The sequence below is a fragment of the Aythya marila genome (genome assembly GCF_965140915.1).
Source record: "Aythya marila genome assembly, chromosome: 3".
Taxonomy (NCBI): domain Eukaryota; kingdom Metazoa; phylum Chordata; class Aves; order Anseriformes; family Anatidae; genus Aythya; species Aythya marila.
In genome coordinates, this window is record NC_139044.1 from 86398139 (window position 1) to 86686496 (window position 288358).

The 288358-nt window shown below is 37.4% G+C and overlaps 2 protein-coding genes across 5 annotated transcripts; both read left to right on the forward strand.

The window, feature by feature from the left end:
- Nucleotides 1-4148: 4148 nt before the first annotated feature.
- Nucleotides 4149-7853, forward strand: COX7A2 (cytochrome c oxidase subunit 7A2). The gene is made up of 4 exons (XM_082758451.1): nt 4149-4263; nt 5274-5363; nt 6713-6797; nt 7632-7853. The coding sequence occupies exons 1-4, from the start codon at nt 4246-4248 to the stop codon at nt 7688-7690; spliced, it is 252 nt and encodes an 83-aa protein (XP_082614577.1). The 5' UTR covers nt 4149-4245; the 3' UTR covers nt 7691-7853.
- An 11505-nt stretch (nt 7854-19358) lies between these two features.
- On the forward strand, nt 19359-117097 carry COL12A1 (collagen type XII alpha 1 chain). Of its 4 annotated transcripts, none has more exons than XM_082758044.1 (66): nt 19359-19573; nt 22069-22176; nt 30390-30506; nt 31226-31369; nt 32730-32786; nt 33530-33793; nt 33901-34065; nt 34526-34699; nt 35518-35808; nt 36033-36635; nt 38189-38461; nt 40743-41015; nt 41956-42228; nt 52658-52927; nt 54865-55131; nt 56366-56558; nt 57278-57399; nt 60079-60228; nt 60312-60431; nt 61035-61199; nt 61392-61538; nt 62122-62261; nt 63222-63351; nt 64447-64592; nt 64862-64991; nt 65797-65936; nt 66499-66628; nt 68121-68260; nt 68373-68505; nt 68614-68640; nt 68951-69093; nt 71967-72096; nt 72987-73126; nt 74395-74524; nt 75037-75179; nt 76226-76355; nt 77396-77538; nt 79187-79316; nt 79514-79633; nt 80243-80389; nt 81232-81348; nt 81792-81938; nt 82397-82471; nt 83048-83187; nt 83802-83925; nt 84125-84268; nt 86523-86687; nt 87595-87633; nt 87727-87865; nt 90345-90487; nt 90903-91012; nt 96237-96386; nt 97546-97623; nt 98252-98338; nt 99475-99528; nt 100049-100144; nt 101158-101211; nt 102929-102982; nt 104254-104307; nt 105064-105135; nt 109734-109769; nt 109879-109945; nt 111076-111264; nt 112319-112387; nt 113462-113632; nt 115995-117097. In XM_082758044.1, exons 2-66 carry the CDS (start codon nt 22104-22106, stop codon nt 116174-116176), a joined length of 9369 nt encoding a protein of 3122 aa, XP_082614170.1. In that variant the 5' UTR covers nt 19359-19573; nt 22069-22103; the 3' UTR covers nt 116177-117097. The 4 variants fall into 4 exon arrangements, 3 of the variants coding, with proteins under 3 accessions (XP_082614170.1, XP_082614168.1, XP_082614169.1); XM_082758042.1 differs by lacking the exon at nt 115995-117097 and adding an exon at nt 113991-115961; XM_082758043.1 differs by lacking the exon at nt 115995-117097 and adding an exon at nt 114759-115961.
- The last annotated feature ends 171261 nt before the right edge of the window (nt 117098-288358 follow it).

The window sequence follows — 288358 nt, forward strand, 5'->3', positions numbered from 1 at the left end:
ACATAACTGTAACAAAGCAGCATGTCCTCTCAGGTAGGTATTATTAAATTGGGTTGGGCTATGTGGGGAGTTGTTGGTTGCACTCAGAAGGAAGAGTTAACAGTTCATAACTTAAATGTGAAGGATCCTTTAAAGCCTTTGCCTCCCAAGGTCACATCAGCACTGAAACACGATTCTCAGCAGCCTGGTTTTTCTTTAATTATGAATGTTAAACCTTGAAGAATGCAAGCCTCGTATTTTTATAGAAATATCCTTGGGATGAAAGGCCATGAAAATCTACTGTCAAGTAATATCCACAGGCATATGTATCTTCTTGAATCTGTCAAATAGCACAACGAACATACTGGCATTTGCTCTGGATTCACAGCAGGCGTTACTGACTGCACCTTTCTCAGATGCTGTAGCTGTGGTGGGGGGAACATCACTATTATGTCTGTAGACACACATGTCCAGAATTCAGGTGAAATATCCAGTGGAAAAATATGGCTAAGCCTAATGTAGAATATACATTCAATTACTTAAAGTTACTGATTGGAATGCAGCTGGAGATGAACAGGTTGTAACCATGGAGTAATCTGGAAGTGCTGAAAATGATTGTCTTCAGGAACTGTTTGTCATAAGAACTGATCTTGCCTGAAAACTTGTGATTTAACCTTGGTCCTTTATCTTTTGTCTTATAGAAATTCTGCATTTATTACCTCACTTTGTTCCCTGCAACTGAACTAGCTGTAATGACTTAAAAGCGAAGAGGGTAACTATGCAAGGGCCTTCAGGAATGTCCAAAATAAAATACAAAAATAAATCAAGCCAGTCCCATGAGGGTTTGTATTGATCTAGTCAATGACTTTAAAAAAAAAAAAAGTCTTTAATGACTACATGTGTTGAAAAGCCTACCAAAAAAACTCCTCCATACTTGAAGGAATAGATGTGGATCTTCATGCTACTCTTATTTCTAGGTCTCTCTATAGCAGTGCAGTCAATTTATGGGCTCTGACATAGAGAGTACAGTTGCATCTCTTCCTCAGATCAGAATTACTTTCATGAAAAATACCATGCGCTGTAGCTTACAGAATCTGTTCTAATTAGTGTATTTCCTTCTATACCTTAAATGTCAACACTTGACAGTTTTGATTTAGACAGATGACCAGTATGATAAGCCTGATGAGAATGAGCATCCTTATATGACCAAGTCTCAATTAAGAAACTGCCTTCCCCTGAGTCTCCAGTTCCAAACATGCTCAACCAGCATTTGAAATAAAATAATGCTATCTGTAGTTTGAGTTAATGCCAAATGCTGCTCTGTCTGAAGATGCTGTTGGAAATGTTCCTATTCTCTGTTGGAAATAAAGTGGGCAGGAATAATATAATGAATCAATAAATAGTGAAGCTCAAAAAGTTTTAAAAATTATTTGAAACAAAGTAGGTAGTGTTTTTCCAAACCCTTATTTCAGTTAAAGATGACCTGAAAGAACTGAACAGAATTATGTACAAGTACAGTTGATTGTGTTTGGATTTTACAAAGTGAAATGGTGAGATGTTTTAAGTAGAGTTAGAGGGACAGGAATTAATGACCTCCTTAAGTCTGTTGTGAAAATATGTGAGACTGGACCATGCTAGCAGTGGAAGAAATAGTTGTTTAGAAGCATGTATCCAGAATTAGTTTCAAAAGAATATATCCAGAATTCAGAGGTCAAAATTAGTGTAAGCTTCATGGTAGATGCTTGTAAAATTTGGAACAAATCCTTGTACTCTGTTATGTCTGATCATTCCCCCAAGGACCTTAGAAGTTTCCCATCTTTCTGTTAACCATGATACAAAGCTTCTGTCTTGGGGAAAGCAAGTACTAACTACACTGCAATTTCTGACTGCAATCATAGATTGGTGTTAGGTCCAAGTTATGCTATTCAGAGTCATATCTGGTCCTGCTTGCTGTCTTTTCAAGCTGCTGCTGTCTCTGCCACTGAAAACAGATTCCATGCAGCAACATCCCAGAAAGCTTCTTGCCTATGCAGGGTTTAAAGCAGTGGACTTGATATAAAAATAGGGGATGATATACTGCCAGTCAGTCCAACAAAAAAAACACCCACACACAAAGCAGAGTGTACACTGTAACACCATCAAGTTCTTTTAATGTAGTTTTAGTGTCTTACACAACTAAATATAACTTAGCAAATAAGTTGTGTTTTCTCCCATACCCAACATGGATTTTGACGGGGCTAATCAATTATTTTGTTTGCAAGAAAAAAAGTGAACCAGTGGGCAGGCAAGATTCCAGAAGTTTTTAAAAAAAGATTGTGTTCACCTATCTCATTCTGCCAGGGGTTTCTGCATCTGCAGGCACATTGAATGCTAACTTGGTTGTTTTTCTTAATGTAACTTCCATTGCCAGTTTAGAGAGAAAATTATTTTGTGCTAGTAACTACTCATCAAATAGATTAATGGCCATGCTCCTTCAAATCTAAACAGAACTTTTAACAATGGGTAATGATTAACAATTCATTGTTCTTCAATAAAATACGTGCAAAAGTTACTCTAGCCCCTTAAGGAAAAGCAGTCTGATCTTTTAGTAAAATATCCCTACCCTCAGGTTGCAGTTTCTCTTCCTTTCACTCAAGCTCTTTTTCTCATAAAACAGCAAACACAGATGACAATGGTTCTTGCTCTAAGCAACACTCTTGTAGCTCTGATTGGTACGTAACCCACATACCAAGTTTAAGTGTGGCCTTTCTGTTGTGAAGTGTATTTTGCTAGGCAATAGCACTACAGCTCATGTTTAAACATACTGGGAAATAGTCCACACAGCAGAAATTAAGCAATAATCACTCTGCAGATTATGATAATCTAACTAGTATTTAAAATCCAGTATTTAAAATTTAAAACCAAGTATATAATAACCAGAATATGAATTATGCACTCCTGAAAGATTTCAAGAGTAATGAATGGAAATCTATCTTACAGTAGTAGTAATGTATTCTAAGTGTTATTCTATAATACACTGCTTGAGTGTTTGGAAACTTTATTAAATAATTCATCCAAGTTATTTTTTTACAACACTTCATTTTTCTCTGACTATGCTATCTAAAAGGTATTTTAAATTTCATACTCAGCTAAGGCTGTATCTATAAATACCCCTACATTTTTGCATTTTTAAATAGTTTCTTTCTGGGGCATCTCATCAGACTGAGAAGTGCTGTGCTTTGAGATATGATCCTTGTTATTTCTATACTAGGTTGAACACTGATTTGCTGTCTTTGACAGACGTTATTCATCATGAGGCTTGGCACCAGTGCGAAAAGCAGTGTAATGCCAAAATTGGAGTGCACTGCAACTGCAGCAAAACCACCGAGTAGTGCTCCTAACAGCACTGTATTTCAGGGTCAAGCTGAAGCGCAAGAAGATGAAGTTACAGGGATTGATCTACAATGCAGAGAACAGGCTTGTCAGAGGGCTTACTTAAAGGGCAAACAGCTGCTTCCTTTAGGTTCAAATAGGCTTGCATTTCATACAAATCTGGCTTTTTACCTCACTGTCTCTGATTGTGTATTGTAAATCATGAAAGTGAACTTGGGTTTTATTTATTTATTTATTTTCGCATGTAGAATACTCAGTATCCTTGCTACTAATAAAGTTTGAGGAAGTGGGTAGTATGTGCTTTAGTATTGTTCTTCCAATGTGTTGCAGCTCGACGAGGGATGTTGTGTTTATCCCAAGGAGCCTATGAGCCACTTGACTGGGACTGAGCACAGCTGCGGCTACCTCAGCACCTTGCCCCCAGTAGCATCATTGAATCATAGACTCCTGGAGAGGTTTTGGTTGGAAAGCACCTTAAAGATTGTTTAATTCTATCCCTGGCCATGTGCAGGGTCACCTCCCACCTGACCAGGTTGCCCAACGCCCTATCCAACCTGGCCTTGAACACCCCCAGGGATGGGGCACGCTCGAGGGTGTCAGTATGGTACTCTCCCAGGCTACCCTTCCGACCCTCTGCAGGTCCAAAAATTTTTAACAAAATCTTCCTCGGCGCCGGCCTGCAGCGATAATTTCACCGAGGGCCAGCTTTGACCTAGAGGAGACCGAGAAAACCCTCGGCTCCATCACTTTCCCCCTCCCACCCACAAGCGCCGGCGGCCGCCATTTTGTGCGCGGCAGGGCGGCGCTGAGGGCCCGGCCGCTTCCCGCCGGGGCCGCCTCCCCTTCCGCTGCCCTTGCCGCTGCTGCCGGGAGGTGACGGGACCAAGAGCCGCGATGTGGCGGAGCCTGCTGGTGAGGGGCCCGGCACGGCACGGGGGAAGGGGCAGGGGGCTCCCCTGGGCGCTGGGGGCGAGTTGCAGGTGGAGGTCCCGCTGCCATTTCGGGTCCCATCCCGCTCGCCCCACCTAGTGAGCGGCCCCCAGCGCTTGGAGGGACCGCGGCTTCCTCGCTGGGTCTAGGCCGCTGCTGTGACTTTACTATTTTTAAAAGGGAGAGGTTGTGTGTGTTTGTGTGGGGTGGGAGGCGAGGGAAGAACCGGCATCATCCCTCTGCCTGCCCCCTGGCAGCGGTGGTCGTTGTAGGGGTGGTGGTGGTGTTACTTCGTGGTGGAAGAGGGAGATCCTCCTCTTTTTGTGGGACACTGTTGAAAGCATAGAGATTACTGAAAGGTTCAGCTGAGTCTTAATTTTGAGACGTGGCAGACCTTGAGCCACCAGAAGGATTTCATTGTGGTGGCCTGTCCTGAGCACCTCTGCAATTCTGCAGCAGGAATTTCACGTCCTGGCTGAGCGTCTGTGAGCTGTGCAGGTAACATTGCCTCCTGCAGCCCTCTGAAGGTCAGTCAGCTCTTCTGCAGGCTGCTAGCTGCTGAGCTGCAGCTGCGAGAGAAGATGCTCGTCTGCACCAACACACCTGTCCTAAATACAGCTCCCAGTGCTGTATTTAAAAGTCAGGGGGCAGTCACAGCAAATGGTGCCTAAAACTGAGGTCTGAGGGGGCTGGGGATGAGATCTTTCTCCCCAAAGGGTGCTAACATAGAAGACTTGTATGGTGCAGACCTGTAAATCTGTTGTTTCTTACTGAAAGTAGTTGTTTTGAGTTTTTCCTTTTTAGCTAGCCAGTCAATCCATCCATTAAGTAGTCTCTTGGAGGATTTACTGAATTTCAAATCAGTGTTTTGTGGTGAAGCTTTTTTTTTTTTTTTTTCTTTTCCCTGAAGCGGCCCCATTCACTTCCATCCCATTGTGGTTATAGCTGAAAAAATCCACTGTTCCTAAAATGCTGTTTATCTTTTATTTTAGAGTCTTCGTCAAATTTCTCAGAGGACCATAAGCACTGCTTCACGCAGGCAGCTTGAAAACAGAGTTCCTGAGAAGCAGAAGCTTTTCCAGGTATTGAGTGAACGGTGTATCACCTTGTAGAATAGCAAGGTTTTGGTAGATTGTAATTGCATATATATTGTTTATAAAGAATAAAGTTTCTATGCGTAGTTGGTACTGTACAGAATATGACAGAATACTCTGAAATGGACAGGAGAAGTAGGTACTATGAACAAATAAAGATCAAGAGTGAGAGAACAGAACTATACTGAAAAATCAAACTTAATCATGCACGTATGTTGTCTTTGAGCCCCATAATGAGGATGTGACATTATTATATTTTCTAGTTATGATATTTTCCAGTTATGAAAACGCAGAAAGTCTTAGAGAACTGGATTTCCTCCTAGAAAAATACTGAATATTTAAAAATCGTTTCTGAATGCATTTCGTCCTGATTGGTAGGCCACCTAGTGAGAACTAGTGGTTCTGCAAATCCAGAAGCAGTGGATACTGAAGAGCATACTCATAACTACGTGCCTTAACCTGGAGCAATAGTTTCATATTGAGGGTAGATGAGACTGAATTTAGGAACATGAAAGGGGGAAATGTGTTAATAGTTTAACATTTTAATAGTTTTTGTGTCTTGTTGCTTTCCTTTCACCTGAAAGAGAAGGCCATTTTTGATGGGACACTACCTGAAGAGCACAGTGTTCAATGACAGCTAGAGAGAAGCAGGATGTTGATGATGGGGAAGGTCAGAGATTCTGTTTCTGCTAGCTGGTGATTTCTACATAACATGTAGAAATCACCTGTCTGGCCAAGAATTGTTTCTTTCTCTAGTTCCTTTCTTGTGCAGCAGCAAGTTCAGCTGGACAGAGCTGTGTATCACCAGCACTAGAGGCAGGCTAGAATTCCAGAGCAGCATAAACATGCCAGCAAGGGTTAAGATCATGTGGATCCAGTGTCCAGGGAGTTTCACTTCAGGTTGAGCAGAACAGTTTCCTGTATGATAGCAGGAACAGTACAGAGAGGCTCCTCCCCTTGCCTCTCCTGTTCCTTATAGTGAGGCCTGACTGTTCTGAAAGCTGATGGGAAGTTCCTAGGGGTGGAAATTGTAACCTGTGGGCCCGAAGGGGCTGGCAGCCGGTGTCTCAAGTGTTTAAGCATATGCTGGTCACTGTTTTAGAAATGAACATGCACACCATTACTACACCTGCATAGCAAGTGGTTCACCTGATAGCAGAGTGAAAACTTGAAAGACGAGGCTGAATCTAAATGGGGTTTTAAAGATTTTCAGTCTTTTGTGGGTAGTGAAGATAATTTTGTGAAATAATCCTTGTTCCAGGTAATTCTAGTTACGTTAACACAATATAGGAAGAACTGTATTTAAATAGTTTCATTTTGTCCCTTGTTTCCATTAGGAGGATAATGGCCTCCCAGTGTATCTTAAAGGTGGTGCAATGGATGGGCTGCTGTATAGAGTCACCATGGGTCTCACGGTTTTTGGTAAGGCTAATACTAAAACATTTATGCTTTAGTACAATTTCCAACCTGCTAATACTAAAATACTTTTTTGGTATTATCTCCAACATGACGGACACTTCCTCTGTAAATTAGTTATTTGTCTTCTTAAGTTTGTTCTTTAGAATATGTAAAATGTATGTAGAGAAGAAAAAACTTTGGACCTACTATGTATTTGTTTTCTCAAATTTGGCTTCTCATCTGAAACCTTCCCCCCACCCTTACTAATAGTACAATGTGCTGAATACTCCTTCAGAATTCATGTAAAAATGTTAGACAAAGCACAAATAACTAAGAAAACTTACTCTGAAAAGGACTAAAATGTAGTTATAACACATACATATACCGGTTTTCTCACTAGTTAGACTCTTTTAAGTGTTAGGTGATACTTGAATTACTGAGGTTTCATGTGCTGTGAAAACAAGCAGAATATATCCAAACTTCATGGTACTGCCTATATTTATATGTAATAAGCAACTTATTTGTTGCTTGTTACATGGCTTTGTAATAGCCTGTAATTAACTATACTGATATCCAAAGGATTTTCTGTTCATTTACCTTAAGAATGAGTAACCATTGCTTTATTATCATCTATGTAGTTTCTGCAAACATGCCTCTCCCTACTTTTTTCTTTATTTCTATGCCTTTTTTTTTTTTTTTTTTGTATGGTCTGTGGAGAGATTTATTTATTTATTTTTTTACTGAAACACAAATTGCTTATTGTAAATCTTTCTATAGGAACAAACTGAGAAGGGAAAGCTGACTTGAAAGAAATTCTTCTTAGCATTTTGAAAATCTTTTTTTTGTTTCTTTCTTCAGGAACAGGGTACGTTCTTTATGAGCTGATGGTAGCTTCAATGCCCAAGAAGCAGAAATGACTCCAGTTCAAGATGTCCCAGTGACTAGCATCTCTTCGTCCAATTCCATGTGACTATGATGGCAGCTTATATTTACTATAAGCACCTGGCTTAATGCTTGAAATCATAATTTAATTGTAACATGTTAACTGCAATCAATAAAGCAGTTCTTATGTTGCTTTGAGGTGGTGTGGTCTGTACTGTGTATTCTCTGTTAGAGTGATTTTACTTCCAGGAAATGTACATTGAGTTGATCAGTATGCAGATAACTGAATTGTGAGTATGTTAGTGCTTTGAAGGTGAGTTAAATGCCCTGAATCCTCATGAGAAAATAATACCTTGTCTTTATTACAGGAATTTTATCTTCTTGCTTCAGTGGAGCAAATTAATCTGGAAATAAATTATTGGAATTAGACTAAATGTACATGGAAGTTAATGTTGAGGATTTGATAATTACTCTGCATCTTTGCTAACAACTTCAGCTGCTGGGAGATTTCCCAGGGATAACCAGGAGTAACTATTGGCTGTTATTGTGTATTTAGGAACAACTGTTATATCTGAAGTAGCTAATGCTGTTAGTGGGAATGCCTGGTATAAAAAAAGCTGCTTCTAGGAAGCATCTTTAAGTTGGTGGGTGACATGAGAATCACTTAAAAGCTGCCCTCATGCCTCTTACTGCAATTACTGAGGAAGAGCATTTCTGAGAACCAGTGTTAGCTGAGCATCCCAGCTAGGTTTTATGTTCCTAAGCACAATGTACCTTTGTAGTCTTGCTGTCAAGTTGCTACCTACCTGCGCTTCATTGTGTGTGCTTGAACTTGTCTTGACTGTCTGAAGGCAAACAATCCAGATAACTGGCAGGGGCAGCGTTCAAAAGTGTTTGAATCTTATCCCACATTCTGAGGTGGAAATGAAATGTTGGGCCGTATCCCAGAAGGGTGTATTTTGGAAACGCCATTCTCACAGCATATATTGCATTGTTCTCTGAGATCACTGTGTGATTCCATGTGTGGAACTTTTTTTTTTAATAGTCCAGGGAGGTGAGAGGCACATGTCAGGGGTGGAATCTCAGAATTCCAGTCAGTGTCTCCATCTGTTGCTGCTGTCTACAATAACAAACACTCATCTGTTTCCCCTCTATGTCCTTGTTAGTCTGATGTTGTCTGTGCAACAAATAAAGCTTCTAAAAAAAAATAAACCATTGTCTCAAAGAAACAGTGGGTCTTCCAAAATGTGACAGTGAGCACAAAAATCTAGCTTCCTGTGACAGTGCTATTTTAAGCCTCTTCTGGATTAAATTGTTTGAGAATTTTTCATTGCTCTCCTGGAGAACCAGAATATGCTTGTAAACTTGAGGCAACCGGGAAGGGAAGAGGCACTATGCTCTGAACTTGAGCAGAATAAAAGATCTTCAAAAGGTGTGTGAGGGGAAAATACCCCTCAATGGTAGTCTCTATGCAGTGTTTGGGGTGTGGGAATCTGTTTTAAAATAGCATAAATTATAAGGATCCTGTTATCAGGTAGGCAGTGAGTCGTGCATTTCTGTGTGCGACCTAGCAGAGCATGCAGCCTTCCTTGCTCTTGCAGCTCAGCAGCTGTGAGCGGTGCTGTTGCAGCAGCTTTGCTGGTGGAGCAGCGCAAAGCAAGCCAGCAGAGAGGTCTTTGTGCAGCAACGTCACCTGGATTTATAGACTGAGCCTGCTGGTGTTAACTGCAACCGAGCCAGAAGCTGCCTGCTGACAAAAAGCTGTTTCGGAAGTCAAAGCAAAGCCAGGCACGAGGGAAATGTTTAGCACTGAAGGCCAACAACGAGGGCAAGGGAATCGCTATTTAAACAACAACGTGCCTGGCTTGGCCACTCTTGTAACAGAGGGGATCGTGGTCCTGGTGCTGGGCTGATGCCCCCGTAGGAGATCCACAGTGGTGGGAGCAGCCCATGGGCCACTGAAGGTGAGCAGGGAAATGCCTGTCCTCTGTTCAGCCTGTGGTTACTGCCCTTCCATCAGTATTTTCTGGAGCTAGGCATTAAGCTGATATGCAATATTGCTACCTTACTGCAGCCCTGGTTTTGATTTATGTGCGGAGTATTTTCTGTTTCCCAAAATGGGAACCACTAGTTCACATAACCTTTATTTTTAGTTTTTCATGTTATTGGGAATGGTAGCTATGATTTTGGCGATGTTACACTTGAGAAGATGGGAAAGCCTCTTGGAGTTGAAGACAGAGAACACTGTCCTGGGCTCCACTGAGCTGGATTATTCCAAATGTCACCCCGAAAATACAGAGAATGCCTTCTGCTGGATAAGTGATGAGTACGCCATCTCTGCCACCCTATTTTTCATTATTTAACTTGTTAAGTTTGCATTGTTTTAAGCTTAACAAAGAAAGCTTACTAGTGTGCCAGCTTTGGCAGAACAGAAAAATAGTTCATGCTACTGTAAGAGAAGTGGATATTTGAATTGTAATCAGACAGATGAAACATCAAAATTAAATCCAAAGAATTGTTTTTCTAGTTTAAGCATCCCTTTCTGGGACTCCAGACGTACAGACCATGTTTTACTTTCTCCATCAGGAAGATGGCTCAGGACTATCTACTCCTAGAACTGTGCCCTGGGCTGCGTTTTCTTGGCTGCTGAAGGTATGTATAAACCCAAGAGGCCTGGCGCACACAAACATTTCCCCAGTAGAAGTCTGATGACTAATAATACACAATATCACAGCACCAGCTTCCTAAAAGACAGCATGAAAAAAATGTTCACAAACTCAGAGGAAAACACCAGAGATCTCCTAAGTGTATGATCTTGTCTATGCTTTTTTTTTCTTTCTCTCTCTTTTTTTTTTCCCCAATCCTAGAGTAAAAATACCACTTTTTCTAATGTTGCTTACATTGGGTATTGCTGCTCTGAACAAGAAGCAGGCATGCTGAATTTATTTTGGCATCTTTTGGAAGCTATACTTCCTTATTCTCCCATTCTTTCCCCATTTCATTACAAATGAAAGAGCTGGAGATTGAGCTTCACAGTTGCCAGCATGAATCAAAGACATGTGAAATCAATCTGATCAACCTGACTTGACCCTAAGTGAGGTGTGTAGGTGATGAGTAAGTCAGAACCAACATAACTTTCATGTGCATACTTGTGATTTTTTTTTTAAAGTTCCTTTTAATAATAACACCTTTTAATCTAACTTGCCTGAGCCCTTTCACTTATTTTTACAGTACTCAGTCAGAACTGCTGGAAAAATAATGGCTAGTCCAGAAACACAGCCTGAGAAGGATCCCTTGGCTATGTTGTGCTGGTTTTCTCAATGTGAGTATTCAGGACTTCAAGCTCAGTGGGCAGTGCAGACAAGCTGTCAGATACATTTTGGTCTTGTCTCAATATTTCTCAACATTTATTCTTGTTGGTCACAGGTTTTCTATTAGGCGAACTGATCACAGGCTTTTTCTCGGTTTTCTCAATAAGGTACATTCCTCCCTGCAACAACTACGTGGTCAAGATCCCCGTGTTGTTGTGGGAAGCTCAATTCACTCGTAGGACTGATGAGGGACTTGAGGGAAGTCTGTCTCCTGTGCAGTCCCCAGCCTGACAGTCCTGGTCTCAGCTCCACTGGGACTGCCACTGCCTGTGACCAAAATACTCTTTCCCATTGCAAATAGCCTGCAGAGTCCTAGAGAAAACTGCTGAAGATGGATGAGTCTGTCCTTTTCTAAAGTGCTTCTGCCTATGAGTTTCCAGCCCACCAATCTGAACTTTCAGAATGGTAAGGATCTTTCTTCTCCTGTTTGTAATTATCTTTCCTATTCCTCTGCAATATTTTACTGTTACAACCAAATTTTTCTGGAGAAACTGTCTGTCCCCTGTCTTGTCAAATCTTTGCTGGTTGCAGGAAGACAAGATGATATCTGGTGGTCATGGAAATAAACAGGAAAGGAATGATCAAGGAAGTTCAAATGATTTATAAGCTTTACATATAGCAGAATTTGGAAGAAGCTACAGCGGAAAAGAAGACAGGAGGCTGGGAGGTTTAGAGATACCTGATTTAAAACTTCCTAAATATAATTGTTAAAAACACCAAATGAGGTGACTGAATTTTTACAGTGTTGCTTCATAAAGCGTATTGCAGAATAGGTGCTCTTGTTCCTCTGCGATCAATACTTGTTTGATAGCTAATGGAGAAGTAAAATAGGAGTAGTGTGTCTTGTGATATATCAGTCTAACAAAAAAGTTTCTCTATCATTAGAGCTATATTAAGAAATAACTCTCTTCTCAAGGCTGCCTGTGAGGTTCATCTACAGATGCAGCTCCCTGTGCACCAGCAACAGCAGAGGAAAGTTTTCCTTGAAAAGAACAGTGAGGTATTCAGTGGAGATGCTTTATATGTGCTTTATAAGTGTGTCAGCTGCCACAAAGACCCAGAAACAGCTTGTGCTGTCTTAATTTATTTGTATTAAATATTTGGTAGAGAACTTTCTCAGGGTTGAAAGAGACATGTGGTTTGTTGTCCAGTTTTAACAAAATCTGAAACAGCAGCAAAAAATTAAATACTTGTAGATGGCTGTCTTTCATTTTCCACAGAAGTTTTCCATTTTTACTAAGAAAACTGGGCTGTGCAGGAACTGAAGTATGCGATCTGCCCTTGATGTTTGTACTACCAAATGAAGATCCCTCTAAGCACGTTCATGCAAATCTCCTGGGTTCATTCTCATCAACGTGACAGTAATGTTATGCATAGATATTCACGGATGCTTTGTGGAAAAAGAGAGGGAGGGAGATTCAGCGCTGCCGGAGCTTGCCCCACCTGCTGAAATAGGTGGCTCCCAATCCCCCTGAGCAGCTCCTGTTCCTGCAGGAGTGCAGGGAGGAGGCTGGGATTTCTGCAGGACCTTTAAGCTACAAACATGCTCTTTAACTAGTTGAATTATCTCTGTTTATTTAGTATCAAAATGATTCCACGTTGTTTCATCTCCACATGAGCACTTACTCTGGATGACTAATGCCTCGGGACCTGAAATTTATAATGGAAAGGCTGACACATACTTGCAATCTTATCTGCCGCAACACTATGCAAAAGGGAATTATATAATTAAAACTTCTTAACGATCTCTATTGCCCAGTGGGAAGCTACAAGCCCCAAAGGAGCCAGGCCAACTTTGTTATCAAGGTTTATTCAGTGACCTCTTAGGAGCAGCTGGGCACATCTTGCTAAATATAGTGGGATGTGCTAATACGTGCTGCTCGGGGGGTGTGGCCCTGGGGCCACCATGTCACGGCACTGGGAGGCTGGTGCACCTTCTCCCTACGGTGGTGATTTTCTGAACCAAGTGCCTAAAGTTAGCCTCCTAAGCTCGTATTCAGGCATTTACATAAATAGCCTGATTTTTTAGAAGAGCAATACCAAGAAATTCTCTTCTATTAAAGCCATACAAATAATAGAAACAATCTTACGACAACAACTCTGAAAGATTTTATTTTTTCTGGAACTAGCGCTCAAACATACGTCCAGATTTCTGGGAAAAGAAGAGAGGAACGGCAACTTTTGGTTACCTCAGCTTAATTAGTTGAGGGGTGTAAATGCATTTTCTGACAGGAAGTCACAACACTTGGGAATGGAGCAGGAGACACGTCATCTGTGTTACTAAGCAGCGGAAGTTGCATATGATGTGTTTTAGAGAGGCTGTCACAACCTCTGTCACAATCCTTGCCTTTCTGTTTGGGTCTAGAGCCAAAAGCAGTTGGGTAGGGACTGCAAACTACTACTAACCATCCAACAAACTGCTGATCAACATCAGGCACACTTGCTGGTCTCATTCAGGTTCCCAATGAGTAGGTATTTAGATGAGCAGACTACAGAGCATGCCACTGACAAAGGACTTGGCTGACAAAAATACCAGGGACAGAAAGTAAAAGTGCTCAATCCAGTTGCCTACACTTGGTCCTGGAGCCATCCAGAGCATCCTGGGCATCAGCAGCTGAGCCAGGCCCTGTGGACGGAGGGCGGCCAGGCTGCGCAGGCACTGCTGGTTTTGTTAACTGGGTCTTCATCAGCTACAGTGAGAGTTTAGGTGCTGGGTTCACATGCGGGCACCTAAATGTGAGCGTCTTAACCCAGAGCTGAATGCCACCCGAAGTGCAGGACAGAGCAATGGGTGCAGTCAATGTACTGAGCAGCAAAGCTGCGATGGCAAGGCCACAACACCCTCTGCCCTTGCAGCCTTTCCAGAGGTTAGAGAAGGAGATTCTGCAGTTTTTATTAGAAAATTAGGTCCAATCAGATACTTCTGGCATAAAGAAAGATACTTCATCCTGTAAATGCTGCTCTTCTTAACTGGGGAAGAGGATCATGATGGAATAAAGCTGAGCGGTGTTTCAGGGTGTAACTGAGTACCTTGTACCTGAAAAGCTGTTTGTTTAAAAATACTATGCAGATTGCAGATGTTTTTTTTTTTTTTTTTTTTGGTAATAACAATAAAAAAAGAGCTAGCAGCAAGCCCATTTCTGCAGACCAAGAATACATCACAACAGAAATCAGGACAGCGCCAGAAATGAGACATGTTCAATAAACTGGAGTGACTAAAAACTGACACGGTAGTGAGGCCAGAGGGAAAGCATCCAAGAGAGTGGAGGAAAGGGCACACAAGAGGAGACATTTTAACAGTGTCCTGCAAAGGCTCTCTGCAAACTCTGGAGGTGTTGATGCATGAGAGAGACACAGGTGAAAAAGGCTGCCAGCACAGTGTGGGTAGGAGCTTTCAAGTAACCTTTAATAGCAGAAACAAAACCCAATTGTTTTCTGTTTACACAACAGAGTGCTTCTGATACTGAAGCACAGGGCAACATCTATTTATAATCCAAATAAATCTTATGTTCTGGTATTTGGAACTGTCAGCATTCAACATATTGGGAAGCAGCAGCCACAAGGCTGCATTAAAAAGTAGCAGTTTAAATCTGCATTGCTTTGCTCCTTGTATTTCCCCCCTTATTTTCTAGACAATTATGAGTTGTGCAGGAGAAACAAATTTCTTGTTTTTTCTGAAGTTAGCTTGAATGGAGTTCATAAATGTCCAGACAGGTGATTCCTAGGCAGATTCCTTTAATACTTGTGCTTGACTCTTGATTTGCTTGCTGGACTTTTTTCCCACAAAAGGTCAAAATTTCCATGCTCATCAACAAGGGTTTCCTGTGATAGTGACAAAACAAGTTATTAGCTATTGCCAGCCATTAAGGAATGGCTTCCCTAAGTGTAGTAGTATGGAGGATTTCTCTTTGCAGCCTTAGTGTACTTTAAATAATAGGGGATGAACTAAATGGACTTTCAGCATCATGTCCAGCCTCATTTCTTACGGTTCCAAGCATTCATATCAGATTCACTAATAAGTATTTAAGCTTTTGACTGTTTGTCCTGCTGAACTTGCAGGAAGTTTGGGGCTGACATTTAAATCCTCTAAACCTTCATGGAAAGATGCATATCAGGAAGAGAGGGCAGCACAAACTGGGCATTGGCAGCTCCAACCTGCTCCTCAGCCAGGGGAATCGCCACATCCCTTCCTACTCTCAGACCCTTTTGTGACTTTTGGGGAGAGAAGGACAGCATCAGTGCCCAGCCTCATGACAAGGCATTCAGCCTTAAAATTCCTCCAGTATCATTAATTCTTCTCTTGTCTGCAACAATGTAATCAGGTTACTCATTAGGTCATGCAGCTTGAACTTTGAATGTCTTGTCCTTGCAGGCACAAGCTTTCCTTTCCCATAAGCCTACATACCGCCTACACAGACCCTGCTGTCACAGTATATAATTATATTTTATTGATATAGATGTACTGAGAAGAATTAGCAAAATGTTCAGCTTCAGAGCCTGGCACTGCACCATTTCACACCTTGCTGTGGATTAATATCATCTGCTTCTTTGTAGTGGGTGACTACATTGGAAGAGTTGAAGGGTTACCAAATGTAAGGGAGCTCATGGCTATTGAACTTTTATTGTACTTGAATTAAACTCAGACACTTCTGTGTTGTTCTGCAAGTAGCAGCCAGTGGCTGATGATTTTTAAACTTTTAAACAGGCTTTTATAAGACTCCACAATTGCACTAGAAGGCCTGTTCTCTTCTATTTATACCTCTGCATTTGAATGATTTATTTACTTTCCCAGCTCTGCTTACTTGTTGCCATGATCATTCCTTACTTCCAGAGTATTACACGACGGGAAAAATAGGTTATAGAAATTAAATTAATAAATAGTTGCTATGGAAAATACCTGGTGAGGTAGATAATTATTTCATAGCTGTAACACTCTGCAGGGGCACTGCTTCAGTAAATGAGTGGATTTGAGACAGAACCAGTCCTCTGTGAACGCAGTTAGTACAAGAAGCCATTCCTCATTACGAGAGGTCAAACCAGTACTGCTCTCTGAATACCAGCTCTGAAGTGAAATTATCCAAATAAATAAACACCAGGCTGAGTTCCTCTCATGCCATTGACTGGAAATCTCTCAGAGAAGGCAGGGCCTGCAGGAAGCAGTTTGATGTATTTTTCCTTCAGCATTTGATGGATACAGATATAATACCATGCAATACTGGCTTTATGGCTGATTTAGAAAGGAATAAACAACACGCTGAAAAGGTCAACCTTTGTGTTGTAAGGGAAGAACGGGCCTCCTAAATGACGGCATTAAGGCAATGCCTAATTCCCATACAATGTGGTGACAGATGCGGTGACAAACCAGCAAAGTACCTACGGGGTCGGTGCATGGAGGGCACTGGTAGCAGCACAGCTTTGCCCGTGTAGCAGCACTAAATGCTGCATCCTTTCAGTGTTTAATGTTCAAGGAGCTGACGCTTTTTGGATTCTTCTGCTGCGTAAAGCTTACACATATGTTGGCGTACATATGAGTAAAGGCATTTATCATGTTCGTACATAAAAGCAGCTGCAACTGGCTGTTGGGAAGCCACAGAAGCAAAATCTAGTGTGATATCCACATGGAAAATGATATTCAAGGTTTACAGTGCTGAAATGCAGAACGTCCTGTTTTATTCTGCTCTGGCAATACAGCCCGAGGAAACAAGGAAAAATGCCAGAAGCACAAAGTATCCTAATTTACTCTAGACCCCAAACTATTCCAAATTTTCTAAGGAATCCCTAGATACCTGCAAAACCACTACCACATACCCACATGAGAAATGGGAAACATTTTAAAAAGTATAAATACAAATTCACATTTTGATTTTTTTACTTTTAAATTTGTCATAAGGTCTCATTTTATTCAGTTTAAAGAGCAAAGAAAATGGCAGAGCTGGAGTGCATGGTCTTAATGTGTTTAACACTTGTCTAGGAAACAAGCAGACAGGAGAGTGTTAGTAAATGTTTATGCATTTCAGAAATGCCTTCTGCATCACATATTATGTACTCAGACTATGAATGTACATAGCAACAGAGCTGATTAAAAACAACCCGTTTTGCCTTTTAATTGCTGTGATATACGGCAGCACGAGCTCTCAGTGCAGTTGGTTGGTGTGTTTTGCATGTAAATGAGCGGGAGCATGGTTAGTATGGTCAGTTAAAGGTAAGAATGAAGTCCTGCTGCCCTAGGAATCAATGAGTTATTTGCTCTTGCCATCCTGAGCCTTATTTCATCCAGGAAATTGAGCAAAGCTCAGCTGTGAGGGAAGGGGGAGAGTGCTCTCGTCATATATACATCATACATATGTCATCATGCATCATCCCACTGGTGGCTGTGAGGTCCTTGCCCCTCCATCAGACCCGCTGATTCCAGCACTTTCGCTCACGTTAATTCAGTTGTAACATTAGTAGCAAAGTGTTTATACATATAAAAACAATTGTTCTGAGTGATTTGTATTTTAAATGGAATAACACATATTCTCTTCTTTTCTCATTGTTGGCATTAATTGATTTTAACAAATGCAAAATCTTGGTCATCCTATGATGGAGAAATCCAGAGCACATTATAAAAAGCAGTCTTGGTGCGCAAGTGATAAAAAATACCTCGTTTGCATTAATTCACTTCCTGTGAAGGATATCTTCTCACAAGCCCCTACGTCCATTCTTCTGAAGCTATTGTTCCCGTGACATACCACATTTATATTGGTGTTCTTGGCATGCTTGCTCAGGAAATGAAATTAAAATTAAAAACTCAAAATGAATTTCTTAGAAATACTGCCTTTCCGTATATCAGATCTGGATAGGAAGAAATTAAATTCCTTATGCCAAAATGCTGAAGGAAAAAATCCAACTCAACAGCTGGGCAAGAGGGTCAATAGGTCAAGAGCATCTGACAGTTTATCGGTGAAGGAGATGCTGCTTTTGGGAAGCACATTTTATCAATACCAGACAGCTGAAGCCGTGGCATGTCCCTAAGAGCAGCTGACTCACTTCCAAAGTGTCTGGAAATGTCAGCGCACGTCTTCTGATTATCACTTTCTTTTCAGCATGTGGGTCTGCATGCAGATGGCAGGACTGCCGCAGAGATGAAGACAGCTGAATTCAGCTCAGGAGGGACATGTCCTTCCGTCGACACGTCCTTGATCTCCCAGTCCTGCGGAAAAGGGCCCGGGAGCCTTCCTCCAGCACACTATCAATCTCCGCTATCGGGCACTTCCACCCCAGCTGGACCCTGTCCTGACTGCTCGGAGCTTCACGTGCGTGCAAAAAGCTGACGGGGGCCAACACGCTGCTGAAATCTTACAGGCCTCTTCCAAACAGACCTCCCAGAGGTGTTGGTGCTCCTCAGTTTTGCAAGATTTCTCCCCTCCACCTTCATCTGCCCCTTTCTGCAGCTTTTATCATTTTGTTTTCCAGGTGAATTGTATATATATATATACACATATATATATGAATTGCTTGTATTTAGGATAATGATAATTATTTTATTCAATGATTTTATTTACAATCCTAGTAATTACTATCCTATTAATTGGTTTTATCATCGTCCCGCCGCCCCGCTCCCGCACCTGCAGCGCCGTGCCCGCGCCGTGCCGCCAGGAGGCGCCGCCGCACCGCGAATGGCGCAGCCCCGCGGCGTATGGGGTGTATAGGGCGGGGGGCGTATGGGGCATATAGGGTGGGAGGCGTATGGGGCAGGGGGGCAGCAGCCCGCGTCCCTCGACCGCGTTCTCGCCCCCTTTTCCCTTCGTCCCCAAGGGGTGAGCGCGGAGATCCCCGTGGTTTATTGGTTTTCCTTCTTCCAAGGGGTGCGGGAGCGAGCCCCCAGCAGGGGTCTACGTGTCCTGTATGTCCTGTATCCCCCCTCTTGATGTCCCCCTCCCTTCGTGTCCCCACCCGCGGTGCGACCCCCGGGAGCCCAGGGGGGCTGCCTGCCTTCGAGGGGTGCGCTTTGAGCTCGAGGCTCCCAACATTTAGGGGCAAGGGGCAAGGGCTCGCCCCCCAGGCGAAACACGTCGGGGAGGAAGGGTTGGGAGGTGTTAACATATATCTGTCGCTGGTTACACAGCGGGTCGGGAGGGTCACTGTGGGACCCCCTCCCCGTTCCTATCCCCCCCCGGGACTCAGTTTTTCCACCGCTCGGCCGGAGCGGGGCAGGGAGGGGGCGGCGGGCCGGGCCCCTGCCCCCGGGCGCGCTGCCGCGGCGCCCGGCCGCCTCATGCCGCAGGAATGCGCGGAGGTATGCGCCAGTTTCCAGCAGCGGATCCCCTTCCCTCGCTGGAGCAGAGCGGCGCATATATCATCCGGTGGCAGCAGTCCACCTTCCCTGCAGTTTCGTAACCGCTTACGAGGGTAAATTGAGCGTTGGGAACAGCCCTCTATTAAGGAGCAGATTGAGAAGAGGCTCTTCCCACTTGGAGGAGGCAAGTCTTCCCCGACGGACCCCGCACGCCGGCCGGGAGCTGCGCCGAGCGAGCCGCCGCTGCTACGCGCCGCTCCCTCCACCAGGTGCCCCCGGAGCTTCATCCTTTCCTCCTCCTCCTTTCCTCCGGCTCCGACGGCTGCGGGCACCGCGGGACGAGCCTCCCCGGCACCCCGCAGCCGGCCCCGAAGGTCTGTGCCTGCCCGGCAGCGGGGACCCCCCATCCTTCCCCGGCCGCCCCCCTCCGCCGCCGCTCCATGTGCACCGCGCGGGCGATGCTCCGTAGGCTGAGGGTGGCGGTGATGGAGGAAGGCTGGAAGGGGGCACAGCGGGGGCCGGGGGCTGCTGGCAGCCTGGAGGGACGCGGGGGACCCCGTCCCCTCGGCCCCGTCCCGAAATGCCGGGGGAGGCGGTGTCTTTGGCTTTGGCTGGAGCCCGGCGCTCTGCCCCGGTGCCCGCAGCTCCCTCTCCTTCTTGCGCCCCTTCCCAGGGCTGGTGGCTTTGGTAGCCCGTGGGGTTTTCCCGTCTGTTTGCTTGCCTGTGTCCTCTAGGGTCTTGCTGCCGGCTCGGAAGCGGTAAATGTTGCTCGCTGCACGGTCTGTAAAATTCTTTACCTTTGGTAGTCTGAACTGGTGTGAGGTTGGACTGCTACTGGTGTTGCTTTTTATTTATTTTATTTGAAAGTGGTTTCTTAAGATGAAGCCTTTAGTCATGCTCCTACGGTTGCTTTTGTCCCTGTTGAGCCAGCTCAAGGACCTCTCCTCCAGCACTTCCAGGCTTTCTTTCACACATCTCTGAGAGAAGGGAACGAGGTGTTTCTAGTGAATGCTTTGGCTGAGAAGTTTTGCTGCATGAAAGAAAAATGTAGATTGGGAACGGTAGGCTTGCAGCGGTGGTGAACTCCAAGATGCCTTTGCAAGATGAATAATTTTGGTTGTTCTTCTGGAGGATCAAAAGATGGCACTCCAAGCCCACACAAGATTTCCAGGACAAAAGTCCTTTTAAGCGTTGTTTAAGTGATCCTTAAACTCACTGCAGAATGCATAAACTGTACTCAGGGACAGCCGTTTCCCACGCAGGGTGGTGAGAAGATTTTGGAGCTTTCAGAGCAAGCTCATGCTAACCTTGGTCCTTGTGTTAGTGTCAGAAACTCGTTACGGTCAATTTTACTCTTTGGTTCCCCCACTGTATCACTGGACTGAAATGATTGCTTAGATTGCTTAGTTTTTAGTTGGGCTCTTGGTAATTTTATGTGTAGTATAATTAGTTGGGTAAGGCAAGTGTACCCAGCTGCCCGGCAGGCGACCGGCAGAAGACTGCTAAGCACAGTGTCAATAACCGGGAAAGGCATTCCTGGATTTTGGTAGCCTGCTAAATGCGCCTTGCTGGTTAGCTCTCTAGATGGCAGAAGAATATTTTCCCCTTCAGCTGTTTCTGCTATGATTTATGGCTAATGATTTATGTATTTTTCTTTTGTTTTGCTCTTGGCACCTTCATGATAAAATCTGTTGCCTAATTGCTTGTGGGGTTCTCTTTCCTCCAGACTAATTATGATGTATGTTATGTGATGCATTTATGGCTTTATTCAAACAAATTACCCCTCCCCTACTTCCCGAGCTAAAAAACAAACAAACTTTGGAAACACTGATATGCATATGTAATAAGGGCCACACATACTGGTCCTTACGTAGGAGAAAAATCGTTTGGAAGTTTTGCTGGAGTAATCGGGAGCAGTTTGACACGACTTTGAGCATAGAGAGTAAAAAAGATATAGCTGCTTGTGACTACGAGCCATTAAAGTTGCCTAATCCCACCTATTTTGCTAGACAACCTGCAGTGATTGTGAGACTCTTTCGCCCGCCTGCTCTTTATAGTGTATTTTAAATCTATTTTCTCTCAGAATGTGTAAATGAATTATCAGATGTTGAAACATCATGGCTAGACAGACGTGTCAGGTTTCAGTTGTGTTACACACACTTCTGTATAATCTATTTCATACCTTCGAGAAATGAAGAATAGCACATTTGTAGGCAGAATGCCTCAAAAAAACTTTTATTACAGTTTCCAAGATGCCTTGAGACCACTAAAACCCAGCTAACTAAGTGCTTCAGCAGTTATGAAAAAGAAGCTGAATGAAATCCCCAGCTGAAAGAGACATTTGGTTGATTCAAGGCAGAAATGACCTCTGAATTAGCTATCATCACACTCGGCGATGAAGTCATGGAGCTCCCTTCTGGCTCCTGCTGTGCAGAGGCATGGATCTTCACCACGCTTCCCCAATCATATTAACCCTAACGAGGTCAAAGCTGTGTACTTACCATGATTAGAAAAGTATCAGTAACAAAAGGCACATTATTGTGAGACTAGACTCTCCAGTTAGTCATGCAGATCTGTCACAGTTCTGGACGACTTTCAAGTCTAGAGGTTTTAACCTGGTCCCGTGGGTGGGGGCTGGGGATAAGGGAACAAAGTGAAATCCATGGTTCATCTTTTTTATATTTCATGAATACACCCACACGAGCCTCTAATCCATGCGACTGATGTCCTTCTTTCTTCCCTTTTTTCCCCCCCACTGCTGCAGATTCATTCATGTTGTTGTGAGCCGAAAGGTCAGAAATGAAGACAGTGCTGTGCTCGGCGGTGGCTGTGCTGTGTGCAGCTGCCCTCCTCTCCTCCATCGAGGCTGAAGGTAACCGAACCCCCTGCCCCTTCGCGCGGGGTGCCCCCCTGTGAGATAACCTCCCACCAGGCCCGAGCTGCCAACTCTCTCCCTCTCTGTTTTTGAGTGTCACTCCTTCACCTTCTCTCTTTCTCTCCTTCAGAGAAACGCCTCTCCTTCCTTGCCCAGCTCCTTCTGTGCTCTGTTTCTCCCGGCTGGTCAGCCGAAATGTAGCTCCCTCTCTCTGTCTCTCTGGTGTGCTGTCCACACCGCCCTGTGGGCTGGCGGCCACCCCGGGGGAAATTCAGCACCCCGAGGAGCCCTGGGCACTGCTGGGGCCCACGCTGCTGCCCCATGCCTGCTGGAGCTCTGCTGGGCTGTGCAGTTGTGGTTAGTCGTGATGAGAGAGGAAATGAGAAACTCACCACCCAAAACCACCCGCAGCTCTGAAATAAAATACTCCAACAGAGTCTGGCTCTCTGCGCCTGTGTGTTATGTTCGGGCTGGCCTCCTCACCTCCTGGCCACCCCTGCTCAGCGGGGCGACCCCCGGCCGAGCCATTGGGGTGGCCCGACCCTTCCTTGGGGACACTTTGGTCTCTGCGGTGGCCCTGGTCTGGGGGTTGTCCCTGGGGAGATGTTCGCCAAAGGGTGTCTGGGCCCGGGCCAGGCACTGCTGTGGCCACTGGGCCCTATAGCTCTGGCATACGTGTGGCACCGTCATCCCCAAAGTGGCCTTTTTCTTCTTCTCCTCCTCCTCCTCTTCCTCCTCATGGGCCCCTGGTCTTGCTGGAGGTTAAGGTCCCTGTCAGCCTGTCAGCCCAAGGCAGCATCCTGCTGTGGGTTGAAGACCTGGGGAGACACACTGCGCCAGTCTTGCCTTCTTGACATGGCATCTCTGCCACCCTGGTGGATTAGCATCGAGTGTGAGGTAACCTCTGCGTGGGCTGAACGGCTCAGGTTGCAGTAACAGCAGTCCTGTTAGCAGGCTCTGCCAGGAGAAGTAAAAAGATCTGAGGCTGCGTTGAACAGCCTGTGTTGAAATGACTTGTCTGACCTTTGGGACCTCCATCATAGGGTGCGCCCTGGGTTTGAACTGGGAAAAGCAGAAGCCAGTGCCTGGTAATTCAGTTTTTCCCTTGCTCCTCTTTTTGTACCGGGCTGAAAGAAATTTTCTGATTGTGGCCTGCCTCAATTGTCTGTGTCTGGACCTGGCTGTCTTGGCTGATGGCTGCTAAAAGCATGGCGTGTCAGGGATGCCTCTGGGATGTTTCCCCCCTCGGCTCAACTGCTAGCATGGGGTCACGCAGGCATAAAGGAGACCAGCTTTCTGGAAAGTATAGCATTTCTGCTACTAGTACAACATCTGGTCACCCTAGGAGAGGATCAGCCTGCTGCCTCCCTCTCACGCTACGTTGTTGTTGGCTGAAGAACTAAAAAGGTCATTTAAAGTCATTTCAGAGTTGCATTTCAAATGCAGGACCACTGTGCTGGAGAAAACAGATGAAGTGCATGGTTTTGATGGAAGAAGGGAGTGTATGTTTTTGTGCATTCTTGCCTGTTTTAGGAGGGAGCTTGTTTGGAGCTTGAGTGATGTTGCGGTTGTCCTACATTGTTGATTGTGGAGTGGACTATTTCAAAAAATATGGGTGAAGGTGTTTCATTTAGATGTGTTGTGGATTAAAACACTTGTAGTTTGAGTACTGCTGATGAAAGCTAGAAAAATGTATTGGAGAAGCACATAGTTATTTTGTAAGATTGAAACTAGATACATCAGTCAAGCTGGCCATGTGCGTTTAGCTTTCATTGTGAAGCACGCACCATTGTTCAGTAGAAGAATGAACAGAGGCTGATCTTGTAAGTTATGGAGCACTCCTGGGTAGGACTGACATTGCTCTGCTTCAGAAATCTGTGTTAAGTAAAATGCATAACTTACAGAGATTGGTTTTCTAAGTGAAAATTCTCATAGCTCCAAGGTTCCAAGGTAGAGAACAGGAAAGTGTCTTGAGCAGGAAGAGCAGTGAGAAATAGTGGTGCTGAAAATAGAAATTCAAAACTAGGAATACCTTAAGACTTGCTCTAGTGAGAACTGCTGTTGTAAAGCCTTTTGTAGTGTTTTTTTTTTTTTTTTAATTATTATTATTTTTATTATTTTTATTTTTTGACAATGCTGTCCATCTTTCTGCACTGTTTTAACTTTGTGCTTTAATTTTGTGTCATTTTGTACATTGAATATAGTTCCGATCTCATTCCAGCTTAACTCCTGTCTGATGAACTGACTTTCTCCTATGGATGTTTGTCCCTTTTGTCTATTCCTCCCAGTTCCACATCACCCTGTGACAAAGTCTTCTCCCACCAGTCCTCTCTCAGGCTGCTAGTACAGTTGTATGACTGTGCATTTTTTTTTTACTCCTTTTTTTTTTTTTTTTTTCTTCTTTTATTCCTTTGATTCTCCCTATAGCAGTCTCAGGAGATGAATTTTCTTTTCCTGAGCTATATGCAGACGCTTGGTGGGATTACAAAGTGAGAGGGGGGATAAGGGAGAAGAGCATATGATGTGGTCAAAGTTGATCTGGGATGGGAAGGTGGCATGAAAGCAGAGGGAAGCAACAACAAAGTTCTTCTGTCTTCTTTCAGCTTTCATTTTTTTTCTGTCTCCCCTGGGAGCAGATCTGGTGTTTATCTGGTACTGCTGTTCACATTCCTAAATACTCCAGGATGCAACTGGTTCTTCATCAGCATCACAGCTGCTCTCCAAGTCCTTCGTGAGAGCAGTGCTCTGTTGCTGTTGGCACAGCAGTGAAGTGCAGTAATGGTGTTAGAGCTTTTCTATAGAGATACAGCAAAGCAGGGGTTTCTGTTTGGACATTTACTGTGGCAGTGGAGGGGGTAAAATCAACTTATAGTCTGAATACATTCACAGCATTTTACTGGGGAAGTTGCTTATTTATCCTGGACAAGAAAGCAAATCTCTTTTCAAGCTCTGTTTTTCTGTGCATTTCTTTTACAATGAAGTTGTACTTGTTTTAATTTGCAGTCCTTCTGATGTCTCTCTCTGGCCTTAAACTTCTCGTGTATGATGCTGTATTTTATGCTTTATTTAAGTTGTTTCTTGCCCTTTTGGTCCAGCACTGCAATACTGCAGTGTGTTTGGCGTATGTCCTTGTGTCGAGATTTTTTTCTGTCATAGTATTTTTTTCCATCTGTGATCACATGCAGCCAGGGGGAAATCTGTGTCCTTCTGCTAGAAGAGAATGTTTTCATTATTTTAATTTTAGTTATGGTTAAGCCAAGTAGAGAAGTACGCGAATAACCTGTTTGTTATAATCTCAAGGTAGTGCTGTTATCATGTTGTGGCTCGTGTAGTGTGTGACATTTGCTAAAATCAAGGGATTTTCAAAGGCCCAAAAAAGTAACAAAGAAATCATTGGTTCTGTGTGACCTCATTGAGCATGTGGTGGCTCTGACTTTTAAATGTTTCAGGAATTGGTTCAGACCTAGAAAAGTCTGTTTGCTAGGGTATAGAGAAGGAGGGAATCACTGAGCCAAGCATGGGACGTAGTGTAGGATAAGGTTTGTGAAGTGAAGAATCTGTCTCCAGGACATTCAATACAGTAAGTGACAAATAATTGCAGCACATTATGTACAGAGGATCAGAAAGTTTTTCATGGAATGGTTTAGAGACAACCCAGGATAGTTGAAACTTCGAAGGTTATCCACCTAATTAGCTTTGGAACTGGTTGGTGGGACCATTAGTTTATTATCTTTTGATGTCTGTTTTCTATCTTTTGATAAATTAGCTGTTGATTTTTGAATTCCTAAAGACAGAACCATGTAGACTGAAGCATGAAAGTGCACTTTGTATATACATGATGGTGACTGTAACTACCTGTTTTTCCTAATTCTAATTAGAATTAGAAGCAAAGTGTATGTGTATGTCTATGTACATACACACATGCACGCAAATATATATGCACAAACATGCCTAGAATTTGGTCAATATTCATGCATGCAGAGTACGTATGTAAATATGCAACTATGCTTAGTGGCATACATCTTCATATATGTAAGTATACACATTTAGCTGTTTTTCTTTCAAAATACACTTATGTGAGCTACATATCTCGTATTTTGAAGAAACTTTGCATATACATATAAAATAAAAAGAAATGAAGCCGTACAGATGACAATGTTTCTGTGTTGTTGGCAATGAATATCTAGCAAGGCTGAGAAGCTGTTCTTTGCTACATTGCTAGGCCAGAGGTCATTCCTTCTCCCACTCAGACTGGCAAGATTGACTTCAGAGGAGCTTGTCTGGGTTGGTGATCTAGTTAACTGTGTCACTCCAATATAGGAAGAAAAAAGTAGATCAGGAGTTTTGGCCTCTTCCAGACTTGGTGGGGCTTATCTCAGTGTGAGCAAATGGCCTTATTGTTCAGCTACCATGGCCTGTGTACTATTTTAACATGGGCTAACATCTTATTTTACTAATTAGTGTTAGTCTTTTCCAGTGATGCAATTACAAATTTGTTTCACATAAGGACTGTGGAGTGCAGCTACTTCCAAATTATATTACTTTTAAGACTGGTTCGGGATTTAAATTGCTTGATCTGCTGATTATATTTTTCATCTAACTTGTTAAGATATTCATTGGGATCCTCTAGCAGTCACATTGTCTTATCTCTAAAAAGCTGTAGACTTTTACACATTTGGTTTGTATTACCTGTTAAGTAATACAAGCTAACATAGGACATACATAACATTTGAAAGATTCTTTGCTGTATATTTTTTGTTTATGAAGATATACTGTTATTACATATGCATATAATACAACGAGTGAATGAAATATGTCTATGAAATATGAAATATTGTTATTGTTTTCTTTTATGGTGCATAAAGCAGGATATACAATGGAGGAAACTATCATAGTTTTAAGAGTGGTGGAAATTAACACAGTGTAAACATTAAAAATTGACATTATACAGCAAGTTAAGTTTTCATGACAATGGAAACCTGTAGGGGAGCCATACATTTGTATGTATGAAGGGAACACTGAAGTATCATCACATTACAATTATGATCCTGTACCTTGACGAGTCAATGAGAGGTTTGTCCTGGATTTTGATACTCACGGGGCCAGACTGATCAGCACTGTCATGGCACTGGACGCGGATGTGCATCTTCACTTAGGCAAATAGTCTTACATCAAAACTGCTTGCTTGAATAAAGCTTAGCCTCTGTTGAGTGGAGTTTTAAGGTTTGTCCCTGCAATGGGACAAACTCCCACCAGAACCAGGTCTGGTCTGATTACATATTGCAGCTGTCTTGTTTTTCCAGTGGTGAGTTCCGTTCTGGAAGAAGAATTTCTTGGAGAACTGGTGGAGTACCAGTTGCCCTCTTGATGGTGGTGATAAGGTTTTTATCATCTAAATATTTTGCTGTACTTCTGATCACCTTGCTTCTCTCAGTCACATGACCATGGTTTGGTCTTGGTCCTGCAGCCAGTTTCACATGGGTGAGATTTGCTCCACATGCAGGCTGGTGGATGTTTTGGAGGTTCTCTTGGAGTACCAAAAGCTCATGAGCCACTCAGAAGACATTTTGATGACACTGGATCCAAATTTGCATTTCTTCACTCAAGCAGAGTTCGTTTTCACATTTCCATGGCAGAAACACTCAGTGCTTTAGTTTGATGGCCCATCACAGGCCATCTGCTGAGAATGAATGGATTTAAACTGCAGCAACAAAGACTGGGCTTAGGTGTTGGTGATAAGGGGAGTGAGGCACTGGAGGATTTCTGAAGGAATCCAATAGTTTCGCCCATGTTGGAGGTCTTTAAGAATGATCTGAGCAACCATGTCAGGAGTGACATGGGATAGCTGATTTTGTCTTGACCATGGGATGGGCAAGGGGACTTTCTGAGGTCCTCTGCGACACCATTGTTCTAAAAGACTGTGAATACCTGGGTGAATGGATACGTTCATTATGTATCAATGTATTACTCTTTTTAACTGTCGAGACCAACATCTGAATTTTCATAAAGCAGATTAAAATCCTTTAAAATGTTCAAGACTTTTCCTCACAGTCAGTTTTTCAGTTTATCTGGAATCCGGTCATTTGGATATCAACAAGTTGGGCTGCTGCTGTCCTTCAGCAGTTAAAGCCTAAAGTCTCTGCTGCAACATGCCAATTTACTTGCAAGGTTGGTGGCGCTATTTTTTCCATGTACTGAATTTTTTTAAAAGCATGCTCAGGTCAGTTGTCTCTGCCTTTGCATTAAATTTGTCCTGAGCCATTGCTACTGAAACAATATTTTATAATGATATTCTTATTACCTAAATGTATTTTACTATTAACATGTGTTGCATGATTTTGATACTAAGTAACTACCCCGCTGTCTCTAGCATTGTGATACTCATAAACTGAATGATGAATAAAATGTGCATGCAGGTTAATAGTCTAATCTCACTGCCTGTGTATGGACAATAGGAAAAATAACAATTACTTCAATACTACTGTATCAGTATTTCAAAGCCATATTATCCTATGGTTGGAAATGACAGTAAATTAAAAGAAATAAAACCAAAACCTCGTACAAAACTTGTTTCCATTTTTGGAGTTCAATGTTACTTATTGCAATTGGACAGTGTCTTTTCATAAGTTTTATATGTTCTAGCATTTATTTCTTGATCTGCTCTTTAAATTATGCTCAAAACCAAAACAAAAGTCTTATTTGAGTTATGATGGAGATCTCCCATGAAAGCGTGAAAGGTCTGTCTATTAAGTATGCCTGCAAAATGGTCTGCAGAAGTAAAGGAAAGTATGGCTGAATCTAATCTTACTTTGTAGACCTATTTAAACAATAATATATAATACACCTACCATGCACTGACAGTGAGTCAGTAAAATATTGCATGAATAAGCATGACAAATTTACAAAGAGAATATCATTATAAAATATTTATGAAACGTCTTTGTGTAATGAACCTTGTACATGGAGGCTTTTGTCCATTGTGGGAAGCTAAAAAAATAATAATCAACATTTCATTTACATATGCATGATGCTGCAAAATAGCGTATGTAAACTATTTCTTCCTGTACTGTTCAGTTACTTCTGTCATCAGCTCCTATAAGTTTTATTTGCAGTCATTTGTTCAGATCACTGGTACCCTCTTTGCTGTTTTCTATAGATTCTGTAAAATAAATGTCCATAAGTATACTTTGATGTTGTCTTTTCATAATTAACCATTGTGATGTATGGAACCATACTGGCATTTTGTGTCAAAATGCCACTACTAGTATGGGTACACCTGCTGCAAAGGGAACATGAAAACATCAGTTTACACCTTTGAATTTGTACAGCAATCTGGTGTAAACAGGTAGAACCTTATTTTTTGTGAGCTTTCACATCAGCTCAAATATTTCAGCAAATTCCAACTATTACTAACCCCATATATTCACCCCTTAATTCCTCCATTCTTTGCAGCCATATGCAAAGTATGTCTCTTTAGTGGCTCCTAGGAACCAAGGGGTGGAGCTTTCCTTATTTTGAAATAAAATGATACATCAGTCTATCATTATTACTGATATACATTTTACATGTATATTCCTATCTAGACCCTAACAGAAATTGTTTTACTGAACATTAAATGCCCAATCTTTCCCCGTATTCTTAAAATATATATATTTTTTCTCTGCCAAGTTTCTAGAATCAGTGAAATTGATAAGAAATATGGCTGTGCAGAGACTACACTCAAAAGCTGATCAATTCTTTGATGTCTAATTAAGAAGAGTGCTGTGTCCTCAATGTTCTAAATGATCTCATGGTATTGTAAGCAGGTTGTGATTTGGCATGCTTGACATTGCACCCAGCATGTACAAAAATTTCCTTTAATTGTTATGTGAAATGTTTGCATATGTGGTGATTATCTGTGAACTCATTGTACATGTATCCAAATGTGTTTTCTATTGTGCTTGATTTTGCTGGCCATTCTTGAATGTCTTGGCAACTCAAGAAACATATGTTCTGTGCTGTCCTCTGTAATGCGTATACTCTTTGATGTTTTGTCATATTTTGTCGGCTTTTATTTTACTCTTTTTCCAACAACATATCTCTTTATATTTGTTGGAAACAAATTTATGCAAAGACAAGTTTAGTAAGCTTTGCTCAACATTATTTTATTTATTCATTTGCCAAAGCTTGTTCAAACTTTTAAACATCCACCTGGTATAAATCTTTTGCAGTTAATCCACCGTCAGACTTGAATTTTACAATTATAGATGAACATAATGTTCAAATGTCATGGAAAAGGCCACCAGATGAAATAGTGGGTTACAGGATAACTGTTGTTCCTACAAACGGTGAGTTCTATAAAATTTTGTTACTTAGTTTTGTAAAAGCTGGGTTCATTTTTACTTGTATCTAGTTAGGTATGAGAACCGCTATTGACATCTTTCTGAAGTTTATGACTGTCCCAAGTTAGATTTTTTTTTTTTTACCTCAGCATTTACCTTTTGGGAACTGCAGATAGTAAGCTTTGTTTTCTTTTCCTTGGCAAGGAACAAGAAGGTAAAATCCTCACTCTGCTCTTCTGTGCTTTTACCTTAAAGTTAGGAAATTGCATTGTACTTCTTACAAGTACTTCTCCCAAGGGAGATATTGCATATGTCAGGTAGTGATGAAGTGATGTCATCTAACTTCCATAACATGGACATAATAATGGTTGTGTAAGACATCCATTATTTTATATAGCTTTGAGAAATAATCAGTGTAAATCTGATACTAGACCAGAACTGGATCATGATTTGTTAAATTATAGTACATTTGGTATGTGCATTTTAAGTTTCAAATTTCCTGAAATTTATTAAATACTGCTGTAATTTTTTCAGTATTGAAACAGGTTACATAGAAGTTTCATGTTTCAAAATATTTCAGGAAAAAAATCATATCATTCTAAAATTGTCACTTGATATTTAGCTATATTATTCTTTGTTGCATTTTTTGGTTGTTTTATGATCAACTTGTCATTGATATTACTGGATTTAAGTACCGCATTAACCGTTTTATATATTTATTGCAGATGGACCAACTAAAGAATTTACTCTTTCACCTAGCACTACCCAAACTGTCTTATCAGATCTTATACCTGATATAGAGTATGTTGTATCAATAGCTTCATATGATGAGAGGGAGGAGAGTCTACCTGTTTTTGGCCAACTGACAAGTAAGTACATGTAACAGAGAGAATAGAATAGAATAGAATAGAATAGAATAGAATAGAATAGAATAGAATAGAATAGAATAGAATAGAATAGAATAGTTCATTTGGAAGGGACCTGCATAGATCATGTAGTCCAAATCACCTGACCACTTCAAGACTAACCAAAAGTTAAAGCATATTACTGAGGTCATTATCCAAATGTCTCTTGAACGTTGACAGGCATGGGGCATTAATCATCTCTCTAGGAAACCTGCTTGACCACCTTCATGGTGATGAATCTATTCATAACGTCCAGTCCAAACCACCCCAGCACACCTTTGTGCCATTCCCATGTGTCCTGTCATTGGTTACCAAGAAGTGGAGACTGGCACCTCCCTCTCCACTCCCCTCCTCAGGAGATTGCAGAGAGCAATGAGGTTGCCTCTCAGCCTTATTTTCTCCAGGCTAGTCAATCCAAGTGTCCTCAGCCTCTCCTCATAGGTCCTTCTAGCCCTTTTTCCAGCTTTGTGGCCATCCTCTGGATGCTTTCAAATATCTTAACAGCCCTTTTACATTGTGAAGCCCTGATCTGCACAGGTATTCAAGGTAAAGTTGCAGCAATGTTAAATACAGCAGGAGAATTACTTCTTTTGACTGGCTGGCTACACTGAATTCAATGCATCCCAAAATGTGGTTTGCTCTCTTGGCTGCCAGGGCTTTTTTAGGCTTTTTTGGCTTTGTTCCAGTTCTTCAACTGATTTTTTTTTTTTTTTTTTTTAATTGAGCGTAATTTATTGCAAGAGCAGAGATAAGAGGAGAGTAGCATGTAGCATGGGTATACAACTCATACAGAGGTCTTTGCAGAAGACTACTGCAAAGCTATGTTTAGCTGACATAGACCTACTTCCTATCAACTGCATCTGCATTCAAAGGGAAGACTGTCATTGACCTCAGTTAAGAAATGAATTGGACTGGATTTCTGTGAAGATTTTTTCAATCATTTATATTTAATAACTGTGAATTAAACACAGCAGACTGTATTTTATGACACATTTTTTCACATGTCTCAGACTATACAAACAACCACAGGAAAATTACTTATGATGAGTTTCCCAATGTGTTAGAGAGGGGTATTTCATCTATTACCTAGAGATGTACTTGTACAGAGGATTCCTAGTTATTCTAGTTTCTGTATTTTGTGTTGCCCTGAATGCTATGTCATCAATTTTACAATTACAGGGGATGTATTCATAACTTGTATTCATGTATTCATGTTCTGAGGCTTGTCAGATTTGTGTCCCTAATTCTTTACACACTTTTCTTTGATGTTAAAAAATTATCCTAATTTCCTCCATTAATTCTGCCTATGTTGTGCTTTGTGCAGTTCAGACAGGTGGTCCAGGGATACCAGAAGAAAAGAAGGTTGAGACTCAATTACAAAGTAAGATGTTTTTTCTTTCAGTTTATCTGATGTTTTAGAGATAATTTAGATCTGGATCAAGGGCCCTATAAAGTTAAGCTGCTTACCTTTGTTACTTAGCAATAAAGTTAACTTTTAAAGTTGTCCAGACTTAAGAAAACTTTGGAAGATGGAAGGAATTTGTAGCTACACTGAAAGGATGACCCGCAGAGTTGGTTCTGAAACCTAAAATTTCATACAACTAATTAAGGAAATCCACAAGTGTCTTAGTCCTATCAATAAAGGTCATCATCTTATGGATACAAGGGAATTGCAGAAGAAACTGCAATTACTATGGGGAGATAAAGATGGAAAACAGAAGTGGTAACAAATGTATATGTTCCCATAACATCAAACTATTTCAAAAAGTTTTATATCTGAGTTGTCATCTGCTGTAGGAAAACAGATCTTGTGGAATAGAATGAGAGGTGTCTCAAAACTGAATTTGTAAGTAACAGTTCCCTTTTGGTAATGGCAGCTAAAAGGCTCTTATCTGTGTTCACCTAGGTGAATAACGCTTCCTCAAATAAGATATTCCAGATAAGAATATGAGTCTATTCAATATCTGTTGATTTTGACTTTTATCTACTAAGTTTCTGTCAGACATTTCTCACTGATTTGTAAGAATGAAACTGTTCATCTGCTGACAAAGTTTTTTGTTGCCTCCTTTTTTTTTGTTTTGTTTTGTTCGTTTGTTTGTTTGTTTGTTTGTGTGTGTGTTCCAGGATGCTCCATAAGTGCAACAACAGATTTAGTTTTCCTGGTAGATGGTTCATGGAGTGTAGGGAGAAATAACTTCAGATATATTCTGGACTTCATGGTTGCCCTCATATCAGCTTTTGACATTGGGGAAGAAAAGACAAGAGTTGGAGTTGTTCAGTACAGTTCAGATACAAGAACAGAATTCAATTTAAATCAGTATTTCAGAAGAAGTGATCTTATTGATGCAATTAAAAGGATACCTTACAAAGGTGGCAACACAATGACAGGTACAGATTTCTCAAGTGTTTATGAAGCATTTTACTTTTTATGAGAAATTTGCTTTAAATCCTGATTCATTTGCGCATAATAAGAGCACAACTTGTGTTGTTTTCAGGTGAGGCTATTGATTACTTGGTTAAAAACACCTTCACTGAGTCTGCTGGAGCAAGAAAAGGCTTTCCCAAAGTAGCAATTGTCATTACGGATGGAAAAGCTCAAGATGAAGTTGAAATTCCTGCAAGAGAGCTTCGCAACATAGGAGTTGAAGTCTTTTCTTTGGGTATGTTGAGTTTTTTTTTAATGATTAAGTGATTAGCATTTCTAAAGCAGTAAGGGACATGTTTTACAAATTCTGGGTTTAAAGTTTTGCTATACCACTGTTTCCACATCTGTGTGCCTTGAAATGTGCTATTTGTAACCTCCAGAGTGGAACATAATAGTTGTATTAATTGATAGGAACTCAATCTGATGACTAAGAGGGTTTGCAAATGCCAATGACCCTTAGCCTTACTGAAGGTATCACATTATTTTCTCATGTTGAAAATGGAGTATATTGCTTCATTGCATTAACTTATTTAGTAGTTTTGTTATTGATAATGACAGAAGACAGAACTGAATTAAACTCAGCTTTACTCCCAGGGTATTCTGATACTTTATTAGTACATTTGTAGATGGCTGTATTTAATGGCCTCTTATGGTATTTAATGGCCTCTTATGGTCCTGACTATTGTGTCTTCCAGGAATCAAAGCAGCAGATGCAAAAGAACTCAAGCTAATTGCATCTCAGCCTTCACTGAAACACGTCTTCAATGTGGCTAATTTTGATGGAATTGTAGATATACAAAATGAAATCATCTTGCAGGTGTGCTCTGGTGTTGATGAACAGCTGGGTGAATTGGTTAGTGGAGAAGAAGGTGAGATACTTTATATAAATGCATTTATTGGTATCAGTTTATTCTTATGCATGTTTAAAGGGCCTAGCCCTACTTCCTTTTTGATTTGTTTCTGAGGTCTGATCCTTTGCAAGTCTGGAAAACAGGTTTCAGCTTTGTTCATTAAAAGGCAGGAGGACAGAACATGTGACAGTAGATTTGGAATAGCTCCATTATTCCATAGTTTCAAGGGCAACACAATGCTGTTCAGTTATCGGAGTCTCATACAGCCAGTTTGGACACTGGCTTCATTTCTGTGGAAAAATGTACCAAAGGGAAAAATCTGCTTGGTGAAGGGGCAGAATGTGTAATAGGTTAAAAAACAAGGAATGAAAACTGGAGAATGCTGTAAAAAAACACAACGCGGACATCAAACTGTATCATTGTAACTTTCTGGCTCTGTAAGATTCTGAGTAAATAGCTATTCTTTGCCCAAAATGGCAGTAGGATGACTCAGCTTTCTTAGTGCTCTGCTCAGGTTTGTATTTGTTCAACTCCTGTAGTATTTTCCTGTGGATGTAGCTTTCAATTCTGATTGAAACAGGATTAAAGCAAGACAGCAGTTCTCCTGGAACTGCTACTACACTTGGGGCACTACAGATGCATTGCTTATATTTCTTACCTCTTACTGATGTGGACTTTTCTGTAATTCTGTTGTGTTTATTTATGCTAAAAAAAAGATGTGATTTTTAGTAAAGATTAAGCAAAAATGACTACATTTATTTCAGAAATAAAAATGTGCATAGAAACCTGCTTATAATTGTAACTAATATTTTGGGTTTGCTTTCAATTTATTTCAGCGGTGGAGCCTCCTTCAAATCTGGTAGCTGCTCAGATCTCCTCAAAATCTGTTAGGATCACTTGGGATCCATCCACAAGTCAAATAACTGGCTACCGGGTACAGTTTATTCCAATGATAGCAGGCGCAAAACAACATGCACTGAATGTGGGTCCTCAGACTACTGCTCTGAATGTTAAAGATCTCTCTCCAGACACAGAGTATCAAATTAATGTTTTTGCAATGAAAGGACTGACCCCCAGTGAGCCAATAACTATAATGGAAAAAACACAACAAGTAAAAGTTCAAGTGGGTGAGTTAGGAACTACTGTGTTATTTTCACACAGTAGATTTTTGTTGTTTGAATCTCTGATGCTTGCTTTAGTATCATATCTTTGTTGTTTATAAGAAAGAGTTTTACTTGGAATGGTTTATTTCTATCATAAAAAATGGGATATAATGCATGAGCTGCAGATGCAATTGAAATGCTGTGGCTGTTGAATACCTGTTTATAGTGGTGATTCTTTTTCTTTACAGAATGCTCACGTGGTGTGGATGTAAAAGCTGATGTTGTGTTTTTAGTGGATGGCTCCTACAGTATTGGTATCGCCAATTTTGTTAAAGTAAGAGCCTTTTTGGAAGTGTTAGTTAAAAGCTTTGAGATATCGCCTCGAAAAGTACAAATAAGTCTTGTCCAGTACAGCAGAGACCCCCATATGGAGTTTTCTTTGAACAGATACAACCGAGTGGAAGATATAATTCAGGCTATTAACACCTTCCCCTACAGAGGTGGATCTACTAACACAGGCAAAGCGATGACATATGTGAGGGAAAAAGTATTTGTTACCAGCAAAGGATCAAGACCAAATGTGCCAAGAGTCATGATTCTTATTACTGATGGAAAATCATCAGATGCTTTTAAAGAACCAGCAATAAAGCTGAGGGATGCAGACGTAGAAATCTTTGCAGTTGGTGTGAAGGATGCAGTACGTACAGAATTAGAAGCAATTGCATCACCTCCTGCTGAAACCCATGTTTACACAGTGGAAGATTTTGATGCTTTCCAAAGAATATCATTTGAGCTTACACAGTCTGTCTGCCTACGGATTGAGCAGGAACTTGCTGCTATAAGGAAAAAATGTAAGTAACTACTATTGGGATATGGTTTAGTGGGGACTGTTTGTGTTAGGTCAGAGGTTGGACTCGATGATCTTGAGGTCTCTTCCAACCTAGAAATTCTGTGATTCTGTGATTCTGTGATAACTTGGATAAGTATACAAAATGCAATGAAAAAAAAAAAAAAAGTGACCCAATGTTTTATTGTTGTAGATACATACAAGAATTGATGATGACATTGACCATATACAAATGATAATTTTAATAGCCAGGGATTTGGTTATTATTTTCAAGCATATTGAAAGCAATTGGGTGGAAAATAATGAAGAAATAGAGATGAAAAAAAATATTGGAGAATTATTTTTTTCCTCCCTCCCTAGGTACCTAGAAACTTATTAGTGTGTGTTGATCTGGAATGACCTCAGTGGATGTACTCTGCTTTTACACTGTAGTAAAGGAGGTTCAATTACATCTTGAGTAAAACATTACTTCCTAGGTCTATTCTTTAGCTGTCCAAAATGAGGTAGCTAATCTAAGCTCACATTTTAGAATTTTAAAGGCAATGAAGCAATACAGGCACCTTGAGAAGGTGATTCAATTAATTTTTATGGTAAAATGCATGTCCCTCTGAAACTGGCCTTCTGTCTTCCCCAGCTGTAGAGATGGGCTTAGACAGGACATAAGACAATTAATGCTAGGTCATATTCAGCTCATTCTGACTATACAGCCTTAAATAAAATAGGATATGAAAATCTTCCCATGTATCTGAATTTGGTGAATTTGGTTAATGTTTGCAATTTAAAAAAATTTTAAATGGCTAACTTTTGGTCAGCTAAAGTTGGGATTAGTTGCACCCTCAGTGTCTCTACCTATGTTTATTAGAACACTAATGTTGAATAGTCCCCAGTAATGAAAACCCCACTCTCTTTAAAAATAAGCCTTTTGTTTCAGGATAGCTTTGAGGAACAAACCAGCAAAGCAGCTTTTGTTTTAGAGGGCTCAAGCAGTCTTAACATCCCCACTGTTAGGCTGACTAGGCCAGCCAAAACAAGCCCAGGATGTCAGGTTTGTGTTTGTGCCTCATGTCAAGTTCCTTGTTTCCCTTTTGATTCCACTCCTGAAAAAATACTGGGATTTATTTTGTCCTATTTCTAATCTTGATCTGAAAAAAACAAAAACAACAAGGATTCTTAGTTTCCATTGAGGGCAAAATGTTATTGCTGCTCATGAGACATGCAAAAGAGAGAACCCAACTTGATTACCAGATTCTAACTTAAGTTTTCATAAGTACTTTTTTTTTTAGATGAATTGCTCTTATTTGACCTAGAAATTGCTGAGTTGGTGCTTCTACTCATTTTCACATCATTTGAGACAACCTAGATATCATCTTCATGAAATTTGATAGCCATAAACAAGTATGGAAAACAAGAACTGTTGCACATATGGCAAAATACATTGTCAATTAGAATAAACTGAGTAATTGAGGGATGTTTTTTTACTGATTTTAGAGATTTTGTGTTAAAAAAAAAAAAAAACAGAAAGTATGTCTTATCTGCACATTTTTTATTTCCATACAGCTTACATACCTGCAAAGAATATGGTCTTTTCTGATGTAACATCTGACAGTTTCAAAGTGAGCTGGTCTCCAGCTGGATCTGAGGTTTTGTCCTATCTCATTAAATATAAAGTAGCAGTCGGTGGAGATGAATTCATTGTTTCGGTACCAGCTTCAAGTACTAGCTCAGTTCTCACCAACTTGCTACCTGAGACTACTTATGCTGTCAGTGTGATAGCTGAATATGAAGACGGTGATGGGCCTCCTTTGGATGGAGAGGAAACCACCTTAGAAGGTAGGCTTCCATTATTCTCAGATACAAAAAAGCCATGTGTTCAAATAAGAATTTACTTCATTGAGGGAACCGGTCTATGTGGAACAGCCATCTGAGACTGAGAAGCTGTACTACTACATGCGATGAGAATAAATATTATTGTCTTAATGCATTTTCTAAAGATATAAAATTCCAATAATAGACCAATATTAAATTGTAAAGATTGGATTTTATGGTGCTGTGTTTTTCTGCATTGATCTTTTTATGAATGAAACGTTGTGCTGCAAATAATAAATTCCCTGGCATCAGACTGTGATGCAGGAATGGATGTTGACTTCAAAACATTTAAAGGCAAGAACGTACCTATGTAATTTGCTGTCTCTACATCTTTAACTTGCACTCACAGAAGTTCTATTTCATATGCCATAGAATTAAAGGGGGCTGAAATTAGGTCAGCTGTTTTCCATCAGAACTTCATGGATCTGATCCAGTAATTCTTACTGATTCAAAACTTCCATTGATGTCAGTGTGACTTTATGTGATCAATGACTGTAAATTTCAACATGGTAGCTATCCTTTTTTTCTTGGCAGAGTTGCCAAGATGCATTTCCACTAATTTGAATGAGAAGGATCACAGTAATTTTGATTTTCTTTTCCAGTAGTTGGATACTCAGTCTAGTCTAAACCAGGCTTTTGTCTTTAATATTGATCCGCTCTGCTTTGTTTTTCCATGCTGTCATTAGTGACCTTTGATGATGTAAGTGATTCCAAGGGAGCAATGAAACAGCATGGAAATTTGTTAATTGCACTTTCCTTTTAGGATTCATAGAAATACACTTTTATAAAATTGCTTAGTTTGGATGGCAAGTTTGGAAGATACAAGCTTCACTGTTGGTGTGCATATTTCCATGACTGTACCAGTCAGAATGTTTTTGCCACACATAACTTTCCTTTTCCAAGACAAATCCTAGTCTGATAGAACATGTGGCTTGTGAATGTAAGGGACAGAGAAGGAATAGCTCTAATAAAAATAAACAGTGTTCCCATGTTGTGATTGATACTGCCTTAAATAATTGCCAGCATTTTAATAGGAAGAAATCTTAACATGTCTGAGAAGACTGAGTTCTATATCATGTAAATTTCAGCAGCTCTTCATGCAGATCTGGGTAGCAATTTGAGCTAGACAGCCCTCTTGACAACGAACTTTTGTTCCAGCCTTTTAAAGAATTTCAAATTGTGTATTGTGTTTCAGATCAGTAGAAAACAAATTCTTCTCTCTAAAACTAGGGTTATTAATTGCTCCACTATTAACACGCCTGTATTTGAACAGTGAAGAACAACACTTTTGGCACATCATGTTCCAGTTGAATAATACTTTAGATAGTAAATCTAAATGAAATGAAATGAAAACAAATCATTTGAAACAATAAAAACATTTTTTTTTTTTTTTTAATTACAGTGCTAAATACTGCTAGACAACTTGCAGTACATTATATTTTAATGTCAGTTGTAATAGTCAAGTTGTGCTTTGGTGCACTCACTCATGAAATGGTTCATATGAAATTACATGAGTTATAGACATATCTTTTTTCAAGGACTAGTTAAATAGTCTACCATGGTTTTTTTTTTATTATTCTGGGATAACAAACTATTTCCTGTCTTTGAGGTTGTGACTTCATTCAGATTTTTTTTTTTAACAGTAGATGTAACTCACATTTCATTGAATGTATCATTTTTTGGTGAACATTTATCTTAAAGGAGTGGAATTATTTTGGTGTTTGATTTTTTTTCCTGTTACATTTACTTTGGATATTTCTTTAAAATAGGAGAGCTGCCTGTGTGTACTCTGATGTATCTGATAATTATCTGTAAATGGAGGTGGTACAGAAGCAAATAGCCACAGCAGTGAAATCTCTACAATTTGTTGTTAAGAAATTTCCCACAGTGTGCCCCAAGGTCCCTTAGATATTAAAGTTCTGCTGTCACTGCTAAACATAGTCAGACTGTCTTGAGTTTCAGAAGTGGTTGTATAAACTGGGATTCATGCACTTTTGGAGACAACTCTACTGCACTGCTGATTGTAACTCTGGCCTTAAATTTTCAGAAATGACTAATAGTTTGTATTAGTCATTTAAATGACTAATCATTTAAAATGGATCACCTTAAAATGGATGGAATGACAATGTAAGCTGTTATTTTGATAAACAGGATGAGCTAATAAAATGGTTGAAATGGTTTCACTTCATGGACTGCTTGATCAAAAACAAATATTTACAAATTATACGTGTATATTTTTTTGTAGTTAAAGGTGCTCCTCGAAACTTAAGGATAACAGATGAAACTACTGATAGCTTTATGGTTGGCTGGACTCCAGCTCCAGGAAATGTTCTACGGTACAGGCTTGTATATAGACCATTTACTGGAGGAGAAAGGAGACAAGTGACTGTCTCAGCAAATGAAAGATCAACTACTCTACAGAACTTGATTCAAGATACAAGATACGAAGTGTCAGTTATTGCTGAGTATCAGTCTGGGCCTGGGAATGCTCTGAATGGATATGCAAAAACTGATGAAGGTATGTGATCGATGCTATGAATGTAGTATATTTGAGAAAAATTCTGTGCATGTTGACATATTCACACTGAAAAGAGAATAACCCATATTGGCCATATGTATTATTCCAGATGAACAAAGAATTATAAAATTATTCAAACCTCATTGAGAGGTAATCTAAAACAATATAATTTATCAAAACTCTTATATTTCTTTTTGAAACATAAAATATTGATCCTCCGGCATCAAATATGCCAAGGAAACTTGGGTGAAGAATCTACCTGTATGTTTAATTGTCCTTATGATTCTTCTTCCTATTGCCAATGATATAAGTTATGTTTCTTTTCAGCAAGTTCAGGCCCAGTTTGTGCTTCTGAATGGAAAGCAAGGAAAGAATGAAGCATTTGATTTATTAGTTATCACTGTAGCCCTAATGTTGGCTTAGACATAAACTGTATGATTCTGTAATGGGTATCATGCCTTATTAAACTAAATCCAAAGAGTATAGACACATTATGAATGCCTTGGTCATCAGTGAAACTTAATTGAGATTTTAAGTTTATTAAACACCAAAAATAACTAACATCAAAAATAACTCAGAAGGAAGCCTTAAATTGTTAATTGGACATCTCATTACCGGTCTTTGGCTTGATTTTTGATGGATCTTGGTGTGAGCTTATATTCAGGTGCTAATATATGTAAGTGTTCCAGGATAGAGCCTGTAGTTTTAGTAGGAAAAAAAAAAAAAAAAGGGAGCGAAATGACTTTATTGGGCATTTTTGCATAAGGAAGGTGGGAATGGAATTGTACAATCCTGGTTACAGTAAACTTATACTACATTAGTGCTAGTTCAGGCTATTCAAGAATTGTATTTTCAACATTAAATCCCATGTTAAAGTGACTCAGAAAATAAACCAAGGAATGAATCTTGCTTCAACTTGTTTTCAATATCTTTTGTGCAGTCCGAGGAATTCCAAGAAATCTGCGAGTTTCTGATGCTACAACATCAACAATGAAGCTGTCTTGGAGTGCTGCTCCTGGAAAAGTGCAGCAGTACTTTATAACGTACACACCAGTTGCAGGAGGCGAAACTAAGGAATTGACTGTGAAAGGCGATACTACCTCTAAAGTGCTGAAAGGCTTAGATGAAGCCACTAGGTATGCATTGACTGTGTCTGCCTTGTATGCCTCTGGAGCAGGAGAAGCCCTTTCTGGAGAGGGAGAAACACTTGAAGGTAATTATTTTATTTTATTTTTTTGTTTGTTTCTGCACAGTCATTCATTTATTTATATGGTTGCTGCTTAAGTTGTCTTAAAACATACCGTCTTCCTGAGATATCTACAGAAGTAGATAAGTGAATGAAAAGTAGGCATAAAGACATTCTCCTATGTTACAGGGTTTATCCAAACCTACTGTCCACTGGAGAAAACAACGGGGTATAGTCACTGGTTGTGGTCTCTTGGAAAAACGTATTGCCAGAAGCAGTGTTCTTCTCCACCAGCCTCTGAGATATTCTGCCTTATAACTCAACTTTTGAGTAGTTTTAGTGGCAGATTGTTATTAATGTAATGGGATTAATCAATAGGATTAAAATATCTCATCCATTTGAAAATCTGCAGGGTTTCATCTGTACTGTGACTGAAAGATGTTCAGGGAGTTTATTATTATTATTTTTTTTATTATTATTATTATTAAATAAGCAACATCTGGACTCGGTATAGGAATAATGAAACATATCCTGCTTTTAACTATAGGTGTAAGAACCCAGGGCTGATCATTAACAGGGTGCTGGTAAGGCAGAGCCAGAGACTTATAAGGAGGGCGGACCGCTCTCGTTCTGCCTTTGAGTGGAGAATTTCCCAGACGTGTTCCCTGTGAGCATTCTCAGTGTCATCTGTTAATTGTCAGGGGATAGGGAAGGCTGCCTCCTAGGCCATGAAAGGAAGTGTGACTGTGCTCTTTGCTGGCCAGGTATGTATTGCTAAGGCCTGGCATTTCAGCTCTGTAGGGATAGTACTTGAAAACATCTTACAGATGAATTACGTGGAATTAAAACTCCTCCATTGACACTAATGGAGTTATAGTAAGGATGTACTTGGCTCTCATTTTCCCCGTCAGTTTAACTTTTTGTTTATGTCATAGAGTAAAGAACAAACCAGGAAACCTGATTTAAATAGGAAACCATAAAAAAATCAGTTCCAATAATTTGCTAATGGGATGATTTCATCCCAGTAAAGTTTAGGCACTGATTTAAATGCTGAAGTTTGCAGCATAAACTCTCTAGGATTCTTCTGTGATTAATGAAGAAAGGCAGATATGTCCAGAAGACAGGTAGTCCATCTAAGATCTTGTTTTTCCTTCAAAGTAGTATTTCTCTGTCTACTGACTATAGAAGGAGGATCCGAGAATTAGGCTCCAGCTCCCCACTGCCACTACCTATGTCTCAGACAACAATCCAATGCCCCTACTTTCTGTGATGACTTCACTCTGTCTTAGTGTATGAGGCACCTTGCAATTCATGCTGAAACTCCCTTGGCTTTCACTGCCTGGCCAAACCTCTTTTTTAATGTGGAGCTCTTGAGATATCAGGTGCGTTTTGAGTTCATGAGATAAACCTAGCTTTTTACTCTGTCATAAAGCTTGAACAATAGGGAAGTCTTTTAAAGCATTGCCTAAAGCTTCAGTTAAAATGCATTAGAAAAACAAGAGAGCTGTAAGCAGTAGAATTGAAAAGACAGAGTCATTAGAAAAACAGAATTCAGTCACAGGCAGAGATTGTCTTGTCCTTTCAGTACTCCCTCATGCAGGAGGGCTTGGATTCTCATTTGGACTTCCTGCAGAATGCTATGATAAATTGTTGATAGGAAGAAAAACAATCTGAAAACTGGTTAAAAAGTCAAAGAAGTTGAAAGAATAATTGATTATAGTTCAGGACTGTTTTTTTTTTTTTTTTTTTTTTTTTTTTTTTTTTTTATGCAATCAGATGGAGTTTAAAACGGATGTTGCACCTAGAGGGACACAGAGGCCTTCCTATAAAAGTTTTTACTCTAAGCAGATGGTTAAAACCTTGTGTCAAAAATTATGTGATAGTTTTAGTCTTGTAATAAATATGAATACATTAGCATCCTTGATACAACTTAACTGAATTTCTATTCAGTTTCTCATCTGGGAGAAAAACAAACTAAAAATTATGTTTACCATTTAGATAGGCATGACATATTCTTTGACAATTCAGCTAGATTTGAAAACCCTATCACAGCGCACTCCAGAAAATGTTACTTTTTGTATTAAAGCTGTCTATTAAATATTCCTTAGTTATCTAAATTGTTAGTAAGAGCATATGCAGTTGTCTGTAATTACTGAGTGATCAAAGGTAAAGAACAGAATACAAGTTTATTTTTGCAGCATATCTGCAGTTTCAAGGAATATTAAAAATATTTGAATTAGGCCAAAACTCTTTGGACATAGTTAATAGATATTTTGAAAGACTGACAAATAAATGGTACGAAAGTAGGCACTGTTAAAGTGCTTATAGGACAATGTTTCAATGTATAGTACTGTCTTACCTCATAAAAGGATGAAAAGACAAAGCTTGTGAAGAAAAACAGGCAACTAAGAATGAAAGGACTGCAATTTTGGTAACCAAAAGATAACATTCAAAGTTTAAACCCTAGTATAGAAATTTAGCTGAAAAAAGAAGTCATGTTGCCTGTAAAGTCAATACAAACATGGTGGGACTCTGTTGAAAAGTTATTCAGGTCAGTGAAGTGAGTACTTGACTAATCATTAGTTGAAATAACTTGTCTGACAGGCTTGGAATGGGACAGATCTTAACTCCTGGAGAAATAAACTTATCAACAGTAATGACAAAAAAGCTGTGAAAGGAAGCATAAAAAAGTGTTTAGTATTTCAGTTGGATTTTCCATGAGCCATAGTGTCTGAGAAACAAAATAGTGCAGTGAGTGTTTTTGATTGCCAACAGCACTGAAGTACTGAGTACTTAAGCATTTTCCTGTATCAGGAATCCCAGTGGGGCTTACTTAATATCTTTGCCATATGGCTTCTCACCAAAGCCATTCAGTCAGTGATGCCACATTTGCTGGCCGCTTCAGTTCATCAACAAATCAAGAGCTAGGGCTGAGATTGCCTCTCATACTAGAACAGTTGTGAGATTCTGGTATTGATATGTAATCTGAAGAGAAGTAAGTTTGGGTGTAATAATTTCAGCTCTAGTAGCAAAGTGATAAAGGAGGAACTGAGGATACAGTAGCTTCTCCAGCTATTGTATAGTCAAGTGTCAGGAAATGAAAAATCCAAACTCTCAGATGTTTATGGAATTTTACTGAATCACTAAATGGTCCCCTGTGACTAAGGGTGTAGACAAACATTCTTACTGCCTTCAGTAATGATTTACTTTGCATGTAGTAGGAGAACTCACACGGCAGTTATTTTATCTCAGTTGCAAGAGTAGCATTCAGCAGAGAAAAACTGGCCCTTATGGCTGGTAATTTTTTAAAGTGCTGTAACATGATTTGCAGAAACATGTCTAGGCATTCAGGTGAAAGTCCTTCAGTTACATATGCTATCACCAAAGTGTTTGGAACACTCAATGTAATTCCACCTCTGCTTTGTCCTACCCAGCAGTTTGTCAGTGTTTTTAGGCGGTTTTGCTTCAGGATACTCAAAAAATCCTTCCACACAAACCCAGTAATCATCTTTTAATTTTTCATTTTTTTTTCCAAGTATGTGCATGCCCTTACTGTTTCTCCACATAAAACAAAGAGGGCATATACTCCCCCAAGTAACTGTAGATATTCTCCTCTATAAATGGTTTGCATAGCTATCTGGTCCATCCCAGAGACAAACACATCCCAGAGGAGCTGAGTGTTGCGAACCATTCACAGACAGTGTAGACAGTTTAGCAAATAATTAATCATAAATAAATGTTCCGTACCGTACAGGTATTCAGAGAGCATGAGTTTACTTCTTCTTTGCCTTTGTGTAATAGGAATAGTAAATAATATTTTTTCACCTCTGTTGAAGGAAAGAAACTGTGTGTTTTCCTTCAGTAATCCAGATTTTAGGAAATTTTTGGTGCCCTGCTCTTTCACTCACTGGATCATTTTGTCTCCAGTTATGAAATACCATCCAGAGGTGAAAATTCTGGAGCTTTATATTTCATACTGCATTAAACATAACTGCATGTGCAAAATATGTGCTGTAGAAAACTCTCCACTTTCATACTCTCTCTTTCAAAAGTGCATGGTGATCTATCACTAGACAGCTTTGGTTGGAGCCCTTCTATAAGGGTGGCATGGAAATTTTTTCCTCAGACACATTTTGTTGGCTGTGATTTCCCCCCCCCATCTCACACAAAGACATTAATACTGCTAAAATAAATTTAACCAGTGCAGGCTGGTGTTTGCCATTTGATGAAGCAAGGCTTGTGACAACTGGAGTAACTAAACAGATTAGCACTAATCATTATATTTGATGGTACTTGGTAAAGATTTAAGAACAAGCAAGAAATTCTGACAGGAAACCCTTAGGGAAAAGTCCCCCCCCCATTCCTAAACACCCAAAACAACCCATTTGGTTTTCAATTTTTGTTTGGTCATAAAATCTTACTCAAATCATCTTACACCAAAAATAAAATGCAATGATAAACCTGGTGAGGGTGGTGAGTGTCAATGCAACAGTCAGTGAGCATTTTGTGAGGGCTACTGTTTTTCTAATCTGCCTATTTTTTTTTTTTTTTTTTTTCTAGAAGAGGTAGTTGCAAGTCTGACAAGAATTTCATTTTCTGCCCAAAGGTTTGCTGTCAGATGAAAAGAACATACTGTACATTAACTGCTAAATAGATTAGCTTTCATAATTTGCAGTTATTTTAAAGAAAAACAAATACATTAGGCAATCTGCACAGAAATGTTTAAAGATAATGAATGTCTGAAAAGCTGCTGAAATATTATACGAGTGCCCTCTTGCTGGCTGTTACATATTTTTCAGAACAGCTTTAAGAATATTTCAGTTACTGACCCTAAGCAGAAATGGATCAGAAAAGTCTGGAGCATTTTAAACACAAATTTCAGAGACAATTAGCAAATAAACCTTTTTTTTTTTCCAGAAAAAAAGTTCAGTGGTCAGATATTTCAAAATGTTTTCACTTATATCAGTAAAGTTTATAGTCTAGAAATGGTGTAAATGGCTGTAGGTCTTTTAAAAGAAATGAGATTGCTAGTCTACATTAGCATGTCAATGCATTTTACTTCTTACATTTGTACATTTTAGAATAAAAAGCACACGGTGTAGTTTATTATAACTAGATGATAAATTTCATAGAGATTTATGTCACGGTCCATTCCCCTTTGGAATCTTTATGTGTGAGTGATGTAGGGCCCAATCCTGCCATCCTGTTCTAGGAGTGGGTGTTTGTGCTATGAGAATTAGGCTCCACTCACTGTATTAAAGAAAAAATCTGTCATTACACTTTGTAGTTTTAAGTTATTTTCTGCTGTACATATTTATTAAAGCCTAGGTCTGAGGATTTTGGTAGAGGAATCCTTTTATTTTGATAATAAAATGAATAGTAGTTCTTTGGTAAATAAATGATTTATTTTTGCTGTTTCTATGGTAACACAAGAATGCTTTAGAAATGAATGACCTCCTACAGGCAGAATAGTACAAATTCGAGTGACATTTTCTTACAATGAGGTTTTTAGCATATCATAGGAACTTTACGTAATGCTCAAACTGTGTAGTGCTTCTTTCATCCTGACAGAAACAAGGACTCAGTGTTTCCAGGAGATTTAATGCTGTTTCATGCATTTCTTAAAATTATACATTCCGAGATTTTTGAGTCTGACATTTGAAATTGTCATTTGATAAAATTGACATTTGGAAAATTATTTTAGTTTTACATAGCAAATTAAATATATATCAGAAAACACAAAACCACCACCACCACCAAACAAAAATGACCTGCACCCCCAAAAGCAAACAAAAAGGTGTTTCTAGACAATTGAGAGTGGCGTTAACTGATTAACTGTTGGAACAGATGGGTAATATATTAAAGGACTATGACTTCCTGCTGGCCTTATCCTACAGTGGGGGACTCAGGAGTTCTCTAGCAGAGTCTCTGTCTTTTGAGTCAGAACCCTCCTGGTTTTCATTCTCAACCTTTTTTTTCATTCCCACTAGCACAAGACACTTGCTCTAACAGGGTCAAGTGAGAATTTCTTTTGTGTAGCAAGTCCTTCAGGACTTCCACAATGTGTGCACATCCCCTCTCACATAGGCAGCGTGCTTGAGGGCTGGTACTCCAGGAGTAACCAACTACTTTTCAGTTTTCAAAGAAGAATACCAGTTGATAGAAGTGGTTGTCTCCTCCAGTGCTGAGGAGAATTTGACCTCTGGAGTCAACCTGAAAAGATTCTGCCACCATCACATCTGATGTGTACACTTGGGTCCTCTGCTGCAGTGCCCTAGCCTACTGACTAAATGGGATACTCTTGGTGTATGCCATTGGAAACAAGGCAGGACTCAAACCATAAAGGTTTGGTATATGCCTCTGCAAGAGAAGGATCATTTATTTAGCTGATTCTGAATTTAGCTGATTCTGATTTTTTTTTTTTTTTTTTTTTTAGGATGCTGGCATAGACCAATTCTCTGTTTAACTTCTATTAAACATGGCTTTGCATGAAATTTATCACTGCAGGTTAATTTTGAAAGTTGGTCTTAAGAACATGTATAGAAAATTGTTTAAACTTGACCCAAACTGCATGTACAGCTCCCACTGAAATCAACTGGAGCTGTGTAAATGTTTCTGAGGATAAAGGCAATTTGAATAAAGCCATTTGATTTTTATGAATGTCAGCATTTAAATTTTAGCTGATTCACACAGTCTTGTGTTCAATGACAACAGCAATTGCCTGAGAACTGTGGGAAGCAAGCCAAGTAGACACAGGGAAACAACTTTAATATTGTATTTTGTCTCTGGCATACTATAGTGGAAAAACTTAATATGGAAACTGGACATTGCAAAAGTCCAGAGCTGGGTGTAAGACTGTCTGAGTTACCAAATTAGTTTCTGAGACTGTGTCTGCATGGAGAGACGGTAGGGATGGACAGGTACTACAAACAGATTGCAGTTCTGAGCTAAGGACTGCTGTGTAGAATCTGGATGGCTAAAACAGGTGACTAGCTTGCTTCCTTGGTCATCAAGGGTTTGAATTGTGTGTGCAAGTGTTTTGTTTCCCTGTGTACTCACTGTGGCTTAAACACTGTGTACTGTTTGGTACTCCCGAGCATCATAGGACTGAATGTGTGTTAGGGAATCATTTTTAAAAACAGCTGCTTCCTCACATACTGATGACATGGGGGCTATATGAAATTAAGGCCACACTTTAGCTTCCAGTTCCAGTCAGGAAAAAGAAGGAGTCATTTGAATGTTAACCGCCTGAGATCCTGCCAGCCAGCACTTTTCCTTCTACCACTTCGCAGTGTCTTTCCACTCTCCTTATCCATCCTGCTTAAACAAGCAGGTGAGAAGCAGATGTACAACAAGCATTTCTGAACATGTGAACCAAAGAACAGAATGACTGCTTCACTATTACAATATATTATTATTATTATATATATATATATATAATATAAGCAATGTACTTTGTTTCATTCTGAAGGAAAAATGTCTCATAGATCTACTTGTATGTTTGCTGGTCACTAAATAATGCTACTGTTATTGTGGAGTGTAAATATGTTTCTTGACTCTGAGTGTAGTAGCTTAGATAATACCTGATGGAATCCTAATAATTTCAGACTTACAGTTGGACTGCATCTCAAACACAGCTGCTCTCCTCATACAAAAGCACTTGTGAGAGATTCTAGTGAAACAGAAAATAAGCTGTCGGTGAACTTCCACCTCACACATGAGGTGCAAATCAAGTTAGTGTGTTATGTTAAAGAAATGTTCTCAGTTGCAGTGTAACACATAAAAAGTCCAATTTCCCTTAGTAGGTAAGTTGTCTTGTCAGCAGTTTCCAACTATTTGAAGTCAGAATTTTCCATTTAGGTCTAGTGGTTTGGTAGGAATCCCAGTCCCTTTCCCTCTCTTACCTTGCCTTATAAAAAAGACTTTTAGTTCCAAAGGATATATTTTTTTTCAGAAGTAACATATTACAGTAACTGGTGTTCATTACAGTCCATTCCAAACAAATTATTTTCCTCCGTTATTTAATGACCTCAATAATGACTTAATCAATAACAGTTTTAAATATACAGTTATGTTTGCAGTGTTTCCAACATATATCATTAACCGTAGTGTCCAAGAGTAGACTTGCAAAAAATTGTGCTGTGGTAGCAGATACTTTAATACTGAAATCATGTTGTGGCAAAGCCATGTTTTAAAGTAGCCAAAATAAAGTGACTTGTATATTTATATTACATTAAAATATGGAAAGAAAGGTTTTTATTGTGAGACATCTGTGCATTCTATCAAGTTAAGTTTTCCATATTTTTTCCATTTGGATTGCCTTAATATTTTTTTTTATTGTATGAAAAAGCCAAAATTTGGGAGTAGAAGCTTAAGAGCAGACAGAAAAATTGGTGTAATTTACTTTTGAAGGCAAATCCTTTTTCAGGCTTCCAGGAAAATTGGTCTTTGGGGTTTAGATTCTGCCCTGGCTTTTATTTAATGCAGTCACTGAATTCAGTGAGACTGCATGAAGCATGAACTGAGTTGGGTCTTCTCACTGTAACTTTTTCACTATATGCACCTACTATTTTTGTGAACTGGTAAACAATTGAACTTTAGCTAAACTCCCATATCTTAACCTGTTTTTGAAGAGAAGATGCCATAAATTGTGGTGACTTACATTGTGAAGCTAAAAACTGATTTGAAGAGTAAAATTGTAAGAAGTAATGCAGGGTTAGGATGGAAAAAGAATTGCCTTCAGAAAAACATGATGGGATGTCCCAAGATTGTGAATTAGAACTGCAAAAAAAAAAAAAACAAACCTACAGCACAAAGGAGTTATTTAACATGCTCTGTTAGCTATGTTTGATAGAGTCAGCTAGGTGGTTGGAGTGGTACCCTCTGATTCTGTAATCTGTGAAGTTGGTGATTCTTATCAGCTTTGCTTGCAGATACATTGATATTAGTTTCTATTTTATCATTAAGCCAAGTGGGATTCACTAGCTCAGTTTTAATGAGGTTGTGCTGGCAACGAGATAATTCCAAAATGAAGCCTTTCTGCAGGTAACCCTGTTTGTTCCAGTGGTATTATGTTTGGAAGCATTGCAGATTTGCAGTAGAATTGAAAGACAAATGAGTATGAAAACTGAAAATGCAGTTTATGACTGTGAGCAACTTGCTGCTCTGTCTTGGACTGAAACTGCTTCATGCTTCTGAAAAGTGAGGTCTGGGTTTGTGATGAGCTCAGACAGTGGAAATTGGATAAGTATTAAATTTCTCTGTGTTCAAAGAATTTTGAATCTGGTCCTGTGGTTGCTGTAGTATAATATACGAATATATTTTTATCAGTGCAGGTGAAACTTAGCCATGATGCCATAAGGCCACCTCAAGCTTTTAAGTCCTATTAGTAATCAGTCTCAGAAATGTCCTGTACAGTGAGATAGGCCATTGAGAATATACGTTGAAGAACCAAATGCTTCTGTGTGTATATGGATCTGTTTTTGTACATCTGGTTTTGTAGATCCCTTTTGCAGATTTTGCTACAGTGAGGCCATTGCATTAAAACCAGTCAGTGCTCTTTTCCTGCCTCAAAAGCCAGCCACTGCAATAGGAAAATTGAACATATGTTATAAATGTATGTTAAACATTAAACAGAGGCACTCCTTTTACTGCACCACTTCAGACCAACGAGCTCCATTTTTAAGCAGTGGAATTACTCTGGTGTGTTAGGTGAGGCTCACTCATCCAGCTGACAACTGGATTTCACATACTAACGAGCTGTTTCCTTCATTCCAGGCTGGCTGGAACAAACTATAGTCAGAAAGAAGGTACAAGTCTTACAAGTGGAGAGATAAGATTGTTTTCTGCTGTAACTGCTGTATGACGGAAACACACTGCAAATTAGTTGTAAACAGACAAAATGAAATAGCAGGTAGATCTAGTAAGCAGTAAGCAGTACTCAAGGAGATAAGAATAGTAATATTAAACAAATAAACGAAGTTGTCAGAGAATTTGAATGGACTATTTCACTCAGGTTAAAGTCTTCTTTATTTACCCCTCAGAAAAAAATTGCACATATGAGGGTGAAGATGAACAAATGAAGGAAAAATATTTAGTTGTGAGTTAAAACCTATGCAAATGAGCTGCAGCACATTTAAGCATTGGTTTCATTCTGATACTTTGCTTAATATCATTTTTATTTTGCAAATTTTAAAGCATAACTGCTAAGGATCTTGTACAGTATGGGATAGGTTATTCATAGCTTAAAGTTAGCTTTCAACATTTTGTTGAATAAAGCAATCAGTTTTCTCTTGGAACTACACATACATGTATATGTTATTTAAACTAGTATTGACAGGCCAAAATTTTGATTCTGCTTTTATGATCATTTTAATTTTCCATTTGTACTTTGCTAACTTATTAGTTAGCACGCTCTTTGTATTTCAGTGACAATTTGTTTTTTTCTTTCTTGCAGAACGTGGTTCACCTCGTAATTTGGTTACCACAGACATAACTGACACTACAGTTGGGTTATCATGGACACCAGCTCCAGGGGCAGTTAATAACTATAGGATAGTATGGAAATCACTTTATGATGATACAATGGGAGAGAAGAGAGTCCCTGGAAATACAGTGGATGCAGTGCTGGATGGCTTGGAGCCAGAGACTAAATACAGGATTTCAGTATATGCAACCTACAGCAGTGGAGAAGGAGACCCTGTAGAAGGAGAGGCTTTTACTGATGGTGAGTGTACTATGGCATTACCACCATTTGTAATATTAAGTTCTTGACAAAATTATGTTTTAAAGAAAATTGACCTTATTTTTCTTCACCTTTACTTTCTGAAAAGTCCCTTAAACCAAAGTCTCATCTCGAATCAATCAATTCTAGCTTTTTCTTTGACCATTAAAAATGTAAGTCTTTTCTATGTCATGTGGGGTTTGATTCAGTGAGAATTACCTCCAATTTGAGATGTGATTTTTGTGAAAATTACTCTGAATCCAGTCTTTCATGGGTTCTTTGTGTGACTGCTGGAAATCTGCTAGAATAAGTGATGTAGATAGAATAAGGATGGAAGACAGTAAATTCCCACAGAATCAGTCAATTTCCATTCCAACTTATTTCCCATTTAAATCTTTACAATCTTCAAACTGAAGCTCTTGCAGTGTCCTGCTACCAAAACCTTGTCATGTAAACTCTTCTTGAAAACAACAACTTGAACTCTGGCAGGCTCAGTGCCGTGACCACTACCCTAAGGAGCCTGTCCCAGTGCCTGACCACCCTCTGGGTGCAGAACCTTTCCCTAACCCCCAGCCTGACCCTCCCCTGTCCCAGCTCCATGCCGTTCCCTCGGGTCCTGTTGCTGTCTCAGAGAGCAGAGCTCAGCGCCTGCCCCTCCGCTCCCCTCATGAGGGAGCTGCAGGCCACCATGAGGCTTCCCCTCAGCTTCCTCTGCTCTGGGCTGAACAAACCAAGGGACCTCATCCACTCCTCATATCTCTTGCCCTCCAGACCCTTCATCATCTTTGTGGCCCTCCTTTGGACACTCTCTAACAGTTTTACATCTTTCTTATACCATGGTACCCAAAACTGCACATAGTACTTGAGGTGAGGCCACACCAGCACAGAGCAGACTGGGACAGTCACATGACTGGCTAGCAATGGTCTTTTTGATGCACCCTGTGATATGGTTGGTCTTTCTGGCTGCCAGGGCACACTGGTGACTCGCTACCAGGGCTATCAATAGACCCAGACCTGAGACTAACTAACATTTCATCCTTCTAGTGCAAACACAATTAGAAATTCTCAGTTCTTTGGTCTGGGAGAGGATACTGTAGCCTGCAAAGCCTACCTGACTGTGTGATGAAATACTGACATGGATTGCCATGACTTGGCATGGATTCTGGCATGCAAAGGAGGTTCTGTTTTGCAACAACCTAGATGGTTTATGCTGGTTCTCAACAGCATACCTTTCATTTAATTTCAGATCTTTTGTAACATTTCAACAGTCTGGAAAATATCTCTTAAAAGCTGAGTGCTGCAATCGGTAGAGAGAATGCTTTATTAGTCCTTGTCCTTATTTCAGCACTAATACTGTTCTATATTTAGTGTTCAGTGACTTTCCAAATACTCATGAGTATTTGTATGGGGCCCAACACTCAGGAGTACAGGCATTTACTAGTACTGTATCAGACCTGGAAACCCAAAATTTAGAAAATCTTAAGTCTGTAGATCATTTTACTCATTAAAAGGCTATATATAATATATATATTTCATTTATGATATATATAATATATGTATTATATATTACATTATGTATCATATGTATATTATATATAATATATATAAAACTTTCACTTTAGCATCCTGAATCCATTACTTAACAGATTACCAATAGGTGCTAGTAAATAAAACTTCCAGTTAGGCTGTAATCGTGTAATCGCTCTTTTTTTTTTTGGTCTTTAATGGAAAATGGACTTAGGTTTATTTAGTTCATTACAATCATGAAAGAAAGTAACAATGCTCTGTGAGGTTTACCTGTGCTTCCCCCAATGAAATAATGTAATTTTTAAGGAAAAAAAAAAAAAAAAAAAAAAAGCTAAATTAATTTAGTAGGCATGCATTTGAACATATCTTTATGTGACAAAGTAAACATTTACCCATATTTTTGCACTGAAAAGTGTCACCAAATGCCAGGACTGTGACTGTAGACAACGAGACAGAGAATACAATGAGAGTTACATGGCAGCCTTCACCTGGGAAAGTCTTGTCTTACCGTGTGTACTACCGACCACGCAATGGAGGAAGGCAGATGTTTGGAAGAGTAAATGCTCCTGCCACAAGCATAGTGTTGAAGAGACTTAAGCCTCGAACTACATATGACCTCAGTGTTGTTCCAATTTATGACTTTGGACAAGGAAAATCAAGAAAAGCAGAAGGAACAACAGGTATGTGCATACTTTTACAGGGTTTGATCATTAAAGTTTTCTACTGCAAACTGGTAACCATGATACATAGAAAAGCTGTGGTGGAGCCTGCTAAGATTATGAGTTGATATCCAAATTGAAGAAAATGTTAGAGGTTGAGAAGAGAATTTGATTTGTTGAAAATTTCTGTATGAGAGCTGAACACAGCTTTCTGCTGTTACACTGAGGATGTAGATGTGGTTTATGTTCTGACAATACTGGAACTGTTTTGAAACACGGTCACCAGAAGTTAAGGTGTTTTGTGAGGAAAACAATATTTGTCTACAGACTATTTAATCAGGCACTGTCATTTTTTTGTTATTATTTGCATTTTTGTTCTGGATATTGATTAAATAGCTACCCTGCATCCTGTTATTTAGATTTGTCTTCTTTGGTAATCATATTTTCTGTGGAAAACCTAAAATGGCCATCAGATGACTCTGAAGAGTCCTCAGTGAAAGCCTGACTGACCTCAGAGACCACTGCCTTTTGGACAAGCAGTCTTCTCTCTCAGAAATTCTCATATCTTTAATTCCTGGTGAGGGGATGTATGGGGGTCAAAACAAAACTAATTTTCTACTCTGCCTTTAGTTTTTGTCTGATGCTGGTCTTTTGTTTTGTAAGGAAATGGTCTCTTGCTCTCCAGATCAAATCAAGGAGATTTAAAATCAGTTTTCTGCTTCCGTAGGTAGAGAGCTGTTACCAAAAGAGATTTTTTTTTTTTTTTTTTTTTTTTCCTGAGATCTTTCTGCCCTCGTTGGGCAAAGTTACACTGAGATATGCCATTCTTTATTCTCTGGCTCACCTACCCTTTGCCGTTTTAAAGAGAGAAAGCTAATCTAAGCTGGTTGTATAGTTTTAATCTGTAATAAATAGAAAGATTGATAGTGATTAATCCATGGTCAACATTCACTGTAAAATCAGATGGATATTTAAGATAGATGACATAAATTGCTATCTATCCTTCAGTATGTTGACTGTAGAGGGAGCCTTGACAATAAATGTAGACTGTGTGTCTATTGTTTAGATAGATAAAATTAGGTGAAGTGAATCTCACCCTTCATATCTTGGTATTTGTCTTTATGTCAAAGAAAGGGACAAAGAGTTTAGGGTTGACACTAATACTGAATTTACATATGCATTTTTACACAAAATCATATTTGTCATTTTTTTCCTAAGCAGACCTGATTTAAATCCTTTTCTTACATTCTTGCAGCCTCTCCCTTTAAGCCACCTCGAAATCTGAGGACTTCTGATTCAACTATGTCCAGCTTCCGAGTAACCTGGGAGCCAGCCCCAGGGCGAGTGAAGGGGTACAAAGTAACTTTCCACCCAACTGAAGATGACAGGAATCTTGGAGAATTAATAGTAGGACCATATGACAGCACAGTGGTTTTGGAAGAACTTAGGTATGGATAATAAAAATCTCTCTTTTTTTTTTTTATTTATTTCTTTTTCTTTTTTTTTTTAAATAACTTCAGCTTGGGGCTTTGCTTAACCATGATTAGGGATTGTAATACCTGGCAAAATCTACTGTAAATTAGGAAGTATTTATGTCAGTAAAGTATCATGACCTGATGATGCAATCTTTGAGAAGAACCTAGCAGGGCTATTTCTGAGGTTATTCACATGACTGCTGGTGTTCTCATAGGAACTGAAGGAGGCAAGAAGTTGTATTCTGCATTTCACATATGATGGTATTAATGGGACAATGGAGAAGACAGCAGGAATTTCTAAAGTTTCTCTGAAAAGTTCCTTATGTTAAAAAAAAAAGCCTAGTTTAGTTCTTGATTCATTTTCTAAGAAGCCAGAATTTATAAAGTAGGCTTCATGTCAAAATCTGTTACACTGTCATGAATAGTATGCATATAAACTTGTATGTGTATTTAAAATGGGATCATTAAAAATCTTAAATTACTTGAACAAAGAAGACTATAAATTTATGTATAGAATCTAAAACCAGCTTCAGGTCAAAACTTCACTGTCTTGTGGAAGAACTAGTATCTGTGCTTCATGTTTTAACACATTCTTCTCTGTGGAGTAAAACTGTGAAAATTTCATAAGTGAAGTATCAACATTTAGCTAGCCAAGTGACTTCAGTTACAGTATATTTATTTAACTATTGCAGGGCAGGAACTACCTATAAGGTAAATGTTTTTGGAATGTTTGAAGGAGGAGAGAGCAACCCACTTGTTGGACAAGAGATGACCACCCTTTCAGATACTACTACGGAGCCATTTTTATCTAGAGGTAAACATGATTGTATTCAACAAAATGCAGTCTTGGCTTTTGGATAAAAGAGATTTAAAGTTTCACAGCATTCCTTATCATTTATCTAATGCACATAAATATCTATTTGCAGGATTCAGTAGACTCCCTAGTCTGATGACATAACCTCTCATTTGAAATGACCACTAAATATGCCCTAGTTCATGTTTCTAGTCCTCTGCTCCCTTTAGATGATCTTACAAAAAAGATAACTCGGGCAACCCATGTTTTACTGATTACTGAAAGCCATCTGCATCATATTTTCAAGCCATCCACATCTGTGTTAAATCATATAAGGTCAAATTCTTGAACAGAGATCATTGCTCATCTACAGGGGTGTTCACAGGAGTAGAACAAAGAATTTTAGGCAGATCTCTAGCCATTTGCTTGTCCTTATATGGTGACTTTTCCTTTTAAGACTAAGATCATATAATGGACAAAGATCTGTTAGCTGGGGATGTCAGGATATTACTGTGCATTATTTAAGTTTATATGCAACATAGCCATTATTTAGTCACTTTTACCATAGAAGGAGAGTTAGTACAGAAATGCAAGTGCTGAGTGTTTTCCAGTATCTGTTTGGGAATTTCTTCCTGCATAGCTAAAAATTCCAATCAAAGTTTCTACGATTGGTATGACAGCAGCTCCCTTGATGTGGTTAATGGTCCTCTGTATATTAACTGAATCTTACAGCCAGTATACTTGCAATTAATACTGGATAAAGAGAGTTTCAGAGTTTCCTCCTTCGTGGAAATCATAAAGAGCTTGTCTGCATCAGGTTGTTGCTTTTTAGTAGCCAAGTATACACATAGAAGTGAGACTTCTCTGCCATTTTAAGATTTCTATAACCATAAGAGAGAAGACAATTTCAGGAGGACAAAGAACCTCAGTGCAAAGGCATCTCAGAGTTAAAAACAAAACAAAACAATATAAAAAAACCTTCTGATAATTGACTCTATATTCTTCTTGCTTAACCTCTTTAATGCCCTGTTTCCACACTGGGCTGTGTAAAAAATACTACCCTCACTTTTTATTGACAACGTTTTTAGAAACTTCTGAAGTTATTGCTGTCCCACTATGTCTAATGCAAGAGGGTAAAACTACGAAAAACTACATAACAGGCCATCAGTGACATTAAAGTAAAGCTGTAATAAGTCTGGCAGAAAAATAATTACACCAAGAGTGGTTTGTTATTTTTTATTACGCCAGCTGTCATTTCTGTCTTGAGTGTTATATTCTTTAAGCTATTTAGTTTTACTAATGCATGGATTTGAGTCATGGTTAATGTGAGAAATGAATTTTATATCTGGGACTGTAAATGTAATAGTACATTATTTATTAATGGGGGAAAAAATTGCCCTAGGTGCCTTTGCTAGAATTTTCCATGTGGGGAACTATGGTAGTTGGAAGAAAAAAAAAAGTCAGAATAGTTTAACTTTTATGTTGTACAAGAAGCTAACCTTAACTTCCATATTAAAGTTATGCATGCAAGTTTTTGAACTAACATAATTTTACTTAAACCCTACTCCCAATTTATTTTATTGTCCTGACTAAAGACTAGATCTATATTTTCTATGCAGAAGAGGATCATGCTTTTAACCCCCAGGTACATGGAATAGTTATATTCATGAGTCTGCAGTGTTGGATCAATTATGTGGAACATATATGAAATCACAATATCTTTCAACTGTGATGAGTGTGGCTGATTTTTCTCAATGGGATTTCTTCCATATAAAGACCAGAAGCTCTGATGGCAGGAAGCCAGAAAATTTGCAGCTGGTAACACAATCTACAGGAAAAGAGAGAGAGCAAGGATTTTTTTTTTTTTTTGAAATGGCTGTGGATAAAATTGTGTCTTTCTGCTTTGTATAAATATTTTGTGATTTTCCTTGTGATGAAAACAATATGATGCATATTTCATTCTGTAATTTGTGAATTGAAGATACCTGAAATATCTTCTTACATTTTCAGAACATTGCAGCTTTATATAAATGTTTGTTTTTGTCCCCTCTCTATTTCTTGAACTGTGTTTATGTTTGTGTATCTTCTAAACTGTGACCTTTCTTTCCTCTACGTGCAATCTACTGTACCACCTGTCTTTTGTCCCTGAAAAACCAGAAATTATATTTATATGAAAGTGGTTGTTATATATTCTGTTAATTCCACTGCTACATAGTTGAAAATTGAGCAATAATTTAGTCATGAACAATAGACCAAAATACTGTGACTTTGGATAATCTGATAATGTTCACTGCCATGTCAGTGGTTAGCTCAGTAGTCCTTTGGAAATCCTCTAAAGTAGTTTACAAAATCTCTGAAAGATGGTTATCAGCCATCTTTAAAGACCAAAATAGATACTGACATGACAATAGGGAAGAGTACTGGCCCTGACATTTTAGAAGGCTTATTTCTAAAAGGAAACATACATGAAAAAAATTTATACAGCTTTTGCCATGGAACTAGTGACTAGTGTGAGTAACGTTCACAAATAGGTCATACTTGACAGAGTGCCAGTGAATAAAACTAGAGCTATTTTGGAAACTAACTCATGACATATGTCATATAAAAGAGGATTGGGAAAGAAAGCTGTCATGCTAAGGCTATATTTTTCTGGTTGAAACGTATCATGCTAAGGTTATATTTTTCTGGTTGACATGGCAGGTTTAGAATGTAGAACCAGAGCAGAAGCTGATATCGTGCTGCTGGTGGATGGCTCATGGAGTATTGGGCGGCCAAATTTTAAAACGGTCAGGAACTTCATAGCTCGTATCGTTGAAGTTTTTGATATTGGTCCTGACAAAGTACAAATTGGTAAGTTGTCATATGTCAGAGAGAAAATAAGGCATAGTTGCTGCATAGCTACATAATAACTGTGTAATAATGGCTTTTTCCAGGTCTTGCACAGTATAGTGGAGATCCCAGGACAGAATGGAATCTGAATGCTTACCGAACAAAACAAGCTTTGTTAGAGGCTGTAGCCAACTTACCATACAAAGGAGGCAATACTCTAACAGGTATGTCACACCACTAGGATTTTCTTAAGCTCCATGAAAAGAATTCTAGTAGCTGAGAGTGGAATTGTGTAGGGGGCTCAAATTAATCCGTGGTGAAAGGGCCTTATAATGCACTCCAGTATGGTTGGAAGAGAGTAGGGCCTATGTATATGCATACATATGTGGACACATGTATGTGTAAATGGAAGTGTATTCTTAGTGAAAATCTAGAGAAAGAGAGAAGGAAAGAAGATCTTGGGTGATGAAGAGCTTGGGTTATTGTTGAGCATATGAGAAGAAGAAAAGGTCAGGGTTGGCAGGTAACACCAACCTATGTCAGGGTTGGCGTTAAAGCAAGGTGACCCAGAAGGGAGGATAGAGTGGACCATATAGGAGTGTGATGCATAGGAGGTAAGAGATTATAGACCTTCAAAGGGCTGAAATAGTGCCAGATGCTGTTAAGCGTACATGACAGACCACAACTAGGTAATGAGTGCCTCTTGAAGTGGTAAATTGTGGAATGATGTTTTCAGAGTGAAATCACTAGGATGAAATGCTAGCCTTTATCATGACTGTATGTTGAAACAGTTTATAGTGATGGTTGTCCTCTTTGTATCATGCTAGGAATGGCCTTGGATTTCATCTTAAAAAACAACTTCAGGCAAGATGCAGGTTTACGGCCCAGAGCTCGCAAAATTGGTGTTCTCATCACTGATGGCAAATCACAAGATGATGTAGTCACCCCTTCAAGAAGACTCAGAGATGAGGGAGTGGAACTTTATGCAATTGGTAAGTATTACATGAAGAGGTGACCTGAGCCAATTTCCTCCCACCCCTCTGCTAAATGTGTAGAGAAGTGGAAACACGTAAGTACCTAAAACGATACTTACATTCAAAGTGTGTTTAAGGGCTTATTTTCATAGTGTTATGTTTCACAGTTGTCATTTCTAACAAGTTTTGTTTTCATGTCTTCTCTGTAAGGTATTAAAAATGCGGATGAAAATGAATTGAAGCAGATTGCAACGGATCCAGATGACATCCATGCTTACAATGTTGCAGATTTCTCCTTCCTGGCTAGCATTGTTGAGGATGTAACCACGAATCTGTGTAACAGTGTGAAAGGTCCAGGTACATCACATTTTCAGTCTAGTTCATCCTTTTTCCATCTATGTGCTTGTGATGCTAATTCCTTTTTATTACTTACTGGGAACACTGCGTAGCCCTGGGCTGTTTTTTCAGCTGCTAGTGTGAGGAAGTTGTGCAGACCACCTGGACTACCCTGCAGGGATTCTTTCTTTCCTTTAAACAATGACTGTGTTATACCTAACACAGCATGACATGGCTGGACATGCCTGCCTTTTTTCCCAGAGTCAGGAAGTACGTTTCTCAACATGTTACCTTTTTGCTCAGTGTGGCAGGTTCTTTGATGATTCTCATTCAATAAAGAAAATTATAGCAACCCTACCATTTTTAAGTATTAATGTCTGACAGCTCAAAAGCAAAGCCTGGCATGGAAAAACAGTAATGGTAGCTGATGGTACTCCAAGAAAACACTGGAGTCTTTTTTTTGTCTTTTTTTTTTTTTTTTCTAAAGTATTTTTTGTCTTGTTCTAGTTTATGTTTTCAATTGTCAATATCTGACATTTTCATTTTGTCAATTCCTGATGACAAAAGATAAATTAATATATTTTTAACTTTTTTTCACTTGTAGGTGATTTGCCACCTCCCTCTAACCTAGTTATTTCAGAAGTGACACCCCGTTCTTTCCGTCTGAGATGGAGTCCACCTCCTGAGAGTGTTGATAGATACAGGGTTGAATATTACCCTACCACTGGAGGTCCCCCTCAGCAGGTTAGTACTGAATGTTTATCTCTGAGATTGGCCACAATAATATTGGAATTCCACATTACAGTAACATCGTTCTAAAGATTTTGCTCATTAGTGTCTGTACAGTATAACAAAAATAAAAAAGGCTTCCAAGGTCGAGAATTTCAATAAATGCTAAACAAAACTACAAAGAAATAGGAGCATAAAGATGGCTTTGGTTGTTTTAAAATTATTAATCCTGGAGTAAAATGTATTTATTAAAAAAAGTTTACTGATATTTCCAGTAATTCCTTTCTGTTCGTATTCCATTATCCTATATCAGTTTAAATAAGTGTATAGTAACATTTTTCTGAGCATACTCACAAGTAAGCTCACTGTCCTTTTAATACATTTTCTTTTTAAAAGAAAAAAAAAAAAGATAGAGTGAACTCTGAATGTACCATCTCTGAATGTAGTTTTTAAATCATCTTAACTCAAATTTGACTTATGGTGAGCTTAATCTTAGTAAAACATGACCTCAGGATTTGACTTCTGATTTGGGTTGGAGCAATCATTCTGGTGCACATGGACTTTACAGCTTGACTGATTGCTGGCATTGCTATTCTGTGAGGTGTTGCTAGTGGCATGTACTGTAACAACCTGGATTATCCTGGATGCTTGAAATCTTTTTCCAGGTGGTAACATTGTGATGGCATTTTCTTTATGTTGCTGAATAATGTAAAAATTTACATCATGTGTGAAAGCAGGGTGCTAGCTATACCAAGTCCCATTGAAAACAAGTCTGCTTGAGCATTCCCTATAGCTTGCTTTGCAAAAATAATGTTATCCTGTAAGATAAAATATGTAGAAGATTAACACTATAGTGATTTTCAGTTCCAAACCATTGATTTCTGAATAGTTTCACAAGGAATTATTTTTCTCTTAGAGACAGGTTTACAAACATATTTGTTATACAGTTGTTAACATTCCTTCTCTTTTATGTAGTTTTATGTAAGTAGGATGGAAACTACAACAGTTCTGAAAGATCTGAAACCTGAAACAGAATATGTTGTTAACGTGTTTTCAGTGGTAGAAGATGAAAGCAGCGAACCTCTAATCGGCAGTGAAACAACCTGTAAGTTAGAATTATCATGCAAATAACATAAGAAGCAATTTGTTATGAGGAGAACTGTTCAAAAGAACTTTTAGCACTGTGGGCTTTCTTTTTAGAGGAGACAAAATTTTTAATTTCAGTGATCAAATTGTATTGTTTTACCCTGGTTGTTGAGATCTTGTCCAGAAAGCTGTAGCAAAGACAAATTGCAGTGTGGAAAAAGTGTTTGTTCCAACTTCATTCCGAGCTTATAAAGCACAGGTGTACACAGCTTCTTAGACTAGAAGAATAGCAATGAATTACAAGGCAGAGTTTATAAATTCTAGAAATTTGATCAGATAGAAACCTGTAGTCCTTCATTTCCAGATTAGATAATTAATTCCTGCTATTAGCAGACAGAATACTATATGAAATTCATTCTGATTTTATCAGATTAATTAAAAGTATGTTCAATACAGTAAAATCACTTTTATGCGACACAGCCATTATGTTTTTACTGTTAGCTGTCTACAGCATTGATTTAGGTGGATTTGTGCTGAATGCAACATAGGGTGACTTTGTGACTTTCCTGCCTGTTCAAGCATATTGAATGCTAATGTCTCATTTCAATTCTGTCATTGTTTTGCATTGGGCTTGTCATAAATCCCTAAAGAAGCTACATAATTTTTATAAAGTCTGTGATAATTTTTGATGTTTATTTGATATTTTGAGAAATATAGAAAAAGAAAATATATAAAATCTTTTTAGAAGTGCAGATCTCAAAGTAGTCATGTACTGTTTTATATTAGATCATTCATGTGAGTTAATATTGCTTTTTAGAATATTCAAGTGTTCCATTGCAGACTTGTAAGATAGTTTTTTAGCTGTGCGTATAGCAAATCTTTAGCACATTCGAAATGTGATGACAATTACTTCATTCTTAAATTTAGCACCATTTAAAATACTACTACTTGTAGATGACTTTTTTTACTGCCTGTAATGTACTCCAATACATCAAGAGCATAATTTTCTGTGATATCACTATATGTCACTATAATGTGATGATCACTATCTGTGATGTGAAATATGAAAAGTGCAAAAGGTGAAAAAAAATAATATATTTTTTTTATATGACAGTGCCAATGTCTTCAGTTAGAAACCTGTATGTTTATGACATTGGATCAACTTCTATGCGAGTGAGATGGGAACCTGTCAATGGAGCTACAGGTTACTTGTTAACATATGAACCAGTGAATGCCACAGTCCCAGCCACAGAGAAAGAGGTAAGAGAATTTGTCTTCACCTCTTGTACTCTACCAAAATAATCAGAAAAACTGATTTTCTTGATATATCACAATAACCAAAAGAGGCTGATATGTAGCACTCAAAGTGCAGTGATTACTGGGATATTGTATACAATGACATCAGTCAGGAAGCTGTAAATATACTGTGAATCTCATAAACAAAATTCCCTTGAAGTTAAATCATTGCTTGCTCTTCTGCCTTTGCATTCTTTAGTTTTTAAACATGGTGTGTTATTTTTCTTGTACAGATGCGTGTTGGACCATCAGTGAATGAGGTTCAGCTAGTAGACCTCATCCCCAATACTGAGTACACTTTAACAGCTCATGTATTGTTTGGTGATATCATCAGTGACCCACTCACCTCCCAGGAAGTGACATGTATGTACATCTTGGTTTTTGCTTTGTTGTTATTGCTTCAGCGGAATTTAACTTTCATTTTATTTAATGCAACAGTTTTTATATATTCTGTTTTATTTAGAAGACCGTCTCATCCATATTTAATGCATTTTATAGCACTCTCACATTGCCAAAAGACCTTACAGGCAATTTCAATGAAAAGGTACCTACCTTTTCCTCCAAAGAGGAACATATTTATTTTTCCTTCAGTAATAAAGGAAGTTATAGTATTATAGTGTTTTTAAAAATGACTCAATCTTGCTTACATTTAGAAACCTTCTTCTCAAATTCAGACATTCTCTAAAATACAGAAAATGCAATGGCCCCAAATATTAATAAATTGGAAAAGTTAGGTGAGAAGGAAACATGCCATACAAAGGGAAAAATTGATCTAATCATGGCTTAAACATAGCTTACTTTTCCTTAAACATCTTTCCTTAAACATTTCCTACTGCCAGAAGAAGGTTTCTGGGCTAGATGGTAATCCTTATGTACTTGAAAAATGCTAAGCCCTTGACTGTACATGAAAAGTGATGTTTTTAAGCTCTGTTACTTCTGTATTGTGCTCATAATTTACAAATATGAAGTTATTTGTTTATAGCTGTTTTGCTTATTGCTGGGACAATATGTTCTTAAGCTGTCTCAGATAATGGTCTGAGCAATGAACTTCATGTAAAATTATTGCCTCCATTTCAATGCAATATATAAAAATACTTAATGACTTCTGAGAGACCTGTGGCTCTGCTGTGAATAGCATTTTCACCTGCTACTGTCATTATTTTTACAGTACCTTTGCCTGGACCAAGAGGCTTGACAATTAGGGATGTTACTCACAGCAGCATGAATGTCCTCTGGGATCCTGCTCCAGGGAAGGTTCGAAAATACATCCTAAGATACAAAGTAGCCGATGAAGCTGACATAAAGGAGGTAAGCAAAAAGAATGTTTTTGCAAGTACTTGGTAGTTTTGTTTTGAGGAGCCAGCTTATTAATAAATAGTAAAAGCAATATAGCAAGCCAGCATTAAGAATAGAGAACATCAGTTCTTGGAATTTGCAGTCAGGAAAGGGTACTGATGTCTTGGAAGCTGAATAAACTTGAGATGGATTTTTCCTTTCTTTCCTTCCTCCTTCTCTTCTTAAAGAAAAGGGAAAGAAAAGCTCAAACTGATTGGAGAATTATTATATGCTTTGATAAACAGCCATTTCTGCTCTCTGCTTAAGTGTTACCTTGCCAAACTTTTAGAATTAGGAGAACACGATTGCAGAATAAAGGTATGTTAGCCCCTCTGTCTACTGGCAGCTCATGGGTAAGCATTGCTAGAGATGTCTTCCTTACAGTTAGGTGCAAACTTTCCATAATTGTACTGCTGGACATGAATATAACTCTTAATAATATAATATAATATAATATAACTCTATAATATAACTCTTTGAAGTTTAAATGTGTTTTTCTAATTGAATGAGAATTTTCTGTTGATGCATTTCCTAGGTGGAAATTGACAGACTCAAAACCAGCACCACTCTTTCTGATCTTTCCTCCCAAAGACTGTATAATGTAAAAGTTGTTGCTGTGTATGATGAAGGGGAATCTCTACCAGTAGTTGCAGAAGCTGTTACTCGTAAGTTTTCCTAACAACCCTTCTTTTAGTATTTTTATGTTATATTCTATTTGAGTATGTTGCAATATACTCATGTTAAGTTAAGGTGGAAACAATTTCATCTGTCTGAGAAATATTTTATTTGTAGCATAATTTGCAATATAACCCCCAGAAGTCTCAGATGAGTTGTGTTTTACTGCAGCAAACACTGAAACTGCAGTCTGCAATGAGGGGAAAGACCAGCAACTGAAGCATAATTATTGACATTAGGATGCTGAAGGAGGAATGTAAGGGTAAAATTAGAGAATGCAGAGTAAAGGGTTTGCAAATCTGTACAGTTCGTTGACATCTAGGAAAGCAAGTGAGAATCTGGGACATATAGTAGGGGCTTAAAGAGATGTGATCTTTCTTCTGATAGCAGAGAGTTTTTGTAGCATGAAATGGTAAATCAGCCTCCTGTACTTTTAGAGATGTTATTCAGGGAATCATAAAGGTGACTCTTCAGTAATAACAACAGAATAAGACAATCATATTGCATGGAGTGTAAGAGCAGATATCCATGTAAGAGACTGTACTGGGTCTGGCTGGAATGTTAACTTTCCCTGCAGCAGTGAGAGAGTGGTTGTGGTGTTTAGCTGCCTAGCACGGTAAAGCCACCACAGAGACATGTCCAACTGAAAAGAAAAAGCTGACATCAGGAAAGCCCTCATCCTGATCTAATCTTTAGAACACAGTTAAGAACACAGTTAAAATGAAGAACTAGAATAGAAATGAGCAGTGTTACCTTATCACTGACCATCACTCTGAACTGAAAAGAAAGAAAAATGCTCTCACTTTTTTTTTTTTTTTCCTGAGTTTCCCATTTTAAAGCCTGGTGTTTTGAAAAATATTTTTGAGTTTTTGTTGTTGTTGTTGATTTGCTTGCTTTTGTGTAAGCCTGTGGTTTGTAGCTATGGTTTTGTCTGAATGTGTAAAGAGAAAGAGGAAAAATCAGCCAAAATAATTGCTTTTAGTTTAATTCTTTGGTTTTACCTCTTTACTAATTTCTTTCCAGTATCTATAACATTTTGCCTTCTTAACCTACAGTTAACCTCAGTGAACTTTTTCTAAGACAATCTTGTAATTCAGTCATGACTTACTTAGTTTGTATAAGGAATTTTAAGATCTGGAAGAAACTCATGCAGGACCTCAATGTCTGTATGTGGGAGTTTGTAATTACCTACTCTAACTCCAAAATGCAAGAGCTAGGACTTTGTTTGTTGTGAGTAGGTGTGTGAGTTTTTCTGAGGTCATTAGAATGGTTTTATCAGGTGACAACATGTTGATGTGAGATTATGAAGGACAATTTGCTTAGAGTAGGTGGGCTGAGTTATACCACAGTATTTTACTGTAGTCATTTGAAGCATGGTAAGTAAGGTCTGAATCTTCTACATAATCTTCTAAATTCTTTGTTTGAGCAGTTCCTTGGCTTAACTTTGTTTTGTAGTTACATCGTTTCCTTCTCTCACAATAGAGCCTGTGCCAGCACCAGTCAATCTCAGAATCACAGATGTAACAAAACATAGTTTCAGAGGAACTTGGGATCATGGAGCTCCAGATGTCTCTCTCTACAGAATAACCTGGGGACCCTACGGAAGATCAGAAAAACAGGAGGTAAGAATAGTCACCATAAGATTTTGGGGGCAGTCTCTCAGAGGGCATATTTTAAAATCAATCAATCTATCTATCTATCTATCTATCTATCTGTTTATTATTTCTCCACAAGACCATCTTAAATGGGGATGACAACAGTCTGGTCTTTGAAAATCTGGATCCAGATACATTGTATGAAGTCTCAGTTACTGCCATCTATCCTGATGAATCAGAAAGCGATGACCTGATTGGCAGTGAACGAACATGTAAGTAATTACAGGGTATCTACATGTTATTATTGATATTTGTTAAATCAGAAAGCATACACATACAAGAATACTGAACACTCTTTCTATTTTTATTTTTTTTTCTAGTACCCTTGGTACCTATAACTACACCAGGTAAGAATCTGAATTTCCGGGTATGTTATTATTAAATAAAACTCATGGCTACCTCTTTTTTTCTAAACTGAGAAGAATGTTGACATTAAAAAGCTGAGATCATTTAATGAACAGCATTGTGTATTTGGAAGAATACTAAACACTAGATTACCACATGTTTATTGTTTTACAAACATTACAGTTTATGTTTTCTTGTTCTTAATATATTCTGCTCTTGGTCAGGCATTCATTCAGTCCTAAAAGTATGAATGAAGTGTTTGTCCCTGCTTTTTGCTTGAATTAAATATTTATTCTTCACTACCTTTTTCAGCCCCAAAGAGTGGCCCACGAAACCTTCAAGTATACAATGCAACGTCACACAGTTTGACTGTAAAGTGGGACCCTGCCAGCGGCCGAGTACAGAGATACAAGATCATTTACCAGCCTATCAGTGGAGATGGCCCTGAACAGTCGGTAACTAATTTTGAATTGCTGTAGTTATTATAAGGTAGTTCTGCAAATTAATGTGTTAGAAGAATTTATTTAAAAAGCACAACTACATATTAATCACCTTTTAGGTGAAGACATATTTGTAGTAGATAAGTATATATTCCTACCTTTTTCTTTCTCTTCTTTCAGATCTGAGATAGAACATTCTCTAGGGAGCAAATAACCCAGTAACTTCGGATACAGCCCTTTAAAAAAATCATATAGTCTATAGATATAACTAGAATATAGTTACAGTCTGTTGAGGAATAAATCAAGCAGCACATGAGAATACAAGTTACAGATACACAGATAGTTATCTCAACAGTCAAGAACTACCATGACCACTTCCATAGCCCAGTGTTCATCATGTTTTTTTTTTTTTTTTTTTTTTTTTCATACTGTGTCTTGTGCGTTATTAGAGGCACTTTGCCTTGGAACATACCGTGGGCAGTTGAGAATTGCATGGTATCCTCTCTTACTATGCTGGGGACAGAATAACCCCCCAAGAAGTCTTAGCTGCAAACATGGGTCCATGGGAAACATGCTAGGGAAGAGTTTAAGGTTATTTGAGTGTCGTTTAATATGACTGAGCAGCTGTAATAATAGGGAGAACCAGTACTGTATGATCAGCCAGCTTTCCCTGCATCATTAGAAAGAATTGTGATGAGTGCCCATGGTCCATGCAACACCACTTGGGAATGTTAATTCAGTCAGCCTGTTTACCAGAAAAAAAGTGCTACTTAAAAATGCCCTCTTCTGCGGTGGGAAGCTGTTGTGGTTACTGACACATGACTCAGAGTCTCAGATGAAAACCACACATGTTTAGCTTGTTCCTGTAATCAGAGATCACCATGTTCAGAAGTGTATCCAGGAATGTTTTGGATACTTATGCACCCGTTTCTACTTTCTTCTGAACAAAATACATTTCAGTTAAAGTAATTGAATTGTTGAATGACTTTAGTTGAGAAATCATTAAAAGAATAAGAAGCAGCAGCAAGGTTAATTCATTTTTTTTGCTTGTACTGGAGTGAAAAAAAAAGAACTATGGGCATTCTGTGGAAATTTGTGCAGTGACAAAGGATAGACTTAACTAATCTTAATGGACATAATTATTCACAACTGGATAAAGTCCAGCAGTGGGAGCTGGAGAAGACTCCATTTTCTGAGAAAAGCATGCTCTGTTCACAACATATTAATGTCTGCAAATAATTCTCAGTCACAGGATAGTAATTACTTACTTTTTGTCACTATGATATTTGATTAAACTGCTGTGGCTGGGTCCCCAGGACTGTCCCACTAAATTATAAAATGGAATTTCTGGAAGGTCTTAATTTCTCTTTAATACTGGTCTCACATCTCATGGCCTTGGCATCAGGAGTGACCACCACAGATGATTTGAAGACTACATGGCAAAAACTGCGGTTTTTCATCAAACTGTGGAGACCGCTGTGATCATTTAGGGACAGATTTTGAAAGACAAATAGACATGAAACTATGGAGGCAGCCACAATAGGATGCTAAAAGCTTTTATGGTTTGAACTGTGTTTTGGACACTTCAGTACAAATCAAAAGTTTCCTTGTAAATTAAAATTATTCAATGAAATACGAAGATGAGTGAATTCTTGCTTGTTATCACTTCATCAGCATAAGATCTTATGACAACATACACATATGAATTGAGTAGGCTTTGAAAATAAGTAGGTAGTCTTAAAAGTAAAAAAGATGCTCTAGAGCGAGTGCACTTTTCACACAATTAAAAACACAAAATCTCAAAATTCCCAGATGCCAGAGATCTGAGTATTATTTGTAATGCACTGCAAATCTTTTCCTTGGTGGAGATTGTTGGAACAGGATTATATATACCCCCTCTGAGGACTGGAGCACCTGTCCTGGAAGAAGGGCTAAGAAAGGTGGTGGTGTTTAGCCCAGAAATAAAAGTCTGTGGGGAGACCTTATAGCAGCCTTACAGTATTTAAAGGGAGCCGAAAGCTAGGGAGGGACTCTTCATCAGGGGGTGTAAGACAAGGGGTAATGGTTTAAACTAAAAGAGTGTGGATTTAGATTAGGTGTAAGGAAGACATTTTTTACTCAGAGGGTGGTTGGAACACTGGAACTGGTTGCCCAGAGAAGCTGTGGGTGCCCCATCCCTGGAATGTTTAAGGCCAGGTCAGATGGGGCTTTGAGAAACTTGACCTGGTGGACGGCGTCCCTGCCCATGGTAGGGGAGTGGAATGAGATATCTTTAAGGTCCCTTCCAACCCAAACCATTTTGTGATTCTACATTAAAGAAAAATTGGAATGAAAGATGTATAATGATTTTAGACTTTTAACAAGGATGTATTAGAAACAGAAGTGTCATGTTATAAACTGCATGAAATCAAGGATTGACAATGTCAATCAAATGTTATATTAGAGATCTGCAGGGTATTGTAATTTATTCCATGCTTGCCTTCTACCTGAGAGTGGAGCATAATAAGGGCAATTCACAGTCTGTCAAAATGAATAAAAGACTTTTTCATGATTTCAATATTATATAGTCAGATGCAATGTGGAGAAACAGCGCTGTTCTGGCACAGAACTGACAATGTGTGATTGTGGTTACATGCAAGTTTGGAGGTCTTAAAGAATACTGGCTTTGTGTTGCTGTACTCTCTCTGAAATTTTAAAGATAAATATGAATATGTATGAAAATATTATTCAATGCCTACTGTCAGCTTCCATCCCAAGAAGATTGCACAATACGATATACCATAGTGTTTTCCTTTCAGCATCAAATGATTACATGGTTCATTATTACAGAAAGCATAAAAACAGCAGCATGAAAAGCACTTTAATCTTTTCCTTTTGTTTTACTGCAGACGATGGTAGGTGGACGGCAGAACAGTGTAGTGATACAGAAGCTGCAGCCTGACACACCGTACGCTATCACTGTGTCCTCAATATACGTGGATGGTGAAGGGGGGCGAATGACAGGACGAGGCAGAACCAGTAAGTAACTTTTTGTGGTCTTCTTGTTAGGTGTGAAAAAAATTTGATGTATTGCATTTCAGATTAGATGAGAAAATATTTCTATGGTGAAATGCATCATGCCTATTTGTTATTTGTCCTTTGGTGGATTTCAAGTTTCTAAACTAATTTAGGATGGCCTATCAGTCTACTGCTTAAAGAGAAATCCTAAGCCACTAGTTTTAGACTTCTGAAAGCTGAAACCCTAATGCTACCATTGAACTTCCTCACTTTAATCTGTTTAATTGTCCCCTTTATGTCACAATTTAACCAAAATGAGGGATTGGAAGGCATGTGACTCTCATATGTGTGCTGTTAGGTGTAAGTTTACTATCTTCTTGTAAGCACCTTCCATTTGGAGGCTGGCCTTTACAGAGTGCAACTTGAGATTGTACTATTTTATGTTAACAATACTGTTTTAGTCCTTCTGTGGAAAGCACTGAGTGATTTGCTAACAGAGGCACTTCAGGCATAAAAAACAATTCCCTGTTTTTTCAATTACTTAATTAATTGTATATTTAAATTATCTATTTATTAATAGATTTATTAATTAATTTGTACTTTATTTTTGAACCTGCTTTGGAAGGTCAAACATAGCAATGTGCTTGGAGAGAAATGAGGAGAACAATCCTAATGAACTCATGGTATAATTTTGAAATAATGTTCAGATATTTTTTTACCATATTTAGCATTCCTTATGCTGTTGGGCGGGTCTGATGTGTTCTGATTGTTGAATACAAGTAACGTTTGACATGAACTATTAAATCTGTTTTTAAAAAACTTCCCATTAACATGTTGCATGAGCGTAATCAGATAGCACAGGGTAAGAGAATGTGGCACCACATTTCTGACAGCTCATTGATCTGTTTCAGAACCTCTCACTACTGTGAAGAACGTGCTAGTTTATGACCCAACCACCAGTACTCTGAATGTTCGATGGGATCATGCAGAAGGAAATCCTCGCCAGTACAAAGTATTTTATGGGCCTACAGCTGGAGGTGCAGAAGAAATGGTAAATCCTTCTGTGGATCTTACTATCCAATAATTGCAGCCCATGGTGGTAGTGAGAGGAATGCTGTGGACTGACTGCTGTCTTGTCTGTCTACACCATGGCTTTTTCAGTTTGTATCCACTCTGGAGCAAATGCAGGACACCTCCATGAAAATCATTTATTCTCAACTCTAATACTGATATTTCATTTTATGTATTTGACCTTAGCATGGAGATTTAATACCATACACATTATTTGTTTGTTTATTCTTAGGGCGGTGCATGTGAGCATAAAGCTGATTTCAGGGTGTACAAAAGGCTGTAAAGTCAGATGATATTTCTACCCATTTTTACTATTAAGAAGTCATATGGCAGTAGACAGTCATTTGGGATGATATTTTTGAAAGCATAAAAAAAAAAGATTAGAATCCACATGGGTGGATTCTAATCTTCTAAAATTAGTTAATTACTAATGAGCTAAAACAATCTTGAAAATAGGATTCGATCACACTTGTTGCAGATTGGGAAAATTTTTTTCTTTTCCACTTCTGTTTCATTTTCCACATCTGCGCAAGTTAATGTGCCAGTGAAATAAGGACTACATGAATTACTCCTATTTCAATAGCATCCCCAGAGCTAAAATGCCATGGAATTTTACTTACAACATGAGGTGCTCATTACTTGTTGTCATTAGCATGTTGTAGTGTTATGTAATGCTGATTTTGAAAGTGATTTAATGACTCTCGAGCTGCTAAATAGTAGGCATTAAAAAGATCACTGTAGATTCTCTTTACTGATAATAGTAGAACAGGATCAAAAGTGAAAGTCAGCTAAAAGCAATTGTACAGGAGAGCATAGGACTTAATAACCATTGTCCAAGACAGAATCTTCCTGAAAGACAATTCTAGAAGATAACGTGAACTCTCTTACCTCAAGTATCAACAGCTTTCTTCCATAATGTAGATTTTATTACATCCAGTCTAGAAATGAGATATGGTGGACAAGGTGATTGTTAAAGGAGGGGAAATTGCAATCTGCCATTTTGGATTGTGAGATTACTGCTATATTCAGCAAAAACAAACAAACAAACAAATATTGAAATTCTCTTGGGTTAAATCAGATCTAGGTTGATGTTAATAGGCCTGCCTATGTTAAGTGCAGCACCCTTGTGGGTTAGTAATCTTGCATATAATCTAAAATAAATATCAACACTAACAGAGATGCAAAAAGCTGAACTTCTTGCATTTTCATGTAAATGTTACGCCTCTATATTTCTTTTTAAATTTGTAGACCACAGTACCTGGAAATACAAACTATGTCATCCTGAGAACTCTTGAGCCCAACACACCTTATACTGTAACTGTGGTTCCAGTTTTTCCAGAAGGGGATGGTGGACGTACGTCTGACACTGGCAGAACTTGTAAGTAAAAACAGTACTTTAAAATAAAATGTTGGGATTTTTGTTTAGTGACTCAAATCATTAGAAATTGAAGTCTTCTAATTCATTTATATCAATTATAGAGTTGTTTTTTTTTTTTTTTTTTCCCCCAAGCTAAAACTTTACCTGCACGTTTATGGTTGTAGCTCTGTAACTTATTCTTTTTCTTTGGAGACTTTCAGTTCATTTATCTCAGGCAAGTTCAGCTCTTATATTGTGAAGCTAGCTTATTGTTTACTTACACACAACAGTAAAATTTCAATTCTAGTGCCAGTAGCTGCCCTGCTGCCTGGCAGGGATGCATTTAAAGATTAATAACTAAGATTCTTAGCTTCATAGAAGGGTAAATAAATAACATTAGGGTAATACAAATCATGTGTTTATTTTGGGCAGATGTATTTCTCAGCTTATTTTGAGCACTGTTGAAAATTCAAGTAGAAGTAGAACTTATGTAAGCAGCCTTGTAAACTTAATTTTAATTATCCTTGACCTAGTGGAGAGAGGAACACCGAGAAACATTCAAGTTTACAATCCCACACCAAACAGCATGAATGTCCGTTGGGAACCTGCTCCAGGTCCAGTACAGCAATACAGAATTAATTACTCTTCACTATCTGGCCCAAGGCCATCAGAATCTGTAAGTAATTTAGTTTTTATACAATTCCTTAAAAGTGTGTGGAGGATATTTCTTCCTTCAATGAGTGTAGAACAATAACAATAAATGTAGGCCAACCATCTGCCTAGAATTGTCCCTGCTGAAAATACTGTACTGATAGAAATTTAGTATATTGTAAACAAAAGCTTAATTTGGTGAAATGAAAAAAAAAAAAAAGGAAAGAGATAAGACTGTCACACTTAAAGCTGATTAATGGGTATCCTTTATTTTACTGCAGGTAAAGATGAGTTAAAATCTTTATTTTATAAAGTCAGAAGGGAACAATATTTATTAGGAAATGTTTAATTCTGAAACCAGATGCCAAGTTTATATGATATTACCACTGGATCATCTCTTTGCCCTAAATCATTAGTGCTTAAATAGGACTGGGTGAGCAGTGAAGTCTGCATAGGGGTAAAAATTTGCCCTCCAGATGTGAAGTAAGAGTTCTTGGATTTGTGTAGAAATGGGTGCAGGTTTAGATATAGGCCTGTGAATATACTCATATAAAATGTGCACCCATGTTGTACATAAATATGTTTTTGTGTAAGGAAGAATAAGAATTTTTAATGAGTCATTGGTATCTGTAAAGTGTAACTGCATAGTACTTTACACATGAGTAGGAACCTATCAATTAGAAAATGACCTTTACATGTCAGGAAATCATGATAGAATTTGCATTTTTTGTTTTGTGTTCCTGATTTATTTATTTATTTATTTATTCTGAACAAATTTAATGTAAAATATAAGGTAAAACAAAAACATAGCAGAACAAGCTCTCCATTTGCAGAATTAACGCTCCTTATGTATTTATTTATTTATTTTATTTATTTATTTAGTAGCACCTGCTGTTGAATTGATATCAGTGTTATTTGGTTATTTTAAAATTGTGTTATTTTTCTTGAAAAATACACATCATGGTAATGTTCCCAATTTTTCTATATTTCATTCAAATTGTTATTCTAAAAAGATATGGCATAAATTGAAGATTTTTTTTTTAATGTAGGTGCACTTTCTTTCTGTTTTAGATTGTGGTACCAGGCAACACTCGTGATGTGATGCTGGAACGCTTGACTCCTGACACTGCTTACTCGATAAATGTTATAGCTCTGTATGCAGATGGAGAAGGAAATCCAAGTCAAGCACAAGGAAGAACATGTAAGAGGCAGTACTTGTTTTGTGAAATCTATTTCAAGACTGATGTGTGAGGATTCTATAAAATTGGTTACAATCAAAAATAGTGTAAGCCATTCAGTGCAACTCAGATATCAATATGTCTGAATTACACACAGAATCACACAGAATTTTCTAGGTTGGAAGAGACCTCAAGGTCATCGAGTCCAACCTCCAACCTAACGCTAACAGCCCTCCACTAAACCATATCCCTAAGCTCTACATCTAAGCGTCTTTTGAAGACCTCCAGGGATGGTGACTCCACCACTTCCCTGGGCAGCCTGTTCCAGTGCCTCACAACCCTTTCAGTGAAGAAGTTCTTCCTAACATCTAACCTAAAACTCCCCTGACTCAACTTAAACCCATTCCCCCTCGTCCTGTCACCAGGCACGTGGGAGAACAGGCCAACCCTCACCTCGCTACAGCCTCCCTTGAGGTACCTATAAAGAGCGATAAGGTCACCCCTGAGCCTCCTCTTCTCCAGGAGCCTCCTCTTCTCCAGGGAGACTTTAAGACTGAAGCAATTGTAGGCCTCCATGGAAGCGAGCTGTTGCTATATTGCCTGGCAGCTGGAGTACATGCATAATAACCAAACTCACTTTCACTTGTTAAGTAAGCCTAATTTGAATTTATATGTTTAAAAAAGAGTTTAAAAAATATTCTTTAAAATGTGTTTAAAGACAAATATCAATTTCTCTTTCTGAAAACAAATAGCATGTAAAGATGGCTAGAATTTGTTGTCAACAGAAAAAAAAAGTGCTTCATTCTCTGTGTCTTGCTGATAATTGTATGTCAACCTTCTAAATGCTAATTTGTTTTGCTGAAGAGGCCTAAACATTAAAAACGATCTTACAACTTAGCTTGCAGAAATGAAGTGTAAAGGAACTTGCTATGTAACTCATAGGCCAGCACTCTTTTGCTGTTTCTATACTTTCTCTATTAAATCCTCATATACATCTAAAACTCATAGATGTGATAAGCTGTAGGTGTACTTATGCAGCGTTCTGTATTTTTTTTTTCTCTAGTGCCTCGCAGTGGTCCAAGAAATGTGAGAGTGTTTGATGAGACCACAAACAGCCTTTCTGTACAATGGGACCATGCTGATGGGCCAGTCCAGCAGTACAGAATCATTTATTCACCCACTGTGGGAGATCCTATTGATGAATATGTAAGTTCTGTCATTCTTTAATAAGCACCAAGATGGTTTTGGTTAATTGCTTCAGCTACGGAAAAACGAAGACACCTGTTTTACCTTGTAATACACTTTGGGTGTTTTGTGGGTTCTTTGGTCATTTTTAATTCTGAGAAGCCATGTTTTGTAGAAAACATTTTTTTTTTCCCACAAAATTGCAGAACATATACAGTTTAATGAACCAAATTTTGTTTAAAATAGTGTTAAAGATGTGAGTCAAATTGTTAATCAGAAGATTCTGAGCAGAGCCTGCTTCCTGACATTTAGTTAAAAAATTGTGCTACAGTGAATAGCCATCCATTACTTCATACTCCATTAATTATGCAGTCAGTGTGCTAAAATACAGAATAAACATGTCTGCTTTTCATAAATTGAAGAGAGTTGGCAGAGCTTAATCAGAAAGCAATGGTAACTTTCATTCAGCATCTAACTTGTATTTGTAAGGTTCAGTATGAATTGTGTTTGTGTTTAATTTCCTGTAGCTTAATAAGCTTAATAAGCACAAGTTAATCTGATGTTTATAAAATTCTCTGAATGTTTATAGCAAAGCCAAACTCAGATCGTATAGAGGGCAATGGTGGAATTTCTACTGACTGCCACTAGCCAAAATGTAACATGTAGAGCATGTTACTAAATGCTCTAACTGCTTATATATGTACAGGACATGCTGAAAATTCACTGATTGAAAATTTCCTACTGGACCTGTTATGTAGGGCACAACTAATTTTGAACACACATATCTTCTCTGCAGAAAGCATTGGAAATTTCATAAAAATAGCAAGTCTGAAACAACTGAATTCTTTTATCAAGTAATAATGGAAAAGGTTGACTGGGACATACTTTTGAGATATGTTAAGTTAATTTCTGTAGTTTCAGTGCTTTATAGCCCTTTTTTGAAGCAGAGGCACTTTTTGGACTATGCCTACCTGTTGATTAGAATGAAGCAGTAGTGCACAGCTACACCAAGACATTCAGGAGATTAAGGGTTGCATGAATAGGCAAGTTTTTTCATATCAAAATATTCAGAGCTTCTTTCTCAGAACAACGTGTTTCTGCTGAAACAGTGATAGCCTGACATGAGGATAATGAAGAGATAGAAAGGAAACTGATGAGTAGTTTAAATGGCTTCGTCTTCCCTCCTTGTTTTAGGAGCTTTTTATTCTCTTTTTCTGTCTCCAAATGCATCATCATGACTTTTTCCTTTCTGTAAGGGAGCAGTACTGAAATACTGAAATCTGGGGGAGAAAATGCAGCATCTCAGCGTGGTTGTAGAATCACAGAATCATTTAAGTTGGACAAGATCTTCAAGATATAAGTCCAACCATCAACCTAACCTGCTGAGTCCCATCACTAAACTATGTCCCTTGTGAGGGTAGAGGCTGAAGAGTCAATCTGATTTATCTTTTTATGTTGGCTTTATAACAGTGCTTTATATTTTAAAATAATGAGTACTAAGAATTGTTCCTACGCTATAATCCTTAAAGTATCCTGAATGACTTGATCTACATGTACAGTGGACATAAAAAAAAAAAAGCCAAACAATATTTTAGTTCTACTTACTGCTTTTGTTGATCAGTTACAGTACTGTGAGTTTGTTCACCTCTGTTTATTTTATATGTTCTAGACCACAGTTCCTGGGATAAGGAATAATGTGATACTCCAACCACTTCAATCAGATACACCATATAAAATAACCGTTGTGGCTGTGTATGAAGATGGTGATGGTGGACAGCTGACTGGAAATGGAAGAACTGGTAATTAATTTTAATATTTTATATTGTTTTTAAAGTCTAGGATATATATTCCTTGAGCAGTCCAACATTGTTAAGGTCTCATTATGTTAATGATATCTGTTACATGGTTATTTCCCTACAGAGTTACAATACAAGTTTCTAGAGTTGAAAAAGCATCCACTAGTCTAATTAATTATCATGTTTTTCTTTCTTTTTAGTTGGTCTGCTTCCTCCTCAAAATATGTATATAACTGATGAATGGTATACACGATTCAGAGTTTCCTGGGATCCTTCACCATCCCCCGTTCTTGGCTATAAAATTGTATATAAACCTGTGGGTAAGAAAGCTAAGTTAATTCTGAGTACAGCACTTTCAAAAATAGTGAGTAGCTAATGCAAGATCAGAATAAAAATAACATGTATCATGAAATATGTGTGCTAAAGGATCCCTTATTTACTCATTTGATGAAAGCTTAAGTCTTATAATTGTTTTGTAAGAACTACCAAATACAGTGTTTCATACAGAGTCTGAATTTTATTGACATTTAATACACAATCTAACCAGTAACTAGATAAAGCTTGTTTTTTCTGTCTGTCATACTTGTCATCCTGAGGATACAAACTGGGGTATATGAAATTAGTATTGGACAGATATTTAGGTACTAAGATCTTTTATAACCTTTGTTTTATATGACAATGAAACAATATACATATCTTTCTACAAATTAAATATGTATATTGCACAATAGCTTGTAAAGCTATGCATGTTCTGTTTGCAACAGTCTAATATGTTAAAATTAGGTGATTTAAGAAATTAGTATTTTGTTTTATAAATAAGATTAACAATTAACGACACATTAAAGGAGGCAGTTAATTCTGTAACACACTTAATCATGAATCTTTCTCTCTCTCTCTGTATTTATTTTGATAATTCCTTTCAATGAAAGGTTCAAATGATCCCATGGAGGTTTTTGTGGGAGAAGTGACTTCCTACACCTTGCATAATCTGTCTCCCAGTACCACTTATGACGTGAATGTCTATGCCCAGTATGACTCTGGAATGAGCATACCTTTGACAGATCAAGGCACTACATGTAAGTCAACAGAATTTTGTTGTAGTCATGTTAGGTACATATGCTGATCTGAGATAATGTTGATTAAGACGGTATTTTTAAGGCTGGGTGTTTAGATGGTCTGAATATCCTCTCATAGTGAATACTTGTCACCCATCAATGATATAGTTTTTAGAAACACTAATCTTCAGAACAATAATGGAAATATAGTTTAAAGTAATGATTTGATGGTATAATATTTTCTAGTCTGCTTCCTAAAATTGTATTTATCAATTTTATTTAGCAATTTTAATTTTAGTTGGGGTAAATCTATAATTTTCTCCAAGATACTAAAGAATTTAACCATGCTAAACAGGTCTAGGCTTTTTGCTACTCTGTCTTTATCTCATGGGAATGTCCAGGCATTGAAACTTAACCTTTTTGGAAGGAGATGATTTTGTTGATTCTTTTTTTTTAAAGAAGTTTCTTAAAATTTCTTCAGTTAAGACAACTCAATCATCCTGAATTTTGTTTACTCGGTACATGCTTTTCATACTGCCATATATATGAATCAGTTTCCAATTTTTAGAAGTTTCTTATTTTATAAAGAGCTCCACTTACTTCATGTGAAAACTGATAAAATGAGCTGTTACCCAATATACCCAATATGAGAAAGGTATCAGACTTTGGGCTTTTGTAAATAGTGAGGCTGGGATCTTTAGGGCATAAGAAAAGACACAGAGACTTGACTAGAACTGTTCTTTTCTTCTATAACTCTTAAAAAATCAGGTTCTGCTAATGTAAATTTAATTGTGATGTAGTTCTTTCAACATCTATTATGTACTGCTTTACAGAGAGCAATTTTTGTCTTTCTATGTTCACAGTATATTTAAATGTCACTGACCTAACGACTTACAAAGTGGGTTGGGATTCTTTCTGTATCCGATGGTCAGCTCACCGGTCAGCAACTTCCTACAGACTAAAGCTGAACCCAGCTGATGGTAAATACATTTCATTTTTTGCATTTTATGGAAACATAACTGTCTTGTTTCAGTGGCAGAATCACTTATTTGGTATGGTAGAAAGCCTCCACCAGAAGTTGTGCTGCATTTGATTGAGCTTTAAAGATCTGAACCACCTGTGGCAGTGAAAAATTTGCAAAGAAGCACTGCTTATTATCAAATTAACTTTCAGTAGTGGGAATTTTCTAGTTACCAGGCTTTTTTACATGCACACTGGGATGTAGTTACTCTCCTGTCTGTGCCAGGCATCATAATCACTGAATAATCTTGGTCTAGAAAGGCTTTTTCGGGATAACAATAAGACTGCTGTCCAATTCATTCCATCCTCCTCTCAAGTACCTAATTTCTAAATTTATTTACACACATATTAAAAGGGAAATACTGGATTCTAATTTTCTTTCCATTGGGCTTTGTTTTTACAGGATCCAGAGGACAGGAAATTACAGTTCGTGGATCAGAAACAAGCCACTGTTTTACTGGACTCTCACCAGACACAGAATACAATGCTACCATCTTTGTTCAGACCCCTAACCTTGAGGGACCTCCAGTCTCTCTGAGGGAGCATACAGGTAGGTAATAGACACTGTGAACCATAAGTTTTGAACATAGAACTTGTTTCAATAGTAGAAATTGTCTTGTTTCTAAATGGCTTCCAATACCTCTTTTAAGCTATCTTTCCTCTTTATGCCAGTGTATTGTTAACTGGAGTTTGAGGGAAAGAGAAAATCTTATGTTCTTCAAAGCAAGTATTTCCTAGCACTTGGATGAAAAAGTGGGTCAACAGAGTGCAATGTTATTCAGCTCATACAAATCTTTTCCTCTGTCATAAATGAAATGATACAAATTTTTAACATCAAGTATAATCTCATTACCTTTGTAGCACTAGAAAATTTTCTTTGGTAATTACGCATTGGGTGGGTTAGTGACAAAAGATTTGAATGTTTCTGTGGTAATGTAGTACATAATATAGAGTTTTCCTTTAATTAAATATTTTTTATTGAGACAGAATATGTTTGTTTTATTTCAGTTGTCAAACCTACAGAGGCACCAACTCCACCGCCTACACCTCCCCCACCTCCCACAATCCCTCCAGCTCGGGATGGTATGTCTATTTGTGAATTTATTCAGTATTTTTACATGGTTACTGCCTCAGGGTTTTACCCTATTTTTTATAAGTTTAAATTGATTTAAAACTAGTGCAGTATTCCAGGGTCTGGAGATAAAGATGAATTTCCTAATTGCATAGATAGAGCTTTATTGCAGAATTTCCTAATTGCATAGATAGAGCTTTATTGCAATCTGAAATTTCCTGGTTTAAAACAGCAAGATGCATACCTTTGGGGAAAAAAAAAATCAAGATATTTTGTAGCTCTGCAGAAAACCTGTGAGCCTAACCCTCAATAGACAATTTGATTGCTACGGTAGCTGCTCAGAAAAAATGTCATTTAAGATATTTGCATTTGATTCTTGAGCTCTTCTTCATTTCTTGCACCTTTCTTTGGGAATTTTTAAGAAATGTTTTCATGCTGAGCATAATCCTCCTTTCAGGTTGACTGTGCAGGAGGAGAAGTTTGCTGAATATTTGTCATTTTTGAATATTAAATTTTTGAAATAATGCTCTTTATTTCACTGTGCTATGAATGGTAAGTTTCAATTATTCATTTTCTTGGTCTTTCAGTATGCAGAGGTGCCAAAGCAGACATAGTATTCTTGACTGATGCTTCCTGGAGTATTGGTGATGACAACTTCAATAAAGTAGTAAAATTTGTTTTTAATACAGTAGGAGCCTTCGACTTGATTAATCCTGCTGGAATACAGGTAGGTTTGTTGTTTCCATTGGGTAAATTTTAGAAGGAAATTGAAGCTTATGCTGGATTACTAAAGTTAAATTTGATTTTTCCTTTCTTACAGGTTGCTGTCAGTTTTCTTTTGTATTTGATTGTTCAATGTTTGTGTATGGGTGTGCATTCATTAATTACGTTAATAACATTCAGTAATTATATTCAGTGATATATGTACTGTATGTACTTAAGGCAAGAGAGTACACAAACTTGTATATGTCCAAATTTATTGACATTCTGTCACCAGGTACTTTTACCAGGTATCTCCTAAAAAAATGAAAGAGATTTTGAAGAAAAGTTATGGTTAATTTATGCTTGGAAGCAGAGAGTACATACTGTATTAACTGCACCATAGTAAACATTTAATCATACTTATATAAGATCATATCCCATTTTGTACACAAAGGAAATTCAAAGTGTTGTGTGTACATTGCTGTGATGGTATCTGTGTATGTAAATATGTGTGAGGGTATATAATCATACATATACGGAAAATATTTTTCAGTTAATGTTTACCACAATGCATGTTTCAATGGAGTGAGTTTGAACATGGAGATATGTGACTGAATATTGTTACATATTCCCCTTCAGGTTTCATTTGTGCAGTACAGTGATGAAGCAAAATCTGAGTTTAAACTGAATACATTTGATGACAAGGCCCAAGCCCTGGGAGCTCTTCAAAATATTCAGTACAGAGGAGGAAACACACGGACAGGTAATTCTGAGCAGTAATTATATTTCTTAAAGATAAATTGCTCTTGGAAATTGCCTCATTATCATAATATTTAATGGTTGAAGGATTAAGTTTTTATACTTTTCTGTTTTGGTTGTGTGGCTGTCACTCTGTCTCATAAAGTAAGGAATTTCTTCTCCTGCAGATAATATGACTGACTCATTCATTATGCACTTTGCAGGCAAAGCACTAACATTTATCAAAGAAAAGGTTTTGACTTGGGAGAGTGGCATGAGGAGAGGTGTTCCCAAGGTACTTGTTGTTGTCACAGATGGTCGATCACAGGATGAAGTGAGGAAAGCAGCAACGGTCATACAACACTCTGGTAAGCAATTCACAGTACCTAGCTATTTTATTTCCTTACTGTGTTAAGCAATGCAATTTATAAGCAGTGCTTCAGTTGTTTGTGAATTCTTTACTCATCATTTATGGACTCAGAAATGTATTGTCAGTGGTTGGACTCACTCAAAAGTATTTAAAGAATTTAGACTTTTTGGGCCAGACTTACTTTTTCTTTCTCTATACTTCCTTCTGTGGAAGCATATGGCTTCCCAGGGCTTTCAAGGAATACCTTATGCATATTGTTTCACAGAACTGACTTTTGGTTACTTCTCCTTGCTGTGTGGACCCCTGGCATTATTGTAAAGTGTGCTCCATTCTGGTGCCTTTGATATACTGGGCCTGACTTTTTGACTTTTTTCATGTTTTACTTGTCATGGACTACAGGAGCTCCACTGAATGGAGGTGCTCTTGCTGGAGCTGGGTCTGAACTGACTTCTCCATTGTCTTTTCAGCTGAGAAACATTGCATTCCCTCTTTAGATTGCTGAGTGTGACTTACGTGCAACTAAGCATTTATTCCTTTCCCTGCTCTCAGTAGCCTTTACTGAGATTCCCCAGCAGTCTTGCATTTAATTGCATGAACCACCTGGAGAGCAGTTTTCCTGAGTAAGGAGATAGACTTCCTTATACTGGAAGCATATTTTTGGCAGTATATTACTGGCTTGTAAACCACAAGTGGTCATCTTGACTGCCTCTGCGATCTGAAAGAATCATCTCTGTCTGGGTGACTTCTAAAGATGTTTGGCTAACCTGTTCATAAAAATCTCTATATCCCCTCTGGATAATCTGCTTCAGTGCTTATCTACCCTAACAGTTGGAAACCTTTTCCTCATATCTCACCTAAGTGTTCTTCAGGCTAATGAAGCTGTTGTCTTCATTTACCTACTTAACCAGGAAAGCAATTGATAACTGTCCACTGTAACAGGCCTTCATATTTGAAGCTTTTTGTCATTTCCTCTTTCTGTCTTTTCTTTTCTAGACTAAACAAACTCATTTCCTTCAACCTCCTGCTGCTGATGTTTTCCAAACCTCTTATCACTTTCCCTAGCTACTCACTTCTTTGCATCTTAAATGTTGTACTCAAAGCTGGACAGAATATTTCAACCAAAGTTTCAATAGTATTGACTGCAGACAATAACTATGTCCCATTTCCTTTTGAAAAATTCAAAATGTAAATAAAGTTGGGTTTATCATGTGCAACAAACGTGAATTCTGTGTCAAGCCTCCTGCCAGCATTTCCATTACCTGTAAAGGTCCTTGTCAATGAAATTTTTGGGGAGAGGTTTTTCTATTTAGTGCTGAATTGTATAGAGGCATTTTTTCCCCTGCTTTCTGGTGTAGCACAAGAGGTCAAATTATCATATGGAAGATTAGGTGGGAAAAGGAGAGGAAGAAATGAGTCAGAAGAATTCTGTAAGTGCTATAAGATAATAGAAATCAAAATGGAAGGCAAGGAGGCACTACTTTAAGGACTCGAAGAGGCAAATCACCCAGACTTCTGTCACAGATTATGGGGAGATTATCCTTTTACACCTAGTGATAAGATTAAATTCTAGAGACTGCATTCTTCTCATTTTACTTAAGCCATCTAACAATTAAATATCTAGTCTAAAGTGATCATGTGGAGCCCTTTTATAGTTATTGAAGAGAGCAACAGATAGGCATGTACAGAACACAGTTTCTCCTGTCTTGAAATTCATGTTTTAGGGAGGTGAACTGAATTGTATTCTGAATCTGTCCCTGTTTGTGTGTTGAGTATAGAGTAAGCCTAGACAACTAGCTTATACTTTTTTATAACTTGGAAAGTAAAAATTGGTGAAATGGTCCCATCCTGAGGTGGCAAGAGGTAGAATATTGGATAACTAATTTAGATAACTGATACTTTGCAGAGATATTGGACACAGAACAGGTTTAAGATATGGTAGAGTTGAGAGGATCATACATTTTATATGAAAGAGACCATGCAGCCAAGCCTGTGTAGCTTAAATAATGTCAAATAATGTCAGTAAGTGATGGAAGAAGGAGAAAGTTTTGAAAGAAAGATGCAAAAAACAGTTTAATTCCTCTTGAGCTTTGATAGGTGAAAGACTACCCAGAATGTGTGCTCATAATGAAGACCAGACACAAGACTAGATAGAGCTTGACAAATCAATGATAGAGGTGTTTTGTGAAATACTGACTTGAAAAATGGTTGTGTACATTTTACTACAATCCAGGTAAAAAATGTTATTTTTATAGGCTTCAGTGTCTTTGTGGTTGGTGTGGCTGATGTGGATTACAATGAGCTGGCCAAGATTGCCAGCAAGCCCAGTGAGCGTCATGTATTTATTGTTGATGATTTTGATGCATTTGAAAAAATTCAAGATAACCTCGTCACCTTTGTGTGTGAGACAGCTACCTCAAGTGAGTAGAAAACATCATTTTCCTTTTTCCCAAACTGATATATTTGCTTATATACTGCTAAAGTTGTCATACCATTTACAGCACTTAAAAAAATGCATAAAAATTAGACTTTGTAAGAACTGCACATGGTTTGATCAATTTTTTTTTTTTTTTTTTTTTTTTGTTAATTTTGAAGTAGCTATTATGCTTGATATAATCTTCTCTCACATCCCAAAAGTACAGGTGTAACACAATGAGAGCAACAGACAGTGAGAACTCTTGCTCTTTAAAAGGAAGTAGAATGATGCCTAATGTGAATAGGGGGAAATAACAGGTCCTTTTACCCCTGGTCCAAACTGCTACAGGGCTGCAGGTGAAGTGTGTGATACTGTTTCAAAATGATCTAAATTAGATGTCATTTGTTTACTCAAGAAAAATCTTTCTATGGCAAAAATGAAAAATTCTCAGGCCTGTCGTGTGCAACTGTGTACTCCCTAACTACTTCATCCATTGGCTCCTGAGGAGACATATAAATCTTCAGTTTTTCCTTGTGAATTTGACAGCAAATATGCTGCCTGACTCATGCCTTACATATTTATGGAAAGATCGAGTCATTATATCCCTTTCCTCTTATGAATTAGAATCAAAATATTTTGGGGGCTTATTTGTTATCACATACTATTTGTCATGGTAGAAATATATAACTAAAAGTAGAGAGTAAAGTTTTTAGCAGTCCTTCTAATGAAGACTGCATCCTTCTAATGCAGTCCTTCTAATGCAGTCCTTCTAAAGCATGACAAATGTAGCAAAAGTTGGCTGATAATTAATATTAGCACAGATTTCTTAGTAACAAAACTTACTAAGTATGTACCTCTTCATATCCTGGTAGATTTCACAGTTTTGAACTTAAATGTTTCCTCTCTTTTAGCTTGTCCACTTATTTACTTGGAGGGATACACTTCACCTGGTAAGAAACTGTCTATTATATTTTGTACAGGTTCAGTTGTGTTCTTTACAACCCTACATTTTTTTTTTACCATTTTCCTTTCCTGATTTAAAGGTTTCAAGATGTTGGAGTCATATAATCTAACAGAGAAGCATTTTGCTTCCGTACAAGGTGTATCACTGGAATCAGGCTCTTTCCCAAGCTATGTAGCATATAGACTACACAAAAATGCTTTTGTCAGCCAGCCAATACGGTAAGTAAACGTAGAAGACTCATATTTAGAGCAAAAAGGTAGGGAAGGGTTAATAGAGTTTACAGCTAATGGCATTAGTATCTTATGGAAGATGCATTTATTTGATATTCTTTTTACTGAACTCCAGGAAATATACTCCAAAGAACATCTACCATTGTTCTCATAAAATGCTAATCTCTTTCTTCCTTTGTGATCTGTTCACTGTTAATCCAGCTGCTTATTGTTCTTTTATTTGAGACTATGCTTCTTAACAACTCACCCTGCTTATATTATACAATTTGGCCTTAGGCAGATGAGCAACAGCCTCCTTAGTACAAAGACCTCTACACTGACAGAGGGAAATGGTTTCGATATGGAAGTATATGCACAACTATTTACAGGGGCATCATTTGTATTATGATAGGCAGCAAACTGATGCCATCGACTTAGGTTATTTTCTCCAGTATCTGAGTTGTTGTATTTGACTGATGTAAACACCAGTGATAGGACCCACGGGAATGGTGTTAAGCTGAGGCAGGGCAAGTTTAGGCTAGATATCAGGAAAAGGTTCTTCACCGAGAGGGTGGTCACACACTGGAACAGGCTCCCCAGTGAAGTAGTCACTGCACCAAGTCTGTCTGAATTTAAGAAGCGATTGGACTGTGCACTTAGTCACATGGTCTAAAGTTTTGGGTAGACCTGCGCAGTGCCAGGAGTTGGACTCGATGATCCTTATGGGTCCCTTCCAACTCAGGATATTCTGTGATTCTATGACTAATGAAGTGGAGTTTTAAATGGCCTGTGGTCCTAGATCTTGTTTATGATTATTCTTTCCTACTGTCACAAACACACAAAAAAAAGACAGCAATTAGTTTTACTAGAATCACAGAATCACAGAATCACAGAATTTCTAGGTTGGAAGAGACCTCAAGATTATCGAGTCCAACCTCTGACCTAACACTAACAGTCCCCACTAAACCATATCCCTAAGCTCTACATCTAAGGAATCTAATACTTAGAGTAAGTTTCAGAAAAGTCATCCTGAGACAGAGCAGACACCTAAAGATAGACCACTACTCCTAATTTAATTTAAGGAAAGTTCTTTTTGTAAAAGCCTTTGAAATCTGCCTTCCTGTCAGGTTGTGTGTGTACACTGAGGTGTATGAAGAAGCAATTTCTCTTTGCTGGCCTTCTCAACTCACAACTTTAAAAGTGGAGAATTTAAAGACTTTTTGAATTCACTGATATGCCATTATAGTTATGTGAGTGAAAGATCCCTTACGGCCTGGATTTTTACAATCTAGGGAAGTACAGATAATCCTAGTCAGTAGGATCTTGTTTTGCAATTCTGTAACATTAAGATATATCTTACATTCAGCAGAATAGGATGATAATAAGATAATAGGCAGACTTTTTGCTTATTTCAGGTTTTTTAGAATGTTGTGATTCAGTCTATTGTCTGTCTTTTGTAGGAGGTGGAGTAGACTTACCACAGTATTCTGGACACTTAGTTTTCATAAGATACCAGAATATAAAACTCACTTTAGACTGAGTCAGCAAGGCAATAAAAGCATCCTGATCATGGTGGCATAGTTGTTTTGTATCTGAGACAATTTGCTAACAGTTATAAATACTGTTGCTATATCTACTTTATTTTCTTTCTTGCACTGTGTTGTGTGTTGTTGTTGACGTATTGATATAACTATAGTTGGAAAGTGTCTCTAATGGTGTGGATACATAACCTTTGCCAAAAATACAGAAGAGCTTTTCTATTTATTTCAAGGTTTTTCTGTTAATGCTCATGAGGTCAAATCCCTCTCTAAATTCCAGTACATTGGCTAAGGAGAAGCATAAGCTACTGCCCTTCTTACAGCTAACTTCCTGCATTCCCTACCTTTCCTTCAGAAAATTCCAGAGGCCATTTAATGCATATTTTTATTTACCTCCAGCTTTCTGTCTTTTTAATGTCTTACAGTCTGAATATCACAAATCTAAACCTCAGCAGCCACTGGTGAATGAGGCAGACCCCAAATACACCACTCGTTGCAGGGAGTACATTAAATATCTCCCTCATTACATCTGTTCCTGAAGGCCAGTGATAGTTAAAGCAGTATTTTCTGTTGCTTATCTAAAATGAGCCAAGTGAAAGAATATTAATGTGACGGTCCTTTTTTATAAACTTATCTTCAAGGAATTCAAAATATGTGCAGTTTACGCAGAATCTTGCCACAAGAATAAATATCCAAGAGTTCTTGGTTGCATTCTGGCTGCCCCCATAACTATGTCTGGACCAACTGAAAACAGGCTGTGAGTTCATTTTAACAAAGCACAAAGTAATTTTTACCACACAGTTCTTTTCTAGAGTAGTTAAAATACTTAGTTCTGTTAAACACTGTTATTTTCCCATTAATCTTGTTTCTTTGAAAAAGGACAAATGATGAAGACCTTATTTTCCTCATGTGTTTCTATGTGAAAAAATATCCTCATATTGTCTTAACAGGGAGATTCACCCAGAGGGATTGCCACAGTCGTACACTATCATTATGTTATTCCGTCTTCTACCAGAATCCCCCAACGAGCCTTTTGCAATTTGGCAGATTACAGACAGAGATTACAAACCACAAGTTGGAGTTGTCCTTGATCGTAAGGATGATTATGCTTATTGATCAGAGAATTTATACATTACATTACTTTGCATGTATTCTTCTAAAATCTTTCCAAAACCATATATAATCTTTTACATAGTAAAAGGATTAAATCTTTTACATAGTAAAAGGATTATATATTTTCAGTTATAAAAGTTTTTTTTTTTTTTTTTTTTTTTTACTTTGCACATCAATTAATTTTTCAACAGAGTAATTCAGCTAAGATGCATTTTAACTTTGTTATTACCTCTCAAACCAAAAGAATGTGCATCTACATAGTTATGGGTTAGTGACACCATACCAGTCTATGTTTACCCAATGGAGTAATGCATTACATTTTATCTGTGAGTATATCTTAGAATGGATTTCATCTGTACATCTAAAATGAAGTGTATTATTTTAATTTCTTGCAGCTGCCAGCAAAGTGTTGTCATTCTTTAACAAAGATACAAGGGGAGAGGTTCAAACTGTAACTTTTGACAATGATGAAGTCAAGAAAATCTTTTATGGAAGCTTCCACAAGGTAAAGGATTGAAATTATGAATGTTGCTTTCTGAGGTGCAGCTCTTTGAAATAGAAGACGAGCAAGCAGAAGTTTTCAGTTATATCCAGTTTTTCTATAATGCTATAGTTGACACAAGGGTTTATAGATTGCATGATGCAAGATCTCTGAAGTTGTAGTTATTTGTTTTTTGAGTTAAAAGCCTACTTTGAACCAGTGTAAAAGATGAATTTGCCAAGATTGTGTAAGTGGAGAGATATATCTGAAAACGGCATAATAGTTTGCCTGGCATATGAAAGAAAACGGGTAAAAGATAAACTGGAAATAAAGAAAAGAAAGCTGTGATGAGAAGTTCTTTGGGGAAGGAGAGTGTAATGATTTGGAACCATTGAGGGAAGATGAAGATATAGCCACAGAAAGTTAATAGTTACTGGTTTGTAGAAGAAGGCAAGGAGACAGTTCTGGGATATGAATAGAATATTGAATGAGATTTGTATGTTTAACAAACGTAACACATGTATACTTACATATTTTCTGTGTATGCATGTGTATTGGTATATTTTCATCTTTAGGTTCACTGGACCTAAAATATTCCAAATTATTCTTTAAGTATTTTAAATGAGGGAGCAACAATAAGGAGAGAGAGCACATAATAAATTATATAATGTATTTGCAATTTAGAATGGAACTCAGGTTTTTGAATTGCCAAAATGGCTGGCAAAATCTGCATTTGCCTACAATTGTGAAAATTTTGTGCTTGCCTTTAAAGTTTTGTGTACCTAATTATGAAAACTTGATCCTGACAGACTTGCTTGCCTCTAGGCATGGAAAAGGCTATATGTATGTCTAAAACCACAAATTTTAAAACGTTTTCCTGCTGTTAAACATATATGTTTAAGGCAAGAAAGTGAGCTGCAATTGCAACATTTTCAGTGACTGAAATGCATGTTCTGATGTTATCTATCTCTGTTTAGCTTAGCTTTCCTCTGATGACTAAATATGGCTGCAGTATAACATTTGTTTTCTTTATGATACCCTCTCCGGCGTGACTAGTCACTACCAGCATTCCTTTGAGGATACTGATAAGGGGTTGCCTCTGTTGACTTGCTGATACTGGAGGCTATGTTGTGAACCAAGCTTTGCTACAGCTGACTGCAGGGAGAGCTAGCTGGTGCCAGCATTCTCATGTGTTGGGACTTGATCTGTTTGAAACAAAGATGACCAAAAAAGTCAGACAGTGCTATAAAAGCTGTTGTTTTATTCAGAATTTGACAGTGGGTAATTACGCAAACTGTTTGTGTATCATGTCCAATTTTTCATGTATTTATAAGTTACCTAATGGTCAATTATTTTTCTATATATAAAGAAATGTTTGTTTCATTAACTTTGTTACTCCAATTTAGGCTTGGATCGCATTTTCATCAGGCAACCTTTGTGCTGTCTTTGGCATTTGGCTCTTTTCCAATGAGTATTGAGAAGAACTGTCAGTATAGGCTAGGACAGATATTGTTTTGGTTTAAAAGTTGAGCCATCTTATCACCTAGAAGTACTGTTAAAACCTAGAATAGTATTTAGAATGAATAGTATTTAGAATAGAATAGTATCTAGAATGATATTTCATTCTAGATATCAGTGTGAGAGTTGAGACTTCACTTCTTTAGGTAAGGGGTATGAAAGTAACAACATGCTGTATTACCAGCAGTAATTTGTAAGTACCAACTGCTAATTTCATTGACATTCAGAATCATATTTTTTTCTTGTAGTTTCTCTAAGTGTGATAGAGCTGAGGAGGATTCTCTGATACCATTTACACTGAAGTTCTGCTATAAATCAGAGCAAATAGGGAACAACCTGCAACTTCAACAACACTGGCAATCATCTGTAGCCATTTACTATACTTATTGGTGAAAAACAATTACAGAGAAAATAAAAATCCAGATTTTTGCATTATTTTAATTCCTATAACCCTCACACATATGAGCAGAAAATTATCCTAAGGTGCTGAACAATGTTCAGGAGTAGCAGCTGTCTGCAAATCATGTTAAAGCTCTGAAACTATGAATTCTGGCTTATGAGACTGTTTCTTAAGCAGAAATGAACTGTATATCTGTTATTTGATGTGGGGTGCTGATCCCCCTCCTTCTTTTCCCAGAAATGAATAAAAAGGTCATATTTTGATAGTATTTGAAGTAACTGGAGTAGCCTTGATTTAAATAGCTGTATTCAGGATTTCACGATGTAACTGAGCAGACTTCTCTGGACTTTCTCCAGGATGATTACTGAGATTGTTATATGAGTCATGTTGTTAATGATAGTATCATGGGACTCCCCAGCTCATGTGCTGGGAAAGCCTTATGTATCAACCATGTTGATTAGCTCTTAACAAAGGATAGCAGTAGTTTCAACTGGATGAAGGAAGGAAAGTAAGATTAACACATTTCAGAAGGTACTTTTGCAATTTCTTCTACCATCTAGTTTCAAAGAAATGACAAGTCTTAAAAATACGAGAAGATGTTTTCCAAAATGTCAAACATTTTTGTGGTTTTCATTAGATGACTTACTGGCTCGTTCAGTGAAACACAGTTAACTACACCTAACTGTGCAGGGAAATTTACTTTGGCATACTTGAATGCTCTGTGTAGCATGGTTATGGTGAAAGCTGTTGAATCTGGCAAGTCCCATAGGAAAAATCCTTACTGCCTGAGGCAGTCATTAAATTTATAACTGAATGTTTTGGAGAGACAGACTTCTTCTACTTGCTTATTCTTACTATGCTAGACTTCCTTTTTGATTGGAGTTTTGCAGTAGTTAGCCACAGGAAATTTGATAATGGGTTTATGTCTTTCTTCTGGTGTACATATGGGATAGTACTTTGCTTAGCTTATTGATGTGGTTCATTTAGCAGTAGATCAGAACACCATCAAACTTGATCTTAGAAAGGCTCTGCAGAGGGATAAAGTGTTTTTTTTCTTAAAACCTCAGTGCTTTCTGGCACTGTAAATGGTCAGAAGTGATGAACTTTATGTTAGTGTGTTAGAAATCAAGTAGAGTGTTTCTAATATTTTGTTGAAAATAAAATCGAATGGGATTGAATACAGAGATGTTATATTTACTGTCAATGCTAGATTTTTATTATATTTGTGTCTGGGCCATAAAATTCAGGCTGGAATTCAAAACTGGCATTAAATCAGCAGCAAACTGTCTGAGTCAATAACCTGGGGGAGCTCTACTTATTTTTGACTGCTAAAGTTGCTGCTTCTTTGGACGGATAGATAATGTTCAGATAGTGATTGCTGTCATTTTCACACTGTTGGTCCGATTCAGCAATATGTTGTAGGTTCACACAAGTTTTGTGTGCAAACGAAGATGCAGTAAAATGTATTCACTGCAGAAGTAATTTGCATTATTTAACTTGTAACAAATAGTTAATGTTCCAGTAGAATGACTTGCACATTAAGTGCCTTTCAGAGTTAGTAAATTGCATTTGTGGTGATGTTAAACAGTTGGATGCAGTCATTAATCTGTAAAATTTAATTATATGATCAAATGACTGAGGAAATTATGTATAAGTGATAATGAATTTAAAGTTTAGGCATGGTGTTTATTTCATTGTGTGGAAAGTTTAGTTTTTAGTACCAAAATATACTTTGGACTCTGTTTTTTATTTGGTCAGTGAAAAACATTGGGAATGTTAATTAAAAAAACACTCATATGCACAGTGCTGAGAATTAAACTGTGAGAGCAACTGAATTTCAGATGACAAAAAAATAGGGTAGTTTGAAAAGTCTTAATTCCAACTATATGGAGCATAAGTACACAATATTTAGAGAGTTTTAGATAAGCTATGCTGATGCCTTGGAGACAACTACACATGGGAAAATATTTAGTATGGAAAAAAGAACAAATTCTCAGGAGATTGTTCAGACTCTTGTTGACTCAAGACATTTAAGGGAATCTCTGTTTCCAATTTAAGCCAATTTTTTCAAGCAGTCATCAAATAGCAATATGTTTCTGAAAGGTTATATATGGTGATAACAGAAGCCTTAAAACATAAATACATACTTCAAGGATTTTTTTTGATTGCTCGTCCTAAGATGTTGATGTTTAAATAATTACATAGATGTTACAATATTGTCTATAAAATATATGCAGTATGTAAGGTACATAAAACCACTTAAAACTTTTCTGTTGCCTTAAATGTTCTTCCATCCACTGCATATTAGATTCACTGAAATGTCAGACCTTTGTTTCTTTGTTGGAGACTTGTGAAGGTCTTGTGTTTTCATAGATATGTAGGAAATTCACTTGCATAACTTTGATGAATATAATGGTAGTGGTCTAATTAAGTGATTTGCCTGCTTTGATTAAGCACTAGATCGTCCTTTTGTTTTAGTCATATATGGTCTGGTATTTAATCCTGTGCAGTCACTGCAGGATATATCACCATATTTACTGTAAATTTTTAGAATGCTAACCTTTGCTTCAATTTCTCTTGTTCTTCTGTTTAAGGTTTACTGTGTTTTCTGAAAACAATTCATTCTGTTCTTGTAAACTTACTTTCCTCCTTTTGTTATAGCCATTCTTTCTTTCTTCCCTCCTTATTTCCAATAATGAATCTCTTCTTCGCCATTTCAACTTATTTTAGCATAGATTTTTGTATCCAGATTTCTCTCATAGAAATACTCCCATGCAACTTCCATTATTTTGTCCTTTTCTGCTCTCTTTCTCAATCTCAATGTAACTAATGCCTCTGGTTGAGTCATCAGTCAGGGAAACTGAACCATGGATCTTTGGATCTGAAATGATCTACTCTCTGAACTACAGACAGAGTTTATTAGCCAGTGGGCAGTCACAGACTTATAAACCTCTTGTGTGGTCCCAGTCATCAGAAGAGGACAAAATAGAGCTTATATTCACTTCCTCTTTCAAGTTCTTAATTTTGACTTTTATGACACCTTAAGGCAGTTTTTAGGCAAGTTTTTTTTTTTTTTTTTTAATAGATCATAGCAGTTCAACAATTTTATTAAGTAGTACCTATTAGCTGTACCTGTGTATTCATTTAAATGACCTTCAACATATTTTAAAGAAATTACTAATGTTGTAAGCTTCCATAAGTTATTTTTTTTCCCCTCACTTGAAAGTAAATCAAGATTACTAGGAATAAAATTGGAAACAGTATTACCTAAACAGGGAAATACTGTTAAAGCATTAACTATGCTTTTTCTCACATTAAACTTTTTTTCAGGTCCATATTGTTGTAACTTCATCAAGTGTTAAGATTTACATTGACTGCAGTGAAATACTGGAAAAACCAATTAAGGAGGCTGGGAACATCACAACTGATGGCTATGAAATACTTGGGAAACTTATGAAAGGTGACCGGAGATCAGCGACAGTAAGCAATAAATATTAATTAATTCATTAATGCAAATCCTTAACCCTTAACTGCACCTATATTGCAAAACCCAATGTACTTAACTGAGAAGTATGGTACATACTTCTTGATAGCTTTTTATTCTAGCAGAACTGCAGGAATAGAAATCCAATAGCTAGAAGCTGTAGTCAAGTGAATACAAAATAAGAGGAGGAATGTTTTTCTTTTAACGAAAGAGAGAGCAGTTAGTCCACTAACTGCTAATCCACTAATCCACTATTGCTGTGGATTCTCCATTGCTGGAAATCTTTAAATGAAGATTGTTTTGTTCTCCTAAAAGGCATTCTGTAATGGTTTTAATTCCTGTGGTCTGTCTTGTGACCAAGTAATCCTCTCTGGCTTTATGATCTATGAACCTATAAGGAAAAAGTAGCTGCTGCTGTGAAGAGCATGTCAATTATCTTGATGGATTCATTATACTTAGTGCATACTTGGTGCTATTACCTAGGCTTTGTGTTAGAAGATTTAAGTTTGCAGTCCTGTCCATGTGTGCAAACCGTAACATCTGAAGAAGATTCTTGGTGCTCACCACTAGATGTGTGGTTGTATATATCAAACTACAGGATCATAGCTCTGGAGGTTAAAAATAAATAAATAAATAAATATATATATATAAAAAGAGGAAACTGCTTTTATTATACCTAATGTCCCTACTTAAGCCTTTCTGCAGAACTGTTCCCCACTGATGTCAGTGGAAAGTTCCATACATGAATGTAAATTAATGTATGACCCAAGTACTGCAGTCCTTAGAGCTGGTCCAAAAGTTCTTCAGCCAGATGTTGTGTTGAACTGCACAGGCACTCAGCCGATGTAGGAGTTCATCAGTATCACTCATAAACTATTGCAAATTTTTTCTTTAGTTGCTTTATTTGTTTACCTTATGCCTCAGAACAGGAACAGGCTCCAGATATTGATGTTGCTTGCAGCCTTAAGTAGGCTTATTTTTTATATTTTTTAGTGTTTTGAAGTATTTTTTCTGTCATTGTCAAAGAAAAAAAAAAGAGAATGCTGTTAACTACATTAGAAATAAATCGTTTTAGGCATAATTTAATTGCTAATGCCAGTAGATTTTATAAATAACATGTCTTGTATCTTTCAAGAGTTCTCCTTTCTTTTACAGTTAGAAATCCAGAATTTTGACATTGTATGCAGTCCAGTTTGGACTAGCAGAGACAGATGTTGTGATCTTCCTTCTATGGTAAGCATAAACGAACCAGAGGTTGTTCAGAAAATCATTACTAATAGCAAGTGTAACAATATCAATATTAGCTTGATATCATGCCTTGTTTAAAACAAAACATTTAAATCACAGTTGTCAGAGCAGCCAGTGAACAATGCTGCATTTCAGTTTCGTGTCTGAGGGAGAAAGGTTGCAATATGCTAGACTGAGTACCTTAGGAATGGTGGAAAACTATCAGTTACCTGTTGTATTTCAGTAATATTTAAGATCCTAGTTCTTATGAAATGAATAACTATATTATGTTTTATTTAATCTATTGTTAGATTGGCATTCAAAAAGTAACTTATTTATTCTTTGTCAGTGCAAGTGGATTATCTAATGGATATAAATATTAGAACAACAGAAATGCTGCATTATTTTTTTTTTCATGTGCCTCTGTTGCTAGTGCTTTGTGTTGTTTACAGAGAGAATAAGTTCCTAAAAACATGAAAAATCCTGCAGAAATATTTGGAAAACACTGTTTCACTGTGAGTTCTACTGTACTTGAAAACAGGATGATAGAGAATCTTCTCGTAGAAAAAAAATGTGTGCTGCCAACAACTACTTTTCTTGAAAAGGACAGTAATAGTTGTGATTGAATTTTCAGAGAGATGAAGCAAAATGCCCAGCTCTTCCAAATGCTTGTACCTGTACTCAAGACAGTGTGGGACCTCCAGGACCCCCAGGACCAGCTGTAAGAAACTATTTGCAGTAGAGATTTTTTGATTTTAAACTTCATGGAACTAGTTTCACGTTGATCAAAGTGGAAAAAAGTAATCTTAGTTTGTGCAGACATCAAGCTAATTTTCTTCAGTATGTCATGGGGGAATTCTGACAGTTGTTTTCTGATGTTCTCTGAGTAAGTGGAAACCTCCATGAAGTTGATTTGTGGTTTTGTGAAATAAATGTCCGTCAGAGAGACAGTTGGCAATCAACAGGTTCATAATATTGTGTTAATCTGTTCTCCTTTTGTTTTAGTTTAAAACACAATTGGTCAGCTCCTGTCACTTGTACTTGGATATATAATAATCCTTTCCTCCTATTCAAAGTTTAATCACTGTGAAGAGCTCATCATTGCTTGATAGGCTGAAAGAATCTGGCTCAATCTCGTCTGTTTTGTGTTCTGTGTACAAGATGTTTTAGAGGAATATGCAAATACTTTTCCTAAATACAAAGTCATACAAAGTTTCCTAAATATAAATTTCATTCCAAGGAAATACTATTTATCAGGGAAAGAAATTGGTAACTTTATTTTATCTTATTTTATTTTATTTTATTTTATTTTATTTTATTTTATTTTATTTTATTTTATTTTATTTTATTTTATTTTATTTTATTTTATATTTTAATCTTATTTTTATTCATTTCATTTCAATTCACTTTTAATGTGGAGAGATCATTATCTCTACAATGGGTACACTCCTACCAATTTGCTTTAAATATAAATGAGTTATATTCAGTCTAGAAGTCTACTTTGAAGCTACCACCAAGTGCTATATGAGGAACCTGAAGCCTATTTAAGTTGCCTGGCAGCCTATTAGAGAGGACTTTGAGGATTACTTTAACTCAAAAGACTGAATATACATTAAAGAAGTTTATATCTTCAAAGAAAAAAATGACAATAATTTTTAATGGGCTGAATTGGCAAGGCTGAAACTTACATGGTTTACCTGAGTTTCTAATGCATCTTTTAATCTAATACTCTTTAGCACTTCAAATCTCTGAAATTTCACATAATAATTTGATAGAGGATTATTAACTCACCAGTGTGATGTACCCTTGCTTTCCCTGAAGTATGAAATACATTTTCTTTCCAAATGTTCAATCTAGGGTGGTCCAGGTGCTAAAGGTCCCAGAGGTGAAAGGGGTTTGACTGGATCATCTGTAAGTATCTTTCTGGAATGCATTGGTATTGTGACATGCTTAGCTGTACAAAAATTTTTATGCTTATTCCATGCTGAGCTAAGAATGTAGATTAAAAGTTGAATTGGTAATACTATTTAAATTCAGTCTAGCTATTTAAGACTGTATGTGCATAGCCTAAGTATATATGCCTCAAAGGCATTGATTTCACATCACAAGACTAGATCATATTCATCGTGGTGGTACTATGCACTCTGCAGCATTGCTGTCCTTCCTTCATTCTGTACAGAGGGGACAGCTACCCTTCCAATTAATGCTGCCAAGAAGCATGCGTTGGCCTGGGACTGCCAACCTGAATCAGAAAGTTGCTTCTTAAAAGATATGCTACTTGAAAAACTGTTTCCACAGTGCAGCCTTTTCTGAAGTATCAGTGTGTCTTCAGGCTGCTGACTTACTCCAAGTGCCTAACCAAAAGACTTTGCAGTTACAGATCTCAGAAAAACTTGCCATTTAGAATCTCATTTTAATTTTCTTCTTTAAGGGGCCACCTGGTCCTCGTGGCGAGACAGGTCCACCTGGCCCTCAAGGTCCACCAGGTCCGCAAGGTCCCAATGGACTGTCAATCCCAGGAGAACCGGTGAGTGGCAATTTTGAGCGTGGGTAGCACTGATTATAAAATCAGAGCTGTCCACAGGGTCAGTGGTATTGTGAAGAGGGTGGCAGCTTTGCCCTAATGTTCATTTTTCCCTGCAGTGCAGTAGTGTTGTGAAACAGGTCCTTATCTGAAACAACTCTCTTCCAATGCAATAGCATCTTCTGTCCTGAACGCTGCAATTACTTAGGAGATGCCTGTGAAGGGATGGGATCTGATCACTGTGATGTACATTGCACTACACTATTTTTTCTCCTACAGCTTTTCTGTGTACCTTAAAGTTCTAGGACTCAAAAAAATCAAACTGTAGTGTAGGAAAATTAAGTGTTCAGTTCTGTTCTGAAGCCTTTCTTACGTGTTCAACTTCTATTTTCTGTTTAAATCAGTAGCTGGAAGTTCAGAGAGGCAATGGACGCCTAGTTCTAGACATACCAAATAGCTCTTAGTATGTCTATATGTGGAATGCAAGCAGGTTGTGAAAGGCAATACAGTGCTCATTTATATGCTCCCACACCTTGTGTCCTGGAAGTGTGCAATGCCCTTTAGACCACGGATTAGAGAAAAGCTGTCCTACTTTAAAAAACACAACTTTTACCTTCTTTTGGGAGGGTAGGCAGCTCCATTCACCAGATCAGAAAGATAAGGGAGGAGAAAATGTTACCTTTCCCTGCTTTCCTGCTTCTGAAGACAATAATATTACAGTCTCTCTTACTGAAAATTGTTACACTTCCTCATCAAAATTTGTACTCCTTCTTGCTTGCCTGTGTTTCTAATGTAATATCAACCAGTTGTCCTGCATTTTCAAATTTGTGAGATGATGATTACTTCAATTAAGAGGTATATGTATATATATTTTTTCCATAATACATAGTTCTCTTATAGATTTCTTAATTTAGGTTTCTTGCAGTAATTATTCTGTGTCCACTTACACAGATTAATTATTTTTCTACTCTGTTCTGTAACCCATAATGTGTAACGATCATTTATGAACATTATAGGGTCGTCAAGGAATGAAAGGTGATGCTGGCCAGCCTGGACTACCAGGACGATCAGTAAGTTGTTTCTTAGAAAAGATACTGCCATTTTACACTATTCCTGATGCAGGTCAGCTGCTGGACAGCTGTCTTTGATATCACTAGGAGTTATAGAATCTTTTCATATCTTCCTAAGCAATAGTTTTGGAAACATGATTATCTTATACTTAAGAATTTGAAATGTAGAAATACTAAACCATTCAAAACAGAGCAAGATTAAAAGAACAGCTGTACTGAGTCATACCAAATATCTATCTGGCCAATTTTGAATGCATAGGGAATGCATTGGATAAGGAAAATTACACTTGTAACTAGCCAGGAAGGTCCTTCAGCTTTTGTAGTTACGTGTCTTCTGAAATTACAGGTTGCAAAACCTTTCTGAACCCTTCTTCAGTAAAGTTGTCTGATTGCCTTCTACTTTTGGAGGTCAAATTATCTTAGGACAGTGAGTTCTACAACTAATTTTATGATTTCTGAAGGAAGAAAGCAATATTTAATATTTCTTAATTGCGGATTTCTATATTGTTAACTAGGACTAGGCTTTGAGGAGAAAAACTCAAAAAGTTTTATTTGGATCACAGAATCACAGAATTGTCTAGGCTGGAAGAGACCTCAAGATCATCGAGTCCAACCTCTGACCTAACACTAACAAGTCCTCCATTAAACCATATCACTAAGTTCAACATCTAAACGTCTTTTAAAGACCTCCAGGGATGGTGACTACACCACTTCCCTGGGCAGCCCATTCCAATGCCTCACAACCCTCTCAGTAAAGAAGTTCTTCCTCATATCCAAACTAAAACACCCCTGGCGCAACTTTAGATAATCATCTGTTTTTGGATAATCTAAGGTCATTGATCTGCCCATGCTCTGATGTAACTAATATTCCTTGTTATACTGCCATTGATTTTATTGTGGTTATAGTTACTATATGGGAGATGTTCAAATGGTGTTGTGGATTTAGCTTCATATATCAGATGAGGTCTATCATGGTCCAGGGGCCTTAATGTTATTTACCTGTTTTATAGTACTTACAACCCTGAGAAATGTACACTTAGGCAGTAACATACTGTATAGAGCAATGCTACAGTTGAATGTACAGTGAGATGAGATGGAAAAAGGGAAAGAAGTGGATCATGTAATGCAAGGCTATTCAATATTTGATTCCTACAATTGTGGTCCTGATCCTACAGAGTGTTGAGTGACATCATTCCTGGGTGTACTCTAATGTAGCTCATCTGTTTAATTTTAGTGTTCATTTTTAACCCAGAAGCTACAAGAAACAGAACCAGAGAATTTAGAATACATGCTATAAAGCAACACAGTGTAAAGAAATAGGAGACCAATGGGAAAGAATACTAAAGCAAGAGTCTATTTTTTGTTTCTTTAGAAACATTCTGATTGATGATTGCAGATAGACTTTAGTACTAGGTGTGAAAGGATTAGCTGACATCTGTTATGGTTGTAAAGGCAATAATAAAAATATATATTTTCTGCTTAAAGCACTGAAAATTCTTTTTGAAGAGGAAAATGCAGTAAAAATTTAAGTGAGGGTTAAGACTTTTATATGATGTATATGAAATAAATGGTTTCTCCTAAAGATTTTGTTTTTGTAAATGTCAAATAATGACATTGAAGACAGATATTTAAATGCGTGCATATGTACTGGGATGATTAACATAGCAGAGATATTTGTTCTATCTTGGATACAGTTCATCATTTCCTTTCCCTCTAGGGAACCCCAGGTTTACCTGGCCCACCTGGCCCAATGGGACCTCCAGGTGAAAGGGTAAGGTTTCTGGTTTCCTCAGTTTATTTAATTAAAAGACTTTTTTTTTTCTTTTTTTTTTTTTTTTTTTTTTTTCCTTTCTTTATCATAGCTTTCTGTTTTCAAATACTTTTCAAGAGGAGTCCTTTTATCCATATTCAACCTGGAGAGGTAGAAGTGGAAGGGCTGGCAAAACTTTTGTGTGAAAATCTCTCCAGATAGTCACAGGATAGTTGCATAATTTCTGTAAAAAATTAATGGCTCCCTGTCCTGACAAGGTTCTTAGATACCTGCACCTGATAAGCAGTAAGTCCCCTGAGCAGGGGAGGGGCCTGTTGAGGTACTCAACCCTGCTGTCTTCCACATGCTGTTGCTGCTGTGGGGGATCCCCTGAAAGCTCTGCTCGTCTCAACATCTGCAAGATGTCATATCTGTAAACAATCTGTCTGTGCCGTTCTTACTCTGAAGGTCAAGTTTTCTCCTTAGCTTGGAGCTCAGAACTTTATTTTGAATGAGGGAATTCTGAAATGTTTTCATGATGAAGAGCGTGCTGACAGGTATTTAATTGCAGAGTTGTTGCAATCCCTCTCTTCCAATTTGGAGTCAACTGAGCAAATCTCTTTTGTCTGCACAGTGGCATGTTACCCTTGAGATGACTGAAGCAATGAATTACTTTGGAAGTCAAAATTATTAGTTGATATATACATTTATACTTATGCTTTACTGGGAGTTTATAGCCAGAAATCAAAACAGAACCATGTGATAGCCTGTTGTCAAAGAACATACCATGGAATTTGTGGGTCATCAGTGGGCCGTGGACAATCAATGCTAGTTTGGGAATGCTGTGTTAGATTATTGAAATGGAATGACTCAGCATCACTTCTTGCAGAAAGAGTACCTGAGAAGGAGGTGTTCTGTTGTTCACCATTTAACCAGAAACCTCAGATATTCCAGCTGTCTGTGAATGAGAGAACACTGAAAAGAGAAATCTTCCTTCTCTGGAATACAACAATAATTCCTTTCCTTAAAAAAGGTTGAGACAGACTCTTTCCATCCACAGTCAATCAACAGCAGCTGAACATCTTCTAAATTGGCTCAAGTTCATTGTTCCATATATAGCCTTCCTCAGCACTAGCAGTGACAGCTATTTTTGTAACTACCGGTGTGGATAAGTTTTAAAATACATCATAGTAGTAATTAGAAGTATTGCAATTACCTAATCCTAAGGATGATTTTAGTCAGGGATTGCTGCAATTTTAGATTAATCTCTAATTCTGATTTTTTTAAAATAGGGTTTCACTGGAAAAGATGGTCCCACAGGTCCCAGAGGCCCACCAGGACCAGCGGTAAATATAATTTTGTCTTTGGTAAACACTGACATAAGAGACCCGAGCAAAGAGAGGGACACATTGACATTTTCAAATTGTGTTAAATATGAAATGGATCCTTTGCTTAATATCCCAAATGGATCTGAGAAACTCTCAGTAAAAGGTGAGCAGACAACTGTGTAAAACATGTATTCACAAACATTCATGTAAGCTAAATTGTTCTTTCAGTTGCTTTTACTCATGTGACTTCCAGTGGTTTCAAAACTGATTTAATTCAGTGTAAATATGGGAAAAATGAGTTTACCTCATTCTCTCGCCATGAGCTTTAAAAGCACACCAAGATCTTCCCTTCCCTTCCCTTCCCTTCCCTTCCCTTCCCTTCCCTTCCCTTCCCTTCCCTTCCCTTCCCTTCCCTTCCCTTCCCTTCCCTTCCCTTCCCTTCCCTTCCCTTCCCTTCCCTTCCCTTCCCTTCCCTTCCCTTCCCTTCCCTTCCCTTCCCTTCCCTTCCCTTCCCTTCCCTTCCCTTCCCTTCCCTTCCCTTCCCTTCCCTTCCCTTCCCTTCCCTTCCCTTCCCTTCCCTTCCCTTCCCTTCCCTTCCCATTTTTTTAATTTTTTTATTTTTCTGGAGGGAAGCTTTCAAGCCTGATACATACCTAACAGAAGAAAAAAATTCTCAAGAGCCCCTCTGCAATTACAAATAACATAGCATATTTCTTATCAGCATGTAGGCCATTGTGTGTTTCTACAATTCACTTTACATGCGTTCTGCTGCAGGGTGCCCCAGGAGTTCCAGGAGTTGCTGGCCCAAGTGGAAAACCAGGGAAACCAGGAGATCGTGGGACACCAGTAAGATAATGATATACTTATAGGATCAATTTTAAAATTATGCTGTCTGTTGATGAATGAGACTTATCCTTTCTTTAAATGCTTGTCTCGCACTTATGAGACAGTGGTTAATACAGCAGAGCTGACCTAAGACCACAAACCTTCTTTCAAACAATTTTATTTTTATAGTATGCCTTTTTGCTGAGTTTAATAGTTGGGGCTGGAAACTGCGGTCTCTGGTTTCCACTAAAAAGATTATAGACTATTATGTGCCAAGACATATATTCCGACACTGCATAAGCATGAAGAACTGGGTCAGCAAAATAACGGGTATGTCCTTACATTTGTGTGTGTGTGTGTAGTGAAAAAGTGGTACACTGACGAAGGTGAAAGAATCATTGATAATGTTACATAATCACTTCTAGTTTGCAAATGTTTTGGTTTTCTACAATGTGATTCTAAAATTATTTGAGGGTAGATTCTGTGGGTTCTATTCAAACCTTTAACTTTAAAGTGCACCCTGAGAAGGGAGAAAGAGCAGGAGGTGCTGCCTCCCACCAAAGTTTCAGAAGACATTTGAATTGATTCCTTTATAGGATCTCTGAGAAATTGTTTGATTCAGGAGTGGAGACAGCAATTGAAACATGAAGTCATTCATTTTTTCTATCTTAATGTCAGCAAGAATTTTCCCTCTCACTACAATTTCCTTATGTAAATGGCAGCTGGATAATTTGGAGAAGTATACAGTAGGCTGGGTAGCTTGATGATTAGGAACTTTTAAATTCCTAAGAGGATCTGGAAACTGGGTCATTTTCTCATACACATACTGAATTCGGTCTGCTTTTTTCAGTCTGTAAATCCCATTTGTCCTTGCAGTAGAGGACATTGGGTGTCTTAGGAATGAACTTGAGCTTTCCTGCCTTTAGATATACATGCCTCATGTGATATTCCTACTAGGTCAGACACAACAGGGGCATAAGGTGCTGTGGCTTACTGACAAGTGAGCTCCAAAATACTAGTTGTATCTGTATTTTCCTTCTCCTGGGATACTGAATAACTGCTCCATTGCAGTAGCAAAGATGTTTCGAAGATAAATAATGCGACTAAAAGCAAATTTGGCTACAAGGCCAGTTTCAGTGCTTTTGCAAAGCAAAGCAGTCAATGCCTGTCCAACCACCACATGTAAGTTCTTTTGCAGTCTGATCCTAAGAGTTTCTTTCAGTTAAAAATACATTTTTTCCCCCGCTTATTGCACTTTCTTGTAATGTGATGCTACACATCATATTTACCAATTCTTATGTTTCTAGAACAGATCCCAGCAGGAATTCTGGCTTGCACCTTGCACAGATGTTTTATCAGACTCTTGGCGGACAGAATTTCAATGCTTTCCTTTGTGATGTTTTGCATTAGAATGCCAAAGTTGCAGCCTAATGGCTAAATGTAACTTGCAATGCCCTGAGTCATAGTTCAGGCCTGCCTGAATTTGTGACTTCCTGCCCTGGAGAAAGATAATAAGGCTTCACATTGCCTCTGGTAAATACAAATAATTTTCATCTACATCCTGCCATTTTTTTCTTCTACCCAAACAATCTTTATTGTAGGTATTATACAACACAAGTCAGGTGATCGGCCCCTACAAAGCAAGGGTCTTTATGTCCCAGTCCAAGGATGCACAATTACATGCAAATTATGAGGAACTTTGGCAGTTGCTAAGACATTCCCATTGAATGCACTCAATTGAAACTCTTTCCTGATGTGTAAGATACCACTAATATGCTAAGCTGAGGCACACCACACCACTAATGTGGCTGTAAACATTTCTATACCTCAATGTGTACATATATGGAAACAAGTTGACTTGTTAACTGAATTTTCATGGAAATAGGAAATTTGACTTTATAATATCCTTATAAGTATTTCCAAGAGAAATTATGTGGGTTTTCAGTGTAGTAACAAAATGACTGAGAAAGCAACAGTAAGAGCATAGCTGAGTCAGTAATCTGTTGAGAACTGAGGACTGTCTGTGCTAGAAGAGAATCAAGTATCTGTAATCTGCCTGTCTGGTCAGAATGAGAGAGAATTTCCTAGTAGTCCATACATATGTCATGTGGTAACACCTTCAAGGCTAAGAGTCATTAAGCTAAAAGAGGATATTGTCTTAAGAAGAAATGATTATACATTTTCTGTGAATATAATGGGAAATAGAAGACCTTGGACTATCAGAGAAGAAAAGTTGTTTTACAGTACTGTTGTTTTATAGGTTTGAGAATAAAACCTGTAATGTACAAGTGAGCATTCTAAGTCTTAAAGCAGAGCTGTCTTGTTTACAAAATAGACTCTGTGACATGGTGTCTGTGACAGCAGGGTTTGATTTTTTTATTTAGAAGGACCCTAGGAAAAATATGTTTTATATATAAGGTCCTATTAGGCTGGTGGTTCCAGGACCAAACTGTGAAAACCTTTAGAATTTGAGCATATAAGGGAGATGTTTGTTCTGAGTTAAATGCAATTTTTGAGCATTTTTCACTCTTTGCTGTTCACTAATCTTGCATTCATCTGTGCAGAGATCCTAGATGAAGTCTAAAAAAGATGGTGCTTTGAGGGCAGCGGCCTGGTGGTTCTAGTGTGGAGCAAGCATTCTTTTGGGGAAAACAACTGAGTATATTATCTTTTAAAGTAAAAATAGCATCCTTCCTTTGTTTTGTCCTCCTTAAGCTGCAGATTTTTTTGCTGCAACCCCAGCCTTCATCCCACAGCTCAGAAAAATCCCACGAGCAGCATAAACTAGCGTTTCCTCACACTGACCCCAAGTGACTCCCTCATCACAGGATATCAACAAAGTAGAATGTCAGCAGCAGCTGCTGCTTCTCAAAATGCTGGCAAGCAGTTGGCTAAGTTGCACGTTTTTGTCTATCAAAGGAAAATAAAGTGAAATTTAAGCAGAATATAACCAAGTGGGAGGAAGATGCAAATAGCAACTCAGTAATCGCAGTTATAATTGTTTTTTGGAAATCATATATCTAAAATACCCAGGTGGAAAATGAACTTCGTTGTTAACATTACCAATCAGTCTCTTATCTTTACATTTTAAAATTGTTTAGGAATAGCCTATAGGTTTCCAATCCTAAGGCTGAATCAGTGTCTCTTTGCAAAGTTACAAATTGAATAATGAGGTTTATTTGGTTCAATGAATTGTAAAGTTGACTGTATATTGCTCATAATCATTGAATGTCCTTAGCATTTTTCTATATGTGGGGCCTTTGCTGGCAACACATTGGAGCAAAGTTGTGCCTTTGTTGCAAGAAAACACCTTGTCTTACCAACGTGGCTTTTGGCTGAAGGCAGCAGCCTAAGGAAGTGCTCTTGACTGTTCAGAAAAAAGTGCTTCCAGATATCATATACAGAATTTGAACCTTTTAAGCTTGCCTTTTTTTTTTTTTTTGATGTTTGATGCAGATAAACCATATACCAGCTGCTTAACTCATTGATGGATGAGCCACCTCATGTTTTCTATGGCATGTTATGAGGGAGGTGAATGCATGGCTGCTGCTGAGAAGCTCAGACACCATACTGAGCTCACACTCTGATATACCTCATGGGATTTTTTTTTTGACCAAAACTTTGATGGAAGTTTATGAAACAGTGCCACTGCATTCAAACCATATCCTCTGTGACCGCAGTGGAATGATTTGTTTTCTTGTGTTGTTGAAATTATTTGTGGGTACTGTAAGAATGTTATGAAAAACAGCTGCAGCCCACACTTAGCCTTTGCTTTGTTAATGGTGATAAACAGGCTCCTTAAAGAAATACTAAGATGTAGAAAGCACTAACACTTAGGATGAAAAGCAGCAGATGACTGATCTGGTCATTCACCTTTGAAGTACACCTTACTGCTTTTCCTGATTTGGAGATGGGACGTGCATCTCATGTAAATGCTTTGACCATTGAGCATTCAGCCTGTCTCTAGTTCTTTGTCTTATTTAAAACTTTTCTGCACTGTCCAAAATACTAAATATTAATTAGACTACATGGAGACTGACTTTCTAGTGTGGCGAGGAAAATCACTTTTGCTGAAGAAATATATTTTTGCTGTTAAAGATGTACCTGTGACGCCCTGCAGTGAGTCTGCAACTCCTGTGTTTCAGGACTGCCCTAACCACTGGAGTGTTTAAGCATTTTTGTTGTGAGACTGTGTCCTAGCCCAGAGATACATGGATCTGATGAACCCCCTCTTCTGGACCAAAAAAACTATGTTATTTAATGAAAAGTTCCTGACTGTTAAGGGACTCTTAATTTAGTTTAATTTAGTCTTCTGACAGCAGCTTGAAAATAGAAGATCTGCGGCACGATTTGCATCTGTACATCATGCTAAAGCATCTGTTTTACCTAATTTCCAGATGAGAAAGCTCTGTCCAGCAGATGCTTGGCTACATATCTGTTAGATGTCTTTGTCAATCTATATGGAATTTTTGTAGGTAATAGCTCTGAAGTACAGGATTTATTTTTTTTTTTTTTTTTCCTTCATAGTAGTATTTCTGCTTTGGTCCTTCTTTGTCTATATTCCTATGCTGGCATGTATTTTGATACATGAAATAACAGTGCTACTATATTTATTTTAGGGTTCACCTGGAATGAAGGGAGAAAAAGGTGACAGAGTAAGTCTGCTTTAAAGTCAATTTCCCTTAGATGTTTTTAATTAAGCACTGTCTCTTTAAAAGCACAGACACTTACTAATAAACACTTGTTTTGTTTTTGATTATTTAGGGTGACATTGCTTCTCAGAACATGATGCGAGCAGTTGCAAGACAAGTTTGTGAACAATTGATAAATGGTAAATGTTGTTGCTTGCTTTGTTTCTCATACTAGTAATCTACTAGTTTGATTGTTAAAAGAGAAAAAAATTACTTAATTTTAAGGTGAGGGGTACTAGCCACACAGCAAAGTGAGTCTGAATGATAACGATGATTGTCCAATGCCACTGATTTGGTGGAAAAAATGTAGCACTAAATTTTTGCCAACTTTAGCAATATATAAAGAAATCTAATATCCTCTGTAGGTGCTGTGCAGGTGACTTTCCTATTATCAGTCTCTTCCAAAATTACTTTATTTGTGTCATAAAATCAGTATACATTTTCTCATTAATCATGTCTTATCTTCAGGAGGAGGGAACCTGAGAAAAAGTATGCTCACTGCAGGGGCTTTACTAGTGGGAAGTGACAGATGAGTGCTGGGTAAATACCATGCACAAAATCATTGTGCTATGCAAGTAAAAATATTTCTTTGGTTCATGTCTCTAAACTGAATTTCAGTCCTTTATAGCCACAAAGGGAGTAGTTACAGGGTACAGCTCTGCTGGGATTGAAGGTGTTCTTATGCTAGAACTGGTAACTGACACTAATCAGGAAGGGCTAGATGTGGCCCCCTATTAAGGGCTCCTTTCTGCTTAGCTACTTTGTGCTATTGCTTTTGTTCAAAGACACCTTTCTTTGGAAATGAAATTCATAGACATCATAGATTGTGTCCTGCTTGCTCTACACAGGAGCAATTTATCCTGAGCCTGTGGTTGCTTCAGAGCTCTGCATCAAAATATGATCCTCTTCGCTGTTTGAACTGGAATGAGTTCTTTCTGTTCTTCAGAGTAGAAACAACCTCTAACCAGAGCTCTGAGAGCAAGCATATTGTAAACAAATACTTATTTTTTGACTCTAATTGCCTTAAAAATAACTTTTGATAATGCTTTCAGCTTCCAGATTTCTACCTACCCTTCTTCCCTCCCCCCTCCATTTCTTTACAGCATTGTCATTCATCTTAGGTCTTTTTAATTCATCTGGACCAAAGCAACACTAATTTTTTGAATGGTCATAAGGCAAGATTTTAATGAAGAGATGCTTCTTTATTCCTTCCCACTCAGAAAAGATTTTCACGCATTTCACATGGTTTACTGTTTTCTTTCATTTTAAGGCCAAATGAGCCGGTTCAATCAAATGCTGAATCAAATCCCGAATGATTATTATTCAAACCGTAATCAGCCAGGGCCACCAGGACCACCTGGTCCCCCAGGAGCTGCTGGGACAAGAGGAGAGCCTGGGCCTGGAGGAAGACCAGGATTCCCAGGACCTCCTGGGGTCCAAGGACCACCTGGTGAAAGAGGTGAGTAATGCCCAAGGCATCTCTATATTTCACAGTGGCTGTAGTGCAGAGGCTGCCAGAGGAGAAGCCTAATCCCTTTAACCATGTCAGACTATGAAGCCCACACCTAACAGTGTCTGGTTGGGTCAGCTGGATTGCCTGAGGGACACCGATGTACTGGAGGACATGGTTATTACATCAGTGTTCTCCTCTGTCTCTCCCTTGTTCATGTTTCATAAAACACGCGTTGGTGTAACTTTTTGGCTGCTGTCTCAGGCATCCACAGGATATCCCAGAAAAGAGAATGTTCTCAGAGCTTTTCTGGCACTAAGCAGCTACATCTTGAAAGGCTGTTTGGAGTAACACAACTCTTTACAGAATAGACATCTAATTAAGAGAGAAAATGAGTCATTACTAAGAATATAAAGTAGGAGTTGAAAGAATTAGTTCTACATCCTTGGCTCTTTGCACTACTGTGAGAGGGAAGAAACGCTAACTTGAGTTTGAGCATATAGATATGCCTATTTTTGTCTACCTTGGATTCATGCAGTGATATCAAGTGTCTGTATTATTCTATGAAGTAGCCTGTGTGTATTCCTGCTACTCTACCGTAGCATAGACTCACTATTGCATTTTCTAGCATATATTTTACTTTAATCTTCAAAAAAGAGACAGAGAAAAGGAAGGAAGAATGAATTTCTGAATTCTGTATCTAAGAAACTGTAAAGCATACTTTTATATCTGAAATCTGCAAGCTTGAAAATACTTTCTTCATAGTTTAAAATAATAAAGTTCTGTGGTGTTTTAAGTGTCTCAAAGACTTTCCTATGTTCTGAGAAACTTTATTTACACCAAATTGCCTGTGCATCCTACTTTGTTTTTGGGTTAGTATATTTATATCCAAATTAAGTATTTCCCTAAGTATACGTGGGGTACCAAATAAGGTTTGACCCACACATCTTCCATTAAATAATTGGAATTAATATTAATATCAATGAGAAAGCAGAGAAAGCATGGAGAAATATTTTTTGATGTGGTTGCCTTTTTTTTTTTTTTTTTTTTCTTTTTTTTATAGGAATGCCTGGAGAGAAAGGTGAAAGAGGGACTGGATCTCAAGGACCACGAGGTTTGCCAGGACCACCTGGTAAATATTTCTTGTTTTAGTTAAAATCAGATTACAGAAAAGTAGGAGAAAAAGACAATATTTTCTCATATAGCACCAGACTGCATATGGTGAATGAATGTGCCTTACTTTGTGTGCTTCATGTTTTTGAAATATATTAGAGTTTACTGGGAGCTCCTGTAAAAATAAGCGATTTTTAGAGACTTTTGGATGTGGCTAGTAGATATTTATCTTTGTTTTGTAACTTACCCTTCTGGCATGCTTGTTTGCAGGAAAATGTATTTTATGAAAATACATTGTCCAAATGCTTAATTTTAATTTTCACAAGTCTTAATAGATGATTCTTTCAGAGTATCTAAATTCATTTTCTACTTTGATTTTTGATTACAGAAGTACAAATTGCCCAAGAACTACATAATTATATTCCAACATATGGAGTTACTAGGTGATAGAGTCTGATGATTTGACTGTTGCTTTTACTCTTTGTGTCTTGCAATTTTGTTCACCGATGCCTTGGCAGAAGTCAGCTATATCAATTGTTTCTGCTTTTAGTTCACTAGGCTAAACGTGGTTTTTCATTACAGGACTCATAAGTTGCTTGCAGCAAATTGTAACCCCAGATACTTGAAGCTTTATTTTTCTGCTAACCATAATAAGACCTGTTCCAAAAAAAACATTACCTCATCTATCCTAGGGCTGCAGGGTAGCAGAATTAATGTACTCCTATATTTTAATTGAAATCCAGTGTGCTTGTCTAATCTAGTAGTTTCCCTTGAGATGTTCATATCTTACGCAGAGGGGAAATAAACCAGGAAATTCATTGATGTTTCTTACTTGGCTCAAAACTTACTAAATCAGTTTGCGTGAAAAAAAATCTTAAGTAAGCCACACACAGGGAAGCAACAAATGATGAGTCACATTTCTACATTTCTTTTGTTTTTCTTTCTGTTGACCCCCGTATAGCAACAAAATGCAAATGTTTTTTCACCAAAGACATAGCTTAGACTGTGTAGTCTAGACAACAGTAATGGTAGCTGTTTTATCAAGCTGGCTCTTAACGAAAACAACCCACCAACCTTTCAATTCTAAAATTAGGTCCACAAGGAGAATCTAGAACTGGTCCACCAGGCTCCACAGGATCACGAGGACCACCAGGGCCTCCAGGTCGTCCTGGAAATGCGGGTATTCGAGGTCCTCCAGGGCCACCTGGATACTGTGATTCATCCCAGTGTGCTAGCATCCCTTACAATGGCCAAGGATTCCCAGGTATGTTATGAACAACCGAACTGCTGTTTGTCTTAAATGATCTTTACAAATGTGTCTGTTCATATTGAATTGCTTTACATGAGACAGACCTGCTAACCTGGACATGCTGAATCAGGAGGAAAAGGTTGCAGTGAGCAGGCCTGCCTCATTGTAATGTGCAGGCATATGAGCAGTCATGTGTCCCTTGATGCAGATTTAATTGATGTTATGTGTCGTTCACTTTAAATAGGAAGTAGAAACAAATTATTTAATTTTTAACATAGGTTAGTAGTTGATAATGTTGCTCATAGGATTTAAGTGACAATTTTCTTCTTCTTCTTTTTCTTCCCCCCTCCTCACTTCTTCCAATCGTCTTCAGAACAAGGTTGAATTCTCCATGTTTCTCTTGAAAAATAAAAAGAATGCTGTGGCTGGCAATTTCCGTGTGTCTCTTTCTGAGCAATGTCAGGATAATTTATACCAAATTTATACCTGAAACCAAAATTTCCCACAAAGGAAATCCATTCAGTCCAATGCAGACTACTGAAAATCACCACTGTCCTACAATTTCTACTGAGTTAAACACCATGGAGTCTCTGATTAGTCCTGGGTCATACCAGCCTTCCTCTCTGTGATGTATCTTAAAACATTAGGCTGCATCTGCAATCAAAATACCAGGGTCACAGCGGCTACCAATTTCTGACTGGAAATATTCCAATATATTTTAACATGGGGATCCTGCAGGACCACAGTATTGTTAAGAGATTAATATGTATGCATTGCAACATCTCAAAATTAGTGTATGTGATACTACTATTGAATATGGTTTGCTGTTAGTGTATTGTGCATGTACCCGTGAAAAGAAAAAAAAAAAGATATATATATATATGTACACACTTGCAGATTCAGTGCTGATGGTTCAAGAGCCAGGTGGTTATGGAGATCTCACAAAATTCATATTTAAATGAAAATGAAAGAAAATTGTGCCTGTGATTCAGCAGTGTTCTCCTTTCTAGTAATCAGCTATGTATACATATATAGATATATGCCTATGAATTAACTGTTATGTATTTAGTTGGATGAAAGTATGTTTTTGCACATCGGATGGACTTTTTAAAAGACTAACATCATCTTTGACCTGTTTCAGGTTTCGGCTAACACATTTTCTAAGTCGCCAGTGCTGCTTACAGTTTGAATACATGAAAATCCTGTTTCTGAGATGTTTGCGCACGTGCTTATTAGAAAATGAGTCCGTATGGATATTTCACCACGGATATGGTTTTTGAACCATGTTGGCCTGATAGAATGAATGGGGAGATTCTTTTTACTAACACAACTTGTGAATGAGATAAAGGACAGTGATGCCATTTCATTAAGCCTGTTGCATTTCAATAATAAAATAGACAGCCATTCTTTTTTAAAAAAAGACCCAGACCATCAAAAGTCTCACTGGTGAAGGAGGCTTATAAAACTACTAACCAGCAAAGGTAATGCCAATAGAAGAGACAGATTTAACCTGGTAAATGAGAAATGACTTATGTAAATAGTAAACTAATTGTGGCTTGTAAATGATTTGTATGGGACCGTACCCACTAAAATCTGTTAACAACTCTATGTGATGCTTTTGCATAAAAGCCTGCTGCTGCTTGCTATATGCCAGAATAACATCTTTGACAACTTAAGAAATCTACCTGTCTGTTGCTTATTACCAACATGTCTGAATCATGGCATGTGCCTTTTTTATATGTAATCTTGTTGGATTCTGTAACTGCAGTTATAAATACAAAAGTTTTATAATTATATTTCTTCTGTTTTGCTGTAGTTTTTGGTGTTCCTGAAGCACCAGCTGTAACTCGGTTTGTTACGAGGAACAGCACGAGAAAATGACATGTACTGTATATTGCCGCTGGTGATAGTTATGTGTATGCTTTCCCTTTCTCAGAGAAAAGTAGTATATGCCAAATCCACCTGTTCGTTTTGCCTGCTCCATGTGTTCTATTAATTACATAGTCTAAAATAAAGTCCAGTGCTTTGATTTACTGAAGTAGCTGTAAAATAATAATTTTATTTGATTTGCCTTTTTTTTTTTTTTTTTTTAACAATAACTGGTCCCTTGCATAATTTAAGACTCTTTCTGCACTGTTTTGTGTATTATAAATACAAAGCCTTTCACAATTAATTTTAAACTTTTTATAATTTTACTGCCAAAAAGTATTCATGAACAAAACTGAAAGCACCCCCAGTGAACTATTAATTTATATATTTATTTTATGGAAATAAGATTGGACTAACATTATGTAGAAAAACTAACTTTCGTTGTATTTGCGGATTCAAAGACATGCGATAACTATAATGTTCAATCCGGACAACTATTTTCAACCAGAACCATATGTGCCTGAAAGTGGACCCTATCAACCTGAAGGTGAACCCTTCATAGTACCTATGGAGTCAGAAAGGAGAGAGGACGAGTATGAGGACTATGGAGTTGAAATGCATTCACCAGAATATCCTGAGCACATGCGCTGGAGAAGATCGCTGTCAAGAAAAGCAAAACCAAAGCCATAAAAGATCTGTGTCTTGTTTTGGGTTTTTTGGTTGGTGGTTTTTGTCTTTGCTATACTTGCATTTGCAGATACACACAGGGAGAGTGCATTGTTCCTTCCGCATTCTAGCTTTCTGGTCTTTTCATATCAGATGCACCCTTGTTTTGTATCTTGCTTGTGTGAGGATAGCAATATGTGTAACTAGAGACTTCATATTGCTCTGGAAATGCTTGTAAAATACTTTTGCTTTTAGTGGCTGCATACAGGTTACTATGTGCGTTCAGTTATCCCAGTGTTGCCGTTTCATTAAAATAGTGTAAAAACAAATTAAAAAAAAAAAAAAGAAAACAAACAAACAAACAAAAAAACACCAAAATAAAAATAACCACAGAGCTGCTGCAAATTTTCTGAGGACTGTCTGCTTTAGCTCTACATTTTTCTTCTTTTTCACATACATGTTTGCAGCTCAGTCAGATCACACGTCTGCATTATGTAGTTAAAAAAGGAAGAAGACAAAAAATAATTCTCTCTCCTTTCAATATCATTGTCATTTTCTTCTATTCTTAGTTACACTATGTAGAGCATATACTGCTCTTATACATCTCCTTTAAACACCACAAACATTAAGTAGCTGAAATTGTTGTATCAACTGGATACAGTTTAATAATGCCTGAAATCTCCTTGTTTGTAGACACAGTAACATTTATGCCGAATTGCAGTCAATCCTGCAGAGATGGAATTGCATGTTTATGTTGTATATTTAGTATGGATTTTTTTTTTCAGAATACAATGTTTCTTAGTTATCAAAAGCAGTTGGAAATTGTTTGCAAGACTATGGATATAGAATTGCTGCTTTTATATTTTAACTGCAAATTGTGAATTTCACTGCCTTATATTATTTATTTCTGAAATGAAAGAGGCATTTTTCAATAAAACTACTGAAAATTTATATTTGGCTATTCATTTTTTGAAAGGCCCATTGAGACTGATGTGTGTGTGCTCTATTAGTGTTATTTATTCCACTGTTTGTAAATGTCAGTTACCAAAAATCAACTAGAATGGGAACAGTCTTAAAATAGGTATTTGGGCTGTGGTATCCTGAGGTGGGTGGATGAAAGCAAAAGAGGTTTCCACTGTCTGGTGTATGAATGTGACTTTTAATAAAATTCAGTCTGCAATGCATTTGGTAAAGAAAATGAAGAAGCTCATTAGATGCAGTTTTTTTTCTTCTTCTTCTTCTTTTTTTTTTTTTTTCTTTCTGTCTTTCTTTTTTTCTTTTTTTCCTTCTTGATGCTTCTAATTGCAGCAAGAGAGGCTCTTTCTACCTCGGGAACTACTTGGGCTGCAGCAAGTAGCTAAAGCCACACAAACTTTTAATTCTTGATGTGCCATGAGCATTGTAGCCATGGTGGCACTTAGTTCAGTAGTAGCTAATAGCTAGCTTGAGTATGGGTGTCTGTTGTTTAGTGAGCTTCATCTTGCTGGGACCATACATGACATAGCACCTAGAGCAAAGCCTTTCAACTTCATTGGGAAAGCTGCAGTGGCATTTCTAAAGATCAGTTGAAACACATGTCATGGAAGTGAAGCCAGATTTGCAGGCTGGCTTCCTGGTCACTGAGTGTTTACTCTGACTTGTGTGACGAATTTTAGTGTCCACAAATACAATTTATACAACTTCTTAGACTGCCTGATGGGTTACCAGTGAAATAAATAAAATAAATTAAATAAACGCATTTCAAAGAGTGACTCAGATTATAGCCATATGCCTTTTAGACTGTAAGGGAATAATTCTGGGCTGAGCTGAGGAACATTTAAAGAAGAATCTGTGTTATTGATTGTGTTTTCATCTGACTGTGGGGAAGTATTTTCAAAGTATCACAAGTATGTTCTGCAGCTGCCTGGCAGGAAAAAAAATAGTTGGTAGGAACTTGGAGAAGTGATTAGAATGTTTCTCTGAACTGTATTTGAAATAATGAGATCTTACATTGATCTCCCATCAGTCTGTTTCTGGCATTAATTGTGTCACTAGGACAAGCTTAACTGGATGCTCATATCTTCATAATAAAGATTCCCTTCTGTCCTCCAAACAGAAAGCTTTACAGAAAGAATAGCTTATTAAAAGCATATATTTTAAATTACTTTCCAATTTCTTCACAAAAAGTGTATCCGATGCCTGACAGACACTCTTCACATTCTTTGTGTTCCTTATTGATAGAGGTGCTGATTGATTTTCTGATGAAATATTTAAATAGTAAATAGAACCTCAGCTTCCTGGTAGTCAGTTCATATTAAACTTCTGCTTGCAGATCTGCAGGTTGGATAGCAGCTCTAGGATGTTTCCTTCCTACAGGCACAGAACTACAAAGGATGAATCAATCTCTGAACTTGAGATATGCAATGGAAAAAAAAAATTGTTAAAAAAAAGAAAAAAGAAAAAAGAAAAAAGAAAAGACAACCCCTTACCTCAAAAAACAAGCAAACAAAAACCAGCTCCCCAAGCCTGTAACATTTATTTCACCTGTATGGCAATGCTTGACAGAGGCGTCCTGCTGGCAGTGCATTTTGAAGAGAAAAGGACTTTCACTGGCTCACCAAGTCTGGAGAAAATACTTGAAATGCTTGGATACAGCATAGAAATGAGTGTTTACTGATAGAGGCCAACAAGGAAGAATATCTAATTTCCAGGAATTCTCATGGGAATGACTCTCACGGAGGTACTGATGACACTTCTGGGAAAGCTGATGTGAGGTTGAGACAAGCAAGTCCTGGAGAAGTACAAATGCAAAGCAAACACAAGTTCAAGCTCCTGAATACCTCATGCACAACTGAGCATAGTCTGGAATTTTTAAAGAAGGAAATTGTTTAGAAGCTCAATTTTTCTCTCCTTTGGCTAAAATTGTGAATATAAACAAGTAAGTGGGAGAGGGACTTGTCTAAAATTATGACAGAGCATTGCAGAGAGGATCTTAATGAAGATGGTCTTTTCTCTGACCCACAGATATTTTTCAGAGGGCAAGTTCTTTGCATTCTTGATAGCACAGATAACAAAACTGCACAAATCACCAGGGAGCATTGCTGTTTTACAAAGGCTAAATATTATGATGGTACATCACTGCTGAGATCTCCAGGCAAAAATAATAGGCAAAAATGGAGTGAAGAAAAGCACGTAAAGAGTCTCAAAGAGTCTCACTTAAAATAGTGCCTCTTTTTTTTTTTTTTTTTTTTTTTTTTTCCTGTTTGTGGTTTTGCAGCAATGTCTTTTGACATTGCACCCTAGCACTGACTGCACAGAGATGCTAATAAAAGAACATAAAGGAACAGTGATTGTTTTAACAGACATGAAGAGTTTCAATCCAAAGCATGAACAGTTGTTCTCATGAAGACCCTTTTTGCTATAAATCAGGTATATTAGTTTTAACTTGATTAATCTCTATAGTTCTTAAAAAGGAAAATTAATTTTTTGCAAGTTTCCAGAATCACTGTCACCACTGAAAACACATTAAAGGAGTCATATATTTCTTGAGCTTACTCACTGCCTTTATAGACTGAAGTAATGTGTTGATATTTTTGACTGCAACTTAGATCAACATTACAAATAGGAAAATATTTTGTGAAGGTGTTGCACTGTGTAAAGTTGATAATTTTCATATCAGTTTTGAATATAATAATGAATACCTTTTATATAATTTTACTTCAAATGCCCTATTGACCATGCTGATATGAAGGCAGTTTCGTTTCTCATATGCAAAGTCAGAAATATCAAGACCAGCTTGTAGGCACCAAGAAAACACAGATTGTAACAGATTTTTCTTCCTTCAGTGTTCTTCTAAAGACCTCATACATTTGGCTTGACCAGCTAGTTAAGATTCATACAGCCATCACTTTTATGCCCTGAAAAATAGATGGGAATGGGAGGAAATGCTCCTGAAGAATTCTCCATGTATGAAAGTTCTTAGTCAACACTCATGTAAAAAGAATAGACTCAGAAAGTGTTTTTAGGGCTGATACACCATTGGCCTCTGAAAATAAATGCTCAGTTATATTTTCATTTAGTTCTTGTCCTGTGCTGTGTTCCTATCCCAATGTTTTATTCTTTTGTTTCATACATAAGACAGCTGAGCTCATTGCGACCAATTGTACCTCAGAGAGTGAAATTTACTGGAAAGTAAAGTGAAATCCTGCCTCATGTAACATCTTGTACATTTTGCCACTGACTTTAGTAAGATTAAATTTATAGTCTTGCCCTCATTCAAGAGATCTGTTCTGTAAGCTTGGAGATGTAAAACATTCTTAGCAATAATATATATATATATATTTAATGAAGGAACGCAGCAAGATATTTGAACTGTGAAGCACATTCTGCTCTCAATCTCACTTCTGGGCCAGCATTGTTCTGAATTTCTTCATCCTTGAAAAATGCAGTTTGTTTCTGAACTGTTTTTAGAGAATAGTTTAGTGCCTAGTTTAACTTCCGCTTTCATTCCTATAAAGACCGTCCAGGATGCCTTGAAGGCATGGTTCATGGTGACTGTACCTTTCCTTTGTATAACCCACACTTATTTCTTTCTAGAGTGGTGCAAGCTACTGACTATACTTTTGAGTTATTACAGATGTGGGAACATGACATTTCTGGGTGCTTACTTTGAGACATCCATTGACCTCTCAGTTTCAGAAGTCACTATGCCTCTAATAGCTTGACCCCATTAACCTGCCTTGAGTTATTTTCTGAGTCACTACAAGTATTATGTGTATAATATTAAATATTGAACAAAACTAAAAATAGGACAGGGAAGAAACAAGATACCTTCTGTCAGATACCTTCTGTCTCTCCTTTCATAGCATGTTATCCAAGCACAGTTTGTAGGTTAAAAATACTGGAGGAGATAGTTACATTTCCTTCAGCTATAATAATGGCAGAAAAGCTTCAGATGCTCAGGAAATACTGGAATATAGAAAAGAAAATCTATATCTTTTTTCTGTTAGAGACTGCACCTATCCAGATACCTCTGCCAAAAAGTCACCAGAATTACTGGTCTCTAAAGTAGTGCAAAATAAAGACATTTGTAAGTTACCAGAAACCCAGTACTGAACATGACAGAAGTTTCCCTGTCTGGCAAGTATGTAACTGAGAAATACCTTGAGTAGTGCTATTTTAACAGCTACCAAGCTGAAGCAAATGTGAGATGTTTATGAGTTATAATGGCCTGCTGTTTATGTCTCATAGTAACCACCACTGGAAAGATGCAACATGTTAATGTTTGAAGCTTCAGGCTCCTTTCATGACAATGAACAGAGCAAATGAATTGTACACTGTACACAGAGCAAATTACTGTACACTGTACAGCACCTGTTTCTCCTTATCAATTATGCCAACATATCATGCCCTGCATAATCCTTGCTGCCTTTCCTTCCTGAAGTTTATGTGCTATTCTCCTCTATACAGCCCTCCCACGTGTGCAGCTCTGGGTTTCCCAGTGACAAGAAGGACAAATTCGTGTTGGAGTGAGTCCAGTGGAGAGTCACCAAGGTGGACTGGGGGCTGAAGCATCTGGTGTGTGTGGGAGCTGGGTTTGCTTAGCCTGGAAAAGAAAAAGCTTACAAGGAGAGATCCATCTAATGTTTTCAGAACCTTCTTCCTTCCTTCTACTCCATTTTTTTTTTTTTTTAATTTATTTTGATGGCTGTATACTCTATTAAACCAGATTAATAGAGTTCCCTTGGTTCGTGGATCATGCATCCCATGTGACCTGCATTTTTCTGTTGTCTGTCTTAAGGCCAAAAGGGCAAGGTAGGATTTTAGGATCAGAATTTTAGGGTTTCTTGTTGTTGATATTTGTATGAGTATTGGCCTTTACAATCTTCCCCGTATCTTTTATACCATTTGTCCTATTCTTGCTTTTATATTACTGTTAAAATACATTAACAAGCAGGAAGTCTTCTCGGTAGATTTTATTCCTTTCTTCTTATATGTAGCTACAGATGTTAATTACCATGTGAGATATAGTTCAAGACATATTTTCATTCCAAATTGGTTTATACTACATAATTACTAAAAAAAAACAACCAAACAAGTACTTTTTTTTCCCCCAATAGAAGACAGTGAAAAATGTTTAAAATGTTTAAAATGTTTAAAACATGAACAGACTTTATGTGTAAATAACCAAAGACATATAGCTATAGGTTTGAAATAGAAAGAAAAATAATCTTAAAAATGCTACAAATATATTTTTGTATATACACATATGCACATACACACTGTCATGCATAAGTACACCCACTCAAAGATAAGGGAAGTTTTTTTTTTGTTGTTTGTTTGTTTTTTAAAATTCAAAGTCCATTTTTTCCCCTCCAATTACTGTTTTTTTTTTTTTTTTTTTTTTTTCTGATATCATTGTGTTTAGGATTTGTCCCTAAAAAGGAGTTAGTATTCATCCTTAAATGTTTATACTTCAGATTTCAGTTCTAGAAATTGTTGACATGAGAAATGTAAGCATATCATCAAATAAAGGAGAATCTGCAGACTTGTTTTCTTTGGCAGTTCTTCAGAATACCATGAATACTCTATGTTGTTATTTGGCAATGCCTTAAAGTACAGTATATCTGACAGAAAACTCCTGTAGACTACAAAATCCCAGCCAGTGCATCCTCCAGCATAATATCCTGAGGTTAAATTTCAGTCTTCCTAACTCATCTCTTTTCAGTAGCAACAGAAGTCAAAATGGCACCAAACATTTCTTGTATGTGTCTCATATCTCAAAGACATGTCTAAACAATGTGTTTTTCCTCTACAACACTTACTTCCTGAAATCTGAATTGATAAAGTTGCTAGTGAAATGGATGAAGATTTCAGGCATCTGAGGAGAAAATCTTTTAAATGTATAGCAACAATTAAAAGATATACTTCAGATAGTGGCATGAAATTAAAGAATTTCCATGATTCAGAACAATGCTGGCCCAAAGAGACCACCCAAAGGCCAAGGAAATTGGGTAGAGAAACTAACCAATAACAGGGTGTACAATAACAGGGTCAGAGGTTGCTCCCATCTCCTGAATCTGAGATATAAAAAAAGTGATAAAAAAAGGGGGGGAAACAGCAATAAAAAGATTCCCAGTAGTTTCCTCAATGCATATGATTAATTATTATTAGCCCAAACACATTCGTGCACTGAGTGCATTATCAGTTAGACACGGAAATAAGGAATTTCAAGAAAAAGAGCCTCCCTAAATGCCATATCCTTCTAACCTGGGCTTTGGCTTTATTTATTTCTTTAAAAACACGCCCTCTTTCTCCAGCTGGGGTTGGAGAAGCTTTGCTGTCTTCTTGCTCAGCTAGATGAAATCACAGAGAGAAGAAATAATTTGAAAGCTGAGATCCAGCCCAACAAATTTCTAACTCCCTCACTCAATGTGGGTTACTGGACTGGCATCTGTGAACCTGAAGTGTTCATGAAAAGGAATGATCACATGTGAAGGAGCAAAGGTGAAATCACACAGGGAAATGTTCAATTGCAGTCACCATCTTGTGCAGCTTGGTGGCTTCACTTTCTCCTAGAGCTGTTTTGAAGGAAGTGTGAGCCATCAAGGGTGGAAGAAAGTTTTTTCTTTATTGTGAAGGGAAAGAGAAGAAAATATGACTTGCAGTTCTTCCTTTCAGACAAAATGTAAAGAGCTTTTGCATAGTGGGTTTCCTCATTCAAACTCTATCTTCTTTTCATCATCCCAGAAGGTGAAGTAATGTGCTCATTCTCAGAAGGAGCATCTTCACACTTAATTAAAAAAAAAAAAAAAGGGTTAAAGGGTTTTATGAGAGACTGTTTTCCGAATGCTGTTTCTTTTGTCCCACATGTATAGCAAAAGTTATGCTATCCATTCTGGTAAACTGGCTCACCACATTAGTTTGTATTAGTTTGTATGCAAGCAGGTAATAAACACGAATGAAAGCCAATTCACTTCAGCAAGTACTTTGAACATTGTAGTTCATGATCAACAGGAATACAAAAATAGAAGGTGAGAGGTCTATGCTTTTAAATAAATGTATCCATCATCCCTTTCTGGCAGAAGATACACAGATACAGTATTTGCATATCCTAAAAATTTAGTTATTTGGAATAGGTGTCTCAGATTTTTTTTCAGATTTGTGAATGTTCATAAATATGAATAAAGATCGTTGCACCCTGTTTTATGCACCAGTATACAGAAATAGGAAATAAAAATGGAGAATGAATATGAGCTACAACCAGCTATTCATAAATAGTTATTTTAGGCAATTCTCTTAGGAATCTAGATGGAAAGACACTAAAATGAGACACAGGCAATAATCTTTCAAACAAGCACTGGCTGTGTCAAAGGCAATCTTACAGATTTCCAAAAATAAAGGTTTTCTCTGACAATGCTGCATGACATGACAGAATTCATTCAGTTGTGTAACTCTGACTCAGTTCATCTATAATATGTCTCAACTTCTGTCTAGCTGCTTTACTCAGACTTTTGACTTACAATTTTAAATTTTGCCTTAAATGAAAAAAAATCCATTCATATTTTGGATTCATTCTATGTCACTTTAAAGATGAATGTGTAGTGTTGTATATGACATACAGTAGTATTGACATATAGTAGTGTTACGTACATGTAAGACATATATGGCTAGATATCACAAAAATAGCTTTTCATATTTTTTGCATAATAGCATTGTGCATTTTTAATAAATTAATTAATCATTCATATTTGAGTAGAATCATTGAATCATTATAGTTGGAAAAGACCTTCAAAATCATCTGGTCCAATCACCACCCTACTACCAAAGTCACCCACTAAACCATGTCCCTAAGCACCACACCCAACCTTTCCTTAAACATCCCTAAGGACGGTGATGCCATCACCTCCATGGTCAATCCATTCCAATGCCTGATTATTCTTTCTGAGAATAAGTTTCTCCTAATTTCCAACTGAAATCTCCCCTGGCACAACTTGAGGCCATTCCCTCTAGTCCTATCACTAGTTATATGACTGAAGAGGCTGACCCCTTATACCCTGAGTAGATCAAGAGTTCACGATTTTTCAAAGAAAAATATTATCTGTCCCTTCTTAGAAGTGCTTTCAAGATAGCCTAGTAAAATGAAATAGAGTTCAATCTGAAGTTAGAGATTTTAGACTGAAAAAGTGTATGGATGGGCATATGCAAAGGCAGTTTATTTTCAGATCTAGCTGGTGATCTTACCCAGAAGGGCTCAGGAAGATAGAACTGCCTTATTTATATTACCTGTTAAGGGGCTTTATTAGACTTTCTGCATGCATTCTGTTTTTTCACAAATGTGTGTAAATCAACATATAGTACATCGTTATGGTGACTCACAACACCAAAGATATCATAAAAATAGTGTTCAGTATGAAGGATTGCTCTTGGGATACTTTGATGCTATACTACATGTTCAGTTAAGACAGCCCAGTCAATTGAACTTTCAGAATCCAAGAAGATCGAAACAACTTCTATGTACTACACAGAATGGCATTTTTTTTTTTTTTTTTAATCCACATTTTTCATTCTGTATAAACAGAATCAATAGAATGAGATACACTATGATAAAATATGTTTTGTGATTCATAAGATATACATGTATATTCGCTATAATGTCTTCATAATGCCTTGACATGATATGTATTTTATGTATTTTATCTATTTTGATTTTCCAGTCTGAAGAATGGCCCCAGATACAACAACTGGGAAGTTCTCACTGTAATCCAAATTAGAGCATTATATTTTGTTCCAAATTAAAGTTCATCCAGCTTTATCTGCTAAATCTGATTTTATTCTTGCTATTATTTCCCCTGGCTCATCATTTGCAAAAATGTTGCAAAATTATACATATTTATAAATCTGCATGAATCAATTCATCTTTGGCAGCCAAAACCTACAAGGAACATTTCTCATTTTCTTAGTATGTAGTCTTTTGGCACATTGCATTGGACTATGGTCATCCTGTAATATTAGCAGCATTGAGCATTGTGCTGTTTGAAAAACCACATCTCTGTGTGGTGGAAAATCCACCAGAGGAAGAACCAGTTCTTTCCAAACCAATAGGGTTTTGCCTTTAATAAAGTCTTTGGAAATGGAGAAGTATTAAATTTCATGAATTACATCCAAATTGTCAATAGGTCTCAGTATTCTGAGTTAGGTCTTTTTTTTTTTTTTTTTTCTTTTTTTCCCCAGAAACTTCAACTTCTGTTTAGGCACTGTGTCAAGTTACACTTTGGGTTCAGCTGTGAAAAAGCTTTTTAAAGGAGGTTGGTTAGCCATGCTGTCATGATGCCGATGCATGATCAGCTCTGCTGAGACTGCATTTTTACTGAGGCTGAATGCCAAGATAGCATATCTACATAGCTCCTTGTATGGAATTGGCTTGTTACAACCCATCTTCCAATGCATGTGTCTGTCATGAAGGGGTTATGCAGCCTTACTCTAAATGAAATGGTTGCATTTTCAAAAATGTCTAGTATGTAAGAACCCATTGTCTGACTTCAGTGAACATTAATATTTGACTTTCATTGTCTGACTTTCAGTGAACATGAACTTTCACTGAAGTCTGGAAACTCGGAGAAAAAGTGCTAGCAAGTGTCTTTGGCACTCAAAGTACATAAACTAGAGGCCAAGTGAGAGGGTGGAATTGTGTCTAGGTGGTAGCTCAAGAGAGGCAGTGGGATAGCATTGCCCAGACAGCTGTAATGTCTAAATGTAGCGTAGGAAAAAACTTCAGCCACTGAAGTTTGTTGTGAACCCATACTTCTAAGCGGTCCAGTGCTTTCTATGAGAAAGCAGTAGGTACCTAGAGAAAGGTAGACAGTCTTGAGCAAAGTATGAAGTCTTTAGTTTTTTTTTTTTTTTTTTCCCTCCCTGGTTAGCCAACCAGGCCATTTAGAAGACTACATGGTGGATGCTCCATGATGGGTGTTTCAGTGTTTCTCATATCTATGTTATGTTTTGTGTCATGGAATCTCATTCCTTATTGAGGATGGGTGGCCATCCTTGGATGGGTGAATTTGAATGTTTAAGTATACTATTACTACTGTATAAAAGTAAAATGTAGAATAATTTCCTTGTGGGTTATTTTTTTTAAGGTAGAACCTAGAAAACACTACAAGGAGAACATTGAAAAGAGTTATCTCTTACATACAAAAAATATCCATCCATCTGTCCTAATTGGTTGGACACACAAAGGAAATTTTGTGCCAAAAATATTTGTCACTGAATAGAAGCATATGCTCTAAGATGTATAAAAGCATAAATATTTTAATAAATGATGAGTAAAAATGAAATTAAGGTCTTTTCCAACCTTGATGATTCTACTTTTCTATGATTCTAGTTGTGTAATTCATAGAAGTCTCTCTGTCATTATATATATTTAAATGAAACATAACTAGATGGACAATAATAAATAATAACAATAATAATAATAAAATTACCTATGTGGTTTCTCTTACACTGAAACAGCACTTAATTTTTTTTAATTTCTTCCTGTCCAATCAGAACTTGACAGATATTGAAAAGTGGCGCAAATTTTAGAGCTATTTTGCTGAAGTATGTGTACGCTGCAAAGACTTCTAAGCAAAAATACATTAATGGACTTAAGAAGGGTCACCACAAGGATCAGCATATAAACTAGGCTACCCGTATTGGGAACTTCCCAAACACATTCAGGGAAATCACCATGCTGAGGTGCCTCTCTGAAGTACGCTTACACTAATATATAGTAGAGGGAATAAACATGAGAAATTTGAGATCGGTATGGAGTTGCAGAGCTATGATCTTGTTGGGATCGTGGAGATGTGGTGAGATAGCTTGCATAACTGAAGTTGTGCAATGTACAGATGCAGGCTCTTTAGGAAGGACGTTCCAGGAAGCTGAGGAGGAGGTGTCGTTCTTTAGTGTTTAGTGTTCTTTAGGTTTAGTGGAGGACTTGTTAGTGTTAGGTCAGAGGTTGGACTCGATGATCTTGAGGTCTCTTCCAACCTAGAAATTCTGTGATTTTGTGATCCTGTGATTATGTGGGACAGCAGCATGGAGTTCTACCTGGAGATGGACAATAACCTAATGGAGAACTTATGGGTAAGGTTCAAAGAACACATGACAGTACATGTGACATTGCAGTGGATGTCTGCTACAGGCTGCCTGACTGAAGTTAAAGTCTTACACGGACATCTAGAAATAGCCTTGTGTTCACAGGCCCTTGTCCTCTTGGGGACTTTAATCACTGAAATATCTGCTGGAGAGTCAACACAGCAGGACACCAGTAAATCAGGAGGATCCTAGACAGCATCAATGACAACTTCCTGGTACAAGTGACAGAGGAGCCATTAAGTACAGATCCTGTACTGGACCTCATGCTTATGAACAAGAAAGGGCTTATGGAGGTTATAAAAGTCAAAGGCAGCCTTAGCTGCAGTGACCATGAGATAACGGAGATCAGGATTGTGAGAGGAGAGAACAGGGCAAAAAGCAAGATCACATTACCAGTGTTCAGGAAGACTTTGTCCTTTTCAGTGATCTGCTGGTGTCATCTTGTCCAACCTCCTGCTAAATCAGGGTCACCTAATGTAGTTTACCCAGATAGGTTGAGCAGAGGACATGATAAACTTGAGAGGTCTCTTCCAAACTCAACTATTCTGTGATTCTGTGATTCAGCAATTGGCTCTTCACTAATTCTTGTAATGCAAGGTAGATTGTTTCCTCATGTAAAACACTTGGGCAAGCATAATAACACTGATGTAATTTGAATCTCTGGTACACTTTCTCGTGCTGTTAAAATAGTTGTTCAGATAAAGCATGAATCTGTTATTAGCAGTATTTTATGATCTCCTCAGATCTTGAAGTCTTTCCAGTCTAGCCTTCCCCCGCAGCTCCCACTGCAAATTTATCTCAAAGAAATGTTGAACATCCTCCATTAGCACAGAAAGTTTCCAAGTATTGTGACATGAGTCATGTAATTTAATGCAGTAACTGTCAAAACATTTAAAATAGAGGCTTATTTTCAGAGGTGAGCCTTTAGAGATGACAAAGTTTTTACGTAAGCAAATGACAGAATACTAGCGACCACAGTTTTGAAACAAGCTGGGAGCCTGATCTGTGCAGAGGTGGCTCTGAGCATCTCTGATGCTCAGTGGTGTTTCAGAACCTGCATAATTGATGACCCACCCAGGTCATCCAGCACTTTATTGTTCTGATCCTACATGCAACTGAGTTTTGTGTTTTGTGTCAGAGTTCAGCTAGTACCATGATATGAAAAGATGCAGTTCTGAGTTGATACAGGCATATCTGAATTTGGACCAGAACAGTTTTGTTTTTAGTACATGGGTAGAATTAAGGGAATTAATATTATAGAAAATCATTTTGAACAAGAGACATCCTAGGACTGATAAAAGGCAATGGAAGGAGGAGATCATAAAATAGCTGTTTTCTGACTGTGCTTATCTAACTCCTGCTCTTAACCTGTTCCCATCACCTTGCAGAATAAAGAATTGTAGCCAGCTTGGAGGGGCACTTTGGGGAAGTGAGATCTTTGCAGACCTTCTTTTAAGCTATAAAAGTGAGGCAGGAGTGAATACATGTCTTTCTGTCCCCTATTGTTCTCCTGCCTCATTATAAGGGACTAAAAGTAATGGAGGACCAACACCAACTCACTGAAATGTTCTGCTTTTAAATAAACCATTAGTTGCCATCCAGTGAAAGCTCTGTGGCATGGACCCAGCCAATAGCTGGAACACCAGTGACCAACCACAACGGGAACCTTCTCAGCCCTTAAAAGAGATGTTTGTTAGAGGAGCATCCTCTGTATGGTAATGATCTGGGGGAGATCACTGACCTCTATCTTTCAGTGGTTTGTCACTCTGTGGCAGACTTTTGGTCAAATGCAACATACTATTTTGACATTCTCTCTCAACTGTTCTTTCTGTAGAAGTAGATTCAGGCCTTTCAGTCAGAGCTTGGTTTATTGCCAGGATTTATCACAAAGCTTCAGGGAGGAAATAATTGCATGTCTTTATCTAAATGGGCTTCATTTATTTTGCCACATAAGTGCACTGACAACAAACAAAAGCGTCTGATCATTCAGGAGATAAACCAACAGTTTACATCACTGCCAAGAGGACTATCCATGCCCTATAGCTATTTCTAGCTATGCTGCTCTTCAGGAAAAGTGCTGAAATACTTTGTGTCAGATGGTGGGAAAAACTGCCTTCAGATCTTTGATCAATATAGGAACATTTTGTTTCCTTGTTTTCATTCTTCCCCACCACCCTCATGTTATTCAAGGTGCCAAGTCTAAAAATAATACTCATGATGCTCTGAAAACAGAATGAAACCCTAACACTGAAGGCCTTTAGGGGCTGTGATGTCATGCCTAGAGACGATTTTATTTATGTATTTGAAAGTGGTCTTATTGGTCTTTCCCATTGCTTTTTGTTTGCTCATGACAGTACAGAATGTTCTTGCAGAGTGTAATGTTCCCAAGGAATATTTTTGAAAACAAAACCAAATCTTATCTTTAATATCTATAGATATCTTTTCTTTCGATGTCTTATTTATCATCTTAATCTTTCTGCTCTGACATCATAATCCTGCTTGACCGTAATCTAGTGTTACACTGGAATAAATGTTGCAAGTTGAGAACTTGGGCTGTTCTTATATTTGCCTGTCTAGTTCTTACATCCCCCAAAAGCTCAGACTTTAAAATGTGTTCAGATTTATGATGAACAATTTCATTGCAATTCTGAATGGTTTATATAGAATATAATTTGGAGGTGCTACTTCAGATTATATGCTTTGGAAATTCATCTTCTGAAAGACATTGCTCTACCTTCAAACCCAGCAGCAGGACCATAGTATGAAGGGCGAAATAAATTGGCTGTTTCCATGGCACCACCTTGGGCTAGAGAAGGACTTAGAGCATTCTTATCCCTGGAGTATTTTCACATTTGTATGGATATCAGTTGGCAACTCAGATGTTATTACACACTGTACTTTTTCCCTAATTTGTTTAGATGGACCTTCTGAACCTCTGAACCTTCTTGAAGAATGTCTTGGCCTTACTTGCATGAAAGCACTGTAGTAAGTCACCTCAGTGTGGTGAACTGCTTAAGGATGCACATCCAAAGTAAAACTGTTCAGGGCCAATCCAATGAGGGAAATGTGGAAATCAGTCTGGGCTGTAAAGCTGCCTGTGAAGCATGGTAAGGTTAGACAGAGCTTGTCCGGGTCAGGCACAAGCACAGCAGTGCCAGACTGGTGGGGCCAGCACATCCAGAATTTAAATAATTTGCACACAAACACACACACGACATGCACAGAATTTTGTCTTACAGGAGGGTCTACTGATTTTGCTCCAGGATTTCCACTTTACAAAATGTATTTGTCCAGTTCCACCAGGCTCAGAAATTCCTGTGCACTTCATAATAGGAATCTTATTTCAAAGTTTTTTGTTTTTTTTTTTTGTTTTTTTTTTTTTTTTCCACATTATAGATACTGTATTATTTTCATTATTGAACTTTTGCAACTTACTGGTTTGCCATTTTGGGTGTGGTGACTTGCAATTGCTATGAAGAAGGAAACTTTATGGTAAAACACTTGGGTCTTTATTTTGGATCAATAATTGGAAAAGATTTGCAGGGGCAATATGTATGTGCTACTACGTGGGTTAAAAGCAGCAAAAGACAGCATATATGTTCTAGACCAATGAAATATTCCTGGTCCAGAGAGAATAGAAGTCAACCATAAGTCTTTCTATTGACTATACTGGATTTTGGAACAGGTCTTGTGTGTGTAAGTGGCGTCCAAAGGTCTGAGCCGTTCACAAATAGCCCATATCTGCTGTTGTTACCAGGAAATGTAGGGAATGGGCCAGAGTTTGAAGTTTCAGTTTTTTCAATTCCAAGTCACACAGACAAAAAGAAAGATGTCATTATCCACTCTGCTGCAGTATTCCAGAGTGCTCAGTTTCCCTGTGATCCAACTCCACAGTAATAAAAAATAAAAAATAAAATAATAAAAAAAAAATTATGAAAACTTACTGACTAGAACTATATTGGGGAGGAACTGGTAAATCTCAGTGAAGGGGAAGAGACATTATGAAAATGATCATAAATATAGTTAGGCTGGAAATTAAGAATACAGTAAGTTTCTGAACTAAGCCTCTCAAATAATTAAGCCTGCAAATACAGTAAGTTTTGAGATGAAGATTGGTAAAAGTACAGATGAGAATTCTTATCGGAGGATTCTACTTCTGGCAAAGTCTGTAGCTAGAGAGTGAGGAAGGGATTACATGGTACAATGTCTGCCATTGTGGAGACTAAGCTCAATGAATAAAGATACTATGATAAATAATCTGAAGATATTCATATTTTCATGAATATTTGTATGTATATCATACGTATATGAATATCATATTCATATACTACTGAAATGATCTACTCAAGAGCAACTTAATGTTGTACTGCATTGAAAAATTAGTGCGGGTCTCAAATTAAATTACATTTTGTGTTGCTTTTATGTACAGTATTTAAGAGATACTGAGTGCTTTGAACCTGAATTTGCTATATTCCCAACAACGACACTGACAAACAAACAACAAAAAGACTTGAAAAATTATTGTCACTGGAAAAAAAAAAAGTTTATTGGTAAAATATTTGCAAGAAACCTTTACAAGCACAGGTGGAAACTGTTGCATTAAAATAAATAAATAAATAAATAAGTATGTGCTGGTCTTTCCTTAAAAAATAGTGATGCAGAGGACAGCTGTTTGCTATACTCTGGACAAATTCTTTTTGAGTGATCCTGAGGAGGCTCCATTTACAATTCCAAGTGAGCATACTCAATGGCACAGTTAAGGAGGATGTAAACTGCATCCAGCATCTGTAAGTTCTTGCTCAGGTTAGCTAAGATAATAAAAATCATTTTTGGCAATGCTTCAGATATTGTCAAGAGGCCTGGTCTGTATAATGAAAAGGACTGAGAAAATGGGAAACAAGTTGCTCCTTGCTTATGAGTGCCCTGAAAATGATTAACAATTACTTTATCTGAAGGGAGTCCTATAATTTGACCTGGTTTATCAATCTCAGCTTCGGGAATACAGAAACTATTTCTAACTTCACTACACCTTTCCAAATATGCCAGAAGAGTTTTAAGCTTGGGTTGTTACCAGCATGTCTGCTGCTGCTAAAAGGAGTGCTAGGCTTTGCGTATTAACAGTTGGATACACTGTGAAGAGCAACATCACTTTGACAATAGATTCACTGTTCAGGAAAACCTGTGTTTATGGTCAAAATATATCTTCACTTTTTGGTTAGTCTTGGATCTAAATGGGGTTTTCAGGTCTGCCTTTCCACCCGTATGGGGGATAAAAATTTGCCACAGTCATAAGAAGAAACATTTGGAAGTGGAAGTTAGTAATGCACAGAGAATTACAAGTATATCTGTCTATCATCACAATTTGTTTAAATCCTGAAAAGTAAAACTGCTGATAAATTAAATTATGAGGTTTTGTGTTTGCACTGTGTTTTCTTCATCTCTAGCAAGCACCCAGATTTTTAGAAAGCCCAATAAGATAAGATTAGAATGAAATACTTTGACTTTAGGCTTGTAGAACAGTCATGAAAAAAGTTGCTCAAAACATTGCTCACAGTCACAGAAACTCTATTCATCCCTTCTTCCGTGAATGATGACGACAAATACTTCTTTACTTACTAGTTAAAAAAAGAAAGAGGTGACTCACAGAACCAGAGTGGATGAGTAAATTTTGCATGACTGCCTTACATTTTTGACCAGTATAATGATTATTTTGAAGACCTTTTATGGATGATTTCGATTATATGTGAGCATAGAATGCATGCGGGGGTGAGAAAATGAATTTTCCCACATATAAACCCTAACCACATGAATCTCAAATGAGCCTTAAAGCCATAGTTCAAGACAAGCCCATTGGGCTGAGCTCTAGGAATTCTTTTTAGTGTGCAGAAAGATCAGGATACGGGGGCTTGTGTCATTTTCAGAGTCACTTTAGGACACCATGGGAGAATGAGAGCAGAGTGACTGCTGTCATGCCCTAATCAGAAAGGCTGTAGCCAATGAACAGGAACAGCCCGTATATTCTAGCTCAGCAGGCATAATGGCACAATCCAGGTAAATGGAGTCTCTACAACTTAATGTCCAAAAAATGGGAACATTTTGAATCTTCTTGCATGAAAGACAGTTTTCAATGGCAAAAAGTCAAATCCCATCCATGGTGCTCAGCATCAGACCTTGGTTTCCCAGGCAAGCAGTCCCCTGGGGTCAGGATTTTCTTCCCATGTGTCATGTAAAGGGATAGAAAAGTTTTGTTGGACATTAACAGATTGGAGCAGGATTTGTGATCTTACAGCTTTTCTGGGAATCAGGATAGGCCAAAGCAATTCTGCAGGTATCAGCTATGTAGCATTGCTTCTACTGCAGCCCAACTGTGTTATGCTGACTGCTTTGACATTGTCTATGACAGATATCAAACCTGCAGAGACAAAGTGTCTATTATGAAATGGCCACTCATAGAATCATGGAATCATTAAGGTTGGAAGAGACCTTCAAGATCGTCTGGTCCAAACATCACCCTACCACCAATGTCACCCACTAAACCATGTCCCTAAGCACCAGGTCCAAACTTTCCTTGAACACCCCCAGGGATGGTGACTCCACCACCTCCCTGGGCAACCCATTACAATGCCTAACCACTCCTTCTGAGAAGAAATACTCCTTCTGAGAAGAAATACACCTTCTGAGAAGAAGTACACTTTCTGAGAAGAAAATTAGTATGGTCTTGTATTTTTGACCTTGGCTGAATGGACAATGCAACTAGATCTGGCACATGTCGGTGCTCCTAGGAGAAAAAAATCTGTCTTGCCTCTATCCCCATTGTGGCTTTCTTGTTCCTGTGCTCAGTGTGCCACCACTGAATCTGCTGAAAAAGTCTGCTTCTTAATCAGGCTGTAACTCTTCTTTCCTTTCTTGCATATCTCTTGGTATATCTCTTGACATGATTCTTTCCACCACAGACTTTCCTGGTTCTATTTCTCCTCCTCTTTCTCTTCCTCTTTCTTTCTCCCACCTCATTTTCCTTTCCTGTGTAGATCTAATCTGAAATTTTCCAAGGCCTTGAGAACAGGAGAAAGTTCTGCATTCTCTGATCCCTGCAATTCTCTTGTCTAGCTGTTGTGAGAGAAGCATCTGCTGTAGCCAGAATGTGAAGAAGCAGAAGGAATCTGACAGTGCATCTGATGCATGGGACACAGGCTATAGGACAGAGGAAAGACATACAAGTGATTTATTTCTACTAGGAATTATCTCCCTCTCTTTGGGTTCTCAAGATGTACCAGCACCTCTTTCTGCTGTATGAGCTGCCTGAGCTGCCTTCCTTTTTTTTTTTTTTTTTTTTTTTTTTTTTTTTTTTTTTTTTTTTTCCAGAGAAACACAGAATAACAGAATGGTTAATCCTGGAAAGAACACTCATTGGCAGACACTATATGGAGCACAAAAATATTTGTCCTTATTATGTGCATCTTCATCCTAGCTTTGACACAATCATGCATTTCTGGTACAAATAGTATTGAAAAACAGAACAAAAGGAAGGCAAGGAATTATGGAGCATTAGCTTCAACCACGCCTAAACCTTGAGGAAGTTTTTCTCTTATCATACCCAGGCATGCAATTGTCCAGCTTTCTGCAACTGGAATTGCCTAAAGTCACAATGATATTTTGAAATGAAGGATGTTTGGCTCCTAAATATATGTCTACATGAGATGAAGAGTATTTGGCTCCTGAATCTATGGCTATGTGAATTTGGACTATAGGTTCCTGGCAAAAGTCTGTTCTGTTAATAGATGTATTTTGAACTGCTTTTCTAGATATATCACTTCCATAACCTTTTAGCTACATAAGTATAATCCAAAATGTATTCCTTTTCAACCTAATTGAATTTATTTTTGAAGCCCTCTGGAGATATACCAAACAGAAAGAGGCAATTAGTCAGTAGAAGCAAAGCTTTATATACATGGCAGCATTTTCAGTAATTCCTTCCTGCTGTAAAACATATTAGTGTTCTGATCAAATCAAATAATCATTGCCAGGGTTTTCCAGGCTGTATTCCTTAATTTGAAGAATCATGTAGTTTAAAAAAATGTTTTAAATGGAAATAATTTTTGTATATTGTACTGGTTACAATTTTTATGCTGGAATGAGTTGGGGCCTTTGAAGGAATCATCCAGTTTATCCCTCTTTCCAAGCAGGGCACTGCAAGAAGTCACTTGAGAGCATCTGGAGCAGATTGCCTAAAGGAAATGTAGGCAATCTTTGGATGTCTGGCTTTTGTCAATAACACTGCATATATTTAATGATGATATGATGCAATCAAAGTCTGGTTTTCCTGATCAGCCTTGTGATCTCAAGGTCTATAAGCAAGTTTCTTAATGCTACTGTAAGACCAGACTGTTTAATCTGTCATGCAGGCAATTTAAGGATTTCCATTGCTTTTTTATCCTTCCAGGAATTGGAGACATAGTGAGGACCACACAGTCATAAAGAGTCTTAGGATATGTCTACCAAACCCAGCAATTGTGACGTTATCCCATTTCTGTTTTGGCAATTTATTTTATTTTATTTTATTTTATTTTATTTTATTTTATTTTATTTTATTTTATTTTATTTTATTTTATTTTATTTTATTTTATTATTATTATTATTTTTTTTTCAGTATATGTCAAAGCACTAATACATGCAGAGCAGGTGTTTACTATCTGATAATTTTCTGCACACAGCTCTTTCACTACCTCAAAATGAAGGACTCAAAACATAAATCCACAAATATGACTGCTATTCTTGGCAATACTGGATCATATAAAACAAAACATTTTGGCTATTTCTAGCTTGTAAGGGTCAAGATAAAGCATTTTTTTTTTTTTTTCTTCTTTTTCCCTCCACATTTTTAATATAAACCTCAAATCAGATTTGATAATTAGGTACTCCAAGACTTAGTCTTATGTATGCAAAGCTCCACTTCAGTTAGTACACTAGTGCTTGTTCAATATTGGACAATATGTCATTCTGCTGACAGATGCAGACAATGACTTCCATGGGGCTACTTTGAAGTTTGTTGTGCTGGTTAGTTTGGTTAGACCTTGTCAGATGTTCCTCCTTAGCTTGCCCCAAGGCTGCCAGTTTGTAGAGGGGTGAGCCAGAAACTCAGTTTGCCTACCAGCAATGGTTTGTCAGCTCTTTAGCTTGGAAGACGGTCATGTCATCTGGAACAAAGGAGACCACTTAGTCTTTCACTTGACAGAAATTGAAAGCATTTAGAGGATATTATTCAGGATATTATCCATGCCATTATTCAGGATAGACAGTGGAGTAAAGAAAAAGGATGATTTCCTCATTTGTGATTTCAGTTTGGTTTCATGTTAACACACTACAGTGTTTTAGCACCTGCCCTAAAAAGAACATGCCAAATATCTTGACTCCTAATTTGGAATGCCCCTGCAAGTGTTATTTTCCCAGTTCTCTCCAATTGCACTGAAGATCAGCTGTATCATAAATTTATTGCCAGGATGTCAGGTCTAAACAATAAAAGTCATCACAACCCTTTTTATGCATCTGTTTTTTAAGAAGCATTTTCATGCATTTTCCTAAGTTGCTGTTCTTAGGGGACAGGAATTTCCTCATATATATATATAAATTCAATAAATACAAATATTTTAGCATATGTCTTTTCAGTATATACCTGAGAGACTCAACACCAGTTGCTGATATGCTGAGAAAGTTGCCTATCAGACTAAGTACTGTCCATGCATGTAGATCTAACTATTGTTTCTGCTTCTACATAAGTCAGCCTGATTTTTGCTTCTGTGATTGTGCCACACACAAGGGTCCTGGACCATGACTAACATGTTTAGGTACCATCGCAAAACCTATAATCAGTAATGATTAAGAATGGCAATTGCGCCTATTCTATGAGCTTATGATGGTTCTGCAGTGCCAGGTAATCAGGCGTATAATCCATCCTGGGCCCCATGTGGGAAAGAAAAGAGATGTGGTTGTGTCACAGGCAAAGGAGATGCATCTAACAGCCTGTGGATTTATGTTCTCTCTCTCCACACAGAAATATACCTACAAACACACAGCATGCACATTATATTTTATATAGGTATAGATCTCTATATAATGTAGATTTAATATATATAATTATATGTGTCCATATACATATATACTAAAATGAACTTTTATTTTATGAGTAACAACTGATAATCAAGAAAAACTTTGAGCAGCTGAGTTAAGGAAGGCTTATAAAAGTGCAGCTATTCAAAAACAAAATTGTCACAGGATGTGGTTTTCAAAGGGTACCAAGGGATAAAGTTTAACTGTCAGGAGTTACGGTTTACATGGTGAGGCATTCTACTTTTAGAAAGCAATTTTGTCTGCCTGAGTTTCTGTGCTAAAATTCACCTCTAAAGCAGCACAAATCTACATAAAAGTCTACAGTGCCATGTTATCAGTATTTTTTTTCTTTTCATAATTGCATAGTTTTAAAACTAGAAGCAGCTCACGGTATTATTGCTCAGATCACCTCCTACAAAGTAAAGGATATTGCCAGTAACTAACATTTTCATGCCCCTTAATTTATTGAGATTCTTCCCTAGACTACTCCATGAGCAGATCAGTTTAATTTGTTTTAAAACTGCTCCTTTACAGGAACTTAGAAATAGAAAACAAAAGGTCCAACAGTTGGAAATTAAAGTAAACCCAGGTGGTACTGTTGACAGTGAGGGTAATTAACTATTAAAATGCTATTACTAAAGATGTGTAATCCTTCACAGTTTAAAGTTTTAAGTAAAGCCTATGTACCCTTTGAAAAAATGTACCTTGGTTCTGACAGTCAGCTGATAAAGGTCCATGCACAGAATAGATAATCAAGAGGGAAGAAGAGGTAAATGGGTCTCTCTGTCCTGGCTCAGATTTTCCAGGTTTCCTGGCAACCCCCCAAATAAGTTGGAGATACTTCATTTGCTGAGAGTATTGTATTTGCATTTAATGGCACATTATCTGACCTTGTAGTAACCCATATGATTGGACACAGAGATGGATGTGAGACATACATTAGTATCTAATATATCCCACATGATGTGTGCTGACAGGTAAGGATAATGAAGTTGAGGGCACCAGGTATTGTGGTTTTACGTGGGTGAACAACTGAGCTCAACCACAGCCACTCTCTCATTTTCCCTCCTCAAAGGGAAAGGGGAGAAAATACAATACAAAGGGCTCAAGGGTTGAGATAAGGGCAGGGAGAGATTGCTCAACAATTATCATGACAGGAAAAACAGACCCAAAGTATGGAGATAGTAAGATTTATTGCCTATTTATTGCCTATTTATTATCTAGTACTAAAAAGCTAGAAAGGTGATAAACAAAGGAAAGAAACAAAAAATGCCTTCCTCTTCCACCTCCTCCCCCCGGGCAGTGCAGGGGGGAAAGGTGAATGGGGTTTGCAGTCAGTCTATAGCACTTTGCCACTCCTTCACGGTCACCCTCTGCCCCTGCTCCATGTGGGGCCCCTTCCACAGGATGCCATCCTTCCCCAACTGAGCCTGCAGGGGCTTCCCACTGGCAGCAGCTCTTCACGAACTGCTCCAGCATTGATCTGTACCATGGGGCCCATCCATCAGGAACAACCTGTTCTGACCTGGGTCCCTCACAAGCAGCACATACCCCCAAGACCCCCTGCTCCTATGTGGGTTTCTCTCCATGGGCTGCAGCTCTGGCCCAGGGCCTGCTCCTGTGGTGTCCTCCACAGGCCACATCCTCCTTCAGTGCAGGAGTTCCAATATGGTCTCCCATGGGCAGCAGCTCCTGCCAGGTCACTGTGGCATCCTCCACGGGCTGCAGCGTGGAACCCTGCTCCACTGTGGTACTCCATGGGCTGCAGCGGGACAGCCTGCTTCACCATGGTCCTCACCACAGGCTGCAGGGGAACTTCTGTTCTGGTGCCTGGAGCACCTCTCCCCGTCCTTCCTCACCAGCCTTGGCATCTTCAAGGCTGTTTCTCACTCCTCTCCCATCTGCTGTTCCCCAGCATTTGTTGTTGTTGTTGTTGTTGTTTTCCCTGTCTTAAATATGCTCTCACAGAGGAACAAACAATATCACTTATTGGCCTGGCTCTGGCCAGCGGCGGGGCCATTATTTAAATTGGGGCAGTTTCTGGATTCTTCTCAAAGAAGAATCCAGAACCCCTATGGCCCCCTGATACCGAAACCTTCCCATGTAAACCCACTACACCAGGTGAGTGGGAAAAAAGTTCAAGTCCCTATGGCAGTGAAAGAGTTGCCTCACCATATCCTCTGCAATAGGAGCAGGCCAATCCCTTTCCTTTACGTGAATCCAGGGGGCTGCCCCATGAGTCTCAGGCTTACAGAGGTCTGAAGCCTTGGGATCACATCCAAAGGCCTGTGTTACATGTGAGCAACTGCGTTCCCCAAAAGGTCATCTCTATGAGTTTGCTCATAGAGATGGTCACTGGGGGAGTTTCACTCAGTGACCTATTTGTTGCATGTTAGGTAAACACTCTGAGCCCATTCTGTCTTGGAGAGAAGGATTTGGGGGTTACTGAATGACAATTAGCTTTTGGGAATACTTATTTTGGCACCTCATTTAACTTCCTGGCAAATTATCTGAGATGGCAGTGCATTTTTTTTTTTACTTTCATTAACTCTGCTACCTTCTCCAGCAGTGTGCTGCTGACAAGTTTAAGTGTTTGCGTTGTTGAGAGCAGTTGTTCAGTCTGTGTCTGTATTGCTCAACACTGTGTGTATTGTTAGGAATAATATTGTTCAGAACAATCAGACATTGCATTGACCTCAGAGGAAAACACTCTTGTGGATAAAACTGCATTTATGCATGTGTGCAGTGTTTCTGTCTCTTTCTGTTTGGCTTGCCACAAAGAGTTATCATGGTGGTGTAGGGAAGAGGAAGAATCAAAACACATGCTTCTTGCTAAAAAAGTTTCTCTCTTAACATCCTAATTTGGACATTTCCTGTATGAGTGAAGACTCGGATCCTTGTCTGTGGGAAGGAGCTTGACAGCTTTGCTCTCTGGCTACCACAGTCTCACCTAGTCAGACATATGGCATCTGTCCCCACCCATTTGACTGCACACCTACACACAGAAGAAAAACCCAAGAAAATTAGATTCCCTGGGGTTTCCCTAAGAATGTAGCTCCAGAAGATTAATATAAAAAACAGTGGGTTGGATGGAAGTGGTGGGAAGAGGGGAGATGATGTTGTGGTTGTGGTTCAGGACTCAAGAGATCTATTGCTAATTGAGCTCCTCCACTGGTCCCTGAGTGACTTTGAGCAAGTCACGTAGTGTCTCCGTGCGTTAGTTCTGTCTGTATGTCGAGTCAACACTTTCTTAAGCTAAGACCTCATGTTTGAATTAGTGGGGCTTGATGCAAGATGTAAGTGAACTCATGTAATTGTAGAGGTCTGCAAGTTATTTAAGTGTGATTTAAAGGAAAATGTGTTTTATTTAGCTACAAAATTTTATATTCAGCACATTCTATAAACACATTGGCATTCAGATGAAAACTTGGCCAATGTCACAGAACATGACTTTTAGAGGATCAAAAAACATCAAAGAGAAAAAAAAAACTATTGCGTTTTTAAAACTACCATGCAGTGCCAGAACTACCAGAATATGACTGCATTTTATTTGCTGATAGACAACCTATTTGCTGATAGAGTTTGCATGTGAACATCCTCTTCCACAAATTGCTTCAAAAAGCTAAATTCTTAACACCCCAACTGTTTGAGATGACTGGTACAAAGAAATATAAGTAACCATTGGCTGGCTTCAGCGGGTCAATAGATTTCATTACAAAATTAATTTTAACATGTATCATTGACTGCAGTCAATATAGAGGTTATGATGGGAACAATGGTCAAGGTAGGAGCAGAAGTGCTAACTCAAGGGTACATCTAGCCCAATAGTCTTTTATAACAGTTGCCCTGAAAGGCAGACCACAGGGCAGCCATGTGAGACACTTTCCCTAGGTACCCTCATGAACTCCAGCAATGTGCAGAATTTCCTGAGAAAATACTGAAACAGCATTCTGAAGACTGTTCTAAAATATGTCTGTCAACAGAGTGTGGTGGTTTTACCTTGCTGGGCAGCTAAACACCACAACCACTTTCTCACTCCCCCTCCTTAGATGAGGAGGGGAAGAAGTAAAGCAAGGAACAACTCATGCGTTGAGATAAGGATAATTTAATTAAAGGGAAATAATAATAATAATAATTAAAGAAAGATTATTATGAACTAAACAGTTTAACTAAAGGGGAAAAAAAAAGGAAAGGTGAAAAGGGAGGGGGAAAGGAAAAAAAAAGGAGGAAAACAAACAAATAAAACAAATGAAGGCTATGTGGAAGTGCAGATGAAAGAAATTGCTCTCTACTTCCCACAAATGAGCAATGCTTGACCATGTCCTTGAAGCAGGGCCTCAACGCACACAGCCGGTGTTCGGGAGGAGGACCGACGTTTTCACAAGAGCCCACCCCTCTCCTCTTCTTCCTGTTTCCACCTTTTATTGCTGAGTGTGACATTATATGGTATGGAATATCCCTACCTTTTATTGCTGAGTGTGACATTATATGGTATGGAATATCCCTTTGGTTGGTTTAGGTCAGCTGCCCTGGTGATGTTTCTCTTCTCACTTTTTGCCCACCCCCTAGGAGGGTTAGAGAGAGTCCCGATGGTGTGCCAGCACTGTTCAGCAGTAGACACAGTGTGATAACACTGCTGTTCCAGCTACAAGTGCAGAGCACAGCACTGTATGGGCTTCTTCAGGGAAAGTTAACATTCCAGCCAGACCCAGTACACAGAGGAAGATATATATAATGTGGATTGGGCAGTTTAGGGATTGTCAGAGTTGGGGGCCTAGAAAAAGTACATCTGTTCAACAGTCTTCTCTATGCTGTTGCAGGTTGTCTCTTTGGCTTACAAACTCTCCAACTTTCATTGCTTTGTGAAGCTGTTTGTGGCTTTTGCTTCCAACTCATACTGACTTTAACAATGACAATAGTATAAGAGAGAATGGCCTCAAGTTGTGCCAGGGGAAGCTCACATTGGAAATTAGGAGAAATTTATTCTCAGAAATAATCATTAGGCATTGGAGCGGGTTGCCCAGGGAGGTGGTAGAGTCACCATCCCTGGGGGTGTTTAAGGGAAGGTTGGATGTGGTACTTAGGGACACAGTTTAGTGGGTGACATTGCTAGTAGGGCGATGGTTGGACCAGATGATCTTGGAGGTCTTGTCCAAGCTTAATTATTCTATGATAAACAAATGTACATACACTGCAGGTAACTGTAAGTCTGCAAGTTATAAAAGGCAGATCAATGGCGATGCCTCAGGGCTAAACCATACAGAATAGTAGAGAAAGCCACTTCCTACTCTGAGAACAATTTGTGGCTAAAAAGTATCTCTTTATGGGTCTGCTGCCTTTCAGTGTATTAAATCCCCTTCTAAGCTTGCTGATACCGTCTGCCTCCACAAATTCCTGCGGCAAAAAATTCCAGAAGTTCACTACACTTTGTATAAAAAATGTGCTTCATTTTAGCTGTTTTAAACTAATCTCCGACTAATTCAGTGAGTACCCACAGTTACAGCATTGTGGATTATGGTGAAAAACAGTTTCATGTTCTTTTTATCCATCAACATCGTGATTTTGTAAACCTCCCATCATATAAGTGGGATATAAATATCCCACTCAGCCTTCTTCTCTACAAATTTAAATGTCCCAAGACTTTTTTCTTTCTCACTGTAAGGAACCTTCTTCATCCTCTTGATCATTCTAAGTACTTTTCTCTGCACTTTCTGTATCTCCACTACATCCCTCTTTTAGACATGGAGACCAGGGTTACAAACAGCACACCAAATGTGTGCACAACAAAGTTTTAAATGGTGGCAAAATGATGCCCATCAAGTTGCTTTCTATAACCTTTTGGTGAAACAATGCAGTTTGGTGGCTCTCTTTGGACTCCTGCTGCACATGGAGCCATTGATTTCACAGGTGTAGCTCTTTCTTGATGTGTAGTGGTCAGGTCTGAGCTCAGCATATGTAGACCTGAAATATGCCATTTCTACCTATATGTGTCACTTTGTGCTTGTCTACAGTGAAATTCATCTGCCGCTTTTTGCTCATTCTGTCAGCATTTTACTGCCTGAAAAACCTTATTGTTGCCAGCCTGCTGGCATCTGATGGGTTGCCCCTTTCTCAGAGGGATGGTGACACCAACCAGGATGATGACACCATTGAATTATCTTAAAGGAACTAAGCGATACCTCTAGGTCAGACACCCTTGTCCTTATGGGTGACTTCAACTTGCCAGACAAAACTGATACAAACAGGTCCAGGAGATTCCTAAAACACCTTGATGATATCTTCTTGGTATAAGTACTAAGGGACCTAACTGGAAAACTGGGAAACTGGTTTTGAAGACGTGGGGGTCAATCATTGCTGATCAGTTTTTAAGCACTTCTGAATAACACAGAAACAGGCAATTCCAAAATGGCAGAAATCAAGCAGGTGGGGCAGAAGGCTGACTTGGCTGAACAGAGGTCTTCTTGTAAATATTAGGTGGAAAAAGAAAGTGTATGGCCACTGGAAGTGAGGTCAGGTGACATAGGAGAACTACAAAGATGTTGTTTGCCCTTATAGGGAGAAAATTAATGCAACCAAAACTCAATTAGAGTTGAAGCTGGCTATGATGGTTGGGGATAATTTAAAGTGCTTTAAAAAATGTGTAACAGCAAAAGGAAGACCAGAGGTAACATTTGTACTTAATGAGGATGGTCACCTCACAAACAGGGACATAAAGAAAACAGAGTTGTTCAATGTCTTCTTCACCTCTGTCTTCAACACTGATGATGGACCTGGGTACCCTGGAGCCCTGAGCTGGAGAACTATGATGACTATGACTGTGGGAACAAACAGTCAATTCCTAACTTGTGCTGGATCTGCTGCTTCAGCTATATGCATATAAATCTATGGGGCCCAATAGGATTCATCCCAGGGTACTGAAAGAGCTGGCTGATGTCATTGCGAGGCCTTTCTCAATTATTTTTAAATGGCCTTGGGAATCTGGAGGGGTCCTCATAAACTGGAAGCTGGCAAATAATGTCCCAGTTTTCAAGATGGGCAACAACGAAGACTGGTAGTTACAGGCTTGCCATTCTCACTTCAGTGAGATCATGGTAAGATCATGGAGAAGATTATTCTGGGAGTTATTCATTGGTCACAGCCAACACAGGTTCACACAGGGAAAGTCCTGCCTAATGAACTTAATTGCCTTTTATAACAAGATTACCCACATAGCTGATGAAGGGAAGACAGTTGATGTAATCTTGTTGGATTTTAGCAAAGCATTTGATACTGTTTCTCACAGTATCTTTCTGGACAAAATGCCCAGCATACAGCTAGACAAATACATAATGAATAAGTGGCTGTAGGAATCCATTACTGGAGAAGAAGCTTTTTCAGGTTTTGCTTTTGCTCTGTTGCTCAATATTACAGACTAACTTCTTTTCTTTCTTGCCTGTATTAGACTTACTTTTTCAGGATATCTCAGATATGCCTAACTGATCAATGGTCTGAGTCCAGAGAACAACTTCCTTCACCATAATGTAGTCATGCTGTTGGCAGCGTTACAGTTACATTTAGCTGTTCGAAATGATTCTAGTTATTTATATTTATGAATCTGAGACAGAAGAGATGATACAAAACAGGGGGAAAACATGACCTTTGAGACCAGCTGCTGGGAGATTGTGACCTTTGTGACCAGCTACCGGAGTCCAGGTGGTGTTCTCTAGAGCATTTCAAAGGGCATCACATGCTTATGTGTGGAAAACTGAGTCAAGCTCCTTATACCACCAGTTTGTGTAGTGCTAAATGAGGAAATAAAATACAACTTGTCTTCCTTGCCACAGTCCACTGCATGTACATCTGTATGGAAACACAAATGTACCTGATAAGCCTTTTTTAAATAGAAATTGGCTTAGCATGAGGATTTTGGGGGTATATTTGGCTCAGTGTAAAACATGAAAGACTGGTGGAGTGATTGACAGAGACAGAAAGGCTGAATAAAAACTTTAGGAAAAGAAAAGAAGAAGAAGATAATTAAAAAAGAATGGTAACTGAAGCATTTTTTAAATGTTTAGCTTTTGGGATCATTTTCATCATTTCCCTAATGGCCATTTACACTGCCAAAATTACTGCTATTCATTATAGTACTACTTCCCCCAGATAAACAAAAAGTCCATAAAGACTGAGCTACATTAAGGCTTTGATTAGGGTAAACCCTGCTCTGAATTTTTGGCTTATGAACATGTAAGTTACTGTAGTTTTTCTAGGAACTGAATTGTTAAAAGACATTGTCCTCAGACACTGCTTTGTCATTGGCTTAGATTAGAGGGGAAGTAAAATATCCTAGAAAGAAAATACATTGTAAAGCTCTCTTTTTTTTTTTTTTTTTTTTTTTTTTAAATTGTTGTCCACTGACATAATTTAGTAGCACTGAATTTTTCCCTTTCTTCCTGAACCCACTAAATTATCATTGGCATTTCAATCAAAAGATTGAGATATAGACTTCAACTCTGGTCTTCATTCAGATTTTCTGTATGTTCTGAGTAGCCACTAATCTCAAGGGAGGATTTTTCTTTATAGTTACTCAGGCTCAAACAGAAACAGATGATGTCCGTAGCTCATGATCCTACAGAGTTAGAGTTGAAACTTAGGCAGTGAAAGAAAGACCATATGTCACTGTCACTCACACACAGAAATGGTGTTCAAGGTGAACATGCAGGACTTCATAGCTAATATAATTCATTAGTCAGGATAATAGTATATTAAAATCTCAGTGTGACAGGACCCAGTCTGGGTGCCTGCTCCAATAAGGGTTCAATGTAAAATGATATACCTGAAGGCTCAGTCATACAAGATGCTATTCTAACCTAGAAGTTCCTTTGAGAAAATTTAACACTCTATTTTGAATCTTTTTGGCTGTTTGGTGCCCCCACATGATGTGGGATCTGGGTGACAGAATGTATTTAAAACCTAGAATGAATTTAAAGTCTAGAATAACGTTTTATTCTTGTTACAGTCTGGATATCTCAGACCACCTACTAGCTCAAAGGCATTTTTGGAAGACAACATTTAGAAATGTATCTTTCCTACCACTGACTATCAAGGACATGCATACACATGCAGACCTATTGACCTTGGAAAAATATCCAAAGTCTTTCCCCAGTAAGATTCCAGGGGTAGAAATTGCATTATTATTGTCTCCATAAGCTCTACATCCTGGCACTAGTGCTATTCCTTACTCGATGTGAACAGCAACAATGGAAAAAATCTCACATACTAACTGGCTAGTGATAAAGTCAACAAAAGCCAAGCAATAAGCAGCAACATATTTGAAGAGTGACGTCTCCTTCACTTGTCAAGGAGTGCAAATGTAGTAGTTGGCAGATTATTCTATTTACAAAGAAACAGAACAGCAGTGGAAGATTAATTCCTGAGGTCATCATCCTTTCATCCAGGGCAAAAGCTGAATAATATCACCCTTTTTAAAGTCAGATAGACAAGATCTATTACTAGGGTAGCATAAGGTAAGGAAGGAAGCTGAAATTCTTTTTTCCTATCATTTGCTCTAGTGTATTTAGAAACACAGATCATAATGGAAACCCTTTAAAGGAGGCAGTCTGCTCTCATTGACCTTATGATTTTAATTGGTAGGACAGGCTGGATAGACAGAAATCATCCCAAAGAAAGGGTGTAATTTTTTCTGCTCTATTCTGCACTGCACACATTTTCAGGTGTCCTTGAAGGTTTTTTTTTTTTTTTTTTTTTTTTTTTTTTTTTTTCATGTAGGTTAGGTTAGCCTTTTCTAGATTTCCTCATGCTCTTTTCTCAATTCTCCCTAATTTATCTACACGTTTCTTGAATGGCAACATCTTAAACCAAAGTATTCCAGCTAAACTCTTGTCATCCTAAGCATGTGAAAAGGATTATTTTTGTCCTTTGCAGATAGTGTTCTTGTTTCTTCATCCAAATGAGTTTATTTCCTTCAACAACAGAGTTCAGTTGGTACTTTCAGCTTAAGAACCATCAAATATTCCAGAGATTTCCTGAAGAGCCACTGCCACACCTTGCCTTTCTATGTATGTCCTTCAAGTGCTTAAGAGGCACTCAGGATAAACAGAGTGTGCTTTAGGCATCCCTAGACTTAGGAAATGTGTAAGAATGTGCAGTACAGACCATTCCTTTAGTTGCAAATAGATAAGTTACATGAATCATGTCCTAGGTTGCACAGAGTCTGTGGCAAAAAAGCCTGGGGCACACTCAAGATTTAGAGAATCTGCTCTATTATACCCAACCATTACCTTGGCTAAAAAGTAGATAGATTCAGCTTTAATTTTTCAAAACAGGAATAGTGGAACAGATACTTTAAGTGCTGTTGCATGGTGCTTTAGTCCTTTGCAAGGCTAAGACCCTCTTGCAAGGCTCTGACCTGCTTTTTCCTTCCGTTTGTTCCAGACCATGCATATTTAACTTAAAGAGTTAAGATGGTTGATAAATGAGAAGACCTTGTAATTGTTTTAAAACTGTGATAGGAATTGAACAGTAGGTAGTGACACCTTACAAAGATTAAAACTCTCCGAAATGAAACATGAACTTCTGTACAAATGGTTAATGGTCCCTCAGACTTAGAAGGTGAATGAGACCACCACAGTGTTAATTGAAATATGCTTAGCTTCTATTGACACATTTGTTGTAAACTTTTTAGTAACAGGAATGAATTTTACTGAAATCATCATCACATCTGCAGAATAAAAAGATTTGGAATAGACTGTATAAACAGTTATGTCTAGTTATCATCCTGATTTGGTGATAAACTGTGCTCCAGTGCAGCCTTCAGAGTGAAAACTACAAAGCAAATCTCAAGAAACTGTTAGTGCATAGTGCCATTACTCACACAGCTCTCACACAGAGTCAAGACATAGAAGGAAGAAGGATATCTTCTGAGAAAGTCCCTCAGTGACACTGGATGTTTATTATATTGTATGTAACATGCCAGTCAAATCTTTTAATCTGTTAGGAGCATCAAAAGGACACCAGCGTGAGTAAAAACATGGGCTTCCAGTAAAACTACAGCAAGACTCATACGCTACACCACTCATTTTACAACTGCTAATGCTATTTATGCTATAATGCTATGTTGAACTGTTCATTCTCAGCTGGGAGTGACTTGTGATGATTAAAAAAGTAATAATATATTATCATATGTCAACATGATTCTTTTTTTTTTTTTTTTTTTTTTTTTTACTGGGAATATAAACTATTTTCCTGCAATCAGAGTTGATCATAGGGGAAAAATGCAGAAGCAATGGTCCTGGAACATTTGTGGGAAGTGAAGACGTGAAGTGCTGGAGGCAAAGTTCCTTGCACAAGAGATGAAGGACCTTGGTCCTCAAATTTGGCTGAGGAAAGAGTGATGGCTGTGAAAGAAGAAAAGAATCAGACAGGCATAACAGCATTATATAAAAAGCAGATGAGCAGACTCTCCAAGGGAGAGAGAAAGGGTATGTGAAACTGTTACTTGCTAACCCCTTCATTAATGATTATGACTAATTATAGCAATTAACAATGAATGCATAATGCCATATCTGATATGTAGTTATTTCGCTGCAAAGTACAAGTGCTGTCATGTATATTTTCTTTCACTTCTTAGCCAATGTTAGCTAATCAGATGAAAAACCTCTTGATTATGTCTGAGAACATAAACTCTACTTTCTGTAGTAACCTTAAAGTAATGACATATCTTATTTGTGTAAACAAATGGTTACTTCATTTTAATTTACTCTTGGGTCACTTTGGGGGTAACAAGGAACACAGAATAACACCGTATTAAGCTGATGAATGGGCAGTCAACTGATTCATTGCAAATGAGGAGAAGAGTTCATTAATCCATTCATGAAAGGATTCTGGCTCTTTTTGCAAGTGAATTCCATGATTCCTAGCAGAGAAGCAGAAGAAAGCTTTCTAGCTCTTTCTTTGGCCTGCTTTCTTCTGTTGGTGCTTCCACTGGGAAATCTTTTTCAGTTGTAAAGATTTTATAAAAAGACCATGTGGGAAAAATGATGGTAAATTTTTGGTAATGAGACTATAATTTTTGAGACTGAAATTTTAAATGAGACTATATTTTTGGTAATGAATCCATAGTACCTGTACTGTATATGTCATCCTTATGCAGAAGTTCTAAATACCCTGGGGTGATACAAATAGCATTAGGCACCTGTTTCTTTGCAACAGTATGCTTGCAAGTATGCTAGGTATAGATATATTTGTATGCTAACATACACATATGCTATGCAACCAGAGGTCAGGCAATGCCAGAAACAGCAGTAGACATCAAAATCTATGCAACTGAAGATAAAACAGAATTCAATTTCTGATGAGGATATCTACATTTAGGCAACCTGAGAGGTATTTAGTCAATCTTTTGAGATACCATAGACCATCTTTCCTGTCTTGTAAAAGCTGCTCAGAAAGGGTCCTCCACAGGCCTTGTGTCATACCTTGTAGTTGCCTGTGGATGTTGTATTTACTCCTGGGCACTCAAAAGACCCTTAACATTAACTTGTGAGCAGCTGAGTCAGTTCTAGAAGGGTTTAGACTAGTTCTTGGAGCTCACTCTGTAGCCAGGAAAAAGAAGGCAGCTTCTCACTGAGTAGGAAGAAAGCCTGTGGAATGATGTGGAATTCAGAGAGTAAGAGAATAAAAGTGAGGAGCTGCTGACTTGTTCTGTATGCATATTAATTTGAAACATTTTGTCAGATATAACATTTAAAATAAAATGATTTGTTCAAATACCTAAGCATGAACAGATAAACTTTGTAAGCATCCATTCACTTTAGATTCATGACCAAACAAAGCATATGAGAAACCTATCCTAAATTAAGGCAAATAATTCTAAGGAAAACAACAATGACTTATCAGAAATAACAAAGATGAAAACCTTGATGTATGCTAAGATGCATATACATCAAGAGATGATGAAACAAAAAGAGACATTAGATATAAGTAATGAATCATAAAATGCATGATTGTAAAAAAACTGCAAGCTTTTCAACTAAGTTTAGAAAAGTCAGGGGGGTGTCTGTGTCCATACATCACAAAGGCAAGTAAACAGAAAACACTCCCTAGTTAAAGTCAGGTTTGGAAGAAGAAGGAAGACTTTTCTCACTAAGCAGAGTTGGAATTTCTGAAGATCAAATAAAAGAAACTGAAGTAGGAAGCACAGGAAGAAAGGAAGTGAATGAATTTGTTTGTACAGACTTTATCATATCTATGCAGCTGTGTGACTTAAAATTTTTACCTGTTTAAAGTATTAGTTTACCACTATGAAACTAAACTCATAGTTATGAAAAACAAGAGTTATTCCTTTCAGTTGGAACCCTTGAACATGTAAACTGCATTTGAGACCCTGTTTATTTCTGGAGTTAAAAAACTTGGAAAAAAGACTAATCAAGTCTTGATTGTTTGAACAAGACCCTAAGTAGGATATTAATATCAAGTAGATACCTTACCATCTTTTTCTGCATGGAGTAATCTGGTTGAACCCAAACCATCCACTATCTCTGGCAATAATCAAAGGTTGATCTTATTTCAAATACTTGTCAGCAAACAGGATGAAAAAAAAAATAGAGAAAGAAGTAGAACACTCAACACCTACTCCTCCCCCCCCCCCCCCCCCCCCCTTTTTTTTTTCCTTTTGTGCTTTCAGTTTTTCATTACTTGTTACTAATATCCCATGAAAGATGAAGAGAGAGGCAAGGTGTTTCTGACCTCCAGCTGGTGCTACCAAGACTGTTGCCTTTCATAGAATCATGGAATCATAGAATTACTAGGGTTAGAAAAGACCTCCAAGATCATCTGGCCCAACCATTGAATCTTCAACATGAATGAGTTTTGAATTCATTTCAAAGGTAATGAATGAGAAAATAAAAATGAAATAAACCATATAGTTACTAGGTAATGCTGCAGACTCTCTGAAAGTTGAAATGATTACCTTGATCATAAGAAATATTCCTCATCTCTGTGAATGAATGTGGCATTTCATAGAGGTAATGCAATACTGATGGTAATGGGTAGACCATTCACTCATGTTCTTACTCACTATTTGCTGTAGACTTTATGTTGCCTTCTGTTAGAAAAAGTGGAAAAACTTGCTTCCTTTGTCCTGGATGCTGCTCTCTGGGCCATATGAAGCTACTGAGAGAAGGAGGAAATTTCGAGTATTTAGATGTACACATCTGGAAGTAGCATCTGGATGAGAAGATGGGACAGCCAATGTGAGAACATGAGGAAGCCCACAGGCAAGATCCTCCAGTGTTTAGACATGGGAAGATTTCTGAGAGGCTTAGGAAACAGATATATGGCCGTGTCTTAGAGGTGGTGGGAAGAAAACTTTGCCAGTGGACCCCATGCAGGCTGTCTAGTATTTGTTGTAACCCAGGACACCAGAAAAAAGCTGTTGGCCTGAGAGAAGACTGGTGAAAAGGATCTGCTTGCCAAAGGGCAATTTTGTTTTCTAACCTTTTATTTTAATCTGTCTCATCTGTTGGATTCAGCTCACTCTGTCTTCAAAAATTATTATTATTATTACTATTATTTTTCTTTCTTTCTTTCTTTCTTTCTTTCTTTCTTTCTTTCTTTCTTTCTTTCTTTCTTTCTTTCTTTCTTTCTTTCTTTCTTTCTTTCTTTCTTTCTTTCTTTCTTTCTTTCTTTCTTTCTTTCTCTGTGTTTTCAGAAATCTTGGCTCTAGGGATCCTTCGCTATTTTTGGCACTCTCCCTCTAAGTGCAGACAGATGCACCTCAAAGTAGTGGCTGGCGTGTAATCATTTCAGAGTCAGCAAGGCCTGGATATATCCCATTGAGCATTAGGCATAAACCTGAAGTAATTAAGGGGAGGAATAACCTTTTCTAACTGCAGTTCACTGTAAAAATAGATGTTTAGGGAAGCCTTTACCTAGAAATGCCTTGCCATGCTTGTGAGAGATGGGCTGGAGGCATGGAGCAGGGCAGGCCTGTTGCTCCTCCTGACTATGTGGGCACCTTTTGTGCAGTGAAATAAATTCCTACTGTCTGAGGATGTGAATCTTTCTCCAAGAACTAAGAAATTTAAATGCTTTTCTTAAAAGAAAGTGCACAATTTTATGGCAAGCTAAAAGAGAATTTGGACAGTGATAAGATTTTTCTTATTGTGAATTTTATCACATTGATTCGACAAGATAAACACCCTGTTAGGTTTAGATCTCACACAGTATCCTATATTTCTGTTCTGGTATTTCTAATAAGGGACCATTCCTGTGAATTACAACAAGTAGTGCAATGTTTGCATTTTTTTTAAGGAATACAGAAGAAGGCTGTTTACGATGGAGGAAAAATGTTTCAGATATTAACTGGTAGTTGTTCTCCTGCTCTCTTATTTGAAAGCACTTGTTAAGGAATAGGAAAAAGGAGATGAATATGTGGAAACTTACACGCAGGCAACAGTGCTGTGATCCTCTCAGTAGATTTGGGAAGCTGTAGTAACTATTTCAATACTACCTAGAGGAAAGAGAGATGTTGCCATGGAGTGATATCAGAAAACTCTGTGTTTCAAAATCAAAAATAATTGTTGTTTCTCTTTATTAAAGAGAAACTAAGACAAAGTTGAGAGAAGAACTTGCTAACTGTTAAGAGCTACTTTGTGGCCACTGCACAACCATGGGCAACCTGCTGTAGATGGCCGTGCTTAAGCATGGATTTGGACAAGATAACATCCAGAGGTCCCTTACAACCTAAATCATTCCACGAGTCTCTGATTCTGTTTCCTAGGCTGGAGTTTATCTTGTTTCTCAGAACAAGTTTATTATTTCAAGAAAGGAGGGGAAAGACTCTCAGGCTGGAAGTGGCTGCTTGTAGACAGGGGGATCTATGAGGCAGGCAGTGCCATTTACTTTTTCCCAGTGTGTGTGGGGTACTCTTGGCCATTGCTGTCTAAGCCATTTGTGTACTACTCAATGTAAGTGTTAAGAATCATAACCAGTGCAGAGAACCAGGAAGTCACATTTTATGTGGTTGCCTTGAGTCAAATCTAAGTAAAGAATAGATTTATTTTCCATCAGATCTTACTAATATATATCTGATGCATCTGTCTACGTGTACTTATATCCATATACAGCATTTACAATTATGTCTCTATATTGGCATCCATATATATCATGGACAGATACATATATAGTGCATATATTAGAGTGCTACTAAGAGGTTTCTTTAATTTATCACTACTGTTCTGTTTTTAGAACAGAAATATAAAAATTATATGAATTTGTGCCAAACACTAAAATAATATCAGGTTAGTCATAAAAAGTTTATTTAGTGAAAAAATATAGATTTTTCAAGCTTGTGACTTCAACAAATACAGTAAGGTTAGTGTCTGGTGAGAAGAGCAGAGCTTTGCATTATCCATAGAAATCAAAACCATCTGTGAGCCTAAGAAAGCACTGCAAGGAATCCCAGCAGACACCCTTGAACATGATTAACAATAGCACTTTAAAGGAGTACATTTTCAAAGTGATGTGTGAGGTTTTAAACTTCTGACATCCACCAAATGTGATGAAAGTCATGTAGCTAAAAGTCGTGCAATCCTGTGAAAATTGAGAAAATCAGGATAATTTCATCACATGACATGAGAACCATATGATTAAAGTGTCTGTAATTCCAAATTCCAAGCAAACGGAAATTTATAAGGTCCTTTATATCAAGAGATTTTAAATAAGTAGAGAAGTGCAGAGGACATTATGCAAGTTCATAGCAATACTCTGCAGTGCATGGGTAGATAGATAAACAGATGTGAGTATAAGCAAAGTATGTTAACCTGAATACTTCTTCCCCCACCCTGCCCCCTGGATTTATCTACAACTATTTTAAGTTCCTGCATGTTGTAATACAATGCCTGAATATGCAGTGTTTATCTAGAAGTTGTAATAGTATTTTTTTATCACTACTAAGGGTTGTGCTGCGTCACAATAATTGAGACCTGTTATAAATATTCCATCGAATACCTGCGTATAAAAACTAGGATCCGTAAATACCACCTCTATTGCTGCTGAACAAAGTAATTGCTGATGCATAAAAAAAGAATAAAGAAGACAGTATAACTGTAAATATTTTAGGTAACTTTAGATAGCGTTAGCTATCTAAAATTAGGTGCAGTCTACAGGAACTATTTATTTTTTTTTTCTAAAGGCAAAGCACAGATAATCATCCTCTTAGATGCCCATTTAGTCATTCATTCCCTTCTACCTCTCTGTAATTGCCTTCTGAAGGCACCTTCCTCCCTCCTATTGTGGTTGTTTATTATTATTATTATTATTATTATTATTATTATTATTATTATTATTATTATTATTATTATTATTATTATTATTATTATTATTATTATTATTTGCCAGGACTTTGTCTTGAGTCTTCCCCAGAATCTTCTCATTCTATTTAAAAAATATTCTGGACTTTTCTTTCTTGTTTGTTGTTTCCTCCTCCCTTCAGTGGTCTTGCCTTGTTGCCAGAAGGAAGAGGAATATTAGTGAGAAATAGGTGAATCTCAGAAGTTTGGTTCCTTATCTGATGAGTCTTAAATTATGAACTTTTGCATTTCCAAAATTGGCCTAAAAAGTTTATGAGAACAGAAGACTCATGAGAAAAGACTGCTTTGCATGATTTTGAGTGATTTCCCCTTTTCATTTGGCCAAGCATATGATTTGAATAGAGGACTTTGGCATTCTCAGTCATAGTAGTTGCCAGAAACCGGAAGCATAAAGGCATACAAAACTTAAGCAAAATGAAAATAAATTAGCCAAGGGTTTTGAAGCTAAAAATAATTTGGTTTGCAGAATTCAAGTTTTAAGAAAAGGTTCAGGGTCAGGAGCTGGAAAATATCTAATTTGATCTGGCCTAAATTTATCCAGCTGATGCATTATTATTATTATTATTATTATTATTATTATTATTATTATTGTTTAATTTTTATGATTTGGACCTTGTATTTGACATAGATCTAAAATAAAGAAAAGATGGATTTATTCAGTGAAATTCCTTCCTGACTGGGGATTAGCAGGCTGTTTCATGAAGCACAGAGAGCAAAGAGCAAAGAACTTACGTACCTGAGTTGGGAGACATGATTGCTTCTAAATCTGGCCCTGCCAGTGATATGACAAAGAGTCACAGTTCTTTTTAGAAGCACTTGTTACTCATTTCTCTATATAATAGGCCTACAAACACCTAGCAGTTTATTTATTTATTATTATTTACGGCACATATCAAACACTCTACAAAGGAGGTCATCATGATAATTTCTGTTTTACAGAAGATTGTAGTGATGTGAAACAACTCCATCTTTATGGGTTCATATGGCCACTGTTTTGTTTGTTTGTTAGTTTGTTTGTTTTTTGTTGTTTTACATAAACATTACTTTCTGAATCCTGCTCTTGTAACATACACAACTTCCTTTTACTTTAAACATAACTGAACATTAGATAAAGATTTCAGATTAGTCCTCCTCCCACCAAAAATGACAACAGCCAGACAAAAAAACTTGAGATATGATACTTCTGGAACAAACCTAGGATGAAATACTACTTTCCTAAAGAGGACAAACCATGATTGTTCCAGTACAGATTGTTCACCCTTACCATATCGGAATATTAGAGACTACTTCCTACCATCCACTTATGTGAGTTTATATTTCTTATGCCATGGAAGAGGTGGCTGCTGCCACAATGAGAATACAGTGTAAGTAGGCAGAGAGAAGAACATTATTATTTAGAAATTACAGGTGAGGAACATGGCTTGCCCAGACTCGTAAGAAGTGTTGGTGGCAGAGGCAAGAGCAAAACTCTCTAGAATCAGCTAACACAAAGACTGTTGATTTTGGCCTGTAAGAACAGAGCTTTCTGACACTGTTTATTTTCACAGCAATTTTAACTCTAAAAGCTGGAGGCTAGCTGTAAACCACATGTGGTCAAGAGTATCAAAGCATACTAAGGGTTACAGCTGTGTGATGAGGTTCACAGTGGTGGTAAATGCCAAAGCTTCTAAAAGAAGTTGCCTTCAGCCACCTCTTACAAAGAAGAATAACTTACATTTCATGAGAAATGAAAAGGTGCTTTTTCATAGGAAGGAAACTATCATTTAATTTTCTGCAAGTGCTTTGTGGGTAAATAGTGATTTTATATAAATCTAAAAATAGTTTGTGTAGGATTGAATGGCACCTATTTTTAGTAACTAAGATGAATGGCTTGTGAAAATAGCATTTTGTTGGTTGAAGTCATAATACTGTTTTGGAAAATTGAATGAAATAAAAGGAGAATGGATACATTCTGATGATGCACATCATCAGATACATTCAGATACAGCCCTGCTGGTACTGAAGTCTTCTTAAGCACAAAAGAAGGGTTAAATAGTACATTCTGCTTGCACTTGAGTATGTATCTTCAGGTTGACTTCCACAGAACAGTTTACATTTGACTGGGAAATTTGTGTGAATTTCTAGGTGAACTCAGAAAAGAATTAAAAATATTGCAAAATACAGGGATTTCAAAACCCATCTTATAATAAATTTATTGGTAAATGGATAAGGTGCCACAGCAGATATAAATATGAATGATGGAGCAAAGAACAATTTTTTAAAAATGAAGTCATAAAAACTTAATGTGTCTGGAACAAAATGAAGTTCAAAAGTTTTCCATTACATTTAGGAAACCAGTGCATTTTAAAATGGTATATATATATATATATTTTTTTTACTAGAGCTTGTTTTCTCAGCACTTGTAAGGGATAATGTAATCAGAAAAGGAAAAGGTAAATACTATAAACCAAACTAAAAGTAGCATTACATTAGTTGCTACAAATAAAACAAGATACAGTCTGTAATATACTCAATACATAAATTCTCATACAAAAGCTTAGTATTGTTATGAATAATGTGTAATGCAAATGCAAAGAATCTGGCAGCTGAAAGAGCCACAGCACCTAACACAAACAAAATGCATAAGTAAAGGGAATGTTAGTGCGGCCTAAAGTAGTAGAATTTAATAGAACAAGAACTTAAGATCTTGTCCTGGCACTTCAGCTCTTGCTTTTATGAATCTTAAAACTGTAGCACAAAGAACACAAGTCCTGAAATTATGTTATAGATTCAAGGGTGAATATACCCTTAAGTTTACAAGCTGAATTCCTTAATGTACCTCTGCAGCTTAGATCAATATGCAACTATATGCAACTGTCAGATGTTTTAGAACACTTCAAAAATGCCATTTGCTCCTAAGAATAATTATACATAAGTTAGGCACTTATTACTACTTTTATATGCCTTTATTGAAATTTGTATATTTTGTGCAAATTGGTTCTTCCAGTTCTGTTTCCTGTGTGAACTCTCTTTTGAGAACTGATCTGCTGAGAATATTTTTAGTGTCCTCCTTAGTCCATGTTACCTGATGAATACACTAGAGTGAATACCGCTAATATGCTATGCTAATATGTATTTCATGGCAAGCAATGAAATACAACACCCAGAGACTCAGACAAAGGCACCAAGGTATTTGCTTAATATACATCTCACCAGAATTGTCTAATAGGCAGCCCTGCTGATGAGTAGTAGTGACAAGGTGACTTGAGTTGAGCGAGGAAATCTGGACCAATGGGTGCAAAAATGGGAATATGACCAGTCTCCATTACAGGCTGCTCACATGGAAGAGGAAATATGCTGGGAAGGGAATCCATGGAGCAAACAGGCTACTGAGAAGTGATATGCAGGAAAGATAAGGAGAGGGAGTCTTTCTTTATTTTAAGGATCTCCTTGAGCTCATAGGGTAAAACTGGAGACATGCCTGTTGGGAGCATTTGCATCAACATCAGATGGGAAAGTACAGCTGGGGACATCCTTGGGAGCTGCTAGAGACCTCCTGATCAACAGAAGGCAAGGGATGAGGCCTTTTCCAGACAACTACTGAAAATCTCCCATGTGTAGACACCTATTGTTATGGGTGATCTCGATAGTCCAAAGAACAGTGGTGAGGGCGATGTGGCTTCATGCAAAGCACCCAAGGAGCTTTTAGGCTGTGTTGGTGACCCACACGAACTAGAGAGGTTGGCAAGGGGTGTTGCTTTGTGGGATCTGCTGCTCACGGCTGAGAAAAACTGATGAAGATTTGCAGTAATGTGGAAAAACTTGGCAGTCTAGGCTGCAGGGAGTACAGGAGTACAGTGGAGATCAGGATCTGGAGGAAGGCTGGGTGGAAAACTGCAGAGCTAGAGATCCGGACTTTTGAGAACAAACTTGGTTATTCAAGGAGGTGCTAAACCAATATTGCCCAATAGAGCTGAAAGTCTCAGTCTTTGAAGTCCCCACTCTATGAAAGTGAGGGAGCAGCAACAAGCCACCCCCTTGTGTGTAAAAACTGGAAGTTTTAGCACAAGGCCAACTTGACTAAAAGGGAGCTTCTTGTTGAAATAAAATACTAACTGTGAACATATGAATTGGAAACAAAGAAAGGCAACTAAGGAAGAGTATGAAGTATCACTCAGGTAGAAATCAGGAAAGTCAAAACCCAGATGATGAGCTAAAAATAACTTCATTAAATTGAGCAAGAACAACTAGTTGTAAAGGAATGTTAGGGAAGATGTGAGTCTGCTAATATATGTGATGGGTGGATTATGTGGAACAGGACGAAGTACTCAGGGTCTTTTTAACCTTGCTCATCACAAGCAGAACATTCCACTTGACCTCTGTAAGTAGCAGAACAGTTTGGGAAGTAGCCAGCACTAGATGAACAAGTTAGACACTACTTAAGCTGGACATGTTCATATCCCTGGGACTGACCTAAAGGTGCTGTAAAAATTGGCCACCATAGCTGTCTTGCTGGCTGCTGTGATTTCAAGGCTCCTGTGTATTGTCTGTGAAAAACTGTGCTGAATGGAAAAAACGAACATTATAGTCCTATTCAAGAAACACACACACAAAAAAAAAAAACTGGAACACTGTCAGCTGCTGGCTTACCTCTGTCCCTGTGAAGACCATGGTGCATGATCTTCTTTTGGAACCCATTTCCAAACTCAAGCAGGACAAGGAGATAATCAGAAACAGTTGGCCTGATTGCCTTTGGTGGTGAATTGACTAGCTATTGGGAATGATGAGGGGGAAGTGGATGTTTCTTTAGTAAGGTTTCCAACCCCAGAGCTCTCATCTGGAAGTTGACAATTGGTGGGATGATCAGACTGTCAGATGAGTTGAAAATTGTCTGGACAGCCAGACTCAAAATGCAGTAATCAATGGATCCATGCCTAGCTGGCAGCTGGTAACAAGCAAAGTACTTTAGGGTTGATACTGGTGCTGATCTTCTGTGTGTTTTGTCAGTGACCTGTATAATGAGACAGAAAGCACTGTCCAGCAAATTTGCAGGTGTCACTAGGTCAGTGAAGAGCTGCTGACACATCAAAGGACACAGTTTTTATGCAGATTAACCTTGAGAACCTTGAGGATTGAGCCAGCATGAATTTCAAGAAAAGAGTACTTATCTGCATTTGGGAGACTGGTAACAACTTTGCTGCAGGACATCTTGGGAATGTGGTGGAGGACAAATAGAGTTACAGGCTCATGTAGGTTGGAAAGATCTCCAGAGGATTTAACCTCTGGAGATCATCTTATTGAACATTCAGCTCAAAGCAAATCTCATTAGATCATAAAATCACAGATTCATAGAATGGCTTGGGTTGGAAAAGACCTTAAAGAGTATCTAATTCCAAACTCTCTGCCATGGACAGGGACACCTCCCACTAGACCAGGTTGCTCAAAGCCCCATCCAACCTTTCCTTGAACACTTTCAGGGATCAGGTTACTCAGAGCCTAGTCCAGTTGTGTTCTGAATACCTCCAAGGACACATGGAGATTCCACAACCTCAACTCAATATAATGCTTATCTTCCCTCATTTTTCCTTATATTGAGTAGGAATTTCCCATGTTCCAGCTTGTGTCTGTCTGTTGCTTATTTTCCTTTCTGTACCTCTAAGAAAAATGGTTTTGTCCTCTTCACACCCTCCCAGTATATTGTTGTAGATAACAATAATACCTCTCACAACTTTTTTTTTTTTTCTCACAAACTTTTTATTATTTTTATTTTATTTTTATTTTTATTCTTATTTTTATTCTTATTTTTATTTATTTATTTATTTATTTATTTTTTGTATTGAACAAACCCAGCTCCCTCAGTCTCTCCTTGAACATCCTGTGCTTCAGCTCTCTTACTCATATTGCAGTGAGCCCAGAGGTCAATATCTTTCTTGTGCTGGAGTGAGCCCAGAACTGCATGTAGGATATGAGTTCTCCCAAGAACTGGAAAGAAGGAAGAGTCACTTCCCTTGACTATTGGTGACACTCTTGTTAGTATAGACCAAAACCTGGTTCTGGTTGACTCTCTTCTCTGTGTGTGCACACTGCCGACTCATGTTCAGCTTCTTTTCCACATGGATACCATTTATTTATGTATTTATTTTTCTGAAAAACTGCTTGAATATGAGACAAAAGTGCAGTGCCATTATCAAAAAGGAAAAGAATGTCATATGATACTGTATACATTAGGAAAGCGTGACTTGCAGATTAGAGGAATTTATTATACCACTGTGCATGGCACTGGTGAGATGACATCTGGAATACTGCAGTTCATTCTAAGTCCCCATTCAAATGGATGTTGGAAACTGGGAGAGGCCAATGGAGGCTTACTTCAATGGTCAGGGGTTTTGAACAGATGGCCTGTACAGAATGGCTGAAAAAGCCGAAGAAGCCAGCTTATGCAGTGTGGCAAAGAGTAAACTAGGCAGCAGCCTGAAAATGATTGAATGGCAGTTGGAAAAATGAAGGAAGTTAACTCTTTGCAGTAGTGGAAGATGGTATTATAGGAGGTAACAGCTTAAAGTGCCATTTCAGAACTTGGGTATTAGGAAAAACTTTGTTACCAGGAGGACAGAGAAGTAGAAGGAATAGGTCACCCAGAAACCTGATGAGGTCTTATTCTTGGAGATTTTCAAGACATGGCTAGACAAAACTGTGGCTGACCTGATCTAATACTAGAAGTGGTTCTTCTCTGAGTGGGATGTTGAGACCTGTAAATGTTCCTTCCAGAAACAGTTCCGTGATTCTGTGACCTGATGTTGTTAAGTGGGAAGCCCTCAGACCAATCAACTATGCTGTTCACTAGAAATCATTGTTCTTTTTCAACACTCAAGGAGACACATGAACAACCAGGAATGAACAACCCTTTTCACTGTTAACCACCAAGAGGTCAGTTTTTCTTTTTTTCGTACATTGATCGTGACCTTCCTGATTTATTTCTATAGCTCTGTTTAGCCAGAAATGAAACCACTTGGCTTGGAGTACCTAAAAATTGATTCAGGATTAATAACCATTGTTCAGAGAAGGATTAAAAGCCCATTAGGGCTAGAAGGCATGGTTGTCTGCTCAGAGCTCTAACATAATAGCAGAAATTTAATTGTTCTCATTATGAAAGTTTTATTAAATGCGTATATTTCAATAATTTTTTTTTTTCAGACAACAGACATCTGTTTCAAGCTGATCAAATGATTTGAATTTTTGTAAGTGTTATGGTCTATGTTGTTTACTGGATTCAGATAAAGGAACTGGAAGTTTCCAAAGCTTTTAATCCTCTTGTTCTAAACAGCAGGCTAATTTTTAATACTTAAATAGTATTCAGTTTTAAAGTAAAAAATAACGTCATATTGCAATAAAACTGAACGAGGGTTCCTTTGCAAAGAGAAAGCTTAACTAAACAGTTGGAGGAGTTTACCATTTGGAATGCAGATATAAAGTTAATCACTGATATGTTTAGATTGGAGTAATTTAGGGAATGAGAAATTTCAAATGTTTTGCATTAGCCAATATTGTTGAAGAGGTGACCTGGCAAAGCATAAAGCCTGTGTGTCAATTAAGTTTTCTGATAGCCAGAAAACCATTACTTTGTGTTTCTTCTTGAGCCTAGAAATGGCTCCCACGCTATAAATTATATTTTTTTTTTCTTTTTTTCTCTTTTTATACTAAAATCTCCAGGTCTCAACTTCAATATTTGCCCTGTAATAATACTAAATGTTTGGGTATGTATAATAGTGTATGAACCCCAGTTTTACAGGCACATATGCATTGCATATCTGCTTGAAGAATCCTAAAAAAATGGGAAAGTTATTGGATGTGAAATTAAGTATACACAAAAGTGGGAGATCTAGGCCTAAGAAGTCAGTTTGCTGTCTTTTATCTGTATCATTTTATACCCCTCCTCCTGCCCCAGGAAAACCATAAGATGTTTTTCAAGAAAATCTACTTCAGAAACTACTTCTCTTTCAAGGATTAAGATGATGTAAAATACAGGCTTTTATAATGCTCCTGGAAAAAAATCCTCCTTACCTAGACATTAAAAAAAGGAAGAAGCTGCTTGGAGAGTGCTCAGACTAGGAACTGGGCCATCATGGTCCTTTTATAGCATAAATACCTGGATAGATGTAATTGGCTGTCTACAGCCACCAAGGCATGCAGAAACCAATCCAGAAATGTCTGATGACCTGATTTCTGCAGAACGTCTAATAAAGGCAAATGGTGTAGAGCCTGGAGTCTGACCTCTATCTCACTTAAGAAGCTGTGACAAATAGACTGAGGCTGTGGTTGCAATTTTTAGCTCAGGATCTGCACAGCCTCATTATTAGTGATGCCCAGAGGGTAAAACTCTCCTTCCCTTTATGGGATAAGCAGTAACAGCACAGTTGTGAAAGTTCTCTTTTGTTTTATTTTGCAAGTCAGGAATGTACCCATGAGTGCCTTTTTATTTATTTATTTATTTATTTATTTTTAATTTAAACAGAGTATTGGCACTAGAGTCTTTTAGAAGTGTTTTTGTTTTTTTTTTTTTTTTCATTACTTTGAAGTATGTTCTGAAGCTCTCCATCTCCCAGATTTCTTCTCTCACTGTTTGAGACCTTCCTCTTCCATTACTATGCATACAGATTGACTTTTAGACCTTTGAATTCTTTTACATTAGACAAGAAATGAACCCACTTAGAACAGGATTTAATTCTTTGCCTGGTTAACTGATTAACCTGCTTGTCATATTACAGGTCCAATAAGAAAATTAATATCAGTAAATATGTTAAAAATCATGAGAATTTTATTATTTTCTTCTGATACTACTCATCTTACTAAAGTTACTAATAAAAAGCGCTTGCAAATTTTGTGAACAAAGAAGTACTTCATGATTTTTACTGGAGCAAGCAGCATTCATTTATACTGCTGTATTAATCATAGAATCATAGGCTCATTTTGGCTGGAAAAGACCCTTAATACTCATCTGGATATGTAAGCCCATTTCCTATCATATTGGCTAAGCTACCTCATAGTGGAATTTCTGACACAATCTATTAAGTTTAAAGACTAAACAGGTGGAACAATCTTTGCCTCCTTGTTTACAATATACCATCTTATTTTATTGGGAAAAATACATTGTGAAAAATGATGAAGTTTTTTGAACACTCCATGAGGAACTACTCGGCTATACCAAGAATAAAAGAGAAGAATCTTGGTATCACAGTTCAGTCATGAATAAAGGAAGAGAGCCTTTCATTAATCTTAGTCTAATTTATGCAAATAAAAATAATATTTTCTGAATTTTCAGGGTCATCTAGGAGTGAAAACAAGGAAATAAGAAGGTGAACTTCCCCTACTCTAAGTCAGTCTAAGCAAAATAAAAGTCATACTCCATTGCTGAACTTTTATTGAGAAGACAGCCCCCTACTTCAATTCCTTGCCCCAGGGCTTGTAACACCAACATGCAGAGGAATCTTGGGCCTGCAGTGGTTTGTTGTGATGAGCCAACAGCCACCTCCAAAGAGATCATTCAAACAAATCTAATTACTGGCAGCTGTGAGTCCTTCAGCACAGTTTCAAGGTGTAGTCTCATAGTTATAGACCCTCTACAGGTTCCTGAAATTCTGCTAATACAATGCATTAAAATAGGGAATTATAATATTGCTGATCTCTTGGCAGACCAACTATAATCTGCACAATGCAAACAGTTCATCACTAGTTCTTTGTGAAAAAATATTATTTCTTTGAATTAGTCTGCTATAAAATAGAACTGGTTTAGGGTTTATTATCCAATTTGCCTGAGAAGTAAGTGTCTTTGTTCCATATACCGGAACCCATGTAACAGTAATGTGTCCTTTATTTACACTTTTGATCTTGCTCTCTGATCAACCTTTATGTCAGCTACCATGACCATGCTATAGCTTTAAAAGGATTTAAGATATTCTTGTTCTGCAGGTCAGAGCTTCTCAGATTTTCTTTTTTGGGTCCTGCCATTATGCAGATGGTAGACATTATCAATGATGGTGCCAGCATCAGCAGTTCCTGTCTCTGTAATGGTCCATACGCACATGATTAAGGAGTTATGTCTTCTCCTTCATCCTTATGATATATTTCCTCCTCCTAAAACTAAACTGGCTGAATTTTCTGCAATTCTCTCCTACCACCGCATACTGTTTGGAAACAAATTTTGAACACCCTGCTGTGGGCAGTACAGAAAGAAAAGGAAGCTGCAGAATATCTCTGAATATGAAAGTAACATCATGGTGGAAACTGAGAACAATTTTTTTCTTGTTCTGTTGTTTTATGGGATTATTTAAGATTATAAATAGAATATTCCAATGAAGATCACAGATGCAGTGTCTGATGAAGATAAAACTTTGAGGGTCTTGACACAACTAAAACCAAGTTTTAATAAGTTTCCTATTCCATAAATTACTTGGCAATCCAAAAAGGAAGTTGGGTAACATGTATTGCTTAACATACTATTGAAATAGAATATTTCATATTAGTGCATTTTGCCTGTGGCTATGCCAGACAGAAGACACCTCCAGCTTGTTGCAGAAACAAAACCCAGTCTGGTGGGTAATTGGACAGAGAGACCACCTGGGAGTCTAGGGTGCTATAAACACATGCCAAGAAACTGTGGCTGTACACTTGGCAAATATTTGACTGTGGAAACCCAAAGAGTGGAAAGACTTTATTTGGCCCTATTTTTTTTTTTTCCCCTGAACTAACAGACCAGAGAACAATAAAGTTACCGCTTTATATTCTTTAATTTGAACAATAAGGGACCAACAAGAAAATCTGAATTCTCTAGAAGAGGTAGCTTTAGCTGATGGATGAGGTATCTTTAATCTCAGTCCTGGAGACAGACACATCTTCACAAAATACTGCTAAGCTCCACTGCATTTTTAAAATTAATTTTAGGTAATTATTAAAATTGAATTTTATACAATAATATCAACAATTTTTTTTTCTGAAGTGGTCAACTCACAGATGGGTAGGGCTGCCATTCAAAGGGACCTTGACAAGCAGGCCGACAAATATCTTAAGAGCTTTAACAAAGACAAATGTAAAGTCCTGGACTAAAGAGGGAATGCTTCCAAGCTAGTAACTGACTGACTGACTGACTGAGGAGGAAATTTGTAGAAGAAGACTTGGGGGTCATGGTGGGCAAGAAATTGAACAAGAGTTCACAGGGTGCCTTTGCAGTGACAAAAGTTCACATCTTGTGCTGCAGTAGCAAGCTGCAGCAAACAGGTCCGGAAAAGTGCTTGGTCCTCTCTACTCAGCCCTTCTGAATCCACATCTGTAGCACTGTGTCCAGTTTTTAGCTCTCCAATACAAGAGAGATATTAACAGTGATTGCATCCAGGGGTTGGAGCATAAAAGGAATGAAGAGATGCCGAGAACCTTGGTTTGCTTGCCTTTGAAAACAGCAGTCTAAAGAGGGTTCTAATTGTTTTCTGTAATTCTCCAGTGGGTAGGTTAAGGGTGAGACAGACTTTACTTGGAGGTGCATAAAAAAAGGGCAAGAAACAATGATCACAAGCTGCAACAAGGAAAATTCTGATATGACAGTGGGTAAGCAGTAGGGTAGCTACCTCAAGGATATACATTCTTATCATCATTGCATTTGCTATTACTGCATGCTTATGCAGTAATAAAAAATGCTGAAAGCTGCCTTTTCTAGACTTCTCTTTAAAAAAGCTTTCTAACTTTAAGATCTGGATTTAGGAAAACTCCTCCTAAAGAAACCTGTTCTGGTGATTAACCAGTGTTAAATTCCATTGCAAACAGAACTTCAAATTTCAACTTTGATCTTTAGATTTGAAAATACAAGAATTATGTGCTGATTGTGATTCATTGTCTAAATTTGCTCTTAAAAATTCTCAGTATTTTCACTTATCGTAGTATGAGTAATCAAATCTGTTTCTAACTCTGACTTCTGTGCAGAAGACAGATGGGATTTTTACTGTTGGTAACTGGCAGGAACTGAGTATCTCCAAGAACAAAATTCCCACTGCCATCAATTCCTTTTGCGTGAACAATGAAAGATAAAACTCACAAACAGTGTGAGCTGTTTGCCTAATTATCCCTGGATTTCTCTATTATTTTCTATTACATAACACAAGGTAACATAAGGTATGCTTTTTTTTTTTTTTTTTTGCTTTTTCCAAAGTGAAACAATTTAAAATTTGGCAGTTGGACTAGATGATATTTGAAGATCCCTTCTAACCATATTCTATTTTATTATTCTTTCATATTATTCTACCATCATACCATAGTCAGTCAACGTCTATGTTCTCTTCAGCATGGGGCTATACCTCATTCTAACACAAGGCTCTATATCCTATGATATTTTCAAGATGCTGGTCCACAGAAATCACCATACTTTTCACTGTAGCTGAACAAATATATTTAATTACAGTGAGTATGATATATGTTATGGGGTCAGAAAGGAGATAACTTTCCATAATATTTAGGCATGATAAAATGTTACTTGGTTTATTTGCCTATGATTTTTATTAGGTAGTGTGGAAACAATGATGGACAGGGAAAACACAGTTCTGTTACTTTCTCAGAACTCTTCAATTTGTGGACCTCTAAATATTTTCTGGTGTTTTCTAGTTCACTGTATAAGCTTGCTTCTCTTCAGCTTTTTCTGTGAACTCCTCCCTGGGGATTGATGAATGCTCAGATGCCCACAAAACCCTTACTCTTTTAAAAATCTGGTAGACGAAAGATTTATCTGATTTCTTATTTTCTGGTACGTCAGAGGCTAATTGTCTGTGTCACAAAATAACAGATGTAACTGGCAGTGAGAAAGGAAAGCTAGTGTTAGAAATCTTGCTTTAACACATACTAGCTCTTATTTCAGTATTGCCTGGATAGGGCCTAGAATGAGTATTTCAGAACTGATTATTGGCTAATGAGATAATCAGTATCACAAGAAACTGCGTTGCTAGCTATATCACTGCATTTCAGTGGACTGAAGATTAGCATTTTCTTCATTTTGCTTTTAGTGTCTACCACATGTCCACTAAATTAACACTTCTCTGGAATAAACAAAATTTTAGCCAATGGTAGGCAGCAGATTGTATTTTTCTCCTACTGTCCACTCTGGGTGGCTATAGATTCCTCATTGCCCCTGTATTTGAGCACACAGTTACTAATGGGATTTAGTCCTAATTTACTGCCAGCTTACTTGTGTGAGATGAGGAAGTATTATCCCTATTCTCTCACAGGAATGGACATGAAATGCATAGATGTATGCTTGTAGTGAGCTGGTATTCCTTTTTACCAGTGTTTGCTCTGTGCCAGGACTCAGAGACATTTTGTAGGCTAGCATGAGGCATGACCCAAGTTTGTTCAATATAGGATCTAGAAAGCTAGGCAGAATTTTAATATCTGAAAATCCACAGTAACAAAAATAAAACCTACTATTATGTTCATTAGGACCAAGTACAATCTCTTCTTTACTATGGGGACATGAAAAATTAGCTCAAAAAGTGGGCATTTTACTTTAATCAACTTTAGAAATCAATCAGCCCAACAAACTCCAGCTGATGCATATTTTAGTCCACTCTAAAAAAGATGTGGGAAGATTGCAATAAACATCCTTATTAATGAAAAATTAGCACAGCATGTGAAACCATTTAAATTTCAAAATTTACCAGAGAGCACATTCCTGGCAACAATTCTGTCATTCCCAACAGCTGTCTCCAAGTGGTAAGTAGTCTCTGGCCACGAATCTGTTATCTGAATTCTTAAGTTACTTTTCAGATATGAAAAGCCCTACTGTTTCCAGGTAGCTAAGAGTTTATAAGGCATGAAATCATCCATCACAACCCAAACTGTGCCCTGCTAGTGAGTCCTGGGGTACTGGACTCGAATCCTGAAGCAACCTGGAGAAGTCCTTATGGCCTGGGTAAGTGTTGCCCTGAAATCACTCTTTAAGACTAGCTTTGCCAGCCATGCCACTCATGAGTCTGCAAATACAGGCTGAAGACTGGGCAATGTGTACCCAGTAGGGTGGATGGGATCCACAGGGACATGTTCTTTGCTCATTGTGTGAAATGTGGCATCTGTCACAAAGATGAGCTCTGATCAGAGATTAGGCTTTGTCATGGGCTAAGCACCTGTTAGGTGCACGGCTTTTCCAGACCCCTTTGATGAATGATATCATACTCTTTTGAAGGCCAGGTGCACATACATAGCCTGAATTTCAGTCAGATGGGAGCTTGGCTTCGCTAGCTACATCTGCAGATGTGTATAATAAGTAGAGCACACAACATCTACAGATCAAGTTTGCAGGATAGCAAGGAAAGTCTGCCTGTACTTGTAGCCAATCTAGATGAAACATATTCAACATGAATGTCTCTGACTCTATTCATCATTGTCAGGTATTCTTGGGGCCTAGGTCAGCATCTTCTGTGCTGTACAGTAACCTCTCCCATTCATGCACTTATGAATAATAGCAATCCTTAACTAGGAGCAAATTGGTTTAACTTGACAGGTCCCACAGCAAAACAATCAAATAACTTTTCTGTAGTATAAAAATGTACTCCTTTCCTTCTCCAGTATTTGTATTTGCCTTCAGACATACTGTGGTCTCTGTGTTTTAAGTGCCACCACCAAAACTTTTACTACTTCAGTGTTCTGTAGATGGGAATTTTTCACTCCCAAGTACCAGCTAAACTTAGGTTCATGGAAGGAAACAGTTTATCCAAACTATTATCTCAGCAGCTATCCCCAGACATTGTTTGTCCCCTAGACATTGTTCATCAGCCACCAGTGAAATAGTGTTATTGCACCTGATCATGGCAGGGGCAGGAAAATGAGGACTGCCACAATGATGAACACTACATCCACATCCATGAGTTGGATAAGAAAATGGTGATCCTCTCACCATATTGAAGAGAAAAACCACCTCTTTTAGAGGTAGACCAAGGCCCTCAAATCAAGGGAGGGCTTCCTTGAGACACATACCAAGGTCTTGTAATAACGTGGACAAAAGAGCTGTAGAGCCTGAGCTGTTGCTTCCTTGCATATATATGCTTCATGCTAAGCTGGCACAAAATCTGAGCATGAATGTCCTTTACAAAACTGCTTTCAGAGTCTCAGCAGAGCATTACTGTTTGCTGATGAAGACAGAAGATAAATTGGTGAGTTACTGCTGAAAAACGTGTATGTAAGTGACAGATTTACTTCTGAAATTAAAGGAAAAGTTCCTAGGTGAGCCTCAGTGTAGTGTAGCCATCATCACTGGCTGACACAGAAGGGTGAACAGGGGTGAGGTGGGTGTGAAGAGGCAGTTAGGATGGGGCATAGAGGTTCATGTGTGCCAGTGCCCTCCAGGGAGGGCTGAGCAAGGCCCTTCTGGGTGTCTCTCAGCCCATCTGTTGATAAAACTAGGATGACCACTCCAGCTATATTGCTTCACACAGTAAAATTTTTCATTACATTCTTTAAGCAGGAAAGCAGGCTTTTTTTTCATGAAGTTTCAGATAATTGTACACGCACAAACATACACAAAGCCCAGTAATGACAGGTGTTTCTGTTTTATGTGCCATTTGCTCTTAAGCACTTCTGGCATGGTCTTTAAGGAGAAACTGGGAGAATGCCATTGCCTTGAGGCATTGCAAGCTGCAACCTCCTGCCTCTCGTCCTTCCCTTGGCTGAAAGATAGTACATGATGACACTTAACAAAACTGACTTTTGCTTCGAAGAGATTCCCAGATGGTGCTTGAGAAGATAGGACACATTTCTGCTTTGGAGAGAATTCTCTAGAACCTCACAGCAGGATTTTATGAAAGATATCTGAAGTAACCTTAGTTCAGAACCTCTGTTCAAGATAGGTCATATTTTCAGAGAAGATGGAGCCATCTCAATTTGCTTTCGGCTTCAATATGTTTGCACACTCTCCTTTCCATGCTCTACTTTCTTTTCTTGTCTTTTATTTATTTTTTGTATGTTTTACTCTTTTTTAATCTTCTATTTTATTTTTATTTTTGTCTTTAGCATCATGAGAGAAAGGGTTATATTTTGGGGAAATTTAGGTTCTTAAACACAGATCCCTTTCAGGTGTTCTGCAATAACTTATGCATTTGTGCCTGGGCCTGGCCTATAGGACACAAGACCTGCAGAGAGATGCCTCTCTGATGTGGTGCTAGGGTGTATCACAAGGGCAGGACTCTCTAAAGCATATATTATACCATTAGGCAGTTATATAAATCCTGTTTTTGTTGTCAGGTGTAGCAAACATGAAACTTGAGAGGCTTGGCCAAGGAGCACAAGGAGCACACACAGGTTTGGAGGCTGTTATAGTTTTGTCTCTCTCTCTCTCTCTCTCTTTTTTTTTTTTTTTTTTTTTTTTTTTTTTTTTTAAGGAACATAGAAGAAAATGGGAAAGAAAGAGAACAAAGCAAACAGAAACGTATAAACAAATACGTTTTTGTAAGCTGCCTGTGGTAAAAAACAGTCATGCCTGTACTGGAGGAGACCAACAGCATTTCCAGCTTCTCTTCTTGTGTTATGTATTTGGTGTCCAGATGAAAGACCAACAGTGCACAGGCCAGTGTGGACATGTATTACTGACACCCCACAGGCTATAGTCCTGAATCACTGACAAAAACATTCAGTACCACCATATAAAAAGCAGTGATGAAGACAAGAAAAGACAGGGCTCTTTTGCAGAATAAAAATAGCTGAGAACCAACCAACCAACCAAAACCGAAAACACTGTGGCCCACAACACTTTATTCAGGGAAGCAAACAAGATGCTCATGATAAAGGGAAAAAACACTTTATAACTTGCTGAGACTTTGTGCCAGTCTATTAGTAAAGGATGCTTCATCACAGGCTGGGATGCAACACAAACGAGAGTAGAAAAAATTCAATGCAATAGTTCTCTGGTGATGGTCTCCAGCTGGAACTTAGAGGTTATTATTCTTTTTTTTTTTCTTTTTTTTTTTTTTTATTTGTAGTTACTTAGCATCAGTTGGATATTCTACAAAACAGAAGTATGACAAGGAAGGTGTTTGCTTTCAGGAAAGAGAGGAGGAAGAAAAAAGACAGTGTGGAGAAGAATTAAAAATCCAAAGGAAAGGGTTGTTCTGTTAGATATTCTTAATAAAGTTCACTGAATTTGGTGTTTTTTAACATTGCTTGGTTAATTTTTAGGTGGACAAGTTCTCTTGCTTTTGGATGAGAAATAAAAATCGTTTTGTTGCCTCCAGGTAGGTTGGGCCTTATAACCTGTTGAAGTGTAATAGCACCCTACAGTAACAAACACCTAAGGGAAAAAAAAAATCAACTTCTCTTCAAGCCTTCCAATTCCCATTCATTAAGCAACTTCTTTCAATATCAAACCTTTTAAGGCTCTTGTATATCCCAAAGATCATGGGCAATTATCACCATCTGGTAGTCACTCTCGAGTGCAAATAATCTTAAACCGTATTAGAGCTTTACCCTTCCAACGGTGCAGTGCAGGCCAGTTATGTCTCCGCTGCATTCTGGAGAGCAGTGAGATCAGCTTGTTGCGATTATCAGCAGTGCATTGACACAACCGAAATGCCCTGCTTCCCTGCAGGAGCTCACTGTGGGTGCTTTAATTTCATGCCACCTCTTGCCTCCTGCATGTTGCCTCCTGATGAAGCTCATTTTGCTGCCTCTTTGCTTGATGCAGTTGTTAAGTATTACAGCCTCCAAAAACTGAAATAGCATATGGCCTGTCACTACCCTTTCAGGAGGTAAGAAGGTTTACATAACCTGAAATATATTCTCATTAATTAATCTCAATTTCATTTTGCTTCTCTTTAGATTCCTTCTTAATCCAGGCTTCCCTGGAGAGGAATATTTATGATTTTTGCCCTAATCCATATTTGTGTTTCCTCAAGGCTCTGTGTAAATGCTAACATGTGACTGAATCCCTTGTTTCATATGAAATCTATCCCGTAAAACATCTTTACATACCATATCTCTCTTCTCATTGTCTTCTGTCACCCTTTAGCTGAAATATGTACAGATGCCTTTTAATCAGATATAAACTTCAGTCAGAGCATCTATCTATATATATATATTTAATCCTTTAAAAGCTTTATCTGAGGTTCTTTCTTTTTTGTTTTGTTTTGTTTTGTTTTGTTTCTTTATTTTATTTTATTTTTTTGCGGGTGGGGGGAGTGAATTCCTAAGAGGTCAAGAGGCAGTTAGAAATCTAAACAGTGAGTTAGAAAAATAAAGGGACCTTGGAGAACACAATTCCTCATTTCAGCACCACGTATGCTGTTGAGCTCAGGATGTGTCATAAAAAACTGCTATAATTTACAACAAGTCAGTATTTTCAAACAGAAGGGCTTTTATATAGTGTGTTTGCCAGTACCACTTTCAATGGTATTAACATTAACAAGTTTCATCTCCTTTTGGTGATCACTCATCAATCAGTTACTTGTTCTTAAAGAGCAATATGAAAACTAAAGTTTCATTTTAAGGTGTTTTTTAATACAATGAGGTTCTGGTTCATGATGAGAATACTTGTCGTATGAGCAACAGATGGGATCTCAAAGGCTGACAAGGATCTTGGTACTAGAGTCTGCCCAAAAGGCAAAAGGATAACAAAATGTAGTATTGTAATGATAATAAATAATTTCTGACAGAGTATGAGGTGCAAACAGATCACCTGTATTTTGTTATTATGACTTCAAATTGTGTAAGAATAAACCCAGTGACCAGATTCTTTAGCTGCTTTATACTATGTTAGTTTATCTTCTCAGGTACTTTGGTTGGTATCAATTTGTTCAGCATTATTTGTACTACAAATTCACTCTGTATATTTAGTATACAGTAATATATACAACATATTAGTATTTGACAGATGTTTTTATCCTAATGCATGACTCAAGACTGACCAGAAACAGGTTACAGCTTTATAAGTAGGGTGGTCGCACTTTATTTAAGTGCCTGAAAATGCAAAATGAAGTTCTCCATTAAAAGAGATTTCAGCACCTAATTTGTCCACTTCATGATAAATGCCAGTAATTCTGGCAGAATGCACTTGCAGTTCTGCATTTCAGTGTTCCAACGCAAATGAAAAGGTCTCCTTTGGTAAACAGAAACCTTTTACTGAATGAATCAGAGACCACAACAGGGCTGAAACTGCAAATAAGTAAATTTCATTAAAGATTTAATTGGCTCCATATGTTCAGTATCAACAGTTTCTAAGGAGGGTTTGTTACTGATGAAGAAGAACAACCAGCAGGAAACAGTGGCATGCTGAATTAAACTTGAACACTCTAATCAATCAAGACAAGGCATGGATGTAAATTCTACTCCTTTGATGTATCACTACCCAATGTTATTAACTAACAACTATTTGTTTGCTTTTTTTTTTTTTTTTTTTTTCTTTTTGAGGAAACAGATTGGGCTGTATGATACTCATTTTTTGTGCTATCAGTTAAAAGGACAAGTAAAAGGTTTTCAAAAGTAATTTCAAATAAAGGAATAATGCAACAAGCAAATTAGAATGTCACTGAGGGTGGAGGAGGAAGAAACCCTATTTGATGCTGCTTATTATGCATGGTCTCTTATTGTGTCCAAACAAAGAAATACTGAATATTTCATCATTAAAAAAGTATTTATACTGTGGGAAAACATAATGTGATCTCTGTGATGCTGAACTTATCTTATGCTTTACTAGGTGCTACATGATAGCTTGGAGAAAATGAGCCCCATCCAGGGATGGGGCATCCACAGCTTCTCTTGGCAACCTGTTCCAGGGCCTCACCACCCTCTGAGTGAAGAATTTCCTCTTAACATCTAACCTAAACTCTTTTAGTTTAAAACAGTTATCCCTTGCCCTATCACCATCTGCCCATGTAAAAAATTACTCTCCATCTTTTTTATATCTGCCCCTCTAAGCATTAAAAAGCTGCAATGAGGTCTCCCTGGACCTTTTTCTTCTTCAGGCTGAATAGCCCCATCTCTCTCAGCCTTTCTTCATAGGAGAGGTGCTCCAGCCCTCTGATCATCTTTGTGGCCCTCCTCTGGATGTACTCTTACAGGTCTACAACCTTCTTGTGCTGGTGGCCCCTGTCCTGGTTTCAGTTAGAACAGAATTAATTTTCTTCCTAGTAGCTGGTGGAATGCTGTGTTTTGGCTTAGGATGAGAAGAGTGCTGATAACACCCCGATGTTTTAATTGTTGCAGAGCAGTGCTTATACCAAGCCAAGGACACCTCAGACTTTTGCTCTGTCCTGCCAACAGGCAGGCTGGGGGTGCAGTAAGAGCTGGGAGGGGACAGACCCAGGACAGGTGACCCGAACTAGCCAAAGGGGTATTCCATACCATCTGACGTCATGCTAAACAATATATAGGGGTGGCTAGCCGGGGGGAGGGGGCCGGACTGCTCGGGGTTAAGCTGGGCATCGGTCAGCGGGTGGTGAGCAATTGCATTGTGCATCACTTGTTTGTACATATTATTATTAGTAGTACTATTATCATCATTGTATTATTATTATTATTATTATTATTATTATTATTATTATTTTCCTGTCTTATTAAACTGTCTTTATCTCAACTCACGGGCTTCACTTTCCATTTCTCTCCCCCGTCCCAGAGAGGGAGGGGGGAGGGTGAGCGAACGGCTGCGTGGTGTTTAGCTGCCAGCCGGGTTAAACCACGACAGCCCCAAACCTGGACACAACACTCCAAGTGAGGCATCGCAAAGGCAGAGCAGAGGGGGACAATTCCCTCCCTTGATCTGCTGACTGATTCTTTTCATTGGCAGATATTTTGTCTTCAGGGTTTATTTCTCCAAGTAGTTTGTCCTACACTTCTACTGATTTTTGAACACCACCAAGGTTCCCTTCTTCCTCAGTCACTGCTGCCTTTGCTTCCTGCATACTCACCATTATGGGTTCACTCTCTTTGAAGATGGCAGAAACAGGTTGGGGGCTCTATGGTATCTGTATGTGTATATATGTGTGTGTGTATATATATATAAATATAAATATATATACACTGCATTTTTTTATATATACACACACATGTTTGATGTTGCTCAGAGGTCTGTCCAGGGAGCTTGCCTTCTTGCTCTACCCCTTTGATGGTTCTGCTTACTCTGCTTATTCTCAAAGAAAAGGACTTCTCAAAGATGGAAGATAAACTAACCAAGTTTGAACACAGTGTTCAGCCAAAGCTGAGGTTCCTTGGTTGCCTCAAGTCAGCAATGCACATGGTTTAAAATTTGCAGTTTCTATGCTACTACTAAATATTCTACTCATTCCATTGCAATATATTCCTGTATATCCTACAGACTTGATGCAGTATTTTCTGGGGTTCAGTTTGAAAAGGGAACATGGTAGAGAATGCGTCATTGTAGGGCACTGTACCTGAATTTAGCAGAAACTGAGCCATGAGTGAAGATGTGCAGATTTTGATCAACAAATCCAAAATGTTTCTGACATAGTACTAACATTTCAAATTCAGAGGCATATTGAAGAAAGGTGTACCGAATCCTTTACTTCTCTATACAATATTCCAAAGGCAAATCAAATTTTCAGAGCTAAATATCTTCAGGGGGCTAAACTTTGTGGGAAAAGAAGCATCATATATAAAGAATTAGCTGCACATATTGCGTAAGGGTGGGTCTACCTGCTACATAGATTCTTTCTGGGAAATGTACTGTCACTTCTGTCTGTGGATACAAAATTTAGGACGACCATTAAAATGGTATCTTTCAAATGTAAACTGTCTGACTACTGGGAATAAACACAGTGGGTTAGAAAGAGGATGGTAATAACAAATAAGCAATTGTCCAAGAACTTCTTTGCAGAACAAAATAATGCCAAGACTGTTCCAGTAATATTGCACCAGAATTTAAATCATTCCAATAATGAAGACTATGTTTTGAAAAGAAGCAGATGGTTCTGGTGTTGGGATCAAGAAAGCATATCCTTTCTCAGTAAGGAGAGACCAAAGAGTAGCTCTGTTGTAAGGCTGAAATTACGCACTGCTTGTGAAACTTTGGGCACCGTGACTGCAGAGGCGCTTTAATTCTGGCCTGAGGAGATAGGGAGAGCTTTCAAGTGGTAACATGCTTATCTGAATCTTCAGAGAGCATTATTCAGGAAATCAAACTGGTAATCCCATCAGATGAATCTTTTGAAAACTTTTTAATAGTTATGCTTCTTGCTGGAAGAAATCCATGGGTGGATCCAAAGCCCAACAGCAGTAATTGGTAACCACTGTTTATGAATGACTTCAAAGGACTTTGTATGAAATTCATTGTGACAGCAGGCTTTCCCTTGGTATTTTAATACTTCCATACCCAGCTTTATCCAAAACAGACAGTGAACTGAGAAGCAAAAGTAAAGCAAATGTTTTTTCTTATCATGAAGGGAATCTGAAGAACAGTGTAATTACCAAAGAGAATCAGTTCTGACATGAATAGTCATGTGTGAGAAAAGAGAAGCTGTAAAGGGATCTGATGCATGATCAGTAGAAAGTGGAGGGTAATAAGAATCAAGTGCCTATGCTGCAGGTCAAACTCACAAGGCAATGGCTGCTCCACATCTGTTCCTTTCCATGTCTGGCAGTAATTCTGGAAAGTAAAAACATATGGGGCCTTTTGTTGTGCAAGCCCAAAGGTGTCTGTGGAATGGTTTAGTATGATTCTCGGAGGGGAGAAAAAAAAAATCCACCCTAAACTCAACATTTTTTATTTTAGAGCAATCATTTTTATAACCCTACCTGTCAGAGGTGGAAAACTAATTATTTACAGACAATATATGCAGTCTTCAGAGCAGCTGTGTAGTAGTAAGCTTATTTATAAGTGTTCTCCATGACAGTGATACTGCTGGTTATTTATTTATTTATGAAGGTCCCAAGAAAGATTCATTGTTGAAAATTCTTGGAGTGAAATAAAGAACATATAGATAATTGTGATGGATTTTTTTTTTCAGCAGAAACATTACATATCTTTTCCACAATTCACAAAAGTTTTTAAAAACCACATAATGGGTTTCCTTTGCTTTCTAGCTATTCAGCACAAATGTGGTTGTGTATTCAGTCCTAGTTAGCCACCTCCTTGGAAACCTTCTGTGGAAAGAAAAAAGAGGATGTAATCGATATCCCCATATTTTGAATCCTCAGCCCTTACTGAGAAATGCCCTTACTAGTATACAGATGAAGCACGTAAGATGTGTTTTGAAGCTGATTCTCTTTTGGTGTTTCAGTAGGAAGAGAAAACCCTTTGAGACGTAGTTACTGTAAGGACTACTTAGGTTTTCTGATTTCAAATTCACTTAAGCAACCATGACTGTGGTTGGTGTCAGGAAAGAATTATTGCCTTATATCACTATGAAGCTAAGGTGCATTTTAAAAACACTCTTACAGTAGCACAAAGGCATGAACAGATACTGAAAAAGCAGTAAGATGGTGTTTGCTTTTCTTCTTTGTCCCTGTGGTATTTGTGAGTCGAGGGAAATTGGTGTGGGAAAAGGACCCAGGAGCTTGTGCAGTCAGTCCCCACCACATACTCTGAAAAGTTCGAAATAGAGAAGGTTGTCAGCTGATCAGCCGGTTAAGAAGGTTGTATTGGACTACTAATGGGAAATTTATTACCAACACATGTATTGTCATTAGGGAACAGGCAGTATGTTGTGTACCATGGAGGGGCAAGCAGTGATGTGCAAGCAATAGAGACCATCTGGCTGAATGGGAGAATCAGGCTGACAGATTAAGAGGTATCCCCATCTTTTTTGTTTGCTGGAGGTAAAATACATGCTGATGGCCATGAAAACTTGTAGGTACATCAGTCAGAAACCACAGAGTAAAGGTAATATGCATGTAATCCTAATGAGCTCTAGATTTATTGCTCCTTTGACTGATTCACAGGATGAATCTGATATCACTGGGCCGAAAACCACATATGTACATGGAAATAGCCAAGACCAGTTGTCTTCTGCTTCCTTTCATACATCTTAGCCCTATATATATATGTAAAAGAAAAAAAAAATAAAAAGGAGAGGAAAAAAGTGTTAGAGCCAATTTTACATCTGTGACCTTACCCACTATCTAGTACATGACTTTTTAGTCTTACACAGTGAAAGACACTTTAATGAACATTTTCCAAGTCACCTGAAGGTAATAAACACAATGGAAATCTCGTGGTTATGTCTGTGCCTGAGGGCTGGAAGAACCTGGGCTACAAATCTGTTGAAGGCTAATCACTTAAGGATTTTGTTCATCCAGTTGTGGAAAAAAAAAAAAAAAAAAAAAAAAAAAAGATAATACTGTCTCTGTGGAAAAAAAGATGGCTACAGGTCTCTATTTTTGCTTCTGTAGATTCTGTACAGTCATTCAGCTTCAGTTCCTGTGCAGTCTCATTAGTCTTGGCTGGAATCACAGTCTTTGCCTCCTCACCCCCCTCCAAATCTTCTTCCCAGTTCTGTTAAGCTTCTTCCCAGTCTGCTGCGCCTGTTTTCCCTGGGACTGGGTTTTCTCATGTTTGTAGTGGGTGTATTTTTCATCTCCATTTCCCCCCTCCTTTCCCATACACTCTGTATATTTTGTTTTGCATCCTGCTTTCCTTTAACTACCTTTGGGGACCCCCAGACTTGTCACTTGTGGAAAATAGAGTGCACTGTGAATAGAGTACAGGCTGGGATAGGGCAACAAAGTAAAGATACATCTGATGAGGTAAATACTGGCCCGGACTCATGAAGAAACCACAGAGCAGCATTCATATTTCCAGGCATCTGGCTCTGCAGTGATGTGTTCTCCTACTGGTTTAGCAGCGATTACTGCCGGTGCTCTCAGAGTGCTGCTCTCCTCAGGAATGAAGGGAGTAGCAGGCTAGTGGTGCTATGAAAAACATGTGATCGCTTTGCTTGTGGTTGGGACAGGATGCATAAAGCATAGCTCCAAAAATCCAAAAATCTCTTCAGCAGCACCTTCTCCTGGTCCACCAAAAGAGTAACCAGAAGCTCAGAAGAGTCTGTCCTCTCTGTTCTCTCTCTGGAGGCAGTGAACATAATTGCTGCTGTCAAGTCTGTATTGCCACCAGGATCTTTGTGGTGGTGACTGTTCAGTAGTAACTGTGATATACATACCTCTTTAAGTAAGCCACATTGCCATGATGAACACTAGCTGAAGTCATGTTTATGTGCTGACAAATGCAACCTGCAGCCCTGCCACTATGGTTTACAGAAATGGACAAATAATAGCATGGATGAACTGAATCTGATTATCCCTCTTGATGTTAAACACAGCAGTGTTATGCTGCTGTAAAGGAAAGAATAGCTAGAGTGGAGTCTAGGCGAGTTTAACTGAGGACACTGTTTAAAGGGCAACAGGTCAGCTTGTGTCTTAGTCTCCAGGCTTGCATAGAGCAAATGAGGATGCAAAACACTCCTTGCCCTCACAATCTGGCCTCTCCATATGCTTTCTCTTTGACTTCATATCCAGGCAAATAGGCAAAGGCAGCTTCTCCAGGTACTACCTCTCCCAGTTCAAAGGCTATCAGAACTAGATTCAGCCATGAGATTAATGGGGAACAGACAACCCCTGTCATATTGCACAAAACATCCACTGTTCTGGGCAATGACAACAGAAGGCTGGAACTCGTTTGTCTTCTTTCTGCCAGCAGGTAAAGTCCCTGGACATTTCTAGGGGAATAGCATGGAGGATAACAATCTGCTGTTGAAGAGACAGGAGAAGGAGCAGAGAAAGATGAAGGATATCAGTACTGCTGCCAGCTGAAGTTGGGTGAGGATGGTGATGGACGTCAGATGTTACACTGCAGCACATGCACAGAAATATGGCTGACATCTTATACCCACTTAAAGCCACCGCCTAAACATTGTAGTGTTCAGAAAAAATATATCCATTTGTTCCATCCCATAGAGTTCTTGTTGTTTTAAAGGCTCTGAAGTACCATTTAAAGGTTTTAAAGTACTATTTGTCATATTTCTTAAAGTTCAGTTCTTTTGCTGCAGCATATGAAGTAACAACGGAAACAAGAACCTTTGCTGCTGCCTATTAATCTTGACAATGTTTCAAATGCAGCATCTATTTAAGGCTCTGTCAGTGCTGCCTGAAAGGAAACCCTTTAGCAGGGGAGAGGTTAAGTGTGTCTGAGCTTATCTGGTACATGTTCCTTTTCCTTACTTGAACTTTCCCTGCAAGCTTCTAAATTCTCATTAATTTCAGCAGACCATAAAACCCTACAGGTGATCCAAAAGCTTTAAAGGCAGGATTTTCAGAGATAGGGTTTAATTGCTTATAAAACCTCCATACACACGTTGAGCTCAGGGAGGATTCCTGCAGTCTCATCATCAAAAACTTATTTGATTTGTATTTGCCAGCTTTCCTGGTAATATTATATGCTCATGTTAATTATTTCATTAGAGGACCAAACAAGAACTTACAAGCTAGGTGAAGACATATTATTCAAGCGGCTTAAATGTGAGTCATTAATAGTGGAAAGGGCACAGAGGAATATGTGAACATGCAGGTGTGCAATTAGTTATCTCATAGAAAACTAACACTGATGTTTCACAGCTTCTATTTTCATATTTGTTTAACTTTTCAGTCTTTAGACAAACTATTGTCATATATCTGTCAGCATCAGTGAAAAAGTTTCTTTAAAAGCCTAGTGATATAATGGCAACACTTTTTGTATTTTGGTTTCTTTAATCCCCCCCAACACATCTTTCTGTTAAGAAACAAATAAACAAATTTATGAAACAAACTTATGAATCAGACCATACAACACTACAAGAAGACTTGAGTTCATGATCTAAAGGAATGATGAGGTAAACTATTTTGACCCTGTTTTCTAACCCAAAGTTCTCAAAAATTATGTTCAGAGAGGCCAGGAATTATCTGGCATTTCAAAAGCAGATAAACACCAAAATTATCACTAAAATGTTCTGCTGCTGGTATGGAGAAAATACAAAAGTGAGATGTAGCCTCCACTTGTGGTGTGAATACAGGCATAACTGGGAAGAAATCATTGCATGGATGAGATAGAAGTTATGGGGATTTTTTTTTTTTTCTATACCTGAACAGTAAATCATATCCTGCAGGATAGGTAAAAGCCAGAACATGCTCTTCTTTAATACCTCCTGGGATTTATTCCTAATCTGTGTAAGTTAAAGCAACCCTGAAACTACTTTATCCTACATTTGGAGGTCAAACTCCCCAAGAATTCTTTCTTAAGGTCCTACAGTGGGTATAGCTCAGCTGAGCTTATAAAAACTCATCATGCCCAAATCTGGGGCATACTGGGTGAAACAACTACTACAAACTATTCTTTGTTTGGAAACCTGACTACACACATTTATTTTTCTTTTTAAAATTTGTCTTGTTGTTGCGAAATGCCATTTAAAAAAATCTGTACAGTTATGATGTAGTACGTACTCACTCAGTTGTAACCCTGAACTTTGTGTTCAGATACACCTCTAAATTTCTGGAGTTCCTCATGACACTGTTGGATTTTGTGCCAGCTCCAGACACACCTGGAGGCAGTCAGATACAAAACTAAAAAATAAATGAATAAAAAGAATGAGACAAAACCTAGCCATTGACATTTCGTTCTCCCCGCCTCTTTTAGAAGCTTTACCTGCAGTCACCCTAAGACATGGTGACGGGCACAGAACTCCATTTCCAGTGCTGTCCAGTCTCACACAGTTGCTTTGCACTTCATGCTCTCCAACTTACACTTGCTATCCAGGGCTTATATCTCCTACTCCCTGGGGGCCATGGTTTCCATACGAGAGAGGACTAAGGACCCTCACACAGTCAGTTACTGACTACTTTGTCTGGAGACCTCAAACAAGAGGCAATAACTAGCAACTCAGTGCTTGACAAGCATATTTGACCTTCTTCACAGTGCTTTGCTGACCGACACCACCTAGTCATGGAAGCTCTCCGTGAGGGACTGCTTCAAATGTGTGAGGCCTGGGAATTGATGATGTTTGTTTAACTTGTACATTTCGCATATGGTTTATAGATCAGTTTGTGGCTGAATCTTGTATGGCACAATTGGAAAATGCCTAATGCACTTTATTAGAGTAAATAATGATGTGAGAGGACAAAAAGGAGATGTTTCAAACAGCGCTTTTGCTTAGGGAGAGGCAAAGCTATGTTCCAAGGACTTAAAAAAGGCTCAAAATGATGCTCAGGTTGTTGCTGAAGCTGCAATACAAGAGAAACTTTTAAAAACTGGAGACAGCAAGAAGCAGAGACAGAGGGATTTTAACTCCCATTTCATTTAGAAAAATGTATTTGGCAAAACTCCTGCTAGCCAAACTGAAAATGGCAGCCCCATCAGTTTTCCCGACAGTCCCATCAGTTTTCATTGTGAGCATAAACCAGCAAACCCTGCTCACAGTAAGAGTAGAAATCTTGATCAGAAAAGGGGGAAAGATTTACCAAATGTCAGCACACTTTTCTTCAGTGTTTGGAAAACTGGCAGAGGCCCCTAACCAACCCTTAGTGATCTCAGTGGAACCCCCTCACTAATTTCACTGGGATACAAACTGATCCCATAGAGAAGAACTGGTGTAGCCAAGATGGAAAGTCAGGGTTACATCAAAATTCCTGTAATCTGCAGTACTTCTGGGAGGCTTGGTTGAAGTCTGCACCCTTCCACTCACACATGCACTGCACATCAGCTAGACAGGATACTCAGACTTACTGACTTTCTAAATATTTCTTGAAACCTCTGGAATGTTTTGGGCAAGGTCCAGGAACTGGAAAAATATAACCTTGGAGCTTCTGGAGAAAAGTAAAAAATAATAAAAAAAAATACTGGTAGTCATTTAAAAGAGCACTAATTTAGAGTGACTGAGGGATCCTGAAAATTGCTGAAGGGGCAGAGCAGCTGCATGAGGTTCCAGACTAAGAGACTTGTGCTGGAAATCAAAGCCACCCATCTGAGGTTGAAGCTGCTGGGCTCCCACCAAACTGCCTCAGGTTTGTAAGGGCTGGTAACAGCCATACACAGTGCCATCTAGTGGGCCTGGGAGCAGATACTTACCTTTTATTTGGGGTCCCAGAGTAGCTCTGAGATCAGCTGTCTGAGCCTTGCACTGGTGCTTTTGCAGCTGAAATACTTGGTACATCGATTTTCTCATTGGCACTGTGAAACGTAGCTGCAGTGATAAATATAGGGAAACACAAAATGTCAGGAAGATCATTGCTTACTGACTGCACATGACTGCTGGTAAACAGCATATGCCCCATGCTCTGATGGGAGAAATATTCTTGGGATGTGTAGAATACGGTCTTAATGTGGCTTGTGAGTTCTGCTTTCTCCAAAATAACAAAGAGGCAAAGAGCATGTACCTCTCTCTCTTCCCACCAGCACCTGGTGGGTGGAAGGACAAATTTCTTTTCTTTCCCTGGTCTCTCATTCCTTCATACTGATCTAGGACTATGAGTCAGCTTGGGCTGAAAATATTTCTCTCATGCCTGTCTGCTGCCTTTTGCTCCAATAACCAGAGTTAGGTTGACTGACGTAGGTTCTGGAAGGAATTTCCCCTAGGTGAGATTAGGAAGGATCCTTTTTTTTTTTTTTGAAAATACAAAACCTCTGATATGGGGACATGCCAAGACAAGAATAATGTCTTCAGCTCCATTTGTAGCAAAGGTCTGAAAATTATTATAAGGTATTGCGAAATACTCTGAAGATTACCTGGTTGTGGAAAGGGGATGAACTTGATGATTCATGTAATCTCTCCTAGTCCTTTGTTCCTCCCTGTGAGTTTCCTTTGTTCTTCTTTTTGTTCTGTTTTGTCTTGTTTTGCTTGTTTGTTTGTTTCCTAAGGAAAGAAGAGTATAAAATTTCAACTTCTGGGTTAACTTCTTACTGCTTCCTCGCATTGTTTAACAATATGAATAACTGTACTCTATGAGATAATTCACATAGGTGAATTATCTCATCAGGTGCAAGGCCTGGCCTTGCTTGCTGAATGTGCTTAGAGCAGGCTTTCAAACCATCAGGGGAGACTTGTTAACTCTAAATCATTGTCTGCATCTTGAGACTGGTGGGGTGTAAGTGGTCATGTTCCTTGAAATAATGGTTGCCTGACATGTCGGAACATAGTTTCCTTAATATCTGCACACAGTATCTTGCAAGCAGGTGGAACAACCACCAATGACACAAAAAAGCTACACAGGAGAGTCAAATGCTGCAAGAAGCAAGGAAAAACCCCATCAAATCACAAATTAGCAATTTTTATTTATTTATTGATTGATTTATTTGGCACAAATGCATTCTTAACTTTACATTCCAGAATTAGTACTGATTATTTTAGGCTCCAGCAGAACAAATTAATTTGACAAGGGATATCAAAGACAACAAGAGCTTCTTTAAGTAGATAAGTGGCAAAAGGAAGGCAAGGAAAAACATGAGCATGTGGTGAATGGGATAGGGGCTCTGGTGGCACATGACTTGGAAAGGACTGAGTTAATGAATGTCTTCTTCACCTCATTCTTTAATAGCAAGACTGGGCTTCAGAAATCCCAGGTCCCAGTGACCATAGGGGAAAGTCTGGAGTGAAGATGTACCCTTGGTTGAAGAGAATCAGGTCAGAGAATACTTAAACAAACCAGCAGTACATATGTCCATGGGTCCTCATGCACCCACAAGTGCTGAGGGAGCTGGGTGATGTCTTTGCAAGACCACTCTCAATTATCTTCAAAGATCACAGTGAATGAGAGAAATGCCTGAGGACTGGAGGAAAACAATGTCATGGGGGAGGAGGGATGGAGAATGGACCCAGGCTCTTTCCAGTGGTGTTCAGTGCCAGGATGAGAGACAATGGGCACAAATTGGAAAACAGGAAATTCCATCTCAACACCAGGAAACACTTTACTGTGAAGTTGAAAAAACACTGGCACAGGTTGTGCAGAGCAGTTGAGTCTTTCTCCATGGTGATCTTCAAAAGTTGTCTGGACATCGTCCTGGGCAAGCAGCTCTAGGTTGCTCTGTTTGACCAGTGGGGTTGGACCAGATGGTCTCCAGAGGCCCGTTCCAATCTCAAACAGTCTGCAGCTCTGCAATTCTGAGAAATAATGCAGTTTTCCTCCTTAGCTCAAAAGTTAATTTTAAGATACTTTAGAGTATCACTCAGCAGATACATTTTTCATTGCTGTCTTATATATAAAGATTTTGTGAGGAGCTAGAATAGTACTGTTTGTTTTTTTGTTTGTTTGTTTGTTTGTTGTTTGTTTGCTTGTTTGTTTTTGTCTTAAGTCTTAAACATGTATCAGCTGAAATCAGGATTAAACTCATGTTGACTTGATCCTGTCATCAGCCTGTATGTGCAGTTTCTTTTCTAAATATTGAAGGAAGTAAGCAAAGATCAGAATTGTGTAAACTTGTGCTTAGGTTCTGCTTTTTCTTTTCCACCTTAGCATACATATCTTTTTGTTCTTAGTACAGCTGCACATCTTTCTTCCAAAGAAAGGATACAGGCTTATCATTTGTTCTACAAGACTCATAGTATCTGGTATCATATATTATATGATACCAGATATGATATTATATCATAGTATCATATATTACTTGACTCCCATTTCTATGTTTTTAGGTTTCATTTTTGCTTGAATGGCATTTTAAATGCTGTTAATTTGGATTGATTTTATGAAGGACATTGAATCAAGAACAAAACGAATGCTGAAGAGAGAGAGGAAAAAACTGTGATTAAAATACTTCATATGTGCTCTTTATCAAGCTCTCTATATCTTGTGCAAACATGCAGTGATTTTTTTTTCATTAAAAAAAAAAAAAGCTATAGCTATATAAAACCTAATACATATAAAACTTAAAATATTGTTAAAAAAAAAAAGAACCCTCTTTGTATTCTCATGGTAATGATTCTCTGTATACTAGTACCAATTCTTTAAAAGTTCTAAAAGAAGACTAATTTACTTCATGAGGACAAGTGCAAATGGTTAAGGAGACATTATGGCCTTATAACAAGGATTCTAGCTATCTTTCATCTGTGGAAAAAACAAAACTGAGAGTCACAAAGAAACGTGAAGAGCATATAAGATGGAATATGCATGATTCTGCTAGCCAGTAAGTGAGCCAATAATTAAAGAATACAGTACAGTAATGTTATAAACACATTTTAACCATTTAGCACTTTGTGTCCTGATCCGGGAAGACAGTTCAGCCTTTGCTCAATTCCAAATGTTTGACCAGTCCCTTTTGAAGTAAACAGAATAAAGCTAAGTGGAGTTAGGTCCTCAAAATGGGGGTTATTTGCTTGAGTATCTCCAGCACAGAGACAGTGCTTGACCCTGCCAGCTTATGTGGTTACGCAAGGGTGGGGTGTTTTTAGTCCCTTTTGTTCTTTTGGCATCTTCCTCTCCCCTCCCTTGGCCTGACAGTCTTCACTCTGTCTCACCCTCTGCTTTCCTAAACCACAACATACCTCCTCTCATCTCTTCTTTCGCTCTGAATTACCATGGGAGAATCTCCACACAGGCAAATACCACCCATCAGCAACCTACAAAGTCAATTGCTCTGTGGCTCTTGGACCTACCTCCATGTAGGCTGGTCATCAGCCACTGGTGATCAGCTGGTAAATGCTTGTGTGTCCATGTTTTCAAAGACAGACAGCCTTGGTATAGACAGAGCTAGACCTGCTCCCTTGGCTGCCACCAGCAAGCTGTATTAATTCCATTTCAAGAAAGATTCCTAATTTTAATTGATTTAGGGATTGTCATGAGCAGAGCCAGTCTGAAATTGTTCCAGCTCCACTAGCAGTATATACAACACAGTCTGGGAACTTCTGTCTGGAAAGATGCACATTTACTGTAGAAAACCACGATCCTTGAATATCACATACCTTCCCTCATGAGCCATCAGACACATCTTTCATTTCAGCAGGCACAGAATCAATACTTATTCCAGTAACAGATATGTGACTAATAGGTCAGAAATGTCTGGGTATGAGTCATTCACTACTATCGTTGCTTCTGTTGCTTGGTGGTCCAAAAAACAGTGAAATATACACTGGAGAGGAAAAAAAAAAAAAAAAGAAAAAAAAAGAAAAACGAAAAAGAAGAATGTAAATATCCACACTGTGTGTAGGAAATCTTTTGTGACTCTGTTTCTGAAAACCTTCATGGTTTGTCTACAGCACACAGACAAAATTTGTTTAACTGCTTTCAGTTTCAAACACATTCTTTTGCACTATAGACACACACATATATATATATTTTTTTATTTTTATTTTTTTATACTTTTACTTTATTTTTTTTTACTTTTTTATTTTTTAATTTTTTTTTACTTTATTTTTTTTATACTTTTTTTTTTTTTTCTTATATTTGCTTGATTTCTTTCCATATATTTTTCCTCTTTTTGCTTTTGGCTATGTACAGCTTTTTCTGTAAGAACATCTTGTACTCAGTCTCTAAGCAGGTTAATCTCATGCATGGCTTCTGATGGGGTTGAGATTGGCAGCATGAGCTCATGGGGTTTATGGATCCCCTCACATTGCTTTTTAAATTTTGGTAGGGGGATAATTTTATAGTCAAAACCAGAAAATCCCACCCAGCTTCTATGAATATGAGTCATGTTGCCAGCTCAACTTGTTGTGCTGGAAATCTGCTGATAGAAATCTTACCCATTAATTGCTAGCTGCAAAAATTACTTTGAATCATTTGTCTTTTTTTTTTTTTATATAAATTAATTTATTATTTTTATTTTCTCCGTGATACATCCTGAGCTATTTCTTGTTCAGACAGGTGCCCACTTCCTTTTATCTAGACAGCAACTCCAACCAAACCAGCATTAACTAATGGCTGATTTCCATCACCAGCAGCACATGCAATAGGAATACTACTGTGCATCCCTGAAAACACTTCCTTATAAGTGTTTAACGGTATGCAGCCTGGGTGCTGGTACTGTTCATGGGATCATGGTCTAGCTGCACAGCTGTAATTGGACTGATCTACAGTGGCAACAGACTGGATGTGACCACAGGTGTTTCTTCAATGATGATTCCTTTGCCATTCTTCTCCATTTAATTTGCCAAGTGATCAAATGGCCTCTTCTCTGATTCCAAAAGATGCTGAGATTTAGTACTTCTCACTCTGATAGAAGAGCCTAACTTATGTTATCTGGACAGCATTCTATACTGAAATATATGCAACAGATTTCTCTCAATTATCCACCATGTTTGTGTCTTTCTATCATACACTTTTCAGGAAAAGAAATATAGAAATATTTGTTAGTTTAATATATTGAAAATCAGCTGAGAGTTAAAAGGAAAAGGAAAAAGAAAAGGAAAAGGAGAAAAAGCTCAACAGGTTCATCTGAAAGAATGCCAGAACCTCATTAACATTAGGATGTAGGCTAAAGAGGGACCTGAGAGACTTCCTTTATAAATAGGAAATCTATCCAGTATCTTGAACTCATAGCCCCAGAATATGAAATCCAGGGAAGAATTTTAGCTACATATTGTCATTGAAGGAGCATTTCTCCTCTCCTGGGAGCAGATCATATCAGCACTGCTAAAGCAAAATGGACAGGCCTGTATAGTCAGAGTAATGTATGAAGAAAAAACACAACTGGCTTTATATAGTGCCTTGTCTTTATTGAGCATGGGCTCATATGTGGAAGTACTTGCTACTTTGACTTAATAATAATTGTTATGGTTACGATATATTTTCTCATTCAAAAGAAAAAAAAAAACACACACACACACACAAAGCATAAAAAAAAGCCCCAAATTCTTCAAAAAAAATAAAAAATCTGATCCTGTATGTAAGCATAGGATTGACTTTTAATGAACTCTCTAGGCTCTTTTGCTAGTTATTATGCTCAGACTTGTAACTTTTGACCTTATCCTGGCATGCCAACCATGCCAACTGGTTTATAGAGCTATATTCACAAAATATGGGACCTTTAAAATTTATGTATTTGGATATAGTTTCCAAAGCAGGATGCCTGGGCTTGTACAAAGTGTACTCATTTGTTCCTCATCATTAATGAATTTGCTCAAATTGGATTGGAAATGTGGTGGGTATTTTGTTTCTGAAAACTAACAGTATTTTTATGAGACATTTGGGATAATTTATGGGCTTCTTCCATGATGCTAGCTAACTTACTATAGCAGAGAAATATATGATAGAAAACAGAGAGTATGAGGACCTAGCAGATTATCTAATCTCTATCTTTTCCAGTACATTGATTTCTCTGGTGAGTACTAAATAAACATAATCCTTTCCTGACTAGTCTCTAGAGTGAATCTTTTAAGGTATATTTCTGAGCAAAAGTTTTCCTGGAAATATTGAGAGAATCATAGAACAGACAAATGAAATATTTACTCTACAGATTTCTCTGTAAAAATGCCAAAATTCCCATAATATAAATCATCATTTATCATTGAAAAACAAAACAAAGCAATATATGCATCATCGAGTTGTTGTTACTTGCTTGTTACATAAATGGAAATATTTAACACACTCAGGTGTCCAAATCCCACTCTCTTTCTGAATCGCCTCATTGTTTTCTCTTGGCTCACAAGCAGGATGATAGCATGACTGGGACTTGGGAAAACACCTGTGCTTGAAGATGGAAGATGAGAAAAGAGTGCCATGTCTGAAAGCTTCCCATGAAAAAGCAATTGTGGAAGTTACCCCAAAACTGCTGAAAGAAGGGACTTATATTTATAAATATTCATCAGGTGAACAATGCCTTAGTTAAATTATGAATACCACTGAAAACTTTGATAATGTCTAGGAAAGTGAAGTTGATTTTTCAATAATTAAAGTGAATTTCTGTCTTATTTCTGTACTTATTTCCTGCATTTAAAAGGTCAAACACACTAAGATCATTTAGTTAAACAGATATATGAATAAGGCATAAATATTCAGAGCATAGTTTAATGTCATCCTTTGTGGTGGTTGTTTGTCAGCATGTTGTTTCCTCCTCTCTAAAGAAAACAGTGAAAAAAAAATGCCAAGGCTATTAATTTTCATTCTGTACCTTCTTAAATCCCTCCTCTACTTTTTAATTTTTTTTCTATTGTCTTTCCTAATCTTGTTATGACTTCATTTATATCATAAAATTTACATAAATTTGGATACAAGGCTGCTGCTTCAACTTAGTGCAGTGTTTTCAACTTTTCTGGAAGATCGCTACATTGCATACAATAAAGAATTGAATGAAAATACAAAGATTCACAGCCTAGAGAAGCATCATTACCTCATCTGCCTTATATATGACACTTGCTGGTGACACTTGTGTACTTTGTTTGCAACTGTCTTGTTGTTAAGTAAATTCTCTGTTTTATTATTCAAGCTGCATGTTTAAATATTCATATTTACAATCATATATAATAAATAATGTTGCATAATAACACATAACACTTTGTAATTTTATTTATTTTACAAATTATAATAACTTTATAATAATGAGATTTTACCTAGGTAAAACTGTTTTTAGACCATAATGGATAACTACTTTTGGTTTGATTGCAAACTGTTGATAAGTACTATTTCAATTCAGTTTTTCAACTGCCTCTTCACCTAATCATGGTGACTTCATTTTGACTAGCAATGTGCAAACTTTGGTTGTGAGAGACTACTCACAGACTGATAATTTTGTTCAACTTAAACACGCGCATAAAAAAATGTATTATGGTTAAGCTTATAGTTCTAATGACTGTCATGACTAATGACTGTATTGACTAATGACTGTAATGATTAATGACTGTCATAACCCCAAATTGGCTTGTGACTGTAATATGGGAACTCTAGACTGTACTTCTGTTGTTTGTTTATAAGGATGTTATGTAAATATTTTCAAAAGCTTATTAGAGACAGATCATATCATATCATATCATATCATATCATATCATATCAATCATATATATCATACCATATCACATCATATCATCTACTGCTTCCTGTCTACCATATAAACCAGTTATCCTGTCAAAGAAATTTGTTTGACCTGACAAACTCTTGTGGCTGGCATCCTACCAGCTATCAGCAGGGCCTGCCAAGATTTGTCTTGGCAGCCTCTCCCATTAGAGCTATGAAAGCTGGTGGGGCACAGAAAAGCAGATGGGGTATTTATCCATCATTTATAATGATGTTGTTTATGATAAATTTTGCTGTCTCTTTCTTATTGCCCTAGGAGTTTCTATGTTGGTATTTTTGCAGCAGGTGAGACCCATGCCTGGAGACATTCATGATTTCCTCTGAAAAATTATGAGAAGAGGTTGGAGTTATACAAGACTGCAGAAAGGATCTTGTGATGTCTTTCCTCAAGAAGAGAAATACAGACAGAAAGAAAAAAACAGACTCTGACATTAAGTAAGAGTGACTGAGTAGTCACAAAGCAGACCTGCAACAGTGGCTGTGTCTGCCCACAGGAGAGGATCACTGGTGTAAGAAGCAATATTGTGTGGATCCCCTGATCTGCTAGGCTGGGGCACCTATCGCACCAACCACATCACACTCCAGCCTTCTTCCAACAAAGGCTGCTGCCTTGCCTTTGCATGGCCTGCAGAGGCGGGAAAGAAAAGGTGGAGGGGGCATAGTGTACTAAAAGTAGCTGAGGAGGTACACAGTTAGGAGAGCTGGGAGCCCTCCAGGCTCCACAGTATTGGTGTGGAGGAGAATGCTGTGTTCACAGCAAGTGAAGTGCAGACAAAGCCAGTCTGTATTTCATACCTGTAAGTCAGTTATAGACAGCATTAGACCCCTCATCGTGACCATTTTGACCTGTAAACACCAGGCATGGTGTCTGAATTATTTATGCCTTGAAGCAATACTAAAATCAAAATGGATTTATCAAGAACAAATGATCTCAGATCCATTTAATTTCATTCTTGGAAGGGGTAACAGCCCTTGTGTATAAGAAGTAAATAGTAGGTGTGATATTACTTGGCTCTATTAACAGTTTTCATGTGATTATGTAATATTTTCTTAAGCAATGAGGGAAATGTGGTCAATAAGAAATAGTCAGATATGATGCACAATTAGCTGAAGGAAAATCAGAGAACAGCTGTCATTGGTTTGGTGTCAAAATGGAAGGAAATATGAAGTGAGTGTTTTTCCTACACCTAAAACTATTCAAATTTCTTTATTTACTAAAAGGTTTTGTGCTCTAAAAACATGTATATTTTTCCAAAAATGGTTTGCCAAAAATGATGGCAAAATGAGAAATCTGTAGAACAGACAGAGAACTCAAAATTTACTTATCATATTAGAGACACTGTCTGAAAAGGATACTGTTCACTAGGGATCAGTGCAAAATGTTTAGTTAGGTTCATCTTACCTAAACTTTGACAGTTTGAGATCTAGTCTAATACAGTCAAGGAGAGTCAACATCCCCAAAGTCCGTGATGTTGAAAAATTAGCAAAAATAATTTACTGTTTTGATTAGAGCAAAAGAAAAATGTCACATTTAGATAACAACCACTACATGGTTTGCAGATGCATTGACTATGAAACTACACTATCATACAGCTCTGGATAAAGCAAAAATATGAAATATATTTTTTCTTTATGTAGACACTAAAAGAAACTCTATTGAAGCACTATGTCCATTTCTGGCACTTGCTCTTTGAGAAAGAGGTGGATCAGCTGAAGAAATCAATGAAAAATAGAGTAAGAATGATACCTGAAATAACATAATGTATGAAGGAGAGTCAAAGGAATGTGAGATGTTTACGGAGACAAAGGCTAGATGGTTGTTAATATGAAGAAGGGAATAGATGGTTCCTCATTGCAAACATGTAAGAGGTGGTGGGGTAAAATCTATATAGAAAGATTTAGATTGATATTGGAGGCAGCAACATCAACATATTGTTGAACAGAGCATAGGGAGATGGTGGATCCTTCAAGGTTTAAAAACAGGGTAGATGAACCTCAGTTAAGAATGATACTGTTTTGTTGGTCCTCTTTTAGAGAAGAGGAATTAACCACATGATTTGTTGAGCTCCCCGTAGGACTTATTTTCTGTGATCTCTCGTTCTCAGAGCTTTCTCATTTTTCCTAAGGCAGTGATAGCAGTGTTGGATATGTAATAAATGTGCCTAAGAAAGTACAAAGTTGCCCACACAAATGCGAAAGATCGGTTGATAGACATTGATTATTTTCTCATGTCTACAGCCTTGGACATGTTGTGTTAGTGAAACAATTCTATTTTGTCATTGAATGACAAGTAAATCATACCTGGTTTCAGTAATAACCCTGCAGATTGTACTATCATTTCAGAGATAATTATTTATATCCTCAGAGATGTTATTTATACCCAAAGCCCTCTGATGATATGTCAGTTGGCATCAAAACACATACAAGATGTACCACATACACAAGATATACAAGATACACAAGATGTGCCTTGTGGACCCATGTGCTGTGCCATTTACAAGGAAAATGGATAGGAATTAAGTATTTAGGGATAGATGGTATTTCAATAGGGTGAATTCTCTAACTAACTCCATACTAGTAAACCTTACTGATATGGCTTCTGGTAGAAATTCATTTAGAGCACTGAAATAACAATATCAGCTATGTCAGTATTGAACTGCCTTTGCCTTTTCATCAGCAAATTAGAAATTGCATGGATTCATGCTTACTGGCAAGGAGTGTTTTTTATCGTGCAGAAGTGAAAAGTCACTCTTTATTTAGAGCAATAGTAATCTCCACTTCTGAAGACTTTCACATGTAGTAAAAGTAAGAAAGAGGTTATATTCTTCTTCTGTTTCTGTATTATTCTTCTGTATCTGTCTTGAGATACCAGCATGGCCACATCCTACTTTACTAGTTCCCTGTCTTAACACTGGAGTTCGGCTCTCATCAGACCTTCTGCACTCTGCTGGGAATAAAGGAGAATCTATTTCGTTTCCTCCACATTTGTCTGTCTTCAAACTGAAGACCTCAGAACTGCCCAGCTGTGGGTCATGCCAAAATGCATTAACATTTTGTTAATGCATTTATGTAATGTATGTTAATGTACGTGAACAGTATATACAAGTGTGGAAGGCATCAGGCATCTTATATCCAGTGCCAGAGTGAAACATCTTGGGATGTCTGTGTCAGTATAACTCTGTTTTCTTCTCTCTTGATTGCCCTGTGGACAACCTAGCGCCTAACTTGTATGGCATGCCTAGCTTCACATACTTAGACATGTAAGGCTCCCTGCAGCTCATCTGGTGAAAAAGATACACTAATTACATCCTGACAGGAATCTTGGGTTACCCTTAACAAATACAGTCTGAGATGGTCATCAGTATAGTCACAGAGATTTCAGTTTCAGAAGATAAAAGAGACCTGTTACCAGTCAAGGCAGAGAAAACAGTAACTTCAGTTGTTCTGGGACAGACTATTTTATTTTATTTTATTTTAATTGTATTTTATTTATTTTATTTCTTTTCTGGATATTTACTTAGTGTCACTTCTCTAGCCACACCAATCTGAAAAGGTGTCAAAATGCTGTACAAATTAGTCACTGAAAAAATGAAGCCCTGTAGTGAAAAAAAAAAAAAAAAGCATCAACAGTCCATCCTTAGGAATGAAGACAACTAAAAGTAACTTATTATGTTGAAAATAACAGGATAATTACAACCATAGAAATAAAATAGCTTTTGAGAAAAAAAACACATGATAACACCACGTTTTTTTCTGATGGGCCACTGGCATAAGATATTTTGTCATAATATATAATTTTTCAAATGCAAATGAAATGTATACATAGTAATTAACAAAAAGAAATCATGAACACATATTTAATAATAAAAATATCAGATTCCTACAGAATATAGTTATTTTTTTTTCAATTTACAAAACTGGTTATGTGGTAGCAGTTTTCTTTGAAAACTTTGACAAAGAAATATATTTTCTTTGTCAGCTCTGTACAGATATGTTTTCACATAAATGCTCTTTTATTTTATAATTTACTTTTTTCCACTATCCTTTTGAGGATCCAAGAAAATAAGAATGGGATTCTAAAGAAAACTCAAACAGGAAATACAAGCTTTTTCTGAGTCTGAGCCAACTAAAAATAGTCTCAGCATTTGTGGATTTTTTTTTTCATGTCTTTCTTTCTTTCTTTCTTTAAATAATTTATTTATTTTATATCTTCTTTTCCTTATACTACTATTTTGTCTTTAAGCCTTTGTTAGAATGCATGGGTTCAGCAAACTACTTCAAAACTCAACTCAGAGAAGCAAGAGAGGTACAGAATTTGCTTCTTGGAAGTAGTAGAAATGCTCAGATCACTGAGATTGTACAAGTAATATAGCACACTCTCACAAAATAAGTCTGAAAACATGTTTGGATATGTAAATTTCTACCAACATAAAATTACAATGTCATTTGTTCAAGCAGAGGACAGGACAGCAATACCCAGGGATATCATTGTTGGACAACAATACTGACCTATACTGTTCCCTAGGGCTTCTTGTGCTACCCCAGGGAAACCACTCTGAAGTTCCCTGTCCTCAGCTGTCCATTGGTTAAATATAATGTTGGCACACAGAGCTCTTGCCAGATGAAAATTTGAGGTACTGTGTGATACAATATTAAAATGACTCTGTAAAAGTACCTCTAAAGGAATCTGTTTTCTAAATTATGTGCTGTAAGCTTTAAATAAATTTGAAGCTTTTGATGAGAAGTCAGTATGTAAGGGCAATTGCATTACTTTCTGATCACTGATGTTTTTCTAGCAGAAATTCATATTTCAATCAATGACCGTCTAGTCAAGAACAAACATCTTAGAAATTTTAATGGGAAGGGTATTTTGCCTTATAAGACAATAATAATAAAAAGGCTTTATTTTTTTTTTTAAATTTAAAGCAAAATTCTAGCAAAAATTGATTATTTTTGGGGTAAGATATAGCTTAGAGACAGAGGGAAGAAAGATTATGGTTTTCCACTTTAAAATGTAGAAGAATATACTGTAAGAACTGTTGGCACTAAAGAGGCATTAGTACTTCGTCCAGCAGAGAGAAACAAGTACTTTGCTAAATCTGGATGTCTGGGTTCAGAACCATGTATTCAGGTTCTGGTGCATTCAAATTTCACACATTATGGAATTTTTTAAGGTCATTTAAAGAATTCTGTCTGTTTCTTCAATTAAAGTCATATTTTTGAATACTTGCTGGTGGAATTAACACACATTAATCTGACAAGGTTAATTTCTTCTATTATTATTATTATTATTGTTATTATTATTATTTTTTTTTTTTTGGAGTCTACTTTCTTACCTCGTAGTAGTAGAGCTCTGGAATAAAAAAAAAAAAAAAAAAAAAACACACAAAAAAAAACACACAACAAAACAAACAAACAAACAAAAAATTTTAAAAATAAAAGTAGGCTGTAGGAATTTTCTAATGTGATATTGTTGAATTGCTGTATAAAAGGTTAAAAAAGCACATTTATGGAAAAGAAAATCAGAAGTCACATGTGACAATAATATGGAAGTAAAATTTTGCATTATATACCTACCTGAAGACATTTTATTTCTCTGTGTTATTTAAATGGTTAATTTGATACTATTGTGGCCATAATGACAGTAAAATGAATATTAGATAACAGTTATTTCATGTGAAATGTGCTATCTTCTTGGAACCTTAAATGTATTTTATCTTTTAAGATATTAAAGAAATTGCAGACTCAGTGTGCTTCCCAGTATCCTGAAGGGAGAAAATAGTCTTATTTTATAAATTTAGGGCAGATTACAGCCCATTGAACTTGTGTGCTTACATTGAGATGTATGGTATTTTTCTCCTTCAAGAGCTCTATTTATCTCTATTGACTGAAGAGAAAATATAAACATTTCCTTTAGGACAAATGCTTCACCAGCTGCCTAGATTAAGACATAAAGTGGACTAGCTGCTATGTTTTAACTTTGCATTTTGTAACTGGCTTATCTTTCTTATCACCAGTACTGCTGTAAGGGATGTGGAGTTGGTGTCCATGACACGCGGTAGAGCAGAAACTTGTGCTCTTCTGGAGATGGTGGGTAGATGGTCTAAAATGGTGTAGGTTGCAAATGGGTCAAGGTTAAATCCTGCTTGGCTGGTCTCTCATTGTGGAGGAGGGCTCCACCAAGAGACATTCAACTCTTCAACCATTTACGTGTCTTTACCTTTGGTACAAGAGAACTTAATCAGCAGATAGTACGGAAAAAATAAATTCAAGGTATTCACTTTCAAAATGTGAAGACTTTCTTATCTTTGTCATAGAACTGATCAGTTACTTTGAAGGCATCCAAAGAAGAGCAGTAGTATCATAAGAAAGGTGGTTTCCATTTTGGGCTGGTATGGTCATTTAAAATTTTACCAGATAAACAGAGAAAATACAAAGAAAACAAGACCTGTGTGGAGTTATCAGTGACCTTTACCTACAGAAATGATGGAATAAACAAATCTCAATAACAAGATCATTCAACAATAAAAGCTAATTAAGGTTGGACTAGATGATCTTAGAGGTCTTTTCCAACCTAAATTATTATACGATTAACTAACTCTGACTCGTGGCCAAGACTTAAGGAAAATTTATGGTATAAAAATAATTTATATCAATTAAAAATAATTTATATCAATTAAGACCTGATTACATATACTTTAGTTTCAATGGAGTAATGTTGCTTTTATACAGAGGCAGAAGGTGGACTCAGAATAAGTCCACTAATTTGTTTGAAAGTATAATCAGCACATAAATCTTTAGATTTAACCCTGATGGGTTTCCTCCTGACCACAAGTAAGAACAAGTTGAAAGAAAATCTTGCCTGAATGTTTGCTGAGCAGTGAGTTTAATTAATTTACCTTCAGAGGATAATTTTCACAACATATCAAGATGAAAGATATGTGGAAACATAATTATTAAAACCTAATTCTATTTTAATTTGGTTTTGGATCAAAAGCACAAAACAGATTAATAAAATGAACCGTCTATCATCTCAGCTGAGATTCAACCAATAACATTTTTTGTAGTAAAGGCTTATCTCTGATCAGGAACTTCTAATTACCAATGAAGTATGAAATATCACCATACCATGGACATATTCCAACCAAGTTAAACACAAGCCAAAATTACTATTTTCTCCCCCAGACCTTCTTCCATTATTGTATGGAATTCAATAATTCCAGTATTTCAATAAGAGCAAGTGCCAGGTCCTGCACCTGGGACGGGGAAACCCTGGCTGCATGTACAGACTGGGCGATGAGACGCTGGAGAGCAGCCTAGAAGAGAGGGATCCGGGGGTCGTGGTAGACAGCAAGTTGAATATGAGCCAGCAGTGTGCCCTGGCAGCCAGGAGGGCCAATCGTGTCCTGGGGTGCATCAAGCACGGCATCGCTAGTAGGTCAAGGGAGGTGATTGTCCCGCTCTACTCTGCGCTGGTGCGGCCTCACCTCGAGTACTGTGTGCAGTTCTGGGCACCACAGTATAAAAAGGACATGAAACTGTTGGAAAGTGTCCAGAGGAGGGCTACGAAGATGGTGAAAGGCCTGGAGGGGAAGACGTACGAGGAACAGCTGAGGTCACTGGGCCTGTTCAGCCTGGAGAAGAGGAGGCTGAGGGGAGACCTCATCACAGTCTACAACTTCCTCGTAAGGGGTTGTCAAGAGGCAGGAGACCTTTTCTCCATTAACACTAGTGACAGGACCCGCGGGAACGGGGTTAAGCTGAGGCAGGGGAAATTTAGGCTGGACGTCAGGAGGGGGTTCTTCACAGAGAGGGTGGTTGCACACTGGAACAGGCTCCCCAGGGAAGTGGTCACTGCACCGAGCCTGTCTGAATTTAAGAAGAGATTGGACTGTGAACTTAGGCACATGGTCTGAACTTTTGGGTAGACCTGTGCGGTGTCAAGAGTTGGACTTGATGATCCTTAAGGGTCCCTTCCAACTCAGGATATTCTATGATTCTATGATTCAGTATTGTTCCACAGTATTGTTCCACAGTACTCCAAGTCATAGAGGCCCTCAGCCTAACATGTTCTTTTTAATAGCTGTTACTAATTAATAAATAGAGATAACGAAATGGGCAAGAGCTCTTAGAACAAACATTGGAATTGAATTTCATAAGAAACTTACACCTTTCTCAAAATTAATTTCTTTTTTTTTTTTTTTTTTTTTTTTTCTTTTTAGAAGAATGGCTTATAGAAGAATGGTCTACAAGAAAACTGTATCTGTGATGCTATTATATTGTTTAATTACACAAAGCACAGTTATCTGTACCAAGTAATAAGTCTGGTAATGATGATGACTGGTGTAGGCGATAACTCTCCTAGGGTCCTGTTCTTGTTCTTGTTCAATTTAGTCAATATGCATTTTTAAACATCATTATCTGGAAAGCCACTCCAAAGTAATGATCCTTTGACTAGTTCAGTTATGTGGCATCTAAGAAAGCTGGGAATGGAAGAAGTGAATACAATAGGGTGATCTTTAATAACGTTTTTGACAGCCTTTTACGAGAATGACATCTCACACAATAATTAGTAAAATATGAGCTGCAAGAAATTGCTGTAAATTGGATGCAAACTGTAGGTAAAAGCAATTATCACTGGCACAGTGTGAAATTTGAATTCGCTGGGATTCTCCAATAATTTCTTATTGGAAAAGCACCAAATGTGTTTATATTGATGGATGCAAAGTACCCCCATCTTTGTGTGGATAACGCTTTCCTTGGAGAGGTTGAAGCTTTTTCACAGACAGGATGAATTCCAGATTCTGAGTCTTGTTAGTCACTGACTGACTGTTTGATCTTGAACATTTGAATTATAGGAGCTTCATGAATTTCATGGAAACAGGGCTTAAACTTTTCATATTATTCTAGAACAGAAAGAATTCTTAATTTCATTTTCTTAAATCAAAACCTTTAAGTGGAAATGTTTCCACACAGTCCTTTCCTGTTTTAATACTAGATATGCAGAGACACCATTTCTGTAACTACTTCCTTTGTAGAAGTTGCCTTTTGTCATCTTTCACTTCAGTTGCATGCAGCCATAGAGTTCAAAACTGTGTTTCTTGCATTATCCCTCAGAGCTGAAGCAAAGATGAGAAGAGCACTCCGGCACCACTTCAGCTTTTGAAAAATGGCAGAAGGACAATAGCAGGAGTCATGCAACTAGTCAAAATATTATTTTGGGATTGGACTATCACACTTGGTTATGGAGTTAGAAATGGAAATTTAATCCTAAGAATTAAATTAACATGAAATTTACTTGGCCTGAGAAATTGGTCAATATCTGGGGTTTTGTTTTTTGTTTCTGTTCAGAAAATTTTAGTAAGTATTATTTCTTTCATATGATAATTTACCAAACCCCTTACACAAAACTCTATTTTCCAGAACATAGTAGGAATAAAACACCTAGGGGAATTTCTCTGTGCTGCTTTCACATTCCTAACGTTCTATTTTGAGCTCTACCTAAGAAACTCCTTTCTCCCACTCCTATGTTCTTTCAAGGCTACACTCTCACTAATAGTTTTGATGCTTCCTCAGTTTCTTCATGTCCACTGTCTGCCTCTCATTTCCTTCTGACAGATTGATACAAATAGCTTCATTAATTAATTCCCAGCCTCTGTATTTTGCTTTGGTTCAGTTTACACCATGGCTTTCATTATACATTATATCTTTTTTTTTTTTTCTTTTTTAATCATTCCTTCTTTTAGTGTTACTGGAACGAAGTGAATGTGGTCTCCAGCAAGCTTTTTATTTGAAACAGTGATGAAAAATTCTCTTCTGGTTTACTTTTAATTACCATTTCCAGGCATTCTCAAAAGATAAGTTGTTGGTATAGATCCAGGAAAATTTTTATACTTTTTTTTTTTTTTTTTTTTTTTTTTTTTTTTTTTGCTTAGGTATGGCACAACTGCACAGCCACAGGCACAACAAAATTCTCCTAGGGTCAGAGACTTGCAGTGTGCAAGAAGAAAATGAAGTGTGGGCAAAATGGATGAAAAGTCTGGTTAAAAGAAGATTCCAATTGACTATTACAATTAATTTAATTATTTATTTATTTTTTTAATCATAACACATGTTTAGTAATTAATGATAACATAGTTCATAAAATAGATGAATCTGTGAAGTTCCATGATTTACTGTAACACATGAATTTGCATCTGAATATGGTAAAAACTAGTTATGCATCACCTTTTACGTTCAAAGGCATTACCATTGTACTTGGCTGCCACATAAACTGAAAATGACATTGATTTCAAGAGAATAAACATTAATTTTCATTTCTTCTGTGGTTATGTTGCTTTGTCAAGACCGGTCTTGTTGTTTATCTCCAGAAAAATATTTACTGAGGAAAGCTTGTGAAGAAGACACATGTTGATTTTCCAAGGTGGCATTGTTAAAGCATGAAGACTGGTGGTTATAGTGATATACAGAAAATCCTGAAAAAAAAAAAAAATTGTACCTAGGTGTGGTAATTTTTCTTCTGTTAACTGTCATTATTGAGGGGCCTAATTCCTATACTTGAGGAAACTGGCCCCTTAATTCTTGCTGTATATGTTATGATGTCCAAGTCAGACCCTATCCCACTTCCAAATCCATAGACAGATGTACCTGAAACTCACTTTTTATATGAATTTCGACATCTTAGCAAAGCTACAGGTCAAGGCATTAATCCACTTACAGGATTTAGACGCCCAGATCCCAATGTTTAATTAAAAGGTTTTAGACACTGGTCTGACAATTAGAGTGCTTGGTCAGGAAGTGGGAGACCTGGCTATTAGGCCTGCTTTAGCTGAAGAAAACGCACCTATCACCTAACATTTTTCAAGCAATCCTCAGTCTGAGTGATGATGGGTTCTGGTTCCAGGAATGCAAGAGAACAAACTGGCTCTGAAATGTAGTAGTTAGAGAACTCAGCTTGCTTTTGGAAAAGCTTGGTTCCTGGGCCATGTGCCCAGAACTGTTTGTGCATTTTACTTCAGATCATCACTGGATAAGAAACAGAAACACCGAAGAGAACAATGACTGGAACTGTACTTCTCTGCCTTTCCAGCAAAGTTCTTGAGACATTATACTAATAAGTTAAGTACCCATTGCCACTGTGGTTTTGACTGTTGATGGATCCAGCTTCAACAAGAGGTATGGAAAGTGATGGCTTTTCTAGCATGATTTATTGTTTTATATTTTAGGCTAACTACATCACATATGCAGAAATTAGATCTTTAATGAAGAGCAGACTTCCATGCCATCTGAAGGTTGGAATCTTATCATAGGTTTCTCAGCTAATCTCACAGAAGTATGATATAAACACATCTCACATATTAGGGTGCAAGAGAGACACAGTTATGATAATGGCTTTCTGGATAGCAGTTTTATGTTGGGGAAAGAGTTTATTACATTGCAAAAGGTGATAACACATGATAACTAGATAAGGCTAGAAACTATAAGTATGCAAGGTCTCTAATGTAGGTGTAGCTGGACTAAAAGATGATTAAAAGATCACCCAGAAGATGGACTTTCAATTGAATTTATGCAATGAACTTGTTCTTGGACAACTGAAATGCTTTCTAGATCTTCTTCCAGCTTCCCTGAATAGACAGCCTTGCCCAAATCTTTTGGTATGGAATAAACCTGACTGAGGCTCAACACATCTGCCAGTTCTTGATTTTGTGCATTTGTCTTGAATCTTTACTTTAAGCTTTAAAGGTATCCCATTGAACAGTGAGCTTCTTTTTACATTTGTCATTTGTCTGCTAGAGTTCAGCCAAACTGAGGACAGGATTCATGTTCGCCATTGTACTCAACATGTTAGCAATAAATAAATAAAAAAATAAATAAATCTCAAAAAATATATGAAAGATGTTAGTATATAAAAAATCATTTTTTTATTCAATAAAATTTGACTTTAGAAGACTGAACTGCTAGGGTAGTTAAATAAAAGAATGTTCCAAAAATTTGACATTGTAGACTGTTATAATAGCTTGTCTTTACGTTCCTAAAATGTATGGTGTCCAGATAGCAATGAAGATATTCTCACAATAGCTTCAGAAAACATTTCCGGTGTCGTCAACAGCATATCTCTGATTTCCTGTTTTTCTTCCATTCTAGTTATTCCTTTGATATCTCTTTCCTGAAAAAGCTCTGGACTTTCAACCACTGATTTTTCTGAGTTACATTTAAAATTTCTGTAACAAACTGATTAAAGAACAATTTTATTTCCTTTTTTTTTTTTTTTTTTTTTTTTTTTTTTTTTAGGGAAATTTCCACTGGTGTATTAAAAAGGACTTTGTTTGTCCTATCCCAGCTTTTCTCTTTATCATTGGTAAAATGAATATTTCATATGATTACAAGGGGGGATAGAAAAATATTTTCAGTATAGGAAAGTATGATGAGTAACCTTCAGAGTGCAAAAAGCTTTATAGTATTTTTGAGTTGATTTAAAAATCAATTAGATTTCAATGGATCTGTGTCTGATTTTGATTCTCAGAATGACTCCTTGGGTAATAAACTTCCCAATCAATTCAATTACACTATCTACATCTGTTTATATTTATATAGAGTTTATGAGGTGGATCAAGAGTGTTGCCAATTTTTATGATTTTATTACATGTCTTATGAGATTCAGTTGAGAGTTTTCTATATCTCACATGATCTCAGATTTATTATTTCAAACCTCATGAAACCTTCTTCATGTAAAATGGTTCCTTTTACTTTCTGCAGAGCTTTTGCTGCAGTATCATCATTCCCTACAGCCTGTGTCTTGACAGTGAGAACTTGCCTATGGGAAGTATGACTGACATCAACAGCATTTCAATAGGATCTTTTCAAATATAAGGAATATCTGTATCCATGCCTGAGAAAACTGTTTGGAAATATATGAATAAAGAGGAAGAGATAAAAGTATTGTATATGTCTTAATGTGGAAGGCAAGAGACTGAAAAGAGTTCAAGAAAATTTGGGTCATAGAAAAGAAACTGGGAAGGTTCATGAAAGCCTGCTGAAGGTAAAGAAAATGTGAGATAGATAATGGAAGCCCTAAAATTGCTGCAAGATATCTATATGTAAGAAGGAGAAACTGTGTTTTGTGTTCTAGAATATATTTTTAAAGGAATGACAGTGAAAGGCATGATGACCACTGAAAAAGAAGTTATAAAGCCTTATAGATTCATGTGAAACTAATTGAAAAACTTCTTTGAGAGGACTACAAACATTCAAGACAAAACCAATCCAGACCAAAGCAAACTAAACCAAACCAGCAACAGAAACCATTAACAAAACAAGCAAACAAACAAAACCCCACAATGAATCTAATCTATCTGGAGATCATTAACAGACATAATACAGTTCCACAAAGAAGACTATGGGCACTTGGCCAGAGTTTGACAAGAAGAGCCTCAAGGAGTGTTGTGATTTAACCCAGCAGGCTGCTCAGCACCACACAGCTGTTCTCTCTCATTCTGCCCAGATGGGATGGGGGAAAGAATTAGAAAGGTAAAAGTGTGAGAACTCATGGATTGTGATAAAGACAGTTTACTAAGTAAAACAAAAATTGCACTTGCAAGCAAAGCAAAGCAAGAAATTAATTTGCTTCTCCTGCAGCAAGTTCAGCCACTCCCAGAAAATCAGTTCTCATCATGTGTAACAGTTTCTTGGGAAGATGCACACCATCAATCCAAACGTCCCCCTCTCCTCCTTCTTTACCCCAGTTTTATTCCCAAGCATGATGCCACCCGGTGTGGGACGTCCCTTTGGCCAGCTTGGGCCAGCTGTTGTGGCTTGGTCCCACCAGCTCCTTGCTGTCAGGGCAGCATGAGGAGTAGAAAAACCCTTTCCTCTGTGTAAGCACTAATCAACAACTAAAAACAGTTATCACTACTGTTTTCATCAAAACTCCAAAACACAATGTTGTGTGAGCCTCTATGAAGAAAATTAATTCTGTCTCAGCCAAAACCAAAATAAGAAGAGATGTGTTGCCTGAGAAAGAAATAAGCAGGGTAGAGATCACAGTGGAGTTTTTCTGCAGTTGGTTCAGGGATTGCTTTCTTTTAATTTACTTATTACTGATGAAAACAAACAAAATAAATAAATAAATAAATAAATTACAACACAAAACATCTCTGTTGTTCATGAGATCCATTACTGTTGTCCATAGTTACCAGTACCAATACTAAAGAAAGTTGAATATTTATAGTGAAATTTAACGGGGAACTTGGCTAATCTTGAACTCAAGTAGTGGATGAAAATACACTAGTATAATATGTAACACAGATTATATTTATTTATTTATTTATTTATTTTTAAGATAGCACCTATGCAGTGAATTTGAGCGGGAAAAATTTAAATGTTTTAGATTGCTAGATCTAACTTGTGAACTATACAAGTTTAACTTTGCTGAATAAATCTCTCACTGAAATTGACATGATCTAGAAAGAGGAATACAGCTAGTAAATAGTGTGTTTTAGCCCCAGAAAAAAATAGTAACAGAAAAACAAGCAAACTCTGGTCTATATGAACTCATAAAGAAAAACATATTGTTTAAGGTTTTGGCATTTCCTTTGGGTTGTAATATTCTTAGAAAAATGGATATGTCTTGTCTGCTTTTGTATCTTTCTAAAGGCATCAAGTTTCACAGAGTCTGTTTCAAGGTAAATTATAAAAAAAAAAAAAGGAAAAAAAGAAAAAAATTTGGCAAGCAACATAAAACTCTACATAAACCTGAATAAATTGTCTTCAAGTTGACATCATTAATTGAAATCAGTCATAGAATTATAAACAAAGAGTGGAAACACAACATGCATTGCACATAAACATGTATAGGTAGGCCATATTTTATCTATCTAGAACTCTTCTATGTAAACAAAAGTTTCCTGTTGACTTCCTATTATTTCAAAACACTGTCCCATTTGGCACAGATATTTACTGATGGAGACTAAATGTAATTTGCCTTGGGACAGAAACTTTCAGTGATGCCTTGGAAAGGAGCCAGCATCAGTAATTAAATAAACCAATCTATATTTTCCCTTTGAAGTTTATGGCTATTGTATGGTCACAGGATTTAAGTAAGTGGAGGGTCTGGGCCAGTATTTGTGTCAAAAATATCAACTCTGCCATGACTCTGCAGTGACAGTTTCTGCAGTGGAGACGGAGACTCTACCCTACCTCCAGCTTCTTCACATTCTATGCTGAAGAATAGTCTGATGAACTGAGAATTTTCTTAGAAATTAAGTCAATATAAAGCTTATAAAGCTTTTAAATGTCCTTTCCTGTAGGGGCTTAAAACAGAACTCCTGAGCCCTCTATTTCAGCCATTGGAAAACTTTTCATTCTGGAAGGTCTGACAAACCTGGTTGTCAGCTGATACTCTCTTGAATTTAAAGTCCAACCGTGTACTCCACTCTATTGTACCTGTAGGAGGTCATCTGAATAGAACTCAAAGTTCACCAAAGGGTCTACATTAAACAGAACCTCTTACCAGGTATACTGTACTGTATTGACTGTCTTGGACTTTGTGGCAGGAACCAGTGAATTCACATGAAGTGTCATAGAGGTATAATTTCAGAAAATGTCCTATCAAAGTCTCTCTATACTTTTTTCCTAATTTTGAAGCATGCTATTAATTTCCCAAAATTCTTCGTCTAATGTTGCAAAGTCTAATGAAGAAAAGAATGTTCTGTCATTTTTGAATGTTAGCTATCATCTCTAAGCTTATCCCACCTGTGTGAAAAAACACCCTCCAGCAATTCCACTTTTGCTCTCTTGTGGAAAGGGCTTGGCAGCAATCTCGCTTTTAGCCTTTCTTCTGAAACTCCTCTCACTTGTATGACATTTCCTCTCCAGTTCTCATGCTGCTAGAGGTCAATATATCTGTAGCCAGATATACATGAGTTCTTTGCACCCATGTGTAGTTCATCTCAGTACAACTTTATTACATCTGCAGACAACAGCGAGCTGGAACAGCACCATAGAGGACAAGATTAAGATTTAACCAGAACCTTGGCACTTTGAAGGAGAGATAAGAGACAAGAAGGGTGTAATTGAGTAAAGACAGGTGAAGATCTTTATATTTAGCTAGGAATTGTCAACTACATAAACATAGAATGGGAAACAACTGGCTACTTATTAGTTCTGCTGAGAAAGTCCTAAGGTTGTAGTGGATCATAGCTAGACATGAGTCAATAGCATCACAGTATGTAACAAGGAAGGCAAGCCAAATACTGGACTCAGTAGAGTCACGCCTTCTGTAAAACATACGAAGAATTTCTGGTGAACTGAATTTCTGAAACTCTTCATATAAAGAATTTCATTAATACCACTTTAGCTGAAGAACTGCCTCCAGTTAGGGAAGAATTACTTTAAGAAATGTGTACATCACTTTGTAGGAGAAAAGCACAGAGAATAGTAAGATCCTGGAAAATATAATGGATAAGAAAAGATGTATATATTATAGTTTGGTCTACAGAAGGGAAGACTGATGGGAGACATGATAAAAATCTTCAAATGTTTAAAAGCTATTGCACAGCTGAAGGGAGTATATCAGTAGTGGATAGTGTAAGAAGTAATTGGGTTAAATTACAGCAAAGGAAACTTCGGCTAGACATTAGGAAAAACTTTCTAAAGACAGTGAAATGCCAAGATAGATTGCCTAAAGAAAGTTATGTAATACTTGTCTACATTGTTAGGGACTGTTAAGGATTGGTTAAACAGGTATCTGCCAGGAATATTTTAACTAAGCACTTATAAGTGAAGTGTACATGTAGTTGAAGGGGTTTATATTGAAATAAAGGTGTATTGCTGGTGTTGAAATCACTCCAGTTCTAGAATCAGGTGTCAAGTACTCAGACAATGTAACCTATTATGGTGTAATGAATCTTTCATGATGATTAACAGAGACTTAGAGTATGACTGAGTATCCTTGTGATTTATGCAGCCATATGTGTCGTGTGTCAGACAATGCATAGCCTGCCTATTGCCCTGCTACAGTGAGTGAGCTCTTTTATGACCTTGGGGATATTGTTGAGAATAGCCAGATGTTTTGGACCTATTCCTGGTCATCTCATTTCTACAGGATGATGTAATCCTGCCTGGAATAATTCTCTCCCTGACAGAAGATTGCAACCAATACCTGGGTGGGAAGGTGAAATGTTGCTGCCCATACAACCCTGCCTTTTCTTAGGGTTTTGGTCAAGAATGTCTTGATTGCCCAGTTCTACTGGGTATGAGTGACCCAAGCAGTGACCCAGGGTCTGAGCCTCACCCATGTCCTCAACATGAGCCACGTATTGAAAGTCTTTTCAGATCATGAAGAGCAGAAGCTCAGGGTTGCTGCTGAATTTGGTTAGCTTTGGTTAGTTTGAATTGTAGTATTGTAGCTACCTAAATGGAAACAGAGTGCATTACAGAGCGGGAAAAACAAATGAAATAGTTATGAAGTGGCTGTGAGATAATCTGGACAGGCAGAATGGATGCCAGCAGCCTACCATCAACATCCCTAAGATTTACTGATGTGAATATCAACTAATATGCCCCTCTCAGTGTGGAGACTCCAGATCAGCAAGACAAAGCTGACAAGCAAGACAAGAGGAAGCCCCTAGGTTTCCTCTTTCCTCTCTGCATTGCAGAGAAAGGTTTTCAAAAACTATCAGTATTATCAACCAGTAAATTTTTTTTCAGGGAGTTTTTTTTTTTTTCTTTTTTAATATATACCTTTTTATGAGCTGCTTGGAGATTATAATGGTGTTTTTGTTTTGTAAGGGCTATAATTGCCCTTTATGTGAGGGAGTGGAGTGTACCCAGCTCCAGCTGGGGCAGGGTGAAGGACAAGTGGAGAGCTTGTGGGTAAGAATTAAGGGGTGGGCTGGTATGGGAAACATGGTGGTGGGGGTCTACTACAGGTCTCCAGATCAGGAGGAGGAAGTCAATGACGCCTTCTACGAGCAGCTGTTAGTAGCTTCACAATCACGAGGATTAAAAAAGGATAATAAGAAGGGTTTTTTCAAGTATGTAAACAGCAAGAGGAAGACTAGGGATAATGTGGGTCCCTTGCTGAATGATGGGGGTGTCCTGGTCACAGGAGACGCTGAGAAGGCAGAGATACTAAATGCTTTCTTTGCTTCAGCCTTTGCTTCAAGGACACTCCCCTGGGACTCCTCGCCCCTGACAATAGGACAAAGGGTCTGGGAAATGGAGGGCTCCCCCCTGGTGGGCGTGAGAGTGGTTTGTGAGCATCTGAGTGGGCTCAACGCATACAAATCCATGGATCCCGATGGGATGCATCTGCATGTGCTAAGGGAGCTGGCAGATGTGATTGCTGAACTGCTCTCTATCATTTTTGAAAGGTCCTGGAGAACGGGTGAGATGCCTGAAGACTGGAGGATAGCCAATGTCACTCCAGTTTTCAAGAAGGGCAGGAAGGAGGATCCAGGAAACTACAGGCCAGTCAGTGTCACCTCTGTCCCTGGAAAAGTATTGGAGCAGCTTGTTCTGGGTGCCATCTCCAAGCAATTCGAAGAGAAGAAGGTTATGAGGAGTAGTCAGCATGGGGAAGTCGTGCTTGACCAACCTCGTTGCCTTCTATCACCAGCTGGGTAGATGGGGGGAGAGTGGTGGATGTCATCTACCTTGACTTTAGCAAGGCTTTCAATACTGTCTCCCATGACATCCTACTAGCAAAGCTGAGAAAGTGTGGGATAGAGGAGTGGACAGCAAGGTTGGTTGAGAACTGGCTGGCTGGCCGAGCTCAGAGGATGGTGATCATCAGAGCAGAGTCTGGCTGGAGGCCTGTGACTAGCGGTGTTCTCCAGGGGTCAGTGCTGGGTCCAGTCTTGTTCAACATCTTCATCGACGACCTTGATGAGGCAATAGTGTCTGCCCTCAGCAGATACGCTGATGACACAAAGCTGGGAGGAGTGCCTGACATACCAGAAGGCTGTGCTGCCATTCTGTGAGACCTGGACTGGCTGGAGAGATGGGCAGGAAGAAACCAAATGAGATTTAATAAGAGCAAGTGTAGAGTCCTGCACCTGGGAAGGAACAACCCGAAGTATCACTACAGGCTGGGGGACAACCTGCTGGAGAGGAGCTCTGACGAAAAGGACCTGGGGGTCCTGGTGTACGACAGGTTGACCATGAGCCAGCACTGTGCCCTCGTGGCCAAGAGGGCTAATGGGATCCTGACGTTCATTAAAAGGAGTGTGGCCAGCAGGTCAAGGGAGGTGATCCTCCCCCTCTACTCAGACCTGGTCAGGCCTCACCTGGAGTACTGTGTCCAGTTCTGGGCTCCCTGGTACAAGAAAGACAGGGATCTCCTGGAAAGAGTCCAGCAGAGGGCCACAAAGATGATATGTGGCCTGGAGCATCTTCCCTATGAAGAAAGGCTGAGAGACCTGGGTCTGTTCAGCCTGGAGAAGAGAAGACTGAGAGGGGGTCTCCTCAGTGTATATAAATATCTGAGGGGTGGGGGACAGAAGGATGTAGCCAACCTCTTCTCAGTGGTTTGTGGGGATAGGACAAGGGGCAATGGCTGCAAGTTAGAGCACAGGAAGTTCCACACTGACATGCGAAAGAATTTCTTCACGGTGAGGGTGACGGAGCATTGGAACATGCTGCCTAGGGAGGTTGTGGAGTCTTCTTCTCTGGACATATTCAAGGCCTGTCTGGATGCCTACCTGGGCAGCCTGGTTTGAGGAACCTGCTTTGGCAGTGAGGTTGGATCTGATGATCTTTCGAGGTCCCTTCTAATCCCTACGGTTATGTGATTCTGTGATTCTGTGATTCTGTGATTCTGTGATTCTGTGATTCTGTGATTATAGCATAACTAACAGAGTTCTTAAAATTAAAATAGGGAAAAACTTTGAAGACCAAAAGCTTTTCCATTTTATTCTACAAGAACAAAACTGTGAAAATTTACTTTGGTTAAGAATCACAGAATCACAGAATCACAGAATCATTGAATGTCTCAGGTTGGAATGGACCTTAAAGATCATATAGTTCCAACCCCCCCCTGCCATAGGCAGGGACATCACCCACTAGATCAGGTTGCTCACGGCCACATCTAACCTGGTCTTGAACACCTCCAGGGATGGGGCATCCTCATACCTCTCTGGGCAACCTGTTCAAGTGCCTCACCACCCTCTGAGTGAAGAACTTCCTCTTAACCTCCAATCTGAATCTACCCAATTTGAATTTAAAACCATCCCCCCTTGTCCTGTCATTATCTGAATGAGCGAAGAGTTGCTCTCCATCTTTTTCATAAGTCCCTTTTAAGTACTGAAAAGCTGCAATGAAGTCACCCCTGAGCCTTCTCTTCTTTAGGCTGACCATTCCCAGCTCTCTCAGCCTTTCTTTATAGGAGAGGTGCTTCAGTCTTCCAATCATCTTCATCTTCAAATAATGAGAAAAAGCGAAGTAAATCATATGAACTAAAAGTGAATTTATAATGCAATTAATAAAGTGATGGCATATTGATGATTGGTTGAGCAAAAGATAGTAAGATGTCTTTTGAACATGAATTTAGAACAAGAAAAGGAAAAATCTCAGTGCTTTACAGTGAATTGTGGGTGAATAGGAAGAAATGCCCCATAGGCTGCTCATCTGTATTTTTAGGATGTAACATGGGGAATTCAATATACAGTACTTCTTACATGAAATGTTTCAACTATGTCTCTGAATCTCTTTTTGCTAAGATTAAATATTCTCACACCGCTAGGCTGCTGTAGACCACATATACAACAACATCAATTTAACTAATTTAACTAATTTATCAATTTAATCAATTTAATCTATTATCAAAATTTTATCTATTTAATCAATTTAACTAATTTCACTAATACAGAATTACTATTCATATAAGGTGTTTTATTTTTTTTTTCTCCAGAGAAATATTTAAAATTTAAAATAAACATGGTAAGATAATAAATATTTAAACTCAACTAAAATTTTAAGATGAAATTTCAGAATTTTATAGAAATTCATTCCATCAGTGCTTAATGACTTGTAAAAACACATTTGTTCCATTTTCTTTATTTTCTTATTTCTTTTTCTAATTTCATACATTAGGTTTGTCTTACTGTTCAGTCAGCACATCTTGTTCTTTGTTGTCTGCTATTTACTACAGTTCCCCTAAGTCATCACAAAGTTCTACAGTCTTATAGCTGACAAGATCTATGGTTTCTTCTAGGTATTTCCCTGGCTCACCCTTGTTACTTACATAAAAAATAATATTAAAGAGTTAATAAATAATAGTGCCATTTATATCCAATGACTTTGAGACTGTTGCAAAACTTGCAACTAATGGGTCATTGGTTAAATCTCAAATGAGAACATGCTGTCACAGAACTGAAAGAAAAATGCTATCATAGTGTAAACAGTATTTTATCATTTTTTCTGGCAGTTTTCCTTACAAAGTAGCACTCTGGCCATCTGTGCTCATACAAGTGAAACTGAGGAATTTATTTTTTTCTGATTTAGATTCCAAGCTTCCCAGCTTTTTTATTTTTTGACCTCAGAAACATTGCCTACTTTTTCATGGAGCTTTTAAATTCTTTTCTGATTTTAAGACTGATTGATATATCCATTGATTTTTTTTTTTTTCACCAAAAATAGTATCAAAAGGAACTCCAGAATTTCCTGAATTTAATCTTTGTTTTATAGACCTGTTAATGTCACCCAAATGAACCACTGTCTGTGAAAAACTTCTGAAAACAGTAACAGAAAACTGAAGAGAATAATCTTTCCTCAATGACAAAATAGTGACAAAATAGTTGAGGCCTATATAAATGGCATAAACAAGTCAGATATGAGATTGCAGATGATCACTGAACTGCAAGTCAGGTTACAGAAGGACGGAAAAGCTTATTTTTTCTGGGAAACAAGCAAACACATTCAGATACAAACAAACATCAACCAACCAACCAACCAAACCCCCTCCTTCCAAAAGAGAGAGCCAGTGACCAGTATAAATTTTGTTCAGCATACTTTAATCAGGCACCAGGGAGGCTTCTGTGTGAACGGCTGAGCACTGATCTGCATTTCTCACAATGCTGATACTTTCGGTTATAAGCTTAGCACTCTGTGATCACTGCCTGATGCTGCAGAGAAAGATAAAACTGTCTGATCAAAATTGACATCACTTTTGTCATCTTATGCAATTACTGCTAATCTTCTGAAACTAAAGATTTAGGAATAAGTATCATTGGGCTATAAAGCCAAAAACATTGTGTTCTAAGGTAACAAAAGGGCTGTCCTAACCCACCGTCTCAGCTCTGACTTCACCTGATTGAGGCAGGAAACAAACCCTGTCTTTTAAAACATTAATCTTATTGTGCCTCAAGAATCCTAACCAAAGGCCATCCTTGGATCACCCTCCCAGTGTTTAATCCCACACCTGCTGTCAGGCTGCCTCAAGCACACACAGCAAAAGGTCTTCTATAATTTGAGAGCATTTTTATGGCAGTGTTGAAATCTCCAGCAAAATCCTGGAGAAAAAGGACAGATAACAATGCCTGGTTAAGTAAGGATGGGAGTGTAACTGTGTGTGAAGGGGCACCCAAAACTGAGTGTTTTCCACATACTGATCATGTTAAAGAGCAAGATGAAAATAAGCCAGTTCAACAGTATCCTACAAAGAGGCTTTGGAAACAATGTAGGCATCAGTTTGAGAAGATGTATAAGGTAAGCAAGAAAGTCCATAGTGGGGTTGGGGGAGAGGCATTGGAGCAGGAGGAGCAGTGACACTGGTTAGGCACTTCCAGTTATCACCCCATGTCATAACCAGCCCTGCCTGGGACAGGACCAGAAGCTCTCCATGAGGCGCAGAAGTAGCCTGCATCTATCCAGTGGCCAACAGTGTGGGGGTGGCAGGAAGGCACCCCACCTTGTGGTGCAGGTGGGACTGTGTGCCTACAACCTTCCTTAGTGGAGTGCAGGCACAGTTGGAGCACCCACATCTCCACAGAAGGGTCTGATGGTTAATGCTGTATGGCTGATACTGATATCAAAAATATAGTTCACTGATAACTGATTAGTTATGTGTTATTAGCAAACCAATAAACTCTTTCCATCCTAATTTGTTTCAACTAGGTGAACTGAGCAGTTTTCCCTGAGACAGTCCCATGCATCCATCTTCTATTTGGCATTGCTCTCTGTTCTGAAAGCAATTCACCCTGCTGCATAGCTCACATGATGTGTTCCCAGAACTAACACTTTTTGTTAAGTTGCATTGAACATGTCTGGTTGAATTCTAACAATTTCAGAAAACTATCTAGAATGCTTTGTGTCAGTTACTTGTCCTAATTGCTTACTTTCATGCATTTTTCTTTCTTTCTTTTTCTTTTTTACCAGAAATATTTGATAAAATAAATATAATATAATATACAATATAATATATATATATAATATATATTATATAATATATAATATAATAAATATACTTACTAGCAATAGCTCAAGAAGTTTTCTCATTAGTAAATCCTATCTCATTCATATATTGGCTTTGTAAATTTGTATGTTGAGATCTTTCAAAAATATAGTTTTCAAGTTATTTATTTTTGCTGTGTTATTAGTGTATATTACAATATTGAAAATGTCATATAGTAATAATCAAATACCGAATGTAAAAATCAGAATGCGCTATCTTCCAAATATACTATATCAGTGCTATTGCTGTTGGAAACCAGATTTGTATTGCTGTCAATATAGACCACACATTATTCGTTACAAAACTTTTGTCTGTGAACAAGGTCGACTTATTTAAAATCCAGCTTTTGTCTTTTATATATATATATATTCATATATATATATATATAAATCTCTTTAAATTTATTTGTTTTAGCTTTCCTAACTTATTTGAACTTCGCAGGATTATTCATTTTATCCTGTTTAAATGTTGTAACCACATTTGTAGTTATCCAATCATTTGGAATTTCTTCAGTTTTCCAGGACTTGTTAAATATCACATGAGTTGTTCTGAAAGCTCCCAGATGGTTTTCTTAGGGCTCTTGGGTGTCAGTTATCTGGGCCTGTTGATTTGCAAATGTTTAATTTCAACAGATGTTCCTTTATATCTTTCATTGCTACACATGGTAAACTTGCTATTACAGCAGAAACAGCATCTGGGATACATACATCCTTATGCTTCTCTCCACATACAACACATAAATGTCTGTTGGCCATTTCTGCATTGTGATTCATATTTTTGCCAGTCATCTAGATGGACATGTACCTGTAATCTATTCCTCTTAATATTAACTTTCCTTCTGTTCCAGCAGAGCTTTGACATCTCTTTTTTACTAGGTTGGACTCCTACCCAAAATAATCTTTTATTCATGTCTTTGGAATTGTGGTTTATGGGGTACCCAATAGGATATTCATGAACAATTCCTGTTTTTTATTAAAAGACTCTGCATTAAACACATGTGCTTTGTCAGTTATCATAAGTTGCTTCAGATTTGGTAAAACTGACTGCTTCAGGGTTCATATATGCTATTAATAGGCAAGTGTTGTGTTCTGTTCTCGTAACAGAAATCTAACTAGATTAAAATCACTGGCATCTTCTTTATTATTATTATTTATTTATTTATTTATTTTTAGGCAAATCATTGCCACATCTCTGCCAGTAGGAATTGTGTCCAAATACTGAGTTACATCATGCTCTTTACTCTTGGCTACTCAACTTGTCCAACAAAGACCCCTTGAGCTGAAGTCACTCTTGGCAACACTAGTTTTCTTCCTACTCCATCTCAACAGTGGCTGAAGAAGCAGATTGCAATGTGCATGTAAGATTAAGCCTGTAACAGAAAGGTACCTTCTTTAATTTCATTAACCAGAACTGCAGTCCATAAAATTTCATTGTGCAGTGTTTGGACTCCTCTGTGGCTTCAGCATCATTGATGTGAACTGTTACTTCCTCTTTACCAGACCTCCTCTAGCTCTTTTTGCCATTCCCTTTCTCTAAATAAAAATTACATGAGAATTCCCAATAGTCATGAAATAGGATTCATCTTGTCATTTTGCAGTTCTGCCTGTTCTGTAGTCCTTCTTACACATGGGTATCTTCATGCCACTCTTCATGGTGACTGTCTATAAGCTTAACATTGCTACAAAGATGATTAAGAAGGATGACTTCTTCCTATACTTAGAGGATTATAAGGTCACAGATTTCATGTACATAGCTTAATGTACATGAATTTAAATACAATGCTATTATACTGCTCTTCTTAGGTGACTGAAAAATCTTTCTGGCTGCCCTTTGCTGCAGAGTAAAGGATCATCAGATTTGTAGAGTGATCTTTTTATGATTATTAATAGCACCTTACCCAAACTACACATTTCTCTCTCCACTCACATAGAACATCTTTTTATTTGTAGTACATATTGCCTTTTTATTTCTATTACTCAATAAACTGAAGCAATTTCTGAAAATACTACTCCATCAACTTCCTACATAGTTTCTAGCCCTGGAGATAACAGAGTTCATTTTCAAATTTTGAAGATGACTTGGTAGATATCAGACATATAATCCAAAAAGTGTACTGTAGAGAGCTCCTAAACTGACAGACTTGTAAAAGCTCAGTTTTCCTATCTTAGAAAGTATAGAGAGTTTAAAACAACAAAACTGCTTTAAGTATAAAATTTACATGAGACTATTAGTTCATCCTGGAATATTGTCCAATATGAATGACCCCTGCAGCTTGGCAGGTTCAACAGACATGTAGACATAAGAAAATGAAGTTTATCATCACTGAGTCATGAAATAACAACATTTTTAAGGCACAGAATGTACTTATTGTTGCATAAGATATGTAAAGAAATTTATAATAACAGTTTAGCTCTTTACAGTCAGGATTTCACCCTAACTGTGCACCCAAATCTGAATTCAAATATCTAACCACAGCCTATAGACTCAGCAGAAATGCAAGCCCTTTTATTTTATTTTTTTTTTCCTCTGAACTAGCTTGATTTGAGTTTAAAAATTAGAGGAGTGAAGGAGAAAAGATAAAATGGTATGTTAAGACCTACATAATTGTTTTAGTAAGCTGTCTTCACTCTTTCAGAATGGACAGTTTGACATAATCATGGACACAAACAAAAATGCATTTGTGGTCTGGATCCAGTTGTCTGCAAAGAAGATTTATTTTATTTATTTTATTTTATTTTATTTTATTTTATTTTATTTTATTTTATTTTATTTTATTTTATTTGTTTTATTTGTTTTTATTTATTTGTTTTGTTTTGTTTTATTATTATTTTTTTAATGGAGTACTAGTAAGAGAAGTCTAGTGTTATTACTGCATAAGGTGTCATTAGTTTAATTTTTCATACAGTTTTTTTTTTTTTTTTTTTTCATGCAGGTGGTGTATGCAATAGCATGTGAAATCCATGTATGATGTAAAGGAGGTGAGAAAAGAGAGAAGAGCTTGATTTATTTTCTATGACATTTATTACCTCTTTGGGAATAATTTTTCTACTGAGTTACCGGTAGTTTTTCACCATGATTTTCTGTAATAAAACATTCTATTTAATTTATCTATTGGTTAACTAAAGAAGCTTTTTTTGCTTGCTTTTACTTACCAAACTACTTGTTTGTTTGTTTGTTTGTTTTTTAATTCTGAAATGAAGTAAAAAATACTTTCTTAAATGAATAGGCAAAGTATTATTTAGAGGATTAAAATATTATGCTTATCTGCTATGATATTAATTTGAATAGGATAGAATATAGCATTCAAAATAAGAGATTGCCTAACAATGAATGACACTTGAGAAATCCCCATTGTGAGATATATTATGTTTTTTTCAATTTGATTTGATATCAAAATTTGATTTTGATATATTATTTTTTTTCAATTACTGACACTGAAGGTGATATTCAATATCACAACTGAAACAGACTAGCTCCTTTGACAGGATGATCAGGAAAATTTCTATTGTCCAAAGACACATTAGGAGTCAGAGAAGATACATAGTGGACAAAGGGAAGGAATCATATGGAAGGTACCTTCAGAAAGAAAGATGTGTTACTTAAACCAAAGTTTACTCTGCCACTGAAATGTAACACTGCTACAGGAATGAATGACAGTGTAGATACTCTTAGGTTTTCCCTGTGGCAAAGAGGGAGAGTGCTTGGTGTATCTTCAGTCCATGGAACCAGGTGGGGTGCAGCATGGTGAACTGGCAGAGGCCACTGCAAGGCTGATCTCCATTGTCACTGCACAAGGCAAGACAAACAAATATTGCACCCATCTTCCAAAAGGGATGAATCATCCACAGAGAAGGAGATATCAGTAACTGCAGACCAGTCAGCTTCACCTCAACCCCTAAAAAATTGTGGAGAAAATCCTCCAGAAAGGAGGATTCATGCACTGAAAACCTAACAGAAAAGGTGGCTTAATCCTGAAGAATGTTGTCTTCAGACGCATATGTAAAACAGAAAATGTGTTTCCCTGTTCCTTCTTCAGTCCCATGCCCTGTTTTAGTTTTTTTTGTTTTGTTTTGTTTTGTTTTTAGATTTTTATTAGTTGGATAGCTTGTGGCAAAAGCATAACCAGGTTATTTTGGATTCTATGTATATTTGTTTTTTGAATAGGCACATTATAGAAACATAGTTGGGAATATAGTGTTTAGTGTGGGAATCACTTCTGATTGCTAAACTGCCATTGTCGCTTTATTTATTTATTTATTTTTAAGTTATGAATTTATTCATTTACATGTAGTTGCAGAAAACTTCTGTTTGACTTGGTTATGAAATTGGTTTTGAAACCAACAGTTAAACTAGCCAAAACAGTATTTCACTCTACAAATTACAGTCATTTTATAAAACTGCAGTGAATTTTGCATTGTGCTTAAGAAAAAATAAAATGATGTCTGTGTTCATAGATGCATTCAAAACTTGTCTTCAGTTTTATGTGGTGAACATTCTTCAGTGGATTGCTTTTTTAAACTCTCTTGTCTATATTTTAAATTTGACTTTGTGTGATCATTGTCTTTGCAGATAAATCATTTCTTATTTCCTGAGATACTGAGGTAGTGGAGATTAGCTTACATATTTGAACTGACAAATCCTTGGCTTAACTTTTGATCCAGCAATACCACTTTAGACTATGATTAACTTTAAACACCACTGATTTTAGTGGAACCATTCATATGCTAGAAAGTACATATGCCCTTCTGTGGTTTCCTTGAGCAAATCTGTATCTGAGAAAGGTGTTGCTTGCAGTGAGGGCTCTGATTGGCTTGGGGGACAGAAGCTCTGCTCTTCTGCTCAGATGCTCAGGGGTGTTCACATTCCAGGGGAGTGCTCAGGTGTTTGGAGAGTACCTTGGAGAAGAAAGAAAAAGGGAAACACTGGTTTGAACTTAGCCTATGAACATGTTGACATTTGCTATGCACTTTTGTAAAGTCAGTTGATGATTTGTTTTGTTAATTTTGGTGGAGAAGTATAAAGGCAAGATCTAGAGCCTAGACTGGTGCACAGACCCTAAGTCAAGAACTGTGTGAGACCAATATATTTGATGTTTGATTTACTAACTTGGATACTTATTATGGCTACTTCATAGCTCCTTTGCAGCCTTTATCATTCCTTAAACAATTTCTGTTACCAGTAAGACACTTTTTTTTTTTTTTTAAATATATATATATATATATATATTTTTTTTTTAAGTCACTGATGTACCTATTCTGAAATTTGACATCTGTATAATCTTATCAGATTCCCTGGGATGAGTTCCCCAACATACATTTGAAGAATGTATGGCACTCTTCCTTGCCTTGTTTTGCTTTACCTTGCCTTTGCTTTGTTTGAATTTCCCTTTTCTTAGTAGCTAATTCCCCTTCTAATGAAAACATTTATATAGTGAATAAGGAAAAGGAGTAACTTTGGGCTAATGAAGCTGATGGCATACAATCACTGGGCTCATTATGCTGCCTTTTCTCTCCATCTTTGTCCTTTGTCTCCCCCATTTATTCCTGCTTGCTACAGAACAAACTGCATTTGTACACAACGCATGCACTATGGAGATTTTTCAGTGAGCTCCTAAGGCTTACTGTAATATCTATCTAATAGCAAATAATTTAATGTGACAACTGTTCAGCAAGGACAAGAAAAAAAAATAAATGGCATTTAGGTCACATTCCTAATTACTGAGAAAATACTGAGGGACAGAAGAAGGAAAAGAAATAGACTTCTGTCTGGAAAAATTACACATAAGTAGCTAAATCCCCTAGCATAAAAAAAGAACTGTGTCACAGACATAGCTGAGGTTAAGAATAGACTTGTTACATCATCTTTTGCACAATGCAGTAGTGGGAAAAGAGAGGAAATGAGGCCTTCGGAGAGGAATAAATAAATTACAGCCAGATTTTATAGAAAAATGGCTAGACTGGAAGCTTCTTAGGAAAACTCTGGATTGTGTTCCATGTTAGATACAGGTGAGGAAAGAATAGAAAAAACTACTCTAACAAAAAGACAAAATCAGTTATGGTTACTGGTGACATGGAAGCAATGGTCAAAGGATATCCGTTTGAGCTTTAGAGAGCAGTCAATTCATTTTTTCATTAAGAGATTTTACAGCTGCTTCTGACATGTTAGCAATGGTGGGAAGCTGTACGGCAGCCTTTCAAACTCCAGTCTTCCTAAGCCCAAAAAGAAATATGTATACAAATCTCTGAATAGTTTTATCCCCACACTAGACTTCATCCAAGACTGCAATCAAATTAGAAAATACAAGGTTCTCATGAGAATAAGTTCTACCTTCAATACCATATTTCTGGCACCTAGTCTGCAGCACGTGGGGAAAAAAAAAAAAAAAAAAAAAAAAGAGTCCTGTGAGAACATAAAACATTTATGGGATGGAAGGTCTACTCAGAAGTGGCAACATCCTATCCTTCTTGGAGAAAAGTGACATCCAGATGAAAGGAGAGTTGTCAGCTGGGGTGTGCAAATGACCTCATAATAAAGGTAGCCCATAAGTTAGCTGAGTGCTAGGCTTTGCATTGAACAAACAAAAGATTCAAAAGCTCTTTCTTTCTTCATTGGTGGTCTTAGTCATCAGTAATGCAAAAAGGCTTACTTAGATTGTTAAACCATAATGGATGGAGCTGAGCTGGGTGGCCTGTTAGCATCAAAAGAAATGTAGCTAGCAGGTCAAGGGAGGTGATTCTCCCCTTCTACTCTGTTCTGTTGAGAACCCATCTGTAGTACTGTGTTTGGCACCGGGACCTTCAACACCCTGGGAAGGATGTGGACCTCTTGGAGCAATTCCAGAGGAGATCCATGAGAATGATTAGAGGGCTAGAACACCTATCTTATGAAGACAGGCTGAGAGAGTTAGGGTTGTTCAGTCCTGAGAAGAGAAGGCTCTGGGGGGACTTCTTATAGGCCTTCCAGTACCTAAAAGCAGTCCTACAGGAAAGCTGGAGAGGAACTCTTTGTCAGGGAGCATAATGATAGGACAAGGGGAATGGCTTTAAACTAAGAGAGGGTAGATTTAAATTAGATATAAAGAAGAAATTATTTACTCAGAGGATGGTGAGACACTGATTGCTCAAGACCTGTGGATGCCCCATCCCTGGAATTGTTCTAGATCAAATCGGATGGGGCTTTGAGCAACCTGGTGTAGTGGGAGGTGTCTCTGCCCTTGGCAGAGGTGTTAGAACTAGCTGTTCTTTAAAGCCCCTTCCAATCTAAACTGTTCTATAAATCTATGATCTAAATCTGGGGTAGGAGTTTATAGTAAGACCTGCTTTCTGCTTCCATTTCTAGTCCAGAGAAGAGAACTGGAGGGAAGGAGAAAATTATTTGCTCAACATTTCTTAGTTAGCTGGAAAAAAAAAAATCAAAACCAACCAAAACAAACAAACAAACAAACAAACAAACAAACTATAACAGCTCTGAAAGTATAGACTGAAAACCTGAAAGCAATTTAAACTGTTTGGATAAAAGTTTGGAAAAATAAACAGAGTATATGTTTACATGGGAAAAATGCTGGATACTAAATGATTAAGTTAGAAGCAGGTGTCAGACAAAAATTGTAAAAGCTATAGCCTAGGGGAAGAGATGAACTGTGGATGATAAATATGTCTGCTAAAACCAACCACTAGTTCAGTTCTGGAGCTCTGCATCTATTCATAGGAGAAGTTGGGATCTGTTTACTAGGAGCTGTCTTTCTTCTCTAAAGACTAGAAAGATGGAAACATATTCTGGAACATCATGGAATCTCATATATCTCATTGTTCTGTATTTTTAAGAATTATACTGATATCTGAATTGTGATTTTTTTTTTTTTTTTCAACATGTCAGTATAATTTTTCTTCATGCAACGAGCAGATTCAGGAAAGGTGTATGTCATATGAAGAACCAAAGCTTCTAACTGCACTGTCACTTGAGACCTCTTTCTAGGAGAATTTGTGTCCCATTAACAGACAAAGGTGCTGTCTGTAAGAGGTTTGCTTTCACACCCACATGTATATCCAAAATAAACCAGTGACAATGTAAGATGTGCTCACTTTGCAGGACACATCCTTCATTAGAGAATCAGCTCTTAGAATATAACATGCAATTCACAAAGGAGACAAAGTCTAATGAAAACTGGAGGGACACTGTGAGTCAGGAAATCTTTTGCCTCAGCCACAGCCACCCATTTCAGGTCAACACTGGCCCTGTGTTAAACTTCAGAAGATGAGGTAATGGCTTCCTTCCATTGCTTCCTTCTTCCCAGTGGCTTCCTGACTCTTCTGGTTTCATTTCACAAATTTATTGAAGCAAAGTTCTTAGGAGGCTGCGGGTATGTTCTCACTTATAGAGAGACTTGACAGGTGACACTGCATACATATATGACAGGTGTAAATTAAAGGTGATTGAGAAAAAATAACCGTCTTTTTCAACTGTTGATGTTAAAATTTGAAACTATAACATCTTTGAATATTATTTTTAATTCCTTTTTCTATTTAACATAAAACAAAGTGAAAGAAATTATCATTTTGGTTTATGCAGAGATAAAACAATACCGTCATTTTAACTCTTGTACAATCAGTGATACTTAACATATAGGAACATACAATAGAAATGTATGCATTTGGATACATTTTTGAAGGAGGAAAAAATAATAAACATTTAGTTTTTGTCAGTTCATAAAAAATGTCTTAAAAAATGCTTCCCATTACAATTTTAGATGATTTTTTCCTGATTCTCAATAGCTTATCTATATACTATATATAGGTTATATATATATATATATATCGTATATTATATATATTTTCAGACCTCCAAAGTAAGCCAGTTCAAAGAAACAAACAAACAAAAAAAAATCAAACAAAACAAAACACACACATACACATGCACAAAACAAATTAAAACAAAAAATTACAACAACAAAACACAAAAACCAATCAACTAAACAAACAAACAAAGAAAGAAAAACAAACCCAGAGCTATAGAGGATTAAGCTGTCAGATGTGTAAGTCCATATGTAGGTAAAACCTGCTCTGTTTTCTATTTTGATCTGAACATACACTAGCTCAGCCTATCACAAAATAAAAATAAATTTGAAATGGACATCAGAAAGTCAAATACTTTATAGGTGCTCTTCCTGGAATGACTTACACAAGAAGGGTCATTATGGCTGAACTCTGAGACCATTTAAGAAATAATTCCAAAGAGAATTGGTATATTATTGCAGTTTTCATCGTTTCCATTATTACCACAATTTTATAGTATTTAGAACCCTTTTACAATTTAAAATGTCATATCCCAACCAAAACTCAGTATGGTAATACTATTGCAATCCCCTCAAAAATATTTTTTTTAGCTTTCATGTTAAGTTTGTCAAATGCAATAAAATAGATAGCATCATTTGGCTTGTATTTGCTAGGTAGTCCCCCACAAATCTGCCTTGCCAGCAGAGCAGTTCAAAGGTTTTCATCACTGGAAGCAACACTTAAATTCTGCCACCATGTTTGGATTGGGGAGCTCCTGTCTAGGGGATGAAGGAGAAGGGTAAGTGGTGGAGTTGGGGTGGGGGATTTGGAAGGAAAACAAAAGCCACTGCTATTCTTAGACTATCGTACGCACTCCAGTCTGTCTCTTGGCAGCTGCTGCTGCTGTAGGCAGTGGCTTTTCAGGCATCTAGCACAGTCAAAAATCCTCTGACAAATCCATTTTGCTGCTGCTTTGTGTAACTGTTTCTTTCCGTATATGCCAGTATAAGTGTCTCCAGTCCCAAGGTGTGTCCCACAAGAATAAGGTCAGTGGGTAAAACCCCTCCCACGACTACCTCATGGCCTGCTGTGATGACCTTTGTCAGATGCTCCTGGTGGCAATGCTGCCAGTCAATCTACAGTCCAGGAAAAATGACCTTAGCTCCCTGTTCAGTACATGCCTCCACACACATCTTCATTTTAAATGGAGACCCAAAGTGGGCCTTACTGGTCCTTGATTGCTTTGTGTGATAAAAAGTCCCAGGACCTCTCCAGGGCAGGGGGAGAGAGAAGAAAGGGGAAACAGTAGTGTGGAAGAGTGTGCTACTGCAGAAATAAGCTGAGACATTCTAGCTGTTTTCTAGAACTAACTCCATTATTTTTTACTCAATTTATATGGAAATATTGTCCAGAATTCTAAGTGGCCTTGTTTTCATAGTTTGTACAAATACTCAGTCTGAAATCTGCTCCTTTAACAATGGTCCTGAGCTTTCTTGCATGTTTGTACTTGATTGTCTGTGTGTGATATTTTAACACTGGAACTCTAAGGGTGATTGACATGGTACTAATGGAATGTGATCAAATATATGCCAAATGCAGATATTTGTCTAACAGCAGTTTTATGATGGATTTTAAGATTGTATTCCCTTCTGGAGAGATGTTAACACACCAGCGAGGAGGAGTGGGAGTTGGAATGACATAGAAGGGAACTATGTCATGAACCAGTGTAGACTTGTTTTTCATGTTGGCATTTTGCCTTCCAGTCTGTAAGTCCTCTTTTCGAAGACATTTTGCCTTACAGTCTTGCTTTTTACAGCAAAGAATCTTCTTGCTGGCATTAAGCTTTAACATATTGGAAGTATATTGGAATTTATGGCTCAATAGATTTGTACATTGATTGCTGATGATTGCATGCATATAAATCTCACACACACACACACACACATATATATAAATAACAATTTCTAAAAAAGTATCAGAAAAAACTAACAAGGACTGTTCAGTTCATTATTAGTTCATGAGAAAATATACATATTATTCATTTTATATCACATGACATACTTTTAGGAGAGCTATTTAGCAGCTGAAGTTGACTTTTTTACACAAAAGTAAACATATAGCTATGAAAAAAGTTGTTCTTGTCCCTTGGACACATTTTTCTTCATTAATGTCTGGTATGTAATCTTATTAAACTCTTTGATCTTGGTATAACAAATGAAGGAAAATATTTCAAGACAGGCCACAAGAAAATTGAGTTTTGAAATTTATATTTTTGAAATTTTCTGCTTGTGAGGGGTTTTAGTTTTCAATTCTGTAGGAAGTGATAATAAGCACAATAAGATCAAAATAAAAGAATAATAAGCATAATAAGATCAAAATAAAAGCAATAGCTTTCCAACCCCAAGTGCATAAATGCTGTTTTATATGTTAAGAATATAAATAGCTGAAAGTGTTTGACTCACTCTCCCTTCCTTTCCCTTCCCTTCCCTTCCCTTCCCTTCCCTTCCCTTCCCTTCCCTTCCCTTCCCTTCCCTTCCCTTCCCTTCCCTTCCCTTCCCTTCCCTTCCCTTCCCTTCCCTTCCCTTCCCTTCCCTTCCCTTCCCTTCCCTTCCCTTCCCTTCCCTTCCCTTCCCTTCCCTTCCCTTCCCTTCCCTTCCCTTCCCTTCCCTTCCCTTCCCTTCCCTTCCCTTCCCTTCCCTTCCCTTCCCTTCCCTTCCCTTCCCTGAGGCTAGATAACTTCAGTAAAGCAAGAGGGCTTAAGATGTTTGTATTCATTTCCTTTATTAACTGTAACTTTCCCTATTGCTTAAGAGAGCATTACAAGACTTATATTTTTCTACAAACAAACCATCAACCAATCTGTTCCTTACTGGAAACATCTGCTGAAATTATGAAAAAGAATACAAGAAACTTAGATACCATAGAACTCTGCTATATCCACAGTTTGAATGAATCTGTTTTCTATCTTTGGTATTGCTTTTCTTCATTTTTTGGTCTTTTTGCTTGTATTTTTGAATGCGTAAGGCAAACAATGATGACTAAGACTGTGATTGAAGGACTAATCCTCTATTTTCTTTTTGGTTGAGTGAACCAAATTAAACAAATGATCACAAAGTTTAACTTTCCTTGGTATCAAGAAGCATCTGGAGTTGTTTATTGTGAATATGTACCTTTCTGAAATATAGATCCATGAAACATTTCCAGCTGGTCTCATGAGGCCCAATTCTTCTCTCCTTTGACTTGGATAAACCAGGAATTGTTCCAATCAGTGGAGAAAGCTAGTTTGCTAAAGTAAGTGAAAATTTCAAGTAAATGAGAGCAGAAGCTTTCATCAGCTGCATTTATTATTTTTTGTTTGTTTGTTTCAGCTTTTGCATTTGCTTATGTGCCAGATAAAATGGCAGTTTCCCAAGTCTCTGGAGTAATAAGAGAATTCTAAATTATTCTTTCTTGTTTCGATAGCGCTGTGTGAATTGTAGGACTGAGGTTTGACTTCCAGCTCTGCTATATGCCCCACTTGTTTCCTGACTGCATTGGAGGGAAACCTGTCCCTAGTCAGTAAACTCACAGTGTCATATCTAGTGTTTGGACACTGGGGAAAAAGGCAGGAATGTATATGCTCCATTAATTTTTATACATTGGTCTTGTCAGTGAAGGTCACCAAAGGATTTTCACCTGGGGAGTTTTTATGCAGCATGAGGGTGTATAAACATTTTGATTATGTTTTGAGATGAACAATGACATTACAGCATAAAGTTGTATCTATTTCTCTTCACCAATGTCTGCTCCTGCTGGGGGGTCAGTAGCCACTTTAGTCTCCTTGTTTTCACTTCTGAATGTCGTGGAGATGTCTCCCTGTCACTGTTATGACTCTCATAAACCACGTGAACAAATTATGATCACAGATAGTAAGCAGGAAAACTGAGAAACAGGCAAGTTACTAGAGTTAGGAAGGAGACGTGTCGTAGCTAGAAATGAGGACAAGAGCTTTTGATTCCTAGGTCTGTTTCTTAACTATGCATTTACTTTTGCATCTTCATGAGCAAAAACGTTTATAGAAGTAGTTCATCTATTTCTTCTTTTTCATTGCTGTGTTCTAGGAAATTAATGGATTACAATTTAAAATGTAAAATGAAGGGATTAACATGTACAGCTAACTGGTATGTTATAATTCAATGCTTATTTTACTTGCAGTTTACATATTCACAATATGAAGACTGGCCCGATGGCTGATGCTAAAAGAGCTTTGCCTAATTAAAGACAATTTTTGCTAATTTTCACAGTATATCAATGAAACTATATCACATTCACTGTATGTAACTTTATGTTAGTAAAGCAAAATTTAGGAATAGATCAAAATAGGCTGGAAAAAAAAACAAAAACAAAAAACAAAACAACAAAACAAAACAAAACAAAACAAAACAAAACAAAACAAACACAGCTGGGGCAAAATGAGTTTCTTACATGTCTTCAAAAAATTCCATGAACTTGGACCTTACACTAAAACCTGAAATCCATATTTTGTTGTCTGTGAGATACTGGGAAAACCCTTAGAATTTTCTGTGCTTCAGGCAAACTTCATGGGGAAAACTGGTTTACAACCTCATTTCATTGAAAACCAATCAGTGCAACTGAGTTCTCTTCTTTTCAGTCATCAGAAAATCCAGAAATGGAAATTAAATAGTAAAATATGAAGACATGGATTATTGTGACTATGTGAATAACATCAGATTCAGGTATTCTACTAGAAAAAAAGAACAGTATCACTCTTTGATCATGCCCATGAAGCTACCTCCTACAAAGAAGACTTTTTATCCTCTTTCTCTAATTCTTGAATGTTATATTGTTGGAAATATTGGATTGCTTATTTCTTATTAGTACAATTTACGATCGTCCTGACTCCTCTGTTCTTCCTGTGTTCAGTGTCTCTTCATTTGACATTATTATCCAATACTCTTCCATGAGCATTTCCTCAATGTTTTTGCCTTCTGTCTCTCTTTGCTCTTATACTAAGAATTTTCCACACTGCTTGTTGAAATCATCATTTTCAAGTGATGACCATTCTTAATATTTATTTGTTTGTTTGTTTGTTTGTCTTAAATATTGATTCAGCTCTCCCATTCAAATGGATTTTTCAGCTTTATGTCTCCTTTAGTGTATATAATATAAAGATATAAAAGTTTTGCACTGACAAAGCTGAGATAAATACTGGAGGCTAGATACAGTAACACCATGCTTAAAATAAGTCAGTTAAACCTGCACACGAAAATGACAAACTAACTCACAGCATGATCACTATTACTGGTTGGACCATAAGTGGAATGTAATACAATTAGTTTGATGCTAGCTTGTGTAAAAGTTACTCCACTTCTACAGTTGCTATAGCACAGGTGTTGTCTTTTTGACTAATGCTCTTCCCATCTCACTGATGATTTTCTTCCCTTTCATAGCTACTTCATCTCTCTTCACCATTCCTTTCTGTTGTGGTTTAACATTGATAGGCAGCTAAGTACGACACAGCCACTCTTTCACTTTCCCTCCTCAGCAGGATGAGGAAGGGAGGAGATAAAATGAGAAGGAAGAAAAAGAAAAAAAAATATATTAGTGGGTTCGAGATAGATGCAGTGTAATGCAATTAAAATAAAAAAATAATCAAAGGCTGAATGGAAGCAGAAGGAGAAAAAAAAGTTCTCTAGCTCCCATCATCAAGAGATGTTCAGCCACTTCTTGGGAAGCAGAGCCTCATGCATGTAGTGGTTGTTTGGGAAGACAAATGCTTTCATAAAAAGAATCATAAAAAGAGTGCTCCCTTCTCCTTCTTCCCCTCAGATTTTATTGATGAGTGTGAAGTTAAATGTTATGGAATATTCCTTTGGTTGACTTAAGAGAGATGTCCTGGTGATGCCCTCTCTCCACCTTTTGCCCATCCCCAGCCTCCTGGGAGTTGGACAGCTAGTCTTGATGTTGTGACAGCACTCCTCACCAACAGTCAAAACACTGGTGCAATATCAACACTATTCTAGATACAAATGCAAAGCATAGCACTATATGGGCTGCTGTTGGAAAACTTAACTTCATCTCATCCAGACCCTTCTCCCTTATCTGAAGCTCCATTGCACCACTGTTCTGTGTTGTTTCATACCATGAGGTACCGATCTGTTATGATCTCAGTAAGAAAGACATTCAGATTCTGCAAAGTATCATTTAAACTGTTGTTTGTTAGAGCTAGCATAATGAAGAAAGACAGTAATAAAATGATTTTATCCCCTTTAGATACTGGGAACACCAAGTTGTGCAGCATTGAATGAGCCTCCAGTGAATGTGCAGCATGCCATGTAAAGGGTTACATCACTTTTATTATTTGAAATATTACAGGATTTTCTTAGAGGAACACAACTCATCATTTTTTTACACTGTGAGGGGAGAGAGTGTCCCCTGTAGCATTTGGAGTATCGGGAAAATAGGTCAGTGAGAAGATGGCATAAGTAAAATATGCAAGAGAGAACTTCCTCAAACTTCTTTCAGATTCCTTGAGTGCATTGGCTTTTCAAATAAGGCCATCACAGAATGCTAGGTTTTCACCAGCCTAAACATCATTTAGAGTTAGACAAACAATTGCCGAGTACATTAATAACTAAGGATAAGGTAAACTAAGGTAAACTAAGGATCCCTGTGACCCACGACCAATAACTTGCATAGATGACTGAAGAGTTGTCCTACTTTAATACAAGTGGAGAGAGCTGTTTCTGTTATACAAAGTGGATGATTATTGAAGTTCCTTAGGTTGAGAAGAAGCTAATATCTCTTAAATGCTTTATTGATTTAAAATAAATAAATAAAATAAAAATAAATTGAACAGAAAGCAAGTGCTGCCATAACCACAATGGCAGATGACAAAGTCATGATCAGAACTAATTTTTCAGCCTACTTAAACATCTAGTTGACAGATAGGAAGACTTGGACTGCAGAGATACCCTGACCATTTATTCCATAAAATAAAGCTCTCCTGAGCAAGAGTCAAACAATGAGTTTAACCAGGGAGGCAATCTTCAGACACCGTTGAAAAAGGGTATATCATGTATTTAGCACCTCTGAGAGACAAGAAGTGATCTAAAGTAAATATCAGGGTTGTTTTGTAGGGCATGGATGAACATTTAGTGTGTAAATCACAGAGGGACTGGCTTTGACTTCAATTTATTACAAACAGCTGTCAGTTTTTTTTTTTTAATGTCTTAAATGTTACTGAAGATTAGAAGTCTCTTGCACACAACCTTAATCTCTTTCTACAGACCTACAAACCATATTACTTTTTCTAAGTTTGTCATTGATCTTCTTTGGGATATATTTATTTTAAATATTCTGTTTTGCCCAGTAGTAATGTCTTCCATAACCTAAGAAGCTAAATCAGAAAAAAAAAAAAAGGTGTCTAAATAACGCACAAGAAATTTTATAGCTGCTGGATCAGTAGTAAAGTCAAAGAACATTGCAAGTGCATAAGCCTGGCTTCTAGGGTCCAAATTCTACAGCTTACCCATTTATTTGGTGAAATTGTTTGCTTGCTTCTGTGCTTTGACTAGTGAGTGCTTCCTGACTGTGTCAACTCCTTTGCAGAGCACTGCAAATGAAAACAATAGTAGAGACTAGTAATGGTTTCTTCCTTATTATCATTATCATGATTCCTTATTATTAAAACACTGTACTAAGACATATAGTTTTGACCTCTGTTATTTTCATATTTGTTGTACATTCTTTGAACTCTTAAAGAACATATGTTAGTTTTCAGATGGAAATTCTATGCACAGTGCTGGTAAGATTAAGAGGAAACAGACTCAAAGGAGGTTAAGCAAATATTTCACATTGCCATTTAACTATCTCAGGTCATTCCTATTATTTTTTTTTTCTATTGTTAGAAATTCATGTCTGTCATTTCAGTAAAATTAATTACTTTTGACTTCATTTTCACAATGAGGATAAAATGAACAGATATATGAATTTATACATCCAGTATTCTGAAAGACTAAATAAATCTTGAAGTTCCCTCAGAAGGTACTTACAAAATACACCATATTTCATGGTCAGTGCTACTGAAATTTGTAGTTTGATTTTGTATTCTGCCTGAACACAAGGGAACTGCTCTTCTAGTGAAATGATGTAGCATGACAGATCTGTGAACTTTTTATGCTTTCCTATTCATTGCAGACCCATTCCTTGCATTAGCAATGACATATTGTTGCTTCAAGATGGAATGAGAGGTTTCTCAGTAACCATCTTGAATATTGTACCTTTTTCCACTGAGGAGTGCCTTCAATGTTGACTGGGGTTTTATGGAAGATGTAGTTCTCTATTTGTGTACAGATATCTAGCTGGTACCGGGACAACTTTGTGATGGTACTGGCCGCATCTGAAAAAAACAAAACAAAACAAGACCGCTTTTCACTGTATTTTTGCTGATTGTGGAAGCCATATGGCCTTCTTAATCTTAATAAAGGCCAACAGGAAAGACTCATTCAGAAAACAGACATTTTAGGAAGTTGACCGATTATCCCATCGGTCCATAGGTCTTCCTGAAAAGTGTAGTTGAAAGTATTGTGGTGTTTCACTGTCTACTCTGGGTATTCTGTCTCCACAATTATTCTGTTCTTTTGACATGACAGTTTTCATGAAAGAGTTTTGAATTCCATAGGAGTTCTGATTTTTTTTTTAAAGATACAATTAAGAGTGATCATTGTTTGGGAGTATATCTTTCCTTTTGTGATACTGAATCCAATATTGAAAAAGCTTTCTTTTTATTTTATAATTTGGGAGCTAGAAATATTTCCCATAAGGGTGACTTGCAAATGTTTTTGTCATTGTGTTTTTCCAACTGAAATTTTATGGATCTGGAAAGACCTCCCAGAGGGCAAAGAACATTTGCTGGTTTGCTGTTCTTCCTATACATTTTGGTATGTTACTCTTTCTACACATATTATATATCTCATGTTATGCTAAAGAGTACTGAGTAACAGCATACCTGAAGGAAAAGGGGCAGAAAGAAATGGGGTGAAGGAATTTCCAACTTTTTGCCAGCCTCTAAAAAAGATTAGATATGTTTATTGTTTATGTAATTTTAAAGGTAAAAAGTTTAAGTGAAACTTATTCTTTAAGTGAAACATTATCCTGTTGAAGATTATGTTTTTATTTATTTATTTATTTTAATATAGGAGTAGTTACTGATATTGTATATATAAGAAAAAAGATGATGGCTTTGCTTATAAATGTTGCTGATATTAAAATCTTGTAAAATGATTTTTTTTTCAGTATGTTTCACCCTGATATTTTTAATATGAAAAAGAAATATTTACATTATGAATCACACAAATATAACACAAAATGAAATAAACATTAAAAAACGCAATAATGCATTAGGAAAGGGAAAGCCTTTCACAGAAAGTGTACTTTATCCAAAAACTAGTAGTATAAGAAAGTATATAACAATATATCCTTTTATTAGTACCTCTGTTTTTAGACACAAAAGACAAAAAACAAATGAACAAACAACAAACAATCACCCCACTAAGCTCTAAAGGGCCACATTCTTTTTGAATGCATTTGTGGAGGTATTTAGAACTGAGTGTCCTCAAATAGTGACAAAAAGAACTGAATACAAGGCTGGTACCTGATGTCAGTGACACAATGTGTTCTGCTGGAATTTTCTCATTCAGTGATGCACAAATCAGACAAATTTTGTTTTGGAGGTATTAGGTGTGACTGTTCATAACTAGTATTTTATGTGACTGTGATAGGATAAGTAATAAGAAGGCAATAGTAAAATAATATAAGGCGTAGTAAAATAATATTCCTTTGAGCCTTGCTATACTTATCCATCTCTTTTTTAATGGTTTTAAGATATTTAATGTTAGGCTTTGTCTCTTTGTAAGTCTGTAACCTCAGGCATCCAAAATACATTTTGAATAAAAAGATGGTAAACTAAAATAACCCTTGCATACAAGCCACAGAGCAGCACTATGGGAATTCAGGAGCACAGTAGGTTTGTGGGTATTTGAGTAAGATAGATATAAAGAAAGTCATAAAGAAAATCAATCTATGTCCACAGCAGCATCCACACTTCAGTTTACCTGAAGGGCCATATTTGACACAAAGACAAAAAAAGTCTCGTGTGGATAAGAGTATGGGAAACATGAGAGACAAAAGAGTATAAATAACTATATCTAACCATGTAGAAGAATCTGGTTTTCATCTTTTTTTTTTTTCTTTTTTTTTTTTTTTTTTTTTTTGTGGTGTAAGCAGATTCCTGGTTAGAGCTATGTAGTGGTAAAACAATAGCATCAAAATTTGTACAACAGATCCTGTGAAGACAACATTACCTCCACTTCAACATCTTTTTAAATTAATCACTTCCGTGGAGTTAAAAAAGAACTACATAGATACATCATGTCAAAAGTCTAATTAATTTTGAGGACACATAATTTTGCTTAGACAAGCAAAAAGAGCCATAAAGTGGCATGTGTGACAAAGATGATAAATTGATTTTTTTCTCTCCTGAATGCTTAGAGTCTTGTCATTATTTATTGGTATATTGCTGAATTCATCAACAACTAGGCTCAATTTCCCCAAGCAATTGGCTTGATGAAGTCTGTTACCTCAAGCCTCAATTCCTTCTTATCCAGGACCTTTTAATTCTAGCTGTCCAGGTCTCATGAATTAGGAAGTTCAGAATTTAGATATTAGTAGAAATCACAGAGCTAAACCACCAGTGTCCTGAAGACAGGAGATCCCAGAGGGGTCATATGATCCCATCCATGTGATACCAAAGACATCAAGTGAGATTTGAACCAGAAAATTTCAAAAGCATTCTGATCGTAAAAGTCAAGGAATTACATCTTAGTATGGACTTTATCTTGTTATATCAACAGGTGGATCTTTAAGATATGCTATCTTTAATGAAAAACAAAATTCCAAATGTAAGAGTCACCAGTATTTCCATGAGATTCTCTCTCTGTGGAAGAAAAAACTAAGGAAGAGAGTCTCCTGCATTCCTGAAGGATTACGTGTGGTCTTCCTAATTCAAGAAAGATGAAAGAGTGGCAGCTGAATGTCTGAAAAGGGCAGAATGGATTTTTGTCAGAGGCAACACATCCTATTCTTTATATGGCCATTTATTTTGTAGTGATATTTCATCTTATTGTAGGTTCTTTGTTAATGGAAGTGTTGACTCAGGTTTTATCTCCACAACGCTTTCAGGACCGTAAGATCTGGTGTACAATGGCCACAAGGGGACTCTTGGGCAAAAGGTAAGAAGCCTTGGAAAAAGGAAATAAAGCAAATCTTTTCATCGCCCTAGCCACAGTTCATTTGCAAGTGCCTTAGTTTTCAGTTCCTACATTGTGTTTGCAGTCCTAGCAACTGGAAAAAATATTTGTACTTGCAAAGCAAGTGTGGTTGTACTGGAAGACACTGGGATCCAGTCATGATGATTCTAAAAATGCCATCTTACAGAGCAAAAACCAAGAGCAAAGTAATGGTTTAATTTAAACATGTGCATGAGACTGTATTTTATAGAAGAGAAGGCATCACCAAAACCCCAGGTACAGCAGAACTAGGCTCTTGTTTTAAGTCCAACTGAAATAAGTAATGTTTATCTCATTCTTCTTGCCATATATTAACTATATTTCTGTTCCTGCTGCAGTAGGACTGAGGACTGAGGAAGCACAGGTAGGAGAGGCCTTATTCCGCAACTTCATCAGTCTCTGAAAGGGATTAGGTGATCCAATTATCTGCAGTAACATAGGAAGTGACTTAATGACAGTCACTTCATCACTGTCTCTTCACCACTGTGTTTTATGATTTCAGCAACTAAATCTATTTAAAAAAAAAATCTGACCCACTGTTTACCATTGAATGAGTGATGATGAAGTAGGCTAGAATGAGATCAAATTTTAGTTATCTGTGTAGCACTTACAGTACTCCAATAACATTCATTCCGTGCATCCTGTATGTGATGTTGACTCAATTCCACAATTCAGTCTGCACCTTAGAACCATGGTAAACCACTAAATCATTCTCCTATTCCTTTGGTTAGAAATCTGGAATTAGATACAGTTTTTAGACTCACTGAAAAAATGCTAGAAAACCCCCATGACTAAACTAGGTTATCATGAAAGTTTCATCCAAATATGGAACGGTTAGATGATCTTCTTTTTCCTCAGAGACCAAATGGATGGCTTTACAAAACAAAAATAATGTTCCAGATGACACACTTGCTACTGAATGTGTCATTAAAAAGGGGAAAAAAAGGAAAAACAACACATTTTTTCTTTTACTTATTGTCTCCTTCGTGTTCTAATTATAGTAATTTTTTTCCAATGTCCACTATTCTTTTCACAGATATAAGAAAAGCTTACCTTTATGTTTTCCCTCACTTTATAGTTGTTATTTCAACATTAATAAATATAGCTGCATGGATAGGAAGAAAATATGAATCATCCTTGAGATTCTGTCAAGAGAAAGAGCACTTCTTCATAGCATTTATATAAACAAAATAAGATTAATTAGGTGGTAATGTAGTGCATTTATGAGTTCATCTCTAAAGACAACATAAAATGTTTGTGTCATGGCTAGTTTGGGGATCTGCAAGAGCTAGTAATTATAGTAAAGGTCCAGTTGGAGAAGCATTCATAAAACACATGAGAAATGTACATCTGCTGACATTTTGTCAGACTGCACAGCATTTGGAGCCAGGATTTTAATTTGGAATCATTGAACACTTCTCAGCTACACATAGATTTACTTTGTCAGGTCTTGATAAATTGTTTTTGTACATACAAACAACAAAGCATATTATTTGTATACAAACAAAATCAATTTGGAAGAGTGAAGTAATACAAACTTTTTATATGGAGAGAGCAAAAATACAGCTTGTCACATGCTATGAATACCATTTTCACTCAACAGCAATTAGCAATTGACTGCTGTTAAAAAATGATATAGAAATAGTGGAATGATACTTCTATATTACTATGGACATGGTAAAGATCATTTTCTGAAAAAGCATGGCCTGTGCCTTAAGCAATTGTCCTGAGAAGTTATTGGCACTTTTCATTTTAAAATGTTCTTGGTTCTCTAAGCAGCACACAATGTTTAGGAAAAAGGAATTGGCCAAGAGAATCTATAACTCATTGTATGAACACATATAAACCCTCATCTGCCTAGAAGTGTTTACCTGATCAGACTTTTCTGTCATACAGTCTTTATATGTGTTACATGAAAATGAAACAGAAGAAATCATATTACCTATTGTTATTTTGTCTTTAAGCTTCAAATCACATTGTGCTTTGCACCTAATGTTCTGTCCAGGGCATGCACTTGAATATCACTTCAGTTTATCATCCCAGCACTGCACTTTGGAAAGGGGGATTCAAAAAATAACTTGAAACTCAAAGTTTCCCAAAGTTTAAACATGATCAGAATGAGTCAGGAACTAAATGCTCTGCTCTTAATTTTCATGCTGTGCCCTTTATATTAGCCTCCTGCCTTGCTAGGAAATGATAAAAAAAAAAAAAAAAAAAAAAAAAAAAAAAAAAAAAAAAAAAAAAAAAAAAGGCAGGTAATCTCTCTCGCACTCTTTCTGTTTTCCTCTGCCTTCTATTTAGGCCCCAAGAAGAAGTACCTTTGGTACATTTGGTATTTAGGAACCTGGATCACTAAAGCCAAAAATACTTTTATTGCTGATTTTGTTTGGAGAAAGGATCTATACTGCTGTTAGCTGTAAGCATGAAGATTTTGTGTTGTGTATATTGGCCTCAGTACTGTTACTAAAATAGATCTTCAGATTCTGCACTTGAAATTTGATATGAAGAATCCAGCCTTCATGCAGTTATGCACCATTAGCTAGGTTTAACAAACGCTTTAAACTTTCAGACTGAAGTAATAATTTTGATTATGACTATACTGATATAAACCAGGCCTGAAATATAACAGTAACATTCTCTGGAGAGCAGAATAAGCAGTAAAAATGAAAAGCAATGTTCAGTGAGGTGTTCCAGTACAAGTGCACAGGGTTTTGTGAATGAGATTCAAAGTGTCACTTTTCACACGTGCTTCGACAGGGCTGTGTGTACAAAGGAGACATCTGGAAGAAGCTGTGCATTTGTTTTAGGATGGCCTGTGTGGGAAACTGGCAACACTAGTGCATAAATAGGAGCAGTTAGTAATTCTCTCTTGAAATTCCATGTACCCTATACGCTCCTGGCTCTTGTTCAGTAGTGCAGATGATTTCTTCTCTATCACTAACAGTATTCTGTTTGCATTGTCATGTACAGTTTTCCTTTAATAGGGTAAAGAATCTTTGATTTATGTCTATATTTAAGCTAGGAAGACAAACACAGTCAATTAACACAAACACACACAACTGTTTTGACAAATAACTTGTAAATTATGGTTTTAATTTGTGTTAATAGATGTGAATGTGAGCCCCTGACACCACTAAGTAGATAAGGTAAGTACAGGTTAATTTGTCAATGTGACTTGACAAACAACATACATACTTTTATTTTTGGCAAGTGGTTTTCACTGGCTAAATCTTCTGAATAGCATGGTGGGTTTTTAGACTGATCAAAAGTAAACATGAATTAATCAGACCACAAAGCTTGTTTGGTTTGTAACCTAAACTACTCTTAAAAGAGCAGATGGAAAAACTGAGTAAAAACAAAAGGTACTTGAGTTTTCCTTGAGGGCAAATCTAACACAAACTCTTGAAACTTTAAAAAGACGGTGTTACTATGAAAGAGTATAATTCATTTTTTAGTTTCAAGACAATTTTGCTTCACCTAACTGCAGAAAAAAAAATAAAAATCTGGAAATACCTGGTAACTTCCTAGGTTTTACTGATTTCAAGTCCCAAATACTAAGAATCAATTTGCAAACGTTCATAAGGGAAAATCTAAAGGCAGCTTGTGCTCCCTCTCTGAACCATGTTATCACTGAATTTAAAACAACCAAGTTTCAAAATTCTGCAGTGTTCTTTATATCAGCATTGCTTGCAGGCCTTCCTGCTCAGGACTTGATATTATCCTTGTGGTAAATTGATACCTTTAATGAATATGAGTGTTGATTGCAATTCAATTTATAACTGGAGTCACAGTTGCTTAAGCAGCACCAGAACACACAGATACTAATTAACAGAAGACGGATCACAGGTCTTGGACAGAAGACCTCAGACAGTTTTTCGTTTGCATATTTTCCCTAGATTTCACTTGTGTACATTTTACCACCTGAACTCCATGGCCAAATGACAGGGGATATTCTAGCAGACTATGGGAAGATAAATCACCCCATTTGTGTACCTTGAAGATAATATCTTCATGATGTCCACATGTCCACAACAGGAAGGTGAAATCAGATCAGGAGCAAAAGATCAATTATAGAAAGGTGAGTGTGGAGGACAGTAATGAGAGAGAGCATGTGGAGACACTGATAGAACGGTAAAATAAAGAGGAGACTGAATTTAGCACTAAGTCATATAATCCTAAAAGGAATAATAATTTATGAGAAAGAACTTGACAGATGGAAACTAAAGACTGGAACAATGGAGATTGCCTGACAAAGAACAAATGAGGGTCTGCAGTCTCTTTAATGAGAGAATATGCACTCAAAAGAGCTTGCAAGTGTGATATGTAATACTGCCAATGACTTCTCATACTGCTCATGACTTCTCAGATCTAGAATTCCCTGTGTATTTTCCCAGTGCAGATCTTGCAGTTATCTAAACTAGCAAAAGAATGTATCCCTCCTTCTTAGTCTGTAAATGACAGCTCTGTGTTTGTTATGATCTGCAGAAATGTCAAGCTCCTTCTCCCAACAAAGTTTTGGCAAGTGTAAACATGTAATTTTAGCATTTCAAAAAGACAAAGGTTCGAAATAGAGAGATTTATATTATGCCTGGAGAGAAAGATACCTAATCTGTATTTTTTACCAGCTCACCCAAGCTCCTGGTACAAAATTGGGTTCAGATGGTGGAGTCTTCTTGAAGTATATGCAAAAGTGTTCAAGAGAACTCTGAAAGGTGATAACAAGACGCTATAATAGTAAAAAATGATCAGCCAGAAATATTTATATATAATCAATATATCAATTACTTGGCAGTATTATTTTCTGAGTTACAGTCTTGTTAAATAAATGTAAAATTATTTTTTCTTCACAGTTATTGATTTTTTTATCTGCAAAGAGCCATTCAAGAAATCCAAAAGCAACAAAGATTTTTTCTGTTAGTCTGTTGTAATGTACAGATAATTAAATTTCATATTTTCCATAGAAAATTCTTGAAGGTTAATGAAAATCTGACACTTATGATCTGTTAATCACACAAAACATCTAACCATAGAATGCTTGCATTTCCCAAAAGTCTTCCTGGAAACCAAAAGCTGTTACATTTTTTGTAGCTTTACATCTTACCTAAATTAAATAATATGCATAAAATGTATATGTTGACAGGGAATAGCTGAAATTGGTGGATCTAATTAATCCTTCAGAATCACCAGTCTACGCAAGAGTCATAGTTAGAATGAAGAACTTGAAAATAAAATACTAGAAAGTTAAGAATCTTAAAATAGGAGATTAATGTGGTTAGTAATGTTCTTCATAGATTTTTTAGTAATTAAATATTATTATATTCATTATAAACAATACATTAAAAAATATATCCTTCCTTTGCATCACATAAAAAGCTGTAAAGAAATAAAATTTTCATGACTTGAAAATGAGTAAGACACAAGAATAAATATTTTGATTACAATTATCTGATAAATATGTCCAAGCTGTCAGCTACATACTATTTGCATAATGTTATGAATGGTGAGGTAAGTAATGATCTAGGGCTTTACTAAAATAGGGAGGTAAATCTAAAATAGTTTCTTCCTTAGCTGAACTTCTGAGATTAGCACAAGCTTTAAAAGAGTCTTAATCAAATCCTGTTTACTTTTTCCCCTGTGGGACAACTCTGCAATCTGTCTAGTACAAGACAAGCAAAGGTGGCATGTTTTGTATTCAGACTGACACCTGATGCAACCAACCTACAAACTTAATTACTGGAAACGCTACAGGTAATGAAACTGGTGAATAAAGCTAACTGAGATCCTCCTTGCAATGCAGATGCAAAGTGAAGAACCCACAAAGACATATTTGAGGAGGCCCGTAGAAAACAAATTCTAAACAATTTACTTCGAACTACTGATGTCAGAATGTGAAAAAAATAACTCCATAGAAAGATACTCTTAGATGAAAAATCTGAGGAATAAGTACCCTTTATAATGTTCATAAGAGAACACAGCATTCATTGGCAAGCTGAGGGAATGGTTCTTCATATGATCAGGATCAAAATAGATAAAAGAAAAATGACCAAATACAGGTAATTTGACCTTGCAAAAGCTATTAGCTAGGCCATAAGTGACAACTGAACAGCAGATGGAAGTTGCACTAGTCATGAAAGAAAACTGAAGAGGTGAGATCAGAAATTAGGCTGATGTACATTGGGAGGTTGGATGCAACAACAAAAGAGGATTTATACATAGACTTAAAAGGGAGACAAGTAACAAAAGCTCAGGAACATTAGATTAGCAACTATTAGAAAAACATGCCTGAAAGAAGGTAGAATAAGTGCAGAGCAGAAAAGTACAATGCAATTGAGAAGTGCCTGCTGAGAGAGCAGTTTGGTGGTATTCTTTTTAACTGTAATATAGAATAAGAAAATGGAAAGAATCATGGCCTCATTTTTTAAAATAAATTTAGGAATGTTAATAAATTTCAGAACTGACACTAAAATAAAAGAGTTTGAAACAAAACAGAGAAAGCAAGTTGTCCATAACATAACTTTAGCAGTACTCTTGTCATTGACACATTGTCCAGACCATGGATGGAATATCTTTTACACACTGCAAAAATACAGTAGCAAATCGAAGTACATTTTCTATTGCACAGAATCCACAGAAATAAGCATACTGGCAGTATACAAAATAAATAAATAAATAAATAAATCCTTGAAATCACTCATCTTGGTGAAAATCCCTAGTAGCATAAATAAAATTGCAAGTCACAGCAAAGGAAAGCATATAAATCCACATTCGATGTCTTTTGAGATACTGAGAATAGGAACAATCTTATTACAGAGATCATTCAGTTCAATGTCTAGATTTGAAGGTTGTTATAACTAAAAGCAAAATAGGCAATTATATATCATAGTTCATTTAACCTTTTTTAGAAGTTTATATTAGAGTCAGATGAATAACTTACTGAATGTACCTATTTTTCTCCATTATCTAGAATGAGAGTCTATAAAACTAGTTTGAATGTAGTCATTGATAGCTGTTTAAAACTGCAAATATTTAACCTGACTGCAACAAATCTTCCTAAACTGTCTACATAGGTAATTAAAAAAAAAAAAAAAATCAAGTGCTCTGCAGCTCCAGTGCAGAGAAATTAATAAAGCAAGCATTTTCAGCAGGGAAGTGCTGAGTGGGTAGGCCAAATGAAAAGTTGGAAGAGCACTTGGATTACCTTCCCATGCACTATAGGAAATGAACATTGGTATTACATGGTAACGCAGAGAGATACAAGTAGCAACACTGAAGATTCCCCATGGTGCTCTCCTCACTTAAACTGTCTCTGGCAAAAGTATTACATACGTTAGGTCAAGGTTTCACAAGACTTATGAGATACAGTCAGCATTTTTTCCTCAGCACCATTGTCTCAGTTCCTGTTTTCTCATCCTCAAATTACCACTGCTGCTTCTTGGGCACTTCCTCATGATGCATCCTCACATTTCCAACTCTGAAAGTCACTGTTAATTTTAAGGTGTAGCTAGTATGTAGATGTAGTGGTCAAAACCCATTTTACACTGCTTTTTTTCTTATAGCAGCTTTTACTTTATTGATGGGAAAACAGGCAAAATTTTCAGCTGGACAGATTAAAATATAATATCAAATAGGAAGTTATCTGCCAAAGTCCATGTACAGAGTAAAGCAAAATATCATAAAACAAAACAAACAAACAAACAAACAAACAAAACCTTTCCAAATGCCTCATGTTTTGCTATCTGAGGAATCATTTTTGGCCCATCCTGTTAGGTTAATGCAAATCCTGTGTGCTCCATTTGAAAATTAAAAATATGTCTTGAAATGAAGGTTGAAAATCTGGGTTATTATGAAGATGAAGAAATGATGTATTGAAGATAACTGTAAATCTAAATACACATGCACAAACAGACATAAAAGACTGGAAAATGCATTGGACTCATTTTTGCATCTTCCAAAGGAAAATATAAATTTATTTTCTACATTGCACTTTAGCTTTTAGGAAATTCTTATTTTAAATGATTTATCCAAGATGTTACTTGTAACTGTAGTTTTTGTTTGTTTGTTTGTTGTTTGTCTGTTTTTGTTTTCAGCTGTGACACTCATTTTCTTGAATCTGTATTTTTATTTTCAAAGTCTTTAAAATTTAGAAAAAAATTGTGTTCCCATCACACCCACTCAGTTCCATCTTGTTCTCCTTGGGCTATTTACATTTGGGTCTCAGCTCCCCTTATTAAAGGCCATTGTGAGAAAGCTTTGCCCTCCTAGTATTCCTGCCTAATTGCACAATCATATGCCACAAGCTCCTTGGATTGTTTGTATGTTCACTAAGAATTTCAGCACTCAATAAAATGATACCACGTAGTGGGTTTGTTTGACCAACACCCTATTCACTATAACAATCACCTCCATTAGCCAAAAGAAACACTTTATGCCTGAAAATTGACTTTGTGTCATAACAAAGGCAAAAATATTTTTTGCGTTTTAAACCATTTAAGAGAAACTAAACTAATTTAATATCCATACAGAAGATGAAATATGCCTTGCTATTGATGGGGTAGAACAAATATGAAAAGAGGAATGATACCTGGCTCCTACCTCCCATATTCATTTTTACACCGCTGAACATGTCTTGGCTTACTGGGGTAGAAACCAGTACCCTGCTCCAGCATACAGGGTGCTGCTGGTCTGGGCATTATGTCTATTCGTTGAGGTTACTGCAGAACAGACCTTGGATCTGGGAAAATTTAAAACCTCCTTCAGTCACTTCAGAGGCAGAAACAGATGCAGACTTGGGAAGCTAAGAATTTGAGAACTCACTCTACCTTGAATCTTGGATCTACTTTTCCCCTTATGTCATATCTCTGGTATTTGGGGTATGTAAGCAAAATATAATTTAGTTTTCAGAAGATAATGATAAGTGTCTCCAAACCAATGAGTTTGAAAACTTGCCTGTCCTATATGCTTTAAAGCACGTTACTTTTCCTAAATATATTACTTTCTTAGAAACATTACTCAAAGGGTTTAATATAGCACAACCACACACTAACATTTTCCTCTAGAAAGAGCTGTATATCTTAATATATTTGGCCAGAAACTAATCTCAGCTTAACAGATGATATTGCATATTTTACAATCTTCCCTTATTATATTCTAACATTTTACAGGATAATTTTACTGGGACTCATTTCAGTCTCATTGGTTCTGGTATGTGAATTTGCTCAGAAGCAGGTTTTCAGGAGTTTGCCAGACCTTGCCAATACATAGGCAGTTCAGATCAATGTGCTATTACTTTTATAGCCAATGTCTAAAAAGGAGTGCTTGGCTGCACTGTTTCCTTAATAGGTTCCCCCAGAATGGAACTGCCATAGTGTTCTATATGCAACTACCTAACAGCTCAGAGTGACAGAAGAGATTTCAAAAAAATAAAAATAAATAAAAAAAATCTCTTACTTCCTGATAGTTAATGGTTGCTTTATAGATCTGAGAAAGAGAGTTTACACCCTTAATAATTTTAATGTAGGAATTATAAACATCTTTGCTTTTATTATATTTATCAAAATCTCATGCTTATTGATTCACATTAAGATCCCAGCTACACAGATTGCAAGCAGGAAGAAATTCCATAAATAAAGATATGGCTATGTAAAAGAGAAAAGTACAATTATGATTTGTAATTTGATGGGTTTTCAGTAGATCAAAATGATTGCATTGCTTACATTATCAAGACAAATTAAAAGGAGCAAATTACATGCTTGTTCTTTCACTAAATATCTGTCATGCACCTTCATACATGTTTCTTACCATTACTCTACTGGTACCTGCTACAGTTACTTTCTGTCCATTCAAGGACACTTAAAATGAAAATATAAATCAGGGCTGGAGCTCAGATAACTGTGAATTTATTTCAAACATGACCATATTTTTCCCACATCCCCTGAGCCCTCTCAGGCACTTTCTCTTTCCCCTCAGTTTAAGCCATTGCATTGAAGTTGGGGTGATAGGCAGCTGCTTTACATCAGATCATGAATGCAACTAATATTCTGTGAGCATAAGCATGAGCTCACGAAACATAGTCAATACTAACAGCTTGTCAACAGCCCCATACCCTGGCACCAGGCACCTCCCTGGGGCTAGGGCTGGCTGAGGCAGGACTTGGATGTGGGCCTGTAGATGGGTTCAGCATGAAGGTGCCAGTGGCTGGGCTGGGCAGGGTTATGTGGAGCTGAATGTGGCCCTGCTGTGGTTTCGCTGGGTATGATGTGCAATACACATGCCAAATGATGGAAGTGTTTAAACCTGTGAAAAAAGTCAAGCTAACATTCTTGTGAGCTGATAGTTCATTTATTGTGACTAAACCCACAGATTCAGTTAATTTGAATATCTGCATTATGCAAAGTCTTTTAATTTAATATTTTATTTTATTATTTTATTTTTATTTTACATTTTTATGTATTTGTTTATTTATTTGTTTTTATCAGACAGGAAAGATGTCAAATAGGCAAGTTCCTGTTGATGACAGTCACATTAAGTCTTAGTGTTTTGGTTTTTCTTGCAGATGGTGAGTAGAATCTGAAAGGGCTGCAGTGGAAGCAGAAAACAGCAAAGTGGGTGTCAAATTTCATTTCATAAAATGTTACCAAATATTCTCATAATCTCAGCAAAATTCTTTTGAAGTGATATAATATTGGCAGAGATCATTGCATTTATGCTAAGAATAGAAATATACATACATCCTATGTGCTTATTTCCATTTCTACAAACCCAGCATTTTCCAAAAGTGACAGGTAATGTAACAGGATGGGAGAATTGCCTAAAAAGTACTTATTGCAAGGAAGAGTGTCTTTTTCATATTTATTAGTATATATTTTAATATTTAACACGTTTAAGCATTTTCCGCATGAAAAATGAGTCACATTTCACAACATTTTGACAGTTGCTTATTATTGATGTTATTTGGAGTTCAACTTGTCACATAAATACCAAAAAATTAATGATTACCACACAAATCTGAAGCATCTAAAATTCTCCCTTTGTTTCTCAGGCCTTGAAGATGTAGTGAATTTGCAGTAACATGTAGGCAGCTCTGTCTAATATCAGTCACAAGCTATGACATTATCTGTGGACTTTCAAAACTTTCCTCCATTACAGGAAAAACAAGGCATGTCCCCTTCTTCTTTTAATATCTTTGTTTATAAATCTGCAAATTTGGAGTGCCTAGAAATGCAGACCATACAAGTCCAGTACACTCAAAACATGAGGATACACTTAAAAATTTGACAAAGTGATTATACAGCAAGGTAGCATATATAAACATGACATATTCACACCATGAGCAGTAAAGAATGGAATTACTTTTAATGTGACAATTGGTAGTCTATTTTACTAAGGTTGCCCAGTTAAATTCTATATCTCTTATGCAAAATATATGAATAGTTAAACATGTTAGGATCAAATAATGATTAAAATGCAAAAATCTATTGTCTCACAAAACCTACATGTAGATGGACAATCTGCAGCAGCAGATTGCTGACTATATAATAAAAAATGTATAGCTATTGCAGTCAGAAATTGGGAATTGATATATGCAATCAAATCCACTGCATAATGAAAGTTATATAATCTTACAATCTTCTCCTTCCAACAAGTTGCAGCTGAATTGGAGCACATATTTCAGGAAAACATCGAATCTTTACTTAAAAACTTCAACTGATGGACAAATCTCACTCTCCTTTACTTTTTCTTGTTGTGAATTACATCCTGCTAAACAAAAAGATCTGAAACTAAAATAGATGAGATTGAAATACCAAACTAAAAATTGTTAAAAAAGCTGTTAGTAAATTTTAATATTGTGAATATTGTCTTTATGAACAAAAGGAAGGCTTATATTAAAAACTCTGCAGATGACATGCTTAAGGTACTTGTGATATTTCAGAAAACAGTGGTCCCAAATCTGACAATCTGGCAGGCAATGTTGCCACAGCTCCATGTCCCAGGTCCAGTCTGTAGTGCACTGGACCTGGGCATGTATTCCCAATAGGCGCACACACACACATGTGTGCACACATATATACAATTGTGTATACACACATATCTGGCTACACAAATTAACATGCAGAAACTGGCACAAACACTGGCACAAACACAGATGGCACACATGGCCTAAGCCTGTCCCACTCACAGCATCTTTCATTTAGTGGGAAATGTACATGAACATGTGTATATATGCAGTACGTTTGTCCCCAATATCTGGCCTTAAACACTCATCTGCCCAGTTACTGGTGCTGCACCTCCTGGCTTTCCAGTTGTCTCACTTGCCAACACACAGCGTAGGACCCACATGTATGCACTATGGATCCTTCCATAGCTGGGGACCACAGCCCCGCTCCTGCTGCTTGCTCAGAACACACACCAAGACACTGGGAGTTCCTCACATAACTGGCCTCAGACTCCATTTACATTGGGTAAACAAGCAGTCGGGTGGATTTCTCATTCAAGCCTAACAACCACAGTCTCCCCAGTTACTTGCTTGTACCTCCTGATTCCTCCAGTAATAATCTCTCAAGCCCTTTGGTTCCTCCAGTATGCAGTGAACTTTGCTTGTATCTGTATTACCCTGTCTGTGACTGTCTAACAGATTTTTGTTTGCTTGTTGTTTTTTAATCTGGACTTTTTGGATTATTAGTAATGCATGAAAATTTGCATGCTAATTCAGTGTGGGTTGCTTTTTACTTGTTATTAATAAAGCAGCATGGGACAGAATGGACTGTTGGCATACTTCACTGTAGAGATTTCATCAAAATCTTTATAACAGATTCACTATGATGTAATAGCTTAAAAGCATTTACTTAGAGCAAATGAGACAGAGCCACACAGCTGGTTTTGTAATGTCATTTTTTTATTATTTATGTCATTTAAGGGCAGAAGAAAGCCAAATATGTTAATCAAATAATGAAAATGTTACCATGTTTTATGCAATGCAAATAGAAATAAGGGAACTGGAAAATGGTGGGCTATTATGACAGGAAATATAAAACATGAATACTTTGTCATGCATGTCATATGGAAGTCAGTAACAAACAATAGCTCTCTGTGTTCATGTTGTTCATGTTTTCTGTTCATGTTGAAAGAAGACCAGAAAAAGATTGAACATGCAATTATAATCACTGTTCATAAAAGGCATGAGTAGGAGAAAACTCCTATTAGTCCCTATTGACAAAATGTAGAAGTTTTATCTCAGGGACTTAAAAGGACTATATTTTATACCTTCACAGACTAATTGGTCAGCTGAGGCATTTACAAGAATTCTTTGTCTCTGAAAGGTACAGACTTCCTGAAACTTTAAGTGTTCCTAGAAAAAGTGAATGTCATAAAATTTCTCAATTAAAAACAAAACAAAATAAACTTTAAACATAAAAAGATATACTTTTTGGTAAAAAATGTGTTCCTGTATTCTCATTTGAAGTGGCATCTTCTTCTGAGAGCAAGCTAATTATAGTAACATTTAGAAGCATATAGTAATGTAAATTAAATATTATGTAAAACTTTTATCGCCCAAGTTGTTTTAAAAAGATCAGTTTTATTGTGAAGATTGTTCAAGATTTTTACATTTCTTCCTAATAACATGCAGCAACATTCTATAACAAATAGGCATCTTTTATTCTTGACATGAAAATATCATACCACAATGTCACATTTAAAAGATTCCTAGGATTAATATTTCAGGCTAGATTTCTTAATCATCAAATATATGCACTTTCACTTTTAATCTGTTTTTCACAAAGTTGAGTTATATATCTCAAAGTTTCATTACCCCATCTAATCACCTTGAGCAAATAAATGGGTTTGCGTTGTCAACTCAAGGGAAATATATTGCAGTAGACCTTCTACTGAGAAAATTAACCAGCAGCCTAAATATTTAATTCTATTGACATTTAGCCTGACATCTCCAGCTGGCACAGACTGTTAGAGGGACTCATTAAAAGAAGGATGGTGTCACTGATAACCAGGTTGCAAGAGATACAAACATCATGTGATACATTCCTTTGGGAGATCAAAGTTTGTGTAGTAACATAATTCCTTAGCATGCCATCCCAGATAAGCTAATTAATACCTTAAAAAATACTATACTATCTAGGGCACAATTAAGTGCCATTTATTTTGCACAGAAATACTCATAATGGCTTAAAAAAACAAAGCCTGTAGCTTGAGTCACAAATCTTGAATCATGGGCCTGGAGATTATTCACTGTGACTGAATGACCTTGGGGAAGAGCCCCATTCAGGGTTTTTGAGAGCTTGGGTCTGTGTTTGGAAGAAAAAATGCAAGAGTGCAAATGTTCTTGTTTGCCTTCTTATTAAATGTTGAATATCATATTACCCTTCCCTTCCCTTCCCTTCCCTTCCCTTCCCTTCCCTTCCCTTCCCTTCCCTTCCCTTCCCTTCCCTTCCCTTCCCTTCCCTTCCCTTCCCTTCCCTTCCCTTCCCTTCCCTTCCCTTCCCTTCCCATAGCCATTGCACAATGACAATGATGAATATATAAAGTCATTTAATAATGTCTTTTGACATTATATTATGAAGCAAATACTATCACACTAGAATAAGAAAAAAATATTTCTGTATCCTGATCATTTTGGTTACGTTATGAGACAGACAAATCTTTATAAAAGATTTATAAAATTTTTATAAATACATATATATTTGTAGTTGCTATCAAAGTAAGACAGTTAGTTATGTTCACTTCACCTACTCTGAAATAACCAATGGTGAGTCTTTAGTTTACATCCTTCTAAACTCCCTTTGAAGCCAACCTTAAGTGGCTTTAGGATCTGAGAAAGCATATACTGTCTACAATGTCATATGCTTCTCCTAATCTGTATATTTTTTAATTATTTTTAAGATTTATGGGTCACTTATGTGTTTGAAAAACTCTTTGCATTTTCTGATCCACCCAACAAACATGAACAGTATGGTTATCATGATCATGCATCTCTCTGGATTTGGCCAGAAATTTTGTCCTGGAGCTAGGAAATTTCCTTACCTCAAGGTTTACTTCAAAATTCTCTGAAACCTTATGTTTTTTGTGCATTATACTTTTTGATGAACAAGTCCTGACCATATCTGTTTTATGGTGTTCAAATAATTTTTGTTAATGGGCTTAGATACCTAAAGCCCTTCAGGGACATGTTCAGACAATTGCACTTACGCTCTGGTCTAAACATATTTCATCCTTCTGTTTCTTAAAATCTAACTCAGTGACCTCTACTGAAGTACTGCCAGAAATTTGTGAAATATGGCAGCAAATCAACCCATTAATCAGTCTCTGCTTTTCAGCCCAGGTCCCCATAAACTCAGGAATATCAAGGTCCAGGGACAGAGGCATTTAGCTTAAATCTAAACTGTGATTCATGGATAATCCAGGAGGGTCAAAAACACTTGTTAAAACCTGATGTACCAAACCAGGCTCAGACTGCTGGAACAACAGTAAAGAAGAGACTTCTGTGCCAAATGTATCTAGTATAATGATACAGTTTTGTCAAGAAGTCTGATGTATGATTACCTGTATTTCATTATACAAAGGTATACTTTCCACTGCTGATATAAAAGATGAATGTCACTGAGCAGAGAATCATTCCAAGTTCTACAGAAGTATTTTACCTATATGAAATTGGCACTGAATACCATGACAAGGTGAGCTAAGGATATTGCAAAGCTGCAGTTATACCCACATATTAATTGTTAGCTTTTTGCCTATGTCAGATCCATTACTCTAACCTGTAGATGGAAAAATAAGAAAGTGTGGGAGAGCATTCTATCTCATTACTTCAAGATTTGGGATAGACTTTATGCCTTGCCCCTCAAGAAGCATGTAACACAGTTATATAGGCCTTACTTAAATTTCATGTTTTTCTGACAGAGCTTGAAGCAATGTCATTTAGGTTATGGGCAAACTAAAAAAAAAAGGTACATTTTTTTTTTTTTTTCTGTAACCTAGATGCTTTTTTTATTTTTATTTTTATTTTTATTTTTATTTTTATTTTTATTTTTATTTTTATTTTTATTTTTATTTTTATTTTTATTTTATTTTTATTTTTATTTTTATTTTTATTTTTATTTATTTGTCTTTATGTGCATAGGGAAGTTATAACTCTTTTGTTTTAATTCAGTTACATCTACCTTCACTTTGAGTATTGTTCTTCAGGCCATGCTAGAGTAAGCCTCTCAAAAATACAATTTATTTTCTTTAACATTTTGTTATTTACAAGTTTCTTTTCAGCTAATCCTTCCAATTTTAGGGTAGACACAGAGAAGCAACTGTTTGAAATGAAAGGCTGCAGCAAACCTTAGAAAAACAGCTTAAAGCTTCTTTTTAACTTTTTAAGATGAAGCATAATTGTAATTAGCTTCAGAGGAACAGTAGTATAAGCATAAAAATATGAAAAGAAAGCAAACTAGGACACTGCATCCCAAGCAGTGGATGAAGCTGAATGAAGAGGCTTTGTAACCGATGTGCAGAACTTGTAGAGTTGCAAGTTTACACAGAAATACAGTGCATGAGAGTGAAGTTGCTTTTGGGCTCTTTGCTTTGAGAAGAAACTAAAAAGCAGACTCACTTTGCTACCTGACTTGTAACAACATGCAAATTGCAAGACTTTCTTATGCCAGTTCAGTAGCATCTATTCAAATTCAACAGATTTTTTGCTCCCTGAGGCCTGCTCTGCATCTTTCCAAGGAAGGGAGAGTCAGAGGTGGGGACTATGATACAATTTTCCTTCCCACTGCATCAAAACACATCAGAACCGATTCTTATATTCTCTGTCTTATTTCTTTCAGACAATTCTGGGAGAACACAAATAAGTTGTAACATGTCTGGAAAATCAGTGGATCTGAAAGTGAGAAATAAATAACAAAACTGAGTGTATCTTATAAAAAAAACATCCACCTAGCAATTCTGCCATTTAAATGGAAGGTCTCTTAGCTCATGCACCTCCATTAAATCTATCAAATTCTTATTTTTTTTTCTAAAGTTCAGGCATGAACTCTGTATCAGATTACTGGAAGAAAGCAGCCCTAACACTCCCTTCCCCTAACTACAGCCTATATAGGGTTGTTGATAGGTATAGCTTTATCTGCATTGATTTCAGAGTATTGACCTCTGAAATAACTGAAAGAAAAGACAGGAGTTACTTCAAAAGTATTTTTTTTTTACCTTTTCTAGCATCTGTGTGTTTATTTCTAAAGTGATGTTTCTAAAAATATAAAAGGTAAAATAGTACTGTTGATCAACAGGAAACCAGTGACTGTTATAAATAAGGTAACTGTGGCACCAAACCTATCTCTACAACAGAAAATGGCCAGCTCTGGTGAAGAACCCCAATATTATCTTAGCACATTACATTACAATCACATTTTTGTAGACTTTTAACAGGAAAAAGAGATACAGTTTAGGAAGACATCTATGTAAATCATTTTTTATTTATTTTCTTCAAAATATTTCTTTAAGAATACAACCTTGAGTGATCATCCACGTTAATCTCTTCAAACATTTTCTGAACCTGTGGTAGTTGGGAATGCATGCATATAATTCCCTTGTGTTTTCAATAGAAAATGAATCATTTCATGAACATTGTTGCTCTACTTTTTTTCCATCTATCTTTCTAATTATGAGAAAGAATAAAGAAAGAAGAGCAGGGAGGAGAAGAAGCTGGAGGAAGAGGGCAAGATACCAGTAAATACTTAGGCATTATGTGCTGAACAGAATTTAAGCATATGTGTTTTATAGAGTGTATTAAGAGAAAATCTACCATTTTTTGAAAAAACGCCAAAAATAAAAATAAAAAAATCTTCTCCTGACAAGGAATATTTAGGAGGCTTTGATGTCTCAGATACTTAAACAATTAGACAATGTTATCCCTTGGCCAACATTTATGAGCTGCTTCCTGAATTGTTACTCCACACATGCTTCTACCAGCTGCCTTAAAATGAGGAGTAGTTTGTCACTGAGTTCTGGTAGAAGGGCATGGAGAATAACCCCATCTCCACTATAGCACAGGCCCCTCCCTCTACCAATTATTCCCTGGGCATCTTTCAGTCTCCACTAACCTCGAAATTTAGTAAAAACATTAGCCAAATTGCTTCACATTGGATGGTCTATGCCACATCTCCTCGGTTACAGTGTTTGAAATGCCTGAAATAGGTTAGAGAATTCTTGTAAACATACAGCTGCAATCTTATGGATTGACAGGGCAGTGAAAGGCATCATGCTTTGATTCATACACGTCAAGTTGATATTTCAATGTCCTGGAAAATCTGTGTCACTCCAAGTTAGCATGAGATACTGTTGTTGTGCATGTGTAGTGGGTTTACGTGGCAAGGTTTTGATAGCAGGGGGCCATAGGGGTGGTTTCTGTGAGAAGGATCTAGAAGCTGCACCATGTTTGGTAAGCGCCCCATTGTTTTCCAGAGCTGAGCCAATAAGCGATGTTGTTTTGCGCCTCCGTGAGAGCATATTTAAGACAGGGAAAAAAACGCTGCGCCACACAGCAGCTGGGAGAGTGAGAGCAGTGAGAAACGGCCTTGCAGGTGCCAAGGTCAGTGTAGAAGGAGGGGGAGAGGTGCTCCAGGCGCCGGAGCAGAAGTCCCCTGCGGCCTGTGGTGAGGACCATGGTGAAGCAGGATGGCCCCCTGCAGCCCATGGAGTACCACGGTGGAGCAGGGTTCCACACTGCAGCCTGTGGAGGAGACCACGGTGGAGCAGGTGGCCCTGCACTGATGGAGGCTGCCGCCTGTGGAAGACCCCTGCTGGAGCAGATTCTGGGCCGGACCTGTAGCCCATGGAGAGGAGACCACGCAGGAGCAGGTGACCCGGCAGGAGCTGCTGCCTGTAGGGGAGCCAGGTTGGAGCAGTTTTCTCCTGAGGGATGGACCCCGTGGTATGGACCCATACCTGGAGCAGCTCTGGAAGACCTGCTGCCTGTGGGAAGCCCACGCCGGATCAGTTCATCAAGGACTGCATCCCGTGGGTGGGACCCCACAGCACAGGGGACGAGAGTGACCGAGAAGGAGCGGCAGAGAAGAAGTGCTGTAGACTGACCATAACCCCCATTCCCTTGTTCCCCTGCGCCGCTTGGGGGGAGGAGGTGGAAGAGGGTGGATGGGGGGGGGAAGGTGCTTTCGGTTTCTTTCCTTTGTTTCTCACTTCTCTAGCTTGTTAGTAATGAGCAATAAATCTTACTAGCTTATGCTGAGTCTGTTTTGCCCGTTACAATAATTATTGTGTGATTTTCACATCCTTATCTTAACCCTTGAGTCCTTTTCACATATTTTCTCCCCATTCCTCTTTGAGGAGGGGGAGTGAGAGAGCGGCTGTGGTGGAGCTCGGCTGCCCACTTGAGCGGAACCACAACAGCATCACAAGGAGGTATAGTTTGTCCTGGCCCTAAAAACTTTCCTGCATCAAAATAGTAGCATGGGTGAATGTTCTTGCCTGCCTGAGATGGGTGTCTGGGTGCCAGTCAGGCTTATTTTGTGTGATGTATAGGCAAAATACCACCTTGGGAGCTTGAATGCATTTCCTTGTAGGCATACCTGTATCTCTGTCATATTATCTGCCAGTGATATTGTAAGATATTCTGAAAATAAGTAGTAAAAATATCCATAAAGCTAACAGAATTTTATAGTTAAAGATCCCTCCACTGAGAAAATTACTTTTTTATCTGTACCCAGTTAGATTATTTTCTGATTAGGCATAAGCACATCTACCAGACAGCAGATGACACTGGTATTCAAAATGGGAAAATTTAGTCATCACAGGGAAGAAAAACTTTTCTTGCTGCTTCTGGAATAGCTGGAACAAACTGGACAGAAACCAGAGATAGTATTTTAGATTTTTTTATTATTATTTTAAAGAAAGTTTGAACATTTTTGTGGGTTCTATTTTAACCAAGAGAAAACAGAAGGAGAGTTGGCCTAGTGTATAGCTTTCAGCTTCTTGGCTGTGGGAGGAGAACTGATTTAGACACTGTAATGTCTAAAAGTTGATGATCATGCATTAGGAATTCATTACAATAGACCTGTAAAAAAATATCAGCTATTCAATGAGAAAACACCGCTGCCATTAAAAAATCCTGAAAATTTACTTGAGAAACCTGGTTCCTCTTAGGTTTTCTACTTTGAGGCCCTTTGTTATGTCTGTTACTACAAATTACGATACTTTCTGTTGTGTACTGATTCCTACAAGCAATTGAAAATCTGGATATACAGAATTTTCCAAACTATTATCTTAATTAGAACACAGTAAAGACCAATATGGATGGTTATATTTTATGTGTCTCTGTACCAGTGGAAAGCTCTATTAAATGTTTGGAGCTCTTTGTAAATTAATTACCTTCTCACCCCAGTCATCTTATGAGAATATAGATTAGCTCAAAGGATTTTTGTTCCTTTCCACAGTTTTGTTTACATTGTAATTTTCAGTATTTTTCTACTGGAAAGTATGAATAGAAAAGGAAGGCAAAAGAGAGTATGACAGGAAAGAAGCTGAATAATGGCTAATAGCAGAAATAACATAAGTAAGAATAAGGCAGGCAATATAAGTGAAACTTCTGAGTCTTAATACTCTCATTTTTACAGATCCTATCACTGATTTGAGAGTGACATTCACTCTTTGTGATTTACTTCTGCCATAAAGAGAAGGCAGTGGTGACCTTCCTAATATTAGCAAAAAATACCATTTGAAAATTATTTTGAGGTCCTCACTTCTTTACTATACCATTATGTATTCATTTAACAGAGGCTTCAAGTAACAGTCCCAATAGTTAGAAGTTAGTGAGCACTTAGGCTAAAATAACAGTGCAATTGAATCTTTCTTAAAACTTGAACTGGACCTCTGATGCTTTGGTTAATTTTCTTTAGGTGATTTTTCATTTTTATGTGAGCTAAACTTCCTGGTTCCAGTGGGCCATAAAAACAGATGTGCTGAAATACAAACACTACCGGAAGGTTGCTTTTGTGGTATTTCCAGCCTGAAGAAAAGCCAAAGATGTTAGAAATCCTTTGAGAATGCCTATTTCCAGCCTATTTTTGCAGACAGATTTGTCTATTATTCATTTCTTTTATGACTGTAACCAAAGATGGACAGGAAATAGCAGAACTGAAACACACTCTGTCTGTTATTGGGTCACATTCCTACAAGGTGCTGAGCAGAACTGTGCGGACAAAGTTAATAATGTTTCCTGAAGTGTTACTGTATTTTGAAGCTAGGTAACAGTTTGGTTATTTATTTATTTATGAATGTATATATGAACACTCTCAGTGAAAACGGAAGGCTCCTTGTTGTATTCTGTGGGACTGTATGATAGAACCTGTAAGTGGAGCTTGCTGGAAGAAAAATGAGAGAAATTTTATCTGAACTTGATTTAGTTTCAGTCAGAATTTCACTGAAATCAAATAAATGTTGTAGAACATTGTGTTCATGATAAACTTGTAAATTCTGCAGGAAATATATCATTCTGGAATTTCTTTCACCCTATTGAGGTTCAGGCACTTCTAAGAAGATACAGATTTCACACTCACTAGGATTGCAAACATCAGCTGATTCAAGTCACCCTCCAAGGTTATCTAGATCTGGTTCATCTACCTAAAGACAGAAATATAGTTGTTTAAGTTGTCCATCTGATGTAGTGAGATATAACACAGGACTTATGGCATAACTGGGCCCATCCAGTCTGGTTACTTTTACCCATGAGACGTGACAGGGCATTGCAAAAAACCTGTATTAAAGGTTTAGGAAGTTCCTGAAGTGTGGAAGATAGCTTTCTGACTTAGCTGGTTAGTGAGCCTAACAAGGAGATGTCCTGCTAGATCTGCTGTTCACGAACAGAGAAGGACTGGTGGGAGATATGGTGGTCAGGAGCTGTCTTGGGCAAAGTGACCACAAAATGGTAGAGATCTCTATTTTTGGTGAAGTCAGGAGGGGGGTCAGCAAAACTGCTGCCTTGGCCTTCCAGAGGACAGACTTTGAGCTGTTCAAGATGCTGGTAGGGAAGGTCCCTTGGAAATCAGTCCTGAAGGGCAGAGGGGTCCAGGAAGGCTGGATGCAAATCGAGAAGGAAGTCTTAAAGGAGAAGGAGCAGTCTGTCCCCTTGTGCCATAAGTTGAGCTGGTGGGGAAGAAGACCGATGTGGCTGAACGGGGAACTTTTGCTGAGTGTCCAGGAGAAAAAGAGAGTTCATGTCTAGTGGAAGAAGGGACAGGTAACTTAGGGAGAGTGCAAGGAAGTTGCCAGCATATGCAGAGAAAAAATCTGGAAGGCTAAAGCCCTGCACAAGCTCAAATTGGCCACTATGGTAAAAGACAACAAAAAAAGTTTTTACAAATATATTAATGGCAAGAGGAGGGCCAAGGAGAATCTCCACCCTTTACTGGATGCAGGAGAACATGACTACCAAGGATAACAAAAAGGCTGAGGTTCTTAACGCCTTCTTTACATCTGTCTTTACTATTCCAGGACCAGATGACCTTGGAGGTCTTTTCCAATCATTAAGATTCTATGATTTTATGAAAGCTACTGATTTGAGATCCTGGATCAAGATTCAGTTCAATAATAAGACACCTTAATCTAAGAACCTACAAATAAATATTCCACTGACATCATAATTGCCTAAGTTCCCATTAAAGAAAATGAAGATCAGTGATAGATAATGACATAGATGAAACTATAATGGAACCTAGAGAGCTTTTAGCGGACCAGGCACAAAGTGCCTACCTTAGGATAAGGTGAGTTTCTTCCTAAGTGCCTTGACTAGTTTCCAGTGACAATAACAGGAATTCTGACATTGGCCTTGCCTGTAGATAGTCACAGGTAAATGCTTACAATTTTAAGTATGTTGATACAGAATCAAATTCTGTTTCTAATAGTTCATCAACTGAATTTTTCTCTCAGCTACCTTTAGTGTACTGATCTGACATTTGGTTCAGTCAAATTGTGACACCCAGTGCCATTTCAGATATTCCAGGTGTCCCTGATATCATAACTTCCTGCACTGTACAGATGATTAAGGCAACTTTATGGAGCATCACGTAGTACTACCTGTCTAAGTTTAGGTGGCTGAATAGTATGCTTGGTCTCCAGCAACCATAACATAAACTTGTTCTTTCAGTTATTCTCACCTAGGCTCCTAGAGTTATTTCAGATGCTATGTGAAAAATGTCTCATGCATCCATGTTGGACTTCAGATGTGAGATCTATGAGAGATCCTTATCTCTCGTAGCAGAGGAGGAACAGCCAGAAGCTAGTTAATAACCTCAATATCTTGGGGATTTTCAGAGCCCTGAAACATCGCTAGTTCCCATATAGTTATCTATATGTAGAACATCCAGAGCTGAGTTTCACTGTATGTCTTAAAAGCGAAATAAAAATTAAGAAGCTGACACTGAGTATTCTTTGATTCAGAGGCAAATTTATTTAATTTTGGGGCTAGAACATAGAATATTTTGCTTTAAAAATTAGGGCACTTCAAGTATTATTTGATTATACAGTTCTTTCTACTGTCAGTACTGTTTCAGATACTCCTTGATTTTACACTATGATCTATGCAGATCAGGAAATTGGGATATTTATTTGTTATTGCATGTAAAACATATGACTTCCTTTTTTTTTTTTTTTTTTTTTTTTTTTTCCCTGTTCTAATTTTGCACTGTAGCTTGTAGTCGTTATTTTTAATTCCTCCTAAAAAAAAAAAAAAAAAAGCAAAGAACACTGTTGAACTCCTGATAGGCAAAGCTGGTAAGGTCTTCCTTCCTTCCTTCCTTCCTTCCTTCCTTCCTTTCCTTCTTTCTTTCTTTCTCTCTCTCTTTCTCTCTCTTTTTTTCCTTAACAAAAAAAAAAAAAAGCAATAACAACAACAAAAACACCCCTAAAAATATGGGCTGTGCAGGTGTGTGTGTTGCTTTTGGTTCATGAACAAAGCACAGGAAATTCACAAACATGAATTGTTGTGAAAGTTATGATTGCAATGTTGAAAGTATGAAAAGCTTACATGTTTATATTTTCTTCTTTAATGTTGATATTAGTTACTGTGCAAACTTCAGTTGTAGAAAGACTGAATTTAAGATGCCATTCTGCCATTCCCAGAATGCCAGAAGGGACAATCTAATGATTTACTTTGACCTCCTGTATCACCTAAGCCATAAGACTTCTCTACTTTGAACTATAGCATAACTGTCATTAATATGCCTTATCTTGTTCACAAGGACTCATAATTTTTAGTAAAGCACTACTCTGGTAAATTATCTTCAAAGATAAAATGCCTCTCAAACAAACCTCCAACATTTTCATAAGCTAAATTTATGTAACTTTACTGTACAGGGACTGTTGTGGTGCTGCAGGTTTCTCTGAAATTGATTCTTCTACTGAGAAATGTTGTTTCATATAAATGTTTCTATGGAAGTGACACTAATTTTCTTTTAAATTAAGGGTATTAATGTCTTCAAATTCTTCATTGTAAAACATTGTTTCCTTAAATTTCTTTCTTTAAATGTGGACATACAATTGTCTGTAATACTCTATTTTAACTCATACCTATGCCAGATGCTTATGTAAAATAGCCTCTCTGCTAGCACTCTGTTGAGAGATGGAACACTGTAAACATTCCCTGTTTATAAAGGCAAGAATCATGTTAATTCTTAATGACTCATCATCAGAATTTCTCTAAGTCATCATTTGCATCTCTAGGTAGAATCTATTATTCTATAATCATGGTCTCCAACTTTGACTTGTGACTGTTTTTCAGTGTTTTCCTGTGCCTGTTTACCTGCAGTCCAACAAATCCTGTGACACCAACCCAATACAACTATGTTGATCTTCAGCACTTAACTAATCTTGCCATCTTTTGTTCCTAGCACTGACAATAAGCTGAAGATCCTTCATTTCTCTGGTCTGACTGCTCATATAATAAACTTGTCTGGTGCACGCACATTTCCTTTTGCCATATTCCTTTTAAAAACACAGATTTATAGCTAGCCACTTATATATTCTGCATGTGTGTATGAGGGCACATACATGTACATGGACACACATACACATAGACAAACACATCTCATTCTAATTGCTGACTGTTAGTGACTGTTGATTTCAGTCCTAGCATGAAAGTAACAATTCTGTGAAGTCAAACTGATGTATGAGTTCTGGCTCTTTGTGTACTACTTCCTTTCCAGTGTATACCTGCTTTGTCTCAATGAAGCAAAAAGGTCTTTGTTAGAAAATAACTCCTGTTTTGGTTCCGTAGGATATAATTAACATTTGTGGATAAGGAGATGTGAAACATGATTTCATGTTTTGAGTTATGGCCTTCAACCTAAAACCCTAGTGAGTTACATTCATCTTCAGAAAATAGGATCTCTGGTTCATGGAATAGCCATATTTTTGAAGGAATTGGTGATCAAATGCAGATGACAGTGCAGTATTGGTAGTTTTGGTAGTTGGTAGCTTATTGGATATTGGTAGCTTTTGCTAAGGCAGCAGTGGAGAAAGAAAAAAAAAAAAAAAAAAAAAAAAAAAAAAAAAAGCTGAACAAAGCAATGAGATTTAAGTACCTAAAGCAATGTTATGGTAGGTCACTAATTTTACGGCAAAGGTTCATATCCAGATTTGGTTTAAAATTTTACCTATCAAATGATGTCAGTTTTACGTCGTCATTTACTCCATTTTAGTAAAAGTATAGGCCATTTACCAAATGCAGAGAAGTTCCTGCAGATGTTCAGGGAACCTCCAGGCCAAACGCAACCACTTCACAGTGCATTTAAATACTTGACAGAAATTCTTCAGAGAGCAGAATCTGCAGAAAAATATTGTATCCTTTTGAAACTGAGCCAGAGGAACAGAATTTACTTATATGAATTAAAATCCTTCTCCTTCAGATGTTACCAACTCAGCATGAGGGCACATTACACACTAAGAGACCTTGTGCAATTACAGATTCAAAGGGAAAAGAGTTGCTTTCTGAATTGTCAGTGTTGCTTCCTGTTGTATGCATGATATTCCTTTGAGATTTCTGATCCCATTCCTAACCAGACCCAGTCCTGCTGAATTTATGAGATCTGACAGAAACACAGTTTGAGTGGCATATCTGCAAGTTATTAATATAAACTGCAGAAAATACATGTATCTAGTTGCCAATAGTGTGTATTTCACTCTAATACATATTTCATACATTTTCCAGTAAGCATATAGGTGTTTCTGTAGTATGACTTGTTCCTAAACCTGAAATAAATACCACCTTATTAATAATCGCTAAAGTGCTTTCAGTTTGTGATGCAGTATTCTGACTGCTACTAGTGGATGGACTGGTATTTTGAATGGGCTGGATCACCATCTGTCTTGTATGCTATGATGCTAAATAGCTCTGTCCATTTGTAACAAGCTATTGAATTGCTGTTTGAATTCTAAAGGAGTTGAAGAATCTTGTGGTTTTCACTTCATAAAATTTAGGTTATCTAAGCTACTCTACTGAGCCATGTGGGTACAATAACTCCATTACTGGTGCAGAATGTCTATATTGTAAGTTATTATAGCCCTATTATCTGTTTTCTCATCAACTCTACTAATATCAAGCTGAGACTAAGAAGCCTTCCTCTATAACCTGAATGTTTTCAATACTGCAACAGAAGAGTTTGCCTAAAAGTCAAAGACTTTAAGTGACTAGAGTAGCTTTACCTTGAAATAAGAAAAACAGTGTTGAAAATGGGTAAATCTCTATTTTGTAAAATCTTATATTGCACTTTCAACATTGAAGAATGTATTTCAACACCTTAGAAACAGGCATTTTGGTTGTTGTTGTTATGGCAATATTGAAATCACTAAGTGTTAGAATGTAGTAAGTGTATTGCAACAGAATCACAGAAATATTATTTTCCTTGTTCCCTAGTTTTTGCTTCTCTAAAATGTGCAAAAAAATATTTTAGGTTGGCCTTGTTGGTCAGTAAAGCTACAGTGTTGTGCATTATTTTGTTTAAATATTTTCACAGATCTGATACGAACCTGTGTGTAAGGAGGCCAGAATTAGTTTTAGAAGCCTATGTAAATTCAGTGGAAATAAATGAGTCTTAAACTAATCAAATGTTTGAATGTATCCTGTCTTAATTTTGCCAGGGCTGGATAAACATCTATGGTGGTTTTACTTAGGTGGGCAGCCAAGCTCCACCACAACTACTCTCTCATTTCCCCTTCTCAAAGGGAAAGGAGACAAAATATAATGAAAAGGACAGGGAGATCACTCACTAATTATTGTCATGGGCAAAACAGACTCAGCATAGAGAGATTAGTAAAATGTATTGCTTATTACTGACAAGATAAAGAAGTGAAAAACAAAGGAAAGAAAACAAAACCACCTACCCCCCACCCACCCTCTTTCATCTCCTCCCCCTGAGTGACACAGGAGAACAGGGGAATGGGGATTGCAATCGGTCTATTGCACCTTGTCTCCACCACTCCTTCACAGTCACACTCTGTCCTGCCCCAATATGGGGTCCCTCCCACGGATGCCGTCCTTCCTGAACTGAGCCTGCAGGGGCTGCCCATAGGCAGCAGCTCTTCAAGAACTGCTCCCACATTGCTCCGTACCATGGGGTCCATCGGTCAGGAGCAAACTGCTCCAGCACAGGTCCCCCACAGGTGGCAGCTCCCCCCAGACCTGCTCCTGCGTGGGCTCCTCTCCATGGGCTGCAGCTCCAGCCCAGGGCCTGCTCCTGTGGGGGCTCTCCATGGGCCGCAGCCTCCTCCAGGCCACATCCACCTGCTCCACTGGGAGCTCCTCCACAGGCTGCAGCATGGAGATCTCCTCCATGTGGGACCCATGGGCTGTCACTCCTCACTCCCAGTTGCTGTTGTGCAGCAGTTTTTTTTCCCCTTCTTAAATCTGCTCTCACAGAGCAACATGGCTTATTGGCTCAGCTCTAGGCAGCAGCGGATCTCTCTGGAGCCATCTGAAACTGGCCCTTATCTAACACGGGGCAGCTTCTGGATTATTTTCACAGAAGAACCTCTGCAGTACCCTGCTACCAAAACCTTGCCATGTAAACCCACTATAATATCTCATTGCCTTCTACAGCCAACAAGGAGAAATCAGCATCACCAGAGAATGATTCGGCTCACACAAGAACTGTAAAGATAGGCAGGAGGAATCTGAGTCCCAGTCAAAGTGCATGGACAAAATTAAATTATTTTAAATTATGCTATTGGTTAAGCAGTGTGACTCAAGGCCTGGTAGTTTCCAATACAAGTTAAAATGACAAGAAGATGTTAGTGATTATGTATCTAAAATAATGGACAACTTCAGTCATCAAAAGTAATGGTGGGCAATGAAAGCAGTAGGAAGAAAACATCTACATAGAGGACTTCAGCAATAGAAACATCTCAAGCTGCACATCTGTCCTGGTTTCAGTTAGAACAGAATTAATTAATATGTGCTCGCTTCGGCAGCACATATACTAAAATTGGAACGATACAGAGAAGATTAGCATGGCCCCTGCGCAAGGATGACACGCAAATTCGTGAAGCGTTCCATAAAAACAGGGGGATCTCAGCAGTTGACTGTATTGGAGGCTGAAGTGAGTCTGACTGGGAATGAGTGGGAAAAGCACCGCATTGTGACTGGCCCGGATGCTCCATGTATCCTTGGCATAGACTATCTCAGAAGAGGATATTGCAAGGACCCAAAAGGGTTCCGGTGGGCTTTTGGTATAGCTGCCTTAGAGACAGAAGGCATTAAACAATTATCTACCTTGCCTGGTCTCTCAGAGGACCCCTCTGTTGTGGGGTTGCTGAGGGTCGAAGAACAGCAAGTGCCAATCGCTACCACAACTGTGCACCGGCGGCAATATCGCACTAACCGAGACTCCCTGATTCCCATCCATAAGCTAATTCGTCAATTGGAGAGCCAAGGAGTGATCAGCAAGACTCATTCACCTTTCAATAGTCCCATATGACCAGTGCAAAAGTCTAGTGGCGAGTGGAGACTAACAGTGGACTATCGTGGCCTGAACGAAGTGACGCCACCACTGAGTGCTGCAGTGCCGGACATGCTGGAACTTCAGTACGAACTTGAATCGAAGGCAGCCAAGTGGTACGCCACAATTGATATCGCTAATGCATTTTTCTCCATCCCTCTAGCAGCAGAGTGCAGGCCACAATTTGCCTTCACTTGGAGGGGAGTCCAATATACTTGGAATCGGCTGCCCCAGGGGTGGAAACACAGCCCTACCATTTGCCATGGGCTGATCCAGTCTGCGCTAGAGCAGGGGGAAGCTCCTGAACACCTGCAGTACATCGATGACATTATTGTGTGGGGTGACACAGCAGAGGAAGTTTTTGAGAAAGGGAAGAAAATAGTCCAAATCCTTCTGAAAGCCGGATTTGCCATAAAACAAAATAAAGTAAAAGGACCTGCACGAGAGATCCAGTTTTTAGGAATAAAATGGCAAGATGGACGTCGTCAAATCCCAATGGATGTGATCAACAAAATAACAGCTATGTCTCCACCAACTAACAAAAAAGAAACACAGACTTTCCTAGGTGTTGTGGGGTTTTGGAGAATGCACATCCCAAATTACAGTCTGATTGTAAACCCGCTCTACCAAGTAACCCGTAAGAAGAATGAGTTTGAATGGGGCCCTGAACAATGACAAGCGTTTGAACAAATCAAGCAGGAAATAGTCCATGCAGTAGCCCTTGGGCCAGTTCGAACAGGACCAGATGTAAAGAATGTGCTCTACACTGCAGCCGGGGAGAACGGCCCCACCTGGAGCCTCTGGCAGAAAGAACCTGGGGAAACTCGAGGTCGGCCCCTGGGGTTTTGGAGTCGGGGATACAGAGGATCTCAGGCCCGCTATACTCCAACTGAAAAGGAGATATTGGCAGCATATGAAGGAGTTCGATCTGCTTCAGAGGTGGTCGGTACTGAAGCGCAGCTCCTCCTAGCACCCCGATTGCCGGTACTAGGCTGGATGTTCAAGGGAAGGGTCTCTTCTACGCATCATGCAACTGATGCTACGTGGAGCAAGTGGGTTGCACTGATCACTCAGCGGGCTCGAATAGGAAACCCCAGTCGCCCAGGAATATTGGAAGTGATTATGGACTTGCCAGAAGGCAAATACTTTGGGATATCATCAGAGGAGGAGGTGAGTCGTGCTGAAGAAGCCCCACTGTACAACCAGTTACCAGAGAATAAAAAGAAATATGCCCTGTTCACTGATGGGTCCTGTCGTATTGTGGGGAAGCATCGGAGATGGAAGGCTGCTGTATGGAGTCCTACACGACGAGTTGCAGAAGCTGCTGAGGGAGAAGGTGAATCGAGTCAGTTTGCAGAAGTGAAAGCCATTCAGCTGGCTTTAGACATTGCTGAACGAGAAAAATGGCCAGTTCTCTATCTCTACACCGATTCATGGATGGTAGCAAATGCCCTGTGGGGATGGTTACAGCAATGGAAGCAAAACAACTGGCAGCGTAGGGGCAAACCCATCTGGGCTGCTGCTTTGTGGCAAGACATTGCTGCTCGGGTAGAGAACCTGGCTGTGAAAGTACGTCACGTAGATGCTCATGTGCCCAAGAATCGGGCTACTGAAGAACATCAAAACAACCAGCAGGTGGATCAGGCTGCTAAGATTGAAGTAGCTCAGGTGGACCTGGATTGGCAGCATAAAGGTGAATTATTTATAGCCCGATGGGCCCATGACACCTCAGGCCATCAAGGTAGAGATGCAACATACAGATGGGCTCGTGATCGAGGGGTGGACCTGACCATGGACGCTATAGCACAGGTTATTCATGACTGTGAAACATGTGCTGCAATCAAGCAAGCCAAACGGTCAAAGCCTCTTTGGTATGGAGGACGATGGCTGAAATATAAATATGGAGAGGCCTGGCAGATTGATTACATCACACTCCCTCAAACTCGCAATGGCAAGCGCCACGTACTTACAATGGTGGAAGCAACCACCGGATGGCTGGAAACATACCCTGTGCCTCATGCCACTGCCTGGAACACTATCCTGGGCCTTGAAAAGCAAGTCCTATGGCGACATGGTACCCCAGAAAGAATAGAGTCAGACAATGGAACTCATTTCCGAAACAACCTTATAGACACTTGGGCCAAAGAACATGGTATTGAGTGGGTGTATCACATCCCCTATCATGCACCAGCCTCCGGGAAAGTTGAACGATACAACGGACTGTTAAAGACTACATTGAAAGCAATGGGCGCTGGGACGTTCAAAAATTGGGATACGCATTTGGCAAAGGCCACCTGGCTAGTCAATACTAGGGGATCTGCCAACCGAGCTGGACCTGCCCAATCAAACCTGTTACGTACTGTAGATGGGGATAAAGTTCCTGTAGTGCATGTAAAAAATATGCTGGGTAAAACAGTCTGGGCTACTCCCACCTCAGGAAAAGGCAAACCTATTCGTGGAATTGTTTTCGCTCAGGGACCTGGATACACTTGGTGGGTGATGCAAAAGAACGGAGAGGTCCGGTGTGTACCGCAAGGAGATTTAATACTGGGTGAGAATAGCCCATGAACTGAATTGTACCATGTTAATTACTATATAATACTGTATGTTATCACTACTATGACTACTGTAGGTGACTAATTAGAATGTCTGGAAAAGAGTGTAACCTGAGCATGACATAAATGGCATGGAATAAGGGGTGGATAGATGTCCTGGTTTCAGTTAGAACAGAATTAATTTTCTTCCTAGTAGCTGGTGGAATGCTGTGTTTTGGCTTAGGATGAGAAGAGTGCTGATAACACCCCGATGTTTTAATTGTTGCAGAGCAGTGCTTATACCAAGCCAAGGACATCTCAGCCTTTCGCTCTGTCCTGCCAGCAGGCAGGCTGGGGGTGCAGTAAGAGCTGGGAGGGGACAGACCCAGGACAGGTGACCCAAACTAGCCAAAGGGGTATTCCATACCATCTGATGTCATGCTAAACAATATATAGGGGTGGCTAGCCGGGGGGAGGGGGGCCGGACTGCTCGGGGTTAGGCTGGGCATCGGTCAGCGGGTGGTGAGCAATTGCATTGTGCATCACTTGTTTGTACATATTGTTATTACTTTCCTATTACCACCATTGTATTATTATTATTATTATTATTATTGTTATTATTATTTTGTTATTATTATTTTCATGTCTTATTAAACTGTCTTTATCTCAACTCACGGGCTTCACTTTCCATTTCTCTCCCCCGTCCCAGAGAGGGAGGGGGGAGGGTGAGCGAACGGCTGCGTGGTGTTTAGCTGCCAGCCGGGTTAAACCACGACAACATCTACAAAAGCATTTTATGTTTGAACATCCCTGAAAAATTTTGAGAGAAGAGCCTGCTTTACTTCTTGAAAACAAGGAGGAAAATTTGGAGCAGAGGTGTGGATGTGGTGAAAACTTGCTCTTGAAGCAATGACCATTCAATGATCATTGAAAGTAAAGCAACTGGAAAGCTTGAGAAAACCCTAAGAAAAAAACCTCAAGTAGTTAAAAGTATGAGAAGCAAATGACAGACCTAAATAGGGTGCATGGAATTTGCTTTTTGAAAAAGTTCATTTCATTCCTTTTCCTGTCTCACTGTGACATGAGTCTATATTTATGGCTCCTTGCTGTTTAGATAATGTCATGGAGTACTGCGTAACCTCTCCGCTTTGAAGGTAAAAGAGAGACAGAAAGATAGAAAAATGGGGGCATGTGTATAAATGCTAAGTTTCTCTGAATGATACTTTTATAAATCTTTCTTAACAGGTGCATTACAGGAAAGATGACAAAACATACAATTGGTGACGTGTAATTTCTTATAATTGGAGTGGTTTCATGTTTAGATAAAGCTTAGTTCATATTTACCAAAGAGGAAAAAGCACATGTATTTCATTCATACATTCCAGCTGAAAGAGGTTATCAAGCTTATTTCAGCTGACTTGATATTTTGTCCTGATTTGTGACTCATTTTAAGTTGGAAACTTGCATATGTGGCACTTAGAATTATTTTGAAGGACAAACTTATGAGAGAATGGAGTGGGTGACTAGTGATCAGGTACCCTGTCTTTGAATTATGCCATAGGATTTGCCAGTGGTTAAAAATATCGAATTATATGCTACATTTAATGGACTTCACCTTATCAAGAGGTCTGATGCATACAAAAATCTGTTTCGTGAGGGAATAATATTCAAGAGCAATGCACTGTGAGTAATTTCTCTTTAAAGTTTTTCCATGGAGAAAATACAATTCATCAAATGTCAAACTATTGTAAGGGTAAATAAACAAGCACATTTAGAGCAAAGAACAGTCTTGATGGCTCAAAGCATACATGAATGGTAAAAGCCTTACAATTGTGTTATAAACAGAAAAAAAAAATGCTTCTAATAAAAACTTGGAGAGTTTTATACTTGTCTGCTTGGTGAGTGAAAAGAATATGTCCAATTCAGGAGCTGATTTCAGCCAAAAAGTTTCTTATAAAATTAAAGCTTGCAAAGCTGGAAATGAACTTTTCGTAAAAGGAAATAGAAACAAGTTATTTTAAGTTCAACAGGTACCTTTAAAGTGAGAAGACTGCATTGGAAAGGAACCTGACACATTCTTTTGTACAACATCTGTCACTTGTTTGCACTGATGCATAACATTTCTTGATCAATGAGTGTGTCTTCTATGTTCATCAGACAGAAAAATAGTAAATAAATACAATCCTTTGCATTCAGTAAATTTTTATTTCTAGACTGTGATATCAACATCTGCTCCGTGAAAGAATAGTGTTTTGTATTCAGTTTAAGATTTTTGTTATAAGCAAAACAATAGTGTTGCAATTTAAACTACAAGTAAGCATGGAAGAAATGACATCACTGAGTTTTGAAATTAACTTCTCTTGGTTTCCATATTCAACTTCTTTCCATATTAAGCTAAGTCAGTTTGTAAGCTAGAGGGTGAATATTCTGTAGTACCATGCCTGCAAACTGTACTTACAACCCCAAAATCTAGCATATTTTCTCTCTCTTTCATCCTCATGTGATAAATTTTTTTTACTGTTCATTGGGGCATAGTTAACAAATTGTTAGATGTAGGAACAGAAGGGAATATAGGTTACTTTTCTGTAAACAGGCTCAGTGACAGTGCTGAAAACTTTTTTTCTTATAGGAAAGTACATATAGAAAATAGATGGGTGTATTGCATATCTTAGATAGGAAGAGGTACTTTCATTATGTATTAGCCTACAAAGATATTTTCTTGTGCTTATCAAGCTCAATAAACATTGCTTGGAAAATCAGCATGGTTCAGTGTTAGAAATTATGGACATCTGAATAACAGAATTAGTATTTGGCAACATATGTCCGTTATCTACTTGAAAAGATTATTGGCAAAAGAAACAGGAACACTTTATTAACAAACAGCTTTCTGGAAAGAAACTTAACAGCTATAGTCTTCTCAGTGAGAGTACTAACGCACTTTGTTTCAGTGTATCATCGAGTTACTATTTGTATGAATATTTCTGTTTGACTGGGTTTTAGCATGTATGAATGGTGCCAGACTGGGAGCTCTGGAAACCAAGTTTATTTATCCAAAGAAAGCCTACAGCCTCAGCAACCGCAGCAAGAACCAGTGTTCACCTCCTCACACTGAGAGCCTGTTCTGCAGAACTACTAATAAAGTCAGAAAATAGGTCAGCTTCCACATACATTAGCCTTTGGCCTCTCCGCACAGGCTGCCAACAAGAATGCCAATTAATGACAGCTGTGTTGGACATTTGTTGACTGGGAACAAAACTGAGATTGCAGATTCCTTTCACGCAGTCTACCAAGCACCCATCAAATAGCAATTGCTTTTTGACCTTGGACAAGATTAGAAGAATTTTCCAATGAGGAAAACTTCTCAAATGGGGTAGGCTGATCAGTATGAAGAAAAAAATATTTTTCCTCTTTGAAGGAACAAGTTCCTTTTATAAAGATTAACCAAAAATATGTATATTTATAGAAAAAAAAGTATGTAGGTATGTCTGGGAAATTTGTTCTATGTGACAGAAAAGTTGTTTTCTTAAAATTATTTGATTCATTATTCATGCAAATTTTATTAAAAATCTGGTTTGTTTTGAAAGGGATTTTTTTTTCAAGAATATTTTGCACAACAATTTTTCTTTTTTTATTTTTTTGTGTTGGATTGAAAATTTTAGTTTGAAACTATTGAAATTGCATTATATCAGAATGCAACAGAAGCTCTACAAGTGACTTAAAATATCATTTTCTGAGAAGGCAGGCAGCAATTAATTGCCTGAGGAATTTTCAGGACCCTTAAAATGTGTACTCAGCACAGTACTACTTAGGTGAAATATTAAGTGTGGAGTTTAAAAAGATTTTATTTAAATTATGTTTAAACATATTTGTAATCAAATGATATCTAAAAATACTGCTGACTTCAAGCTGACTTCAGTGGGGCCAGCATCTATCCACATTCTCAGCAAAGTTGTATCTCTGATGCTGTAGTTATTACTTCACATATGAATTCCTACCGATGCACAGACATAAAGTGTAGTTATTACTAGTGCTTTTGAATCAGATATTTAAAAAATTGATTGGTGTTAATATTTGTCCCTTAACAAGACACCTTTCTAAAACATGGCCTAGCAATATGTTGTTTTGAAAGTCTAAAACTAAGACTTTTTCTAAGTCTAAGACAGACGAACACATTACAAAGCAAACTCTAGGGGAGAAAAAGAAATGACAAATAAAGTTGACTATTTTGGAAGTGCAGTTCTGCCTACTTGGAAACTTAACAATTCCATACCATCTCCAAGACGGTGGGTTATATTCAGTCACTTGCTGGAGATCCAAATCCTTATGCCCTAAATCAAGAGCATGATCAACACCATTCCCTAGGGAGAAAGTACATGGCCAAGAGAAAGGAAGTCCTTACAGAATTACATCACGGAGTTTCCTCATTCGTTTGCCCCTCTGGAACAAATGGGGTTGCTGATAAATGACAGTTGCCAGAATATTCTCTGAGACTTCTGCAAATTCACCACAGTCCCTGGGGTGATCAGAAACTCATAAAATCACTTGTCATTCTTGTATTCAACTTCATCTAACTAAATAAAAGCACAAGTATTGGGAGGTTACCTTATTTTTACAGATACTCATCACAAATGTCTTGTTTTCCAAGGAAGTGGAAAAGTGTGGTCAACTCACCACATCTGCTGGGCAATCCAGGCATGAAGAAACAGTCCCATGCCAAGAGATTCTTTCTAGGTTAAAGGACTATTCTGATTAATGCAGGAGAATTCTTGTGTACAGCTGAGGGAGAAATATTGAGGCAATATTATGCCAGTTGCATTCATTAACATCAGTGTATATTATGCTTCAAAAAGATCCTAAGAATTCACAGCAAACTGTAAATATATGAGTCTAGTACAGGAAGGTTGCTTCTATTTTCTATAGACATTAATTAACAGAAATCTTTTCCTTCCAGAAAACAGTTCATTCCTCTAAAAATGGACAGAGCAATAAGACTGAACAGGGAAGAAGGAAACTGCCAGAAAGATGAATTCCAAGAGTGTGAGGTATACCTCTTGAATCTACTCACTAGAACATTAGGTAAATTGGTGCCGAAAAGTTCTTGGCTGGAAAATTGATTCTTCATCTACAGAAGACACTTTTGCTAGCATCATGACTATGCAATAAATAGCTTTCTGTTTCTATTCTTATGTTCGTGCTACATTTGACTGAATGCTTTTTTTTCTCTGTATCAAAAAGATGCAGTATCTATTGCACTAGTTCAATTTTAATGTCTACCATTTAACCAATAGAGAAAGAAAATATAGAAAAATGAACATGTTATTTTATGATGGCAACTAAATAACTAACTGACAGATGTCATAGTCTTTTTGATGATTTTGGTTAACTAAATAATAAGTAATCAACAGATGGCATAGACTTTTTGATGATTTTTCTTCACATGACAATTTTAGACACTATCAGATCTCTCTATATGATGACAATACCACCACCAACAAAGAAGAATAACATGAAAAAGTACCCTCAATTGCAAAGACCATATTTGTATATTGCTCTAACATGTGCCGGATTAGGAATGAATGTATACTAAATTCAGGATAAAAATCTGACAATAAGAATTTTAGACTGATAAAAAAATCTTAATGGGTTTATTAGGATACAAGTTATTGATCACTAGATATCTAATGTTGGATTTACTGAAAGCAGTAGATGTTTTACTGTTTTTAGAATGATATCGCTATCTTCTTCTGGCTCTTTCAAGGAATGTGTCATTATCTTACATTTTTTTCTCTTTAATGACAGCTTCCAATTTTAGCAATACATAAAACATAAAAAGGAAAAAAAAAAAAGATAAAAATACATTATAACCTTCACAAACCACACTGAATGTAATGGCTTAGCCGGCAAATACACCCTTATCATGAAATTCATCACAATAAGTAATTAATACATTTTTACATGTGTTCAGTTATATGATTGTGTATATATATATATAAATAAAAATCAGAGGTTATTCTCTTAAATGTTCCTGTTGTCATGAAGCAAGGAAAATTTTGACACGGCCATGAAGCCCTGAATTAAATTAGGGGATTTTGTGAATTTGGAAATAGTCTGTGCTAATCTAACTAAAATTTGTCCTAACCATCCTTTTTGCTTACAATGCTTTGCCAGTTTAGACTTGGATTCATTGTCTTGTCAAGCACCCTTTGACTCTTTCCTGCTGACTAAGTGTATGAGAAACTCTAAATGTGACTAGAGAAATTTTAAATTACTGTTATTCATTCCTTCCAATAGTGCTACATCAAACTGTAAAATAAGCATATATTTAAAAATAACTTAAAAATAAGCATATATTTAAGGATTTATTTATTTACTCATTTATTTATTTATTTTACAGCACATTTTCACAGACTTTTATAAAATATTCCTGGAATATATGTCAGTATCTCTTTTCCTTAATAATAAGAGTAATAAAAATGCTACTAAGAGTGCAAATTAATCCTTAGTCCATACATGCTTAATCTATCACTGAATGTTATATATGTATAGAAAATTGGATTTTAGGTTGAGGTTCCAAAACAATACATATTTTTTACCGAAGAATCTAGTATCATATTTCAAGATTCCTACTTTTTTTTTTTTTTTTTTTTCTTTCCCCTTATTGAAGGTCTTTGCACTGGTTATCAGTTAAGGTTGCAGCAAGATGAGAAGAGTTTGAAAAAGCTTTTTATTTTTAGTTCACTGCACTGAAATCACTTTTCTAGGTCAAAGTTTTCCTTAGTATATGTGACTCAGTATGAAGCCAAAAATTCTTTGTTAGTTTTCGGCAGAGGAGTGATGTCAACCATTTGGCTTTTGGAAAGATTTTCAATGGATTCGAGCCATTGGTGGATATGGGAAACTTATTTGGAAAGATGATCCATTTTTTTCATAGACTACATCCAACTTTTCAAATTTCTAATGGTTAATTGAGCATAGCTCATCAGATGGAATTTGTGATTATTAGATCAATGTTGTGTAGCCTGTGCAGAAGAGCTTTTGTCATCCATGGTATATATTTGGTCAAGAGCTTCTTCTTCAAATGTGCTTGGTGAAAAAGATTCTTCAGGTCCCCTTAGATGTCATACTAATCACTGTTTTCAACACTAAAAATTAACACAAGTATTAAAAAAAAGTAATTCTATGCAAAGACATTATGCAATAGAGTCTTAAGACACTATCCTGTAGCTCCCCCAGCATCAATAGAAGTTGAGTATTTATAAATCCACATAGCATGTAGCAAAAAAAAAAAAAAAAAAAATCCTAGGAAAAAAACTTTATTTATTTATTTATTTATTTATTTATTGTTTTGATTTACAGAGTTGCTAGTAAGTGCATGACAGTAAGTGTAGTAAATGTAGCTGATGGCTTCGAATTGCTAATGTTAAATACATGTTTAAACCTTTACAAAGCCAAGGCATGTAGAAGTAAAAATGAGGAAACTAAAGGATTAAATGGTAACTTTTTTCTTTTTTTTTTTTTTTTTTTTTTTTTTTTATAAATATGTGCCTTATAAAGACAGACATGCCATATTATGCCTACTTATTTTAATTTCCAGAAAAGTGAGAATATTCACATCCTTTTTAATAACAGGCTCTAGACAAAGAAACAGGAAAGTAATATACTATCTACATAAGGCATAGACCAACAAATAGTTAAGGAGCTATAACCTGAACAGGGTAGTTTCCAAGTGACAGCTCAAATTATCCTTCTTTTTGATACAATCCAAAAAGTAAAGATAAAACTATAGAACAATCAGATATTAGCTGATGCAAGCAATGCCTTTGAGAGGGAGATCCTGTTAGAGGCAGAGACTGCAGTGAGACTCCAAGAACATAGTTGTTTGGTGAAGGACAGATTTGTTGAATAGAATCTGTCTTAATTTGCAAGAGAGTAAAAGGTTTAGGTCACGTTGAATTGCACAGTATGCCTTACTTTAACAGGCTTCTCTCATTATGGAAGTCCTTTGGAGAAATCAAGAAGACATTAGTTTCAGAGAAACTGCTTTTCTTGTTAGTTACTGGCCACTGTGTCTGGCCTGAAGCAGAAGGAGCCTTGGGACTGCTGTTTTAGAGATGGAGGATAGACTGCAAGCCAGAGATTACACTGAAGAGAAACGTCTTCTCAGAAATGTATTGAACAAGGAACATAAAATAGTCAAGAGTACCACCTGTTTTTAAATTTCAGAAAGCCAAAACCACAAGCAATAAGCAGGATACAATTATGAAGAAGAGACACAGCTGATTGTACTTTATATTTTAAAAACAGAATTTCAGAATTAGGAGAATAAACTCAATATTTGCCTGAGTCTGAGGTTAAATATATTTGTAGTAACATTTCTATGTCTCATTAAATTTCACTTCCAATTCAAACTGTCTTAAATCTGATTGAAAACAGGCTGAGGAACAGTATTTGGGACAGTTGTAAAAGTAAGTAAAAGCACAATTTGTTGGACTGAGGTGCTTAATGGGTTTCCTCAGATACTTTCCTTTACTTAACTGTATTTTATTTTTCTGTGTGTGTTCACATAGGATAGGGAACAAGTCAAAATTAAAGTACATATGAGTCAGAGCTGTCCATCTTGTCTTCTGCACATTTCTAACTTCTGTGTAGATATTTGCAGCTGTCTTCTGTACTTCTGATGTGTTCAGAATATATCAACCGAATTTTCAGTCTGCTTATACTACTTCTTAGGAAGGAAGGGAGGAAGGGAGGAAGGGAGGAAGGAAAAAAAAGGGGAAAAAACGCACATCGTGTCCCTCTTGCTATGCACTTATATTTCTTTCTAGGAGAAACTGGCATGTATGGGGTGGATGCTAGATGCCCACACCACATGGAACCATGACACTCTTGAATGGCCACCCACTCCTGGCAGCCTGACAGCATTCTCATTTGAAGAGTTCAGACTTCCCTGGGATAATTACACTCTGGAGAGAATAAAAACAATGCCTTTCTGATATGGAGAGAGGAGAGAAAGGTCATGTTGAAGGCAAGATTTCTGTCGTTTTGATTATGGAGATTATATTTTCACATCACAGTTTATTTATATCTCCACAAGTCTGTTAACCCATGTATTTCATCCTGTTACACTATTTAGCTTATCAGAAATTAATTTTCACTTACTCTTTTGATTTTACTATATAATGTACCGTGGCTTCTACTGCTTATGCTCTCCTTATACATCTGCTGGCAAACAGACATTATATACAATGTCTTTAATGTAACGGATGCCACGTGAACCCAACAGTACCCAGAAGCATGGACTCATTCAGCTAGCATGAAAATTAATGAAGTGGAATGAAAGCCTTCCCAAGGAAAAACTGAATGAAGGGAAAGGGTTTTATTATTATTATTATTATTATTATTATTATTATTATTATTATTATTATTATTATTATTATTATTATTTTCCGCAGTCATTGAATTCTTTCTGAAGTGCTCATTAGCTACACTTAGTGGATAACACTGCATTTATTTTGGCACAAAGCTGGTGGGCAGAAAGAGTTAGAAGGCAATTTGAAGGATTTAAATAGTTTTAATGCCAGTGGAGGGAGTGCATGGTCTGAGCAAGTGCAAAGGAGAAAACACTGAAGAAATTAGCACACTATTTCCTTTCTGCACTACAGGTGAAAGGGGTGAACCCCGACCTGCAGTAAAACAAGTTTTCTTTTTATATATACATTTTTTTTACAGTTAGTTAGTTCTTGTTGTTTATAACGTTGCTAAGAATAGCCAAAACTTCTGGCTTTTATAGTTGGAGCCAAATGTATTGTGAATAAAGGAGGACAGTGAGTGAAAGATCTCAGGTACCTCTTGTCTGCATAGTGGTGCCATTTGCAGTTACTCATTAATCTTAGGCGATGCAACCTATATATCTCTTTGAAACAAGCAACATGATGCCGTGTCATGTAACATTGCTGTAGAAATATGGATTTACAAATAGTAGAGAGATTTTGGAGCAATGTTTGCATCTCTGCAATATTACAAAACCTTGTTAAAACTGAACATAAGAGATATGAGGCATAAGAAACATACCATCCAAGCAAGCTACACTTTGCTGTGTCTGTGCAAAAGGAATATTTAATTTTATGCTTAACAGGCTTGGTCAAATGTTTAATGAAGCCAAAAGGAATTTTTCCATTGACTTAACTGGAATACAGGTCCAACTCAACCTCCTTCAGACTTTAGCTGCAGTCATAGCCAGAAGCAAATCAGTAATACTGCATAGACAACTTAATTCTGTTACTGGTCTGCCAAACTAGACTTACCCATTTCAGCCTCTTCTTAAAGGCATTTGTTGGGAGGCGTAGAAGCTGATGGAAAGCAGAGACTTAACATGACTGCCCATGACAAATGGCAAAAGAGGTTAAAAAAAATAGTTTTTTTTTTTTTTTTTTTTTTTTTTTATGTCCAGAGCATGTGTGTCTTAGGTTGATTGTGTATGCAAGTATGAAGTAGCAAGAAAGAACACCCTGTAGTGTAACTGAATATTTGATATAAACGTTCACCAAATCAAAACAATACATATAGCTTCAATTCTAAGGTCAAAGGTGAGGACAAGAATTGTAACTGAATGCATATTGATAGCCAGGTAGCCAGCAGTGCAATGGTTTTATTAAAATGTCATTGAACAGCCGTGGGGCTGTGGCAGATTATATCTTTTCCTCTCAAATCTACAGAGGGAAAATACTCCCGTCATGTATCAGCTTGAAAAATATGTTATAATGTCCCCCTGAGTACACTGACTCAGCAGAACATTATGTTGTCTGAGCTAATGAACCAAGATACATTTATGGTATGAAAAACAGAGATTCAGCAGTTCATCTCCATCAGGTGTCTATGAATGCAGTGTCAGGAAACACAAAATTTGCTCAGTCAAGGTACAATATTGAAATCAGCCTGAGAAGTGAAGGAGAGTTGTGAGTTCTATAGGTCAGGCCAGAAGTATCACTTTGGGAAAGGCTATAAATTTCGCTTAGTTTTATTGGCTGCTTTCCTAGTTTTTACTGAAGCCTTTTACAAGATCTGACATACATGACATGCCACTAGCTAAAACAGAGCAAAAACAGAGCAGCTGCCCTCAAATACAAGCAAGACTAAGGATTCATTTTAGTTATTAAAAACAAAGCATCCATATTTTTCAAAGTCTTACAAATGTATAATCCCTAATAAATATGTTTCTTTGTGTGATTTTATCTTTGCAATCTAAACAAACACTTTTTTTTTACTTTTCTTTTTTCGGTTTTTAAGTGGCATCATTAAAGTTAGAAATAACAAAATAACTATTTATGAAAAATAACTTTTAAAAGTGCTAGCGCAAAACACATGCAAGTTGTCTTCTGTTTGCGTGGTGAAAAGAAAGTTTTCAAATGTGCCTGAGATATTGGGGTGCCAAATTTCCTTAACATTAGTGGAAACTAATTCTATGTAGCTTCTGAAAATCCCACACCTCCCATTCCCTATGTTTGTGGAATAGATGGAATTTTCTAATGTGAAACATTGTTTGAAAAAGCATATATATTATGCAGAGCACAAGTTTGTATTTCTGACTCAGTAGTCATTTCATCTATAAATAGCTGCTTCAAAGAGAATACAAATCACTGGAGGATTGTGTTGTGATGTGTTGTGGTTTTGAAAACAAGGTTAGTTAACACAAGATAAACATGGAACAAACTGTTCAAGCTTTAAAACAGTTGTCAAAACCTAAATTTCTGAAGAAAGCAAGTGGGAAGATATTCTTTCCAGCAAAAATATGTAAGAGAATATGAGGAAAGGAACGCCTTACAGGCAGTATAAAAAATAGTTCAGCATTCAGTTGTCACCAGAATTCACAGTAGAAACAGGTGTTATAGTCCTTTCTCTAAATACAGTGCAATACAGTTTCTCTAAACACAGTGAAAAATCTGAGGGATATGTGAAATCTCCTGTACATGGTGAAAAAGATAGACTTTTCACAATCAATGCAAAATTAGAATGGTCATCTACCGTCTCTATGTCCAAAATAAATAAACAGATAAATTGGGTTCCTTGTGAATTCCAGAGCTGTCTGAATCAACATCGTTAAAAATACTTTCCCCCACACATGGTCAAGGATCCACCAATATTCCTGGTAAGGAAAGTTACATTGCTCTCAAGATGATCACCATACTGTAGTCTTTTTACAAACTGGGATAATATCAATCCAACTTACGTAAGGATTGCAAGCATTGAAATACTAACTCTAGTGATTGTTTGCAAATAAGCAGCTTTTGATGCCTTGTGAACTACTGTGACACTCTACTAACTACTACTAACTAACTACTACTAACTCACTACTGTGAGTTGGGGTTACTTTGTTTGGAATGACATTTCAAGAACAGCAAGTGGCTTTCTTTATTGGATCTGAAACATCATTTTTGGGAATGCCATGTGCTGTGAAATATTTGTAGCAGATGATTATCAAACAACTGCATACAAGACAAAAAGGGCTGACCTGACTTGAAACATTATGTAAAATAGATATTTTTTATGTTTTATGATTCTTCCTTAAAAAAGGAAAACGTATCTATTTTTAATATTTTCTTCCTTGGGTATACATCTATGTTGGGTTTGGCCAAATGATTTCTTATCGATTTCCTTTTTTTTCTTTATCTTTTAAAGCTTATTTCTTGTTATCTATTCCTGGCCATGCCCTTTTTCCCTGCTATGTGTTGCAACTACTCCATTAAACCCTACTGACTGTGACAGCACTATCCTGTTGCAAGACCCAACATACATTTTTTATGTTCCTGATCATTGCCTGCCATGTCTTCCAGCAAAACAAAGACCTCTTTTAAACTAACATCTCTTATGAAACACCTCTTTGTGATAATCAATTTAGTAATGGTATAACCTCACCTCAGCACATCAGACTTCTGAGCTATGACAGTACAGAAACTCCTCAGGGACTGCATTTTCAGATTGTAGACATAAAACACAAAATCTGTAGCTTAAGTCAGCACACAGCCCTCTGAATGACCAAATTGCATTATCCTGATGATTAAAAAGGAACACATCTTCCTTATTCACAGGCAACAGGTTAAACACCTGAGTTTAAGCCAACAGGAGTTTATCATGAAGAGACAGAAAGCCAAAGAAAACAATGTATCATTTTAATTAGCTGTAATGACCCATAGGTAGTAAAACTGATCCACTTCACACAGCTGCAGTGGTCCTAGTCAAGTCCTTCTCAGGAATATGAACTGATAGTCCAACTTTTCTCTTGTCTACACATTGCTCATATTTGACAAAAGAGTGTCCCAATCAATCCGTTATTCTTAAAAGATGTTCTGCTCTTTGGCTTTTACATTCCCTCCCAGTTCAGTCAATGTCCTGTGCTGAGCATAGGAGTTGCATGAGAGTCTGCACAGTAAATAGCTGAAGATGGCAGAGTGGGTCTTTTACTCCCTTTGGACTCAAAACCAAGAAGCCCTGTTTACTAGGCTTGCTAGTGGACAGTCGCATGATGAGTCTGATGCCACCCTTTGTGTTTTGGCTGTTTAGAAAATGATTGGCGATATTCAGATTAGGTGTTGGGTGAGAGCCATCATTGCACTGTACATGTTCTGCAATATAGCCAGGCTGTTGAAATGTTCAGACAGGTTTTGACAGCCCAGTTGCTGATCAAGCCTGAAACAGTGAACATCCTAAAAACATTGGAGAAGGCCCAATTTTTACTGTCTAAAAATCAAAATAAAGGAAAGGAATGGATGACATTCAACTTTAGCATCTATGAACATGACCTGTGCAGTTGTGCTTCTCTTAACTAAATTGCTGGAATGCAGAAGCAACTTCATAAAGTAGATCCATAAGCTTGAGTTGCATAGCTGTCTAAAAAAGTGAGAGAAAGACCTTAAGAAATAAAGGAAAGTGGCTGAAACCTTTCTTATTTATTCTGCAATCCCCAATTAGTATTTTACAATATATCTATTATGATTGTTAGTTGACAAATAAGCAGCATATTACCTACATAGGAAATTAAAAGAAAGGCAAATGAAAAAATATATCCTTTTATCTAGCTAAAGATACTAGAATAAATGGTCTCTGTGATTACCGAACAACAATTAGTTGAATAATCGAGTGAAGAGTTCTTTCTCTTTTGCAGGCTTATTTTTAAAATCCACAGGAAAATTCTTCCTAAATTTTTCATGCTAATGTGGAAATTCAATTGCTTTCTAAACGTACAGGCTAAATTAGCTTTACTCTATAAGAAACAAGCTATGCCACGTAAGGAACTAAATATGTTAGTATGTTGCTAGTATGTTGCTTTTTTTTTTTTTTTTTTCTTTTTTTTGGGGGGGGGGGTGTATTTTTTATCAATGTTATAATCTCAGAACTAGTGGAGTGGATAAACAACGCTTATTCACAATCACTAATTTTAAACACAGAGACCAGTCTAAATTAAGCTTCTCTCCTGAGTCATTCTCCAAAGAAGACTGTCTCTGTCTCTTTCCTTCTCTCTCTCTCTTTCTTTTTCCCTAAAGAGTCTGGGGAAGAGATTAGCCCCCATGAATGCTTCCTTTCGTACTAAGTCATGTTTTTCCTGAAAAATTGACTACTTGTATCTTAAACAAAGGCAAATAGGACCTTACTAAAAAAATAAATAAATAAATAAAAATCACCCTTCAACTACAAGGAAAAAAAAAGGAGGTGACCTTTGACAATAACACTCAAACTTGAATACAGCTGAGACATATTATTCGTTTAAATAGGGCATAGAATTAAAGCGGTTATCTGTATTTTTTCTTGTTAATAAAAGTCACATTTGTTTTATTAATTTCTCTCATTTCCAATTTAACTTTAGTAAGGTTGGAAGAACCTAAAGACATAGTAGTCTTGAAAGGATTCCAACAAGTTGTGCTACATACGTGCAAATGTTTTGTCTTTTTTGAAGTTTTTCTCCCTTTTTTCACCAAGCTGTAATAAAACTATGTGCAAAATGTAAATATAAACAGTTGAGGGAGCAGGCTCCTAAATGTGTGCACACTGTTTCCAAACTAGGAGATAACCCATCAAAATACGTTCTGGAATTGGGGCAGTACTGTACTGGTCAGCAAGAGATAAATGAGATTAGAAACTTTATTACATAGTGACTTTTTAACTGTATAAAAAAAATTAAATTAAATTAAATTAAACTTTCCTGTTTTGAGTTAGGGATTTCTAAAGATTTGCTGGAAAACACCCAGAGCCAATGACAGTTTGAAAAAAAAATAAAAATCTGCACTATAAAACAGAGACAGTTACATAAATCCTGAGTACGTTGTGTTTATGTACTCTGTTTACATGGTGAGCAACAAAACCTTCCTTAAAGTGTATAGTGTTTAAATGTATTGAGATGCAACGTAGGTTGCATTTTAATCCCTAACATTCTATGATGCTGTCCTGATCTAGGTGTTCTGCCCCAGCAGGGAGACTGAACTAGATGATCTTTCAAGGTCCCTTCCAATCCGTAACATTCTGTGATTCTGTGATCTTAACACAATATTCCATATATCTATGGAGAAAATATGCAAATGTTTCATAACAGTAAAATGATAGTAAAATAACAGTAGAAAGATAATAAATGTCAGACTTTTTCTCCTGAAGTATTTATTTGGTGTTTTAATAAGCAAAATATCAAAAGCTAGCTTCTCTTGTAACTAAATTTTGATGTTTATTCTGGTAACTGTCATCTAAACAATTTAAATATTTAATATTATGTTCCCCATACATAGCATTGGAGCAGCATACTAATAAATAATAACAATGATTCGAGTTTACAGCTCACCCAAATCTAATAAAAGGCTCAAAATAAATTAGGATCAAAATATTCAAGCTGTGATTCAGTAAGACCCTTTAAATAAACACATGGGAAAACTATTAGAAACAGGGAGAACTCAGTTTGATAATACATGACATTCCACTTATGGAAAAAAATGCTTTGCTTTATTGCCTAACACAGGAAGCTTTCTGCTACTAGTTAATACCAAAGCACATTCAAAAAAAACAAAATGTCAAAACATTACTGTTTTTCCCTATTTGAACTATTCAGATATACAGATCCAAGAGAACTCATGAGTGACAGCAGTGACTTAGAGGAGAAATATGCCATTTTCAGTTACCATACTTGGAATAAGAGATGAAAAAAAGTGATTGTAGCAATAAAATCTGACTCAAGTACTAACCAAATATAAAAGAACGCAGTGAAATTTATTTGAGCAATTTAAAGCACCTTCATAAATATTGATTATGTAAGGACTGCAATTTATGGAGGCAAGAGAGATTAGTAATATTATGCTTACCTTAAAAACTAACACCTGGAAGTGTCTTTACCACAGGAATTTGAATGCAGGTATTAAAACTCCCAGACTCTTCCCTGTGTCTTCACAGCATGTCAGTAGGAACCATGTGTTATCTAGCTTTATGAATGTAAAAACATTTGTCTGCTTCCAGTGCTCCTTAACTGAGATTCAGTAGGGTTTTCCAGATTTCTAGAATTAAATATTATCAGTACTGTTTGTGTTGTACCATATGGAATGATCACAGCAATGCCAATAGCTCACAGTCAGAAAAGTTACCCAGAAGTTATATGTATACTTATATTTACTATGCAAATCAGGAATAGAAAGTGTTGCAAGTAAACTTTTAAAAAGACATTATTTTCTTTTGTAGGGTGGGCTAACATCTCCCAAAATATGTTTGTTTCCCTGTGAAGAATGTCAGAAACACCACACCATCTTGGCAACAGCTATTTCTGAAGGTGAGCAGTGAATATGGGATGAAAAAAAGGAGTGCTAAAAGCTGTGGTAAGCAGCTGGCAGAGATGAATCTCCTCTTCTTGTGCCTCAAAGCTGTGAACTTCTCAACCTGAGTAGGCCAGGGAAGGCAACATTACCTTCTATGCTGAAAATGCCTGGCATGGCCTAGAGGAAACATCAGTAGCAGGAAGCAAAGCAGATTGAAAGTGAAATTTTAACAGGTGATTTGGGAATTGGCTGTGATTTTAACAACTAATTTAACTGACCAGGACCAAATCTTTCTTAGTACTACCCTGAAGAGAGTAATAAAATTCAGAACAAGCAAATCTGAAAGCAAGGACATAAGAAGTAAAACAAACTACCATGTCGTGTTGAGCTAAAAACTGTCTAGAAATTAAAATGAGATTAAATACTCTCTGGAAATGTTCCCAATGCAATTAGAATTTCCTGTTGCAACTGAATTGCCACTGATCAAAAAACCTTGGATTTGGCTGTAGAATAAGATAAATTTGTTTTTTGTTTTTATAACCATGATTGCAGAAATCAATATTAGCCAAAGAATATTAAGAAGTAATGTTTTATTGTGGAATGTATGGGAGAATGGGAAAAAAGATAAGTTAGAAAACTCTGAAGGAGAAAAAGTGTTGTTAATTCTGACAATGAATTTCAACATAGAAAAATTACAGAACTGTGACCTTTTGTAAGTTTTTCAGTATAAAGCCCTTTAAATTTTGCATTAAAGTTGACTATTCAGTTATCAGCAGGTGTTAAGCCAATTGACAGCAGTAGTAGCTAGAAGAGGCTAATGTGTGCATATTTCTGCCTCTTGACAGCAGGAGGTTTACTGGCTGAGAATCATTCTGACTAATGATTTATAAACAGAAATAATATTAGCTTAATTCTTTTGGTCTGGAACTCAGAAACGATTTTGTTTTGTTTAGCAAATAAAGAATGAAGTAGTGTTCAAAGGTATTTCCAGAGAGCATCTTTCTTTAATTAAAGTGATTGCAATGATCACGACATTTTCAGGCAACATACATACACTTCTACAGAAATTAAAACAATTTGCTTATGAGGTTCTTACACTTTTCTTTTTTCAAAATGTTATCAAGGAGGGAATGGGTGGAAATTGATATTATCTCTACTTAGTGAAATGAGATGGTAGAGAAAGATAGAAGCCAGTGACCATATCAGTATACCAAAATGGAAGTAATTTAAAGGTATTTAACTTTTGCACATTTCTGCAAAGGAAATATTTTATATGTGTATATATATATATTCCTGAATATAATAGATGAGTTGAAATATGTTTGAGGTTTTTTTTCTCCAATACTTTTGAAAATGAAAAAAAAAAAAAAAAGAGAGAGCATACCACTTTCAAAAGAAAAATGCAGTTATTTGAGCTTAAAAAAAGAGACAAAATAATCAAGCTATTTGCCAGACTCACTTTTTTTTTTTTTTTTTTTTTTTTTTTTTTGGTCAAGCAACATCACAATTAGGGAACTCAGAACTTTATGAATTAATTAAGTAATTGCTGTTAGTTTTTGCCTTATACATCATAATTTTAAAACGCATGCTATATTTACAGTGTATGTCTTGACATCACTCTAACAAACCTCTTCATTTATTTCTTTAGTCATGAAGATAAAATAATGAAAACTTTAAATATAAACAATTATTTAGTGTAGATCTCTAAACATTTCACTTCAATCCCATTGTGTACAGCTTGGTTGCAACCTACCTAATCTGTTTCAGTGTAGAATGAAGCACTTAATGTGGACCCCTTAGTGGATTTACTTTTGAGCATAATGCTTCTAAACTCTGAGATCAGTTTGCAAACTTGGAACAAAAAATTAGAGGCTCAGTATACCCTCTGCTTTTGCACTTTTACCTCTTCTTAGTACATCTTTCTCCATAATCCCTGCAATAATCTCCCCACTTCACCATCAGTCCATGTTCCCATGAACCCAGGATCGTGGCCACCTGGTCTCAGACTTCTGAATAAATTGCTTAGTCATGAAAGAGCTGTGAGAGAGTCTGTTGAAAAGGTATAGGTGTGGTTGTTGGAATTGAATTGTTAGTTAAACATTTTAAGAGGGGAAACATCAACTTGGAAGTGTATATAATATTCATGGAAAAAAATGAGGGAGTCTGCTTAAGGTTGGTTAGAAAGGTTTGGGTTGAGTTGTCAGAGTTACCAGTGTTAATGGATCAATAACAACTCAACAGGTCTAAGGGCTTGTCCCCTGAAACTGCAAGGGCCAACCTTCCCCTCCTGCCTGGCCAGCAAAGACTTTTTGGGTGCTGTATTGGACTGGTAAGCACATGGATACTTGATCTAACTACTCATTTAATCCTAGAGATATTTTATGTGCAATAATCAATTAAAAATTGCATTTTACTTTCAAATTGTATATATATTTCTTGCAGAGTCTCTACACCAAGTTCAAGATGATTGGACAAATTATCCCAAAAAAGGGGGAGGTAATATTAATCTCTATTCATCTACTCCTCTTCATCCTTTTCTTCCCCTCCATGATGTCACTACCTCTTTTCCTAGACTGCACCAGGTGGTAAAACTTAAAGCTGTTTGTCCTCTTTTGCTGTACCTCTTTTTATTCCCATGGCACTGATACTACAGAAATAGTAGATGGGATTAATTTGTCCACTCTGCCTACATGGATTAACGCAATCTGTTAGGAAAATACTAATTACAGCCATTAAAACCCATTTTAGCTAATGTATGGAAATGTCATCCTCAATTAGGCAGATATTTTTCTGAAGTTGAAACCAAATATTCTTTTGTAGAGTTGTATAAATGTAAGATGTAACTCCAGTGTTCCAATAGCTATTGCTTTTGTATAAACTTTGTATCGATATCAGATCAAGAACACTAATGTAGCCTAAATGACATTAAAATGAAACCTTCATTTCCCTACTAATAGATGTGGTGGAAACGAGACACAGACAGAAAGATTTTGTGAAGTTCACTGCTTCACAACTGAAATTTAGACTGATTCATTTAATAGATTCCTGAAGGTGTGAGGATGCTTGCCTTTAGTACATAATTTTTTAATTTAACACTATCCATATTTTCCAGGTAACTTGGTGTCAACCAAAGGAAAACATGGATCTGTTGCAGGAGAGGATATGAAATATTGTAGAACTTTCAGGACTTCTTGACTGAATGTTATGATATATGGAAAGAGTTACAGATAAAGAGTATAAATCTCATTTGGGGTGAGTGAGGTAATTTGTTGTTGACCAGGACAAGTGTTTTTGAAGAGTGGAATTAAAATTCTTCATTGAGTAGGGACAGGACATTGATTTGTGGTCATTACAGCAAAGAAGAACGGTGCTCTTGACCTACTGCTACCTACACTTTGACATAAGATAACAGGAATTTATTGTTGCTTTTTGTTCTCTGCTGCTTAAAGTTCTGCACTGGAATTCAAACCTGTTTTCATGTGGCTTCAAGTACTCCGTATTTCTTAAGAAGCATGGTGATCTGTGGCAGAAATTCTGGTGGAAAAGACATTTTGCTGCCAGTATACCAAACATACTGGAGTTATTCAAGTCCTTAGTACCCTTTTTAAAACTTTCTGATTTCATGAGCCATTTTCCTGGCATCTCAGAATAGCTAAATTATGGTTTTATAAGGGAAAAGTACTGGATATATTTTTTTCCATCTTCAAATCCACTCTATCTCAAAGGGGCTTTTACGCGGGTAGTTTTGTTACTCAGTGGGAACACAGACTAAGCAGATGTTCCTATACAACGATGATGCAAAGAAGAAGTATTTGTTTCCTTTTTGTCTATGGCTG

Excerpts from the sequence above, each read along its gene's own strand:
- COL12A1 (XM_082758044.1), top strand. The coding sequence starts at position 22,104 with ATGAAGACAGTGCTGTGCTCGGCGGTGGCTGTGCTGTGTGCAGCTGCC. Across the intron at positions 69,094-71,966 it reads GAGATGGCCCTGAACAGTCG|ACGATGGTAGGTGGACGGCA; the intron begins GTAACTAATTTT and ends GTTTTACTGCAG. Across the intron at positions 75,180-76,225 it reads GCCCAAGGCCATCAGAATCT|ATTGTGGTACCAGGCAACAC; the intron begins GTAAGTAATTTA and ends TTTCTGTTTTAG.
- COX7A2 (XM_082758451.1), top strand. Across the intron at positions 5,364-6,712 it reads AGAAGCAGAAGCTTTTCCAG|GAGGATAATGGCCTCCCAGT; the intron begins GTATTGAGTGAA and ends TGTTTCCATTAG. Across the intron at positions 6,798-7,631 it reads CATGGGTCTCACGGTTTTTG|GAACAGGGTACGTTCTTTAT; the intron begins GTAAGGCTAATA and ends TTCTTTCTTCAG.